The 288,358-nt window shown below is 39.9% G+C and overlaps 1 protein-coding gene across 2 annotated transcripts; it reads left to right on the forward strand.

Moving 5' to 3' along the window:
- Positions 1 to 25,924: 25,924 nt before the first annotated feature.
- On the forward strand, positions 25,925 to 227,565 carry TAFA2 (TAFA chemokine like family member 2). Of its 2 annotated transcripts, XR_008235685.1 has the most exons (6): positions 25,925 to 26,267; positions 173,155 to 173,261; positions 202,372 to 202,524; positions 203,567 to 203,691; positions 217,761 to 218,008; positions 225,387 to 227,565. XR_008235685.1 is itself a non-coding variant. In XM_052790242.1 (5 exons), exons 2-5 carry the CDS (start codon positions 173,156 to 173,158, stop codon positions 225,396 to 225,398), a joined length of 396 nt encoding a protein of 131 aa, XP_052646202.1. In that variant the 5' UTR covers positions 25,925 to 26,267; position 173,155; the 3' UTR covers positions 225,399 to 227,565. The 2 variants fall into 2 exon arrangements, 1 of the variants encoding a protein (XP_052646202.1); XM_052790242.1 differs by lacking the exon at positions 217,761 to 218,008.
- Positions 227,566 to 288,358: the final 60,793 nt, after the last annotated feature.

Here is a 288,358-nt window from a genome sequence, read left to right on the forward strand (position 1 = left end):
GGTGTTCCCCAGGGCTCGGTGTTCGGCCCTGTTCTGTTTAATATATCAATGCTTTGGACGAGGGGATTGAGTGCACCCTCAGCAAGTTTGCAGATGACACCAAGTTGGGAGGCAGGGTCGATCTGCTTGAGGGTAGGGAGGCTCTACAGAGAGATCTGGACAGGCTGGATCGATGGGCTGAGGCCAGTCGTAGGAAGTTCAACAAGGCCAAGTGCCGGGTCCTGCACTTCAGTCACAGCAACCCCACGCAGCGCTACGGGCTTGGGGAAGAGCGGCTGGAAAGCTGCCTGGCAGAAAAGGACCTGGGAGTGCTGGTTGACAGCCGGCTGAATATGAGCTGGCAGTGTGCCCAGGTGGCCAAGAAGGCCAACGGCATCCTGGCCTGCATCAGAAATAGTGTGGCCAGCAGGAGCAGGGAGGTGGTTGTTCCCCTGTACTCGGCACTGGTGAGGCCGCACCTTGAGTCCTGTGTTCAGTTTTGGGCCCCTCACAACAAGAAAGACCTTGAGGTGCTGGAGCGTGTCCAGAGAAGGGCAACCGAGTTGGTGAGGGGCCTGGAGCACAAGTCTTATGAGGAGCGGCTGAGGGATCTGGGGTTGTTTAGTCTGGAGAAAAGGAGGCTGAGGGGAGACCTTATCGCTCTCTACAACATACCTGAAAGGGGGTTGTAGTGAGGTGGGTGCTGGTCTCTTCTGTCAGGTGGCTGGAGATAGAACGAGAGGAAATGGCCTCAAGCTGCAGCAAGGGAGATTTAGGTTAGATATTAGGAAAAATTTCTTTACTGAGAGGGTTGTCAGACATTGGAATAGGCTGCCCAGGGAAGTGGTTGAGTCACCGTCCCTGGAGGTATTCAAAAAGCACGTAGACGGGGTACTCCATAACATGGTTTAGTAACATGGTTTAGTGGGCATGGATGATGGTTGGACTCGATGATCTTGAAGGTCTTTTCCAACCTAAATGATTCTATGATTCTGTGATTCTCTTACACAGCCGTGGTAGTCCAAAGCTAAGTCAATACTTTGCCAGGATTATCAGTAAAGATGATGGTGTTGAAATAAAGGCAAAATCAGGATTTTTGGCTGGAAAGGGAATACAAAAGTCCTACCAAGTGTGTAAGTAAAACTCACAAGAGCTCAGAGGGACTGGTGGTGACATTGGTGGCTTCTCTAAGAGCTGGAATACGAAATTTCAGGAGAAGGGACAAGCAAATTAAAGATGTATGTTATATGGAGAGTTCTACTGAGAGCTGTGGATCTGATGCCTACATTTAATGAGAAGAGAGAAAACTGAACCGGACGACAAGAAGAGGGTTTCCACCCATTTTAAGAATAAATTTCTGAATTAGAAACTCAGAGTCTGGGAAGAAGAACTGTGACACCTTCCCACCCCTTGCACGCCACGTCTTGACAAATAAGGACAGTGTTTTAAACCCTGGAAGTTATCTGTGTGCCGAACTTAACTTTTTACAAAAATTGTATTTTCATGGAAATTTGGGGGAAAATATTGCTCGATCCACTATGCTGGTAAACAGCTTCATTTTTCAGCAGTCTGTAATAGACCATCAACAGTTTGCTTTGCCAAAAGCTTCACCTGAAGCCGCTCGTGCCTCTACTTTTTGGGTTGCATAACTGCAGTCACTAGTTGAAAGATCTCCTATTCCTGAATTCAGTCTATTCATGGTACAGCAATGGACACTAGACAGAAATGAGATGCTACAAATACTAGACAGAAAAGCATAACGTGCCATCTGAAGCAGAGCTTTGTTTAAGAATTGCAGAGAAGAGACAAGAGTAACTAAGTCACTCTCCTGGTTTCAGCTGGGATAGAGTTAATTTTCTTTCTAGCAGCTGGTACAGTGTTATGTCTTGGGTTCAGTATGAGAAGAATGTTGATAACACACTGATGTTTTCAGTTGTTGCTGAGCAGTGTTTATACCAAGTCAAGGATTTTTCAGCTTCTGATGCCCAGCCAGCGAGAAGGCTGGAGGGGCACAAGGAGTTGGGAGGGGACACAGCCAGGGCAGCTGACCCAAACTGGGCAAAGGGGTATTCCATACCACGGGACGTCATGCCCAGTATATAAACTGGGGGGAGTGGGGCTGGGGGGATCACTGCTCAGGAACTAACTGGGCATCAGTTGGTGGGTGGTGAGCAATTGCATTGTGCATCACTTGTTTTGTGTATTCTGATTCTTTTATTATTATTGTCATTTTATTACTGGTATTATTGTCATTGTTAGTTTCTTCCTTTCTGTCCTATTAAACTGTTCTTATCTCAACCCATGAGTTTTACCTTTTTTTTTTCCAATTCTCTCCCCCATCCCACTGGAGGGGGGGGAGTGAGTGAGTGGCTGCGTGGTGCTTAGTTGCTGGCTAGGTTAAACCACGAGTCTCTTTCTGGGACTGTCAGTGCTTCACAAGAAGCAATTGTGCCTTTCATAATAGAACAGCATCCTAAGCTTGAGAAGAACTTTCCTCTACGCAGAATTCTTGGAAAATGCCAGTTAAGTGTTAAATCTGTATTATTAAAAAAGGCTTTCTGAGCTGGCAAGGATTTGTTTCCAAGTACCTCTATCCTAGACAGTGCCTGAGCATCTTCAGATTTGAAACTGTCAGGTAAACAGAAACAGCACTGGAGATACTGGTGAATGACCTACACTCTCTGATGAAAAACAAGCTTTTGATACAACTGAATGCAGGATATTGTAAAGCTAGCTGAGGTGGCAGGCTTTCCAGTAATCATTGGGCCTCCATCCTTACCTGACTTCATTGCTATCAGATGAATTTTTATAAACATGTTTTTTGTGGTTTAAACATTGATCCTAAAAAAGGATGCAATTAATACAGCATATAGCATCTCAGACATTCAGCAAATGGGCTGCAGATAACAAACTGGGTACACTGATGTTTCTATTGATTCCCAATACAACATAAAGTTTAAGCTCTCGGTTCTTGTTTTCAAGGCAATTAGTGGACTTGGCTAAAGAAACTTAAAATATAACTTGATTTTGGTGGTTATGAAAAGCTCTGCTTCTCAGTGGTGGAAACTTTTGTAGACAGCAAATGCTGTAGAAATAACAGACAACTGTAAGTCTCACAGGTACTACAGAAAAATTCACCGCTTCTTATTTTCTTCCTAAACCTTCTACGCCGCATTTGTGAATTTATGGAGGGGGGGAAATAGGTCTTCAGATTCCCTTCCCCAGTGGTCTGGCAAGCACTCGTGTGTGTGGTGGGCTTACAGCCGCTGGTGGCTGTGTGCATTTCCTTTTTAGTTTGGGGCTGCGCCGGACACGGAGCCTGACATATCAAAGTGGATGTGATGAGTGTGTATTTTACATGTAGCATTCACACATACAGTTAGGAAAACATAGGTAATTTCACTTTTGGTTGAGAAATCTGATGGAAACCCTTTTAGAGCTAATTTTACTAGCCTAATATGTTTTTACAAATTTAAAGTGGAACTAAAGGTCAATCACAAAATCACTGCTGATTTTGTTCCATATCCTACTTTTTTTGGATGTGCGGGTGTTGGTTGTTTTAAAATAGTGATAGAATTGTAAGCCTCTTTGAAACAGTTCAATAACAAAAGCAAGAAAGCAGAAATAACAGTGGACTAAAGTTATGCAATGGCAAGATAAAGCAGGGCTTCTGTTAAAGTAAACATAAGAGGGGAAGACATAGGAACCAAAATTCAGTACTAAATGAAGATGGGGGAACCCAAGGAAGCATGGGATGAATGATGGACAGAAGCAGATAAGAATACGCATTTTTTTAAAGAAAGAAAGAAATACGGGCTAAATTTGAAAGACAAGAGAGGTGGGGAAATAACTTGTAATTAAGGTACCCATTTCTGTCCTGGACGTAAAACCATGACTGCACTGTAGTTTTTGAATTGTATTCCTCCTAATCCAGTCTGTGCATGGTTTACCTCATTCACATAGGCTGAACATAGCCATGTTAAATTCCTGTTTCAGCTAGATGGAGTTGCAATTACTAGATATTATTGTGATAACATGCTTTTGCTGAGATAAGAAAAAAACATTTAAAAATTGGATAGATTTTTTACTTGATTTAATCAGACTGTTACATTTTTTTCTACATTTTTAGTAATTAGTATTACCAAAAGGATATTTCAAATGAGAGAACAGGGGTATAGACGCTTGGAGAAGGGACTGTTATTTTTTAAATAAATGTATGTAACATTACATGTTCAGTCTTTTACTTTCTTACCTTCATGTACTAAGTCTAGGACCAAGAATCCCCGGACAAGCTAAGTCAGAAAGTTCATAGATCCGAATATAGGGGAATGATGATAGAGAAAAGTTCAGTGGGATCAACAAACGGTGTCCCAGAAGTCTTCCTAATTTAATGACAATGGAAGAAAAGCCAGTGTATTCCCATTACTCCAGTTTTGAATTTTTAAATATTGGGAATTGTTCTTTTTCTTTGTGGTGGGTTTTTTTAAAAAAAATTTCTGAAGAACGACTTCCTAATAAACTATACAAACAATTAAAAGAAATAATAAGCTAAATATGCTATGTAGAACTATTAAAATAATGTTTAAAATTAACAAATATAGTTAATAAATTGTGTTTTTTATTGATTAAGTGTTTGTCTAACATACACTGAAAGACCCAATTCTAATAGCCTAGGACTTGAAAAAGGGACGTTTGAAAAATAGGCTTTTTCTATGATCCAATTTTAATCAGAAATTAATGTAAGCAATAATTACCCATTTTCGACAAGATAAAATTACTTTCCATGTACCTAACGCAATGCTTTTATCTACATAAAAAAAGTCTATTTTCAAATTATTACAAATTAGTTAACCTTTGTATATCTCTTTCAAAAATGTTTTTCCTTCAAGAATTTTAAACTCAAGCTAATTTAAAAGGTATGATGGCAACAGGTTTTAGCCGTGGTTGGCAGATATGTCAATGCTGTTACCAATTTCTATATTTGATTTACACATCACAATGGATCCAAATTTTCTCCTGTATCGTTGCTAAATGAACTGTTTAGTTTTGAAGGCAAGAGGTAAAATTAAATATATTAACTATGCACAAAACATGTCAGCCACTATAATTCAAGAGACATGAGTTTTAAAAGGATGATTCATAATGTAGGGTTTAAGCACTGGCTGCTGAAGATGTATGAAATCTAAACACAATGTAGAAGTTAGGTTTTGTAAGGTTTGCACTTTGTGTGCTAAAAATAGGCCGCTGTTCGATAAAAATAGTTGGTGCTTAAGTGGAAGGAGATGATAGTGACCTAACGCACACAACAGACAAGTTGCAGCAATCAATGTCGTTGGCATAAATACACTTGTTTCAGCATATTCTTACCATTCGGCTATCTAAAATATGAATAAATTGGCATTCATTTCATTAACTAAGTATCACTGAACTCTAACGGAACATGCAACAAATACGCCGATATAGGATGTATTGGAACAAATTCAGATTTTACATGCACAAATGTGTACGTGTATGGATGACAGCCATTAAGGAAATATCTCATTTAAGGTATATTTTTTATACATGGCATGTAAAATTACATAAAGGCATATTTTAATACTGTACATTTTAGATATGTGGTTTCTGCTTTCCTTTTCTAAACCTCCTTTAGAATAAAACATTACCGTTACTATGGAATCCGGTAAGACTTATTCTAACCTGAAAAATATACGAACACAATCGTGACCAAGCAAAAAACTTTCAAAGTAGAGTGTCAGTGGATGTATAAAAGGAAAAATAAAACATTTTGACTGAAAAATAAATATTTTGACTGAAAAATCTCAGACATAGAAAAATTTTATAAATTGGAAAATTCTGGAGCTGCTGCTCTGGCATTCCAGAAAAAGCTGCAGGAGCCTTTGGTGATTAGAGACTTTTTAGCAGAATAAGAGAAAAAATACACTCATTTTTATAAATGTCAGTGTTGTCCCTTGCTAGGTGCATGCAGGAATTAGCGAGAAGAAACAAGGCACGTCGAGCTGTGGTACACAAGGTACAGCCATCTGGGAGCCTGTTGCACAAAAAGCCACTTTTACCTTCTGCAATGGGATCAGACTGCCTCTTGTAGTAGTACAAGGAAAAGTGATTTCCACTTCCAACCTGGTGTGAAGCAGAAGAGTCAGTGACGGTGCTGAGCAGGGGTTTGCTTGGCTAACATGTGGGTTGGAGTTCGCCCGCAGCAGTGCTTTAGGGAAAATGATAAACTGTTTAAAACCGTCTCTCCTTGCTGTGAGAGCAAGACGCCTTTTTACAAGTCCATTCTCCCCTAAAGCTATAGGGTTACTTTACTTAGTAATTCAACATTTAAAAAGCCTTTCCCTTAAAGATGGTAATATCTGGCCCTCACAAGGGTATATTAGATAGTCCAATGTGATTTTAAAGTTTGAAAAATTTAAAGCGTGTAATAATTTAAGTCTCGATAAGCATTATGCTACATTTTTATAGGTTTAAGTAATAGGCAATATATAAAGAAGAAGGAAAATGAGGAATGCGGGAAGGCTTTTCTTGATGACTTGTGCGATGTCTATGCCTAGATGTGGGTGTAAATCTCCTTCGAGCAGCCCCGGCTGGTTTGTATCCTCAGCCGAGGGCCTTCCTCTGCCAGGCGGGAGGAGAGGAGCCGTCCCGCACCCGGAGGAGGGAAAGGATGTTTCTGTCACCTCTCCTGGAGAAGGCTGCATGAGTTAGGAGAGGCGTTTGCAATGGGTGATACAAATAACACCTAAGGGAACACATTTGTATGCAGAGCAAGTCTTATTCTTTCTGCCTGGGAACAAGCACAGTATCTTTTTAGTATTTGAGTTGAGGCAAAAAGCACAATGAAAATATGTAGCGTTAGCTGTTCTAGATACAAAATATTCCTGAGACTTTTAAAACTGTGTTGTCAATTCCTTTTTAAGTCTTTTCTTGAGCAGCAGGTATACTTTAATTAACTGTTTTATGTTACAAATAAAATAAATAGGAGCTTGGATAGATGAAAGAATCTGGATTACACTTGGAAAAAAATAAATCTGTCTCTAATATTACCAAAAGCTATGTTGTGCTATGGAGAGAAAGCACCAGACTGACATGAAGAGGATATAAACTGTTACAAAGCAGCTAATGAACTTCAGAGGTTTTAATATTTCCTTGAATTCTTTAGTGTAAGTTACTAGTGATTACAAGGTTTTTACCTATTTAAGTATGTCTATGCTGGAGGTTTATTCTGGCATATTTTTGTAACCTGTACATGATGCTAATTCCTATATCACTTAAGCACTCCTGGAGCCCTCATTGAGCTTTAGCTTAAATTGTGATGCCGATTCTGTGTGATCTTGGACAAGCTTGAATAGCTTTTCTGATGATCGGTTCAGTACTTGGCAGGAACTCAGTGACACTTAACTACATAATACCTATAGAGAGATATAGATCTATGGATATAGGTGTAGATAGCTGTTTGAATTTCTTGTACATAGTTGGGTTTCAGGGTAAAAATATGGTTGTATGGCAGATAACAAACCCCACTCATTTTGTGTTCACAGAGTAGAATCTCGTTAAGCAGTGCCTCCTCTGTACTGCGTGGAGATGTGGCAGGCTGTCTGGAATGGTGATTGAGTCTTCCATTCCATTCTACAATTAGACAATATAACCCAGAAGTTAGAAGAATCCACAGTAAGTTTTTGAGTCAATGGGAGTTGTAGGTGTTTGGTACCTCTGGAAGCTGGCTTGTAGCTGTAAGTTGTAACTGATTTCTCAATTCCTTTTTCTACAGATTTTCCATTGACTTAAAGGGCAATGAAAGAATGGACATACTATGGAAAACACCTGCCCCCCCCCCCCGCCCATGTACTAGTATGAGAAAAAGAAGTATATTTTGTCTTAGTTCACCGTGTATGGGATTCATCTGATCTCACTGTAGTATCTAAAGGTTGCTGTCCAGTCTTAGCTAGTTGGATATGGTCCTTCATTAGTCAATGGAGTTGGCCTCTTCTACAGGATGATTCATCCCTTCCGTGTTATGGTGAGATAAACTGCTGTCTGGGGGTGTCTTTCTGTTGTTTATTGAGTTGTTAGGCAGCTAATGCTTGGTGAGGTGAATCCTGCTTTAAGTGCCATCTGAATTTTGAAATCTAAATTTGAGACTGAAAAGTAGCAAGTGCCATCAAGGTAATTCGGAAGTTACTAAGAAGTGATAGCTCCATGGTGGTATTCTAGTTTGTATTCTTTCTGACAAAAAGTCATTGTTTATTTTAAACAGCAAGACCAATGTATTGTTTTCCTGTTAATCATTAAGTATTCTCTCAGAAGAGTGGAACATCTCTTTTCTGTCTTTGAACACCTAAGCTCCCTGGATGAAATGCTATCTCCTGGGAAAAATCCTATTGCCATGAAGACTGAAGTGGTGGCTTCACTTGTTTTTTAATGAAACTGGCTTATGTGCTTGCATTTTGCACCAGGATTATTTATCGAGGATTGCAGTCCTTTTGCTTTTATAACGGGTGAAAGCTGTATTAGTGTCCATTTGTAATCAGCTTTGGAGAAATTGGAAACTGATCATCATTTATGTCAGCTTGGAAGCTGTTTCTGAGTGAAGGTGATTTAAATTTACAAATAAGTTATTTCTGAAGGATAAAGGAAACAGTGACATTAAGCAGCTGCCTGATAAATTCAGGTCAAAACTCCTAACTAAAAAAGCATTAGGTATCTCTTTGACTATAAAGAAAAATTATAGAAAAGAACAGCCAAAGCTAACTCACATAAACATTTGGAAAACCTGAAAAGTTAGGCTTAAGTTAGGGACTAACATGTGCAGTCTGGAAAACAAAATGAACTTGCACACTTTCCTAAGTTAGTAACTTCTAGTAGCTACCAGCTGAACTTCAGATATGTTGTAGGCAACTTTTGTTTGTATAATTATCCACTGGGAAGGAGAATCCTTCACTAATAACTTTCATACTAACTTTTTTTGACCTCTGTTCTCTCTCATATAGTATTTTCAACCCTCAAAATTACGAAAAGTGCTGGAGAGAGTTCGGAAGAACACATCTAGTGGCAAATCAAAGACAGGCTACCTCTAACAGGGAGGGTGTAGCCTTTACTGCAGGGTCATCTGCGTCCAGAAAATGACATGTATCCACTGCCCATGCATAAAAATCCAGTTAAACGGTGAATTAATGTAATATTTTGAAAAATAATTCCACTCCATTTCTCAGGGATTTTTTCCAGCATTATAGCTTGCCAACTACGTAAAGTACTAATTGTTTTAACCATGTCCTGGTTTCAGCTGGGATAGAGTTAACTGTCTTCCTAGTAGCTGGTACAGTGCTATGTTTTGAGTTCAGAGCGAAGAATGTTGATAACACTGATGTTTTCAGTTGTTGCTCAGTAGTGTTTAGACTAATGTCAAGGATTTTTCAGCTTCTCATGCCCAGCCAGTGAGAAAGCTGGAGGGGCACAAGAAGTTGGCACAGGACACAGCCAGGGCACCTGACCCAAACTGGCCAACAGTGTATTCCATACCATGTGACGTCCCATGCAGTATAGGAATGGGGAGGTGGGAGGCAGGGATTCGCCGCTCGGGGACTGGCTGGGTGTCGGTCGGCGGGTGGTGAGCAATTGCACTGCGCATCATTTGTACATTCCAATCCTTTCATTATTGCTGTTGTCATTTTATTAGTGTTATCATTATCATTATTAGTTTCTTCTTTTCTGTTCTATTAAACTGTTCTTATCTCAACCCATGCGTTTTGCTTCTTTTCCCGATTTTCTCCCCCATCCCACTGGGTGGGGGGGAGTGAGTGAGCGGCTGCGTGGTGTTTAGTTGCTGGCTGGGGTTAAACCACGACAAACCAGTAAATTGAAATTGCTCAAGGTGCCATTTCATTTCCTCGGTCTTGTTCATAACAATGTAAAGGTATTAAAGGTTGGTCTTTGGGAAGTATGGGAATCCCAAGGTACATTGCATGGGCTTAGCATCAAGATCAGGTCCTGAGCCTCTTAAAGATATCTGTGGAGAATTGGCACCCAGGAAAAGGGGCTCCAGAACCCTATGGCATTAGAAGCATCCAAAATAGCCAGGAATTAAACATGAAAAATGCTCTAAGTAGGAATGAAATGTGGAAAATATGAGATGCTTCGACACACAACCATTTCAGGTTTCCTTTCCCGAGAATCCTGAGCATGAACATTCACCTGGAGTAATGCGCTTAAACCAGATCATCTTCTAAGTCAGATATTTTTTTGGTGAATCCCTGCCCCTGCCCAAACCCCAGGGAGAGTAAGCCAGCTGAACTCCACAGCAGCCAGGACACTTGTCTTGAATACTTTAGAGTTCTTTTTAAGTCCCTATCCTGCCCAAATACGGCAGGGACTTGAACGTACTCCTCCTTGGTCACAGGAGGTGCGCTGACGCTGTGCACTGCGCTCTCTGTATGTCTGCGGGGGGGTTAATTCCAGCCTTCCAGCCATGGGGTACTGCGGGGGATGAGCGTTCGGTGCTTTGTGGGCGAAGGAGATCTGTATGGAGGTGCACGGACTTTGCTGTCTACCGACATCCTGGTATTCCTGATATTTGCCGTAGGATAGGACTCTCATTGTGTGATGGGCCAGACCTATGCAGGGAATCCTGTTAGGGCGTACTGGGTTATATGAGAGGTTTTTGCGGGCAGGTAATAAGGGGGGGCCCAGGGCACTAGCTCACTGTTGGGGAATGTGCCTCCTGCACTCAGATGCTCCAGCAGGTTTGGGATTTTGTCATGGTTTAACCCCAGGCAGCAGCTAAGCACCACACAGCCGCTCACTCACTTGCCCCGTCCCAGTGGGATGGGCGAGAGAATTGGAAGGAAAAAGGTCAAACTTGTGGGTTGAGATAAGAACAGTTTAATAGGACAGAAAGGAAGAAACTAATAATTATAAAAATAAAAATAATAAAAGAATTGGAATATACAAAACAAGTGATGCACAATGCAATCGCTCACCACTTGCCGACCAATGCTTAGTTAGTTCCCAAGCAGTGATTTGCCCCCCCAGGCCAACTCCCCCCAGTTTATATACTGGGCATGACATCACATGGTGTGGAATACCCCGTTGGCCAGTTGGGGTCAGCTGTCCTGGCTGTGTCCCCTCCCAACTCCTTGTGCCCCTCCAGCCTTCTTGCTGGCTGGGCATGAGAAGCTGAAAAATCCTTGACTAGGTATAAACAGCATCAACTGAAAACTTCAGTGTGTTATCAACATTCGTCTCATACTGAACCCAAGACATAACACTGTACCAGCTACTAGAAAGAAAATTAACTTTATCCCAGCCGAGACCAGGACAGATTTGCATGTAAAGAGTTGGAGGGGAGAACTGACTTACATGGAAACATGAAAGGAGAATAAGGGGGGAGTTAGAACCCTGAGTTAGGCTCAGCACTGGCGACTTGGCAGGCTCTTTCAGCTTTGGGTGTCCTGGGTTTTGGCCTAAATTAAACCTCTCAAGAGCTTGTTAGCTCATTAGCCATGTCACTTCTCAGTTGCTGAGTGACAAAATGATAAATGTCCAGGGGTTTAGCCATCCAGGGGTGTTAGCTGTGCCTAAATGATAGATTTAGTAGAGGAAATCTAGCTGAAAATGAGAATGAGCATTGCAGTCCTCGTGTTCTGCAGGTATGCCTTCACTGAGAAGCAGACCTACATGTACCAAGCAAAGCCCCCGACTTATTTCTTGGGACCTAACAGGGGCTTGGGCTCAAATTGCCGCAATGTGCTTAGGAAGAACTAAATCTTGGGTATTTCCTGCAATGCACATGGCTGATCCAGACTGAAAGCAGGTCCAAGGCACAGGACTGAGGATTTATGGGGGGGAAAGACAGGGTGGGAATGGGAAAGTCTGGCTTTGGGAATGTGCTTACCCGTGTAGCTAGACTCCTTGGTGTATATCAACAGAAGTGTTTAGGCACCTGTTTTATCTCTTTAGATACCCCATTGACTTTGGTGCTTTAAGCCCCGTCTGCATCTTAACCTTGTGCTTGAGACAAAGTGTATTCTGGTGCTGCTCTCTGCTTCGGACTGCAAAAATCCGTGTTGCAGTTTTTGGGGTTTTTTTTGCTAGCTGACACTAGAGTAAATACAAATTGTTTTAAAATGAAACACATTAGCAATGGAAATATAGATATGGTGGTTTTTATTTGTGAGTTTAATGTAAATACTGTAGATGATTCAAGACTTCCCTTGAGATAAGCATGAAGTACTTCAAGAGATGGTCAGTCAGCGTAGGTCAGACTCATATACCTTGTTCAAATACTGACAAAATTATTTTACTGTTGACATTTGGAATGACCTTCAACCTATAATGTAATAAAAAGCATCACTGATTGACAGCCAACCCTGTGAAATTAAATCCTTTCCTTTTGAATTTGCAAGGACCTGCAAACAAATCCATAAAACACCTTGTTATGGGTTTTTTTTGTGTTTGTTTTGTTTTCTGAGGTGCTGGTGAAGGAGAAGTGGTTCGCAAGAGCTTTGGGTCAGGGCTGGCTGCTGCCTGCCCCAGACCCCCCGTCCTCACCGCCCCATTTCCCACCATCTGCACCCAGGCATGGCGGAACGCAGCAGCGTTGGCGGGAGAGGTCTGGCCCCTGCCCCAGCTGCGGGACTGGGTTTCTGAAGGGGAAAAAATCCAGAGGTACAGCACACTGTTATCATTGTCCTGCAGCCTGTGTGTTCATACTTACCTTTTTTTTTGTTTTTTCAATTTTACAGGTAATACTTGCATAGAAAGGGACACAGTTTCCCACATTTTAGAGAACTTCCCGTGGTTGTATCGCCGTGCAAGAGAAGCTAGTACTGTGGCTGGGCGTGCTCCATATGAAGGGAAGGTGGGTCCTTCTTGCAAAGCGCAGGATGCACGAGTGTGGTATGAGGAAAAGACCATGTCCTGGTTTCGGCTGGGAGACAGTTAACTTTCTTCCTAGTAGCTGGTACAATGCTATGTTTTGGGTTCAGTATGAGACGAATGTTGATAACACACTGATGTTTTCAGTTGTTGCTAAGTAGTGTTTATACCAAGTCAAGGATTTTTCAGCTTCTTGTGCCCAGCCAGCGAGAAAGCTGGAGGGACACAAGAAGTTGGGGGGACACACAGCCAGGACAGCTGACCTGAACTGGCCAAAGGGGTATTCCATACCATGTGATATCATGCCCAGTATATAAACTGGGGGGAGTTGGCCTGGGAGGCAGGGGGGATATCGCTGCTCAGGAGCTGACTGGGCATTGGTCTGCGAGTGATGAGCAATTGCATTGTGCATCACTTGTTTTGTACATTCCAATTCTTCTATTATTATTATTATTGTCATTTTATTATTGTTATTATTATCATTATTAGTTTCTTCCTTTCTGTCCTATTAAACTGTTCTTATCTCAACCCACGGTTTTTGGTTTTTTTTTTCCCCAATTCTCTCCCCCATCCCACTGGGTGGGGGGAAGTGAGTGAGCGGCTGTGTGGTGCTTAGTTGCTGGCTGGGGTTAAACCATGACAGACCACTAGGACGAAGTCACGCTGGATATTTTTTGTTCCCTCTTGAGACATTTTCAGTGTATTAAGTTTGCAGGGCTCACAGAAACTGTCTCCACCCTTCTTTTGGGGTGGCCTGTGTGAGAAGACAGGAGAATACACACTGTGAAGAGGTGCTTGAAGCTAGAAGTGACTCAACTGAGGATGAGGCAGTGGTTTCTTTGAACTAAATATGTGCTCAACCTTTTGTCATCCAGACTTCTGCAGCCTGGCCCTTTTGGTAGGATCCTGTGTGGCATTACTTTTTCTGAGAAGATGGTGAGTTTCCATCTCCCCAGCTACCTGCACCTTTTATTGCTTCCAACAGGAATACTGGGATATGAGCCACCGTGGCCTGCCCAGGAGAAACACACAAACTTCAATTAAATTTAGCAGGATCCAACAGCCTACTGAATTGCAGTCCTTTGCTTGGTATAATTCAGCATTGCCTTTGTTCAAGAAAACATCTCAAGGTCTGGGTTTCCATACATCAGAAAACCACTATGCTTGTGTGCTTTCCAGCAGTTTGGACTGGATGAGATAATTTAGCTTATTACACTTACAGGAGCAAAGACATTTTGCTTGACCATTTATTCTTCCCTCCCGATTTGTGACAGCCCAAGAGTGTTTAGCTTCAGTTTGTGTTGGAAAAACCTGTTTCCACCATTTCTTGTCCACATGTTTGTCTGTTTGAGGGGTAGTAACGGCAAGCGGGGAATGCTTTTAATGTCTTGAGACAATTCAAATGAGCTGGTTTGACTTTCCTTTAGAATAAGCAGGATGTGCATTTGGAGACCACTGTAAGTACTTCAGAAATATTGTCTCATGTTAAACTATGACAATAAAATTTCACATATTCTGTCAGTGTTTATGACTGAATTCAGATGTTTCCATTTAGTAAGTGGACCCATTGACCTCAAAAGATGTGTACTGTGTAGTGAGAGTATGTGTTACCCTGGAAGAAAGGCGGATATTACTGGACACTAGGAAGAAAGCTGTCCTTGACCACAGCTACCTGCAGTATTGACAATCCAGGAGAGGAGGAAAAATGAAGAATAAGCTTCCCATGACAGAGGAAACTTGCACTGGGACAGGGATGTCAGACTGGAGGTGATCTGAGTAAGCATATGCTGTGCCAGTGTGGAGAGGGTGAAGGGAAGGCTTGTATTGGGTTGCATTAAATTGATATTACATTATTAAAAAACCCAAAACCAAACCAACACACCCGAGTCTAACTCCAGGAAATTAATAAGGTGTATGGACTTTGTTTTTGGACAGGTGTCATCATCATTTCTCAAACTTGTTTACATAAGCAGTAATTGGCTTATGCTCATCCACGAGTGCAATTTCTGGCTATAGCGTTAAGAAGTTTTGCTGGCTATTACTCCCGCAACTGATTTAGTAATTGTATAGTTGTGTTACCGGACACTGAAATGGCTCTGAATCTATCTGCTGAGGTTGATATTTTAAATGTGAAGCTGCTAAAGTTTGTTTAACATGTCAGTAATGTCAAAGTCTGTTTAGATATATTCTAAGTTTTCATAGAATTGACCCATTTTGGTAAAAATAGCTCAAAAGGGATCATTATTATAGATTAATATAGATGACTGTGCACAGCTATCATTCATGCTTCATAAAAATTCCATTTACTTTTTCAAATCTGTTGCTAAATTTTTATGATGCACTATAATCTTGGGTCAGGAAGAATAAGTAACCATTGTAATGCAACAAAAACAGCTTCACAGTACAAGGGGATTAATTTAAGGGTGATCATTGAAATAATAGCTAATAAAATCAAACTCATTTTACGTACATTTTAAGAGCTAGACTAATCAAAGCTGAAAATGTGATAGGATAATAAAGCAAAGCTCATTAATTTGGCATATTAAAAATACATACAATCAAAAAGAGCTGGAATAAGCACAAGCTTACAGTAAGAGAAAAGTGCTGAGCATTTAATCTTATTCTCACTGAAATCATTGCAGAAATTCAGAGCAACTTCAGCTGGAGTCACAGCACACTGGTAGAAGGCAAATCTGCTCTTCCCTCACTGTTACCTACTCTCTGCTTTGAAAAGAACAGAGAAAAAAAGGGAGACGAAGTAATCCACTAACATGCAGTCATAGGAACCAGGATTCATCAGCAAAGACTGATAGTCAATCAGAAACATTTCTGCATATTCCATAAATTCATAATCTGGTAGAAAAATGAGGAATCATCAGAATATTTAATGGAACATTTAAATTGCCAGTGCAAGTTCAGGTGTTTAAGTAATTCTGGCAGAGTTATACTGTAAAATAAACGGCCTCATTAATCTGCATCTGTAATAGATTAAGCTGTCCTTGCATTTTCTTTTTCTAGGTTTCCTGTAGAAGAAAGCCTTGTGCATTTTGGAGACCGGTCTGATTTCAACAAAATTTGAGAGTTGGGTCGTAGTCTTAAAGCTATTCAATTACAATGAGAAAAGACACCTGGGAAGAGGAGAGAAAAGCCACAAGTGCATCTCTCTGAAAAGCTGTCCCTTGGGATCACCCTTACACAAAAAAGAGAAAATTTGAAGTTCCCCAGCATAGGAAAAGCTTCAATCAACCATGAGGTAAAATCCATAGGAAACGAGATTTCATTAGTTCCAGAGCTCACAGACCTTGTTATTATTCAGCTTGTTTAGCAACTTCAAATTTTAGACAACTCTTTTTCTTTGATATGTCACCTGAAGCTTAACAGGGTATTAGATCTCCTGCTTTTTATCTGTGTAAGGCTACAATGAAAACAAAAAAAAAACCCCAACCCAGTGTTCCCTAGGTGATTTTCTTTCTATATGTATAGGCATATATGACAGAAGAGGAGGAGGGGAGAAGGAAGGGGAAGCATAAAAGAACTGAAAAGTCCTTTTTCAAGATTTGGCAAGGCGGTGCGTTAACCAGTCTGCGTTCTGCCTTCTGACATCTGGTGGCAAAATCTCTCCATTACAGTGCTTGCTCTGAATTTTTCAGAAATTCCCACCCCCGCTACGGGCTTCTCTGACATTTGTGGGTGCTTAATGCCAGTGAAAACCTGGGCACTTGTGGATAAGGAGGTAATTCTGGTGTCTGGCAGGCAGCAGCAGATATGCCATGAGGCTTAAAGTGGGAGGAAAACAAAGAAGATTTCTGGAGCGGGTTTGTCGCTCTAGCAGCAGCAGCAGCATCTCTCTGCATCCCAAGCTATGTGGAGACGTCCAAGATACCTCCCAGCTGCTCGCAAAAGCAAATCTTTCCACACTGAGCTCGGAGCACTGAGCCTTCTTCCAGCTGCCAAATCCCAGCCCACCTGCCTGCCGCTGCAGCGGCTATGGATGTGTGCCCCCTACCACATGTGAAAATGCTCATTTTGCTCATTGTGAATACCGAGATTCAGGGCCGCAAGCGCATACAGAAATGGTTGGTCCTAAAATATATTTTTAGAAGAAAACTGTAAGTGCTGAAGCACTGGTCAGAATGAAAATTCTCGCAACCATACAAGATACATTCCCAAGGACCTAGGGCTCATTCAGTTATTGCTTACCGTCCTTACATCATATTTGGGCTGGGTTTCAGAAAATAAGCGTTACCCGCATCCAAGATCAAGCCACAATGTTTGTGTTATGTTTCCCGTGCCCAATGGGTGAGAAAGAGACGGAGTTTCAAATTGGCTTGCTACGTGTGGTGAAGTTCTTCAGGCTGGCCCGAGCTGAGGCAGTCGGTCCCTCAGGACAAACGTTTTGGCCAGATGACGCGTGCCAGGGAGGGCGCGCGGGGAGTCAGGTTGTGGCATTTCTGTCCATCCACGCCTGGCTGTCTAGCATGGGTAACCAGACACTAATTTCACCTCCGTCAGGTGAGGGTGGACTCTGTTGTAAGAGCGGAGAGTGGCACACATGAACTCTCCCGCGCGGGACCAGGGCATCGCAGTGCTCTGCCATCGGGCAGCGCAAGTGCTGAATAAGCTGAGGTGAACCCAAAGGGCTGCCGACTACTCCCTTCAAAGGAATCGGACAATGAAAGCCACAAAAGGAGAAAAACTCAAAGGCACCCATCCTTCGGCATTTCCTACCGTGCGTCTGATGAAGGAGGAAGAGCTTGAGAAGGAAGGCAGAGTTCCGTCCGTCTGACTTCCCAGCCCTGCAGATGCTGAGATCTAAGTGGCAGTAATCCTCTCTAGGTACATGTAGTTTGCTTTCATATTTATGCAAAGAGAAATTACTTATATTCAGACTATTAACTATGTAATACATTAGCTCCGCATTTGTAATCTCATTGAAAGGTATAGCTACTCGAAATAGAAAATGTGACTTTTTACATAAATGGAGTGGATTTTTTTGATTCTGCATTAATCAGAGGCATTTTTTCATGCTGAATTAATAGCTGCTTGTCCTCAGCCAAGCTGAAATGCTCTTTGGTTCTGTTTTCTCAAAAAAAAAAAAAAAGTGTTTTCTTTTGGTCTTGTTTTTGAAAATATCCTGAAATCTGCAATTCAGAACATTTAAAACCAATCATATTCTATTCTTGTTTTGGTTTCCCTCCTCCCCCTCCCCACCCTGTTTCAGGCTGTTTTGGAATAAATACGGTAGATAATATTCTAAATAACAGTATTTCTTCTGCTCTTGACTCTTGGAAAGCTCTACTTTTGCCTGTACTCAATATGCTGAAAGATGATATCAAAATACACCTTTTTGCATTACTATTAAAACACCATAAAATTCAAAGTCTGTAACATCCTTTAGGGCATCTTTTAATGTTTTTTAATGCACAAACACAAGCCTAGTACATTCTTGAGTGCAGTTCTCTTTTATTTTTCCTTCCCTTATTAAAACATAGGTAGTTAAAATTCAGAGGGAGAAAGACTCAAAGTCAGAAAGAAATACTGAGGGACAGAACAACTTATTCCTGTTTAATGCACTGTACCTTTCACTAAACTTACTGAAATTTGGATGATATTATTTGAAAGAGTGTGTTGTAAGTATAAAACAGGCGTGGTATTATTTCTCTAGAAAAAATAACCCAGGTAAGTGCACAGTGACTTTTTTTTTTTCAGCAAACAACACATCCGACAACCCCCTAATTTATCTCCCACCATGAGGGAACTGAGTTACCAGGCTAATAAGCTTTGACACCTTTTTTACCAGAATTTGTGATGCCTGTTTTTAAAATGACACTACACAGATTAGAAAATGCTGTATCATGAGATAATAAATGGCACCATGAATCTCTAAAGTGAAGTCTAATCCTTCTTGTAGATGAGTTCTCAAGTCTGCCAACACATGTTGCCCTTGGTAAAGAGGTTTCAGAAAAAAGTAAGTGGGATTTGTTTTGTGAAATCAGCTTGATCCTTACTTACCTTTACTACTTTTGGTCTGCCTAACCTCCTGTTTTCACAAGTTTGACTTTTCATTAATGTAATTTAATCATGTAAACATAATTAATTCCTGAAAATAATTCAAGACATAGTTTTGGAAATAAATATATTTATTTTAAAATTAGATGAAAATCTTATTAGCTGAGGAGGTCTGCTTTTTTCCCCATTTTGTCTATAACGCAACCTTTAATGTAAAATTGAAGCAAAATTAACATACATTTAACCAAGGATAAAACATGTATTCATTTTGGAGTTCTTTGTAGCATGACCGCAAGAGCTGATGCTCTTTGATACACAGGAAAATAGGAACTACCATATTGTATCAGATTAAGACAAACACATGCATGAATGAGTTCTATAGTATAGTAACCCAAATTTAGGCAATTGTTGTGTTGTGTGAACACTTTTCCTCCTGTTTTGTTTTGTTTTGCTTGTTTTTTTTCTTCTTCCCCCTCTGATTTCTTTTTCTGGATGCCTGATTTAGTGATTATTTCTATTTCCTGCTCTGAGTCCAACAGATGTAGGTGGAGGCATAGTTGGTTGGTTTTTTTTAAAAAAAGGAAAAATGGCTAATATTTTTTTGTGGGTATTGTTTCAGGCTTTTCCCAAGCTCGTGAATAATACTTACTGTACCTCCAATAAGAAACCAGCACTACACTTAATATTCTTGTAATTTACACCTTTGTTGTGCAATAGAGCCCTGTAGTCACCCCCAGATATTTGGCCTACGGACTCTTCCTTCTGGTGTAATAAAGCACAGACCTTTTGCTTATTACATATATAATATAACCAAGCAAATTACTTGTTAAAAAGAAAATTTAAGACTATTTCCAAAAGGTGGGGAGGCCACGAATTCTTCCGGTGTTTTTTTTCTGCTTTTCACATGGATTACAGCCTAGATTCAAAAAGAAATTTAGGAGCCACGGCACGAAATATTGCAACACCTAACTTTTTGGTACGTGCTTCACCCAGAGCAAACCTCAGAAGCTATGCCTGGCAGCACAGGGTCTCTAATGCACAGAGAAAGTAAGGTGCCTTATGATGATATATAAAAGATCTGAAAAGCTCAGTAGTGTCTTGTCAAGAGGTAGCAAATGAGAAATGAGGAGTGCAGGTTTTTAAATCTTTCCCCTTTAGGGAGCTTAGGTGCTTTACGAAATATTAGAAAGAAGCATCTTTATATTTCAAAATAGCTACAGTTCTCACAGCCCGGGGGATTCTTCTCTTTTTGATGAAATAGCATAAGAAGAAAGATCTGTTCGTATGATATTCTGTGTGGTAGGTCAGACAAACAGCATTCATCCCAGGGTTTCTTCATCTTCCTTTAACTCTGCTTTGTTGGTGAGTTTGGGGGAGCAAAGTACTACCCCTGATAGGGGAAGATCAATAGGGACCACTTAAGCAAAGTGGACGTATAGGAGTCTGTGGGACCAGGTGCACCCAAGTCCCCCGAGGATGTCACTGTGAGACCGCTCTCCATCATCTGCAGATGTTCATGGTGACAGGAGAAGGTCCCAAATAATTGGAAAATGGTAAATATGCCCATTTTCAAGAAGGCAAGAAGGAGGATGTGGGGAACTACAGGTCAGTCTGCGGGAAGATTATGGAGAAAATTCTCCTGGAAGTCATTTCCACATACATGAAAGACAAGAAGGTGATTTGGAATAGTCAATATGGATTTACTAAAGGCAAATTCTGGCTGACCAGCCTGATTGCCTTCTACAATGAAATGACAGGCTGTGTGGGGAAGGGGAGAGCAGTGGGTGGTTTATCTTGACTCTAGTTAGGCTTTTGACGTGGTCTGCCATAACATCCTTGTAGTCAAACTGGGCAGATGGGTAGTTTATAAAAATGGGTGCAAATTGCTCGAAACGCAAAGCTTAAAGAGCAGTGGCATTCCTCAGTGTTCAGTACTGGAGCCCATACTGCTCACAGTCTTCACTGATGATCTGGATGACAGCGGCAAACGCTCCCCGCCGGTGACACCAAAATGCGGGCAGTGGTCAATACACTGGAGGGCAAGTCTGCCGCCCAGAAGGATCGACGCAGGCTGGAGCAGTGAGCACACAGGAATTTCATCAAGTTTAACAAAGACAAATGCAAGTCCGGCACCTGGGACAGAATAACCCCATGCAGCAGTACAAGCTTGGCACCGACTATCTAGAAAACGTCTTGGCAGAAAAATGCCTGTAGATGCTGGTGGACACATTGAACGTGAGTCAGCAGTGCGTCCTAGCAGTGGTGAAGAAGAAAACTGAAAGCTGTGTTTGTTCAGCCCCCTTGAAGAAGGGAAGGGGAGATGTAACTGCTGTATTCAACTACTTACGCGTGGTTACAGGGAAGATGGAGCCAGAGGCTTCTTGGAAGCGCACAGCAAAGGGCGGAGAGGCAATGGACACAAAAGGCAGAAAGAGAAATTCTGAGAAATTTGTTTGGTTGTACAGAAGAAAATCCTTCTCAATGAGGGTGGTCAAATGCTGCAAAAGGGAGAGAAAGGCTGGTAGGTAGAATCTTTGTCCCTGGAGATACCTGAAACCACACGACACAGCCCTGGCAACCTGATCTAACTTCAAAGTCAGCCCACCCAGGACTGGGGTTTGGATCCTCAGCCCAATCAGACCTCCAGAGATCCCTTTCAACGCAGTTTTTTCTCCAATTCCCAGCTTTCTCTGCTATTAAATGAAAGCAACAAAGTCTTGCTCCAAAAATGACATTGAATATGTACACGCATCTGGGTTTTTTCATCCTGGAAGATGTCATTACTCTATGAGCAGCATTTATGTTAGCATACATAAGCAATCCATGTCATTTCATATCCTAGGAGAATGGTTTTAAATGGTATAAAGAATCATCATAGTGTTTACCTGTATCACTTCCGTGTTGTAGAAAAGAAAGAATGGTTACTCCTGTTACTTTTTGCAGCCAGTTTTTCCATTTTATGTGGAAGCTTTGAAAGATCGGTGATGATTCCAGTATGCTAGTTAAAAATCCCATTTCCTTCCAAATCCAATAACCAGCATGATTTTAATAAATGCCTGTGGGAGACTTATTAAAGAACCCCAGAATAACTTTGCTCCATTGCCTTTTCATTTTCCATCAGCTTGTCAGGAGTCAGTTTCCTTTAGTTTTGTATGTAAACATTTGGAATGTACCAGAATTTTTAAAGAAGGTTAAATTTGGTGGACCAGATTCCCACCTGTGATAAAAACATGAGTGCGTAACTGTTTACCTGTATACACACCGTAAAGGGGACTTGTAGGCACTGTTGGACTGTTCTAGCTCACAGAGCGTCAGGGTGATAACCACAAATAATTTACAGCAGCTGGCTTTTGGAATCCATGCTTCCTCTTCCCCAGCTTTAGGGGTTGGCAATAGAGGAATGTTGTAGGATGCTGCTGCGCATCAGGCTCTAAGCCGCTATAGGTCTCCTGACATTGAGGTATTCCTGATGAGACCTGCGGTCTGTGTCTCTGCTTATTTTAGTACCTGAAGTTCAATATTAAGAGAGGCGGAAGATCCGAGTGAAAATCTAATCTTTATGAACAAAATGAGCAACCGAGAACCTAACCGCTAAACTGAAGAACAGTGCCGCAACTGGCACTTTCAGTTAGTTAGTTAGTAGTGTGGTGGGTGATGGGAGGCGAGGGGTCTCTTGGGAAAGATAAAGGAGCAAAATTGTTGGCAGACATTAGTGAACTTATGAGTTCTTAGAGACAAAATATACAGGTGGCTATCAAAATATATATTTTCTCTAGTTAGCAGCTCAGAACATGCATGCCTCCGAGTAAAATCAGTGTTTGAAAAGGATACATACCAGATCCACATATATGCAACTATTCAGAAACAAGTTTTTATTTTCCTGATTTTTATGCTCTGCTGTTCACCTTGAAATGGAAATGCTGAAGTTCTTCCAAACACGATACTTGTTGCGAGCGCCAATGCCCATTTTCATGTTTTCTGCTTTTCTTTTAGCGTGTGGAAGAGCCCTACAAATTGCTGAGAAGTAAGAAATAGTGACACCAACTCAAAAATGAAACAAGCTGAAGGAAGAAAGAGAGAACATTCATATAATAATTGTGTTTCGTAACTGTATTGTGTTCTAAGGCCACAGGATTCAGCTGGGGATTTTCCAGTCAGAAAGACATAAATACAGGCTGTGTAGGACAAAGACTGCCAACCTGGTATTTCCAGAAAATGGTAAATTTATCATATCGTGCGTGTGCAGCATGTACAAATGCACCTTTGGAGAGGAGTCAGGATTACTAAGTAAGCATCTGTAAAACCAGCTGCACTGTATAGGTGCAACGGATCATTTCAGTTCTTCCCAGGAGCGTTGCCCACACTGTGAAAGCACGTAGAGAAGCTTCCCGAAAGCGTGTCTTTCTGCATGGTGTCACATGACCTGTGAGTACCGCAGATTTGTTCAGATTTTCAGATGTTGTGCAAAGTGAGCTGGAACAACTGCTCATGTGCAGCAGCATCACGCCGTAAATAATGATCACGTTGTCCAAGATTTGCACGGACAAAATTCCTGGGTTTCAAAACAGGTCAGCTTTGTCTACTGCTTTTTCTTCTCTTGTTTGCATGTGACTGGTTTGTATTGTTTTAACTGGGTGATAATAGTTCTGTGTCTTCAGGTGTGTTTCCCTGATTTCTGTCACAGCAGGACACCAATATGAAACTACCAAGTATCCTCTGGTCGTGAGATACACAGTCAACTTGAGTGTAATGATACATGCAGTTGACATAGGTGTATGTGCTCCTATAATTACAAGGCGTTTGCTACGTCTAAAGTGCCACAGCTGCTGTAGTTGCATTTTAGCTGCTGTAGTTGCATTTTCGGTGTGCTTTGACTGCTTTTAATCCAGTAACAAATACTTGTGGTGCTACACTGACCCACGCAACAGGAAGGGTTACCCATTCCAGTACGTGTTCAGGATCCCTGGTCCTTTTGTGTTGGTGGGGCAGGAGCATCCAACTGCTGTGGACCCACATTAGTTTGGGTCTACCTGAATGTACTGCAATTGTGCCGCTGATAGCAGCACGGTCTTGGTTGTTTCAGTTCCCTCGGCATTATTTTTAGCTGTCTGCAAATGTAGAAACACAGATACCGACTAGGGAAATTGTGATGTTATTGTATCAGTTTCGAATGAATGAGATAAGACCACATCTGTCTTTACAACCAGCAGCCTTTTAATTTGGCTGCAGTCCGCATCCAGGCATGTATGTGTACTGCAGTGTTTGCTGCAACAGCGGTTGTGACAACCACGTACCAGGCTACTTTTAACTTGCCCTTTCCATACCAGCCTCTTTGTATTTCATCCTACAGCTGCATCACTGTGTGTGGGGTAGTCAACATTAAGCCCTTTCTTCTCCATTTTGCCTTTTCTTTTTTTTTTGACTGCATGGACCTTTAGGTCTGTATTTGCTTTGAAAAAAATAATTCAAACATTCTACAGATCCTTACTTACACGGAAGACTTCTAGCACGAACAATAACAACTGGGGAAGTGTTTCGCTTCCCTCTTCTGTTCTTCACAGAGTTGGCTACCAATCAAGATCAGATCAGGTGTGATGACGGTTACGGTAGGGACTCAGCAAAAGCTTCTTTTCAGAAAACTTGCTATTACGCTAGCTGGTACAAATTAAAAATAGACAACAGCAGATTAAGCGTATCCCTACTTCTTAATGCTGCATGCGTTCGTCCCCACTTAACCTGGGAGCGGACAAGGGGAAAACTGCGAGTTTGCCGCTGTACCGGGGGAGGAGGTCCCCTCGTCGCCTCCTCCGGCTCCCTCCCCTGCACCCCCTTCGCCCGAGCAGCACAAACCGCGCCGAAATAAAGGAGCGAGCCGGGCTTTTCACTTCTCCTCGCCCCCTCCATCGCTCAGCGCCCGCGGCAGACGGCTGGCGGCCCACCGCCCCAATTCGAGCGGAGGCAGAAGAGCCCTCCGGCCTCCGACCCGCACGGCCGCCCCCGCCGCCTCCCGGGCGCGGCCCCACGCCCCGAGCCCGCGACCCCCCACCCGCGGAAGTTGCGCGGGGGGGGGCGGGGGGGGTGGCTCAGCCGAGGCTTTCCCGCCGCCGGAGCTGCCGTGCGCGACTCCCTTCTCCCTCTGGAGGGAGACACAGCCCAGCTTTCGGCTGCCGCCGCCGCCGCCTCCTCCCTCCCACCCCTGCCCCTGCCCCCGCTCCCCACGGGGGACCTGCCCGGCCCGGCCCGGCCTCCCGCCGGAGGGGAAGGGGGGGTCCCGGGGGAGCGGCGGCGGTGCCCCACACCCCCGCGGAGGGGCCGCCGGGACTCCGCGGGGATCTCCCTCCTCCTCCTCCTCCTCCTCCTCCTCCTCCTCGGCCACGTGCGCCTGTGCGGAAACTTCGCGGCTCGGGAGCGGAGCGGAGCGGAGGGGAGAGCCGCGCCGAGCCGAGCCGCGGGGGCGGTGTGCGGGGGAGGCGGCGGCGGGCGCTGCCGGCGGGGAGGGGGGGGGGGGACGGACACGGACGGGGGACGGGACGGGACGTGCAGCCTCGTAAAGGGGCCGGGGAGGAGAACAGAGCAGCAAAGGAGCCGGGTAACCAGCGGGGAGGAGAAGGGCCGTCCCTTCCCCCGCGCAGGGCGCGCTTGGAGCTGCCCCTGCGGTTCTGCGGCAGCCGGCGGCGGCCCCGCGCCCCTCCGCGGGGAGGTGCGGAGCGGTGCGCGCAGGCTGGGCGCGGGGCGGCGGCGGCGGCTGCTGCTGCTGCTGCTGCTGCTGCTGCTGCTGCTGCTGCTGCTGCTGCTGCTGCTGCTGCTGAAGGTGAAGCCCTCGCTCTCCAATTACTTTTCCCAAGAGGGAGAAGGCGGCGGCAGGAGGGGGAAGCCGCTCTGTGCGCGGACGGCGAACCAATCAGAGATGCGCTAACGGAGGGATCGCTGCAGGACGCGCCGGCTTTTGCTGCCTGCCGCCGCCGGCGGGGCTGAATCGGGACCGCAGGCAGCTAGCGGAGGGGCCGGAGCCGCACCGGGCTGCAGGACTTCCCCCCCCCCCCCCCCGCCGCTTTGCCGAGAACTAACCCGCACTTCGTCCTCTTTGAATTTTTTTCTTTTCTTTTTCGATACTCTGAAATCGCTCACGAGAAACACTTCAAGTCTTCCCTCCCTTGACCACTTACTTCGCCCTTCCTCTAGCACCTCTGAGGTGTATTCCCAGGGAGGCGGGGGGAGACCCGGGCCGGGCCGGGCCGAGCCGAGCCGAGCGCGGCGCCGCTCCATGCCCCCGGGCGCTGGCGGGGCGCGGGGCGTGTGCCGGCGATGCCCGGGCGGTGAGGCCGGAGCTCCCCCGCGACGGGAGGCGGCCGATCCTTAGGTGTTTCCAGCTGGAAGCGGGGCTGCAGGTAGGTGAGCGGAGCGCTCCGGGGACGTCTGTCTGTGTCTGTGTGTGTGTCTGTCTGTCTGGGCGCCGGCGGGGAGGGGACACGGACACACGCACACACACACACACAGACACGGGTGGGAGATGCGCTCCGCGGCTGGCGGAGACCCCGCGGCGGCGGGCGGAGGGTGTGCGGGGCCCCGGCTGCTGCCGCCGGCTGCCCAAAAGTTGGAGGAAGGCGGGTGGGGGGGGGGCAGCTGCCTTCGCCGGCCTTCCGCGGCTGCTGCCGGCCGCCGGGGGATCCGCAAGGCGCTTTTTTTTTCGTTGGGTGGTTTTTTTTTTTTTTGGTTCCTTTTAATTTTCTTTGACTTTATTGGAAGGAACGCTTCAGCGTTTCAGCAGAGCCGTGGGGGTCCAGGGGAACCCCCTCGGTTTCCAGCCCAAGTACCGGTGTGGGAAGGGTGGCCACTAACTGGCAGCACCCCCGGGCACAGCGGGGTTTTACTCTGCTCTGGAGCCCTTCGGAGGGTTTGTGGGAGAGCGGCTGAAGGAGTGAGGGGTCCCTTCCTGAGCCCTTTATGCAGAAAGAGCCGTGGAGAGACGGTTCTTGGCTTCCCTGCCTCCTGTGTGTAACGCTCCCCAAGTTGTGGTGCGTGTAGTACGGAACATGCCTTGGCCATCCACGTTGCTTGCTTTGCGTTTCCATGAACCCATTTGCCTACTAAATATGTTGCAGGTTCTGTATGCCACAGTGAGAGGGCTCTCCCCGTATTCCACCCCATTTATAGCTTTGCAAGAGAAAGTTTTAAAATAACTTGCTTTGTTTCTGTGGAGCTGTGGGCTCCAACGCCAGGTTATCCGTGCAAAGAATAAGGAGCCGTGGCTTGCGCTGCCCTATTAGGAGTTGCCATGCACGGCTCTTCTGTGTGTTTCATTCTTACCGGCGGTTAAAGTCATTGCTTAAAGCTTTTTAAATTAGATGTGTAGTTACAGTTGTCTCTTTCCAGCTTTTGCTTGGAGACCATCAGTATTTTTCTTAGAGCACCAAGTACCTCACTTCTACCACCCACCCCCCAGTAGACACCGGCTCAGTATTTAAAGAACCGTGCTTTGACTCCTGCAGAACTGTCAATTTAAATAATAAACATACTCAACCCCTATCCCTGAAAGCCCCGTAAAGCATTCAGGGTCTTAGGGTCTTTGCACAGCAGTGGATACATTTAAATTACTATTGACTAAATGATAATTGTTATCTGGTTTCTCGGTCTTACCAACTAGTTTCAGACATTAGCATTCAGCCTGCTATATGTTTAACACTTTAAAGCTTCTTTATGGGCTGATCTAAGTGAAGTCAAATTGATAAATTAAGATTCTTTTCTGTAGCGTAGGGTAGACACTAGAAAGATAGTAGTTCAATGGTACTAGCTTAGCTGAAGTTGGGAAAGAGCGTACTAAGGCATTTTTATCAGGGGTGGCAAAGGTTACATCTTTCATTATACTTTTTCACAGTAATTGTGCAGTCATTTCATACTTATGCCTGAATTGTTCTGTGAGTATATAATTAACAGTAGTAAAGTCATTCATATAAATTTCATTATTAACATTTTATTTCAGAGAGCTGGTACTGCTGAGACAATACTGAAAGCTATGTGTTTTCTTGGTTTCATAAAGTCCCAATTTCCAAACCTACAATACTGTTGTTCTTAGACATGTAAACTACCTAAGTGCCATAATTTCAGTGGAAAGCTTTGCTCAGCTAGTTGATAGCAAATCAGGATTACTATTCACTGGTTCCACATGTTGTTTGAACATAAGGGGGCTTTCAAAAATGTGGTATTAATTTTAGATATGCTGCTGGTAGTGGGTGACTGAGATAAAATCTCGATTCCTGTCATGCTGTTTTAATCAGAGAATGACGACTAATCTGGCAGTATCTTTTATCATACTGGACATACAGGGTAACCTTTTTACCTGTCTCTTCTTATGATCTGAGGGATCTCAGCTTTACATCTGGATGCTTGTAATGCGCTTGATAATTCTGGTGGGGAATACAGGAAAAACTTGTTCTGAATGGAAGTAAACAGATGTGTGCACAGACGGATATTGGAGATTGCTTTACTGGCAGGTTGCAAAGTGATGATTCACTGAACCCTATCTCGATTTACATAAAGCAAATAATACTTTACACTGGATTGTGGTGGCAGAGAAGCATGTAGCAGCCAGGAAGTTTCATAATTTCATCACAGGTGATGACAGACTTGGTAAAGGACATCTTCACAAATGCAGGCTATATGTTTTTAGTGAGCAAAACATACCGTGGAATTTTTCAGATCTGAGCATCTTCACACTTAAATTTATTGCTGGCTGTATTGCTACTTACCAACCTGTGTAAAGCCCAACTAGTGTATTAGAAATACGTTGCATTAATTATGTTGCATGTTTTACTTACTATAAATAAGGAACAGAACTCTGCTAACTAGTTATCACACTAAAGGAAATAACTGACTTTGGAAGACAGAAAATCACATTACCTAATACTCATCTACACAACAATGTGATCACCATCTTGCAAAATTATTCCGAATGATACAACTATCAGTGAGCAAGCAGTTCTCTGCCCCTGTTTTAACTTCTGCAGGATTTTATTAGAAATGCTTCATTAAGTCACATTATTCTGCAGCTGTTTGTTCACTGAAAATTAAAATAAAAATCAGGAAGTTTATCCAGCAAAGCAGTATTATTTCCTTTGTTAAGTACTGAAAGTTCAAACAACAAAAAAAATCCTTTAGCATCAGTGTGCCAGAAACACTGAGTACATTCTGGTTTTGTGATATATGGATGGCATTTACTGATGCAATTCATCAGTGTATTTATTAGTCAAATGTCATCAAACAAAGAAAATTAATGAAAGTAAACAAAGACTGCATGATGATACAGAGGCTAAAGCAAGGGAAGACCCTACAAATCTAATTCATTAATGTTCAGTCTCATATTTACAGTCTGTATTTAAACATCTCATTTAAATGACGTTTGTTGTCTTTGTCCCATCGATTTGCTACTGCAGCTCCAGATAATTCAGGTAGCAATAGCTTCTAATTTGAAAATGCATTTTCCATTTACCTTTTGAAATGCTGAATTTTAAAGGCATTGAGGCAGAAGTTGCGTTTGGATGAGTGTAGCAGAAGGGTCCCGTGCCAGCAGACCTCACTACTGACCTGTCCCCATTCGCGACCATTTTTATGTGTTCAGAGGGGCATCCCCAGCTGATGGAGACATCCATTGCTCCATTGAAGTAGTTGAAGCTCTGACATTTTAAACCAGCTGGAGATTTGCTCCATTATCTTTAGATCACTGAATTTAAGTGTGCGCTTTAAAAGGATTTTGCTTGCTTTTTTTTTTTTTTTAGGATGAGAAAACTTGCATAGTGTATACTGAGCTTCACAGAATCCATTGTAAGTGCACACCTTCACATTTGGAATAATACTTTTTAAAAATGGAGGCCCACTCTTGGAGCCATTTCAACAGGAAGTTTGGCCCAGCAATTTGGTTTTGTAAGCTGTTAACGTATACTTCAAAACACTCCGCCTCATAACTCTGTTCAGACTTACAAAACTCATCAGACGTAGGAACGAACGTGGAAACATCAACAGTAATGCCGTTCATTTTTCCTGGTGACAGCTGCAAAGCTATCTCCTTTTGCTCTTGGTAGAACTTGGGAAGATAGTGATTTTTGTGCTTTGATTCTTTATACATCCTTGCCAGCCACTCTTGCTTACCATATATAGTCAGTTATTTATCAAAAGAGAGGACAAAATAATAATGGCCACCTAATGTACTTCTTCATACTGCTAGTGCAAAACAGTCACATTTTTAAGATAAACAATTCAAGGCATTTTTATAGAGCTTCTTTCATGCAGTGTGTTTTGAAAAATGCTTTGGAGATAGAAGAGAGAAAATAATAAAGACATCGTGCTTTACTGTACTAGTTATGGCAGGACACTATGTACTTTCATAAAATGGGACGAAGTCCCTAAAAAAAGCTTTCTTAGCTTTTTCGTCTGTTCTGATACGTCAGGACACTGATTTGTAGAATGCATTGCAGCTGTAGCTATTGCTTCAAGTAGCACTAGAAAATGCTTTGTATGGATTTGATCCTTAGTCCGTGCGTGATTAAGCACTTAGAGGAGTAGCTCACGTATCTTTTGTGGTATGGAAGAATCACTTATATAATTGCACGTGTGAAAAGTGGGAAACAGGTTTTTTTTTCCCGTGTTTAAAGCTAATCAAACCTCATAATCCGTACTATGTGAATAGCTTACATTTTCCAGTAGCCTCACTTCACATCTTGCTGATCTCGTAATACGAAACTTGAACACAGGTCTCTCGGCACCCGGGCAGCACTGTATACAGCCGCGTCAACCATGAGCATCCCTTTAACAACGCCAAGGGGAGAGAGAGCCATAGTACAGGGCAGCACACAAGTGAAAGCACACAGAGGTTTTTTTGGACTCATGGGCGTTTGGTGATCTTCTATGCTTAAATCATGGATTGGAATTAAGGCCACGTAAGGTATTTTAGGTTGTCGAACTAAGCAGGTAAATAAATGCGCAAGCACAGTTCAACAAACCTGTTCAGTTGTATAAATAGCAAAATATTAAGAAATGGGTTGGTAAGTATAAAACATTTTTGAGATAGATAACCAAGTTTTTACTCTTGGTTGTATGCCGGCCTCTCTCCGTGTGGAAGATTTCTTGCCTCTGTGGCAATATTAGCATCCACTATTTGAAGATGAGGTACTGGACTAGAAGGACCACTGGCTTGATCCAGTAAAGCAATTTCCTTCTTGAAATGCAAGGAGGCGGTATTGCAGTACGGTATATTTTAACTGACTTACTGGAACCAAACTGCAATTTGTTTAGTGTACTGGTTTTGCTTTATTTTTCTGTTTTAGAAGGAGGATGTAACACATTTCTAAAATAAATCTCTCCATAACATGCAGTCTCACACCAGCTCTTTCAGAGACAGGAGCACATTTGCAGTGATACTCCCATACCGGATGTTTTCCACTCCCCCACTGCAGTTTCTGCATCGCATATTGAGGCGGCAGAGCTGTGGCCTCCAGTCCATCGTGCCAGAGACCGGTTAGCTGCGCGGCGTGTGGCCCTCTGGTCGTCTCTGTCTGACGTGTCGTGTCACGGAATGGGGGAGAGGGTATGGTGCAGCCCTTGGGTCACCAAATGGCTTTTCGTGCTCACCTGAGCATCTTTGTGCAGGATGCTCTTCCTGGTCACAGGATCTCCCTGTGGCTTCTCCCTCACCGTGTGAAAGTACACGTGTGGGAGAACCTGCCCCAAAGCCTCTGCTGTGCAGTCTCGGGCTGGCTGCCGCCTTCTGCCTCGTGACTCTGCAGCTGGGAGGTCTGTGAGCACTGCGTTAAAACTATGTGCTCTAGGTCCCCTTTCGGTTGAGACTTATTTCAGTGTTTGTTCCCATTTAAGATGGCCGTTTGGCCTTTCGAGTTCTAGGCTCACCCATAATTTGTCGTTGGCTGTTGTGTCATTGAACTTAACGGCACTGCAAAGTAATGCAGAATGATGGCTCGATGGCTCTGAGGAAAGATAATGGCTTTCTGTGCCGTTTGTATGTAGGAAACTGTTTGAAATTTGGATATTTTCCAGTAAGGGATGAGAGTCAATACCATCTGAAGCTTGTCTCATGGCTTATCTAAAATGAGTTAGTAGTCTTAGTTTGGTTCTTACTGTGGAAGCGTCCAACTCGCAAAAGTCAGCACTAGCAAAAATTAGGATGTGCGCCTGCTGTGTGCACAGGGAGGCAAAACCTGAGGTCTGATCATGCAAGGCATTTCAGCTGTAAGTGTGTGGCTTCAGTGGGACTAGTCAAATTAATTATGTGCTTGAAGACTTATCTGAAGCGAGCCTGAATAAACGTTGCTAACTGCTTAGAGTGATCCATGTTGAAGGCATGTAGGTGGAGTGCTGTTGAGATGGCTATGTTTGCGTCTGTATTCTGGGTACAAATTTAAGAGTTGAGCTTTGTTTCGATGGCTTGTCAGTCCTACACCTTTTATAAACATTCAATCCCCTTAAATTCAGAACAGAGACTATATAACAGCAGGTAATTTTCAGAAAGACGCTACAAGTAGCTACCCTGTATTATAGTATTAGAAACTACAATTACAATAATGTAAATTTTCAAATGTGATTTTACTGGTGTGGCACTGAAGTAAAATATCGCTTTCTGACAAAGTGTATTGGGCTATGGTATTCCTGCAAGAAATGAGGTCATGTTTAAAGCTTAGTTGCAGAAAAAAGATTGGTTTCAGCACCATCCCAGGAGAAGAATACCCTCTCTGGACTGTGTTACCTGTGTTTATTTAGCTTCAAAATTTTTTTATCTCTCCATTGTAACAAATAAGCCATACTTAAATAAGATGGGAAGTTTTATCTTGAGGTCTGGTAACAGCAGCAAATAAAGTGAGATAAGTTCTGATTTATAAGCTTACTGGAATCAGGACAGAAGAAATATTGTATTTGTATGCTAGAAACATGCAGTAAATTCAGATATGCTGTTATCAGCCAATACGCTTAACGTTGCCTGACACTTCTCATTATATGATACTCCTTTTTTCTGCTCAATCTAGAATCATGAGGGATATCCCTTGCACTGGAATTAAGGTAATACTTAAAACACATCACTGCCAAAGTGTCGAAACCTTCATAATTGAGGCATTACATTGGTATTTGTTCAGTGGATGTTCAAAGAAAGAAGTGGCCATGAACCCAGGTGCTGGTTGAGCCTCCGACTTAGGAAATACTTTTTTCCCCCCATGCAGATTCATTTTCCTTTATGGCAACAAGATTTTACTATTTTCTGTTCATAAACATTATAATTTGATTGTTCTGGTTTAACCCCAGCCGGCAGCTCAGACCCACACAGCTGCTCGCTCGCTCCTCCCTGGTGGGATGGGGGGAGAGGATTGGAAGGGTAAAAGTGAGAAAACTCCAGAGTTAAGATAAAGACAGTTTAATAGGTAAAGCAAAAGCCGCGCACGCAAGCAAGGCAAACCAAGGAATCCATTCCCCACTCCCCATGGGCAGGCGGGTGTTCAGCCATCCCCAGGACAGCAGGGCTCCATCACGCCTAACGGGGACTTGGGAAGACAAACGCCATCGCTCCAAATGCCCCCCCTTCCTTCTTCTTCCCCCAGCTTTCTATGCTGAGCATGACGTCCTATGGTCTGGGATCTCCCTTGGGTCGGTTGGGGTCAGCTCTCCTGCACCTCCAATTTTCTCACTGGTTGGGCAATGTGAGAAACAGAAAAAAAGGCCTTGATGCTGTTAAAGCACTGCTTAGCCATAACTAAAAGGTCCCTGTGTTATCAACTCTGTTTTCATCACAAATCCAAAACACGGCAACTTACAAGCTACTATGAAGAAAATTAACTCTATGCCAGCCAAAACCAGTACAATCTCCACCCCTCGTTCTCGACCATTTACGTCATGCTCAGGTCCCACACTATCCAATACACCCTCATTAACCACCCCCCCCCCCCCCTTCCTGCCGTTTGATATATATACACACAGGTGTCATTCCTTTAGTAATGGACCACCCCTGTATAATGTCCGCAAATGTCCACTGAACTCATTCAGTCCGTGACTTGGGTTCTGTCTGTCAGGGTGGTCGCTCAGGACGACGTGGAGTTACTGGACACCAAAGCCAGCTCAGGTCGGGTCGCTGCTGCTTGTGAGGCTCGTCCTCCACTGGTTTGGGTGGTTCCTGCTGTAGTAATTCCTGTAACGTGCAGCTCAAATCCTGGGTTACAATGATTTGAAGGTGTTTCTGTTACAACCTCTGTCCCCGGTCCCTTTGGGCCGGGTTATAGGGTTTTACATTGCAACGAACTCCTCCCCTTGCCGCTGCTCCAGCGTGGAGTTATCCGTGGACCGCAGTCTCTGCGGCGGTACACCTGCTGCAGCGTGGACTCATCCACAGCCACGGTCACGCTGAGGCGTACCTGCTCCGGTGCGGCCTTATCCGTGGGCCGCCATCCCTCTAGGGATGTCCCTGCTCCGGCATGGCCGTACCCGTGGGCCACGGTCCCTTCAGGGGCGTACCTCCTGCCTTGTGGCCTTATCCACGGACACACACCTAAAACACAGCACCTTGCGAGATACTACTAAGAAAATTAACTCCATCCCAGCCAAACCCAGTACACCGATAGCAGTATTTTTGGTGATTGTATCCCAGATCTTGTTTTACCACATAGGTCAGCTTGTGGTCAAAACCTAACAAAATAAAAGAACGTAACTCCGGGTGACTTTCTTCCCCTTTTCAACTGCTCGTGCTTCATCTGGGAATCCGAGCCCACGTGCTGCAGTACTTCGTACGTCGCTTCGTGCTTGGCGATGACCGCGCGTGCTTTTAAGGGGCTTTAGCCCTCGCGTTCGTGCAGGCTGGTGTGGCGTGCATCTGGCCACGGTCATGCAAATGCACAGCTGCCTTCTCCCGTTCTGATCACGTTCGCGTCTCCTCTCGCGTCACTGGGGGGGTCTCCACTTATCTGAAAATATACTGGGAGAAAGTTTAAGCTTAGCTCAGCTCTTTTGAGCTTCTTCCGCTTTGAGGCTGTGGTGTAATGTTTTACGTTTTGGGGTTTTTTTCTTTTTAACAGTACAATTGTTCTTAAATGTTTCAGAATTTCTTTGGAGTTGCTTTGAGTTGTTGCGTTATTATAAATCCGTATTTGACATCTGGTAAATGCACATTTCATGCTTTTAAAAAATGAAGTATGCTTTTAAAATCATACTCAGAGCAACGCGTACATAACAGTTACTATGTTTTCTTATCGGAAGAGAAATTACAGAATTGCTAATTATTCACCTATATGAATTCTACATAAAGCCCCTCTGTGAGAAAAGTGCTGACACAGCTATCACTATAGCTGCATTAATACATCGAGTCTCTTTAATATAACACTTCGTTCCCATTCCCACTTTAAAAATTGAACTCCCAATAATGACGGTCATATTATCCTCTTCCTCATCATCCTCCAGCCGCTCATAACCTAACTTTTTCTCCTTTAGCTGTCCTTGCCCTTCCTTTTCTCTTCACTGTTCACCTCATCTGCATTGGTGTCATACGATCTTTCTGAATGTCAAGTAAATGCAGACTGCAGTCAGCATTACCAAATTGCTTTCCTGCCAAAAAAGTCTCTTTTCATGTGCCATGACCCATCATCTCACAGTTAGCTGCAAGTCATTCTGATTCCCAAATTTACAATATATTTTCTATTTAATGAGCTATTAAACATTATGCACTTTTTAACTTCATCTTTTCTGACTAACTGCATTCCTCCTGATAATTATAGCTTTAGAAAGAAACAATTAATTTGAAACCAATTCTGCAACAGAAGTGACATTATTTAGATAGCATTCCTCCATATCCATGCTCTAGGGATTATCTCATTAGAATATATTTATATTTGGAAACTCCTTGAGACCATTATATCAGTCCAATAGCCACCACATTGCCATCAATAATATAGACAAGACTACTGCATATGCTATTTTAATAAAACAGAAAAGGAAAATAGATACATGGATGGATGAATAGTTAATTTTTGCTTTGACTAAATAGAAAAAAAAAATCAGTTTGTGTTCTTTCTCCACCCCGGGAGAATGTTTTCAGTAAACTTAAGCACAAACACAAGTAATATTCCATATGTATTGCATAGATGTGGACATTTTGGAATTGGTATGTTATTCTCATGTATTCTTTTGGTAATGGTAATATTCGATTTATTAGAATAAGTTGTCAAATTAAGTGGTTGTCTAATAAAAAGTTTGCAAAAATTGCAAATGACTCGGTAATGATGAGTAAGTTCAACCTCTGTTGCTCACAGGTTCCATTACATCTGTGTATTTATTACATCCATTAATATCTACTACTCAGGCTGTATAATCTTGGTTTCGTCATTGTGGTTAATTATATCTAGTTAATGGATACGAACGGAATGTATATGCATTAATTGAATAATGTATAAACATTCTGCCAATAGCTTAGCTTGTGGTAAGTCCCAATAACCTTTCCATGAATTCTAATTTTTTTTTTTTTCCTCTGCTACTTAGAGTTCCCCTTTAGCAAAATATGGATATGACTGACAGAAGGAAACTTTGTCCATGACCCTGCCATGGCAATAGGTAGAAATGTACTTTTTAAAATGTCTTCGTCTTTCAGGTTTGAACCTCATGTTCAAGCTGTAGTAAAAGTAAGTCTCTGATAGACTTCCCTCCTTCATTGCCTATCGGAGCTCGTGCCAAGTTCTCACAGTTACTTTGTGGAACAATATTGAAAACACTCCTAGGGGAAAATTTCCTTTCTCTGAGTCAGTAGGTGTTAAATGCTGATTTAAAATAAGTGCAATATACATACGATTGAAAAATGCGCTGAGGGGTTTTGGAGCTACGTAGAATCCTCGTCACCTTCGTAGCTGAGGGGTGTGATGTGTATCCTCTGCTCTGCTGGATGCTGTAAGTTCACAGCTTACCTGTGCCTTATGCACCTTTGCACCCCCTTTTGAGTAAATAGTGAAGTATACAGATGAGTAAGTAGTTCAGCAGCTAGCTTCACTTCTCCCCGCATTTCTCTTGAAGCTGGAACTTGTGGGTTCAGCACTGCTTCAGTTCACTTCCAATCTCTTCTGATTTCTTGGTGTAGTAACATGACAGGCCTAATTCTGTCAGCTGAAATAAAATATTTCTCACTAGTGAATGATTAAGGTGATTCAAAACCAGATTTTTAAAGCAAAATGTTTTTTATTCCCCCAAACTTCCTACCCATTAAACGAAGAGATAAAAGTCTGCGTATACCCAATCCTACATAAACTTTACTATTTTACTGGAAAAAGTAAGAAGCTATGATTTAATGCTATGTGCACAGCTATTCTGAATTGCATATTTCAGTCTCTCTGTGTCTTTCTTTCAGTGTCGTAGCTCAAGCAGTTGTTGGTAATTCATGGCCTCCGTCCTGGAGAGACGATTTGTAGCTGGTTCTTCTAATTTCTGTATGTATTCTGGTCTTGACCAGAAGATCTGTATAACTTTTATCTAGCACCTGAAAAGAACATCTTTCCAATTACTGGCCAAGCTATTGTGACTTTAAGTTATTGTCTCTCCACAGATGTATTTATTCTTCTTTTTATTTACAGCTACTACTTCCACTTGCATATAAAATACATTTACGTCCCAGTAAGTATAACAATCCTAAAAAAGTTTTGCACTGATTGTATATGAATAGCTATGTGACAGTCAGAAAATTAGTGTATATGGGTCCACATTATCAACAGAAACCATGACATAAATGTGCATAATTTTGCTGTGTATACAATGCATTCCTGGTTCAGCAGTGGGCTGTGGAGTTCAGGTCATAGTAGTGACAGATTGTAAAGATTTAAAGGTACATCTTTCTCTGCTTTACCACTTTTGGGGTTGTTGTCTGTTGGCTAGTGAACATTTTCTCAGTTGGTCTTTGCCCAGGGATGACTCAGGCCTACCACAATGGTTTCAAGTATTAGATTATGCGTAGTTTTGGAGGTAGAGGGGATGTTGGAGCTCTGTACAAAATGATATGTTGGGTCCCACAATGCGATTGTTTCTAGTGGAAATTATTATTTGAAAATCCTTGTTCTCTTCAGTCTCTCCTTTCCCCTCATGCCAGGAGAATTCTTGAACTTAATTCATTGTCCATGAAATAAGAAGTCTGTGATTGGAGCCCACTGGAAGAGGCAATAGCATGTTGGACAAACAATTTCTCTGTTTTGTTTTTATGAGCTGTCGCTGAGGTGACTATGGTCTTGATAAAGACATTTAGTTTTTATCCAGTAGTTCTCTTTTGTGAAGGAGAACAGAAACTGCTCTGTTAAGGAACTTCAGCAATGGCCGGAGCCAGAGAACAAGTGGGGGTAGACTCTAACAAAAGAAAGAAATGAGAATGTGAGAAAAATACTGCTCCGTACTTTGACGAATGCTTTGTCATATTCTTTCCGTTGGTTAGAGGTAGCCAATGTTTCACATAACACTGCTACAGGAGGACTTCTATAACGCTAACTCATGCAGGCATTGAACAGTCGTTCCTGTTTTGGAGGAAAGAAACTACCTGGCCTCTGCCTTCTGTTCTATTTTTATTTTGTGCTCTATTCACGTTTGTGGAGGACATTTCCTTAGTGTTTCCCAGAAGTGTCTAACCATACATTGGAGAAAGGCATGTCTGCCTATGACTTTCTATGGAACCCTGGTTTGTAAGGCCTTTTCATTCTTAACTATTGTAAATGCTTCCTAGCATTGAAGAAGACAAAACCATAATTGGGGAAGAGGAGAATGATGAAGACATTATGCATTTTCTTCCTTTTTTAATTTAAACAATCTTTAACTTAGGCTTCTGTCCAAGAAACACTTTCTTTGAAAAATGAGACCAAATTTATTGTTCCATTAGATTTTTTTTGCAGTTTTTTTTTCTTTTTTAAATTGTGATTGAATGGAATGATGTCTTTGATTAGTAACTGCATATTAACAATGAAGAACTTCTATATACTTATAAATACATTCTTCTACAAAAATTGGATTTCTAGGTTAAATGTCCCTCACCCCAGTGAATAGAAATACCAATTACTTGAGTACTGGTGTAGCAAGAGAGCACAACTCCTTGCTTTTCTTTTTACCAGCATAATAATTTATAATAGTAATTTTCTATGAGAGTTTTAATTTACCAGTTAAATTTCCAATGAGCTTGTCATGATTCCTGAACTTTGCCGTTTGAGGGCACTTCCTCCTGCCTCTGAATCCCTTCAAGTCCCTATCCCTTTATCTCTCTTTGGGCATAGCCATAATTTTGCCATTCCATAGTACACACTGACCTTCAACACCAGGCTTCCTCAGCAGGTCTAGCTGACCTGGGACCACGGTTGAATAAAACAGCCAGAAAAATTTTAAAGCCAAAGTTATTTTTAATACTCAGAATCAAATGTAGCAAAATGGATTTTAAAACACAGGCTGTCCTTTCTATCTTAGCCTTCAGTTTATCTTGTCCATTTGGCAGCCCAGGTTGGTTTGGCTTCTGCAGTTGCTCAGAGATCTGGGTAACAATAGCTTTCTGAGAAAAAGTTAAAGGACTTGAGCAACAGACACCACAAACAGGACAGAGATGCAGCTAATTTTGCAACTGCTAGCAGTCCTGTCATTAACGTTGGTTATTAAAATAATGTCATATGCCTTCATGGTTAATTCCATGTGTTCGGTTTTCTGCCAGCCTTCAGTACTATAAAGCTTTCAGACTGAGTACTGTATAACTCCTTTTTAATTTCAGTCTCGGAGGTGATGAAGGAAGTTTAAAACCTGCTCAGATGGCCTAGATCTGTCAGAGAAAAGAGAGTCGAGCCCTTCACATAACCGTTGCAGATACTCTGAAATTCACTCTATGAATCTTATATAATAAAAGCTCTTTGGGTGGCTGATTTTGATGGAAAAGGTGAAGGTGGAGCCACCTTTCAGCATTTTCAATGCTGATAAAACTTGTAGTTGGAATTTGCCTTTTTACTGATATTAGCAAGTCTGTAAGCTAGAGAACAGCTACCATTGTGTTTTACCCCTGTCTTTTGTTACTTGATTGGCCTGAATATCTTTTTCCCAGCAATTACATTTTATGATTTGGAATGATGCGGCTAGGTGTAGCAGTAGTCTCATAGGTCTCATAGTACTATGTTTCTTTGCCTGTTCAAAAGTATGATAGTAATTCTATTTTTTGAAATTATTCTTTTTAATCTTGAAGCCTCTGCTCAAAAATGTATTAAATCTCCTGGTATTTGGAGAAGAGTAATAATGGTGCATCATCAAATAAAATTCCTGAGCCAGCATACAGAATCTGAAAAGAACACCTTTTTAGACATCTCCCTCTCTTTCTCAAAAAAAACCCCCCACCCCACCCCCCCAAACACAAGCTACACAAGATTAGAAGTAAATACACCTTTAGTTGTGATTCATTTTGTTGTTAGAAAATGAACCCTTGCAAAGCTACATTCAAAGTTACAGTGTCCTATCTTAATGATAATAGAAACTCCTTCTTCAGAGACTTAAGTAGTGTGCAAAGGGTAAAACACTTTGTGTGTCACCTTGTTGCTACTTTGTGAAGTTTAAAGAGTCCAGTGCTGCTTGGGTTTTGGTGTTGGAGATTTGGGCACAGCCTACCCAAAAGGACAGTAGAGGCAGAATTCAGCTCGAGATTGACACCTAAAATAGGTGTCCAATTGTATCTGTGTATATGTGAAGTAGTTGCTTTAACTTCATCGTCAAGGGAGATCCAGGGTAGGGTTCAGGTGCATAACATAATTTAAAACACTCTAGAGTATCTTGTCTGGCCTCCAAGTGCTACTTCAGATGGGTGCAGAATCTGATCTGAATCAGATGCATGATGCCTTGCATCATATCTGCCAATCCCTTCCCTTGGGCATCTCAGATGGTTCTAGATGGTTATGTTCGGGCGTCTGAATCCTGTTCCTTATCAGTAGACCTGTAGAGTGATTCTGCTTGCTCTAAAACAGATACCTACTTTGGATTAGCTGAATTGTACTTCAAGTCACAGCAAGTTGGTCAAGTTGAATAACTTGCCTTAAAGGTGTATTTTAACTATTGGTAGTGAGCATTTTAAATGTGTCAAAGTATCTAAGATACTTGGATGGGGTTTATAGCACTGTATCAGATCTATGATGTCAGACATCATGTTTAGTCAACTGAACTGAGTACTTGTATTTCAATGCTTAAATTTAGGTGTCTTAATCTTGAACATAACGGTACCTACGTTACTAGATCACAGGAAGAATAATAGCATCATATACAACAATTATGAAATTAATTAACCTTGGAGGCAATTTCTGCTAAAACTTCTATTTTCATCTCTTTCTTTGTCCATCATTTAGTGATGTAGTCTAATGCAAAACCCTAACATGTGAAAAAATACCTCTGCTCCCAATTCAAAGGCTGGATCTTCAGCTGAGGACTGAAAAGTCTCACGAGTTATGAGCCTGTTAGTCAAACTGGGTAAGCTAGATTTAATGTTTCTGATAATTCTGAGAGAAATAAGTAAGTAGAGAATAACTTCTTAAAAGTAGGTCTGGAAAGGGTGATTTCAGCTTTCCTTCTAAATCATAAAGAGTATGTCATTAATTAAATTTTATTTCTCAGGTCAACTTTTGTTGCTGAGAGCATCATCTGGAGGATAGTTAACTTCAGAACAAGCATTTATTGGACTATGGTGTAATAGGGGGAAATGAGAGGAAGAGTTTCCACATGAATGAATCAGCATATACTGAATGCGTGTAGAAATCTACTTATGGAGTTTCAGAGCAATAAACCAAATGGGCAGTCCTGAAAGAGGCATATTCTGTCTTAATTATTTTTGTGGCAGCGGCACTTAGCATTAACCAGTCAGGAGTGAGGTGCTGAACAAAGATGAAGCAAAAGGTTTTTCTGTCCTTTACTTTGGTTCACTTCCAAGACTGACCCCTGCAAGAGAATCTTTCAGTACTTAGTCCTTCCTGCAGCTGCCTGCCATTAGGTCTACAACGGTAAGCGAGAACGTTGTCCTAGCTGTGGCAGTGGTCCCTGCACCTGGACCCATGAGGAGTGGGAAGTACGTAATTTCTAACATCTACTAGTGTTTTATCAAAATAAACAATGAGAATGTTACAAAGATTTCCTTTGGGGTTTTGATCTTCCCATGAGCGACTTGACTGTGATTCATTAAGTTTCTTTAGTTTTGGCTCTTTGTAGAATATAGGTCTACTGGCATCAGTCCCCGAACTCCCATTGTGCTCATTGGAACCAGTTAGAATCAATCTACAGAAACGGAAAAAAACCACCAACAGAAAACATAACAAAGCAACTCTCCTTCCTTTGTCTAATGGGAGTAAGTAATATAAGAATTACACCTGCTTTACTACTTCTTAGATTATTAAACTCTTTACTCCAGAATTACAGAGAATCGTAAACATAAGAAGTAGTTTTGCTTATCATTTGTGTTGCGAAGTGATTCTTAGTGTAGGCAGCAACAGTTGAAGTCGCTAGGTAAACAAAATGCTTGGGCCCCAACCCTGACATGATTAGGCAATCTACCCTCTCTCCTCGTCCTGTATCCCTCTCTTTTTTTCTTCCCCCAAATTCCTCTCTTCACTCCTCACTATCAGCAACATAATTTTTAACTGTATTTTAATTTGCCGAGGGTCTTCAAGGCTCTTTACTATTTCTAGACTATGAAGAACCTGCCTTGATTCCTCCAATACCTGTGTTTGAGAAGCTCTTGTTGCAGGACACTTATATTAGCAGGACACCGATATCTGACTAATTAGGGAGGAAATGTCCAAAGAGTATTGAGTAATGCAGTTTTCTAACTTTCTAATTAATTGCAAAACACATGAAAATGTTAATTATGGTTGGAATGATCCTAAGTACCATTTTGTGAAGAGTTCTTTTAATTTTAATTGCAAGAAATGATGTGAATAACCAAAGATATAATATTTGAAAAAAGGTTTCTCATGCTACTTCTAATACAGACATAAAATATTTTATGGCAGGTAAAATTGTAAGCTCCTGCAGGATTTTGAGGATTATACTTCTCACAGTGAATAAACATTATCCTTCTTATGTACTTAGCTGCCTTCTTTTATAACCACAAAAAAAAAAAAAAAAAGTTTTTAAATTTGCTTTTAAAATGCTTATACAATGAAAAAAAAATTAAAATTCCTAGTACATTATTTGTGATAACTTGCGATAACTGTTATTGCAGGTTTCAAAACTAATGACCTAATCTGTCTTTAAATGTTAGAGTGGATAGATATACTTAGATTGATGGATACAGTTTAAAACCCTAGGGCTGTCTATAATAGAAAGAATTAGCATCAGCAATTTGTACAGCTGAACTGACGGTGAACGCTGTTTAGGTAAAAATGAATGAAGGATGAACTTTGTTCAGCCCTGGTTCAAAGTTGCCATTACATATCGGACCGGGTTTTGGCCAAGCCACGAGCCTGTGTATGGCTAGAATGCCCGTTAGCTGTGTGATAACATCTTTAAAGCAAGACACGTAATGGTTAGCAACAAGGCGATACGACATCTGTTTGGGCCTTTTTTTTGCTGAGTTCATACAAATGCATTGCACAAAACCAAGTACAAACAGCTGCCCAGCAGTACTTGTGCAAAGTGGGACATTTCTGCTGAACCCGTTTCATTCCACTCTCTCTATCCCTTAGATGGAAGTACTTGAAGGCTGTAATGCAGCAGGGTCTCTAGGAAGCAGCTCACATGCTGTACACATGCATATGTACCTGCTGTAAACAAACACAGACTTTGAAAAAGAACAGAAAATAAAACTGATTTATCTAGTTCCTGATTATTTACACGGTGGCTTTTGTAGGACCCATATTGTGTTTGTAGTGAATAACTGTCAAGAGTCATTAAGTTCTTTCTCCATATTAAGCAGATTGCATTATTAACTTGGGTTCACTATTTGCATTAAATTTGAAGCATTACTTTTGTAGCTTTTGGCAGGTTTTATTTTGATTGCTGTATAGATGTATTTATAATCAGCCCCCATTTTTGCAATAAAAAAGGAGGGAGATATAACAGAACTTTGGAAGCCCTTCTGAATTGTTTCACCTTTTGTTTCCTCACCAGCCTTCCCAAATGAGTATATTGGCATCATTTCCTAGAAGAAATTTTGCTACTCTTGCTTATTTCATATGGTTTCTTTTCCATAGCAGCATAGAAGAGAGCATCAGAAAAACTCTCAGTAGAATCTTGTCTTTCATTCTACTTCTACTCTAAATGTAGGTGAGGAAGTCTGCTTTCTGGGGAGCTCACTCAATTTTTTGTAGCGTCCAGCTGACCTGCTGGGCTACATCAGCGGTACTGCTTAATGCTAATGGGAACGAAACTTCAACATGAGGAGACAGCAGCTTTTAGCGTGGGTGATGCAGATGTCTCTCTCAGAGCCAATAAACCCGATCTTCCCACCCACTCCAGTCAAAGCGTTTTTTGGACAGGAGGTCTGCATTTTCACCTGATGCATGCCCGTGGTACTTTATGGTAGGGATATGAAGTCCTTAGAACTTCCATTGGCCTCAGTTATAATCTGCAGTTCTGCAACTCCAGGTGGAAACTTCCTGTAAGCACAAATTAAGATTGCATGTGTAAACCGTGAGACAGCCCGCATAACTTACTGTCATTTGTGCATGTAAAAAGATTATGTGCATACAAGGCAGCCCATACGCTGAAAAAACAACACCATATTTTAATCAAGTGCCCTAATTAAATAAAATTTAAACTACTTGTTAATCTGTCTGCCCTGAGGAGTCCTGACTCGGATCTGTATGAAACCCTTCTCTACACTAAAGAAGCAGGCATTGCCAGGACAAAATTTTGAAAAATTCTTGGACGTACAGCTTGCTTCAAAGGCAGTCAGGAAGTCCTGGGCAAAGGAGATGAACCTTAGTAAGGTTTGTATTCAAGTAGTCTACTCAAAGAAACTAATCCCCATCTACAGACAGTCTTCACCTAAATAATGTTTTTGCATACCTTTGCTATAATGATATCTGCAGCGGGTTTTATTTCCAAGACTTCTGCAAAACATTCCCAAGAGAAAGTAGTTTGCTGATTGCAAGTAGTGTGTCGTGTGTTTAATTTCTTTTTTCCCCTTTCTTTCTCTAACATTTAATTGAAATTTTTGGCTTCAAGCCAAATGTGATTTAGAACATTTTTAGGTCTCGATCACTGAACAAGCTGTTGTTAGAACTGCATCCTCATTGCACAGAGGATGAGTTGGCATTTCTAGTTCAGATTATTTAGTTCAGTGATTGTAGCTATTATGCAGTACACGTGACAAGAAGGACCTTCGCCTTTGTGCTTTAGTTAGAAAGCTTAGTTAGCCAGGAGATGCTGTCGTGTCAGCTACAAGGTTAGAAGCACCGTTACAGCCTTAAGATAAAAAGATGTGGCTCTTTTGTGCAAGAATTGATATTCAATGCATTTTTAGTTGTGGCATTCTCTGTTTCAAGCCCTAGGGAAACAGCCTGAAAGCAATAATCACATTAGCTAATCAAAACAGAATTTGAATCACTTTTTCTGATCTAGACAAAGCTATCAGGACAGCTGCATGTTATTGCGAGGACCAAATCTGAGTTTTCTGCAGGTGCTTTTGATTAGTCCATAAATATGCCTAAGCTTGGGCTGCAGGCAGAAAAATTTCAGCTGATCCAACATGCGTATTTTCGTGTAGTTCAGGACTAGCAGATTTTGGCCCTTGATATGTGTTGAATTTTTTGAAATTCTACAGAGGAATGCTTTTATGACCTTGCCTGTGATTACTGAAAAAGCTGTATTTCCACATCATAGTTTGGAGAGCAATTTTCAAAATTGTGGAAAATGAGAGCTTGAATAGCTATGCAGTTATCTATGATGACCTGGACAATTTGCATTGACCTGGTTTAATTTTAAAGGAAAAAGTATTTCCTTTTACAAATCTTACCTCACTTACACGTTCTGTTTGATTTCATGTATTGCTGTGTTGTTGATGCTTCTGCATATAGGAAATTTACCATCCTCTGTTGGGGTTATATACTGTGTGTCTCTTATACCAGGTGCAGTAGAGCATTACTGAGCCCTAGTAATAACTTACTCACATTGGAGCACCTCATCTTGTAGGAGGATCGGTAAATCAGGCTTCCTTTTTTTTTCACGTCTGGGCTGAAGGTACTGTTTCTCAGCCCTTTGGTTTGAAGGACTGAAATTTCTCCAGAAACAGTACAGAGAAGTTGGGTATGAAGCTTGTTCTTTGACATGGGACCAGTTCAGGTTGAAGGAGAACATACTCCATGGGAGGCAGTGTCCTCCGTTTGGGAGCTGCTTGGGGGTAGCAGACTCTTGGAAAAAGGACTTGGCAGTCTGAATAAACACCTAGCATCGATGAGTACTCCACCGCAGTGTGCAACTCTCGTGCTCTGTCTGAAGCTGAGTAAGTGCTTTCAGAATCTTTACGTAGTCAGTTAAAATTACCCACTTCAGTTATGATGTGTCCTTCAAAGGGCTTATGGAGAGCTGGTGTTCACAGGTTGGGAGTTCTGTGGAGAAAGGTCATCCTCATATTATCAGGAAGTGTTTTATAGTAAACGTGGGGGCCAAGCCATTGAACCTGTGCCTCTGGAAAGGAGTGCTAGGTAGAGGAGTGTGACAACATTTAAAACAAACCAACAAACAAAACCCACATTGTTTTTCAGTTCAAAGCTCAAGACCTATTTTTGGAATAAAATCTGTCCTTGATGGTTAACTTGAAATAGAAAACAAAACATGAAGGATGCCTTTCTTTTTTTGACCTTTCCCACTTCATACATCTCAGCATAATGTTGTTTACAATGTAAATATGTTTAAGTATTTTAGGAACAAGAAGCAAGATCTCAAGTTCTGGAAGGAGCTGAAAAATGAAGTGAAACTTTTGGCTGCCCTTCAAAAACTTCAAATCCACAAAATCTTAGATCAATGAGCTTAGCTCATCTAGAGACTTCTCAAAGAAAGTGTTGTATGTACAGATCTGTGGCCTAAGCATAGATGTTTTCTGAACCGTGCCTGTGAAAAATGGATCAAATGCTAGATTTCATAATCTGCTTTCTTTGATTGCCTGGAATAGAAGACTGTTCATAAAAAAATTGTTTCGCTTCTGTTTTCAAAATAAATTGGCTGTGATTCTAGGGAGATTATTTGAATTGAGATTTTTTGGTCATGTCCTTGAAGAACAAGTAATAGGTAGCTTTTTTGATTTGTTTGGATATTTTGAGGACTTTTAGATGTAACTGTCAAAAGAAAAGCAGCATGCTAATACGAATGACCAATAATAAGCTAATGTTGATTAGGTTTTTTTCTTGCCTGTTGAAATGCTGTGGCTCACCTGCTTTGTTACAGAAGGGGAAAAGAGTCAGCTTCTCTTCTGAGTGCTCTTGGGATATTTATTTACAATTCAGCCTCTATCCAAAATTGTAATTTAGGGTGCGAGAGAAGTGATTTCGGAAGTGATGGATGACATTTGTGTGTGAAGCCAAACAGATGACAGAGTCCTTTTCATTGTCACATTGAGAACTCACTGAGAGCTGTTGCAAGGGCAGTACAACAGAAGCAACTCTGGCACCGTAAGTGCTGGCAATTGTGTCCAAATTCAACGAGCTGCTACCTGGGATGTGGGATGCCCAGGACTAGGGTAATGGTTTGCATGGGCAGTGCCAGCAGCTGGAAGGAACACAAGAAGGTTAAAAAGAGTCATGGGGGAACAGAGGGAGCAAGAAGGCCACAGGGTCCAGCACATCAGTAGTTTTTGCTTGGAAGAGCGTTCAAGGTCAATGAAATGTACTTGTAAACAGGCCGGAAAGGGCTGGCAGATGACCCAACTTCTATTTGCAGTGCTTTTACTCCCGAATGTATAAGTATGTAAGACTCGCATTGACGTGTAAAAGAAAATTAGTCTAAAGTCGTAACTGGCTGTAGAATTTGCTGGGATTTGGACGAGCAGAAGCAGAGGTGTGTGTGTGTCTGTTCCCTTCTCCCTCCCATAGACCACTCACGTCAGTGTTTAGCTACTTTGCTTGCTCCCCACACAGAGCTGACCTTGTTCTGGCTGGCCTTGTACTTTCTCATTTCTTTGTCTGTGTTAAAGCCAGCTGGTTCTCTCTATGGAAATTCACAGCTAGGACCCTTTCAGCAGATGTCTACATGGCTTCAGCAGCTCTTTTCCTCTGCCCTTCTGTGGCATCATTAGACTTTTACCCTCACATTACAAAGTGAAAGCTGGGTTACTCAACTTTCTGGAAATGTGTAGCAATTTGAAGGCTATTTATAGTTGGACTTCAGAGCATATGGAGTGAGCATAGCCAGAATATTTATGACCTCCAGATCACTGCCCTTTCTTCACTCAACCTCCAGATTTACGTAAGACATTGTAGCCTTTTATTTTTGAACCAGGATCTGTCCTGGTGCATATTGCGATTATACAAGAAGGTTTTCTCCTGGAAACTCTGCAGATAAGTCAGGCTGCTTTCCAGCAGCATAACTTCACAGAAGTTTTCACACAGTTCGTAACAAGATTGCACCTGTGAGGAGGGCAGTGTCTGTTCAATGTGTAAGGGAGACTGAAGTCAGGCTTGGGAGATGGTATCACCTGCAAGACATGCTGAGAGGTCAAATAACAGCGTTGTCAAGGGGGTGCAGCAAACGATGGCTCTATCTCTGCCAGCTTTGGTGAAAACATTTGACAGTATGTACTTGCTACACCTCCTCATTGCAAGAGAATTCTTCCTGCTTTAGCAGAAGGCAGGCTCTATTTGCACAAAACCAGGTGCTGAGACCTCTTTTAGAACACCTTGCCTGTGCCAGTGAGGGAGCGGAATTTCACATGGCTGTTCAGCGTCTGAGAAAGGCTGGGAAACTTGCCCTGTAATGTCACGGGGAAAACAGTGGTCTTGGCAAAGTTTTCTACCTTTTACAGCTCAGATTTTAAAACTATGCTTTCTGGCAACTTGTGCCATTCTGAAAGACCTCAGACCTATGTTTGAATCCTCAGGGTTCAAAACCTCCATCAAGGGCTTTCTGAATATTCTGCCTGCAGAAGTGACAAGACTTTGAGATCTTTGTACAAATACAAAGCTGGGCCAATCTTGTTTAGACCTGTGTTTCATTTCAAATCAATATTTTGTTTAAGATTTGTTAAAGTTAGGAAGAATCTTGACAAAGCTTCATGTGGCAGTCTTTCTCTGAGTACTTGCACTCTTCTGAGAAAAAAATCTTTGTAAATGGGCAATAAACCCAAAAGCATGGTATAGTAGTGGCTATGATGTTTTTGATGAGCATATGATTTTGATGGGCATTTTGAGTGTCTTATCCAGCGTTCACTAGAAGGTATCTGGGTGGAGGAATGGTCTCTATTCAGGGCTGCTTATGAGATCTTGTTTCCTCTGTGTAGGGACACATTCTTGAGAATATTTTTCAAATAGAAAAAGACAATGGGTGAAAATTGCCTATCCTATGTAGGAGCCAAATTCCTCTTGTGGTATAAATTGACTGAGACTCCCAGTGCAAGTTAAAAGTGAAAAAAATTTTAACTATTACCAGAGAGTAGCAACTTTACTTCATTTTCATGCTTTCGGAATTTGTCATTATTCTGGTAGGGAACTGAATAAAAACCTTTTCCTTTAAGTTTTCCTCCAAAGTCAGAAATCTGTTTTGGACTTCAGCACGAGCTTTTTGAGAGAACAGGTGTGGTGACTAAGGTGGCCTTTCGGTTGTGGAAGGTACTTAGGTTCACGTTCACTTTATGTGATCATTCTGGAATGGTAGGCTGCATAAAATTGTCAAAAAGGCATTGTGGACGGACGTCTTTATTCCCTGGTTAGTTCCTTGCCATCTGTCTGCAGTGTTGTGACCATCTCTAGTTAATTATTCCTTCAGGCTCACAACAGATCCTGTACCTTCCAAGGTGATGCCCTGTGGAGGTTATGGTTTTCTTCAGGCACTCAGCAGAGCATGTTCTCTTAGCTGGGGATCTCACTCAGACTCCAGTAATTGAAAATTATGTCATGGCTCCTAGGTATTTGTCTCATATGCTTAGCAATGTGGGTTGTAGGGAATGTATTACAGCGTGCTTCCAAGATTGATTAGGCTTTTTTTAGTGTGTTTATCATAACAGGTTTGGTGTTATGATTGAAGGCCATGCTATTGATCTTTGTTTACCTGAGCTTGCATCTTAACTACCTGAGAAACCAGTAAGACAAGAAGTGCAACAGATTGCAAAGGTTCAACCCTAATAAGGTGATAACTATGACCCACTGTTTCTTCACATAACAAAACTAGAGAACAAGATATTAATTACAAAGATGGGCGCCTTAATGGTCTATTGGGAAGAGCCCTGAAATGTTCTTGATCTCAAGATGAATATGACAGGCAAATGGCATATGTCATTCATAATGTTTGGAGGGATCAAGCTTTCTAGTAGATCAGCTGTTCTCCGTGCAGGACTGATCAGCGAGGGATCAGGAAATTTTGAAGTGCCCTAGGCTGGACAGAGTGCTGAAAGTGAAATAAACCCCGAAGCCTGTGGGGGAAGGAGGAGAAAGGAGAGGAGGATCAGGCTGGGTCTTGCAGGGAGGCGGAGGGCGTTCTGTGCACGGTTTGGGGTTGAGCTGCGGACCTGCGTGCTGCAGAATGTTGTGGACTCTGGAAGTTTACATGGCTTTGGAGGTGGTCACTTCTGTGAAGAAAAGTCCACCAAGTTCTTACTAAAAACAATAATGCCCTCTCTGCCTGAGGAATTAACTGAGATGCAAACTGCTAGAGGTTGGGAGGACGTTCTGGAGAAATTATCACTGCGTGTTTACCCTGCTAAAAGCTCTGCATAAACTTCGTACACGGCTCTTGCTGTTGACGGCTGTTAGAAACTATTTACTGGAGGAGATGTGCTCTCAGCCTGAGCCCGTACAATTGCTCTCATGAGCAGGCAGCCTGGGTTTCAAGAGTGAGGAACCTGTGAAGTAGATTGCCCTCTGGTAAGGGGAAGGACTCTCCCCTGTCAGCTTTCTGTGGATTATGAAGTGAACTGGAAGTCCTCAGAAAAGATGTGAATTGTGAATGATGCGTTTTCTTGACAAGAGAGGGTGGCAAAACTTCTTTAGCTTTTTACCTGGTAAGGATGACTCCTGGTGTCATTACAGGTCGCTTGGACCAAATTCGCCTCCCATAACATCTCAGTCCGAGATTGGACTCTGCAGGAACTGTCTCATTGGAGGACCTGTGAGCTTGCTATTTGGGAGATTTTTAAAAAAAATTTTCTGTTGTTTCTCTGATTAAGTGTGAATGTGAGGAAGGATATGGAGGCCACAAATGACCTTGCCCTTAACTGGGCTAAAAAGTGTTATACCTCTTTATTGATGTTTCAGTTGTTGATTTTCTCTAGTAATAGAAGCTAACTTTGAATTATTTGAAAAGAATCATGTCAGGCATTTCTATTTAATGATGGATTTTAAACACAATTTCAGATGCCCATTTAAACTGACAAACCCTTGATGTTTCTTCACTGTAAATGTGATCCACATTATTTACAATTTCTTCAAGATTCACATTGATCTATTTTTCAAGGTTCCATAACTGAGATCAAAACAAACTCAAATCAGAAAGTATCAGCAACAATGGTGGAAAAAACCTCCCACTCTAGACAGAGGTCCCACTTGAGAAATACAAGACAGAAACCGATTTTTTAACAGAATATTTAGGTTAGTAAAAGGTTGTCAGTCTCAAAAAAGGTCTCACAAGCTTACGCTTAAGTTTCTGTTGAGCGCAATCAAATTATACCGTTCAGTATAATGTTTGCCTCACCTCTTCTACAGCCTTTACATGCAGTCCTTCAAAAAGGGAATGATAGAAAAGACCAGTGAACAACAGTATGAAATCATGTAGCACCAACATTTGGAGATTGTAATTTACACAGTGTAACCTTTTTATTTTTACATATCCTGAAATACATTTTCACCTGATTTGCAGGTTCAGTGATGTTGTAAGAAGAGGCTGAAATGTGAAATGGGATGCAATCTGAGAAACAGATTTGGTTGGGGATAAAAAGGGTTTTTTGAAAACGTAAAAGTGTTCTTAGTTTTTAAGGCAAGCATCCATGTATTCATTTTCAGAAATACACAGAATGTTCTAATGTTATAGAAATGAAATTACTTGATTTTTACTTTGAAATGACATTTTTCTTTTGAAGTGACCTGAATACTAAAATGATTGATTAACGTGACACCAAAACTATAAAAAATGCCCTTTTGAGTCAGGTGAAACTTAGAAGTTTAAACAGAATTTTTGTAGTTCTTTTTTGTTTGCTGAACCAAAAACTTTTTTGTTTTATTTTAAATTTTTTGGCCTCTTTATTTTATTATGTCAGCTGCAAACTCCAACGTTTGTACAAATCTACTGAAGGATGCTATTTGATACATCATGTGGGGCCTGGCCATTTTATCTTATTTTATGCAAATACAATGGGATTCTTTTTCCATATATGTGAAAATCACATGTCACACTTTTTTTGTACTTGTAGGTAGTGATGCAGTTGCTTGGGAAGTAGCTTATATACCCTGGTGTTACTTTCTAAATGGGTTCTCTAGGTCCGATTACCAGCAATCTCTTTTGACATCTGCTACTTTACTTCTGGAGGAGGAGGGATCAGAAGCGTCTCTTCCTTCCCAAAGAACTGTGGTGCAGGGTGAAAAAGAGAGGTTTGGGGGAACTTCTCTCCCTGTTCCTCTTCATTCACTCTGCCGATGGGCTTGTAATATGTAATACCTTTCAGTGCACAGTACAGCATTTCCGTCAATGTCCCATTCAACAGTTATTAAAAATAAATGTATAAATCATGGCACTGTACCACATTGCACACCTATGGTTAGTTAGTTAATCATCTTACCTCCTAAATTCTTCTAAGTAAAGTTTCTCATACAATAAATGTGAATAATTGCAACCCTGCTATACAGTTTTCTGTTAGAAGTACCAGTAATTCAAATAAGCCCAAGTTACCAAACCATCAAGTCAGTTTGTAGAATCCACATTTTTCTTAACATTATTTCGGATTAAGACGAGTTCCACAAATCTTATGAACAATAATTTTACATAGTAATATTTTTATCTGTGATCAAGAATAGATCCTATGGGATTCCACTAGAAACAGCACCACTGGAGAAGAATTATTTTTTGAGATTTCTCATTTAATCAGTTTTTAATCCATTTAAGATGTGCTAGATTGATTTTGTGTAACACATTTTCATCAGTATGTCAGACAGTGCCGTGTCAAAGGCCTCATAGGTGTCTAACTAAGCTTTATCAACTGAATTTGAAAATATCCAGCTGCTCAGGATATATTTCTAATCTATAAGAAATTTAATTTGGAGTTATTTAATGACATTGAATCTAACAAAATCTACTTTCTGATTGAGGACTTGATCAAATATCTCTAAATCACTTCCAAGGAGACACTCCTTACCATGGCAGCTTATGAGTCCTGTAGATACCTTATCTTTTATACGGGAGTAGTAGAGAGACTACAGACCTTTTACTTTTCTACATGCATTGCTTCAACCTAACTCACTCCACCTTAATATGAAATAGCATCATGTACTGAAAAACTGTTATTATTTTTGGTGACTGGCATGCTAATTTTAAGCATGGCTGTAGGCGGGAGTATTTCATATGGTGTGCATTGGCTAACCTGTATTGCATGTTCCTGTCATCCGCCTGTTTTAGCAAGCATCTCACCTAAGATTGCTTCGAGCCTGGAAGATTTTGTGGCAGACTCCTAAATTTCCTAGTATGTCAACATTCCCTGGCTTTAAGCTGAGCTACGACTGATTATGGTTTGCTCTTCTTTTATTCTTTTTACAGAGAAAATGATTGGGGAACACTTACAAATTATGCTTATTTTCTAAGCATACAAGTCACCTAAACACTTAGAGCTTCCTATACAATTATTTTCAAACATGTACATGAGTATGTTTGTGAACAGATTTAGAAGAGTCTTCCGCTTGGATGCTTATATTTACTGAATGACAGAACGAGATGCCTCTGTAGAGGGGGGGGAAATCAGATATATTCCTCTGCAAATTATTTGAGTTGACAGAAGAATCGCTGAAGAGACAAAACCTGTCACATCTTATATGAATTTAGACTGATATCTATCTGACCCATCTGCACCCATATCGTATTAAATGATTCATAATACTTACAGACATTCTGTTTTTAACTAATCTGTCTTCAAAGCTTTCTGGTTCCTTGTTCTCTAAACTTGAGAAATTCTCTGAATTTTCCTGACATAATCCTAGACTTTTTGAAGAGTATAAAGCTGTTGATTACAGAAGCTGTATTCAGCTGCTCGTTTTGTCTACCTTCATACTGAGGCATTGCCTCCAAAACCTGAAGAAATATGTTTGTAGTTCAGTACAATAGATGAAAACTATCTGCAGCCTAATGTTTTTCAATGATAGCTTCGATATTGTTGTGTCAGCATTGCTATTCTAGCATGAAATATAATCTCATCCTTCCTGAAACTTCTGACATATTAATAAAAGCAAACCACGAGAAAGGAAAAATTATTTACTCTTCAGAAGGCTCCCTATATCTTATAAGTTCTGTTTAATTTATGAGACAATTTACAAATAAAAATAATATTCATCTGTATAGACCAGTCAAATAGTTTTCAAATAGCGGCCTGTACAATTTATTTGAATAGATCTGCATAGTGTATGTTCTGTCGCTAACGTAACCTGATTATAGTTTTCCATGGGGAGCACAATGATTGTTAAAAACTCTTTACATCTGAAGTTACAGTTTGTTATTTAAGGTATGTGGTTAAGATTTTTATTTTTATCTGTCAGGTTGTTTTCTCACTTTTCTCTCTCCTTAATTTTTCTGGTTTAGAATGTGGATTTGCTGCATAATCTCCTGTTTCACAAGAGTGTGGAAAGCAATTAAGAATACTTTTGGAATGGTTTGGCTCACAAAAGCCTTCCCCTGAGATAATTTCAACATGCTGAAAGCAAACTCTGATTCTTGGCAGCAGAAAGAATTGAACCTTTTAAAAAGCAGGCTCCCAGTAAGCACAATTAAGTTATTCGACCAAGCGAAGGTTGAATTTAGCCTCTCAAATAAACAACTCTGCCAGCTGCATCAGTACTGCACTGGTCCCAAATTCCCACTTCTTTGATCTGGCATGGCAAATTCATGAAGAGGAAAAGGTGAGATTCTGCATTTATTTTATAGTCTGTCAGATGGAGTATAGACTTGAGGCCAGCCTCCCCAGTTCCCTGTAATGTCAAAGGGACTCATGTGGAGATCATGGGGAGAATAAAGCATTTGTTCCTAAATGTATTTGGTATTTGGATGTACTGTCACTTTGACCCTGTGCTTCTTATCAGGCCAGTTTTCTTCCTGCCTTTTGCTTTCTTTTCTCCATCTTTCTCTCCTTTCTTCTGTGCTGAGACTCCCACTTTACACACCTCTGGTGTTATTTCTGCACCCTTTTGCTGGATTAGCTCGTGTGAAAGTGTTACAGGCTGTGTCTGCGTGACACTTCAGAGGGAGCAGTAAGCAGTGAGATAGTCCCTGTCACTGACTCATGGTTTCAGGCTGTGTGCAGACTCAGGAATCCCAAGCAGACGTGGCGTACGTGGTTCTGTTGGCAATGGCTGTTTATTATCTGCTCAAAGGAACAGGAACCTGGGTGACGATGTCCCTCAACATACCCTGCAGCACCAAAAACAGGCAGAGGAGGATGTGCTGCTACGTTGAACTATCCCGTTCCAAATTTTACAGCTTCTAATAGTACTGTGATCAGTCTTTATATGTTATTCACAGAAAAAGAATAGCTATGAATGAAATAAGCAGTTCATGCATTTAGTATTTATCCTAATGCTAAATTCTCACTAAATAATTTTCACTGCTTAGCAATGTTAAATCCTCACCTGTAGTATTATATCCAAATATGCAGAAGAATTAAGCAAGGCTGCAAAGGTGTAGGAGAGGGTGTTGGTTCTTCCCTGGTTTCCTTCCTCCTCCATGAGCAGCACTCATCTTGGACAACGAAACTCCACTTTAAGTTAGAGCATTTTCAGCTAAACTAGGAGAAGGAGAGAGAAGCTAGCTAAGAAGATGAAGAAACCAAATCTTTATTCTTAAGTTAATCTTAATAACATTTAGTTATTTTTTTTTATCTTGCAGTTTTGTTCCATGCCTGTTTCCCAGTAAACACGCTCATTTTTCTTAGGCGCTATGTAATGGTAAAGCTAGGTCTGAGTGAACCATCATACAACAAAGCTTTCCACAGAGGAGGGTATGGCAGGTCTAAGCTCCTGCATACTGGGACACCTTTATACATGCCCTGTTCCTAAAACACTCTTTGAGAGGAACAAAAATTCAGCAGAGTATACCTCTATAAGTTACACAGAACTGCTGTGAGACAGTATGTCAGTGCAGCAGAGGACAAATTGTCACTGAGTACTTCAGAAATCCAAAAATCATTACTGTATTTTAAAAATTTATTACTATTCCTTTTTCACCAGACAGCTATCTTAGTCCTTCCATGGCTTTTCCGACAGTCAGTAAGGACCATAGGGCGCATCCAGAGGGCAGTTCAAAGCATCCACATTAGGTGCTTCGAGCCATCCTGCAGATGATCTGTACTTTATCCTCATCAGTCTTCAGAAATGAATCTTTTCGTTAAAGGGGGCTGCCGAGAATGCCTTAAGTTTTGAAGAGGATTTTCTGTGTCAGCTTTGTGCTGCTCTAAAATAGTGATCGCATCTCTCTCTCTAAGGGAGTGCCCCTCATTTAATTTGTCTTTTGCATGTGTAAGAGGAAACCTGAACCAAACAGTCAAACTTCTGCAGAGCAACACTAAAAAATGTAACTGTGGAATGAGTCTTTTTCTGTAATTCTATTTAAGAATCAACCTAAAGAAACCTTGTCTTTTTTTTTTGAGCTTTGTGGTTAAGGTTTTTAAAAATACACCCAATTAAAACTTCTCCCTTTGTATCATTGTAGGATGCACCAAGTTGCACGCAGAAAATAGAAGTTACAGTGGCAGCTTCATATTTCAGATCTTTCTTGTTAGAACTTGTTATTATACCAGGCCTCTGGGTTTTTTTGCACTTGCTGCCTAGATAAGGAAATGCAAGGATAAAAATCCTGGAATTTATTTTTTTCTTAAATTATATAAAAAGCAGAAGTTTGCCACATATAGGCATCTCTAAGTTTTATTTCAAGGATTCAGTGATTGTTTTGTGCAGGATGGAATATAATAGCGGGCCATCCTCTTCTGATGGGACAGGGAAATTCATATTTAGTGGCATTAACAGAGACACTGGTATTTCCATTTGATTTCTGCAGCCCATAAAAAGAAGCTGACCTCGTCCCCTGTTCATCTTCACGGCAGTGTGTTTCTTGTGCTCTGAGTTGCTGAAGTGACCACTACAGGGACGCTTCAAGGGCACATGGTAGAACTGGGGAGAGAAATCGGATCCTTTTTCACTAAGGACAAGAATTAGGTGAGTTTCAGAGAGGAGGGAACTGAGGTAGAAGATCCCTCAGATCCCATGATAAGGTTAATGGACCTCACCAGCAAATTAAGAAGGACTTAGCGAAATACTATGAATAATCAGTCTATCATAGGGGACCTCTCGATGGTGTTGCCGAAATCCGGAATAAAACTCCTTAACAGCAATGAGAAGTTAAGAAGCAGGCACTCCTTTATTGCAGCGCTGGGCACACGGGGGATCGCTCCACCTATCGTGTGCACCTGTCTTGTCTAACGATACAGTTAAATACACACCTGTTATACATATTCATTAAGTTTCTGGGAAATGTTATACATAATCATCAACTTTCCAGTAAATCATTAGCATATGTATATGTCTCTTCACGCAGGCGCAGCAAAGGTCTCTGGTGGTCTTCAGAAGCCCTCTGGTGGTCTTTCATAGTCTTCCTCACTTGTTCGCTTCTTGACCTCTTTTAGCTGATTCTGCGCAGTATGATTCTCATCACTATCTATATTAGTTTGCATAAAAATGTATACTATGTTCTCTTTTGAAATCCAACCTTTTCAATGATTGGTCTTTCAGTTTGTTATCAAAATGGGAAAGGTAGGGAGTTTCCAAGAAGCAAATCTTCTTGGCTTCTTAAAAGAAAATATAAGCCAACGATAATCAGTTAAAAGTACAGTACTGCACATTCTTTAAGTTCTTTATCTACTATGGTTACACATCACAACTCTATATTCCTAATATTTCAGTTATAATCAGATTTGATTTCTTTTAAAATGTAACATTTCCCCCCTTTGAAAGTTTTGAAAATCACTTCAATACTTTCACTATAATTCTATTGATCAGTTACTATATATTGGAGGAGGTTCTGTGATTCTTTGTTCATTTTGTTGTTTTGTAACAGCTTGGATGATCATGTGATTAAAAGAAGTTTCACGAGTCAAACGTGTTAGCCGATTCATCATTCTCCAAGTTAGGATATATAATATTGCTGACAGAGTCAAACTGATCAAAACCAATATCAAAAGAACCACGATGGGGTGACACAACTTGTTCAGGATGCCTGTAGCAGTAGGTGACCATCTGAAAAGTGTGTCCCACCATTTATGTTCTACATCTTTTTGCACTCTTTCAAAAATTCGGTGTATTTCTTTCACATTGTTATGAACAGTTATTAAGGGGGGTTTTTTTGTCCATTTTCCCTAATTTTTTCTAAAATCTCAACTAGATCCTTGTGTTGTAGTAACTGTTTTACCAAAGCGAGATTCATTCCGATGGGTATAGGTAGTAATTCATGAATCAACATGTAGTTAGATTGCAAAAGTTGGTGAGACGTGACCGGGGCTGAATAGGAAAAGTCACATCTTACAATCTTAGTAAAATTGTATGTCACTGACCATTCTTTCAAATTTTTCCTTGCATTTAATAATCTTCCCAATTTCTCATCCTCTTCTGAATATTTAGGTTTTTTCCTTTGGTATTACAATAGTTTTTGTAAGAATTAATGCCATTTGTAAGGTATTCCTTTTGGCTGTTTCCTTAGCTGATTTATCTGTTAATCTGTTCCCTACAATCTCTTTTATATTCCCTGATTGATGTGTTTTACAGTGCATGATTGTTACTGCAGTTGGTTTCCGAACTGCTTGTAGTAAATGTAAAATCTCCTCTTTATATTTAATGTTGGACCCCTGAGAGGATAATAGTCCTCTTTCCTTCCATAAAATCCCATGGACATGGACCACGCCAAATGCATATTTCGAATCAGTCCAAATATTCACTTTCTTTTCTTCACTCAATTCTAGAGCCCTTGTCAAAGCCACTAGTTCAGCCTTCTGAGCTGAAGCTGTGTTTGGCAAAGCATTGGCTTCTATAACTGATTTTTCAGTTGTTACCGTATATCCTGCATAGCGGATTCCATTTTCAACAAAGCTGCTACCATCTGTGTACAATTCCCAGTCTGGATTGTCCATAGGTACATCCTTCAGATCCTCTTGACTGGAATATACATACTCAATGGTAGTCAGGCAATCATGTTCCAGTTGTCCTTCTTCCTGTATAGAACTTAAAAAGACTGCAGGATTAGTCAAATTAGTGGTTTTCAAAAGTACATCATCTTGCTCCATCAAAATTACCTGATATTTCATCATTCTGTTTGGGGAGAGTCAATGGTCCCCCTTTTGTTCTAACACTGATATCACCATATGTGGTACATATACCACCATCATCCTTCTCAAAGTCAATTTTCGGGCCTCCTGTATTATCATCACAGTGGCTGCTACTGCTCTCAAACAAGCAGGTCAGCCTTTACTTACAAAGTCTAATTGTTTGGAAAAGTATCCAACTGGTCGTTTCCAACTTCTCATCTTCTGAGTCAGCACTCCCAGTGCAATGTGTTTGTTTCTCATGTACAAATAACTGGAAGTCTTTAGTCAGATCCGGAAGTCTCAGGGCTGGTGCTGTCATCAGGGCCTGTTTTAGATTCTTGAAAGCTCTCTGCTGATCTGGACCCCATTCAAATGGTGGACCTTTAAGAGCTTCATATAAAGGTTTAGTCAACAGACTATAGTTCATTATCTATAGCCGACACCACCCAGTCATTTCCAAAAAGGTTCTCAATTCGTGGGTATTTCTCGGCTCCGGGATACTGCAAATTGTTTCTTTGCGGTCTGTTCCCAACTGTCTTTGCCCTTGTGAGATTTCAAAACCCAGATATATCACAGTCTGTTTTGCTATATGGGCCTTAGTTCTAGAGACTTTGTATCCGTTTAACCCTAAAAAGTTTAAAAGATCAATTGTTACCTTTATACACGCTGGTCTCTCCTCTGTTGTTATCAATATGTCGTCTACATACTGTAGGAGTAAATGTCCAGGTTTGGGACTATCTCGTTTCCACATCTCAAGTTCTTTTGCTAATTGGTTCTCAAAAATTGTTGGACTGTTCTTGAATCCTTGTGGCAATCTTGTTCATGTCAATTGTGTTTTTCGTCCTGTTTTTGGATTTTCCCACTTGAAAGCAAATAATTTTTCGACTTCCTTCTTCCAGGGGTATACAAAAGAAAGCATCTTTTAAATCAAGCACTGTAAACCACTGGTGATTCTCCCCTAGAGTTGTTAAAAGTGTATATGGATTGGCCACTACAGGATGTATGTCTTTCACTATCTGATTTATTGCCCTCAGATCCTGTACTAATCTATATTCTCTTGATGGCTTTTTCACTGGTAAAATTGGAGTATTATATTCAGATTCACACTCCTCTAAGATTCCATATTCCAAAAATTTATCAATTAATTTCTTGATTCTCAATCTAGCCTCAGGTTTAACTGGATACTGTTTTAATTTCACTGGTTTCACATTTTCCTTCAGTTCTACTTTTACAGGTTGTGTCATTTTAGATTTTCCAGGTATCTCTGTGTTTCAAACTGTAGGGATCACAGCATCATCAACTTCTTGTGGCATCTCCTGAATCTTAACCTTCTCCTGTATCATCAATATTTCTCCTGTCTTTGATTCTGGTATCTTTAAAAGAATTTCTTCTCCCTCAAAAGCTATCTGTGTATTCAATTTGGATAACAAATCTCGACCCAACAGGGGTATCGGACATTCTGGTACATACAAAAATTCATGTGTAATTGTTTTATTTCCAAATTTTAAATCAAGGGGTTGAAAGAATGGTCTATTTTCCTGTTTCCCAGTCGCTCCAATTATGTTCGCTGTTTTATTTTCCAATTTCCCTTTGTAAGTATTCAAAACAGAATATACTGCTCCCATATCAACTAAAAATTCAACTTTATCATTTCCCAGCTTAATTGTAACCAGAGGTTCAGCTGGGTTCCCCTCCGGTCTCTTTCATTCATTTAAAGTCATCATTTTTGCAGCCTCTTGTTGACTTATTTGCCTTTTGGGGCAATCCCTTTTCCAATCTCCATCTTCCTTATAATATGCACACTGATTCATTCCGAGGGGTGTATTAGGTTCCCAGTTACCAAAGTTTCTAAAACTTCCTCTTCCCCGAGCTCGTCTTCTTCCTCTTGCTGCATTCCCTGTTAAGACAGCTATTAATCTACTGTCTCTGATCTTTTTTTTTCTTTTTTTTTTTTGTTTTTTCTTTCTTCTCTTAATTATTATAGACTTTCCATGCTGTTTCTAACATTTTATTTAAATTTCTTGAATCCTCTCCTTCCAATTTTTGGACTTTTTGCCTTATATCAGGTGTTGACTGCTTCATAAAAAAATCGAAGCCAATTGTTGTTCTGCTTCTGTCTCCAATTTCAAATCAGTATATTTTTAGTGGTTTCCTTCAATTTTTCCAAAAACACAGAGAGAGATTTATTTTTATCTTGATTTATTTCATATAATTTAGACCAATTCAAAGTTTTCAGCATTGCATGTTTTATTTCATACAATACCTATTTTTGATATCGAGTTAACCTTCTCCTGTGTACAGGGTCATTTGGATCCCACTGGGGATCTCTCGAAGGAAAACTCTGTTCCAAAGTTCCAGAAAGCATTCCATTCATAAGTGTTGCCTCTGCTTGTGTTTTTCCAGTTTTATTACCATCTGTTTTTCAGTACTATCCAATAAATTATTCTCCCTGACTCAATACTCCTTTCCCGTGAATGTGAGGGAGAGAGATCCTGCTCCTCCCTTGGTGGGGTTATTTCTAATTCTAGTTCCATTTTATCTTCTTTTGGTACCATACATTTAATGTATCTTTTTCTAATATCACAAGCTGAACAACAACTCTTAGTTTTCTTATTTTCTGAAGTTAATGTTATCACTAAATTGTCTCGACTAATTAACTTGTTTTTTTTTTTTTTTTTTTTTGCCAATCCGTTTTCTGCCTCAAATAAAAAAAACAGATCCACATATGGCACTTTACTCCATTTACCCTCTCTCCTACAAAATAACATTAACTGTAATATAGTATTATAACTTAAAGTTCCATTCGTTGGCCATTTTTCCTGATCTTCCAAAACATACAAAGGCCACCAATGATTACAATATTCAATCATTTGACTCTTACATAAATCATCATGTAATTCACTCCAATGTGCCAATAAACATCCCAATGGTGATGTTTTTGGTATCTTTTCATCAGTGGTTATATTTCCCATACTCTTTCTTACTCTTAAATAATTTGGCTAATGCCATTATGCTTATATATCAATTACCAAATACATCAAATATCAATTATCAAAGTTCCAAATATTAATAACCAAATACCAAATACCAAATACCAAATACCAAATACCAAATACCAAATACCAAATACCAAATACCAAATACCAAATATCAAATATCAAATACCAAATATCAAATACCAAATAAATGCAAATGACAATTGTCTCAGATACACAGATGTCCAACCCAGCAATAGCTTTCGCTTATGACTTACGGGTAGACTTATCCCAGATACACAGATGTCCAACCCAGCAATAGCTTTCGCTTATGACTTACGGGCAGACGCCTAGGCTTCTCCACAGACGGGTACCCTCTGAGCCCCAACCCTGCGAAGCTTTCGCCGCGCCTTACGGGCAGGCTATCCGAACAGATTCCAGAGAAGAAGTGCCTTACCCTTTCTCCAGGGAACGTTGCGAGGAGCTTTGCGAGTCGAGAGCGATGGTTCCCCCCCGAGAATCCCTCGGTGCCGGCTGGAGTTCGATCACCACTCGATCTCGTCCAGTCTCACTCGCAAGGTCCCATCTGGGTCGCCAAAACTGTTGCCGAAATCCGGAATAAAACTCCTTAACAGCAATGAGAAGTTAAGAAGCAGGCACTCCTTTATTGCAGCGCTGGGCACACGGGGGATCGCTCCACCTATCGTGTGCACCTGTCTTGTCTAACGATACAGTTAAATACACACCTGTTATACATATTCATTAAGTTTCTGGGAAATGTTATACATAATCATCAACTTTCCAGTAAATCATTAGCATATGTATATGTCTCTTCACGCAGGCGCAGCAAAGGTCTCTGGTGGTCTTCAGAAGCCCTCTGGTGGTCTTTCATAGTCTTCCTCACTTGTTCGCTTCTTGACCTCTTTTAGCTGATTCTGCGCAGTATGATTCTCATCACTATCTATATTAGTTTGCATAAAAATGTATACTATGTTCTCTTTTGAAATCCAACCTTTTCAATGATTGGTCTTTCAGTTTGTTATCAAAATGGGAAAGGTAGGGAGTTTCCAAGAAGCAAATCTTCTTGGCTTCTTAAAAGAAAATATAAGCCAACGATAATCAGTTAAAAGTACAGTACTGCACATTCTTTAAGTTCTTTATCTACTATGGTTACACATCACAACTCTATATTCCTAATATTTCAGTTATAATCAGATTTGATTTCTTTTAAAATGTAACAATGGGAGCATCAGAGCAGTCCTGTGTGCTTGATCGGAAGCATCAACAGCTCACATCTACATATCACCTGTCCAGGAACAGGAGAGGATCTCACATTTAAACAGTGTACAGCCATGAGGCAAATGCAGAAACATGAGTTTTGAACTGTATTTCCAGAATGTAAAAGTACTGCAAATTGGATTATGTATGTACTTAAATATTTTGTGTCCAAACATCATTTTATTCCATGTATTTGTCATGGGGATCAATATTACACAGAGAAAAATGTCTGAGGTCTATTGGCTTCTTAGACACAAGGATGCAAAGGTAACAGAGCAAATATGCTGTAATGTTGAGTTGAACGTTGTAATTTTCACCTGGTTGAATTTATTTCTAGGTTGTGATTATGATGGTGATTGTGGCCTAAAATCTGTTAAAAAGTCAGAATGCTCCAGATAGTGGGAAGAAAATTTGCAGTTTCCAGAATGAGTGAAAAATTGTTTTCCAGGAATTAGTGAAGATTGCCATAAAGCTTGCTGTAGTTTATATAGAAGTAGTTTCTTAATTGCTCATATATAAGATGTGTAGTGGGGCATATAATTCTAACATGTGTTCCAAGAATTCTTGAAAATTTTTGGATGCTAATAAATGTCATAATAAGGAAAACCCCAAAATGATTAATGAAGTATTCTTCATGAATACAATAAAAAAATTAAAAGAGTAGTTTTGGTCTAGTCTTGGAACAGAACAGTCGTGCACCTTGGTAGTGCAAATGTTCATGTGCGTTCTTCCTTTTTAGTTGAGAAAATAACTAGAGAGTAGGTTGAAAAGGGCATCAGTTTCTTTGTGGTCAGTGAATCCTCAAACTGTGGGATTACCAGATGTTTTTGAGGGTTATCATGACTGTGCAGCTGAAAGGGGAGTAATCCATTATCTGCATGACTGTTTTCAAAATAGCAACAAAACTTCATTAGGAATATTTGGCAATGCATAAAATGCCAAAATGGAAGTATTTGAATGCTGACAGCGTATCCTTGTTTGTATTTATTAATGCTAATTTTAACATGGATAGCTATCACTCTGCTTTTCTGCTTTTTCTGCCTTTTTTTTTATCCTAGAGGAAGATATGAGAGTGTTAGGTTGTCACTTAGTCTTAGGACTGTAGAATCACAGGGTAATGCAGGGGAAGGGGCCTCAGAGGTCCGCTCCTGCTCAAAGCAGGGTCAGGTCTGAAGTCGGACTGAGTTGTGCAGAGCTTTGTCTAGTCTTGCCTTGAAAAAATCCAAGAGGGTAGACTGCACAACCTCTCTGGCAACTTGCTCCACTGCCTGACTGCCCTCAGGGCAAATTTTTTTTCCTTAAATCCATTCTGAACGTCTCGTTTCAGGTTATGCCTGTGTTTCTTGTCCTCACGCCATGAAGAGCTTGCCTCCATCTTCTTGTTAACCTCCCTGTAGGCACTGGCAGGCTGCTGTTAGGTACCCCCAAAGCTTTTCTAGGCTGAGCAAGACCTGGTCCCTCAGCCTCCCCTTGTAGGGCAAGTGCTCTAGCCCCGACCATCGTGGGGGCCCTCTGCTGAGCTCCCTCCAGTTTGTCCGTGTCTTTCTTGTATCGGACACAGCTAGATGAGGTCTAGTGAGTGCTGAGTGGAGGATTGAGGGAGGATGATCCCTTCCCTTGATCTGCTGGCTGTGTCCCTGCTCGTAGAGCCCAGGAGGCTGCTGGCTGTCCCTGCTGCCAGGGCACGTGGCTGGCCCATGCTCAGGTGCCCACCAGGGCCGTTCCTGAAGAGCCGCTTCCCGTCCTGGGCTGCAGCAGGGGTGCTTCCTTCCCTGGGGCAGCACTCGGCTTTCCTCCTTGCTGAATTTCCCAAAGTTCTTTTCATCCCATTTCTCCAGCCCGCTTGGGTCTCTCCGAAAGGCAGCTCTGCCCTCCAGCATATCAGCTGGCCCCTCACTGTTAGGTGTCATCTGCAGACTAGATGAGCGTGCGCTCCGCTGCCTTTTCCAGGGCACTGATAAAAATATTAAGCAGGATAGGTCCCAGGCTAGACCCCTGCAGTACTCCATTTCTTCCTGGCCAGGATCTTGGACCTCGCTATTGCGTGGTCACTACAGCCACGGCTGCCACCCACTATCATGTCCCCAGCCAGCTCTCCCTTGTCAGTGAACAGCAGATGCTGGAGAGCATCGCCCTGCTTGGCCCACCCAGTACCTGTACCAAGAAGTTCTCCCTGATGCCTTCAGAAATCTTGACTGCTCGTGTCCTGTCATGATGCCCTTTCAGCAGCTGTCAGGGAATCTTGAAAGCTGTATAATGAAAATTATAAACCACTTCTCTTAATCTATTAAAACAGTTTCAGAATTTCATTTGTCAGTTTCTAAGACAGGAAAATACTGAGGCATGCCCTTTCAAGGAAATTTTCTCTGTAATTCTGTAATAAATCTCCACAGATACGGAGATGTGAATGTTTTGCTGTTCAATATTTGCTTTTGTATGGTAGGTGGTGATTGGCCCCTTGCAATTTTTGTCTTAAGAATTATCAAGGTGGGAATGATGGAAAGCTACTTTCCATGATTGAATGCTACTTCTAGTGCTTCTACAATATGCAAGAAGGTTTTTATGATATGATTATAACAATTATGACAGTGTGATGTTGTGTGCACTGAAGTTTATGTCATAAGGTATTCATTTAAGTGCAAGTAACGGCAAAGAATCAATGACAAATCATTTGTCCATAAATGTAACTTTTCTCTGAAAATGAAAAATGAAAAGGAATTTCATTCAATGGTATAAATTAGCTCTGAGGCCTGGCCTTAGATTTTGATTTCGTTGAATGAAATTGTGTTAGCCAATAATCATTACTGACAGGCTGAAACTTTCTAGAGACCTGGCTATGGATTGTCGGTATGAGGAGCAGAATGCAGGTGGGCTGAGCAGAGCAGGTATGCTGCTTCAGGAAGCTTGTGCCAGCAAGTATTCTGTCTTCAGATCCTAATTCTCTCAATTTTCAAGACCTTGGGGAATAGAATATGTCAATTCCTGCCTCAAATTCAGCAGTGAAACTAATGTTTTCCCTGTGTAAACAGACTTGAATAAATTACAGATACCAACCAAATATTGATTCTGTTAAGGCCGAATTTCAAATTAATATTAGTTGTCCATGTAAAGAGCTTTATGAATAGATTTAAAAAAAAACCCAAACGTATTAGAGCTGATGACTAACATCTAAAATAATAAACTGAAGTTCATGGTGAGGTGACTGTATATTTGAAGATGGCAGAAATATACGTTGGAGAGAAACTGCATGATGCCAGTGTGTTTTGGGTTTGTGTGGCAGAGTTTTGGTAGCGGGGTAGGTGCCGCAGGGCCGGCTCCTGGGAGAAGCTGCTGGAAGCTCCCCCGGCTGGGAGCCAGACCCGCCGCTGGCCCAGGCCGAGCCCCTCAGCGACGGCGGTAGCGCCTCTGGGAGAGCGGATTTCAGAAGGGGAACCCCGAGCGAGTCAGGGGATCGGGATGTGAGAGGAACCCCTCTGCGGGTACCGAGGTCAGGGAAGGAGGAGGAGGAGGAGGAGGGGATGCCCCCGCAGCCCGCGGTGAGGCGGCAGGCTGTCCCTCCCAGCCCATGGAGGGGAGCGGAGGCTGCCCAAAATGGCCGGGACTCCGTGGGAAAGCCCGCGCTGGAGCAGTCTGTGCCTGAAGGACTGCAGCCCGTGGAAGGGACCCGCGCTGGAGCAGTTTGTGAGGAACTGCAGCCCGCGGGAAGGACCCACGCTGGAGCAGTTGGTGAAGGGCTGCCTCCCGCGGGAGGGACGGACCCCACGGCGGAGCAGGGGCCGAGCACGGAGTCCTCCTCCCCCTGAGGAGGAAGGAGCGGCAGAGACAAGGGGTGAGGAACCGACCCCAGCCCCCGTCCCCTGCTCCCCTGGGGAGAGAGAAAAGGGAGTGGGGCTGAGGTGGGAGGGCGGGGGGGAAGCTGCTCTCGGGTTGGGGTTTACTTCCCAATAGCCTTGGTTTGGTTTGACTGGTAGCCAATTAAATTGATTTTGTTCCTTCCCCAAGTTGAGCCTGTCTTTGGCCCGTGGCCGTAATTGGTGAGTGATCCCTCCCTGTCCTTCTCTCGACCCACCAGCCTGCCTTTATATTTTCTCCTCCCCATCCCACTGGGCGGAGGAGTGAGCGAGTGGCTTTGTGGTGCTTTGTTGCCAGCCGGGCTTAAACCACTACGCAATGGCATTGCTGTTAAGAATCTCTTAAAACATAATATTAACCATCATTTTTTATTCATAAGAGTTTGTCACCATATTCCCTTGTTAACATCTTAACTCTTAATAGCATTCTAAACAATTGTTGGATCCCTTGCTGTTGCTATTTTGCCATTTTTTAGTAGGAAGTTGTTATTGCTGGCTAATAGATGTTTCATGTTTGGAAATTTTTCTTCTTTTGCTGATCTTTTCATTAAGTAAAGTGGCTGCTTAAAGGAGGTTCTGAAGAACATCAGTTTTTCACAGATTGATTGTTACATTATTGAGTCTTGTTAAGTTAGATAATTAAGGGGTTTTGAGTGTAAGAAAGGCAAGCATTTAAATAGTTTTCAGGATTCTTGGATGAATATGTATATCACAGAAAAGCAACAGCTCCAATGAAAATTTGAAGAAGGCTTCTAGACCATCATGTTTTGTGAAAGCAATTTGCTTGATTTTGTAAGAACATATTTCGAACAATAGAGTTTTTGTAGAATCTCCTGTTTCACTATAAGCAGAACTTTGTAGCTTGCCACAAATGGAACTCTATGTAAGTTGGTAGGGTGCATGTTTAATGTTTTCTTTTTCCTGAGTATAGGGGTGTTTCAGCTTTTGGGCAAAGCTAGTTCTTTTTGAGAGAGAAAAATTCAAGAGACCAAGCTGATGACAAGCCGATCTTGTACATGGCACTTGCTTTATGTGCTGAATTGTTCCTACAGCTTGAGTATTGACTTAATTTGCCCTTCACAAATATGCACTCTCTGTTAATATGTTGTTTACAATGTACTAATGTTCCCACAAAGCCCACTGAAGTAGAGCAAATTGTCCCATTTCATTAGTACAGGATTCTAACTTTGAATAATTTTATTTCATGTCAGATAGCTTTTTAGCTCTGCATCATCAATGTAACCAGTATTTATTGTTTTGTAGAACAAGTTGTTGCTGTTTCCCATTTGTCATCTTTCTGCCTTGCTGACTCACTCTAGCCTTTATTCTGCGGTCTCAAACCATTCACACTCTCCCAAAGGGATTGCAGCTAAGCGTAACAATTTGCCTTTATGTTCAGTTTTCATTCTTTTTAGATATCATGTGTAAGTGGAATGCAAAGGAGGTTGGTTCAGGATACTACCTGAATACAACTTCTGTCTTTATGTAGAGAAGAGTAAGCACCTATTTACTCTGTTCAGGACAGGAGAAAATTGTGTTTCTTATATTATTACATAGCATACAGGAGCTGTGGGCACACTGTTGTTCCAGATGTGTTGTCAGCATGCTCGTAACAGGTAGCGCTGCACTTTGCGATGACTTCCAGTCTGGTTCTGTGTCTTTGCTCCTTAGGTGATGGTTTATGGCATCAGTATATTAATATCCTAATAATATCCTATTAATATCCTTTGGAGGGGTACAAGCTCATCTGATCTATGTGGAGTGTTTCATATGCTTAAAAGAAGAATGTGTTCAGATGAAATGAAGAATTATGAATTTGTTCAGGTGCTGGGCTGAGATGTGTGTGTTCAGGCAGCTTGAGAAGATGTTTTCTGCCGGCTCTGCCCTTGCTGTGTGTATCCGATGGTCCTGTAGGAAATACATTATGAGGAGTCTAGGTGTAATGAATATATTTTACCACTAGATGGTATTGTTATATGAGATTAAGTATTTGCTTTGCGAGAGGGGATGCTGAAAGGAAGAGGACCTTTAATGGCTGTTAGTCATGTGGGAAGGTACCAATGGCTGCTTCTAAGTGAAGTGCAGATGGCCCCAGGAATAAGGCTTAGCAGTTAATTAAACCATAACTTCTGATTTTTTTTCCCTGTAACTTGTAGGCTTGTTTGAACAATGCAAGTCTTTGCAAGTGAGTAACCTCAGTGTGTATGCTGAACAAACACTGGAAAGTGGGGAATGTCTTCAATTGCTGTCATTGTTTTCCACAATATTTTACATATTGTCGTCCAGTAAGGATTTGATTTTCATTAAACACACACCTGCTTGACAAAGAATATATTTCCAGGAAAGGTATGAGAAGGGAAGATACCTGTATGAGCAGGAACATGAGAAAACACAACTTCTAACCTGTGCGAGGCAGTGATACTCATGTGCTACTCATCTGCCTGTGAATTATAACTTCTTAAAAATCCAAGGGAGGAGGAATGTGTGACATATTCCACCATTTGGCCAAATTATTATGCATCCCATTTCTTAAAGAGACAGATAACAAGAATTACCAGTTGTTAATTGTTTGGGTTCTTAGGATGCTTTGTTCTGTGAAGTACCAAGGAAGTCTGCATGAACTGTTTTATCTCGCTGTTGCGTGAAAGGCATTATTCACTTAGCTTGGGATAAGGAAGCAGTTCTGAACACAGCAAAACAGACTGCTGCCTTCATTTGAAAAACTACATAAAAAATGGAGGAACATTTTGTATTTTTTTATAACAACTTTGCCACTGCCTTACAGCTTTGTTTTCTTTCAAATATTGGGAGAAAGCATTTTATACTTCAGCTGATTTGGAGTTTAAATTGCTTTTTCATGCCAGGCTTTGTTTGGAAATCTGCTGATTTCCTGCTTGAGTCACAGGCAGATGTATTGCGGGATCTCAGTGCTGTGACTGACGTTTGTGTTGTTCCCGTATTGTTGCTGTGGCCGTGCTATGCTGCTGCAGTCATAGACCAACCCCTGTTTTCCTGGGAATTGTATGAATCCACAACAAAATAAGGTACCTGCCTGAGGGTTCATATTAGTTCACGTATTTAGAAATAGCTTTCAGTACAGAAAAGTGGCAGCCAACTGAATATTTTTCAGTCATGCTGAGCCCTCCCAGGGTCCTTCCCAGCCTCCAGCGGTTCACACTAATCTTAGGGGAGACACATGTACAGAGCTCGCAGTGTCCTAAGGAGAAGGTGGAGCTCTTGATGCTTGTTTCTCAGTGATGCTTGTTTCTCAGTGATGCTCTTTGTTTTTATTAGACCTGAAGGTGTAGTGTGTTTGCAACCTATGCAAAGCTAAAGCCTGGCTTTCCAGAGAGCCTCCCCGGGTGGGTGGCAGCGGGCTCGGGAGCAGCGGTTAGCCGCGTACAGTTGGTCTTCCCCTTCTGGCACGCGGTGCTGCCGTGAAGGCTCCCTCCTGCCTGCAGCGAGCATCTGCCGGCGGGTCAGGCAGGCGAGCCTCCGGCGCTTGTCCGTGTCGTGCCAGCTATGCTGATGGGACACGGCAGGCTTCCCCTCTGCACGGCAGCCGGGTCTGATCTTGAGAAGGGCCTCCAGGACGCTCTGAGAGACATAATCACCTCGTGTGTTACAAGTGAGGTAAAACATGACTTAAGGGACTGGGTTCCCAGCAGGTATAAACCATTCTAGTTCTTATGCCAGTGGAAGACCTGGCAGAGGAAATTTGGTATCAAGCTCAGAATAATTACTAGGCTAAGATGACCTGCAGATAGCAAAGTCTGAAACAGAAATGCTGTGTCATGCTATGTTGCCAGCCAACCTGTAACAGAGAAATATATTTCATATAAAAAGTCATCAAGAACATTTTAAAAGAATGTGAAGGCTACTGGGATTGTAAAATGTCATCATACTAATTTCCTACATCAGTTTCTTCTTGCATTTTCTTCCTTGTCTAGTTTTCCATCGATTCGATAGTGCTGCTTCTTTTTCCCTGGATTTTATTTTGCTTCCTGTTTCAGTTAACTTCTTGATGCTGCTTATAAACATTTGAGAGCAAAAGTGAAATCTACCTTTCTACTGTGTTTTACCAGCTTCTGAGGTTAGCTGGTGTGTGTTTTCTTTAACAGTTTTCTGGCACGAACCCTTGGAAACTGGTGAAGCAGTTTCATTTTCAGTAAGGGAATCTACTATTTGAGATTTTCTCCTACTGTTGATATCAGAGGTAGATTGTAGTTGGGGAGGAATGCCTGATCAAAGTCTGTAGCTATTTATGAATATGTGTTTGTTCTTTAAATGAGTGATTTTTGGATTGACATTTCTTTTATCTTTTAACTTTGTGTCTCTGACAAGAAACAGTAATAGGTAAATTCTAACCAAAACAGCAACTAACATAGTGAGTGATTGCACTTGTGATTAATGTAATGGTACAATTCAGTTCTACCAAAAGACTTTCAGGAATACAGTTGTTTTAAGTCTATTGCAAAACAACCCAAACAAAACAAAACCCACCCAGAAAGATTTTCTTTCATTCTTTTCCCCTTCTAAACTAAGTTAGACAAACATAGTTGTACATGGTAAGCATGAAACTTATAAAAACATGATCTAAGAACATTTAGCACAGGATTTCTTAATCTGCAGGAAGGTGCAGTGCTTTTACGTTAAACAATATTAAACTAGACAATAGTGTAACGTGTACGTCCTCAATATTATTTTTAAGAGATATATCCCAGGCATATGCAGTCCTGGTAATTACGAATTAGATCTTCAGTGACCTGTAGGGAGTTTAACAAGGGTATTAAGGGAAAATTCAGGAATTTCAGTGACTTGCTGGCTACCCTTATTAATTAAGGCTGGAGAGCACATTGTAACTGAAGAAAAGGAAAGCATATTTTCCTTATTTTCAAATATTTGGTGGCAAATGCTGGAGAAAGTGATCAAGAAGGACAGCAATTGTTACAAAAGATACTATTTTGTGGATGCGAAAACTCACTTGTAGCCAGTCTGTCCTACAGAAGCAGTTATGACCCTCTTACACAGAGTTGTTGGAGATGCTCAGTGTTGGATTTCTGTTCTACCGCTCTCTGATGACAGTGCTAAGCTATGCATGTCCAAAATTTAAATTAAAACTATTAGTAATGATTCAACAATCCTTCATCTAAATAATCAGATTGACTGACAGAAGGACCTCAGATATTGCTTCTGACTTCTAGTTTGATTCAAACCTTGTATTTGCTGTTAGTATTTCATAGCTCTTTTGCTCAACCTGCCAAAAGGGAAGTTGTATTTTGCTCTAGTGTGTGTGCACTTAAAGTGTACCATGTATTCACTCTGCAAGTTTATCTATTGTGTTATTATAGTGATAATATTAACAGCTTTGATTTATATTCCTTTAGCAATACTACCTAACTTCTTGTTTGCTTTCTTTACTACAACTAGATACTTGGCTAAAGGCTTTAAAGGATTTTTCTGTAATAACTTCCAATGTCTTTTTATGCTGCAGAATCTTTTTTTTAGGTGATAGTCTGTCAGTTTGGTTCTTTGTTCCAGGGCTTGTCAGTCTGCATTCATCTACATTTGCTTTTGGCGAGACCAGGGTCTTAAATGATAGAAATCTTTTCCTCTTCAGTTCCAGTTTCCATATGATATGTTGTGTCTCCTCATCTAATGACACTTACAGACTTTGAAATCTTCCCCTTTAACACTGTTTTTGCGGGTCTTTGAACAGGAGAAAAAGACAAAACAATAAAAGAGAGGAGAAAATAAGGCATTCAAGGACACACCTCTGACTTTTGTAGCATCTTTTTGCTATATTCTTGTTAACCTGTTTGTGTCCAAAATTAGACCAAAATCTTAAAATTGATATAACCTTCCGGACAAAACCATGCACATTGTCCGCTAGACTATCCGTGTCCTTTGTTGTAAAAAGCACATCTCAGTCAGGTATGATTTTTTGGTCCTAATTCAACATAACATGTAAGTCCCTTCCTAACTGACTAAAATGCTGAAAAGTGCTTAACATTTCTTGAATACTGTGGAGTGAATGGACTTGGTTAAAAAGCTGAACACTTGCCTGGAGGTCCTTCTGGTGCCTCATTTGAAGCCTGTTTAGTTTCCCGGCAGAGACATGCTGTGGCTGCTCCAGGCGCGGGGCACTGGACTCTCCAGTCCTTGCAAAATCCTTGCCGGGACGGTGCTGCTGTCCCTGTGCGGTGCCCTGAGCTCTCCTGCTTGCGGGGACACCTGGCCCGTGCCAGGGAAGGGGTCTTCGGCTCCATCAGCCTTGGCACCGTTCCTCGTCAGGCAAAATCTCTTCTGCCAAACCGTGAGATTTTGGGTGTAATATAGCAGGGTGGGAGGCAGAGGCTAATAGGGTAGGGAGCTAGGGTAGGGGCATGGTTGACGGTTGGACTCGATGATCTTAAAGGCCTTTTCCAACCTAAATGAGTCTATGATTCTAAACACCTCTGATTTTCTGAGGAGATACCAATGCTTGCTTAAGTTCTCTAATGCTTGTTTTGTGGATGCAGCTCTTACTGCCAGAGTCATGCTAAACAGAATTACAAAAAAACCCAGGTTAATTTCTCACTGCTTGGAAATGTTCTCTTTCTTAACACAAGGCATTAAAAAAGTTTGCTGAATGACATGTCCAACATTGAGGGCAAGACAATGATTATCCTTAGTTTCTGGGAAGGTATCATCTTAAACACCTGAGAACAAGAATGGGTATAAACTGTGAAAGGTCTCTTGCTGAAAGGTATTTCCACTTGCATCTTTTACAGCCCTTCTGATTTCTGCCCTTTGGCCTCCTTCCAGTTCGGTGGATGTCCTAGTCCCACACCACGGAAAGCTTCACACTGTTCCATCAAACTTTTGTCAAATGATTCTCCAGATAAAATGTAACTGACATTTTTTTCACGGCCTCTTTTTCACCCTGTCAGAACAGTCAGAGCAGCGATCAAACCATCAAGCCAGTGGTGTGGAAAGACACCATGCTGGTATTTTTGGGGTGGCCTAGAACATCCTTTTCTAGGGAGACATGTGGAAGGGACGTCTAGGGCGCCTGCTTTCTTCCCATCCCTTCCTGGGGAGATGGCAAGGGCACTGAGGGTGGCTGCCCGCAAAGGGAGCCTCACGTCTCCAGCACAACCATCACGTGGAAGGCCTGTCACCATTTGGGCCCCTTCTCCACGTTTATCTTCCCCCACCACGCACCTCATCGTTCACTTTAGATCATCTGCCAGATCGCCTCTTGGGGAGAGCTGTTTCCATCAGTCCTCAGTGGGAGGGATGAGCAGAGTGTGGACAGTGCCCAAGGCCACGTTAATTTTTTTCGATGTTGCCAGTTTGTGCTGGGCATTGGGTAGACATTGTCCATCCTGCTTATTGCTCCACTGCCCAGTTCAATCTCCTGTCTGTCGCTCTCTGGTGTCACAGGACCACACGGACAGGACTGCAGGGATTGTGGAGGTGGACATGCCACCAAGTCTGTGATGAATTCATTGTTTTGGCTCGTGTCAACATATGGCGTGTTTTCCACTGGATCTGTTCAGCTTGTTTGACCAAACCTGTCTCATTTGTGACTTTCCTTTGTCATGAAGAGACACCTGCTCCAACTCTTTCTTGCACTCACAGGACTTAACCTTTATTTTTAAACTAGATTTGAAGATACTGTGGTACATGGTTGTCCTGGTTTCAGCTGGGATAGAGTTAACTGTCTTCCTAGTAGCTGGTACAGTGCTGTGTTTTGAGTTCAGTATGTGAAGAATGTTGATAACACTGATGTTTTCAGTTGTTGCTCAATAGTGTTTAGACTAATGTCAAGGATTTTTCAGCTTCTCATGCCCAGCCAGTGAGAAAGCTGGAGGGGCACAAGAAGTTGGCACAGGACACAGCCAGGGCACCTGACCCAAACTGGCCAACGGTGTATTCCATACCATGTGACGTCCCATCTAGTATAGGAACAGGGAAGTGGGGACAGGGATTCGCCGCTCGGGGACTGGCTGGGTGTCGGTCGGCGGGTGGTGAGCAATTGCACTGTGCATCATTTGTACATTCCAATCCTTTCATTATTGCTGTTGTCATTTTATTAGTGTTATCATTATCATTATTAGTTTCATCTTTTTCTGTTCTATTAAACCGTTCTTATCTCAACCCACGGGTTTTGCTTCTTTTCCCAATTTTCTCCCCCATCCCACTGGGTGGGGGGGAGTGAGTGAGCGGCTGCGTGGTGTTTAGTTGCTGGCTGGGGTTAAACCACGACAATGGTGGAGAGCAAAGGGGAAAAGGTGGTTGATAGCTGTTTAACAAACAACAGAATCAGAAAGGAAGGTTTTCTCAAGGACTCTTAAGAGTCACATAATCTGTCCTGGCCCAAGACAGGATTAACTGAACCTAAAGCATCCCAGGCCACATTTGTGCAGCCTGTTTGTTCATCAAGACTTGCAGTATTTGGGTTGGCCGCCTTTCCTAGGGCTTCACTAGCCTTTATCACAGAAAATGTTCCTCGTGCAACAGAAAGAGGAAGGCAGACAGCAGAGTGGCTTTGGGTAGTTTAGGCTGGAATCTGAAACTTTCAGGCATGAGATGGGTACTGAGTTAGTTGCTTGACTGAAAAATTACCCCCTCAGTGTGAACAGAAGTCCAGAGGAGCACTGATTGTGGCCGTAGTTTAATCAGCGTGAGAGCTTCTGGGTTGTGGGAGTTGGAAAAACCGGTGGGATTCCCCTGGTGCCTGGCGCCTGGGGGGGTCGAGCCGGGGCGAGGTGGTCTTCCCCCCCTTGCAGTCCCTCCCGCACAGCACGGCACCGCTGCCGCTCCAGCCTGTTCTCCATGGACCTGCCCCCCTTTCCCTCCAGCCTCCATTTTGGAAAATCAAAATGGTATAGCTGCGTAGTATCACTTTGCTCCTGTCCCTCTATCTCCTCTGCTTTTCTAGGTGTCTTGGTGGGGGCGGAGGGGGGGTCCTCTACCCCAGCAAGGAGGGGATTGCCCAGCTTTCCTTGATGTGCTAGTGGTCTCTGCGTCTCCAAAGAAGTTAGCTGGATGGAGAGGTCCTGGGAAATGTGAAACAGATTTATGCAGCACTAAACTGGCGAATTTTGCAGGAAGGGAAGAGCTGGAGGATGAGGGTAAACAAGCTCTTCTCTTGCAGTCTGTGTTGTCAGTAAATTTTTATAGAGTTGAGATTTATTCTAGTGTCAACCTCATGTGGCTGTATATAGTGGGGGCAGGATGCAATAGCCTGTTTAAATAAAAGCTGTCTGGCAGTGTGTAAAGACACCCTTCTTTTTTTAATCCTTAATGAATGTTTTGTCTCTTCATACTACTCTTGCATTGTTAGACCCTTTCATGCTGTTCTTCATCTGAGTGATCCTGTGCATGTTAATTTTTCATAGAGGGAGAGAGTGGGAGACAAATATTTAGTCAGAACTCCCTTTGTTTGGCAATGTACAGAACAGATGTGTCAGTTAAGAGAGAAAAACAGTACAACTACCAGTCCCTTGCTCATTTATTATATTTTTTTTTTTTAGATATGGTCTTTGCTAGTTGATTGATGTTTGTTCCTGAAGGCAGCTAGAGAAAAACCCACCCGGCCATTAGGGTGCTTGGTGTGTTGCTCGGGTACGTGCTGCGGCATACCCCCCCCGACAGCCTGGCCGGGAGGCAGCATCAGGGACCGCTGGGGAGGGAAGCAGAGCAAAATGTTTAACGTGGCATCCCATGGCCACCAATCAGCGATGTGCGGTTCCTTCTCACTGATCACATGAGGCCATGCAGGGAGTTTCTGTGAGATAGCGATGGCAGAAATGATTTCTTATGGAGCGCAGCCCCTCTGCTGGTGTACAAACGCAGGCTGGGTAAAAGGAGGATGCTTAAGAATTAAGGCAAGTCGTACTGCCACAGAGAGCTTTCCTTGTCAAAGCTTACATAGTGCTTGAAATAATACAGAGGAAATGCATAAAGCAGCCAGAACTGTCTGACTGGAGAATCTTCAAACACGGAGTGATGTTTGTACATAATTAAGTCAAATCTGCAATGTCAAATGCAACCAGAGATTTTGATACGTAATGTACTAAGTAGAAATCTGAGAGTCTGAAGTATTTTCGGTCTAAAGTAGGACTGCATAGTGTAGACGTACTTTGTTTCTCAAGACACTTGGAAATTATGGCATTTTTTAAATGTTTATTTCAGATTCTCTGCAGAGAAATGCTGTAACAGAAGGTAATACATACTCAAAGAGGAATTTAGTGAGAAAAATGAAAAACATTGAAAGTAGAAGGGCTTGGTATTTTAGTAAGAAAATCTAAATATATTATACCATCAGAGGAAGGTATGATTTGCTAGAAGAGGAAAATATATCATTTTTAAAAAAATACAAAGAAAAAGTAACTTCAAATTAAAATCAGTCTTGTGCAAGGCAGAATTACAAATAGAAAATTGAGAGGAAACATCCTGATATGTAGAAGTCTGAAAGGAAAGCCATTAGCAAAACTGGCATTACCGTGATCTTTTAAATTAGCTTTAGGCTCACATAACTTGAATTATCAGACATGATGTTGAGAAGAAAAAATAGCAAGTTCTGATTTAACTTGTGTTGGTGCTTTCTCTCAGCCCCACCTCCAGAAAATATCTAGCAGTAGTATTAGAAGGCATCCTCAGCAAGTGTAACTAATTTGTTTACTCATTTGCATGATCAGAGGATCAGGTCTCATAGTACGTCTGTGTGCAGTGTTTGTGCATATATAAAATAACCATTCCTTTTATATGACATTGAGTTTTCTCACAGTTTTATAATGATTACAGCTTTTATTCCTGGCAAAAAAAGACTGCCTTGCAGAGAGTCAGACAGAATAACTGTGTCAAATAAGATTTATTTCAAGGAATATAGATGCAGCTGCCTTTACTCACACAAAAGTAAAGACTTAAGAAGCTTTTACAAACTCCTTTTCCTTGCTTTCTCACCTGACCAGAGCTCAGAGCCAGCCAAAGACTCTCACTGACTGAAGCAGCTGCAGAGGCTAAATGAAGTTTTTAGGTGAACCCTTTAAATTAAAGCTGGCTAGGAGGTTCATGAAGTAATTTGAACCCTCAGTGTGTACATGTGTAGTACATAGGTAACAGTATTTTACACATTATCACCTCGGAAAAAAACACTGGGAGTTGTGGATGTTTGGGACGTTTGTTCAGACGTGTTCTCACGGAGGGTTAGGGCATGCATATGTCTGGATTTTCTCGGCTGTATTCTCTAGAAATCTTGGCACATTTTGAACACTTTATAAATGTGTCTGGGATTTAGGGACACCTGACAACCCTAGCCCAGATGCCCCTGCTCCAGCTGCTGCACATCAGTATTTCATAGTAGTCTCATCTGGGACTTTGGACATAGAAATGATCTTATTTGGAACCTCTGAAGGTGTGCTGTGTTGTAGAGCCATGCATTATAAGTTTGACACTTCTGGAAGGTCTTCTGAGCCTGTACCATCCATGTGGTTTATGCATGTACAATGGTTCTGATCCCTCTCTGAAGCCAAACCAAAGGGTTAATGTGTATGTGCTTTACAGTGCACACACATTTCAGCCTGGGAAATTCTGTATACGGAGGTTGATTCTGTCCCCATTGGAGTCCTCAGACCTTGTTGTCAGCTTTGAGGGTCAGATTCAAGTATCACACTTTTCCTGGATAGAAACGTGTTTTTTTCAGGTTAGTCTGTAATTTAGTGTGGCATGACAGTCCTGCTAGCTGGGCACTCAAGTTAACAATACAGTTTTTCAAAGAAATTGTATTCAGCATAGTTTGTACATTTATTTCTATAGCTGGATCATTCTTTCTGGTCAGCACCTTTCAGATGCTTGATCCTCTTTTCTAACATAAAACTGATCTCTTTTTCTGGTGTTTTCTCACATGATGTAGGTGCTGCCAGCAATAAAAAGCATTATCTTTTCCCTGCTCAGCCTGTCCTAAGTGGCCTACATTTTTCTTGACCTGGAAAGGAAATACAGAAATAACAGTATAATTCTGTAATGAGTTAATGTGCTGTAGATTCAGTACTATTTTTGCAGAAATTATTCTCACTTCATTAGCTTGCTCTCCCCTTCCACCCATTTTTATAAGAATTATTATGAAGCCAGAACTTGATTAGTGCTGCCTTTGTCAATTCAAGTTATTAATGATTAGTTAATTCTCTCAAGGAATCTATTTTTACTGTGGCAGTATTCATTTTAAGCCATTGAATCTCATGTTTAAACATTTTTAGTACTTACTTTTCAATTATGTAGTCATGGTAGAGTAAAAAAACCTTAAATACTTCCTTAAAGGTGACTTGTGAAACAGGAATGATTTATGTCTGATTTTCACAGCTCTAAAAATAGTGCACAATGTTACACACTGTACCTGATGCAACTCACGAGCAAAACAAGAGAGAAATAAGTGGGATTCTAGTCTTAACTTTGAATATCACTTCTGTAGAGGAACAGAAACAAGTGAGTTCTTACTTAAAAAGAAGCTCATTATTTCTCCAGTAGTAGTGGAAGTGCAAAATTATTAAGGTTGATTTTCTTGTTAATAATTTAAGTCTTGTCAACATTTTCTCAGCTCTTCATGGTGTTTGAAGAGACCTTTTCTTCCCAAAATTTGCAGATAAGAGTATCAACTGTATGTCTAGAATGACCTGACCTGGTACATAAAAATAACTGTACTGTGCTAAAAATGACTGGAAATTTAAATATGAATCAGTGGGTACAGGATGTAGGACAAAGTAAATAGGACAATTGCTGGTTGGGTTGTCTTTTTCTTACATCTTTGTGGAACTACAGTTAAGAATAAATAAGTAATGTGTGCTTTCTGGAAGTTTAAGGCTGCCCTATTTGCACTTTGTACACTGTGTGTAGTTGTTGAGAAGAGAGAAAAATAGAGCTCCCTGCAGAACATTCATGAGAATATGCGTCAGGTCTCCAGGGAGTGTTTATATGGCTGTAGGAACAAACTGTGTAGTCTGGGGAGGGACTAGGACTCATGTCTGAGGGGAATATTTTCTTACTAAGCTTTTGCATTGCAGTGCAGAAATACCACCAGTGTCTCATGAGGATACTCTGCAGGTGAGAGCAGTTGGAAGTGTCTTTGCTCAGAGCCCTAGGGTAGCCAGCCCATTAAGAGTAGGTATAGTTGTATGTGAAGTATGTCTGGGACAGTTGTATAAGACCCACTACTTCTTAGGCAGCCTGACTGAGTAAAGGGTGCGGAGACAGAGCTCGTGATGCTTCAGAAGCTCTGTCCTCTGCCCTTTCTCTGGTGACATTGAAGTCTCATCAGAGCTGAAAGCTCCAAGTAGGACTCTCTGGAGTCACTGCTGAAGAATGCAGGGCTCTCGAGCTCCCTCAGTTAGCTCCGTGTCCTTTTTTTCTCTCACACAGACAAATTAAATAAGTAATTAAGTGCATATTTTTAGTTGCTGACTTGCAGGATCAGATAATGAAAGGTTGCATGTTGGTTTAGGAGGTTGTCTGCTGGTATTGTTAAAAGTACTTCATTTCCACAACCTTTTCAGGGCTTCTCATGTCTCTTCCACAAGTTACATGCTCACAATTCCACCTCGTAATTTTTCATGAATTAGTACTCAATGTTAAGATTATCATGCTGGGAAGGTTTGTTGGTCTGGTAAGGAGTGACTTTGTAAGTGTTCTGCAGACATGGAGAGTGTCATTACTCAATGGGCTGATAAGCTGCCAATATTTCCTTTCTGTCCATTGCTTGCTGACTGTTGATGTTTTTTGGATATACCAGCCAAATTAACAGAATTCCCTTCTCACAACAGTTGAACTCCAAGTACTTATGTAATCTTCTGCACCTACTCTTCTGCATGTTTTTTTGCTATTCACGTGCAGCATATCTAGTACGAATTTTCATTCATTTTGTCAAATTAAACGCTAAGTTTCCCATTCAAAGTTTGTTAGCCTGCTAGACTCCCTGTACAAGTAGGACTTTTGGTGGTATATTTGTTATAGGATAATGGTGATACCCAATATGATTTTAAATTTCTGGGATTTTACGTAAATCCATTAAATACAGCTAGACAACCTTAAATTACCTTGTCAATTTTTGACAACATGGTGTTAAAACGACTGGAACTGGGTTGACTGTTTCTGAAGAATGGTTCCATTACTGAACTGGGCTCTGGAGATGAGATATACTGAATGGCAGATTCTTTTTCTTTCTTAATTCATTTCTGTTTCATAGTTAAATAGACTATGTGCTATCTGAATCAATTCCGATTTTCCAAGTATTCCCAATATGCTTTTTATCAATAGCTATGCTCTACAAAGTTATCACTGCTTTTTAACTGCTTCATCACTTTCTTTCTAGTTATTAGTTGGGATAAAGTTGTTCCATGTTCAGGATTTGTCTTGATTCTATCTATCTCCTTTGTAATGGTCTTTGTTTTTTTTTCCCTAGCCATATTTTAAAAATAATTTCTTCTTCCCCTTTCTCAAGGATTAACTTATTTGGTTTTCATTCTCTCTTTTCATTTCTCTTGTGGATATTTCACAACCGTGCATATCATTGTCTATATAAATCACCAGTTCCCATTTTCAGCAAGGTTTCTTTTTATCCTCAAACCTCCAATCAATCTCTCTGAAGCTGAGCTGGCCTTCTTGTTGAGCACTTATAGAGTAAAATCCTGTCCCTATTGAATTCAGTGGGAGTTATGTCATTAATGTCAATGACTTCAATGCTTCACTCACAGTTAACATGCATTAGGTTTTAATTATAATGCCTTTTAGGCACCTCTAGCCTTCTTCCTGCTTCATGGCTTTTAATTACTTCCCAGTGAGCACACTATTTACTCCTCCTAATTCCACTCAGCTTGTTTTTTCAAAGCATAGTTTTTCTCATTGCTTGTCAGTACATAGGAGAAGGATACCTTCAGAAAATATAAAGATAGCCAAAAGGGAATTATGGTAAATGTTAAGCATTCCTTTTGCAAATCATTCTGTGAAGGCAAAATACCTATTAATTTTGATGGGCTTCATGGGAAACATGGACTTCTGCATGCTGCCCAGTGAAGGAATGGAGCCTTACAGAACATGATTATCACATCTCAAACACAAAGTGGTAACCTGTTTGAGAATAAAGAGAGGAAAAAAAAAATTGTCTGTGACACACCTTGTGGTCCTAAGATAAGGAACTTCCAAGCTTTTTTGCCCTAGGGAACACACAGTAACAAAAATGATTAATAGCAATTGCATATCAAAGTAAGGCAAACTGGATTTGTGGTCAGCTGCTGTTTATCAATGTGTTGATGACAATATCATGTTTACCAAAGTACTGTGGCTTCCTGGTATTTATTGGCTTGCTTCTTTTTAACGTTTTGAATACTGGTTAGACAATTTTGCTAACTACATTCATATAAAAATATTCCATGTCCAAAGAATTCATGACCCCATAACCTCTATAAATGAAATAAACCTGAATCACTCTATTGTTTGTGAGTTTTCTCATGGCTGGTCTACAGTTCCAAAGTTGCAGATTAATTAAACTAGTGAGAGAAAGAAGATGGTTTTCTATGTTTATCATCTGTGCTTGTATGGCTTATTGCTTACAAGGCACAGTCTGTGTCATTTGCTGCGGGTTTGTTTAACACCTTGAATAATAAGACCTGGTCTTACTGGTTTTGGCATTCTCTGACCTGCAGAGCTCCTTCTTCTTTGCTGCATGAGACAATACTCTGTTGGGTCATGATAAGGACAGCAGTAATGGTGCTAAATTTCTTTGAGCAAGATGTTCTACTAAGAAACAGAACTACTGGGAATAGCAGCTCAGTATCATGACCTCTGGCTTTTTGATATGACTTGCAAAATGTGACTGTTCAGTAGTATCTGCGAAGAAGCTATATGTGCATCTGCAGGCTGCTGAAGGGGAGATCATCATACTGCACTACGTAAGTGTGTGAGTTTCTTTCCTGGTGGAAGCATGCAAAGTGGAATACCACATTGTCAATCAAATGCTGAATATGTGAGCCTTAAAGTGTCAGTATGCTTCTTCAGGAATAATGTTAAATAAAAGTACTAAGAGCAGAAGAAAAGAATATGTTGCCTGTAAATGTCTAAGCAGAAGTAATGGCATTGACTTGTAGTCAGATAAGTATAGTAGTCCAACGAGGTTATATTCTTTTTAGAGAACTGATCAGTTTCAAAAGGTTTTGTCAGGATCAGTCCCAGAGAACTGAAGGGTTATCTGAAATCAGCATATATTTTCCAGACTTCAGAGTACAGCAAAGTAATTCTTGAGGGAAGGTTTCTTGTGCACTGATGAGAGCAACTGTCCCCTTGTAGAATTATTTTTTCTCCCTGAAGCATTGCTGGTGACTAGAGTCCCACTGCATGCAGCCATTCCATCCTCATGGGGTGTCCTGCCCCTCTCTTGGCCACCCAGTGGAAGCAGACAAGAAAGTCTTCTGACCATTCAGTCTAAAAATAGGTTTGACAACAAACACCTGAAGATGGCTAGCTTAATAGTAGGCAGGGCAAGCGTGCATTCTCATTTGTTTCTTTCTGTGGCTGGTGCTCCCAAGCTAATTAATTTTTTAACAAAACTAAGCCCCCCTTTGTCTTCTTGTCTTTGCAGAATTTAGGTTTTGACAGTCTTGAGCCATATATCAATCACTTTGCCTCTTAAGTACTAAAATGTCAGCATCAGTATTCTGAGATTTCAGCCTTCTCTTTGATGTCTTTTCTGCGTGGTAACACTAGCTGAGTCCTCTGAGTTGAAGTCATTCTATAGTAACAGCTAGAATTAGGTCATTGCAGAGTTTTTCCATCCTGTTATTTTTTCAGACAAGTCAGTAACATTGTTTCTTTTTTTCCCTAACATTGGTAAGGGTGACTTAGCCCCTTCATCCTTCCCTTCAAAACCTAGGAAGGACAGCCCTGGTTTGCTTGAGGCCTGTTTCCTGGTGCTGAGACCCTGGCAAAGAAGTTTGAACAAAATATCATGGCAAAGAGACGAGGGTTAGCGTTGTGGGAACTGATGCTGCTCTCTGAAAGAGGTCTGAACCTTTTCAGGTTACAGAGCATGCTGCTGCTAACAGTAGCTCTTTCCTAGTAGATGTAATAAGTGACACTGGGGGTGGACAGACATTCTTAGAGTAGATACTTCTTTTGGTAATGGTAAGAGCATTTTTCTCACTCAACAGCTTATATTGAGCAGTTGTCACATCTGTCCCTCTTACATTGAATCTGGATTTTTGGCCATCAGCACAAGAAGAGCAGTCAAGGGAAGCTTGGACTGTGCTGCTGTGACAGGGACCTACTGCTGCTCTGTTTTCCCTTGTGGAAAGCAGGTTCTTTTCCATCTTGGTGCCAGCACACAAAATGGGACTAAATCCAAAAACACCTTGTTTGCTTTGAATGTGATGGTTGTTTCCTAAGTGTTGCTCATCCAGCTCCTCTGTAACAGGCAAGGATGTCTTGTAAAGGAAAAAAAAACCCACAAAAAGAATCTCAAACCACCAATTCAACAAAACTTTCTGAAAGAAAACACTAATGTACTTCCTATGTACTTAGCTATAGCTAGTGCTGGCTGCTTCGGGGAAGCAATTCTGAGGCTTTGGGATTCCTGTGTTTGCCTCTTCTAAGGTCTTTCTGGTATCTACTGTTGCTGTGTGTGGTAAGGCAAGCTGCAGATCCACTGTCTGGAACTGATGTGCTGGGGCTTGTGGGAAATAGGAGGAGACTTAAAGCCTATGGATGTTGCTCTTTGCTTTCAAGAAGTCATCTCGTCCTCCATCACCAGCTGGTGGGGGCTGTGTTCTGCATATGGGGGAGCAAGGGGGAGCTTATAGGACGATGACCTGCTTTTCAAAGGCTTTGTATGCACTTTCTAGAATTTAGAGTAACTCACTGCTCTGATTGTTGCCTTCTGGGACCTGAGGACTTCAGAATACTTTCCAACTAATGGATTGGCTAGAAGTCATTCTTAAGAGTGGGAAAAAAATATTTATCTATTGCAAAGAAGGAATTTGTTACACAGAGGTGAGATAGGGCAGGTATAGACCAACTCTGTCATTGAGTCTAATCCCTTGCAATTACCGAGGATTATTACAATTATTACAACAGATGTTTTGTTCAGAGGTTCACAGAACAGCTGCCTCGTAGGAGCTCATGTTTGCAGAACATCTGCCGCACAGATAGTCACATATCATCGACTACAAAGTGATTCCTACTGCTCTGTGACAAATGCTAAGTCAAGACTAAAGTAGTGAAAGGCCAGAAAGAGACAACTACAATGTCACAGTAAAGAAAATAAGAGAGATTGAGGGAGTTGCCCATGTCCTTTGTCTCTGAGATGACAAGGATTTAGCTAGCTACAACTCCTGGATGACCCCAAGAGGCAATCACATTGTCAAAAGTCCAGTGACCCCAGCTGATTCTTCTGGAGGAAGAGTTCAAACTGTTTCTGGTGTGAAATCTGAGAGTCATTTGAACTTGCAGTGAGGTGGTAGCATGCATGCTCCTGGATCCTCTCTATCTTGCTTTTACCTGGGGGTAAACTCCAGTGCTTCAGAAAAAAACCCCCAAATTAAACTGTCTCTCAAAATGAGTCCAAAGTCATACAAGAGTAGGACCCAGCTCCCTTGATGTGCAGTGTTTTAACTTCCCACCATCTCTCTGCTAATATAGCATCCATCTTCATTAGTGTGAGCTATCTGTGGTTGAAAGCTGTCAGAATTACCTTGCAGCACAATTTCATTTGAGAAATTACTAATATCAGCTCTTTTATACTGTTGTTCCAAGTCTGGATCCTTGTTAGTGAAATGAGAAAAGCTTGTTGCTAATGTCAGCACTTTGTTTATTACTTGTTTGCATTTTTTCCTGAAATTTGTGAAGCTATATGCACTAAATTCTGCTCATAGAAATGTATTTTCAGAAAATGACCTAAAAGAATATTTTGAAGGAAAAAGTCCCATCTAACGCCATTCCTTTGCCTGATGAGCTGGGAAACTACTGCATACATATAATTCCATATACTGCATTTCATTTAACATAATAGTTCGTTCAGTATCCAATTTTTCTTTTGCATGGAAATAAAATAGTATGTTAAAAGAAGTCTGTCCTATTTTATTCATTTAAATACATTGAGGAAGATTTCTTGTAAAGTACACACTGGGGAAGATATTTAAAATTAAAATAGGCAGTTCTGTGGCCAGATGCAGGCCCCTCTGTTAAATTCTGTTCTCTTAGTAAAAATGAATCCTAAATATGTTTTCAAAATCTAGGATTTATTTCTGCCAAGTCAGCAAAAGAAAGTTCCCATGTTGATGGCACAGCAAATGAGATCATGTTGTAGCGAAGTGGCAACTTCTTCCTGTACTGGATTTAGAAATGACAGCTGTGATGATTAAAATTATAAGGCAAGGGTTTGTTCAGATCCTCAGATGATATTCTGGTATAGGAATAGGAGTTACACTGATGTAAGGCCTCTTGCAAGATCTAGGAATAGCTAAAATTAGTAAAACTAATTAATTATATGTTGGGTTCCTTTTTCAGTAAGGGGGGCTAATCAGATGTTTTGTGTGTGTTTTTTACAGTGTTTGTAACCTTGTTTCTTGTCATATTAATGCCACTCTGTAGTAGGAAGCAAACATTAGTTGGTGCATAATTTACAGTAGGAAAAGCAGAGGCTTGGGTAGTTAATCAATTTTAACAGAGGATTTTATCTAGAGCTGTTTGTGGGATTTCCCAGTAGTGCATCTTTATGTGGTACGTTTTTACTCTCATCACAGTGGAAGCTATATTAGAAGTGTCCATAAAGAATTACTTTGGTGTCTTTAGAAGTCTGACCTAAGTGTATGAGGCAGTGCGCAGAAGCTTTGAACAAAAAGGCAGTTAATACCAAATTCAGAAGGGCCTTACCATTGTCCAGTTCCAGGTGGCTAAGTCACACACCTCAGCGATTTTGTGGTCCCCAAAGATACCATATTGCCTAGTATATTAAATTCTTTAGGACAATGTTTTCTCCCAGATTTTTAGGAAGGACCTGGGATTTTCCTTGTCTTTCCCTCTTAAAGCATGATTCTACAACTAACCCATCAGTGATGTTGTCAATGCTTTTGTAGGAACGAAGGCTGCGGGTGCCGCTGTTGTATTTATCGACACGAGAGAGAAATGCTTTTGGTTTCCTGTCTTTGTGACAGGTCACAGAACCCGATACAACCTGGGGCCGTGGTGGGCAGCTGGGCACGGACCAGCCCTGTGCCCTGGCGGCAGGGACAGCCGGGCAGTGGAACACGTTGCCTGGAGAGGCGGTGCAGTCTCCATCCTCGGAAGTCTTCAAGACCTGACTGAATAAAGCCTTCGCCAATGTGGTGTGACTTCAGGCCTGACCCAGCTTTGTGCAAGAGGCTGAGCTAGAGATTTCCTGAGGTCCCTTCCAGCCTGTGTCCTCTGAGCTGGAGGTGGAGATACACACAGTCCTTACCTGGACATAAGCATCTCTTTCATCCTTTCCAGGACTAAAAATTGTACCAGTTGCTTATTTTAAAATGCAGTCAGATGTGTTGTTGGTGCCATTTTATGTCACCTTTTGTTGTTAAGACACTTGCCTAAGAGTGGGGGACTTTATTTCACATCAGTGGTCTCCTCAGGCTGAGGAGGTTCAAAGTCACATCTCCATCTTCCCAAGAGACTACCTGTAACCTCCAGGTCGCAGTCTGCACGTGCCATACACCTTCTCTCTTCTTGAAGCAGTGTTACTGCATAGCTGAGAATGCAAAATCCAGGGGTCCGAGAGAGAAGCGGCAAGGGTGGGTGAGATTTGCAGGTGAGTTAACACTGCAGGAACTGTCTGTTTGGGTTTGGTCCTGGATTCCAGGCTCTTTCTCTCTTTTAGCTGGTAGCCATTTATTTCCACATACATGAGCCTTCATGGAAGAGAAATCCACATCTTCTAATCCACGTAAATGTCTTAATTGCTCAGGCAAGGAATTATGCTTGCTTGTTCACTCTCTTCTTCCCCTCTGCTCTTTCCAATCCACATCAATCTTGCACTCCTTACTGTACAGCTGGAGCAAAAGGGATGGAGTACGTCCTTTGCATAATTCCCTCCAATTCCACAAAAAATCCATGCTCTGAGGGCAAGAGCCTTGGCCCTGAAAGATGGGAATATGTTTGTATTTTCTCAGGCTGCAGAAGCCTCTGAACCCATCCACTTCTTGCTGATACCTCCAACTATGAGGCAATATGAGTCTTTTCCCACTCAAACTGCATTTTTTGGATAAAAATGATTATGGCTCTTTTGCTTTGGCAAGTTTACTGTGTATTAGACGTGCTATAGACACTTCCCAGATCACACCTCTGATAGGAGCATGAATGCTGTCTTTATGGAAGCCCTGCTCCTGTCTTGCAACTTTCATTCCAGTTATGAATTTTATATCCTGAATTATTTACGGTGATCAATAGAGACTAATGGTCACATTTTCATAAGTATTGCTCAGTTTGATCAGGAAGGACCCTATCCTAGAGAATAGGCAACATTCTTAATGTCTTCAGCGAAGGTAATCTTCACTCTCAGTGAAGACACTGAAAGGCAGCAAGTGGTTTATCTGCGTTTTCAGTTGTCAAACACTGCTCATGGCTTCAGGCCCTGAGAAATCCATGGGCTGTTTGGTTTTCCTTTGGGAACAGAATGTCACCATTTACTGAAAAGAAGTACAAGGTGGAAATAGTTTCATTAGAGGGTGTTAAATTTTATAGTTCCTTCATCAAATGTGTCAGATTAATAGGAAGAAAGTGTTTTAAATGGTTGACTTTAATTAGAAGAACGGAGAAGTCTGCCAACAACAATAATCCATTTTTTGTGACCAAGTGTTTAAGTCATTTAGAAGTTATTCCATTTATTCTTAATTATGTTCTCATTTATTGAAGTTTAATCTATTTGGAAAAATACCAGTCCTAATGGTATGCTTCACAGAGCACAAATTACGTTGCAGAATATTTAAAATAATTCTGTATTTTCTAGTCTCTCCCTTTTGCTATTACATTCTGTAATGCTTTTAGCATTATTTGATACATCTGATCACAAAGTGTCATATTGCTCTTCTTAGATTTACCATTTGGTAAGTATTTGCTTCGGTTACAAATGCTCGTTTTTACAGTGTCTGTATCATTGCCAAGCTGAGACCTTGATCAGCAGTAAAGATACATAGATGCTGATTAATGCTTTTGTCATCTCAAGGGCTGATTACTGTAATTCACTCTTTTAGGGACTTTCAGCCCATGCTGTTAGAAAATTGCAACTGACACATTATGCTGCCATGAGGATTCTCTTCAAAATGAGATTATTTGAATGTATTACACTAATTATTGAATTAAAAAAAATCAGAATTTGTTAGTAGAAAAATTTCGTATTAATTATTACATGTATTTGGGGGATCTTGGAGCATTACTAGTATGAGCCTATCACGTGAGTAATCACTTTGCTGTTCTGATCTTTCCTATAGATCATCCAATTTACTGAGCTGTCCTGATGAAGTCTGTTAAGATTTGTACATCATCAAGAGAGTAAATTACCTATTGATATTCTCTAAGCTAAATTTGTGTTGGTTTTCATCAACGTGGAAATGCTTTGTATTTACTTGAACATCTGAATTGCAGGTTTTCCTATGCCTGTTTTCAATTTGCAAGTGTATAATTATGGGCTTGGATGAGTCTTCTTGAAAGCTAATTAATCACAGATATTGAAATTCACCAAATGACAGTCCAGATTCGATGATAGTTTTGAATATTAAAATTTCATAGAAGACATAAAAAGTGTTACTTTTACCATTTTTCTCCAGCTATTTTAAATTTTGACAGGAAAAAGGAGAAATAATTCTCTTTCTTTTTCTTCTTCTGAGCAAATGTTACATAGGTGAGAAAAATCCTGGTTTTTAGCTGTCCTAAGCAGAATAATCAGAGTGGCTTTAGCAACATGAGTAATAGTGCTAACCTGTTTATGTATGCCAGTCAGCAGTGTCTAATTAGCAACCTTATGTTAGTGAAGTCTTTTTCCCTCTAAGAGGAAGCCTGAACCTCTAAAAAGTCATTTTAAAAGGTCAGTTTCAAAGGAAAAGCACATTATGCTTTATATTACAATGACTAAATGAAAGCTTTCCATTCTAACAGATCCTCGTGTACCTATTTTTTGGTCGCTTAAAAAAATAAAGCTCTACAGCAGCACACAGACCTTGGAAAAGCTCAAAAAATCCACTCCGGTGGATCCACTGGATCAAACATAGTTCTGACAATTTAGATTTTAGCCTGGGCTGTATAGCGTTTCACTTCAGTCCACTGTGCCTAAAGAAAGCATCTTCCAATGCATTCTCTTGCTTTTTGAAACATATTATGTCATATTCTTGAACAAAGAGAATATACAGACAGATGGGTTCCAGAACGTGCGAGCTGAGACCTGGTTTATGCTGAATAACTATTACCCAGCCTTTTTTTCACCTGCCCCAGATAGCGTGAGGTGAGGAACCAACAGAAAATGGTGGCCGTTTATCAAGTCTGTTGCCTGTTGATGAGAAATACATTATTTGCACTGTAATGGAGAAGGAGGAGAAGTGTGGGAGCCAGGTTTGTCTTTGAGAATGAGACTCGGAGGAAGGGCACTGGCTCAGAGCCCCACTCGCAAGAGGAGGTGTTGCTGTACAGATTTCTCCTCCAGCTTAAAGATCTGAGACAAGTTAAAGGATTTTCTACATGAGATGCTAAAGTAGCCAAGGAGGAGTCTAGAATATTTCCTTTTTGTAACCTGGTTTCTAGCCTTGTAATTAAAAGGTTGAATTGTCTTGTTAAAATAAACACAGTCTATTTTGTAAAGCGCTGTAAGAGTCTCAGCTGGGCTGATAGATGGGATATATGCTCTCTGCAGGGGTAAGTAATGTAAGTAAAGCAGACCATATAGGCATTTTCATCTGCGTAGGTGTATACGAGCACCTTGTGAGCTGCAGGGAGCTCGGAGCCTGGATGCGTCCCCTTGCTGAGCCCCGTGGGGGTGCGAGGCTGGGTTAGCTGAGCCTGGCTGCGGGGCAGAGCCAGCCCCTGCGGCTGCTCGTCCACCGGCAGCAGAGAGACAAACCCTGAACCGCCGCGGTGAGGAAGATAAAATAACTTAGTTCAAACCAGATAATCCTCCAAACACAATAGAAGGATTTTCTTCTCTTTTATCAGACTTATTTAAAATTTACTGCAGAAAGTAAAAATGCTCCTTGGGGGGCCCTTTGACTGGGTGGTTGGTGCTTCGATGCTTGCCTGCATTTATCTTTTTGGGCTGTAAATTCTTTAGGGTGGACATCATATTAATTTACATTTAGTTGAGTGCTGTGTGCTTTTCCTGGAGTTTAGTTATGATACTTGCAAGAAGTCACATCTGCACTGGGGAAAGCTCCTGTTTTTCAGCCAAGTTAATGCAGAGCTCGGCCTATATAAAAGCTGTGGGATTTGAGCTGAGGACATCATGTTTTGGCGAATGTCAAGATTTATTATCATAGATTTATAATATGAATTATTGATCTCAGATCCACCTTGGTCATTATCTGTTTTGGGAAGTTAGTGCCTTTTGATATGTTTGTTTTATTGTTTTCTAATTTAACAGCATTCCTGAAAACATCAGAGTTGAAATAAACAAGTTTCCACATCCCAACATGTTGAAAAAACTGTCTTTTTTTATTTTAACAACTTTAGAAGGGCAAGATTAAAAATGGAAAGAGTTTTTGCATTATAAAGTTATTTAGCTTTACATTATAAACTTGGAAAGCAACATTCTCAAGTCCTCAGTAAACCTCAAAACATTTATGTTGCTGAAATCTGTTAATGTTCTACCAAAATTCTGGAAAAAGTTTATCTTATACCGAATGCCTGACATTGTTCTATTTATTACAAAATATTTCTTAATGTTATTCCTTTATTCTGTAAATGTAATCTAAGAAAAGGTAACTTTTTAGCTCAAGTACTGTGGTAATGTTATGTGAGAAAGTCTGGGTTTTTTTCCCCCATGAAAAGCTTAGATACTAAAAGAGTATGATCCATTCAAAGTTAAAATAAATTGCTGTACAGATAGATACATACAGGGTAATCATTGTAGAACTAGTTGAAACTTGTCTCCTTAAACAGACAGTTTGAAGGTCTGTTCAAATAAACTCTTCTTTTGAGGTCATATTTCTCACTACTGGCTGACTTGCTAAGCTGCTTAATCTCTGCTTCACTTCATTAGACAGCAGTGTGTGTTTCCAGTGACAAAAGCTGTAGGCTTGACTCCTGCCGACAGTAGCCATGTATCGATACGTGCAATTGTCGCTCCTTACATCAGTGAATGCAGCAGCTGGAGCAAGAGCAGAGGATTGTGGCCATTAACTTTTCTTTAGCATGTCCAACTTTTTACTGTTTATTCTTGGTAGAACTTCTATATTGCGGTTTATAGCATTGAATTAAGGAGATAGGACTTTGCTCTGATGTACTGAATCTCACTACTCTGAATATTGGAAAAAATAGGTAGGGAATTACAATGACAGAAGAGGTATGCTTGCAGCTGCGTAACTGAAATAAAATTCCTCTTCAGCTTACACAGCATCAGTGGTGCTGAGAAGTCAGTTTTGTACTGATAAAGGTGATGTTTCCCAACGGGGAAAAGAGTTAGTGTAGTAGATAATGTGCAGCTGCCCCTTTTTATGGAGATCCCAGTTTGGGAGGGCTGGCTCCCTAAGCTGAGGGAGCAAGTGTGGCCCAAATTTTACTTTTCCACAGTTCTCTGTCTCACTAAAAGGTTGTTCTTCCATCCTGTGAATGTAGAATAATTTTTGTGTAGTCATTGGTGCTGTCGTGGTTTAACCCCAGCCAGCAACTAAACACCACGCAGCTGCTCACTCACTCCCTCCCCACCCAGTGGGATGGGGGAGAAAATTGGGAAAAGAAGCAAAACCCGTGGGTTGAGATAAGAACGGTTTAATAGAACAGAAAAGAAGAAACTAATAATGATAATGATAACACTAATAAAATGACAACAGCAATAATGAAAGGATTGGAATGTACAAATGATGCGCAGTGCAATTGCTCACCACCCGCCGACCGACACCCAGCCAGTCCCCGAGCGGCGAATCCCTGCCCCCCACTTCCCTGTTCCTATACTAGATGGGACGTCACATGGTATGGAATACCCCGTTGGCCAGTTTGGGTCAGGTGCCCTGGCTGTGTCCTGTGCCAACTTCTTGTGCCCCTCCAGCTTTCTCACTGGCTGGGCATGAGAAGCTGAAAAATCCTTGACATTAGTCTAAACACTACTGAGCAACAACTGAAAACATCAGTGTTATCAACATTCTTCACATACTGAACTCAAAACATAGCACTGTACCAGCTACTAGGAAGACAGTTAACTCTATCCCAGCTGAAACCAGGACAGGTGCTTTTGTAGATCTGACAGGAGTCTGTTGTGTTTCATTCAATGTTGAGATTAATTTAGAATATATTCAGACATTTAAAAAGGTATAGCGAGCAGCAGTGGGCTTCTTAAACAGCATCTCAGCGTATGTTATATGAGACTGTTTGACAATATTCAGCTATTAGTTCTAATACGAGAGACCACGTTTTAGTCTAAAATCATACTTTTTAATCCTTGTGAAAAAGCAGGTCACCTCTTAGGGACTGGCAAAAGCAGACGAACTGGATCCCCCCTTGTTGCAGTGCAGTAGAGTTGGAACGGCATTCTTCAGCAAAGGGATCTCGTGTTTTCCAGTTCACTTGAAGCTGTTGAATTTCAGGGTATGCAAGGTAGTCTAGCTGCTTTTGCAGGTATATGAAAGGCGCAACAGGACAGGAGCAGTCCCTGTTTCTGTGGCGGGATCGTTTTACTATTTATTTAGTCTTGGATTTGGGCTAACAGGGCTGTTCTTGTGCTATTCTGTTTTTTACAATACTATATTTTAATTGATATAAAGGCATCTTATTATATAGTTAATGTAGTTAAAGTTACCGTGTTTTTCTAATGGTCTTCAAATATTCCTATATCAAGTAAATACAGCTTCAAAATATCTTCAAAGTTACTTATACATAACAAAATTGTCACTTCATTGCTATAGAAGTATGAAATAAAAGCTACTAAAGTGTTTAAAAACTTTGTAGTGTTTTCTAATATGCCAAACAATCATTTGGATCTCGGTGTCCTTGAAGTAATACTTTTTGCATCCATCATTTTTGCCATTTGTTATGCACCAGGATCTGTAGTTGAACCATGGCAGCCTCAGAGCTATGAATATCATCGGGCACTATGGATGAGGCAATGGGGTTAGGAAGCTTGGAATTTTTAATAGAGTTTTTTTTTTTTTCTTAGTAAAAAAAAAAGGCATTGACATATGTGAATAGGGTTGTGATTATGAGCCATTAAATGAAAATGCATATAAAATGTTCCTACTGTTAAAGTTCCAGTGCTACAGGGTAAGCCCTGGGTAACATGGCTCTTTCCTAGGACCAGCACTCCAGAAATTTCTCACATTCCTTTTCTAAGATGATCCTGGTACTGTCAGACCTGTCTTTATCCATTTTTAAAGTTTGTTTTAGAAGTTGTAGGCATGGGTATCTCTCGGAGTGTTCTTGGAGAAAAAATAAGCTAATGTTTTGGGTTGTAGATCAGACATAACATCAAAACATCCTGTTCAGTTTTCTTTCTTGAAAAGACATTCTTAAACATTTGTGTCTGTTTATTTATCTTGAATAAAGCAGTTCCAGAAAACATGGGGGTTAATTCTTTTATCAGTTATCTTGGATTCCCTAGCACTCTATTTTGTAAAATAAATACTAATAAAAAGTGACTAGTATATTAAGACTTCTGACTGTTCAGTAATCCCTTGATTAGTCATATGACAGCTATCAATCCTGCGATGTGGAAAACATTGGGAGGTCAAAGAGACATCAAGCTTCTGAGTTGGCCCATTATCAGCAACTGTACAGTAATTCATGATGATGTTTCTATAAATACCTTAAAAAATGAACGAAGACAATCAAGAGAAACAGGTTTTAAACGGATGAATGTAACATACTGCTCTTTGAGTGGCAGACAAATCCAAGACAAAGAAGATAGGTAAGTCTTACCACTAACTTAGTATGACTTTGGTTCAAACCTGCTGGGGGCTCTGAAGTTGTTCCTGTAGAAATCACTCTGAAGCTTTTCATTGACTTTCCTGGGATCAGCAGCATGCTTAGACTTTACTTTGTTTTGAAATATTTTTGGGTTCGCAAATATAACTGGTGTATAATTCTTAAATCTTACATCATTAAATATCTGTCTATAGATACAGTCTATAGATCTAATGATCAGAAAAGCTCTGCTATCAAAACTAAAAGCTGTTCAAAATATTTGGTGGGAGGAGTCCATTACAATTATTATCTTCTAAATACTTACTACAGTTTGACTCTGTGAAGCAAGTAACTATAAGCCAACGGATAAAATATGATTTCAAAGCATATGCTGAAAATATAAACAAATAAGCTACATGCATAGTATGAGAAAATTTCAGGATTGCTTTATTTATTTGTGCCTGTATTTTCTAAGGAATTCATGTACCACTCATTTGCAAAACTGAACCCTATGGTTGGAGTCTAACTTTGCTTGTGTCCCATGAAATCCTTCATTTGCATCATCTCTCTGTGTGAGTATGGGGCTCACATGGAGGAACTAATGACTTGTTAGTAGAGTTGACAACTGAGCAGGGGATGTAAGAACAGTTACATTTTTTTAAAGGTGCAATTTCTCATACCCAGTGGTTAGCTTATACTTAGCTTCCTTGTATAGAATAATAATCATGTTCCAAATACAGTTCTGACTGATCTTTAGTAAATAACAGTTCCTTAATACTTCTTTCAGCACACTCAAATCTTTGGCCAAATATATCTTATGTTAAGACAATGTGTTTGAGTCTGTGCGAGAGACAGAAAGAGAAATAATCCATTTCTGTAGTCCGGGTAATCATCTGCCACAGCACATCTCAGTGAATGTTCAAGAGATTGCAATAAGTTCTTGTTATGATTTTTAATTTGTTGTTATTTACTTCACAGCAGTCAAAAGTGTGATGATAGGCATTTTGCACGACAAGGTCCCTGCTTTGGCAAAATAAGCTAAAATTATACCATAAGGTAGCTGCAGAGTGTCATAAGGATGAGGGGAAGAAATGCTGAATGAAATGACAGTAAGTTGATTTTTGTGATGAGGTAGTCTCTTCTGGAGTAGAGAGCATAAGATTTTCTTTGGCTGAAGCACTTGACTGGGACTCAGGAATCAAGCCCAAATCCCCCAAATCAGTGAATTTATTGTACAGTGCTTAATGTAGGAAAACAGGACATGAGGGGGGCAACTGGATCATCAGGCAAGCTCCATAGTACAGCATCCTTCCTGTGCACTGATTCATCTCAAGGGAGATGCCTACTTTCCCTGTTCTTTGACTCCTCAGTTGTAAAACAAGATTAATATTTTCCTTCCTTGTAAGAGGAAGGGATGTGGGAGGATACTGTTATTAATTACAGCATTATGCTGAACAGAAGAATGATGAAAGTCAGACCAATAAGCAAATTGGTAAGACCTGTTAATAAAAGCTAAGTTCAAACAATTCAAACACATATGTCTGACTGTCACAGTTCTACTCTCTGTGCCTCTTACTGAATTACTGGATTTGGGTGGTAATTTTAAATCCATCCATGAGTTTTGCTGTGTATTGAGAATATGAGAACAGCTGTACTGGGTCAATCCAGCCTGGGCTTCCTCGGTGGATGGAGACCTGCAGAACAGCAGAGAACAGGACAGGCTTTCAGAGGTCCCGCCTGGTGGTTATACCCTTGCAGCACTCTGCATTTAGGGACTTCTTGAATCACAGGTTGCATCTTTGTGTTTAATAGACTGTGATGGTTTTCTTGCATGAGTTCATCTAACTGAACCCATATAAACTTTAGATACCTACATATCCTGTGACAGTGATTTCCATAACTGTATGCTCTGTCCAAACATTGCTATTTGTATTTGGTTTTGTCTTATTTCATCTGATACTTCTTAATTAGCATTTAGTATTTATTATGAAAAAACAATGGATGATAATTCCGTATTCGCTTTTCCATGCCACTGCAAGCCCATCATTCTTATATTTTAACTGTTATTTTTCATAAAATCATGCATTTAATTCCCACTTTCACTGGAGAGAATGGAGTGTTCAGGAATTGTGGAAGACTGTCCTGTTAAGCTGCATAGCTTTTTGACACAACAGAGGAAAAATGCAGTTTTAATATTTCAGTAGCTGAAAGGAGATAGTTCAAAGATTGTAGGCAAACAATGATGAGAATGTGTTGACAGTGCATGAAATCTCTGATGTGGATTGCTTTATAAAATAAAATGATTTTTCAGGGATGCAAAGGTGGCTGTTAAAACCTCGGGTTGTAAGCCCTCAGGAGAAAAAAAATCATCCTTTTGGTTTTAGCTTTGCTCCCCAGCTGAAAGAGTGATGGATGATTTTTGATAAACATCTTGTAGTGCAAAGGACCATAGGAGAGGCTATCTTGATGCTGGTAATCTGTACTCTTTTTTTCTGATTCTTTATTCACTCTCTGTAAGAAATTAAAATAGATTGATAGAAGGTGGGTTTTTTAGAAGAAAGGAGTAGGATTCATGAAACAGGACTGACGAAATTGATATTTACATGCCTGTGTAATATTTGTCAAAGAAGAATGGAGTATTACAACCTTTTTCGGTGTCCTGCTAAAGAATGAATGGTTATCTGTAGAGCGAGAACCCCAGTGGAAGCACTGGACTTCTTGTTATGCACACCCGAGGCACAAATAAGGAATTAAAGCGTTCGGTTTGATTCCATCTCACAGACCCAGTTCTGCACAGGTTGTGTTGTACCGTGTGCTGCAGGAACACGAGAAAGCACTCTGCCTTGGAGAAGTTGAGGCTAAGTCTTCTGCAGTGCATGAGAGAGGAATGGAGGCGCTGAAATCTGTCCGCTGCTGGCTGAAGCCCTGGACGGGGTCTTCCAGCACTGCGGAGACCAGCACCCGTGAGAAACCTGCCGGCGAGGCTGGGGGGGGACAGTTCTGTTGCTTCCTGCCTTCTCAGCTACTCAGAAAGCCAGCAACAATGTGCTTTATCATAATGAGCAATTCATTTCTGTAAATACTCTCCTCAAAAGTCCTCCCATCACTTGGCTGGGGGTCGTGGTAAAGAGGGAATTAAGGAAACCCCCATCCCAATCAGATTGCTTCTGGCATTTAACAGTTGATGGATGTTTGTGCTTCCTTTCAGAGACAGAGTCAAGTGCTCAAATAATGAGCTCTTCTTTGCTAAAATAAATAGGCCAGATACTTGAAAGTGCTTTTATGAAAAACAAATACTTGTTATTAAAATAGCTGGGAGATGGTTGCAGTCTTTGACTTGAGCTTATATTTAGGGCTGAGTTCCCTAGGTGGAGAACTAAGCTGAATGACTTTCTAATCCTCTGGGAACACCTCTGGAAAAATAAAGGTAAGGTGTGGGGATGGACTGATCTCCTTAGAGAAGCTGATATTCTGTACGGACCCTTGTGAGAAGCCTCCTTGAAATACGGTCAGACACAAGACCTCACAGTGTAGCAGCCAACACAATCATCCCCCAGCACCTCCAACTCCAAACAGGAGATAACTGCCCTGGAAAGAATCATAAGTGTTAAGAAAGTGCTCTGGGAGGCATAGCACTGGTTTTGTTGTGCTTACAAGTAGGCACCCATCAGGAGTGTGTCAGAATGGTACTGCAAGCATGAGTGTGATATTTGAATGGCAGTCTCTTTGAAGTAGTAGCAGCGGTCAGTCCTGCGAAAGTCACTGTAAATCTGCAGAATTTAATGCACGAAGATGCCATTTCCATTAGATATTCACTATTTTGTTAGCACCTGCCTGTTTTTCCACCCCCAAATGTTGCCCAGCGTGATGGCTGATGAAAACGGTGAGAGATTTTTGTACAGTGTCATGCATAGACAAGCTGTAAACCAGGTATCTTGCTCAATACGATGTCCTTGTTCACGTGAGTTCTTTAAACAATGCTAGCCCTTCAGCAAACATCTCAGAACAAACACAAATACTACAGGGAACTCAGCTCCTGATGTTTCTGATGATAAAAACAAACACATAAAACATTTTTACCTCTTGGAGATTTGCTTTGCATCAGACTCAATTTGCCACTGTAAATGAGTTTGATTTTCTTTTCCTGATTTCTCAATATTTACATATCTACTTCACAATGCATCACATTCGTATTTTAACTTAATTGGAAGATTGTATATTAATGGTACTTACATGATCCCCTATTGTTAATGTGGTATCTGAGTGTTTCAAAATTTTACTTTATACTGTAAGATGATTATTTATCTTACTATGCCTTCCAGTTTTATGGATGCGGTCTCCATGTAAGAAGACTGACTGGGTTCCCTAAAGTCCTGTAGGAAACTTACAGTAGTTTAGAAAACGGAGGCAGATTCTTCTAAATTTGCCCAACCATTGAACTCTTTTCTTTCTGTCTGAAATGTTTGTTGCTTAGGACAAAGGAAACTGAAATGACATAGCTGTTACAGACCACTGTGCTGTACTGAAATTAACTTACAGGGAAGGATTCATAACATGGGACTCAAATTATTTCTGTATCTCTTGTTCACGAGGATGCAAATATTCTTGCTTTTGATAAAAGACTACTGAGATACAAAACCAGAACAGTTTCCTTTCAAGCATGCAAACAAACATCAGGCGTCCCGTACCTCTGAAAATACTTGAATAGTGAACACTTAATTATCTGAAGGAAAAGGACATTTCACAAGGTGAGAACCCAAGTGACTGGAACTTGCAAAATCTCTTGCTGAAGAGGTACTGAGCGATTTTTGGATAGAGGAGATAGGAATTCTTTGAAAGATCTGGATTTCTATGAAAATTAGTGATTATAAGGAGGTAATGTCCTTGATACACTTTCACTGCAAGGATGGAGAGGTTGGCAAAAGTGTGTGCGCAAGTATGTGTGACAGAGAAAGAGAGACAGATTGTTAGGTGCAGCAGTACACTTAATTAAAACATTGCAGCTGTTCCATTATTATTTCACCTTCAGATATGACTGTATTATATAATACCTGTTTAAAGGAAGCTTATGGCTCTTAGGATCACAGTGTCACAGATAATTCAGGTTGGAAGGGACCGTAGGAGGTCAGCCAGTCCCTCCCCAGCCTGGGCTGCTGCAAGGGTTCTTCCTTCCCAGGGGCAGTGCTTTGCATTTCTCCTCATTGAATTTCATGAAGGTCCTTGAAACTCCTGTCAGCCCATTTCTGCAGCCCACCTGGGTCTCCCTGAATGGCAGGCCTACCCTCCAGCATATCAGCTGGCCCCTGCAGCTTGGTGTCATCTGCAGACTTGAAGAGAGTGCACTCCATTACCTCCTCCAAGTCACTAATAAAGATGTTAAGCAGGACGGGTGCAAGGATAGACCCCTGCAACTCCACTTCTTACTGGCCTCCAGGTAGTGTATGACCCATTAACCAGCACTCTCAGAGCCCTGTCATCAGCAATTTTTTACCCATCTGGTTGTCCACCCCTCCAGATTGTAATGTCCTGTCATTTATAAAGAAGTACTGTGGGAGGCAGCGTTAAAAGCCTTCCTAAAGTTAAGGTAAATGACATCCACTGCTCTCCCAGTGTACATATGCACTCATTTTCGTCTTCATTCTTTATGAAACTTTAATCAGAAAACAAAACTATGATGGAGTTAGTATGCACACCTGGACAGAGAGAGGACAGAAGCAGTGAGGACATAGCGACGGGCAGCTCCTTTTGCCAACAGACCAGCTGGTTCTGTTGCCTGGCTGCTTCAGTTCAGCTGGAGAAGCCACGTGTGGGTAAAACCACTTAGCACTTACATATATGCTTAACAGTTGTGCAGACATTAAACAAAAGCTTAAGGCTTGTGCAAATATTAACTCATCCTTCTACTCAATCTTGTTGGCTTCCTGAAGACAATACTGATGTTAGACAATGGCCACAGAATATAATGTTCAGTGCATGTATGCGCAGAAGACCCAGTAGTAGCTATACAACTTTGTTAAGTTGTGTATCAGGCTACAACGCTACTGGAGTTGTGGTAGAGATAACCCATGCTCAGAGAACTGATTAGCTGCAACGCTACAGGATTCATCATAAAATAGAGATAACCTGCACTTGGGGAATTGATTAGCTTGTTTATAGCTGGTGTGATCTTTGAGTAGCTAATTGGTATCACATCAATTCTCTTGGCATATGCTTGAGGAGATAACTTGCAACAGTAATCCCAAGACTTAAAAAAAATATTAAATTAAAAACAAGGAAAAATAATAGTTTTCCTGGATGATTGCATTACCAGGAAACAACATGCGGAACTTTTAACTAGAACGTGGATTTCTCTTAAACAAAAATGTAGTCATTGCGTAAGGAGTTGTCTGTGCCACAATATACTGGGATTTCAAAGATGGTTTTTGTTCTGTACCAAAGTTTTTCTTCTCAGAAAAGGTGAACGCTTGAATACTTTCCAAAATGTTAAATCCTCCCAAAATAGGATCCATTCAAAATATATGAAGCTGACACCAAATGCTATGATATTTAACCTACGCAGACTCTTAAAAATAACATGAAAGGGAATCATCTGAAGGAAGGGATAGTGCCTGGTGATTCATTTGATGGCCTAGGTTGTGACTGAAAGAAGCAAGGGATGATTTCTCCTTTTACCCTCCTATCTGAGGGGCAAGAATGGGTGATCCTTACAAGAACTGGAATGGGATAAGAAGGGACAAGTGGCTTGTTGAAAGGGGTCTGGTTTATAGCATTGGGACCTGGAGATCTCTGCTCAGTGAACAGCAGTGCTACCTCCATGTCAGTCCGTGGTCACTTTGTATAATCTAGGGAAAATATTTGAGATTCCCCCAAACTTGTGTGTAGCCTTCCATTATTACCCATAATTTTTATTTTTCTCTGTGCTGTTTTTGTCATGTGATGCTAATTTGCTGGTTTAAGATGAGTTTTCCATTCAAAGTGTCAGTTTTGTTCTGTATAAATGTGCTCCCAAGGTGGTGTGAGGTGATTGTTAAAGAGCAGCGTGGTGGCTCTGCTTGGAGAACGTGGACTTTGCCTCACTCCCTTGCTAAATACCTGGCTCTTGTATTACTCTTCACAGCTGACTGTGCATTGTTATGTGTAACTATATCTTAAGTTTAGTACAGGTAATGTGTTTTGAAAGGGAAAATGAAATAAAAAGTTATACATTGGCTTAACCAGCCTGCTGTAAAATTCTGGCTCACTGGGACACAGACGTGTTAAGAGTGAGATTAAAATGTACATCCCCTGGGTAATGTGTGAGGGTGGCATTTGGAAACTCTTGTATGCTAGAAGAGTTAGTGCTTATCAGCTGGAAATGTTCTGTATGTCCTGATGAAAGCTAAAATGCTGAAGTAGTGACTAGATTTCTTTTCACTGTGTCTGAAATAAAGAAGATTAGGAAAAAGTGTAATGTAGGTTAGTGTATGTGTGGAGAATGTCATTAATTGTCTTGGTGGTGTGCAGACAGTACTTTACAGTAATTCTAGTAGCACTGGTAGAATATTAATGGCATGCTGCTTTGACCTGCTATCAGTCATTGTGATTTGCATATTATTTGCATAATACTTTGCATATCAGTCACCTATTACTGACTAGATTTTATACTGCTAGAATGGTGGATTAACAAAACAGTTGTGGTAGCACTGCTCCAGAGAAAGGGATTGCCTTCTAAGTTTCTCTTTTCTCTTACTATTTAAAAAAATAATTTACCATTATGTTTTTTAGAATATTGATATTAATTTTATCAGGATTAGTAGCAAATCCTGGATGGACCGTGTCAATACTAGGTAACAGTTCCCTGTTAGTCTCTGTCATTCATATTTATTCCACTTTATTTAAACTTATCATGACAGGTTTACTTTGTGGTCAAAGCTGTGTACTTTGACTATGACTATTAAAATGTTCAGCATAGTTAGCACTGACAACAGAGAGCTTAAATGCAATAGTTGAAAACCCGAAACTAGACATAAAAGCTATTGATTTGATATCAATAGTTAAAAGTATTTGAAAAATATTGCAGTACAGATGTATTAAAAAATGTTATGAAAGCTTCTGACTTGATTTCCAGGTTTCCAGGGAAGGTTTCCAGGATAAAAAGTGCATCCGGTGTGCATCTACAGTGATTCAAAGCGTGTAGGACTCAGATCAGAGGCAAAAGACAGCCACAGAATTGGTCAAATAAGGCAGGTTATTTCTGGCCAGGAAGAAAACTTGTTGGTTGTATTGCATTTCCCAGACAGCTCTGTTGCAGTTCCAGTGCACTATTCAACCACAAGTTGATTATGCTTGAAATTCATTTTTATTGTTTAGCTTTGGCTATCTCTGAAGTAACCTGTTTGGATAGATCGATGCTCAGAAGCAAAGGCTGAAGTTGGGAGTTTTTAACCTTGTCTGGCATCCCAAGTTGTGGGAATACTGCAGTTCTTTGAACGCTGACCCTGAGCTTTGGGAGAGCCGAGCCTGGGCTTGCTGCTCATGGGCTGATCCTTGGTGCGCTTGGTCATGACTCTGCCTCATCTGCCCAGACCTCATAAATAAGAATCTGGACCTGTTCTAGCTGTATTTAAGTTCTTTCTCTCTCTCTTTTGGTCTGAGCAGTTTTTTTTTGCTTGAGAGTAGGAGTAGCTATTCTTGAGGATGGGTTCAAACCTAAATGTAATGGAAAATGTCACCATATCCGTAGAAGCTTGATTGTGAAACATGAAACTCAAGAACAGCTTTTACACTGATTTAAGTAGTAACAGGGTGAAAGTTCAGTGTGTAGTACTTTGCTTTGACCCCATGCATCTCGATTTTTTACAGAGATATGTTGTGGGTAGGTACTGCATAGAAATCCAGAACAGCCCCAGATTTCCTTCAACTACAGTATGAGGGAAAATTATCACTGTCAGAGTGTCTTTCTTCCTAACTTCAAAAGAGTATAATGTACAGCACATTTGAATTCCATTGGCCCGTAATAAAATTCCTGGTTGTGCCAGGTCACTGCATCAAGTTCAAAGAACGTATATGCCGAAGACATCACCTGTGAAGTATTTGTTTCTTTTTAGTTGAAAGTTTACATACATTTGCATTGACATGGCAGAGTTTAAGTTAATGTAAGCGCTGTTATAATGTCAGTAGACTTTTTTTCTCTATTTATTTATAGATTCCAAAAGAGCTATTACAATTCTCAGTAGAGCTGTCTCCTAGAGTTCCAGTGACACCGAAGCTGTTTTGTTGTTAATAAAACCTTCCTCACAGCCAGGCTTTGACATCATGAGAGTTCCCAAAGAGCCTTTTTGCTTTCAGTGGAAGATGTACAATTATTTTTCAAACATTTACTTCTTTAACCAAATTTTTCATCTTTGTTTAAAGAAGTAATTTTTTACATATCCCAAAAGTCCTCTCCTCAAGCAATGTCTCTGCATGCTTCTTTGAGTTCTTGAAAGAGATTTGTTATGTAGAACTTGCTTTGCACTAGTTGATAATAGACATTTTACGGTGTAGCCAGCTATTTTTGGTGCCCGGTAACAAAGGCACTTTTAGTAGGCCAAATGTATACTTCTGCTGCCCTTATTCTTAACTGCTCCCAGTTAACTGGGAGCTCGCCAACCTCTCACCTATTGGTTTCACACTTTCCATAACTATTACTGACATTAAGAAAAATTCTGGGGGGAAAACAAGTAGATCTAATCCCAATGTATATGTATGAACTGAAATATATGAACTATAGATGAATTATATGAATTCAAATAGCCACTGGCTAAACATAACTTGCAAGAATATTGGATGGTGAAATGTTTCCTAGATGGTTTTAATCTAGATTGTAAGTGCCCAATAAAGTTATGGTACACATCTGTATAAAACTGCCTGTTCTTTGAATGAAGGTTCATGTCAGAAGCTTTAGTATAATTAGGGACTAATATGTGTGAGTCATAGAAATTAAAGATTGAATTTCAGTCTTAATTCTAAAGTTCTGGGTTTTTTAATGGAAAACCTATCATGGAAAGTTTTTAATATACTTCCCCATATACATACACCCAATGTATGAAAATTAGTTCAAAGCAAGTATATTTCATCTCTTTAAAAGTCTGTAAAGGAAGTACTCTGGATGCTACAATTTTCTGATATATACGTAAGGGGTGAACGAAAAACATTCCTCACCAAATACACTGTACGGCCCTTCTAGATACCAATTTCTATTTCCAGGTATTGCAGCTGTTACTCTTAGGGAACTGGGGGCTGCTGTGGTGGGAGTGAGAGACTGAGGCACCAGGCAAATCTCAAAACTTCAAAAAAGCCTTTACTTATGCTCAATAGCTGGAGATCAAGCATTAATCAAACAAATTAGCCAAGCCTCGGGTACACCACATTGCAAGTCTAATGTTGTGTTTGGCCTTGATGGCCAAAGTGTTTGGTGGTTCTCAGCTGTCTGAGGTCAAGAGGTCCCGACTCAAGAGCTCTTCAACGAGAGAAACTGGAGCTGAAATGAATGTCGTCTTTTTTTCCCAAGCTCCGCTCACATCACTGGCGTCTGGATAAGCATTTTCCATGGATCGGGACAAGTCTGGTCCAAAGGATTACCTCATCTGTCTGCAGGTGGGAACGAATCTGTTCCAGCTTGCCCAGGCAGGTTTTATCCCCCAACACTTGTCCGTCCTGGTCTTTTCAGATGGGTATGCATGTTTGCAGACTGGTGCACGTTATCTGATACCTTCAAGTAGTCGTAGACCGGGTGCTGTTATCTTAGCTTTACTAGTTTTATACAACTCTGCCAAGCAGGCAGGTGTTACAAAATAATTCACCCTCTAACCTAAATGAAGTAGTCTTGTGATATGCCTAGGTGCAAAACAAACTGGATATGCATCATGTTTTTGCCTTAAATCAAGCAGGCTTATAATATAGTGGTAATGAAAGGAGGATATGTTAATGTTTCACAGGTATGCCCTCCTGCTGCACAGGGCTAGACTGTCATGCTATATTGATGGCACTGTGCTGAATTTGCATTTTCAATTGGACTTTCAGCAATCATACTAAAAAGGAAAAAGAAGAAAAAAGCCATACACCAGCAGATTGGGCAGTGCTTGCTTTCTATGACTACAATTTTGCCAGGGAAGGTTAGATTAAATCTGGTTTTTATGAGGCATCTAGAGGTAAGAGTAGCAATGAAGAAAATAGGTGTGACAACAGTCAGTTTAATTTCAGAACCCAAACTGTTATTTCAAGATCTGGTGCACACAGTGGATGTGAAACTCGTGCATGCAGAGTATAGTAAAACAGTTTTTCTTAGTATTAAATAAAAAATTCTATGCCTTAATAACTGAGCAAAAGTCTCCAATCTGCTCCCACAGGATTCACTCTTAAGCCTTAGCAATTTTTTGTCTTGCTTTGAAATATTATAAATACTACAAGATCTTTGCTTTAGAAATCCAAAAAAGGGGTAAATATAAGAAAAAATTTCTTACAGAGTATGTGATTTTAGAACATAAACATGCCTTTTTTAAAATCATTAAAAATTCAAACGGAATATTTGTATCAAGATGGATTTTGCATTCAAACAATGATAAATAGTTTTTTAAAACAATTCTGAATACTGTAATAGTAGAGATTAAAATGATATAAAATTACATTTTTTTGATGTAGAATTTCACAGAATTCCTATTATGGATTTGCAGAGCTCTACTTTGCTGACATAATTAACTTAAATTCAGATCTAGTAGTAACTGAACCAAACGTTATTAACAACGCTTTAGAATATAAATGCTAATTTAATAAAGAATGATGGATTCATTTAACTCAGCATGGTCATCCTCTTTGCTGAATTTTCTCATTTGCTTTCAGTTTGCAGAGTCTCATGGCACAAATCAGGAACAGGTCACGCATGGTTGCTTAGTGGTTTCTTAATTAGTATTATAACCCATTTGCTTTTTTAATAGCTTTGCATTTGCAAATATCGTATCCCATTTTGCTGAGGAATCATCACTGCAGCTATTCAAGAATAGGCCTGTTAAGGAACCAATAGAAATGAAATCCTGTATAATCTTGCAAAACATGTTTGTCATGTTCTGTGATCCAAGTGAATGTTTTTTGTTGTAGTTTTCTTGTCTATTGTTCTGTGAAGCCTGGGCTGACATATGACCTGACTACGAGACTGTATCTTTAAGGGTGGTGCTATCATTCATCGTGACTTTAGCTAGAACATACTAAATGCAAAAGTTCTTGCTACGTACAGGCCAAGTATGTAATCTCTGCTGTTTTTTCATTTCTCCTGAAAAAGGAGAAGAGTGTGTTATCAGAAAGAAAACACCTGTAAGCGGAGAAATCACTGCATTGCTTACTGTTTAAAAGCTTTCTTAGAACGCCTTGCTGAGAAATGCGGATGTCGATATTGCACAGGAACGAGGAGCTAGACGTTGTGCCACGTCAAGTCATACGTCTTGTGGTCAAACGCCGACCGTGACTTCACGGTGTACAGCTGCGCAGGGTCGGCGGGGCGGGTGGTACCGGCGCAGAGCGCTCCGGCAGGCCGGCAGAGCCGGCCCCTCTGCTCGGTGCGAGGGTCCCTTCGCCTGGTGCTCCCCGGCACTGAGACAGTACCATGAAAGGCGAAAACCATCTACTGCTGAAAGTGACAGCCTAGTTACACAGAGGACACAGTTACCAGTTTAAATGCTTCAGTCTAGTTAGGAGGAAATGTTATTTTAACGTTAAAAATTACCAGTATTTATTAACTAGAAAAAGAGATTTAATTTCCTCTTTTCTTACGACAGAGAAATAAATAGAGTCATGTTGTACGAGTTGAACTAATGTCGGCCTTGTTTAATGATTATTCACCAGCTCATGAAAGAGGCTACAGAGTATAACAAAACCAGAGTACGCTCACTTAGCGCTTGGTCGAAGGTTTATTTGCAGTTCATGCTGCACAGATGGGTAATAGTTTGAAAGCGCAGATGGAATTTAAGGAACAGCAAGTTCAGTGGGAAGACTACTGTATTGAAGAGAGGGAGAAAACTGAATGAACCAACAGCCTGAGAGAGAAATACTGAGATCCAGCTGGTTATTACACAAATTATTTCAGCCTCTTCTAGAATATAAACTGGGAGGAAAAATGGCAAACGTTTTGCAGGAATTGGCTGCTTCTTCACTATTCTCTTATGCAAGAAGTGCCTCTCAAACCTAATTAAAATACAGGGTTTTTTAATTGAATGATGTTTTATTGGGAGTTACTGGAAGAGAGAGACAAGGGTCTATCTAAAAAGCAAGACAAAGCTAAAGGACATGAGTAGAGCAAAATCAAGTGGCTGGAGATTTTAACTCCGGGGTTTGTTAAACCCAAGAGAGGGATTAAAAGGCCAGCCTGGCGAGAAGAGAAGGGCCAGTGGGAAAGGCGACCTGCCAAGCTCACCAGTCTGCAGGTCCTGCTTGCGTTGAGTGCCTGCCTCTTGGCAGGACTTGTTTCTGTTCGAGTCCTTCAACAGCATTTTCCTTGCGCATCCTCCTGGGAAAGGCAGGGCACAGAAAAAAGTCTTCCTACTCTTTCCCAAAAAGAAGAATACTCCCAGCTAGGTTTCAGCCACCTGCTGCTTTCGCTGGGCTGTGTCCGCTTGTCACTCCTTTTGCATTTACCTGCTTCCCACTAATGCCAAAATTAAGTGGTGCTGCAGCGATTTAATCTCATGCCAGTGCATTGTAGACCTTAGCTCTTGACTCATTTTGTTACCTGGGGATCTGTTTACTCTAAACCTTCCAGTCCTACCTGAATGGTACAGTGTCTCATCATAATCAAGTAACTGAGCTACTCTTTACTTTCTGGTTTTCATATCAGAGTTTTTTAGAAAAGTTTCATTCAATAAATAAGATCTGATAACCAAAAAAATGTAAAATTCAAAGAAAACACATTTTTGTAGAACATTTACATATTTTATATTATTCTTTCAGTTCACTGATTTTCTAATATTTCAGTAATAAGTATGTGGCAGATGTTTTTAGCTAAGTTATAAAACAAAGAAAATTATTTTTGAAGTACTAAATTCTGTATATATGAAGTTCCAAGAATAATGTGAGATCCGTCATTCAGAACAGGAAGAGAAACCTCAGCAATAAATTCATTCCTTCAAGCACGCATTTAAAAAGAGAGAGAAAGAGAAGACTAAAATTATATAATCAGATGAATTAAGACTGTAATTTATTGCTGTGCTCTGATTTATCTCCTGCTGCTAGAGATTGTCTCATAAGTGAAGCCACTGTGGCTGAGCATTTAAATTCAAATTTTTTTAGGTCTGAATGTTTTTTTCCTCAAAGTTGTATGTTTCAATATATTTAAATTTTAGTTTATTAAAAAAACCTAAATAGCTCACAGCTTTCAAGGTTATTTGCTGAGTATAACTAATTTTGTATGCAATTTTCATAAAAAATATATATAATAATTGTAAAAGCCCCAAACAAATCATTCTGCATCATAGTGTGGTAATGCTGTATTTAAAATAAACCTTCTTCATGACAATATTTCTGTGGAGCCCTGCTGTAGGAGTTGAGAGTCTTTCTTCATAAATAAGAGGAAATAAGTAGTAAGTTGTTAATTATTTTTGTGTGTGTTTATTGGATCCAATACTCAGGAAGCAAAAACATTTCTGGTTTCTCTCTTTCCATGAGCTGGGCTATTTCTTCCAGAAGCACATTGAGATTTACTGTGCTAGATTATCATGCTTTTGTTTCTTTAGTTTTATAAACAGTGTTGGTTGTTTTTTTCAGTTTTGAAGTAATACTGTTTTTGTGGGTTTGGTCTATTGGTAGCATCAGTGCCCTAACTCATCTTTGATGGAAAAAATGAAAAGAAGTATTTTTAAATATCAATTTTTAACACTTTTAAAAAGGAGCCTTTCTTTCTTTTTCCAGTCTGTTGAGGATTTTTTTTCACAGAGTTTACAGTTCCTATCAGACAATAAAGAAAGTGAAGGTTCGTCTTCTTTTTGAAGGGAATCTTGATGCTGACAGGATCAGAGAAGAGCTTCTTTTTGAAGGAATCACAGCATGTGATTGTACTTCCAGCTACGAGTTTGTGACTGAAAACAACTGGAGAGGACCTTGCAAGGTCATCTTAAAGGATTTAATAGGGGAAGATCCAAACATTTATATCAAGGATCTGTTGATTCATTTTCTGGACATAAGATAAAAGCAGCATGACCAGCAGGTCGAGGGAGGTGATTCTCCCCCTCTACTCCGCTCTCGTGAGACCCCACCTGCAGTACTGCGTTTCGCTCTGGGGTCCCCAACATAAGAAGGACATGGACCTGTTGGAGTGAGTCCAGAGGAGGGCCGTGAAGATGATCGGGGGCTGGAGAACCTCTCCTATGAGGACAGGCTGAGAGAGTTGGGGTTGTTCAGCCTGGAGAAGAGAAGGCTCTGGGGAGACCTTGTAACAGCCTTCCAGTACCTAAAGGGGGCCTACAGGAAAGATGGAGAGGGACTTTTCACAAGGGCATGTAGTGATAGGCCAAGGGGTAATGGCTTTAAACAGAAAGAAGGTAGATTTAGATTAGATGTAAGGAAGAAGTTCTTCACCGTGAGGGTGGTGAGGCACTGGAACAGGTTGCCCAGAGAGGTTGTGGCTGCCCCATCCCTGGAAGTGTTCAAGGCCAGGTTGGATGGGGCTTTGAGCAACCTGGTCTAGTGGAAGATGTCCCTGCCTATGGCAGGGGGATTGGAACTAGATGATCTTTAATGTCCCTTCCAACCCAAACCATTCTATGATTCAGTGGTTCTATGGTAATAGTGGTGTTTTCAACCCTCACATACAGAGTCCTCTGAGCCTCTTGCAGGAGTCTGAAAGTGAAAAAGAAGTGCTAGTGTCATTCAGGGAAAGAATACTAATTCTCCAAGGTTGGCAAGTTGTGTCTTGTAAAGACATGTCCATAAAGCAGTGAATCGCCATGCGGGTGTTCCCAAGAGGTGCCAGTGGCTGTACAGTAAGTGTGTTTCACTGCCCAGCTAGTCAGCTTTACTGAGAAATTGGGTATAATAACTCATGGAGTCCTGTGCTAAGGGAGTTACGTGCCTTCTAGTGCCTAGGCTAGTTTTGTCCATGCTAACCTGAGCACCTCTGTGTGGGACTGCTCAGAGCTGTGCAGACATACCTTTGGTTAGTAAAGACAGCTTCCTTGAATACTTCGAGACACCAGAACTGTCTGGAGCTAAACATGGACAGCATTAGACCCCACTGCCTCCTACTCCCTCTAAGTATTGCTATGGAAAATTTCCTTCGTGTGCTGGTCCAAGCTGGACTCAGTGGACTTTCAGTGGTTTTGGTTGCACTTCAAAAGAAGACCTGGCGCTGGGCTGTAGAATGGTGGTTCTGATGACTCAAAGCAGAAGTGGGTTTATGTTAAACATTATTGCACCTTGCAGAGTGATGCATGGAGGTCCCACAGCGTGAATCTACATCAGCCTGATGTTTAGAGAACAGACACTTGCAAATAACATTCTTTAGCAGAAGGTGACTGACCTAATCTCATTAGCATTATTAGATAGCACCATCATTTGTCAATTCCAGTCACCGGCTCATAAGGAAATACCAAGGAATTTCTACCTCTGAGAAGGTGACTGAAACTCACTGTTCACTCTTTGATAATGACTGAAGCAGCAGCTTTATAAATACAGAAACTGGTCTCCACAGACCTCTGCTATATGTACCTGACTGTAAGAAGGGCATCAAGTTGAATGAGGTTAAAAACTCCAGCAATACATTTCTGTTGCTGGGGTTTCGGCATGTCAGGTTTCCTTTATAGCCGGTGGGGAGAGTTAAGCAGCTTATGAGGAGAGTGGAAAGCACTGATGCTGGTTAGCCATGAGGCTTCCAGCCTTGGTGCCAGGGACAACAAAGAGCCAACCTTTGCTTTTGGTCATGCAGCTCTGTTAAGGAGCACAGGAACCTAATATTAGATGGCATGGATGGACAGAGTTGTTCCTGTCTTGCCTGCTATGAACACAGCACTTGGGACTGCAGCTCCCTTGCTCTATAGGAATACTGGTCACCAATGATGATCAGTGCTCTTTCTGTAAACCACACAGCCTTCCTGACTTCTGTGGTTGTTTATGAATTTTATTTCTTTTTTATGAAGAAGAGAATAACATGAACAGTTTCTCTCCTATTTCTGGCCTTTCACTTCAGATTTTAAATATCTTCTTATTTTTTTCACAGTCTTTAGTAATATTGGAAGACTGACAAAAGAAAAATGGACATGCATGAAAGAGAGAGGTACATTCTTTGACCTTTTCCCCTCGGTGGTACAATATCTCCTCTTTTAATTTCTGAAGTCCTCTTTTCTCCTTGCTCTCAATCCACAAACAGAAAATAAAAGTCTGTGCTTTCAGCACAGGTTTGATGTGCTCTTAAGGCCTCCTAATGCAGAGGAACTCAATTTAAAAGTCCTAGTTCTTATTAATTTCTTTAAGCATACCATGAAAAGGCCCTGACTCCCCAGCTTGAGTGAACTAACAGTTAACAGGGCGTGAGAAGCCTAGATTTTGGCTTGTCGTTGGCTTGTCCTTGTCCTTTCAACCTAAGGAGCAGTTTCTGTCACATTTGGTTCAGACTCGAGGGCTGTGGAGAGGAGAGGCCTCCAATGGAGGGCACGGCAGGGCTCCCGTTTTTGAGGGCCTTCGCAAGCAGTGTCACAAAGCTGTCACTCCAATGGTCTTGTCTTTGCTAACGTCCCCCTTGAGCGCCGGAGTCCTTTGGGAGAGGACTTCTCTGTAGGCCGTTAGATTTTTGCCCTTTCCTCCTGTGTTTTTCAAAGGGGTGTCGGAGAATACTGAGTATCTTCTTCTGTCAAATCTATTTTTATAATTTAGTCTGAGTAGCTCAAAACTTACACTTTTTTAATCATTCTTTGATTTCCCTTTCTGCAGAAGAAGTAAGTGCATCCCACTTGAGCTATGTGGTGTCAAGCTTCTGCCAAGGCATTGAGAAAAAGATGATTAAAAACAAAAGGGATAACTTTTGGTCCTCATCTTCTCTGATACAAGTGCCAACCTTTTGCTCAGTCAACTTTTTGTAATTAAGTGTTTTAAGAAGACGAAAAGGGTATATATGCTTTGAAGTAATCTGATAAATCAAGGAGAATGGGGATTCAATGGGTTTTAAGTATAGGCTTTGAGGAGGTCATTAGGGATTTTACCAAGGGTAGTTTTAGTGGAGTGCAAACAGCAGATGATGCAATTGAAAGGGGTTATACAAGGATGACTTTATTTGCTGGATGTCCCTGGAAACAAGATTTTTTTAAAATATATCAGAGATAAAATTATGAAATGTGAAAAGCAAAGAATGAAGTATTTTAATAAGATCAGCAATCCATAGGTAATTATATGTAAAATAAGGTAAAATGTGTTAAAAAGCAGGTAACTTGTTCTTTTAAGACTAAACTCAAATCAACACTTATCTTTAGCAATGGAAATTCATTTTTCGGTCTGTATTTGCAGTGTTCTTAGGGTTCTGCTGTTTTGTCACTGAAATACTTGGAGTTTTTATCATATTCTGTTCAACAGATTACATAAAGAACTTTAGAAAGTAATTTTATTTCTGCCTGATTTTGCAAAGGAGCAATAGGTAGGTGGCTCTAGTGCATTCCGCTTTCCTGCTTTTTAAAAATTTTACCACGTAAATGTTTTTGCCACCAAAGCTACAAAAGTTTTAAAATATTCTTTGTTATTTATTGATCTTTATGATGTTTCTGAAACTTTAAATCGTTATAGTACTTATTGATATCATATCATTTAAGTTCCCTTATCTACAGGGAGTTTCATTAAACAGAGTAGTTTTCATTAACGGCAAATCCTTCATAAAGTCCAACTTTCTATAATAACTGGGAGATTAGTGTGAGAGAGCTCAGCTTTTCACTGTTTATGGCAGAAAATTTTGGTCCCTTTGAAACAAGTCTCACTACTGATACAGTAGGCTTGTCATAGTCGGAAGTATTGCACTGCCCAGCCTCACTGAAAAAATATATGGGCTAAACAGTGTTTGACCAATTTATGCCAGCATTCTGGTGTGGTTTGCTGTTCTTCGATAATCCCAGAAGTTGTAAGAAAGTTTACAATGTGAAATTTACGACATAATTAATAAACTTAACACCATTATTACAATTATGTATATGACTCCTCTGCCAGGTACTGATTTGTCATAGCAAAGACCAGATTCAAGGGGCTGTTAAAACACTGCACTGCCTTGTGCTCTACCAAGCTATGCAATGCTGAGACCTGGGAAACTCGAGTAACACTACACAAATGTTTGGTGAGACATACTTCTCCACTTACCAAATCAAACTGGCCTGTACAACCAGTATTTTGTTGGCTAGAGAGAAAAAGGAAACATAAAATCACATTGTCTTAGAAACCTCCAAAAGATAAAGTGAATCCTCCACCAAGGAATATGCAATAATTCAATAATTCTGCTCCATCCTCCTCCATAGCGGGGGTGGCTGCTGCCTTACTGAGCAAGCATCTTGCTGCTCTGCAGACCTGAGTTTGGGAGAGTCCAGCTTGTGGTTTTGAAGTAGTGTAAACTAGTAATCGCAGCCTACGTGTAGTCAGTGGTGCAAAAGAGGCAACTCCAGAGAATGATTCATCATCTGGCCTATTTTGAAAGTCTATTTCCCCTGATCTGGCTATTTTTCTCCACTGGCTGGATTCGTTGGTTGTGTCTTGATTACATCTGCTGTCCGTTACTGACCCTTTTCTCTCTCCAGTATTCTGGGTATTTTACGTGATCTACATCTACTTCTCCAGTGAATCTGTGCTGCTCTGTGGAAGGGGACCAGGACCACAGCAATGAAGCCCACTTGAGTAGAGGGGAGGTACTGTACGATCCAGTCCCTGCTTGTTTTAAAGTTGACACATAAAACTATTGCTGAATAATATGCACTGGAAGCTGAGACTGGAATCCAGAATTTGTACTTGCTGATTATCTGCTCACTAAGGGATGGCAGGAATTTAGATGCAGGGATTTTGTAGATGGCCCATTTTGACTGAGTTGATTAAATGGTGCCTGAGTCCTCTTGACATGGCCACCAGCCTTTTTGGGAGATTCAAGTAGGCATTTCCCTGCAGGCTGTCTGCTTTTTTAGGTAATTAATCTTCTTAAAATCTTATGTGCCTACGTTACAACTCAAGGAAATTACCACATGATACAGCTTTTTCTGATCCAGTTGGGGATGTATATTCAAAAGACATTTTCTAGAAAAATATTTAGCTACAAATACCTATTTTCCTGCAAATTCCTTCTGACTGATGCAATAAGAGTTATAACTCCACCCTCTAATCATTGACTTGCTCTTAAAACAAAAGGATTGTGCATCCAGACATGGCATCTCGAGGTCAGCCAGTCTGCATTTCTGGAAGTAAAGTATATGGTGCTTACAGAAGGGGTCCAGTTGTCCTTCCAGGTATCCAAGGCACCTAAATACATGTTGAGGTCAGTATAGTAACTCCTAACAGCAAAGCAAAATGTATTTATCTTCACACACAATCTAATTCAGCTACTCCATCTTGAAATTGTTAATTTTTATCGACCCCATTTTAATTACACAAATAAGATCCTCATGAACTTTTCTGGGGTGATTCTTTATAAAGTACTGTAAATAAGATCAATTTTAAAAATCACAACCCCTGGGAAAAATGTTTTGAAACAATTTCCGTGAACATTAGTATTTTATAAGAATGAAGAAAATCATAGCTTTTATGTAGACTAGTTTGTTTATAGTCAGAAACAGTTTTCCCTAATCAAAGAGCAGCTTTACTTCTTACTGCAGTTTTAAGTGTGTTTTTGACATACAAAATATGTTCAAGGAGATAATAAACTATCTTGTCTCTTAATGTTATGGCACAAGAAAACTATTTAGGAAAAAAAGAGTGTAATTTACCAGTTGGAGACATGAGAAACCCAATCATTTGTATTCATATTTCTCTCTGCAACCAAAAGAAAATGGCCACATTTCTCAAAGTTTGTTTGAAATGGTACAAATTCCAAATGTTTCTTAAACTCTGTGAACTAATAGCAGCTTAGTTTTTTCTAATAAATATAAATAGTCTCTCTCATTTCTGATTTATTTGTTCATTCCATGCCACCTAATCATGGAAGAAACTGTTCCTAAAAATAGTTTTATTGCTGTCGTAAGACTATATACCACTTGTTTGACCATCTTGAAGTTGCTTTGGACAGGACATCAGGTATTTCTTAACAGGAGGAGATCTAAAGCATGATAACTTGAGCTGTGCAAATGTAAAATTTGTAGGACCAAAATACTTAAGAGACTGTTAGTAATAGTAGTTTTTTATCAGTAAAGTGGTAATGCTTGCATGTTAATAACGCCTTCCTACACATTTGATAGCAGTTCTCAGAACCTCTGTTTCTCTCGTTCTCTTGGAGGTGTAGTAGCGATAGTTGGCAGCTCGGTATCTTGTCATCCCACTAAAGCAAACTTTTAAAAAATGTGCTTAGTAGTAGAGTGGAATTAATGCTTTGGTCTGCTGAAAAATAATTGCTCAGAAGGCACGATCCTGCAGAGGAATATACAGTGCATGTCTCTGGTCTATGTTGAATTGTTTATTTCTGTTGACTTTTTATTTTCATTTACACAGAAGCAAACTCAAGTCATAATTCTTTCAAAATGTCACATCTCTAACAAAATAGTCTTTAATCATTGCTGAAGTACAACTAAGAGACAAATATGTTATAATCCATTTGCTGAATATGCGGTGTAATTCAGTCTAGAGTCTTTCTTCTATTTAACTCTGCACTGTGATCTCTATGTAAACCTGTAAGTGGTTCTCCTGTGTCTATGGAGATTGCTTTGTACTAGTCACCTTTGCAGCACTGTATATTGCTTTTGTACCCCAATTGTTTAAAATACCTTTCCCAAAACAAAACTAGAAGAAACATCTGACAAATCCTTGCCCTAGAAAGGTTAGAAACCTATATTCATTCAATTTTCTTAGCATGCCTTTTCCTGACTGGATTGTGCAAATGGTTCTTGCTGACTCCAGGGTGCCAGAGTGACAAAACAATATACCAAGACTTAATCTTTTTTTCTTATTATGAAACAGTTAAAGCTATTGCACAGTTAAGATTGAAGCTAGCTTCCATTACCAGCCTGATCTACAACTCCCATCAACCACTTGTCCCCAAAACAAGCCATTCCCAGTGAAATTTCACATGTCACATCTCATGCAGAGTTAAATGTTTCTGTGAAGGCTAAGGACAGAATACAGAAAAGGACTTTTAAAGTTACAAAGCTTGATTCTCTGCTGCTGTGAACTAGTTTTAGTCATCATAAACAAAGAACGTGTCATACGCTGTGTATGTGTATATACTATTAATGGGATTGCTAGTCCTGCCTATTGTCAGATTCCCTAATGAGTCCTGTCATAGGACCCCATTTTCAGTTTCTTATAGCTTTGATAAATGTTTGCTGTCTTGGGATTTTATTTCAGCCTGATGTTTGTGTTTATGCATGGAGGTATGTGTAAAATGTCAGCCAGCTCAACGTAGTTATTGAGAAGAAAGACACTAGCGCAGCAGATGAGTCCTTAGTTTCTGTAAAATATTAAACTCTGTGTTTTAGCTTATGAAATGAAATGTAAATGAGCCAAAACAAAATGCAAACTAGATCTCAAGAACTGTTTTAGAAGAGGAAGAAACATATAGTGATCCTCAGGTTTGGAGGTAATGATGTCCTGTGTTGGCACTGGCAGAGAATAAGCATTGTGTTCTACTTGGTGAAGCTAACAGCAGATCGCAAAAGGCCCAAGTACATACCTGAAGGTAAATTAGCTTTAATAAATGTTCAAAATGTTCAGAACTTTTTAGTAGTTTTCTATTTAATATCACAGTTCTATGGTATAAGTTGCAGAAAAGTATATGTGCTACTCCCTCTCTCCCTACAGTATGCATCGGCATTGTTAAACTACATTTTTTTCTATTGCTTGATCAAATTATGCTTTTAATTTGATTAGGAACCGGTTGTGCTAATTTCAAAATGTATTCAAATGTAAAAAAGTGCTTTTTTAAATTCTTGCTCTGCCTTATCCAATAATTTGCTTTTGTGGAATAATCAAGACTTAGGCCCTGAATTCAAAATTTTCAATATCCATGTTAATAAGCTTTACTTTTTTATAATGATGGAGTCTAAATATAAAAGGGGTAGAAACATTTTAATGTTTGTCAAATTTAAACAAATATGTGTAAAAAGTGTTAGACTAGGTCTTAGATCGCTTACAACAGTTTTTACTTCCTTTTGTAACTCATTGGACAGAGCCTATTGACAACTGGGGCGTTTCTTTTGTATAGGAGTTTCCCATGTAACTGACAGTTTTGCCCTGGAATAACCTTCTTTTATTTCAGTAAGATATATCTACAGAACAGGCTATCAGTTGTGACAAATTGAGGTTTTCTTCTGAAGCTCACAGACTTCCTTTGGATTATCTGCATGAGAACAGTAAAGCTCATTTTCAGTCCTGACTTTTAAACTCGGTACTGAAGAGCTTTTGCACTTAACCCTCTGTGCCACCTATCTTCCTATGAACAACTTTTCCATAATGAACATATGAGTAAAACTCTCAATTTCAGTCTTCAAAATCTATTCCATGCTGAGCTAGTAGAGTTCTCAACTTTTAGCTACTCAAGAAATATCAAATATCTATCATTTTCATACTTTTAATAACACATGTAGTTGTTTTACACTAAGGAATGAAATAAATTGCATGTTACGTTGTAGTACTGATGAAAACAAATAGCAGAAGCTATGTCTCCTTTTGTGCTTGGAATGGATATGTCTTGAAAGTTATCTAAAACAAATAACAATAAATACACCAAATTGGGTCTTTTATACAATTCGATATACGGCTATACTGTGGAAGTCTAATTACTGTGATTGATAATAGCAGCCGTTTATTGCACGTCTTAGGGCAGCTGTACAACATGTTGTGCTTGAATTTTGGTTGGCCATATTAATTGTTAAGTAGAGCTCCCCATTGATTTCTTTGCACTGTTCTATTTAAAAATTGATGGTGTGAAAGGAGATGGTCTTATCAGGGCTGGGATAAAACCGGAGCTCTTAACTTTGTTTAAAACTGTAAGGTGTAACAGACTGTGTGATCTTCTTGGGATGAGACCTCTGTCAAATAAATGTCAAACTGTAGCTCCTTGCCTGGGAAATTAAGAGACCTGATTTTTTCCTCCATTAACTTTACTATTCATGTACATTAGAGTGGAGTGGTACGTTTTTAACAATGGGGAACACTTCTTTTTTTTTTTTTCTTTGGTATTCTTTACATTTATTGAACTAATTTATATCTTAAGAAATGTTTTACCATGAAAAATTCTTGTTCCACTATTAAGTCGAACAGTGAGGATATAATAAAAGATACGTGGGAGTATGATTCTTGTTTTCCTTAGTGCATTCAGAGATCAATGTATCTTCTTCAAGATTTCAAAAGTTTGAGTAATTCAGTATTTTATTATAAATTGTAATCTTGGTTAATTTACTCTCCTGTGTTTTCATTGCTATTTGTAGCAGATAGTCCCTCCCAGTGAAGCCGGTAGGTGCCTGACAGTGAAATGCAAACATTCAACAATAGGCTTTATTTGTTTGACAGCATCTTTAGATAATCTAAACATTTCCTTTCAGAACATGCATAACTTTAACGGTGGGGCCATGAAAGCCTCCTGGGCAAAGAATTAATCTGCAACACTGTAATAAAAAAGCAGTGTGTGTCAAGGGTATGCAGCTCTTTTGTTAACTGGGAAAATTTTACTGCAGTGTCTGTCTGCAGCAGCATACTTGCAAATCTGTTCTGCAGTGAAGGTGCAATCCTCTTGTCAGAGTACAGATTTGAAGGATTTTTTTCCGACTCTCAAGTATGAGATGAAGAGGAAGTTTTAAAATACCTTTCTAAAGCAGAACTCAGGGTCTTTGTTTATTTTTCACTCGTTGGGGAACCTCTTATAGTCTTCAGTAAAGCATTTTATCTAAGGGAGGCTGAAGAAGAAGGGACTGATGTAGAGCCACTGAAGAATGACATAAATACAGCTGGTTCCCTCTTTGGGCAGGGATAACATCTAGTGACTTCCTAGTCTTGTCTCTTCTGTGAAAAATGCAACATTTCCCAGTGGGATCTGGGTCAAGATTCATGGTAATGATTTGAGGTTTTGGCTACTTCACTATTTAGACAAGATTATTTTCAGTAGTGTTTTGGAAAGGAAAAGTACAGGCAAGGCTGTCATTGGTTTTGATATAGTGAAAGCTGTAGTCATTGGTTTGAGAGGCATCCAGATGAATCTACAAAGGAAAGCAGTTTAAAGGGTAAAGCATAAATTAAAGGAAATCCCTTTACATTTAGTTTTTCTCCATATCTGTAAGCTGGAAACAACATGGGAACTGACCGACTTTTAAGAAATTTTTAAGTGCCTGTATGTGTGGAATAGAGAATGTATACATATAGACATATATAGGCATATGTACATATAAATATATATAAAATCTTCAGCTAACAGGCTCATTTTTGAAGATGTTTGAGAATTTGTGAATATGGAGTAATGATAGCATCTCAGTTCCTAATATTTAGGCATATAAACCACACCTTTTTCTATGAAGATGTTTTGCTGTGGCCTAGAAGTTTTTCATATATATCTAACAAAAAGTACTTTTAAATCCATTCATTCGGCAGAGTTCAGCTACTTGGTGCCAGAGGAGATTGCCCCAAAATGTGATCCCAAAATAATGAGGGCTCAGTTTAGTTGCCCTTTTGCTGCTTTCTCTCTTTTCCTCCATGCAAAAGAAGAAATGTTAATGCTGACTGAGGATTTCCACATTTAGCAAATAAAAGGCAACTTTTATTAGTCAGCTTCATCATGCCACACATAAGAATGTGATAGAGTGGTGATTGCTGCTTGATCCATCTGCGTGTGTTATGATTCATGCTAATGGAACATGCAAATGCTCTGATGAAGAGGAACTCAGTCCAACAAACTCATTTAAAAGATATCCTCTGATATCTCCAGTTCTTTCAGTCCTTAAATATTTTCATTTGACTCAAACAGTGACAAGATAAAGTCAGCTCCCCAGCTGGGACAGGTCAACTGACAGCAATATACCATGCCATAGTAACAAATGATCAGGACCCTGACAAACATCATTACTAGAATTTGCCCAATATACTTAGTTAAATTATTTGACATAGCATTATGCTGGAAACAGTTAATAAAATGAGTATGTATGAGGTAGAAAAGTTAACATCAGTGATGAGATTATTTCAGAAGCATAGTTACCTAATCATATATTTTCCTGTAGATTTTCCCAAATCCATGTCTTCTGTGCTGCTTTATATGGGGCTTAAATGCATGGCTGTCAAAATGAAATATTTTGAAAAAAATTCCATGATGCTCCAACTTTTTTTTTTGCAGTTTGAAAACATTTGGGTGGTATTAAAGTGAAGAAAAAAAGTGTGGAAATTGCCTGGTTTGTGATAAAACTTTAAGTGAAGTAAGAGATTTTCAGAAGAACACATGAAATCAGAGATCTGACTTTCATATCTGAAAATGTGGGCAGTTTTCTGATTTTCTTTTGTTGTGCCTACATTCTGTCTTTAAGAATGTTTATATCACACTTGAACCTGATCAAAGAAATGCCAGTGGTTGTTAAAAATGTATTTCTGTATTCATAGCTTACAGGTAATGTGGTAACAGTAGTCTCACATTTCCCTAGCACACATTGATACAACTGAAATCCACTTATTTTCTCTAGGGCTTCTTCATCCTCCCTTCCTTTCAAAAAGTATTATCCTTTTAGTAATTTATGCTAATACTTATCCTATCCGATCTATCTTAATGTCTTCTAGGACATTATCCTATCCTAATAACTATCTCCTAAATATTTAAGGCAGTTATTTATGTATAAAAGGCATTTATTTATATATAAATTTTGGTTAACCAGTTTGTGAGTACTGATACATCTCCAAGCAGTATTAAAAGTTGTGGAACAAAATTGAAAAGTGCAGCTTCTGCAAACACAGTTGCACCATCGCATGTGCAAAAGAGCTGTGCTTGCTGGGGGGGCCCGGAGTGAGAGGGGAAAAAAGCTACCCTGCTGCAAGGCAGTGCACGAGGTGCCCTGGCTGCTCTTTCCATGATCTTGAAGAGCATTTTTTGCTTTTGACATGACTTAAAGAACCAGAGATGAACAAGCTGGAAGGTGGAAAGGCTGTTAGCTAATTCTGAGCTCTTCCGTAAGCACCCCTGCCAACAGCCCACAAGTGCCTGTTGCTACAGCTGAGGTCTGAAAATGCAAATTCTTTTAAATGCAAACTGTAATCATTAATTATATTGATAAATAAAAATGCCTTACTGTATACTAGAATAAGGCTAATTTCTGTCACACAGTCAATTTGATTTGACATTCTAGTTCTGGAATTATTTTGCAGTATTTTGCATTTTCTTTGATTTATTTTTCTTTTTTTTTATTAAGTACTATTAATATTTTAAAATACTATACACAGAATATAAATAGAAACAGTAAGGGGTTTTTTAATTTTTTTTTACAAGGCACACAACTTAGTGGACGTTCCTTACCTTTATTTTATTTTATTGGATGACTGTGGTTCTTTGAGCTTATCAAAGCAGAAGGTCTTTAACAAAGTGTCCTGGTTTCAGCTGGGATAGAGTTAATTGTCTTCCTGGTAGCTGGTACAGTGCTGTGTTTTTGAGTTAGGTATGAGAAGAATGTTGATTAACACACTGATGTTTTCAGTTGTTGCTAAGTAGTGTTTATACCAAGTCAAGGATTTTTCAGCTTCTGATGCCCAGCCAGCGAGAAGGCTGGAGGGGCACAAGAAGTTGGGAGGGGACACAGCCAGGGCAGCTGACCCAAACTGGACAACGGGGTATTCCATACCATGGGACGTCATGCCCAGTATATAAACTGGGGGGAGTGGGGCTGGCAGGGGTGGATCACTGCTCGGGAACTAACTGGGCATCTGTCGGCTGGTGGTGAGCAATTGCATTGTGCATCACTTGTATATTCCAATCCTTATATTATTACTATTGTCATTTTATTAGTGTTATTATCATTATTAGTTTCCTCTTTTCTGTTCTATTAAACTGTTCTTATCTCAATGCACGAGTTTTACTTCTTTTCCTGATTTTCTCCCCCATCCCACTGGGTGGCGGGGGGGAAGTGAGTGAGTGGCTGCGTGGTGCTTAGTTGCTGGCTGGGGTTAAACTACAACACAAAGAAGTAATGGGGTGGTGGATAATTTGGACTCTGCAGAGGAACGGGGAATGCTTGGCAAGAGGTGTGTTCTTGGTTGACCAGGGCTACTGAAAATATAAAGTGTGTTGGAAGACTCACAAACCAAAATATTGTGGCTTTGAACTAAAAAACTATTATGTTTTGAATCAAAAAGAAATACTTTTTGAATGTTTTAAACTTAAAAAAAAGGTATTTTTGTAGATGCATTTTGAAGTTAAATAGTCTTTAAAAAGTTACAAATTGAAGCAGATGTTTGTTTAAAACCTTTTGATTTATTTAACATGAATTCACGAATTGGTTGGTCTTCTGCTTAGGGAATGCTCTGAAAAAAAAAGTTTTCCTGGGAAGTTTCATGGAGCTGTAGTTATGCTACAGCACATTTTTCATCCTGCATACAGCACATATAGCTGTCACATTCCAAAGCTCATGGTAAGAATAGATTCAGTCGAAATAAAGTGATGAGATTTTTATAGCTGCCATTAATTTTTGTGAACTCTTTTTGCAGTTGGATGGCCAAATATTTCTTTCTGTATTGATACGTGCAGACAATCTTAATAAGATGACCAGTACAGGATACTAGAAGGATGTGTGAAAATGTGTTCTTCAGTCTAGGTTGTGTTATCGCCTTGGTATTTACAACTCCCAAGGATCCTTAGGATGGGAGAATGGATTGTTTAGTGAAACAGTAACAGGATTTGAAGACTTTCACCTCTAAGGGCATTGATCTATGTTGGCTAGGTTGGCACTGTCTGAATGGAGTTATCACCTGAGAGCTTTTTTTGGCCTATGTGAAATGAAAGTCTTAAATTTGTAGCGGACAGCTGTCCAAATCACAAAAATTCCATCTTGTTTTGCACTAATTATGGTCTTTCAAGTTTCAGTAAAGAGACAAGGAATAAGTAGACATTAAAACTTCTCTCATATCCATGGTGATCAATCTTCTTTATTAAAGCACTTTGTCGGGATATCCTTGACAGTCAGATGCTGCTGTCACCATGCCTGTCACCTGTTTAATCAGTAATGAGAAAACCTTCAAGACTCGAACAAACAGAACACTAATTTATAAAAAGGCATAGAAAAGGTTCAGGATGAGAATTTCTACTGTATGGAAAACTGTTATTCCTCAAACACTTGTGGGGCCAGCAATCTCAAACTCACAGTCACCTCAAATGGTTGATTATCACATGTCTGATTTCAGTGAAGAAACAGTAAAAAGCTGCACGCATGACTATCATGGTTTAAGCCCAGCCGGCACAAACCCAAAACAATGTATCACATTTATATTTTTCTATCTGCTGCACTACAGACTAATGCAACATAGAAAGTTCACTGGATAGAAGCAATTCATGCTGAAATATGGGGAAAGTCCTACTCCAAATTGGCCAAACAGGATATCAAATACAAGAATAGTACCTGGCCCACTGAAGAAGCGTTTGCATCTTGTACCTGCTAGTTCATAACTTAGTGGGAGGAATATTAAAACATTGTCCTGGATTTGCTAAAGATGAATCAGCTTGGGGAGAGAGAAATTGAATCTGAGTGGAGCACTCTCTGAGAAAGGGTAATTACTGCATAGATATAGGAAAGACAGAGCCAGACTCTTCCCAGAGATGCACAGTGGTAGGATGAGAGGCAGTGGATGCAATTTACAACATGGGAAATTGAGCTTAGATAGGAGGAGTTTCTTTTTTTTTTTTTTTCCCCCCAGAAGGATGGTCAAACAGTGCGACAGGTACGTGAGTAATGGATGGTTTCAAACTTCAGAATGTTCCCAAACCAAAGGACAGTGGTCCCTAAAGCCCAGCTGCTGGAAGAGTAGGAAGCACTCAGATTCCCAGGACATGGAGCTTGAAGAAATCCAAAAGGAATGGGCTATATCTTCATGGGAGCTACATAGGTCAGATCTTGTATCTGAGGGCTCAGGAATGACACAAGTGTCTTCCAGGGACAAGCATTAATCAGGGAGATGCTCTGAAATACCTCAAGTAAGGGAGGAGACTCCTTGACTTTGAGTTCTTAAAGCATCATCTAACAAAATCAGAAGACTCTAGATAATTAAAGGCTAATCCATTTTCTCTTTTTTTAAGATCATGGCAGCTCTAGGCCCTCCTTAATCCTGCTGGTAAAGTACATGCCAGCCTATGTACTTGTGGCCATGTAGCTGCACAGTCCCCTTCGCTGTTTGTAGGAAATCAGTAAGACTCTCTGTGAGATCTTGTGGAAGAGGAAGGTGAGTTTATTTTAAACAACACTGTTTTAATTCACATTCATTCTGTCATAGATTTCACTCATTCCTACTCTCACCCCCACATGCTCTACAGTACTAAGATAGGTCTGTCAGAGTGGTTTAGCCAAGATGACTTGGTGTGACACAAAGGACATGGGATGGTGGCTGCTGAATCCTCGTCACAGCATTTGGGTTTTCTTGATTGGTGATGACAAACAGGGTTTTGACCAGACTTTTTATATCCTTCAGGATTCAGCAGTTACTCTGGCACGATCCTTTTGCCTCAGAATTTTGCTTACTTCAGCCGCCATAAATTTTAGGCAAGGTTGCTGAACGTTGTTTATGTTTCCTGATTTTAGGTATCTCAGATTTGTAATCTATCTTCCTGTTGGGCTTGCAAGAAGAGGACCAGCTCATCCGATGTGCTGTAACCTTGCTGTCCTCCTCCTTTTCTCAAGGTGTCGGGTCTTGAATGTTGAGTCATCTGTGCTGCGGTCTGATCAGAGCACAGGCCCCCGTCTGATGGAAACATCACGTCCCTGGGTGTTTCATTGCTGTTATCTGTGTCCTTGGTTGTCAGTACAGGCCATTCTTCTTTTAACCCTATTCTGCTGTTTCCTCTGGTTCTTTCTCATGTATATTTGCATTCCACTTAATATTTGCACTCCACTTAATATTTGCATTCAATATAATATTTCAGTTCAGGGCACATCAATTTTGTTGGGCAAGAAGGCAAAATAGAGGAAAGGATAGGAAAATGCAGAGTTTTGAGAGGTCTAACTTTAAATTTTATATGGGCCTGTGATATGTAGAAAGGGATTCTCACACTAAGAACAAGAATAGTGAGCATTTACTGAGAACTGATCCAGGGCAAAAAACTCATTAGTGCTTTGCAAGGTGAATTGGTTACCTATTTGGGACTTGACGGATTTCCAGTGGACATTAGTGATGTTTTTTTCAGTAGAATGGGAACAGAATAGCAATAATGTTTCACATTACAAACCAGAAAGGAGACCTTCTCCCTAAACTTGAAAAATGCTGGATTTTTTACAGTCGTTTCTCTAGTTGATTCATTTTACCAATTAAATCACATCTTGTAGATGCAGCTACACTATATTTACATCACCATCTCTTTTTATTGTGTAAGCTACTAGACTGATGATTGGTTTTTTGAAATTAATTGTTTATTACCTCTTTTGGGTATTATTTCTTCATCTTTCTTATTTGCCAAGTCAACAAATTGCCTCATTTTTATGAAAGCCAGCTCTTAACATAGGCTGGTTTGTTGGTATCATTAAATAAGACATGAAATGATTACTGCAGTTGTAGGGAATTTTACAGTGTAGTTTCAACCTTTAGTGAGTAAAACTTACTACATTTGCAAAATTTTGCTACTGAAATCTGTTACTAACTTCATCAACTGACACAGCAATAGACTAGAAAAAAAGAAACTAATTCTTCTGGAGTAGTGCAGTGATTAAAGTATGTGGCATTGTCTTCTGGAGAGGACAAAGCTCAAAGGGAAATACACTGTGGCTTGTGTTGCCCTTGGTTCTCTTTCCCTTTCTGGTTTCTTCCAGGTTCCGTGTTGAATGCTCAAGTGGTTGTTTATTTAAAAACGCCTTGAGGATCTTTTTGGCTGTACAGCTTGAATAGATCTAAATGGATTTTCCCCCGCAGATTTCCTCGTCTGTAGGAGCTTTCCCCCTCCCACTCCCCCCACCGACAAACCTCTTTTTAGAGGCAATGCAGGAGGTGGCAGGGCTAAGTAGGGCTAGGGGAAGTGGTTGCTGCAGCAACAAAATAAACTCAGCTGGGCGGTTGGGGCTCCTGTAAATTGTATTTCAGAGGCAGCTGGGTTGGGTGAATTCCCCAGGGCACTGGTGTGCAAAGGTGAGGGGCAGCAACTTGGGCTTGTGCTGCTGCCACCCACGTGCAATTGCCTCCTTAGGGGGCTGTGTCCAGGCTGCTGCTGCTGCCCACTGTCCGGGCTGCCCTGGGACCTGCTGGGAGGGAGCAGCGGAGTAAGGGAAGGGGCAAGGCGGTGGTCCTACGGCTCGGTTAAAGCAGGAGGGATCCACTGCTGACCTGCTGCTTGCTGAGCACACGCAAGCTCCTCCGTGTGTGCGCGTGGAGGGTGTGACGCTAGGTCTGGACCAACGCGTCCCATTTCTCCATAGGGCTGGTTAAGAAGATTTGTCGCTAGGAAAACTCTGCCTACAGCTTCTGGCTGTAGGGCTGGCATAGAGCGTGCGCGGGGCCGGCCCTCGCCTGCTTGCAAAATAGGTGTTTCCCTTCCTGAGCTTACTGAAGGAGGACTTACCTATTTTGCAGGCAGAGAAAAGACCTTAATCTCCTCCTGGAGTTGTTGTCAGAGCATTTCCTGATTGCACAGAGGTAACTTAGAATAACTGTTAATCATGTTCAGCTCCCGGGATGGGCTCTGTGCTGCTCTTGTCAGATTAAGGGCTAACAAGATGATTGCTTTCTCCCTGAGCTACTCATTGGACTCTCTTTATTGAGACTGCCATCGCCACTTCATTTGATAGCCTTAAGCGAGCCTTCGAGTCGCTGCCTGTACCCATCTTTGGTTTGCCTGGGCCAGCTGGAGCTGGTTCCGTGGGTGCTGGGGCTGCAGCAGGACCGGCCCCAGTCCGACAGGCACAGCGGCTGCTCCCGCTGCTCTGGCCCTGCCGAAAAGGAGTGACTTTTGTTGGGCAGGCAGCTATTCCAAGAGGTTCGCTTCCTTCTTTTGGTGGCGGTCTCAGCTACCCGTTGTAGCAAGGTGTTTAGATCCGTATTAATTCAGTGAGGAGAAATGCCCCTGGGAAGGAAGCACCCCTGCAGCAGCCCGGGCTGGGGGGGACAGGCTGGGGAGCAGATCTCGGGGGCCTTGGTGGGCAGCCCTGTGCCCTGGCAGCGAGGACGGCCAGCAGCCTCCCGGGCTGCACAGACGGGGGCACGAGCCATAGATGGAGGGAAGGGATCATACTCCCTTATTCAGCACTTGTCTCACTGTGTCCGGCTTTGGGCCCCCCAAAGCAAGACGCAAACTGGAGCACCTTCAGCAGAGGGCCCCACGATGGTCAAGGCTTGAGCATTTGCCCTGTGAGGAGAGCCTGAGGGACCAGGGCTTGTTCACCATCTGGTGCAAAGGTGGCTTTGGGGGGGACCTAACAACAGCTTACTGGTACCTACTGGGAGGTTAATGAGAAGATGGAGCCGGGCTCTTTGGGAGACTGAGAGAGAATGAGCATAGGCTGAAAGAGGAGAGGTACAGACTGGACATAAGGAAACCCTTTTTTTCACCATGAGGCTGCCCACGACGGTTGTGTTCTCTGTCCTTGGGGGTTTTCAAGACCTGACTGGATAAAGTGCTGAGCTCCGAGGTGACACTGCGTTGAGCAGGGGGCCGCACTAGAGACCTCCTGCCTCCTGATGTCCCTTCCAGCCTTGCCTAACTAAAATAACATTTCCTTTGCTGGTGGGAAAAGAAGTGGATGAAGGAGGTTGCAGAGCGAAACTGTGCCTGTACATCCCATTTTTTGTCCTAGGCCACCGTATATGGCTTTGACACAGCATTGCCATTGCCTGTGGCTCGGACTGTTCTGCTAGTCTGCCAGACCGATGCATTCACAAGGGATTAACCCTGCGGCTGGTTCTGTGAAAGTCTATTTCTCAGACGACTATTGACAATCCAGGGGAAACCAGGCACTAATGGACTAATATAAAACATGACAAGCAGCGTTTCCAGGAGAGGCCGGCTGTTCTTATGCCTGGGACTGACTATCTCTGTGGCAAAGCCACAAAGAGGGTGATGGTTTTTCCGTGCAAGAATTTGCCTCCAAGTCAGACTATGCTTTTGTTCTGTTATTTTATTACCTGACCGTGCTGTATTCTGTTCATTATATGAAACATTTTTGTTCTCCAATATGTTCTTTTGCATGCCCATGGCTCAAAAATATACCTTTTACCTGATCAAATACTTCTTAGCAGTTCGTTTATTCTTATGGGTCATGGAACATTAGGCACCAAATAAGGGCTGTCTCTAATAGTGCAGAATGAATGGTCCTCCTGCTGCAAGGCCTCACTTAACCACTGTCATAAAAGCAGCAAAACAATATAGCGCAGTGGGCACTGGTTTTTGCTGCTCAAAGAAATCAGCAAGGCACTTGGAGAGATCCTTGCAACTGTGTCACAGGTGTTATGGACTATGTGAAGACCCGCAGCTCTTTTTGCAGGGAAATGTAAGCGCAAGGCTTGGGCACTTGTATCCTTGTGAAACCTCAGCTGCTATCGCTAAAGGCCAGGATGAAAAAACGAGAGGCTAGGAAAGGACGTGGCTTTATATTTTATTACATAACATCCCTCTGCTCAGAAGCCTTTTGGTTTTGATAAAAGAAATTCTCATCACTTCTGGGTTCCTGTCCTGAAATTCAGAAAACAAAGTAATAGGTTAGATTTATTTTAGGGGCTTTTAATTTAGTAATGTTTTTCAACAATCCTAGGAAACAGTTTATGCCATCACATGGGCTTGCACTAGAGGATACAGAGTTTATTTGCTCATGTTCCAAATGTCTGGCCTGTAGATGACTTTCTCCAATTTTAACAATCTACATAGAGAATAGAAGGAAAAAACAAAGTTATAATTGTAAGCTTGCATCTCAGTGTTCATTGAACCTAGTGTAGACACTGATGCAGTTTTTCAGTGATCAGTTGACCAGATTAACTCATAAACAACCAGCAATATTTAGCTATGAACTGTAGTAGTGTTTCCTTCAGAGTGCTTTCATACTGTTTTTGAAATCAACTTAATTTGAAAAAGGTTTTGTCAATACACATCATGTTAAATGCAAGTGGCACTGCACACATAACATATTTTCTTTAATTTAAATTAATTTTATTTATATGAAAGTTTGCATCATTTTGTAAATATCTATGTAGGTGAATTTTTAATCTCTCCTGTCAATAAAAGACAAACAACTAGTCTGTTCCTTTATTTTGAGAAAACCTATGATTCATTATATAAAACATCAATAAGGTACCCTTAACTCAGCAAAAATTCTATTTTTATCAAAATTAAATATCAGCAATGAAAGGGTTTGTTGGAATTGCCACTTGCTTAGTCAGAAGGATTTTCTGCTGTTATTTATTGTGCTTTTGTAAACACATGTTCACACACACACACACTTCATATATTCTGACCAGACTCTATTAGCAAAATTTTACAATCATCTAAAGAGCTGATATTGGGTGGCACTAACTTCCTGAATTGTCTGTATTTGGAATTGATCCCTTTGTAGGATCTGATTTCCAGAAGAATATATGTTACAGTCCTAAGCTTTAATTTATGGCTTAGTTCTCCAAAGCACTAGGGTTACCTGTTAAGCTTTCACCAAACATGGGATGTGAAGTGTAATAAAGAATGAATCTTTTACTCTTTCTTAGTATTTTGTTAAGTATAGAGCTCACTGCCTTTAGTATTAGAGGTAAGGTTTGAAAATGTTGAACTCTGAACATCACCTTATCTTGGAGAAATTATGCAATTAGTAGCCTAATATAAGATTCACATTGTGTTCTAATACATAGCAAGAAATACCAAGGGTTGCTTAACTGCTATACACATCAAATAAGAATTCATTATCTGAAAGACAATGATATTGCATCTGAAACTCAGTTATAACTGTACTCTGGCCTATGGATTGTGCATGTGATGAAAAAAAGTATTTGCGTTTTAATCAGAAAAATAAATACTTCATTTGAATTAAGATAAAGTTTTTAGAACAAGCAAACTGAAAAAAATCACATAAGAAGACTTACATATCAAAACATCATCAATAATGTACAAGATAGAGTAGATCAGAGTAATTTTTGATGAAACCATTTTTAGCTGGAAAACATTGATGGGACTGAACTTAGGCTGCTTGTGGGAGTGTCGTGGTTTAACCCCAGCCAGCAACTAAGCACCATGCAGCCGCTCACTCACTTCCCCCCACCCAGTGGGATGGGGGAGAGAATCGGGGAAAAAACAGTAAAACTCGTGGGTTGAGATAAGAACAGTTTAATAGAACAGAAAGGAAGAAAATAATGATGATGATGATAATAATAATAATAAAATGACAATAATAATAATAAAAGAATTGGAATATACAAAACAAGTGATGCACAATGCAATTTCTCACCACCAGCTGACAGATGCCCAGTTAGTTCCCGAGCAGTGATCCACCCCTGCCAGCCCCACTCCCCGCAGTTTATATACTGGGCATGACGTCCCATGGTATGGAATACCCCGTTGTCCAGTTTGGGTCAGCTGCCCTGGCTGTGTCCCCTCCCAACTTCTTGTGCCCCTCCAGCCTTCTCGCTGGCTGGGCATCAGAAGCTGAAAAATCCTTGACTTGGTATAAACCTACTTGGCAACAACTGAAAACATCGGTGTGTTATCAGCATTTTTCTCATACTACATCCAAAACATAACACTGTACCAGCTACTAGAAAGAAAATTAATTCTATCCCAGCCGAAACCAGGACAGGGAGATGGCTTTTTGATTAGTTTCCTGGTTTAAAATTGTTTTGAAAAAGTTTCAGAATTGTGGAAACAACCCACATTGCCATTTTCCAAATGAAGATTTTAGTCTTTCTTAATTGAAACCATTGTTTTAACATGTATTTGTTTTATAGTCATATCAGCAATGGAATGAGAATTTTAAAAATGAAATATTTTTGACTTGCCAAAGTAAGTCTTCTGTTGGCATTTTCAAGTTGCAAAAGATTTGAGATTTTGGCCTTTATTTTCCTGTCTATGGGAAAGGAAAGCTGTTGAAATCATGAATATTCTTGTGTGGTAGGGAATTAGTTTCCCACTGGGATCTGTTAGAGTACATGGAAAGAGATAGCATGCAGCTATCCTAAGGAATCCACTGAGTACATAAATATGAGTGGAGCTTGAGGCATATGTGGTCAAGAGAGGAGATGGCCTTCGCAAACTGCTTGACCCTTCCTGTTTTAACATGCCTAGATACCTCTTGAGCAAAGACAAGGAGAATAGGCAACTGATGATGGGAAACGACCAAGGGAAAAAAAGGTTTTGATGGTCAAGGGCTCCAAAATGGATTGAGTGGGCTCAGGAAAAAGGCACGGAGCAGGGCAGGTCTGAGAGAGCCCATGGCTCTCAGAAGACATCTGGTGGTGATTTGCTCAGAGAGGTGAGCCGAGGAAGGATCCTTGCCATTATTTTCTTCCTGCTGGTGGTGTTGACGGCCAGCATGCCAGAGCCAGGAGGAGGATGAGGTGGTGCAATGAGTTTGTGGGGCCTCAGCGAGAATGTAAATGGAAGAGGTGAGGAGACCGATGCATTCAGAGTATCAGCAAGAGGATCTGGACGAGCTGGAAGGGGGACAGTGACCTGGAGCTCTTGGGGTACATGTGTGCCAGGGTCTTCCTTCTGCCAGTGAAGGCACATGGGTCAGGAACCTATGAAGCACTCCACAAACAGCACATCTGTGCCCACTGCCGTCAGAGGATTTGCCAGGTGATGTCCTGGCACGCCATGGGAAGAGGTCCAAGCAGAGGCTGGCCCTCCAAGGGAATTACAAGTACTCTGCCAGTAGAGGGGAAAACAAAGTAGGAACTTAGGATAAATCCATGTCGTTTGGGAGATGATAGGAAGGGACAAATAGAAATATAGAAAGTTAGGAATCTCCCAGTGGGGTAAGCTAGAGGATATGCCAGGAGGCAGATGTATTGCAGTACAGAGAAAGTAAAGAACATAAAGAAGGTGCGGACACTGTAGCAGGGAAGAGAGATGAGAAATGAGAAATAAAGGTATTACAGCTAGGGTAGAACTCTCTAGACCTAATCAGTTAAGTACAGAATAATAGAAAATAAGAACCAAAAGAAGTCTACTAATCCAAACCCCTGCTTCAGTGCAAGGTTACTACCTAACCATGCATACTTAAATCATTTACGCTACTGTATTTCATGAGAAGCATTCAGCATCATTTTAACAAGTGCTGTATTGCTTCAGGGGTCTTTCTCCTTGGAGAGGCACAGAATAACTACTTTCAGACGCTGGGTTTTGCTTGTCTTGCAGCAGCCTCCAAAATTATCTCTCCAAGTGAAAGTGAAATTAAAACAAACAGATATCAAATTCCTTCACTAAAAATCTTGAGAAAGAATACCTGTTCAATATAATACCTAGAGAATTTAAGCTGTGTAAGTGATCTGAGTGAATAACTGAGAGAGCAAAGAGGATTAGAATACCACAACAGAAGTGTAAGCGCATAAACTGTTCAGAATGAATTCTGCTTAGGCAGAATATGTTGCAAGAGAAGAACTTCTTCTTCCTTCTGCTTTTTATTTTATTTTGAGTATTTCCACTTTTTAGATTTGATCTTCATCAAATGAATTAATATAGCCTTTATAAAGAAATAGGAAACAGTATCAAGTTGCATTGTTATATAGGCCAAAGAGATGAATCAATGGTTATTACAATTTCCAGATTAATTTGCATTCTTACGCTGCCTTGGTCTTTGGAGGAACAGCAGATTAGCCCTTGATTACTAGGGGGTGAACAATTCACAGTGAATAATTTATTTGGCAAATAACTTATGACTTAGAATAATTTATTTCCCTAAATGAATTCATTGTATGTTGTACAGGGCTTTTAGGTGAACAATTTTCATTCTATAGATTATTCATAATTGGTTATACAATTTCCATAATTACATAAAGTTGTATAGTGAAAGCAAGATAACAGATCAAGTTATCTCAGTCTCTTTACCCTGCTACTGGATGCCCTGCTATAGTAGAAGTTTAGCAAAACTGGAAATCCGAAAGAATCAATAGGAATTCTGCAATTTGGGGCCAAATGACACAATTTTCATTGACTTCTTGCTATTCCAAGTACGTATTTTCGCTAGCAAACATTACTTTCAACTTGTATCTGGTCAGCATGGACAAATGTTTATTGCAACTGTGGAGCTATCTGTGTGATATATTTGCTGTTTGTCTGCAGATGGCTTAAGTACATGTTTACTACCAGTATTGAACAGCTTTTCCAGTAGTTTTGGCAGCTGCTTGTAGTGGCTGAAGCAGCAATAGAGTGATGGAGAGCAAGGACAGCATGTGGAAGAGGAGCACACAGAACAATTGTATCTGAAAGACTGTGTCTTAGATCAGTTTTATTCAAGACAAAATACAATGGCTGGAGGCAAGCGTGGACTGGTGGGTGACAATAATCGTGTAGATCTGGAATGGTTAGCAGTGGCTTCCAAATTTGAGAGTAACAAAGACTACTTCTTTGAGATTTATGAAGCTCAGCATGAAGCCATATACCACTATGAGAGCTCTTATGCTATTTAGTAGTATGTGGTAACACTGTCCAAAATTGCTACCATTCATATTACTCTGTGGGTAGCAGTTAATGTATAGGTAGATAGACTGTTTAGACTCCTGGCATGGATATACATATACTGATAGAGAACCCAGGCACTGGCTCAGGCATTTGTAGATTTGGGAATGTGGGACTGCAGAATTACATTATCTGCTGATAAAATCCATATTTCTCTTTGCTTCTGCCCCAGACATCTGAGTTTGTTAACAGAAAGAAATAATTTTCCAGTGAGCTGCAAGGTCCAGCTGATCACATTAGAAGACTGAGTGGTCTGATTTTTTTTCCTTCCTTTTTTTTTTTTTAAGGAATTCAGTTCTTTGCTTGGCGGACATGAAAGTGGTGTGGTTATCGCTGCTGTCCTGGGAGACTCAGCTGACCTTTCACTATCCTGAGAGGCTCTCGTGTTACGCAGTTGGATTGAGGAAGAGAGTTGTTTAACTGTTACCTGCATCCTGAGCAACCGTGCATTTGGGAGACTGTAAGAGAAATGGTGCTGTCTCTTGACAAAGATAGGCTTTGCTGAACAATAGTTCTGGAATTATGGCTGTCTGATGTGTGCTGCAAAATATCTGGCAGCGCAGAGAAAGCCTCACTGCAGTTTGAGAAATAATACTGGGAGACTTTCCAAGATTTGCAAGTGGCCAGTGAGATATTGATACAAAATTACAATCTTTAGGCATATCTTATCAGAGATATTTTTGTATTCCTATTTTGAGGAAATAAGATGACTTTTAAAAAGTAAGTAAAATTTCTTTCATTTATAGTTTAGATTATTGAAAATTTCAGGGATTAGTTCATAAGTGCTTCATTGACTGTATCATAAATTTGTAACACACATACATAGATGTAGTTGTCTTTTACATAATCACTAGATGCCATTCCTTGTTGTCACCCAAATATGAGTGGAATGTGCTACAAAGCTGAATCTTGGTTTTCTTTCCTTTTATTGACTGTCGCTCTTATTCCCAATATTAACACAGTCAAGACTAGATCACAAATAAAATGGACTCTGCAGGCTTGCAACAAAATTAACAGTGAAAATCATTACTACTTTTAAAATCAGATTTTGAAATCAACTGAAGAAAATATTTATGATTTGATAGATATAAACCTGTGTCAAGTATTTGTGTGTGTGCTTTGGGGCAGAATTAACCCACTAAATTCTTCAGGAATCCTTTAAGTAAATTTTTTTTCATGAAGGGAAATTTAAAGTGTTTCTTCCCCTACTGTTATACACAATGCGATGATTTAAAGACCAAAGGATTTTCTCCCTAAATCACCTATCCATATCTGTATGATGGAAATATATTTAAAGATAGAATTTTAATCTTGCTTTGCATTTGAACTTTTAAACGCTTTTCCAGGAAAGCAAGTGTCTCATTAGTGCTTTTAGCCATTCAACTATGCTGATCGGCAAGTAAACAAGTATCCTCACATTACCTTTCTTTTTTAAAAGGATTAATTATGTCTACATAGTTTTGAGTCTTACAACTTTTTAAAAGTTATACAATAATTCACTCCTTATCAAGTGCATTGGGATTTGTCAATGTCCATTCTGCGGTTGGACTCAATGATCTTAAAGGTCTTTTCCAATCTAAATGATTCTGTGATCCCGCGATTCCATGATTCTATGAAATTGTTGAGTTGTCACTGAAATATTTCAGAAAGGGCACAATGATAGAATGGGAATGGGCATAGCTGACACTTAATGGCTGTATTCATACTATTCTCTTTACCCTTTACAGGACTTGAAAAAGAACCAAAGATGATCTTGACATGTTGCACAGTTTGGGATAGGAGCTCATCTTCCCACTTAAAACTTTGTTTATTTTTAGAATGTTTCGTATAATTTCTCTTACTTATGACTATTTAATGAAAAAAATCAAGGTACATTTCATGTACCTTTAAATGATTTTTAAATGAAAATTATTTAATATGGGATTGTATTTTCCTTCTTGGGGATTTTTTATGGCACTTTTTACAGATTTTATGGAAGTTTTATTAGATTGTTATTCTTTAAAATCAAATTTAAACTGAAGTAACAATGGAAATACTTTTATTGCCTTAGGAACCTATGCAAATATACTGAATTAGAACAGGAAGAAAAAAATATGACAACAGAGCTACAACTTAACAAATATCTACTAAAAAGTTTGAAACTAGCAGTTGGACACACTCAGAGGCAGAATAGAACTTGCAAGGCTGAAGACTTTCAGCTCACGGCAAGGAGTTGCCACATGCTCTGTGCTTGACTGCGCCTGGAGAAACTGAAGGTCCAAAATGCGTTTGGGTTGGATGGCTGCTGATGCTGGGGGGTGTTGCTTGGAGGGGTCTGCACAAGTTACTGATTATATTTTGGAAAGTTCCCTGCATTCAGCAGTGCAGGACTTGAAAGCAGTGCTGGCACAAAGCAGAAGATTGACCTGTAGTCATACAGTTTCCTTCGATTCATGACAACACTTTTCGAATTGCATTATCTCCTTTTACTTCTTCACCCCTGAGACCCTCTCCCCCCCCCATCCTCACCTTTCCGTGCTTCAGTGTAGTTTAGCCTTGTTTCTTTGGAAATTTGATGAGTTCACCTCTTTTAATTCCTTTTCTGTTTTTCTCTTTTTTCTCCTAAAACTGGCCAGATAATGGGAGTTTAGGTGCCATGTCTCTGGAGTTCTGGCTTACTTTGCTGCAGTTCCTGTGGAAAGCAAGAGAAACAGAAAGGAAGCCAGTCTGCTCTCTATTCTGTTCCATGTCACTAAAATAATTTCCCCCCCTCATTTTTTTTTTCTTGAGTACCCCTCAGTTTCCAGTGTCTATGCCCTTTTGAACCTTGTTCATGTGAGTTACTGCTTTTTTTTTTTTGAACTCAAATACCCAGAGGTGCACGGTTCATTTTTATATTGAGAAAACTGAGCAGTTGAGGTAACTAGTGGTTTGAGGGGAACAGGTGAATAATTGCACTTGAAGCTCTTCCAATGTTTTATATTTTGGACAATGTGTAGCTCATCCCTGTGGTCTGAAAGCCATGAAGGCACGTCTGTAGGAAAGCAAAGGGAAGCTTGGACACTGATGTCGTTAACCAGAACAGTTTTTCCAGCTGCCCTTCGTAGTTGGAAAGACTATCTCTTCTGGACTGAGTGACAAGTTTAGTTTGCCCTGTTAGTGATTCAAGCACTATAGAATAATTTCTGTCGCTTAAAGTCCTGAATTTACTGTGAAGGAACTGTCTTGCAGCAACTGCTCAAGTTAGGTATTTGCCTCGTTATGAGGAGTGCAAGAGAGCAAGCTTACTAAGCTCAGTTTGCTTATTGATTAGGACTATAAAGGCTGTGACCAAGCAGAGACATAAAGTTGTACTACCAATTCATCTTTCCTTTGTGATGCTTCAGTGACCGAAACAGAGACGTCTCTGCATCCAGTTTTACAAATCATATTTATATCTTGTTTATAAAATGCAGCACTATAGTTTCCAGCCTTCTTCAGCTGCTTATCTGAAAAGCAAAAGCACAAAGAAGTATTACATTAACAGATCATCCATGTTTGGTATCTGTTTGGCAATCTTGAAAGGGTAAATATGAAAGCACAAGATGTAAAAATCATCTGGCTAGTACAAAATGGAAAAACTAAACAAGTTTTAAAAACTCTGGAAGAATAATGGTCATAGAAAGTTCAGCTAAATGTCTTCATATAAAGCCTTTATTGTTGAGGGGTTCATGTTCATAATGTGCCAACGTAGTCTTATAAATATTTGAATTGTATTGATATAAAATAAGGTTAGCATAAAACGGCCTGAAGGTATAGGACTAGTGAACATTTAAGTCATAGGAGCTAACATTGACCTGTGCTTCTGATTTTTTTAGCAGATTAGTAATGGTACATGTTCTTGCATTTCAGAAACAATTTATTTATTACTAAGGTTTACACCACCTCATTTCCAACAAGAAGAAAGAAAAACTGTGTCGCTGCTTTGAGAAAGTGAAATGTTAAGATAGGTAGTAAATGGTCTTTTGGGTGGGTTTTGAAGACGGAGTGGTATTATGGAGAGTTAGTTTGGAAACCGACTAGTAGCACCTTGATAAGGCAACATTATGAGTATGTAATGCAAGAAGTAGGCATGAGATTGTGGGACAGGGAAGAGAAAGACCTATCAATGATATATTTTCCAAGATTAGCAAATAGCTGAGTAACCACTGAACCAATAGTTCATGACAGATTTTTCTCTATAGCATTATTGCCATTTTTAGCAGATAACAGGAATGTTAGAACTTGGACAGACTACTAACTTCTAATGTAGCAGCATCCACCATGCATGAAGAGCCAGGGTTATAATGGTATGAGTCCAGAGGGGAATAGTTGCTGGCTGTGCTGTATGCGTATGCCATCCTTCTACATTTCCAGCATCCTCTTGGATTCTCATGTAATGCAAGTGCTTTGCTTTCTTAGTGATACCTTTTGACTATTTGGATTCCTGTTGGTATGGGAATCCTTGCCATCCTCTGCGGACTTGGCATTTTCTCCAGTAAACTGTAGCTCCCAGAGATATCCTGGGGAAAAAATCCTGATATGGTTCCTGTTACATAGAGGCCAGTACCATGGGCATTGCTGGTTTTAGAACTTAGCCAAAGTTAAAGCTTGTAAGCTGTTCTGCATTCTTTGATCTTGATATGGTACTTCTAGATGTCCTGGGATTTGACCATTCCATGCCTTTGTCTTTTTGGTAAGGTTTAAAAAGTCTTCTCAATTATGATCTATCATCTCACTAGTAAATGATTTATAAATAATGATATTGTATCGACTGTGGTCATTTCAGCATGTACAAACTGAAAGTGCTGTGAACTTGCATTCACTGCCATGTAAGCAAACCCCATGTTTTGGTTTTTATTACCTCACTGCTTGGCCCAATTCGTAAAAAGTTCGTTCTTGTGAAGTACTTTTAAAAAGTTCTTAATTTAATAGAACCACTTATATACTTGAAGTTAAGCTCCTTGCCAGATGAAGACCAGAGAGCTTTCAAAGAGGCCTCTCGAGCACTTCCAGAGCAAATACTATTATGAATATCACTTTATCCTTGGATTCATAATGTAGCTTGTACTTTCCTTGAATATTATGAGAAAGCTTTACTTACAAATTTTCACCAAAAAAAAAAAAAAAAAGTGGTGTAATACTATTGAAATGAATTGCTAGGGTACAAAAAGACCCATAAATAATTTTTGTCATATTCAGCCAGCTCAGCTATTGGCCAGTGTGATTCAGCCATTTACTTCCAAGTAGTTTATTACTTGGCCATCATAAGAAAGAAACAGAAAATGTCTAACTGACATAAGATTTCTACCTAGGAATCATAAAAGATTAACTGAAAATTATTATTCTTATTAGTGTATAATGAAATCAGACAGGATATTTGATCCTGTATTTTGTATTGTTTAAATGTCCTAATGCCACAACACACAAAACTGTATCAGAAGATCATTCTGAGGCAGCAAAGTTAGCAAGAAGAAAGTGGAAATTAAAATGATCATAAAAAATATTTAATCAACTTATGTAATTTTATGGAAAATTGATTTGGTAAAAAAATCAGAAAATGAAATTCAAATTCACAATAAATTTGCTTTCACCAAAATCACAGAAAATATTTGCACATTATTTCTCAATTGCGTTCTGAAGAGACATTTCTAGGAAGATCGTTCATCAAAGCTAGTGAAAAATTAAGCAGCAATGAGATAAGAGGGAAGGTCTTCTCTTAGTCTAATAAATGGTTAAATGGTAGGGAAAACCAGAAGAAATTATAATGTTTTTCAGTAGGGAAAGATCATTGGTGGCGCCCAGAAGAATCTGTGCTAAGCCTGTCTGTTCCAGATGTTCATAAATGATCTAGAAAAAGAGGTGAATAGTGAGGTGACAAAGCATGCTGATACTAATCTATTCAGGGAAGTGAAAATGGAAATGAACTGAGGAGAGTTTCAAAAGATTTCACAATACAGAAGGACTGTGTGATAAAGTGCCAGATGAAATTCAGTGTTGATAGTGATGCACACTGGGAGAAAAAGCTAACTTTACATACCTAATGATGGGCTCTGAATGAGTTATTTCCACTCAAGGAAGAAATCTTGGAATTATAATAGATAGTTCTATGAAAAAGTCAGCTCAGTGCTTAGAAATAGCCAATGATTCAACAGTGCACAATGGTGGCATGTAAGATGAAAAGACTTGCCAGGAAAGGAATAGAGAACAAAGCAGGAAACATCATTATGGCACTGTAGAAATCTCTGGTCTGTCTTCATCCTTAATAATTTGTACACTTCTAGGGTTCTAGTCCTGAAAACCATATACAAGAATTAGAAAAGATAAAGAGAAAGAAGATGTGACTCATGAAAAAAGATGTCACTCAGCCCTGTGCTGAAGTTTTCTACAGGTAGGGAGAGTTTGTCACAGAATTACCATTATGTGCTTTATTTTATACTGTTCCTTAGGTATCATTATTCACCATTGCCAGATATTGAGTTGTATGAATGTTTGATCTGACATACATGCCTCTTCTCCTTTTGTTATGTCTTGTTCCTATGAAGAGAAACAAGATGAAACATTTTCTTGTGATTCTGTGTTCACTTGTCAACTAAGAGTGGACCAGAATTTCTGGACTGAAAAAAGTTATATGTCTATCTGTATATCTGCACAATAGTTATCTTGACCTTGACAGCACAATCTGTATAATCAGTATAATCCGTTGTATTCTTGAAATGGAGACTTTTCTCCTCCAAGTATGACACGATAATAGCACGTACTAGGGACTGAAAGCCAATGAAGTGCATGTATAATTTTATATTTTACTCAACCTCTGGAAGACAGTTTGAAATGTGGTGTTCATAGAATAAACCTACACTTCCATTTTATTTGCCTACCACTTCACTACTGTATATGATTAGTTGCAGTTTGACAAGCTCACTGTTGTAATTCAGATTTGCGTTTGAGATTTCCATTCAATTAGAAGATTCAACATACATTAATATTGCACAACTTGAATTAGGAAGAGGACAAAGGAGATACTCACACAGCTGTAATTTTTTGCAAGTACACAGCAGTCTATACAAAGCCTATTTTAGTGTCAGTAAAGTGTTTAGTTACGTGAAATGAGTAACACTGTGTTTAATTTGTATAAATTCTTAAAGAAAAGTAAAAACAGCTGTCACTGAATATTTATGACCTAAGAAAATTAAGAATTTGTCTGATGAGAGGTATTTCTGAAAAGTTGTTTGCAGTGCAGTCTTTCTCATTAATGCCATTTATATATATAAAAATATATACACACACTCTTTTGGAAATAAACTATTTTGTAATAAGTTCTTCTTGTTTTAGAATAAGAAGATCCACACATGGAATTAATCTGATATAGTTAATATCTTGTAGATAAACATGTTTTCCCAGTTAATGTTTGTTCCTAGCTTTTGGAATAAGTGTTTAATAATCTTGCACTTATCTTGAGTAATCAGCAATACAGTGATATTCCATATACCTCCCTGTGTATGTCTTCCAGGTTCAGTTCCATCTCTACATATCAAGTCTGAACCCCAAATGGAGAAATGAAAATGGCTAGTTTTAAATGAGCATATTGATATAAAAAGCATCTCTGAAGTAAAATGGAGAGAAGATAATCAGAGACACGTATTGCTGGAGTAGAAAGTAAATAGAAATGACACACTAAGTCATGATGTGGATGGGTGGGAGCATTAAGTCATATAAGGTATCTTTGCAGAAATAAAATTTGCTGGAGGCTGACATGGCATGCCTAAGTAGGGAAAGGTTTATTATATTGTGTTGCTGAACACCTAACCTAAACGCTGACAGTGAATTCCGTACTTTGAAGAAATGCTGGATGAAAAGGGTCCTTCCCATTGCCTGTTGTCAAGTTTCTACTGGACAATTTCACATGGATGCCTGTAGTTCTTGCACTGAAAGAGATAGTAAATGAGCATTCCCTAGATGAATAATCAGGGACTAGAGAATTTGTAAAAGCAGAAAACAATAATGTTTAGAGATTTCACTTGCCTCCAAATATGTTGTACAAAAAAATCTAAGACGTTCCACTGTACCTGTTAACATTAAAAAGATGGATTGTGAGAAAGATCAAATGTAAAGAAGCTAATTGAAGGGAGCAGCAACAAGGACAAAAATGCTTGCAGGTAACCTTGATACATTTACATAAACTATAAACTTAAGTGCTAATTGGAGAATACTTTCAAAATATTGAAAACATGTTAAACAGCAACCAGAGAGAAACTGTTAGAACTCACAGACATGCATGTCATGTCCAGATAAGGAAAGCAGAAATAAATGTAAACTTGGCAGTTTAAATGTAAAATTGCAATGAAACAAGCCAAACACATTTTGAGGGACAACTTGCTAATGCAAACCTACAAATAACCCCTGCCCGCCCCCCCCCCCCCCATCGGAATTGGGAAGTCTGCCGGAGAATGTTGGCAATAGCTAGGTAGGTAGATAATCAAAGTCACTGAGTGTAACAAGGCCATTGTGCAGAAAATCTGAATTAATTGTATGCATTTATGTTCACTGCAGAGAAGGTCAGGAAAATACCTACTCCAGAGTCGTTGTTTATGGATGATAAATCTGAGGAACTGTCTCAAATTAAAGTGTCAATAAAAGACGTTTTGGAGCAAGTCAATAAAATGAATAGTAACAAGTCACCATGATCTAATGGCTTTCATCCAAATGTTCTAAGGAACTTAAACATGAAGTTGCTGAGCTACTAATAGTAATATGCAACCCACAATTTTGAATGAGTAGAAGGTGGAAAATGTGATGCCGGTGTTTAAAATGGGGTCTCAGAATGATTGTGAATTACATACCAAGAAATCTGACATTTGCATTAAGCAATTTAGTAGACTTTATTATAAAGAGTAGAATTAGTGGACACACAGATAAACATATGCAATAAGCATCAAAATGGCTTGGAAACTAGAGGGATGTCAAAAATCTAGAGTTCTTTGAATGTGTCAGTAAGCATGGGAAAAAGATGATCCAGATGAGATAATGTAATTAGTACTATGAAAGAGATTATGACAAATTCTTTCAACAAAGACGCATATTGCCACCTTATTAAAAGATTGCTAGTTAGAAATCGATGGTTTCTTCTTATAATGGAGTGTAGTTACAAATAAAGTCCTGCAGAAGTCTGTGCTGAGTCTGTGCTGTTCAGCGTGTTCATAAATTTGAATTTCACAAACTCATAAATTATTCAGAAAATGAGATGACTATTGTAGCGACAAAGTTTGCAGACAAAACAAAGTAATGCCTAGTGTTTAAAACAGTCTATGATGAGATTCTGATGGTACAATACTGAGTTACTGGGTAATAAAATGGCAAATGAAATTCAGTGTCAATAAGTACCAAGTGATGCATACAGAGAAAATGGTCTTAACTACACATACAGAATAATGACCTCAGAATTACCATTACTATTATCATTTAGCAATATTAGAATCACAGCAGATATTTCATACAGAATGTCACCTCAATGCTGAAGACTGAAAAGGAGAAGTAGATGTTGAAAATTTAGAGGTAAGGTTTTGAGAACAAACACCAGAACTTTATTGAACTACTACAATTACATGTTGCACAAGCTCGTTTGAAGACTACATGCAGGATTCATTCATTCTATTACAGCAAGGTGTAGCAGGACTAGAAAGGGTACAGGGAATTTAACCAGACATGGACCAGAGGCATGGAGCAGCTGTGCTATTGGAAAAGACAATGTAAATTAGGACGCTTTCCTTTGGAAAACAGACAGCTGTGAAGAAATGTGAAAATATGTACAAAATCGTAAATTATCACTCGTTCTTGTTACACTACAATTAAGGAGCATCAATTTAATTTAGACGTTTAAGACAAAGACATGGAAGTGCTTTTTCCTACAATTGATAAGTAAATTCTAAAACTCACCACTATAGGATATTTTGAAAGGGAAACACAGAGATGGTTCCTGAAAGTGATGAAACTAAATTATGGAAAATAGGGCATGTATAGTTATTATTTTTAATGGTCTTAGTAAAACATCAGACCCAACGAGTCCCTACACTGCTGGCTGCTGCATGAGGGAAACATTCTGTGTGAACTCTGTCCTCTCTCAGTGATTTTGCAATACAGGACAGTGGCCAGACTGAGCAGTTCTGAAGTTGACTTGTCTCAAAGTTTACGAACGAACATGGAGGACCTCATTCTCAACAGCTTTCTGCACCCTTCCGCATGCAGTCATCAGCACTCATGCAAAGAACATCTAATGTAGTGCCACTCTTCTTTGGAAGTGTACTTTTTTTGGCTGGAGTAGTATTCATTTTCTTCATAGTACCTTGTAAGTTGTTGTGTTTTGGATTTGTGCTGGAAACAGTGTTGATAACCCAGGGATGTTTCCATCACTGCTGAGCAGTGCTCACCCAGAGCCAAGGGCTTTTCTGCTTCTCCCCCCACCCCACCAGTGAGGAGGCTGGGGGGGGCACAAGGGGTTGGGGGGGACACAGCCGGGACAGCTGACCCCAACCGACCCAAGGGAGATCCCAGACCATAGGACGTCATGCTCAGCACATAAAGCTGGGGGAAGGAGAAGGAAGGAGGGGACATTCAGAGCGATGGCATTTGTCTTCCCCAGTCCCCGTTAGCCGTGATGGAGCCCTGCTGTCCTGGGGATGGCTGAACACCCGCCTGCCCATGGGAAGTGGGGAATGGATTCCTTGGTTTGCTTTGCTTGCATGCGCGGCTTTTGCTTTCCCTATTAAACTGTCTTTATCTCAATCCAGGAGTTTTGTCACTTTTACCCTTCCAATTCTCTCCCCCATCCCACTGGGGTTGAGTGAGCGAGCGGCTGCGTGGGGCTGAGCTACCGGCTGGGCTTGAGCCACCACAGGCAGTTTTACAGTACTGACACACATGTAATGATGTTTCCAAACAGCGTCTTGAGTCCAGTATCTTGTTTTCTGTCATTATTCAGGTACTTAGACACATTGTTCATTGCATAGGAATCCCTTCAATAATGGATCCTTTTAGCATTGTGCAAATTATTTTTTAATGGCTCATTGTACTGAAGAGCAAACAAATCCATTTTAACCAAAAATATCTGACATCGTTATAGGTTCAGATTCAGCACGCATTTTACAATTTTACTCCAGCTAACAGAGTGTACGTAAGGCAGTGCTTTCTTCCACATTGCAGGGATATCATGTACGTATTGTTTACTTATAGGGTAATATTAATACTTAATTATGTGTGAAGCAGTGACAAAGCTGGGTAATTACACTGAAAGGACAATGTAATTATCTAGGCTCAGCCCTCTCCTCCCTTTGAGGAAATGAAGGAAATAGAAAAACTGGAAAGTTTATAGTCTGACAGCTGTACTTTATCTGCAAGGAATTTCCTCTGTGCTTGGACTCTCTTTGAAGTTACCAAGGGACTTGGCCTTCAGTCTCCTTTGTGCAATGTAGAGATACTTAATCACCTGCCAAATGAACTAAGTGGAGTAACAGAAGCAGTCCAGCTGCAGTGGCATTATTATAAAGAGCTATATTTAGGCTGGCTGCTCCATTTCATACAGTGTACAGGTCTATCCCAAGCACTGGGATTGCTAGTTCCAGAGAGACAAGTGAGACTATAGGCAAGGTAATTATCTTTTTTTGAGTACTGCTTCAGCAGAGCAAGGTTTTCGCTATGTTGCTTTTAAATTATAGGAATCATCACCGAGATACATATTTGGAAATACATGACATTTAAAAGGGAAAGATTATGTTCAGAACCAATTGTATGTACATGAAAGCATTTCATTCTTTCATCCTTACATGTGTCCAAAGCTTTGACATTCTGGAGCTCTCCTGGAAGGTTGTCTAAATTACACATTCCAAGCAAAGAAGGGATAAGAGGCTGGAAGGGGGGTACATGCAGGAGGAATGCTTCAGGTCACCACCAGGATGTGGGGGCTTGTCCATTAGAAGTCAAATATGCCTGCTGTATCCATGTGCAGGTAGTTAGATTAATTTGAATAGGGGTTTTATAAGGTAGATTAGGTGAAAGAGATTTCCATGAATCTATTTACAATTTGTTTTTCCTAATAAGAATTTCAGAATCAAAATTTCCAATTCATACACACTGGTGAAAGAAGATGCTTAACTTCACACCTGAAACCTAAGTGAAATAAAAACTGCATCTGCATCTGTCAGTGTTACAAATTGTGATAAAATATCTAGGAACCAGGACTGATTTCCGTGTGGGTGCTATTTTACATAGCCTCTGTCTCTGAGTAAGAGGGAAGGTGAATTAATTGAATACTGTTCTTGAAAAAAACATTTCTGAAAAAATTGTTTATAGTAGCAAATGAACCCCTTCCAGATAATGAAACCAACTGTATTTTTAAATTGTAATGTTATCTGGCCTAAAAACTGGGAAGAATATTGCAGCGCATTTTTCTTCTTGGATTAGGTTCAGGTCTATATTCCTGGAAGGAGTGTCTCAGTCTGTAGAACTTTCTGGCAGTAGCAACTCACTGCTCATGGATTTTGCCTAGGTAGAATCAGTGATATTTACTAGTTTAGTGAATAATAGCAACCTTATTCTTACGGAGTAAAATACATCTTTCTTTAGTATGTGTAATGACTTGCTGAATATCTTTGCAAAATAAGAAAAAAGTCAACATTTAAGAAAAGCAATATGTGAGGGACCAAGTCCTCTCTCTAGAAGTGTCTGGTTTGTGTCCCAAATGATATTTTCAGCTTCTGTAGACAGATCTCCTTGAGCTGTAAGCATTTGTATTGTGATTGTTATTGTGGGAAATAAAAAGAAAGCATTACCTGCCAGACAGCATCCATTGATAGCCATGAGAAATGAAGAGTCCTGGCTGGTCTGTGTATTCTCTGTGTGTCCTTCAGAGGGCAGGAGAGGAGGCTGACTAGATCTAACTGCATTTCTGGAGACCATGGATTGCGTTCCCTAAGCTTTTTGGGTGTAGTGGTTTTGGCCTTCCAGGAGAGAATGATCAAGACTAACTGAAATGTTCAGATTTATTGGTCAGACTTAGGACTGGTCCACATCCATTATAGTTCCATTGCAGTTTTACGGTTGTATTGAAAGAAAAATACTGAAAATGAGAATGCAGTTTGCCCTGTGAGACCAAAGGATTGTCCTATGAATTCTTGCCCTGGATTCGGCTGGGATAGAGCTAATTTTCACAGGAAGCTGGGAGGGGGCACAGCCACAACAGCTGACCTGAACTAGCCAAGGGGATATTCCATAGGGGATATTCCATACCATGTGACGTCATGCTCAGTATATAACTGGGGAACGGGCAGGGGGTCGGGGGCGTATCACAGCAGGGGATGTGGCGGGGCGTCAGGTGCTGGGTGGTGAGCAACTGCATTGTATTCTTTGATTAGCACTATTGTTATTACTGTAACTTCTCTCCTTGTGTTGTCCCAGTGAACTGTCCTTATTTAACCCACGAGGTTCTACCTTCTTTTTTTTTTCTCCTTTCTGATTCTTCCCATCCCACCATGGGGGGGAGTGAGCGAGCGGCCTCGTGGTGCTTTGTTGGCGGCTGGGCTTAAACCACAACAGTTCTCAAGACTGAAATGAGGTTTGAACCGAAGTCTGACGTTAACAGACTAATTTCCATGTTGTGTCACAGCATGGACAGCTTTAATTTCCGTGTAACTAGAGGAGATCTGAGTCTAGGCTGAAGATACATTTTTGTTTCCTGTTCAGGCTGCAGAGGTAAAGTTTTCACATTTAGAACTGGAGGTGGTGTATTTTGGCCCAGCATCAACCTGCATGCATTTCTTTGCGCTTAATTATTTAGGTAGTGTCTTTGATTCTTTTTCCCTCTAATGTTGACATTTCACCTAGATTTTGCTGAGTTTGATATTTTTCTCGTTAATACTAGTTCTTTCTTTTGAATGTTTCATTCCTAAAGCAGAAGCAGTGAATTTAATTACGTATTGAAATCACGGATATTTGCTTTTTTGATTTAACTGTCAAAATTATTTTTTTATGAAGCCTTTAATTTTTTATATTTTTTATAATAGGTTACAATTTTTTGCCCCAGCCGCAAGTCCAAAGAACCTTTCTAGGTACTTAGGAAGGAACAAGTACAGTCCTTTCACTGACTTGCTCTGCCTGTTTTGTAGTAATGGCCAAATTTTAGGCATCTGCTTAACTTTGTGCCCAATGAATACCTTCAATGAAGTTGCTAGGAACTGGTTATTAAAATCCATCCTGTAAGTTGGAGATTCTGTGGCAGTTCCCCCAAATGCAGAAGAGACCAACCTCTGGTTTTGCTGTGCTGAAAGGCTGAATGATCCGGCATGTCACAGACGCTGCCATCCTCTACTGCCCAGCTGGGCAGGTACTGCTTGTGCGAAAGTTTAATAATAGCGTTTAGATGATAATGGAGTTTGGCTTTGTAAATAATGGGCTTGTTGCGTTCTGTGGTTAACAGGCAGATGAAAGCACATATCACTTCACTTGAAATCCATACTTGACAGTTTTGAAGATTGCAAGTCTTTTTCAGGCAAATTATTTCGATATCCTATTCCCTCTGGATGTTTGTATGTAAAGACATGCCGTAGCTAAGATGGCATTGTTCTCTGGACATATAGGTTGTGGCCATAATCTGGCATTTGTCAGATCTCCCGACAGGCTTATGCATGGCTGTTTACATTTACAGGACCTAATGCATTCTGAACATTTAATTGGCTGTGCGGCTGTTCTGTCTTTAGCATTATTTTCATATACAGCTTTCTGTTTGACAGAATATTGCTATTGTAACTACTAGGGAAACTAACCAGTAATAACTGATGCTATTACCAGGCAGTTAATTTGCAAAAGGCCAAGAATTAACAGTTTTGCTATTTATGTGGCACACTAATTTTCTGCAAAAGGAAATCCACATTGATGAATAATTTAAATCCCAGTCTCCCTGCAAGTCTATAATCACGTGCCCTACAGAGACTGGAGTACATTCTACTGTGAGCATTGTGCAAAAGATTAGTAGCTCCGTGGTGGCAATGCTGCTATAACAGTGTGAATTGCACTTTTAATTTGTCTTCCCATCTGACAGAGCATCTCATTATACTTTACAAAATCTATTTTAAATTATACTTTTAAAATTCTCAGTTGAAGGATATTTACATAAAAAAGGTGAAGATTAAATAAATTGTTTTAAGTCATATCAGCAAATCATTTTAATGAGAACGTCCTTTCTTCTTGCATTTGGAAAAGAATGTGCATTTTATTCCCACCATGTTTAGTTCCAGTCAGTCAAAACCAGCAATGATTGGATAAAATTTTTTTACAATGCAGTCTAGATGTGAAATGTGTGATAAGCTCTACTTTGTGTCATAAAATTATGCAGGCTCTCTAATAACTAACTTGTTAGCTATCTTAGGCTGAAAAGCATTTTATACAAAATCTTATATAAGACGAAAACTTGTTTTTTTCACAAGTAGCACTGAGCAGAAAATTATTACTTTTTGTTAATCAGATTAAATTGTGAAGGAGTATACACACAAGGTCCTTAGGCACACATTTTAAATAACAATATTACATTTCTTTCACTCCTTCTTTTTGCACTATTTGCTCTTTCTTAACTACATTATTGAAATTTAGGAAGCATAATAGCCAATCTATTTAATGGCACATTATTATCTTCCCATAGCATAATGCATACTATTCATTCTCCCATATTATTTATTAATCCATTATATTTATTCTCTCCTAGTCTTTGTGTAACTATGTAAGGAATCAGACTTCCACTGTACAAACGAAAAACATTTTGCAATATTCAAAGATCCCAATTAATATCACTGACCTGTTAATTTGATGGTTCAGTTGTTGGTAAGATTGCATGTTACTTGGACACTATTTGTTACAGCTCTTCTTTATTTCTCTGGGCATCAGCTGTTAGAGTTAGTACTGTCCTGAGCGTGGTTCAAAAGCCGTGGATTGACAGTCTCAAAAATATTACAAACTCACTGAAAATAAGAGTGATTTGTTAATAACCAATGGACATTTATATAAGGCTTCTGTGTGAATAAGACTGTATTTATGTGAAACAATTGTATTTCATACTTTCTCTTATAAAATAAATGGGCCAGGTCCTTGGAGGTAAGGGGAGGTTTAGGAGGCTGGTGCCAGGGCACTTTGCGTCTAGCAATTCTTTTCCAGCAGAACACACCTCGTGGGCTGTAGCTGCTGATGTGGCCCCGGCTGAGGGCTGCCCATGCCTCGGGGGCCTGGCAGGAGCTCACTTCGGTGGGGGACGGAGCTCTGAGATCGGGTCAGGGCAGATGGGCTGCTCCAACTCGCGTCCCTAGCTGTATTCCTCTGCTCTGTGCGGGTTGGCAAGAGGTGGTTCTACTGCTTTTTTACTTTTTTTTTTTTATTTGCACACAAGTTATTCTAAAATATTACTTTACGGTTATTAATGATTGGCAAGGCACGGTGTTTGGGTTCAGATCCAGATTTGAGCTTCGGAGAGTGCTGGGAGATATTTGGACCTACATTTCTGATCTATGTCACCTACTGTTCTTTTTCATATGTCTTATTTGCCAAGCTACAAAAAAATAAGCTTATGTAAATTCTTTATTTTCTACACCTTTCTTTTAGGTCACTCTTCGTTTTGCAGCACCCATAGATTTAGCTTGGCAGTTAAAGTAGAATTAATTTAAAAATAAGTTTTTATTATATACCTTTCTGTATTGCTGTAAATTACCCATATTTAAAACTAAGAAGAGAAGATATGTATAACGAAAGGGTAAATAATAAAAAGTCCAAAATGGACACCAGTGTTTATTAAGACCTTGTGTCTCCCAGGAGCTGAAGGTGTGGTCCCAGTTTGGCAGATACTGGAACATGTGCTGAGTTTTGGATACAAAAAGTTGTCCCGGTGCAGAATTCTAGGCTAGAGTGCTCAACCCTTTGCATTATTTGGCCCCTAACTGTGTACGTGCTCATGAGCTGATCTTCTCTGTGTATACTGAACAGCGATTAGACTTCATAAAGCTATGCAAGCATTTTGGAAAAGAAGTCTCACTACAATTTTAAAAACAACTTCCACCATCTGCTTGGGAAAAGCAGTGGGTCGGTTTCTTGTGAACTTGGCAATTAAATATGCTAAAATATAGTAGTAGCAGGATAAAATGTTTGCCATACCTATTAAGAACAAAAACTAAAATCCAGCTAAATAACACCAAAACCTCAGACAAAGAGCTGCCATCTGGTTACCAAGTAAAAACAAAACTCTTTGATACTTGTAAAACACCCTCATCGGAATAGATTTTTAGTGAGGAATTTTAAAGCAACAGGAGATAAATTCTGATTAGAAAAGCAAATTTCTTATTTCAAGTCTTTAAGAAGCTGTAAAATACGTAAGTCTGTATATTATGTGCTCTTTTATTTAGACTGTGTTTTTCTGGCTCTAAAGAGGACAGCAAAAACTGCAGAAATTTCAGCAGTTCTCTGATCTTACACAGATTGAGGTCTGCACAGAGACACAGTAGACTTAGTGCTCCAGCTCTTGGAATAATGAAATCGGAGCTTTCACTGAGTGAAATGTCATTTCTGCTCCTAACAGTAATAAAAGAATGCTAGCAAACATAGAATACCTTTTAAGGATATGTCAGGACTTCAGATATTCTGGAAAATGGCGCTGAGGAATAGACTCGCCTCTAAATCTCAGTGGGGTGTTCAGTTTCCAGAGTCAGTGCCTTGAGGTATTCCATCAAGAATAATTTCAGTGGAGAACTCTGTGTATGGCAGAAGAAGAATACAGTGAACATGACGCTCTCCAACAAATGCATCTCTGTAGCTGGCATAGGTGTGCCGTTCATTGCTGCTGCTCCTACCAGGAGGAGGTAGTTGTCATAACCGTGTGAAAGGAGGAGATCACGGCTCTTTAATATACTCTTGCTGGGTAAGTAAAGGACTCCCTGAGTGGGCTTCATCTCATCTAGCTTTAGACTTCTAAAAGGCAGCTCTGTCTGTCTACACTAGTTTCTCTAACTCCTTTTATAATGAATGGAGGGAAACTTGCAATTGCAGAGATGATTCAGCAGCCCTTGGATACCTGTGTTAAGCTGCTGTGAATCAGCTCCTGAATCTGTCTTTGCCCCTCCATCAACTGTAAGAGAAATGTAGATATTTAGATACTTAATCTTTAAAATGTTTTAGCTAGAACAGGTGAATCCCAGCTTACGTGGCTAAAACTATGTTGGCTGTCTACGAAGAGCAGACTAGGGAGTGGTTGAGGCTGCAGCTACCTTTCCAGCACTGTGCTTGCAGACTGTTTCCATATGGCCTTTCCAAACTTTTCTTTCCTGGGTAATGTTTAATTGCTATGGTTAAAAGGACAAAGGTACATAGCTCAACATGGTGACATGTCCTTAAGTGTTCTGAACGAGTTTGTCTGAAGGCGTTCTTGCCAATTCTGAGCTAACAATCCTTTTTGGTGGTGTGAGACTCATAGTCTTCTATGGGACTTCATAGTCCCTTGGGGAAGGAGGTGGAGGAATCTGTTGTTAAACTCAGCTTTTCTTCTAGATGTTCATCCCTCTAAAGATGCTTCTACAGTCTCGGGAGTGCCAGATGTGCCTGCAGTTATAGGGGCCTGCCTTTCCTCTGACTTAACAAATTCTGATGCGATGCTGAGATCAAATCCCTGACCTTGACTTGGCTGGGAGAGTGGCAATCTTTGCAGTCAAAATGTTGTTGCACATCATAGTCAAGTGTGTCAGCTACTGAACTGAAAAAGTCCTCTGATAATATCTCTTGTATTTCAGAGATTATCTGCACTTTGTCATTGGATTCAGAAATGCTTTTGTTGCCCACAATCAGCAACAGATTTCTTTACTTCGAGATGATGTCTTCAGTGTTTTGGGGATTACTCTCTGGTTAGCTCTTCAGTTTAGCTGAGGCAAATCTCTTATAAATACGTCTAATTGCATATTTACAAACACAGCATCAGCCTACTTTAGTGGAGACACACTGAAAATTTAGATATTTTAAAAGTTAACTGCTTCTGTGTTGTTTGATATACTGTGCATAGGAGGTCACAGCCATGAAGCTCAACTAGATCTTTAATAATCTTTAATGAAAGACCTGCTTTCAGGGGAATAAATATGCAAGTAATGTCTGGGTGCTTATTTCGAACCTTCAGTGTGTGTCTGCCATGTAGGTTCTATGCAGCCTTCTGGACAGTAATTTTTCTCTCATCTCATGAAGTGTTGAAAATTTCTGCAATTTTCATAAAAAGGTGACAGGCTTGTAGTCACTGAGTATGTTTTCAACTTATGTTAATACTACTCTGACACTCAATGGCACAATCAAAAGTGGTGATTCCATTTCCTAAACCCAAACTACTTTCCTTCAGACTACTGTCTACAAAATATCTAGATGGACTTTCAGAGAAATGATAAACATATGCATCAACCATTATGGCACATTCAAACATTTGTCATAAATACCCTCTCCTTGCTCAATGGATGTACAGAGCAAAATTTAAGAGTAAAATCAAGTCAAGGTATTTGCAGAAAAGTTGAAAATTTCAGATTTATTTAAAGCATATTGACAGTGTTTATGTGCTATTCGGGAGAAATAAATGATCATAGAATTGAATGTTCTCTTTGTCAAATTGTGAAAATCCAGTATTTTGTCTCAAAATTAAATTTTGCCTGCCAGACATATGTATGCAGTTAAAACTTGAACATGAGAGATACCAGAATTCTGCATGGCATGGTCATCAGAGGTTTACATTAAAAGATGTCAACTGATAGGAGCAGAATATCTGTTTAACGAGGACTCTTTTAAGTCCATGAAGAAAAGTCTCATTTGCTCCATGCCCTGTACACCTTGGTAGTTATTATGGTGGAAGCAAGATCAATGTTATACTCTTTCCTGGTTATGATGTTCATAAATTCTGAGGCATTCTGCATTGTGCTGAAGTAGTGGGTACATTTAAGAGGGTAGGTAGATACGCGTGGCTCAGATTTCTTTTTAGTAAGTCTAAACACTTGGCTCACCTTACTTTGATTGCTTCTGGAAAGCCTTTATTTAAAAAAAAAAAAAATCAAAAAGCATAGCTCTTTCCTCTCATGCTACTGGAAAAAATGCTAGAGAGATAAGAAATATGGTTTCTCTCACTTTTTTAATATAATGGCCATTATGAACTTAAATACTTCTTGTAATCACACTGAATATTTTTCAAGAATCAGAGTTTGAAGAGACGTTAAGTAGATTTTAAATCAGCATTGCACAGCAAACTAGCTACATCATAGGCTCATAAATAGAGAGATGAATTATTTCCTTGATTCTTGGATTGTAATGGCATTTTGGTGTGGTGTCTTTTTTTGATGAAATGTAGCTAGGTGATTCTTTTTCTGATGAACTGTGAGGTAGGCAGTTGCTCTCTACTGATTCTTCTATTGATGGAAAAATAGTACTTCTGGGAATGTCAATTTGAATCATTTCTAATCATTCTGATACTTTGATTTCTTGGCATGCATTATTGAATATGTAGTTAAGGGATATTTTTCACACTTTTTTTTTTTACTGTGTAGCTGTAACACCTTTTCTTAGTACTTGAAGTATGCTGTGCACTAACTTTTAAATTGTATCTCCAAAATTTGCTTTAGCTGTAGCCAACTAATGCATAATTCTATAGGTACTCTAGAACTCTGCAAAAACCAGGGGAAACTGCATATGGGATTTTACAGGGACTAGATTAACATGTATATAGTATCATCCACTGTTTGGGATAGATTGGTCAAAAATTAGCAGATGGAACTTAGTCTTTGGGTCTCGTTCTGAGAGGTTGCAGTGGCTTCTTTCCACACTATGTAGTGCTTTCATGGCATGGGTTTGTCCCACCTTCTTCCTTCACACATGCTCAGATACAATGGCCGTAGCTGTGGTTATCTGTATTGGTCCCCAGAAGTGCTGAGAAAAGGAAGCAGGATGGGTAAAAGTAGGACAGCTAAAGAATTGTGCAAGACGTTCATCGTAAAGCTCCCTGGTTGCAGCATACAGGCTAAGGTTCTTCTCCAGTAATGCAGGACCACTTTCCTCTTCTACTTGAAGGGATTTGAGTTCACTTTTGCATGCTTATGTCATTATCTTAATGACTGCACCGTATAGTTTTCACTTCTGTCTTGCACAAGGCAGAGTTGAACCGAGCCTTTCGCCTGAGGTCAGTGTTGTAACCACCAGAGCAGAAGGCCTTCTGAGATAAGTCTCCTGCGGTATGTCCTCATGGCGCTTGTACACTACAGAGATATTAAATAGTCTTCGAATCAGGGACTGACTTTTCAGTGTGATGGCTGCCTCACTCAGATCATTCAGCTTTCAGTGGAATACAGGTCTTTTCTGTCTGTTCTGATGAATATTTAATCATCTTCTCAAATTGGAACACCTTCAACCAGAGAACTTACAAAACTGCTATAATGCAAGAACAGATTGTGACCAAAAGCTGAACATGAAGTAAAACCATGTTTTATTTCTAAAACTCACCTCTTCCAATATGTAGAAACCGTATTCTGCAGTATGTCAGGACATGCACGAATGACTCCAAGCTAAGTGAAACTAAAGCACAGCTTCTATGACAATATTTTTTTATCACTTTGTCTAGATTTCAAATAACGTGGTTTTCATAAATGGCCTTAAAGATTGATTTCACCTGCATTGAAAAATACCACTTCTGGGGTTATAAGAGCTTAATGTTTTGAATTTAGATAACTTTCAGAATCAAGGATTTAGATGCAATCGGGTTAAAATAAAATGTGGAAATACTGAAACAGTTTCAGGCTGTTGGCAGTCTATCTACTTGCCTTACCAGTTACATTGCCCCATTGAGACTGTTCCCTGTGCTTCCATTCTACCTCCTGATTTGCACTTTTTCTCTCTGTCTGCATTACACTCTTTCCGTGGGACTGAACAATCATTATGCCTTGTGGGAAGAGTCTGTCTCCAATTGCCAGAGTCCAAAGGATAATGTTCTGGTGGAGGCAGTGACCACCGCACACCCAGGGCAATGTCGGTGTAGATACGTACGGGGGAAAGGGCAGAAAAGGTGAGGTTCTGTGGAAGCTCAAGATCTCAAGATATCATTTAATATTCATCAAATTTTTATTTGATAAAACCTAAATGAAAGTGGTTTTCTGTTTTGCTGTTGCTGAAATACTTTTGGGGGGGTTGGATGCATTTTGTCTTTGCATTAAACAAAATATTTGACCAAAAGAAAACATCTTATTTCTTTTACAGACAGTATAAAGTAGCAGAACAAAGGCCTAGTCCTAGTGCTCAAAAATGAGAAGAAACAGCTGCTTCTGTACAAAATTCCTTTAAGACATAGGTCACCTGTGTTTAGATCTCTCTTTTTTCCCTTGAGAAATTTGATCATGCAGTGAAGGTGGGAATGGCTTGCTCCAAACATTATCCCTTGATGCTTTTTCTGTTTTGTATCAAACATAATTATTCAGAGAAAGAGTGACTGCAGTCTGGTGGGTGGGACATTCACCTAGGAGGTGAAATATACATTTTTGATGTTGCAATGAATAATAAAGGTTTCTAGGGACAGCATTAGCTAAAGAATCCGAGAGCACCATACACTGCTGCATACTCATCGGGATATTTTTCTGGAAGATGAAGGTTCATATTCCTTCAGCTACTTTCAAGGACCCGAATGTGAATTTTCCATATTCTGGATGAATGACTTATGCAGTATTATTAAATTAAAAGTTCTGTTGCTGTGTCCTTCATCTTGTGTATTTAGTTTGATCTATTTTTTTTCTTCTCACAGTTGTCTATGTGACTTCAGTGCAAATTTGTGCATAATTTTTAATCAATGAAACTGAATTTTCTCAGCAAGCAAGCTATAGAACTTTCTTCCTGCTATAAAGAAATAAATTGCATCCCTCTTTTAATGCATTTCACAAGCTGAAAAGAAGAGTTAGGGTGTTTTTTAAGTTAGTTTGAACTAAAATTCTCTTCTGGATTTGAAATTTGCTACAGCACTGTGATTTTCTGATCTTAAGTTTTAATGTGGGCTCATCTTTATTTTTATCCCCTACTTTTCAGATCATTAATGCATATATACCTATTGGTATCACTCAAGCTAGAAGACAACAATAATAAAACACAGCATTTTCATTTTAAAATAGTATTTGGCAAAGGCCATATTTAGAGGAACAGGCCAAAATAGGAAAAAAAAAAGTTATACTGAGGCTCAGAGAAGAACTTTTTTGGTGTGGAGTCTCATTCTCATACTGCCTGTAGATGAGTATTTCTGAATTACAGCAATCATGGGAAATGTCCCATTTATCTTTTGCCTCACGTAAAAGATTTTCATTATAGCTGAACAAAGAATTGATATTTGATGAGCTTAATCTGGCTGACAGTACACTGCAAATATATAGCGGTTTATATTTATGGTAGCAATATATTTTGGGTGAGTTGCTTTCCCACTACATTCCATTGTTTGTTCATGTAAATGCTTTGCAGATCTTGCAGTTAATGAGATGATGAATAGTTTGAGATGACTGCTAAACTTTCAGGTCATGGGATGCAATTTAGGTTCATCAGCTCTACTTTATCTTAGGTGAAGTACAGTGAAAACACAGGATTGGAAAATGATACTGGTCTCATTTAGTGTGTGAAGAAGTGTCTTTTAGACACTTGTTTTCTTTCAACTAGATTTTGGTCCTCCTTGTTCTACTGAAGAAGCTTGAATTCCCACCATCAAATACAACATATTAGACTGGATATACAATAGCAACCCAGCAACCACTGAAAATACCCAAAGACAAGAACTTTACAAATTCATGGCTCTTCTTTTCTCCGTAAATATTTCCGTGAGAATTCATCCTCATTCCTGCCGTTCACAGGAGACTGGGTCTTAGCAGCATTTGGGTTTGACAGTGAAAACAAAATATGCATTGCTGTGATACCAGCAAAGCAGGAAGGGGCACCTACTATTACCTATTAAAAAACAGAAGAAAACAAAAGAAGTAGTCTTATTTAAGACCCTTTTATTTCCATTTATCTTAATGGCTTTTTGTTAAAGATACGTGTTTCTCTGGTAAGTAATTTTCATCGTTTAGGCAGCATTTTTTTAATTCACTCGTGGGCTAACCCATCTTGACCTTGAAATTTCAATTTCATTTTTCTCTGTGAAATTTCAAAACTCGCATAGGGAAATGAGGGGAAAATTCCCCTTTCCAGAATTTGTGACTTGTTTTATGCAAATTCTTTATAGTCCCAGTTGGGCATTTATATTAATTAGACATGAACAACAATGATGTAAGTGAATTTATCATAGTTAATGTAGCTATTCAGAATAAATTTCCATACAGCATCTGTAGATAATTTGGAAAAAAAGAAGCATAAAATAAATACGTAACCTCCACTGATTATTTCCAAACCAAAAATTTGGCAATACTTGCCAAATGTGATTGTCCAGAAGTTTAGGTTTGTCTTTCTCAAGTTCTCAGGACTTTAGTACATGAAAATGGATCCTTTTATTTTGTTGCCTTTAGAAATGACATTTTCTCTGCAACTACAAAGGATAATTAAAATTGCCGTTCTTATCTAATTATTGGACTCTGGGAGCTTTCAGAGAAACACCAAATATCAAAGGACTCAAGAGAACACTGGGGGAGCTGTGCTTGCTTCACTGTGCAATAGGGTACTGAAATGGAGGCCCATCGTTAGCAACCACGACTGCAAATTATGTAAGGAGGAATGTAAAAACAGCAAACATCGTTTCTTGTATCAGTGCCATAAGAAGAGTTTTCACCTTTCACTGGCAAGGATTATGGTAAATGCAAGGCAGATAGGTGTTAAAATGAACTAGAATTAACTGATGCAGAAGGAAATACACATCAGCTTAGACTGCACTTTGTTTCTCTTCAAGTTATGAAAGCTGCAGTGATTTTCCAAAATTAAAAGAACATATAATGAACTGCTGATCTCAGTATCATACATATAGTTTCCTGCAAGTCTGGAAAACACATAATCATTTCCTTTGATGATGATGGCAGTGCAATATCTATAATTGTGACTGAAATGGTATGGAAATATTATGATATCAGGCTTTTTCTTAGTAAGTAATGTATGTACAGTATCATACCTGTGCCCTAGTAAATTATAATGCTCTCTTATTAAAATTAAATCATGATTTCACAGAAACAACATTATAAACCTCTCTATCTCACCATTTATCTTTAGAAGTTTGGGTAGTTTTCTGCTGTCTGTCGTTTATGGCTCTTCCTATGTTGTACTAGCTGATTCTTATCTAAAGACCCTTTTCAAGTCTTGCTCGTTTAGAGAATAATGCTGTCTTAGTATAGGAGACACATGGAAAGCCTTTCTAAGACAGCACTAAAAGAATTGTAGTGGACTGTACTGCTCTTGTGTGTTACTAAATTTAGGTTGTTATTGACAGCAGAATAGGCATCATTTGGCTTAGTTCCTAGACGGTTGCAATTAATTATTATAAAATGAGGAATGAAAAGAAAAAAAAGATCTCTCTTTAATCATAAATGCTACAAACACTGGCTGTAACCCCTTCTTTTGAAAAAAAGATGCATGGAATGCTGAACATCCTTATGTCTAATACTGGTGCTGTTAATGCAATTGTTATGAAAGTATAATGACATAATCTTCTTTAATAATGAAATAGAAATGAAAGTAAATAATTTGTTTTGTTCCACTGAGCATGCATAAGAATGCAAATGCAAAGTTTGTTAGAAACAGTTAATGCTGTTGTAAATATGGTAACATCTGAGGATTTTCGCAGCCAAATCTGTATTAAGGAACAAAAAAACCTCTTGAGTCAGATTTAATTTGCTCTAATAAACTTCTAATTTAAGGACACTTTGCATTGCTAGGCTGGAATAAAAGAATTTTAATCTAATTATGAATATGACCTTTATTTTTTTGGATAAAGTCAACTGAAATGTGCTTGGGCTCGGTCCTTAACTCAAGTCCTGCCTGCCAGAACAACACGAAGCCAGTGCCTTCCCTCTGGGCCAGGGGACGCAGAGGGGTGGGCAGGGCGGGTCCTTGCTGGCCAGGGCCCGTCCCACCTCCAGTCAGTAATTTCTTAGGCTTTCCCTTTTTGGCCCATCGTTTTCTGTTGTTCATCTAAAAGGGTCAACCGATGTGTCTTGAAAGTGTAGTTATTGGTAGCTTGGCTACCAGACTTGGGGAAAAACTGTCAATAATCCAATTACTGAGAATGGCAGGTAAGGAGCCAGTTAAAGTATCCAGTTTGACAGCTTTACAATGGATTGTACTTTCCTTCGACAGTAGAGTTGCTTGGAGATTAGGTAGTACTCAGTGTGAAAAAAGACAGCAAAACTCTTGTCTTTAATTTTCTGTATTGAAAGACAAGGGGTTTGCTCTTTCACAAAAAGGAGCAATTCACTGAGTAATTTGAAGTAATTTATTCTGTACTCCATGCTCTAAATTAGGGGGATGTACCGCAGGTAGCTGTCCCCTGGTTTTGGCACACAAGCTGTCCTTCCCTTTGCTGTGGTGTCACGGTAGGAATAATGGCCCTAAAATGCAGATCAGAACTTGTTTGAGGGCCTTCTGAGTGACAGGTCCCTTTCAACATGCCGTTGAGATTTGCTGAGGATCTGAAAATGCTTTTCAGATTAATCACAACCAAAAGGGCATCTTATCTAAGTATAAAATAATGATGGTAATTACCTCCTTCCTCATGAGATTATAGGGCTGCATCTATATTAGCAGATAGTTTATCTCTACAGAAGTGATTTGTACACCCAAAATGTTGTTTCTGAGGGCATGATGTCCACATTATATTCATTTAGCGGAGAAGGAGGTTGTTTTCGACTAGCTCTTGTCCCCTGAACTGGACACCCCTAAACTGTTGGAGTGCAGTAGATGCACTCTCAGGGTCCTCTTCTGCTTTATTTTCATCTAAAAGGGATTACTTTCGTGTCCTCCAGAATCATTCCAGGATGTGATCCAGATCATCGTAAATGGAGACAACTTGAAAGTTCCTTTGAAAAGTGAAGTCCAGCTCCAACTGAAATGCTAACAGAAATGCACCTCATAAGAGTCTCTGATCCAGGGCACTAGAGGAACAGAACACTATTTATTTGTTTTGTCATTCACCCTCCTGTCGTGCTCTACCTGCAAACCCCAAGCAACGTGGCATGCAGCAGGAAGCTGGGCACAGACTTTGAGGAAGCGCAGGTTAAAACTGGCTATTTAATGAGCTCCTGGCCGTATGAAAATGCTGTTGCAAGGCTGGCATAGTACATGCCAAAGTGAGGGCATTGTTTCTCGAGGTACACTCACTTGGATGAAACTCAGGATTGTATGGTCAATATGGCTTTTCTGTAGCTGCTGGTACCCTTCAAAAGAGGGTGTTTGAAAAGGGGCTGGGAAATAGATCAGATTTTGCAAGGAAGCCTGGGTGCCATTTAGATACTTCAGCCATCATTAAGCAAATCCTGGCCTGACTTGAATCCATTCCTCTATGGATCGCAAGCCATCACAGGAATACTCTGAATTTTTTTCAGTATAAGCTGGTTATTAAAAATTTCTTACTGTTTCAGGACACTGATGAGGAAATAGAGACTGAGAAGAGACTTCAAAATTGTGTGGCATATAGCATGATTCTCAAGACAGCATTAGTTATTATAGTCTATGTGACAGATTAGATAGCATGGCAGGGCCAAAACCCCACCAATATTTGCTAAAACGCTGTGCATAGACAGAAAAGCTGCTGTAGTTTTCTACAAGTAAGTTAAAAATTCAGATTTTCCTTGTGTGCCTGTGGGGGCATACCTCTGCTGAGTACAACGTTCTGTATCTGAATTAGCTGCTGGACTTTGTGTTCTACTTCCCGGCTGGTAGCTGAAGGTTGGTTGTGCAGCCTGGCTTCCTTTCTTTAGCATCTCTCAGAGTGAAAGAAGTCTTTTCCTATGCACTAGCTCAGGAATAGAAATTTGCATTATGTACCAGGTCCATATTTTGGAAGACCCTGGTCTAACTTTGGTTTCACTCTTTTTTTCCCTGGAAGTGGTGCCTATGGTGGCTGTGACAAATGAGCATGTGTTCGGACTTGACGTTAAAAGAGTGGAGGAATGTGTTCCAACTCTGTTTCAACTAGGTTTACTCCCAAGCGACAACTCCACTGTCTTCCTAGTGTGTTATGTCGGCTCTTAGAGCTATTTTGGTTATTGCACAAGCAAGCTTCATATTTTTCTGTGATTTGAGCAACGTGTCATTTTTTATTTACACTTGAACCCTTGCCTTCAAGTGTGGCCCAAAATGTGTAGGAGTCAGGTATAAAACATAGATTGGGCTCAGAGCTACCTATTATTTGTCAGAAGTGCTACTATGCCTACTGACAGGTATAATTGTCATGAAAATAGCAGGGGGGAACTTAGTCTGAGTCTTGCTTTCCTGTTCATCTGCGGAGGTCTGTCACACTGTTATTTGCCAGAAGAATTCTTTGGAAAAACAAAATTTAACCTTCAGTAGAGAAGTCATGCAGTAGAATCTGAATGGTTCCTGTGAACATACTAAATTTCAAGTCTGGCAAGATAGTGAATATAACCATAGCACTTCATCCATATTCTTACACCCATGTAGGAATCCCAGAATTAGTTTTGCAGTATTGCTTGAAAGACATTATGTTTAAGATGGTAGTCACTTTAAATGGATTTAATAGTAACAGAAATTTTTAAATTAATGTATTCACACTCTTAAAATACTTCTAATGGTATTGTTTCTTCTGTTTTTATCTTAAAATGCTTAATTAATTTTTGAAAGTACATAGGGTTTTTTTTTTCTACATTTGGACTCTTGCAGAAAACAAGACTCCTTCATATCTTGACAATCGGGATGCTTGCCAGTTTTATGTTTTCATGATGTCATGTTAAAAACAGGATGACAATAGGAAGATTTTCAGTTTAAAGCAGGAGTGATAGAAAAGAGAGTGAGGGAGTCTTAATCATGGAATAGTCACCCATGCCCAACAGTATGACTTTAATCCACTGAAGTTAATCAAAAAGCAATTTTAGTGCTGGATGGTCCACCAATACAGTACTGCGACTGTTAGGGTCATCTTAAATTTTGTGACACAGAGATGGCAACTATGTCTTGAAGATGTTGAAAAATAAGGATGGATATTCATCTTAATCAGAAGTTCATCAGCATGGCCAATTTTTGGATGGAACCCAGCGTGGGTACAGGTCATTAGTGAGGAGCCTCGCAGTTTTTTTCACAGGATATCACAGGCAGAAATGCTGTGACTTTTGTTTTTTTGAGGAGAGTGAAGTGACTTGGAAAAAAACACTACACTAATGCACTTGGAAAGAACTTGCTTATAGTTTTATTCGTGAAAAAACTAGCACTTGACTTCCTATACTAATGTACAAAAAAGGAATCATGATACTGGTGTAGAGACAAGACTGGAAGAGACTTCCCGAACCACTGAGCTGAGTGTCCTGATCCTGCCTGCTGACAAGATATCATCTAATCCATTTCTTATGGATATGTTTCTTGCCCTCACTGTGTTTATTTCCTTTCCTTGATTTCTCTGTTTCCCTTCAGCCTTTGCTTTGCTCCACAAGCCAAGCTCTTTCAAACTCCTCCTGTGGTTGATTCTTCATTCCTGTGACCATCACAGGAGACTGTCCCCGTATGTTTTGTGGGTTCAGTTTTTCTTTCATGAAGATGGTTGGCCAGAATTGTATAGATTAGTCTGAATCATAGTTTAAGAAAATTCATACTTGCCCTTCTGTACCTTTATTAGAAATATATAATTTAGTAATTTATAGGATTTGCCCTTTTCACAGCCGTCTCATGTCATATTGATACTGATGTGCTCTTGGTGATCAACTAAAATAAACTAGTTATTTTCTACATGTGTTGTTTCAAATTATGAATTCCCAACTTGTAGCAGAAATGCTAGTAATCCCTGATACTCCCTTTCAGTACTACTTGCTGTTATTGCACCTGGATCCACCTTTCAATTCTTGTAGTGAAAGACTCCACAGAGTCTTCGGCTTAATGTATAAATTCCGGAGTGACACTGTAGAAAAAGCTTTATCTAAATCCAGACAAATTATATCTACTTCATTTCTTTGTCTGGAATATCAGTTATCTTATCAAAAAACCTGTCAGGTTAGTCTGGCACAATCTACCCTTGATAACACTGCTACATTTTATCCTATGTTCTATTTACTCCTCTGTCTTTAATTTATCTTTTTCTTCAAAGCCTGTTCTAAGCTCCTGCAAACTGAAGAGGTCAGACTAATAGGCTTACGCTTGCCCAGATCATTTTCGTCCTTCCTTTTAAATATAGGCACTTCAGTTGCCATTCTCCGCAAATATTTGATGCTTTCTCTGCCTGGATAGATTTGGAGGCTTATCTCTGCCACTGCAATGGCCTTTATAAAATCAGAGTATACCTAGTGATTCAGGTCTCAGTGAGACATTTTGTTCAAAGCCCATTGAACTGTTATCCTTTTTTTTTAGTTAAACTTTTGATTGGTTAGTGAGATATGAATAAAGAAAATTTAAATAACCATCTGCAAGAGGATCACATGTAGGATATAAGCAAATACTACTGCCGTGATGATTAAGTGAATAGATAGTACCCCCTACAACTTAAAGCTCCCTTAGCACAGAAACTGGGAGAGAAAAAGTTTAAAGTGGCATAATAATATCAGAGAAAATGATGTGAATTGGAGCATAAGTACCTTCTAATACTGAACACTTAACTATGAGAGCTTATTTCACAAGGGTGTAGGACATCATTGGGCAGATTGAAGATATTAGAATATCCTGGATGTTTAAAGATTCTGTAATCTTTTATGTTAGCACTTACTTAAAAAAACAATGAATGGCCTGTGCAGGTCTAATGCTGGATTGTAACTATTAGTTTTATATTTTCATAAATACATAGAAGTATAGAATCTAATCGCACAAAACTTCATGAAATTTTCTTTGTGTGTATTTAGTTATGTATCAGCATCAATGTTCATCAGGTGAATACTCCTTTGCTGGTCCTGATGAAATGACCAAGAAATTTAATATATACACAGTTAAATACATCTGTATTGTATGAGTTGAAGCTGGCTAGGAGGACAGTGCATTTCTTGTTTACCCTTTCTTTGCTTGCTTTATTGCTTTCAGTTAGGTGTTGCATCTGAAAATTAGCGAAGGTGCAAATTACAATCAATGGTGTCTACAAAGAACTGGTGTTAATCTGAAAGCAGGGGAGACTAACACTGATAGCAGTTTAGAGGGAAGGCCATTCATCAGTATCATTGGAGTTTTCAAGGCGATATCACAACCATACATAGTCTTTTGGAAGAAAAAAGTTTTCCCCGTAATCTCTCAGGGTTTCTAGCTGTGAGGTGGCACGCAGCCAGGTGGCTGAAGCAGTTTCTACCTCTGGCAATTTAAGCATCCATGCTTATCAGATTTTGGAAACAATAATATATATGTAAATTTCACATCCAAGTGCTGTGAGATATTGTTGGCAAATGTAATTACCCGTATGTGCATCTGTCTCTAGTTTCCCGCTACTGGGAAACTAATTGCAGTATGTAGAGAAAAATGTTTTTTGGTTTATTGCATATTTTCATATATTCCATAACTTATTTTTCAGGTATTTGAGACATTTTCTTTTCTTGAATCTGTCTCTTCTTAAAAAGCTCACTTGCTAATCATTTTTCAAGAACTCGTGTACATACATCTCTGTTTGGGGAAGTACGTGCTTAAATTTAAGTATGTGCTTAAGTCACACTGATTTAAATAAAAGACAAGTATGGGCATGCATGTCAATCATATGCTTAAGTACTTTTGGGAAGAAGAATTCATTTGCCTCAGTGCCTTAAGTCTTAGCACAGTAGCCTTTCAAAAGCCCTCCTTATGGCGTTAAGCCTGAAATTCTTCAATCTGCTTCCACCGGTACACTTCAGCTGAAAGTAGCAGTGACAGCCTTACTGTATTGATCTGCCAACAATGCTTTAACTATTTCCAAATATTTCTCAGTAGCGAGGCTAAGCTCTCTAGGGTTGCTTATTCTGCTATGAAAAGAGCCACACTGGTAAATGACAACTTTTTTTCAAAAAACCAACAAACCCCACCCCTTTTGCTTTGCATACAGAGATTTCCTGTGTGGTGACTCCGTCAGACCTGCGTGCTTTGCTAGGCTAAATGACTATTCTCTTTCTTTCCTTGCCCACCTAGATCAAAGAAAGCAGCTTATGAGAACAGGTCTGTGTTTTCCCCCGGCTTCATTTCAGAATCCGAATGCGCTTTGTGTCTGTTACAGGCTGTGATGTATGAAGCAGAAAGAAGATTGATTTTCACAAGCTACCTTGTACCTGAAGTAATGAGAGTGGCAAATTACTTTTTCACTGAGCAAACATGACGGGAATGTCAGAGGGAATTTATATATATGCAAACACACTGGGGTCACATCGGTGTCACTTTTACAAAGTGACCTTTTCACCACAAGGGCATTTTTAATTCTGCATTAGCTTACACAGGAAAGGCTAAATAAAACTGCAAATACCTGCATTGCATGAGATATAGAAACTAACACAACTAATAAATAATGTAAGATTCAACACAGTACGGAACATAATTTAAATGGCTGCATTATTTCTGTACAATAGACTTGGGGTGAGAAGTGATTTTTACTACTCATTTAGGGTTTCTCTGAAGTAGCAAATAAAATATTTGTCATAAGAAGAAAAGTAAGAGAATGTGGGACTAATTTTCTATCAGTTTTTTGTCTCAAACATTTCATCAGGATTCAGTAGAGAAATAGGTTTACGCTTCTCTTTATGAACACTTGCATTCACAGGGTATATGTGTTTGCAGAAGACAAATGGATCTTACTGACACTGATAGTTTCTACGTATGTAAAGCAGGAATGAATGAATTTTGAACAGCTTCACAGAGGCTGATGTTCATAAAAAAAAGAAAGAAAAGGAGCAACAGAGAAAAATGCTGTTACTCCTAGGAAGCAGATGAGAATTTTATTTGTGTATAAGCTCTTATGGGAAGAATGAAAGCTATTATTTCCTTACATTTTTTTTCTCTTCAACAATAAGATTACATGAGGTTACACTCTCTTAAAAAAGGAAAGCAAGGCAATTCAGCACTGGCCATACAATGTAAGGTAATTCCAATGTGATTTTCCTCTATTTCTGAACTGCTGGAAAGGTGACTGATCTCAAGCCCAGAAGCAAAGAAGGAAGAAAGCAGAAACTCAAAAGCTTATGGATCCTACATCGCTGCAGTGAAATTGAAAATACGCACCTGCACATGGCAGTTTCAGTACAGCTGAGTAGCTGGGCCACATCTGCTCCTGGGAGGGGGCTGACAGGGAGGTGGAGCACCGGTGACGAGAGCCTGTGCAACTTATTAGTGTATTCACCATTTGCTGCTGATGAGCCATGGAAACAAGGGAGATGGATCTCTGCTGACACAGCGGTTTGTGAAGCTTCTCTACAGCATCAGAGGTGATTTCACCCCGAGGAAAAAATCCTGCAACTTTTAACTCATTTTTGTCACTAATCACCAAAACAATCTATTCTTGAGTCCACAATACCAGACTGGTGATGGTCTTATGGAGCGCATGTCAGGGAAAAGGAATCTTAGGGAGCAAAAGTAACCATTCCTATGAATTTATTCATTGTGTTACGGTGTTAGTGAAGAGCTGGTCACAGCAGAGTCATCTCACACTCAGCTACTGCCTGTTTGTATTATGTGGGTGACATCTTTTTGTTTTATTTTGAATGTGTTCCTGGAACCACCAAAGGAGCTCTCTTTCTTTTTCCTTGCCTCTAAGCACATTGAAAAATGAACTCAAACACGGCAGCCTTTCGTGTCCTCTTTTGTGTGAAAGTGCTGAGGATTCCTTGGGTTTATCTCCAATATGTTGGGGTGAGAAAATGAAGGAAATTTTTGTTACACATGAAGTTTGTATTTTTGTGTAAAATTGATTTTCAAATCTAGGCATCTCCTGTAGCGTGGCTATTCTCTGTTTTGATCACCTTTGGCTTATGTGGCATTATTGAAGACTGTAAGGATCACAGCAAGGGAGAGGTTCTGCAGAAAGGAAGGTAAATGGAAGAGGAAAATGTCTCACAGAGAAAACCATTCAGGTTAATAGCTGTAGTTTGTCTGTAGAGCTCTGCATCACCTGTAGTAAAAGTAGACCTCATTTCAGAGCTCATTTTTTCTATTTAACACAGCCTGTTATGTTAGTGTAATAACAGTACAGTAATGGACTGAATTTTATTTCCTGGATGCACTTACTTGACATGGATCAGGGTTGCAGGAGGCTAATAGTTACGTTTCAGAGCTGAGGTCAAATGCTATCTAGTTCCAGTGTCTTCTCAGTGCTATATCATGGGCTGTTTTGCAAATCTGCAAAAAATAACCAGCATCACATGGCCTCTCCTTGCTATCTAGCTGTTTGCTTGCTTTGCTGATGAGATGCATCCATCCCAACCCCCTGAGTTTCTTGGACTACAAACCCATCATTTTTTATTTCTAGGGCTGTATTGCTACAGTGTGGCTTCTGTGTGTGTAGCAGGACAGCTGGGAGCCAAGTGCTTCGTACCTTGTTTGTGCTTATGCGGCCACTTGTCCGTCCTTGGACTGACCGCTGTGCGTGGCCAATGCACACAACCGCAGATCTAGTGTTATACTGCATAATTAGTTTGAAACTTCAGATCATCTTCCAACTTTTTCTTCTTTGAGCTCCTGTATGTCATGAACGCTTTAACTGCTGAGATTTTTTTTTTGTACTTCTGCTGATGGCCTCTGAACTATTAGTCCCAAGCTAGAACTGCTGCTTGCACTGACTTTTCTGTTAGTTGTGCCTATTATGGGACTGCTACAAGACAAAGTTATGATTTTTGTCCTTCTGAAGGTGAATACCACAAATAAGTAATGCAGAATAGTGTAATAGGCTTGTGGTACAGAAATGGTGTATTGTTTTTCTCATGATTGGAAGACCTGGCAATGGCATTGAGCCCAGATTTTCTGTGTCGAAGCTGAAACCCTTCCTTTACTTTGCAGAACAGTCTCTTCTATAGTCAATGCTGGCTTACTCCTCTTTGGTGTGCTGGGCTGTGGGCAGAGGTTTGTATCTTCCCTCTGCCACCTACCCTGAGGGGCTGCTGTTACAGGCAGATAGGTTGGTTTTCTCTCTTTCCCCCTGCCGCTACTGTTTTTCCTTATGTATTTGCATTTTCTGCTGTGCATTTGCTGCCAGCCTCGCAGCACAGAGGGTGAATCTGGCATCAGCAGAGTACAGGAAGGAACTGTATTAGAGTCAACTTTGCTTAATGGTGCAAGTCCCACTGGGTTTTGAGCAGCGTTGGGTAGGCGAGGAGGAAAGATTTGATTTTAATGAGAGATGACTTGGCACCAGCATCGTAACAGGTGCAGTATGAGAATCCAGGAGTGAAAGAGTTAATTCATATTCTGTTCACAGAGATAGCTGTGAAAGAGCGTATGCTGAATGTGCATTCCAGTTTCATTTTTTTGTTCTTATTTACAGTGACAAATAATGTATTTCCCTTTAGCTTTGAGTGCTTCATAGACCTGGAGCTGATGATGAATATGCAGTTTACACTCCAAAGGCACTGGAATCAGTGCAAGAAGGCAGAGCTTGGTGTGGTTCACAGCACACTGTGACCTCCACTGTGATTATTAATCAGTCAGGCTTTCAGGGGCACATCCACCATCCTAGATATAGCACTTGCTTACTCCTCTCCCTTTTCACTCATAAATGTGCTATCATCTGAACCTCTGGGAAACACACTGTAGATGTGTGACTTCTGTCAAAGGATACCGAGTCCTGTTTGCTCTGAATTCAGGTTTAAAAGGGTTTGGTACACTCCTCAGCGGGTTCTTAGTTTTAGTCATAGTGTTTTGTTACACACGGCCTGGTGTGGAAACTTAACCCATGCTTAACAAGATCTCATCAATCTCCTGAAGAGCAGGATTGGCAGTTTTGGGGGAAGTGGTCTCGTTACAAGTCGGGGATCACGAGTGGACTTGTGGGGTGTGTGGGGGGGTTGCTTTATCAGCGTGCGGTGGTGTTAGAAAGCAGGTGGCTCAGAGGAAAGGAATTGCTTTGAAGGAATGGAAAGAAATTTGGGACTTTGAACAGGCTACTGGTGAATTCTGTATTAGAGCAGTCTGCCTTTCACAGTGTTGTGGTTGCCCAAGATAGCATTGTACGTGAACAGAGAAGGAGAGATACTCTTAAATTCCTTTGGGCTTCTTATGAACATAATAGGAGACAAATGTGCAACCATACTGAAGCAATGCAGTTTTTTCTGCTCATAAAGGCACCCTAGTTCCAGGCGTTACAAAACAGCAATAATTTTGTTCAAGTGATCAAATTTGCAGCTTTTCTAGTCTAAATGATTTGAAATAGGCATCATAATCCTATGGACCTCTCAGCAGAAACACGACCACGTGCAGAGCTGTTTCTTAGCCAGCTCCCTAAGGCTCTTCTACAGAGAATGAGAAGTGAGAGAAGGTTTCATTATTATACTTCTTGCCACTCTCTACACAACTGTAATCCTTAAGCGCTAGAGCCTACGTTCCCGAACTTGTCTTTTTGGCAGGTGGAGGGGTATTTTGTCTTTGGAGGAGGTTACTGAGAAATAAGTCATGTGTTACCTTCTGCTTGAACCACCATGGTGGCTTGCTGTCACAGTGAAAACATCACTGAGCAAGATGAGGGTAGCTGTGTGCAATTTCCCTTGGTACAGTAAATCAAATCTTTTCATTACCCAAAGATAGACAGGAGAGAGACTAGTGAATCCTCCCTGCTCGAGTCCATGTTTCCAAACCACTTACGTCTTCCTAACAGGATTTCTCTATGTGAGGGTTGGTACAAGTGCTGGAGGTCTATTCAAATTTGTTATTGCCATATGACTCATGGGCGCAATCCAAAAAGAGTTGCAATCCCAAAAACTAAAAGCTCCACTGCACAGTCAGCAACAACCACATTGACCATGACTGGCCCCAAACACACTAGTGGAATTGCTCTGTTCTTCAAAACCTGCTCCGTAGCTGCGTGGATTCATCCTTCTTGCCAGCTTTGGAGTTTGCTGTGGTTATGAACACTGCTTGTGCCTTGAGAGAAATGTGATGAGTGGAGGTGTTGAATTCCCCTGGTACTGACCAGGGTGGAGGAACGCTGGCAGACCAGTGAGGGAGGTTATACTGATGCTTTATATGATGTACCTCATTTAGAGCTAAGCAGAATTTAAGACTAAGGGCTGTCAGCCAGACACTTGTTGAATAATAAAAACTTGTTGAATTCTCCTTAAATTAAGACAAAAAATGTTTTTTAAAGAAGTCTCAAGATAAATACTTACTTCTCTGTATTTTTGTTTTCAGGATGAATAAGAGATACTTACAGAAGGCAACGAAAGGAAAACTGCTAATAATAATATTTGTTGTAACGCTGTGGGGGAAATTAGCATCTGGGGCAAATCATCATAAAGGTAAGAAATTCTGTTCTGTTCTATTATACTGCTGTACCTGTGGCCTCTGTCAACAAATTCAGAAGTGTCCAGTCTATGCGACCTTTTTTCCTTATGCATATTTGTGTCTCCTGGTATTGGTCCACTAATCAGTACCAAAGGAGGAGAGTTTTCAATGGATAGACTTTTATTCATTTCTTGAGAATTTAAGTATTTCAGTCCCATTTTCAGTATTCTCTGATTTTAGGTCATTTTGTAATGATGGTACAGTTGAAAAGATGGTAAAAAAAGATGGTAAAGTAAAAAAATCAAATAATGAATACTGCTTGTCTCATAAAAATAGATCTATCAGATAGCACATATGTGTGCTACAAATGAATTCCTGGAATGAACCTTAGAAACAATTTTTAGTAACTTATGTGCTCCTAACTGTGTGCAATTACCTGTCAAGGCTAACTTCATGGATAATGTGTGCTGAATGTGATTGTTTCATCACCAAAAAACAGACCGTTGCTTTGCAGTGTTGTCTGTCTTCTATGCTTCATTCCTAACACCAGACCAGGAACTTCAGTAGCTTGTGACAATGTGAGATTTGTTTCCTCTTGGTCATTCCAGCCCTTAAAATGTATACACACCAGCAGAAGCTGTGATGGTTTATTGAAGCTTGTAAAAAGGTCTCTTTTTTTGTGTGTGTCTGTGTTTCTGTAAACCCCTAATGCAAGGAACAAGTTCTCCAGATTCATGTACTAATATCTTCTTAAAGGCTAATATAACTTGAAATGTGATCTGCAGTATAACACGATTTTGAAGTCCACTTCTCATCTTCATGTAGTGTCTGTTGGCTGTTTATCCACTTATTCAAGATCAGAATAAACTCTAACAACTTGGGTAAAGTAAGGCTGGGACATGAACACTACCGAGAGCTAAGGAGTTAAATACTGGGGAAGGATTCCCATAACACCAGTCACTTCATCTCTCTATGTTCATGTACATTTTATTATGTTCCCTCTGATGACAGGATTTTATGAGCAGGTATTTTATATATCCAGCTGCTAGATATTTTTCTGCTGTGTGAAGATATCTTTCTTCAAAATACCTCACTGATTAAGGACTTCAGGATGTGGAGGCACTTTCTGCAAAGTCTTTTGTGAGTTGCAATTTGGCTGCAGACAAAACAGATTCTGATGTGGTCCTGCAGGCCACCAAAGACGGGCGTTGTGCCAGACGGGAGCCGTGCTGACACCCTTTGCTCAGCCTTTGTTCCCCCTCTGAACCAGAATATGGATTTGTGCTGTGGCTTACCAGTTTAGTCATCTGGTGAAAAAGAGCCAAGATATCCTAGCCCGGATTTAGAATTCTTTTGTCTTTGGTTATCTTTCTTTAAAAATCAAAAAGCCCATCTCCAGATCATGTTGATTCCATCCACAAAAGCTGGTCAAGCTGTTTTTGCTTCAATTCAGTTCAAACTTTGCCAAAGTATGCTTGCTACGGTTTTTGAAAAAATGATGAGTAAAACCTGTCACCAAGTATTTAATGGAAAAAAATTATAATCCTAAGGACTATTTGGGGAATTAGTGCTTCATAATTGAAAATTAAATGATCCCCCGCCAATTTTAGCTTTCCAGATATATTTATGCAAGGGAAACCCCAGCAGAGCTATACCATTAATAATCTGGACAGTACTTGGCATTTGAGCCCCAGCCATAGAGCAGAAATAAGTTGAGAAATATTGAACTTGATGTTTTTAGATTAAAAAAAAAAAATATGCACAAGCCCCCTGCAAAATTGGGTTATTAGCTGTAGGGACTTCTTTACATTCCTGCAAGTTAACAGAAAACGTTGGTTCTTTTTCTTTAAGTTGTAACTTTTCACCCCTTTAGCAAAATATATTAAGTCTTGCAGGGAACAATAATAAGAAGAAGCATGACTTGAGTGGTTAATTTAGAAAAGCAACTGTTGTTCATGTTCAGATTCTTTTGGGAAGAAAAAAATATTCAGAAGGATTCTGGCTTGTGGATTTAGTAGATCTCCAAATCAGCTGCACTCACTGTATATGGGGGATTATTTTAAAAAGCACAAATCAGAGTTACGCAGCTCAGCTACCATTGATTTCCAAAGAAACTGGAAGTTTAACTTCCTGTTGTGTCAGAGAAAATCTTCCCCCTACTCTAATAGCAGAAATGGTGCTAAGGTGCAGTCAAGGAAAACCTGACACTGTTCACCTTTGCATGGAGTTTCCAAATGCTGAGAAATATGTGAGTTTCTTCAGCAATAATTATCCCTAGCATCATTAATCTTCATTTATAGAAGTCTTTACTAATATATTGACACGACAAACCCTAATGACTTTGAAGAAGCCCTTACAATTTCAAAGATCGATAATCTACATTTTAAAAAATCTTTACTTTCCTATTGACTTAGTCATATTATGCTTCAGTTGTACCAACTCTTAAACCCGTCTCTTTTTCTGAAGGCTATTGTAAAAGAAAAGAAAAAGAAAAAGCAGGAAAGATCATCAATGTGTGAAAAATTGTTTAATGAGCATTCTGCTCTCCAGACAGACTTCAGCAGAGATATAAACAGCTGACTCTGACAGGCCATCTCTAGGCTTTTTGTGCTTATTTCAGGGATACAGCACAAATGAGAATTCCCAAGTCAGCAGCAAGAAAACCAGAGGCTGAGGCAGGGCATGGTGAACCAGGCTCTGAGGTCCAGTTAGAAACCACCAGGGATACAAAGTGGGATTTCAGATTGCAGCTTTTCCTTGTCAGGTGCGTGGACACCAAGTCCGTCCTTTTTCTTGAGAAGACTGGTTTGAAGACACGTCTGCTCCCTTTATCCTGGCTGATTGTTAAAGTTTCATCAGTCTGGACAGAACGTCCAGGAGCTAAAATAGATAAGTGCTCAAAGTGTTTAAAACAAAACACAAAGCTCACTTTTTCGCCGCATAGAGTATTATGAGTTTTCCTGAATAGTTCCTGGGTGTGCACATCCTTATATTCCATTTATCCTGTCTTCTGAAAAGAAACGGGAACTCTGCTTTTTCTTTTTAATTTTGCTGGGGACCCTGATCCTATGGTGATGAGTGCCTTAGCTGAGAACATGAACATGGGAATCAGCCTGCAGTACCAGATCCATTTGTACTGCAGTAGCTATGTATGAGAAGACAAGTAGAGAGTGGCATATCAATCTCCAAAAGGATGTTGTCAAGGTTACGAGTCTAAAAACTGATATACCTTGAGGGTGGCTGAAAGAAATCCATAAGGCTATTTTATTATAAGATTGATCCTGATCCTCTTACTCATTGCTAGCCCTTGGAAAACAAATAAACCTGTGCAAACATACAGTATTCACTGACAGATACGGCAGGCAGGCATCAGTTCAACATCACTGCCTGTTTGCTATTTGTCATAGGGAACATGAATTGGTTTGGTGACCGTTGTACCACAGGGTTGTGGTTTAACCCCAGTCAGCAGCTCAGCCCCACACAGCCACTCGCTCACTCAACCCCAGTGGGATGGGGGAGAGAATTGGAAGGGTAAAAGTGACAAAACTCCTGGATTGAGATAAAGACAGTTTAATAGGGAAAGCAAAAGCCGCGCACGCAAGCAAAGCAAACCAAGGAATCCATTCCCCACTTCCCATGAGCAGGCGGGTGTTCAGCCATCCCCAGGACAGCAGGGCTCCATCACGCCGAACGGGGACTGGGGAAGACAAACGCCATCGCTCCGAACACCCCCCTTCCTTCTCCTTCCCCCAGCTTTATGTGCTGAGCATGACGTCCTATGGTCTGGGATCTCCCTTGGGTCAGTTGGGGTCAGCTGTCCCAGCTGTGTCACCTCCCAACCCCTTGTGCCCCCCCAGCCTCCTCGCTGGTGGGGTGGGGGGAGAAGCAGAAAAGCTCTGGGTGAGCACTGCTCAGCAGTGACGGAAACATCCCTGCGTTACCAACACTGTTTCCAGCACAAATCCAAAGCACAGCCCCATACCAGCTACTGTGGAGAAAACTAACTCTATTGCAGACAAACCCAGCACACAGAGCCGACATTTAAGGTTTCAAATGTTGGACTGGTCCTTTAGAGAAAGAAATATACTGGTAGCCCCTTACAAGCACTCCTTTTTAGACAACAGGCTACCGTGAGACACAGTTTCTACCCTAAAACGAAAAACTCTTTCAAAATTTGGATTTTTTTGAGTTTTTTGTGATTACTAAGTTTTTTTACATTGGTAATGCAGTAAGGTGATCTAAATAAATTAAGGGTGCTTCTGAATTCCTCAAAAATACAAACCAATAAACTTTATATAAAATTTTAAATCCCCAGACAAAATAAAATCTCTTAAAAATATGGCTAATCATGAATTCTTGCTTGCCAGAAGGAATTTATTATGGAACCAGAAAACACTCTAGGTATATAAGTAAAGTAATTGAGTATTTTTGGTCTTACTAGATGAAAAGGCATTATAATTTATTTTCATTTAAAAAATTTCACTCAGAAGCTGAACTTATTCATCTGATGCCTATCATATAGTTAAACTAAACTTTTTATTGTTTGTGATGCAGAATTGCTCTTCCTACTTGTCTGTGAATTTGCACTAAATTAGAAGTTGGAGGGAATGTCTTGCTATTCACAAGGAGAAAAGAAACTTGGTTTGTGTTCTGCAGCCCAGCTGAATGAAGGAGCCACTGAGCCTCTAAAGCTGCTGGTTAGATTACCCTCCCTGGATGAGTCTGCCTTTCCCAGCTGCCTTGCCGGGGCAGAAACACCGCTGGCATCAGTGTTACGATGTAGGACACAGCCTGGACACACGTGCCTGAGTTTGGGAATGGGTACGGCTATGAGAAGCAAGAAACCCAGTGGTAGCAGGGGCACACTTTCAGGTGGTACTGATGTGCTTATGTCTATGGCTGGACTTTCATTAGCGGTCATCTTCTTCCCTTTTCACCATGCCTCTTTCCTTTTATTTTGTGAAAAGAGTGCAAATAATATGTGGAGGATGGTCCTGGAAAGCCTAAGGAACTGTCTGAAGATTTTAAGTCATTGTGGAACTAAGTTAGGAATGCAGCTTAATTGTAATCATTGTCCCTGGGTATCTTGTTTTCTTTGGATAACTCATCTTTTCTGTTTGCTCTGGAAGAGCTTTCAAGTCTTATGTCTAGATTTGTCATGTTATCTCTCAGGAAGATGAACCAAAAGGTGGCAAGCCCTAAGCAGGGCTCCATATAGTCTAACACACAGCCCACATGTGTGCATCTTTGAGAACGTAAACTTTTTTTACGGAAGAAATCTCATAGTAATTAATAAATTTAATGAAACGTGATACTGTAGTCCGGTATGGGCAGCAGTGTGCCGTTGTACCACAGGGTTGTGGTTTAACCCCAGTCAGCAGCTCAGCCCCACACAGCCACTCGCTCACTCAACCCCAGTGGGATGGGGGAGAGAATCGGAAGGGTAAAAGTGACAAAGCTCCTGGATTGAGATAAAGACAGTTTAATAGGGAAAGCAAAAGCCGCGCACGCAAGCAAAGCAAACCAAGGAATCCATTCCCCACTTCCCATGAGCAGGCGGGTGTTCAGCCATCCCCAGGACAGCAGGGCTCCATCACGGCTAACGGGGACTGGGGAGGACAAATGCCGTCACTCCGAACGTCCACCCCTTCCTTCTCCTTCCCCCAGCTTTATGTGCTGAGCATGACGTCCTATGGTCTGGGATCTCCCTTGGGTCAGTTGGGGTCAGCTGTCCTGGCTGTGTCCCCCCCCAACCCCTCGTGCCCCCAGCCTCCTCACTGGTGGGGTGGGGGGAGAAGCAGAAAAGCCCTTGGCTCTGGGTGAGCACTGCTCAGCAGTGACGGAAACATCCCTGCGTTATCAGCAGTTTTCAGCACAAATCCAAAGCACAGCCCCATACCAGCTACTGTGGAGAAAACTAACTCTATCGCAGACAAACCCAGCACACCCTGTGGGTAAATTGCATGTATTCAACATGCACCTTCTGGATCTGTGGGCCTGTCAAAGGATGTAAGAGTTCTGCATATTCCCAGGTTCTTTACTGGAATTAGGTAGGAGAAAACTCTAATATTTAGATGAAGGAAGTTGCAAGTGCACAGAGAGATGTGTGTGGATGCCTTAGGAGCTACCAGGTGAGGCTGGAAAATGTCAGTGGGGTCTGTCAAAATATTAGATGGAGGCATCCACTTGTCTATTGTCGATCTGTCAGTCCTGCTTCATCAGACTCTTTTGTCATATTTGCTAAATGTCTCAAACACGGGTAATCTTATCTCTTGTGGAAGTTTGTCCCAGAGATAGATTCTCTTAAACGAGAATGCTTTATGTGCAGCTTTCACTAACTTAATTCTGAATGTAATTAATGTTTAAATATAGAAACAAAGGAAGATGATAGTTATTTTAGCAGACATGGGGAAGAAAGATATTAGATGTTCTTATCTAGCTTGGGCATTAATTGAAAGTTTCAGTTATATCAGGATCAGAACCTGATCCCAAAATTGCCATTTGCTTGAAGATAAAATAGAACAGTCAGTCAAACACTTTCATATCAGTATTTGCCACTGCAATCTAAAACGGTAATACAATATCTTAGAATTCAGTAGATAACACTCCTTGGCCTTCTGCCAAAGTATAAAGGAAAATAATTTTCTCTGATTGCCAAGATGCCGATAGTTCTGATGGTTCACTGGGACATGGGTGCAGAAATCATGGCAATAGTGGAGTTATGCCTATTTTTTCTCTGTGCTGCCAGCTCCATCAGAGCAAATGGCTGCTTTCATTTTTGCCCCCATTCCCGCCACCACCTTGGCGATGAAACTTGACTGTCCTTGAGGCAGCCATGGAGAGAGAAGTTGGAGAGTCGCAATGAATATCACACATTTTCCTCTATATTGATCACTTAAAATTATTTCTGTTTATATTTGGCAAGTATTATGGTTTCTTGATGTTTTTCTAAGACAAGTAAAAGGGAGGTGCTTAGCAGTTCTTTATTTTGGGCCTGATCTTGTAATCCCAATGTCAAATTTTTAGTAACTTCCCATGAATGAGTACCCAGGATCTTTTCCTTAAACACATTCAGATTTTGCGTTGCGGTGGAAAGATGATTGCACAAAAGATTATATTCTTGTAAAAGTTACATAGTTGATTTTACAGTTAGAAATGCCAAACTTTTTAACATTTTCAGCCCTTTCATGTATTAGTAACCTTGTCTTCCCTTGGATAGGTGGCCCACCAATCAGCTGGTTTTTTAGCTAATTTCTCTTTTGGAAGATTAAACTTTCCTTTGCTTTTTTATTAGGAAAATATTGTAAGATGTGAGGACTGAAAAAACACTGATAGTATGCTTACCCTGCTGTTACTTTTTCCTATCATGAGTAAATGTTGACATTTCCCTAATACTGTAGTCAGATCTACTGTTCCAGTTTCATATTATTGGTTTCAAGTTAGTCCTGTTGATTTGTTATGTATACTAAGTAAGTAATGCATTCTGCTAGATTCCTTTATCCTTATACCTAGGAAAACAGAGTGCTTACATTTGCATGCCACAGTTTTGACTAAACCCATAAAAATAGTATGAAAGAAATTGTTACCCCCCCCAGATAGTCGTCTTTATTCAATTAGTCTTGGTTTAATGGTACCACTCTCTTGAATCTGTTAAATCAGAATTTTCCTTGTTGTTGCATTAACTTGTTAAGTACTCAATTAATGTAGCATATAGTAGTATATTTTTGTTAGGACTTCCAGATTTAAAATGTTATTTTCTGGGCTTACAGTTATATTCTGAATTTTTCATTAGCCTAAATGTGTATCATGCCATAGATAATGTCTTAAACTTTTCCTTAGAGTAGAAAAGGAAAGCAGTGGATGTTAGATGCAGCTGTGATCAGGGAGGAAGAGAAAGGACTGTTTAGTGACCTGGAGACTCCTCTTGTACCCCATGAAGCAGGATGCTATGCCACAGTGAGCTGATGGGGTTGCTGTAGCTGCCTGTGTCCACTCCCCAGACCCTTCTCCCTTTCTGGAAACATTTTTACTCATTGACTATATTGGTTACACTGTCTTTAAAGAGGATCCTTCCAGTACAGACAGGTTAGTACAGGAGTCATGAACGGGAAAATGATTACAAAATTTTACTGGTAAATCTAAGAGTGAGTTTACGCAAATAAAACCTTTTGAGGAAATGCCATTCTCTGTCTATTTATATAAATACTTAATGCTCATAACAAGAGTCTACTGAGTTACTCCGAAAGTGTGAATTCTTACGTGCAGGAAAGCTCTGAATGTGCCTTCTGGTTGAAGTTTCCAGCCTTGGAATTTGACATGCACTGTAGAAGAGCTGTGTCTGGGTCTTCTGACGGCTTTGGAGCTCAGATGGTAGGATTATCTTGAGGTATATTGGAAGGTCATGACTAGTACAAAGTTTATGTCCAAGACCCTGAAACCAGCTTTCTTTGGTGGAGAAGCCAAGCAGATTTTTCTCCACTGGTATGACAACTTTGTTTTTCCCTGTCTTTTTCCTAAGAGAAACACTCATAAAATTCTATTAATGTCTGGGACTATCAAACAAGAATGTAATTGAAAAGAAAATCTGAATAGTTTACAGTTTCCATTACATTATGTTTTCTCAAAATTCAACATGTTGAGATCATGTAATTTTTATAGGTCAAATATAATGGGTCAATATCACATTATAATTAGAGTCTGATCCTGAACAGCATCCAGATATGTAAAATTACTGTAATGGCAGAATTAGGCCAATTTTATCTTCAAAGTCTACATCTGGTTCCAGGTATGGAGGCCATATATCCTAGTGCTGGTCTTAGGGTTTTCTGCACTGCCCCTCAGGCTTTCCAATCTACATTCCATACATCCAACATCCATTCCATACATGCAGTGATGACTGCTCCATATGTGTGCTGGTATCTATTGCACACCCCCATTATCCAACTCAGGGGATTTCACATATTCAGTTTGGGAGGTTTGTGCCTGGAAAATCACATCCCATGTGGAGATTATTTCTGTAGTATTCAGGGGATATGTTAATCTTTCAACTGCATTAATTTTCTGCTGATGATGTCTAAAGACTATGCCCTTCTCTCTTGACACTCTTCACTGAATTTACTCTATAGCAGTGTTAAGTGATTGCTTGTACAATGTCATATTTTAGAACAGCTGTTCTTTAGTTATACAAGTGCCAGGGAAATGTTCAGAAAAACCTGGGGAATAGCAGGAGAAAAATCCTTTATCTGTTTTGGGTTGCAATTTATAAAGTTTTTTTCTGAACAAAAGTTAGTTAGTTCTATTCTTTGGGGGGCTGAGGGGGACTTACCATTTTAAGGCTCACTGGGGAAGTCTTCCACTGTAGAGATTTGGAATTATAGAATCATTTAGGTTGGAAAAGACCTTTAAGATCATCAAGTCCAACCATAAAGGACTCAACGTAAATTTGTAAAAGGGTCTCATCTTTTCAGAAGATAAGGGAACTGATCTGAGCCTAAGCTGCACAAACCAACAGCTCCAAAGCAGCAAAGCCTGTGTCTGTATGCATGCATATGTGCATGCATATGCACACAGGGATAGAAGAGACTTGGATGAAAGAGAAAAATGCAAGGTCATGACTGATGAAGTAGCTTACATGGGCCATTTTAGTGTTTTTAAAATGCTTATCATTTATTTATGGGAGCTTCACAAAATACTAGGTGCTTTTCAAACCTAACTGAAAACAGAATTTTCCACAACATACAGTTTTAAGCATCTCTCAGGGGCCCTGAAACAGCATTCAGTGCTCATTCCTTTCACAAAGTGGGAACTCAAGCTTTCAGTGTAGGTGTGAATACTTCCCTTAATTAATATACCAAAACGTTTGCAACCTACTGGAAACCTTCTGCAGCTTTTGGAAAGTTTCTTAGCAGGAGAACTCAGTTTGGATATTGTTCTTTTATCTGCCTAATAATTATTCTCCTGTATCAGGGTCATAATGTCCGAATAAAATTGTAAAGGTCTTATTTTATTTCTACTGTTCAAATGGAGTCTCATGTCGCAGTTCAGAAGCCAGTGAAATTTGGTCTGTGACAGATTCATTTATATCTTCATATAATTCTGCAAATGTCATTCTGTGGTGTTAAAAAAGGTTTCGTTGTAAAACCTGGATTTGGCGTTTGCTCCGTTTCTCCTTGTTGAGCTAAAATACACAGAAAGTCAGGAAGAATTCTTGAAATTTGCAGAGGGATAATACAGAAATTTTGACCTTCCCATTAAAGTGTGAAAGTACCATTTAACCGTGACCAAGAAAAAGCCACTTTTCCACATAGATGGGAGCAAAGCCATGGCTTGCTTACTGGAGAACGAAGGCTGGCTTGGGGGTTTAGATGACAGAAAGCAGGAAAATCACAAAAGAGCAGTCTGCTTTGTGCAGCTTTCTTCGACGAGGCTGAGCAAGAATTCTGCCTGTAGTGCTGAGGAGGCTGAGGCTGGAGCTGCCAAGTCTGTCTTGTTCTTTTTTTCCCCATAGATTTGTATAACTCTTGTACTCAAACTGTTCTCAAGTAAATGCAGTAGACTTCGAATTCTTTTTGCAAAATACTTCTGGCTTCAATATCAAGTGTCCTTGAACGACTGAAGTATAAAGCTGAATGCGTGGGTTATTCTGGGTGAATGCAGAGCTGCAGAAAGCATATGCACTAGAAAAGTATTCTGTTAAGACCAACACAAATCTTGGGTGCATTGTGCCATTGTATTTTTAGGTGCAAGTTATTAGAATTGCTTTAGCTGAGTCTGCGGTCCAGGACCGTGTGTGAGAGGAGAGCTAGGGCTTGTAGGAGACTGGCCGAGTTGCTGGGAAGGTCAGAATTGTTCTGGATCCAGCATTTGAACCCAAGACTATGTATGTGTCTGATGAGAGGGGAGCAAGGATGAAGCAGTTAAGTCTGTAATTCAGTTTCAGTGAAAAGAATGAATCATAGAAAAGACAGAAATCATTAGATTCCTTCAGTGAGCTGGAAGACTAAGGAAAATCAAAGTTAAGTTTTGAAAAGATGACAGATAGTAGAAAGTATTTTACCTATGAACAACAAAATGAAAAGATGTTTAAAGTAAAATACTTATTTAAAACTTTGCTCAATTTTGTTATGTTATGTAAATTTACTACAGATAGGAAAAAAAAGATTACTGGTGCTAAACTTTCATCTAAAATGCATTGGCATGTGTCAGATTAACTGTGGAAATTTTGTGAAATGGAACACAGAAGGTGTGCTAACTGCTAGACACCGCAGAGCGGAAAGTAAATATATTTCCAGTGAGTGAATATTGAGAAAATAAGCATCTGGAAGAAATGGGAATTTTGGATTCTTAATTGCATCATTCACCCCAGAACATCTTCCAGAGATATTAAGAGCAAATACAACTGTATCTGAGAGAAGAGTAAGTTTAAATAAGGAAGGAGGAAGAGTAATATTGTTAGACTGCTGCACGCTGTGGATATGAAGGCTGTGTAAATCTCTCTTCTCCTTCTAGTTTTGGTTCAAAAACACCTCAGGAGAATAAAAATGCTGTTTCCATGCCTATGTTTACCTTTTCAGAACATGGGAAAATCCAGAAAATCTCATTTGTGATAAGTAAATAATCCATATTTTTGCAGATTTTGTCCCTCATCATAACAACACATAGTATACTAGAAAGCCTGGTTGCGGAAGACAAAGTGCATCCTGCAGAGGTTATGCCCTGGAAACAGCTGAAAAAAGAATTAACCTTTCATCCTACTTACGCCACTCATGTTCATAGTATCGTTTAGATGAGCACAAAGGCTTCTTCACTCTTTGCTGTCACACCCGCCCTGGAAACTGCTCTTTGGGGATTGCAGGAATGAATTTTGCAGTCAGGCCCTCTGCCTAGTGTTAGGGAAGAAGATGGGATGGGATGGGATGTAAACAGCTAAAAAGTGGGGAATTAGGAGGATCCCTATTACACCAGTGCAAGGACAGTACTCAGCAGTTTTCTCTCATGCCTTTCTTGACTTTTCAGTTTTTGCCCTGCATCATTAGATGCATGTTCTGCTAAGCGATTTAAGGACAGTACGTATTTCCCACCCTCCTTCTGTCACAACATTACTGTCATTACATTTTCCTGGGTTGACTCTGAAAAACAGCTTGTGTAGAGGAAAATGACTGAAGAAAAGACCTTAGCTACCAGAGGGGGGTTAGGTATATTGTACTTCACAAATCCGAAGTAAAACCTAAATGTTAGAGAAAAAGGAAGAATTTTTAAACTGGTGTCATTTTAAATTTTCTTTTAAAAAATAAATACCAGAAGGACCACTGCATATTATTGCTTGTAGAAATGCCATATTCTAGAACAGCTGTTCTTTAGTTATAGAAGTACCCCCAAAATGTTCAGAGTCAATCAGCTATTTTTGGAAATAGCAAAACACAAAAATCTTTTAATTATTTTGGACTAAACCCTCCCTTAATAGATTATCAACATTTTATGTTCATGTTATAGGCATTTAGAACTTGAAGTTTTTTGCTGAAAGTCAGAGCAAAACTAAATTAGTCTGAATGGCATATGGCAATCATACTCTTATTTTGCAGTTCATGTGGTTTATTTCATCATGGGTGACATTTTACCTTCATTATTTTTTCACCTTTCTGAAATAAACAATGCTAGTCTGTTGGATACTATTGACAGTAAGGAGTGAAAGTACTTTTAAAAATAATGAATTTGTTGAAGCAAATAAATACCATTCTCAAGTCTAGCTCTTGCTTCTATTTTCAAATATAATTTAGTCTAATGAGCATTTTTTAACCTGGATATACAATAAATCCTGTGAAGGACTCCCATTTAAAACTATCACACTAAACAATGGTGTAAGGGAAAAAAAAATATGTAAAAAGTCCCACTTATCAGACTGATCTTGGCTGCCAGAAAAGCTCTCCTAAAAATCTGTTCTATTGTCCAAACAGATCTGTAGGAGTGATTATAAACTAATTTGCTCTTCTGCTGGGTGCTAGGAATACAACAGTCTACACTTAAGCAGCATTATGACCCATACTAAAAATATGAGAAAATGCCAGATTATGGCTTATCCTAATAGAATCGTTGTAGGAGAGGAGTGTTAAACTATAAAATATCACTAAATTTTTCATAACAATGATCACTGGGGGTAACAATTTCAGTAGTTTTTAATGAAGTTTTTATGTTTGGCATTTATTTTGTACTTTATTTATTTTATGGAAAAATCTCCTAGGTTCATGTGTAGCAAAAATGAATAATTAATGAGGAGATAGATGGGACACATGAGATTTCTTTCTTACAGACAACCTGGAGAAAAATATGGAAATATTATTTTATAGCTATAGAGTGGGATTTATAAGCTTGAAACTATTTCTGTGTCCCTTTATTAGAGTGAATTGTCTACAACGAGGAGATAAATCAGTGATGTATTTTAAATCCAGGAAGCCTGTTTGAGTCCTCTAAATTTCTTTTTTTTTTTCTTTGAGGGAGAAAGTTCACTGTTTAAAGACAGCTTTGAAAATCATTCTAGATTTGCTGCTACCATAACTAGTAACATTTTAAAAGCTCCTAAAATAATAGCTAGGGGAGTGTGTTCCTCAAATGTCCTTTTGCTTCTTCCTCTGACTTTAGTGTTATATTTGGACCTGAAAGTCACTCCTCTGCTGAGTCCTGGCAAATGTCTGAGATCTTAGAGGTCAACTTCACAGTGGAGGATAAATCAGTAGAAATATTTTAGCTTGTTTTAGTTATACACATATATTATCGGTGCTAGAGCAGACATGGTGGTAGAGCAGTGACCTTCTGTTAGGCCTAGTCAGTATTGTAGTAATGTCAGATTCTCATGAGGGCAATCTCCCAAAAGGAATGACTAACCAGGGACCAAGTCATGTCTCTGCTGATGTAGCTCTTTCCCTTACGGAGGGATCTAATTTTGCATGCTTAAAATTCAGGTATTACGTCCTGGGGGTGCTTCTCTCTCTCCCTCTGCATTGACTATACAGGGATGTCCAGCTTAGATTAGATGCCAGAGCTGTAGACATCCAATGTATGGTGACATGTGTCTTTGCTTTTGTAGAGAACAGTGGAAACCCCACTTTCTTTATTGTTACACTAATACAATAAATGATGGTGTAAAGATTCAGAAAGTGAATAAAAATGTCAAGATCCACTGATGTGTTAAAGTTTTGGATCCTTCTACTTAGAGACACTTTCTTATATGTCCATGACTGTACATGTATGTATGCATATGTATAATACTTGAAAAAAATAAGCAGGGACAAAACTGCAGCAAGTCTCTCCAGTTTGCAGGTTCAGACACTGCTGTACATTGCTTTGGGGGATCTGAACCATGCATACATTGCTGAAATTTGGTTTCTGTTCATTCAGCTGACAACATATTCATGTAATACATGTGTTGCTAGAGTCTAGAAATAACTGTACAGCAAAGGAAATGTGGATGAACATGCTACTCCCTTGAAGAGGTGAGACAGAGGATCAGAAATAATCACATAGCATTTGTATTATGCAGCATATTTGCTAAAGTAAAAATCCAAGTGAAGAGCAGTCACAAACCGCAAGTATCAGAGTAGTTGTGTGTGAAATAAAAGGAAATTCACAGTGTCTGTGTTTACTTTTTTATTGTGGGTATTGCTCCTTAGAAATTACAGGTGCCCAGTCATAATATAACTCCTAGGCAATGCAGCACTTGCCCATAAAGAATTAGGTGTTAAAGCAAGGCTGTACCACTGAATTCAGGAAAGGCTGGCTCACTCCACTGCATCTTCAGTTTCTGATTTCCTCATCTTTTTATTTTGTTTTACAATGCTCTGCTAAGTATAGCTGCACCTGGAGGATATGCACTAGGATTATTCTCAAGATTTCCCTGACTTGTGAGCCCTGTGAAGATAAAACTCCCACTAGATTTGTGTATGCGATCAGACAAGGTATCGTCTCATGAATGGCTTTTGTCAAATCCTACAACGTATCCCCTTGCTGTTCAGCTTTAAGGTGGTGAATCGAAGGGGAAGGCAATTCTTGTTTTGTGACAGTCTTCCACATGCTAGAGAAGATTATGCTTGGCTCCCTTCACAACATATCAGTGCCGTGGACCTGGACAGCTATTTAACATCTATTTTTTCTGGTGTGCATTTTAGAACTAAAGCAGTAAAAATATTTGTCATGAGTCAGTGTAGATACTTCTAAGGAAATGTAGGTAGTTGGTTATTTCCCCATAACAATTTCATCTAACCTTGAAAAGAGGCATGGCCCTACAGATATTTGTAAATGGCCACTCGTCTGTTGTCATTTTTGACACATTGTTAGGCACTGGAAGACAAATACACCACACTACTCTGTCTTGTATTTGGCATTCAGCTTCGCACTTGGGACTTTTGAAAGAGTATATGCAAACTAGCCCACAGATAACAACTACTTCTCAATCTACTGTCTTTCAATTATTTAACTAAAATTCACTCTTCAGAGCAATCTGAGGATTGAAGTTTTGAGGTTCTAATGTTGTTGTATGTGAGGAAAATCCTACGTTAAAGTAGAAAAAAGATCAAAGAATATGCAGCCATAAAAATATATACAGCTCGTATATTTTATGTGCAGATGGTCATTTGCCTATATATTAAGTGCTTCCTTGCAAGTTCCTATTAGCAACATTTCAATTAAAGTTTGACCATTACAATTTTTTTTTTTTTTTTTTAAATTTTCATTGCTCCGTGAGGGCCCACCCCTTTCACAGTGGTGAGAAAGATGTGAGAGCAGTGGACACTCGGCCTTTGGCACGAGCAGTCTCTGGCACCTCGGAGGGTACCTCATTCCCGGTGGCTGAGAGATTATTGCTCTGGCTCTTGTTGGGGAAGGATGGATCTGAGTGTTGGGTGACACAGCGGAGGAGGAGCTGTGGGAGCTGGACTTGGTGAGGGCTGGGAAGCTCGCCTTGACCAGCAGCCCCTTCACCGTCCTTTTCAACAGAAGCAGCACAGCGCTGTAGCCTTCCTTCCGCTGCACGGTAGGAGGCATGGCCGCCTGGCTGGTCTGCGAGTCTCATGTTCAATGCAGTAGGCTTGACCAGTCTGGGGTAATGTAAAATTAGTTTACTAATCATTTACTTACGTCCTACTCCAGGTGTACTTTTTATAGTCCTGGAAGGCTCATGCCCAAGAGCTGCCCAGCGAGCTCTGCTGCGGTCTGCAGTTGCGTCTCAGCAGTGGTCTAGATACACAAGGTGCCTGGCTTATTTCATGGATGGACAGTAGTGAAGAGGGATCATGAGCTGGCCTGGCATGGCCTCTTGCATCCCTGGATGCACTGTCTGAGCTTCCGTAGACATACAGGGTAAAATGCCAAGCATGAGGCCGTGTCCTCATTGTCCAAAGAAGTCCCTGAATAATTATGATTTTTTTCCCCTATATCTTGGTTTTCAGTAGGTTTCTCTTGCAGGTGTGAATTACTTCAGATGCTTTCATTACCTGACAGTTTTTACAAAGCAGACTTCTGGAGTTCTGGGAACTGTGATATTTTTGCAGCTTCTGACTTTGGATAGCAATGAGAGTGGTGTGTATGTTTCCTATCAACAGCTGCTATTAATAAGAGTTCCTTCAGAAACAAGTGCCAGGGAGTCTGCTAGGACCATCTTAAAACATACCTTTTCAGCAAGAAGAGATATCTAAAAGTATTATCTTCTGGGAATCTTTGAGCAGAAATATTCTTGATTGCACAGCTCTCAGTGGTTCTCCTGGCAGTTTCTCCTCTTTTATTTTGCTTGTTGAAATGTGCTTTCTTTTCCTCTGTCTTGAAGAATAACCAGCCTCTTCCCAGGCCATCCAGTTTCAATTCATAGACTCTGTCTAGATACTTATTGATTCATCATGCCCATGGCTTAGAGACTTGCTATTTATATGGAATCAATAATGTAGAAGGAAGGTTGTAGCAGGGGAGATCACTCTAAAAGAGGGGATTTCACAGGACTAGACATGTGCCTTGTTAGCAGTTTTTTTCTAAAGGCCTGAGTTAAGTTCCTCCCCTGACTCTGCGCTTCAAAGAGCTTGCCTGGGGCTCTACAGAAGCAAGCTGAAACTTAAAATTAAGATCTTTCTTTCAGATGGTGAACTGTGTGCTGGGACATCCTACGGAGTTTCTCTTAACAGGTTGGGGAGTCTGAAGCACTGTGGGGATGTCCTAGAAGGCAGGAGTGGAAAAGGAAAAAGAAAAAATCAGTTACATAGTTTTCAGAAAGGCGAGTGTGCATACATGGGCCTGCAATTTGTGGGAGGAATATTTCAAGGTATATTTGATAATTCGGTTTAAATGACAGATTAGAGTAAAAATGCATTACAGAGTTGCAAAATGGAATGTGATGTATTGCAAAAATGCATTACAGAATTAAAGAAAATTTAAGTTAGTAGAGAGATACCATTCTATCCAGTCATGAAAATAGATAAGGCAAAGCAAAACAAAGCCAAAACAAACCCCAAAAGAAAAAAATTGACACACCAACTAAAAGTCTGTATCTGTAAAAAACAATTAGCCAACCAGCCAAGCAAGCAAAAATCTTGGAGAGGTTTTAAAATGTGGAATTTCAAAAACTAAATGCTTTTTATAGATAAGTAATGTTAAATTTCATCACATATTTATGTGCTGAATATACACGCACATATGAATGTAAAAAAGTATTTTCAGAATCTTATGGTACATTTTTATTTAAAAAACCTTTCTAGATGAATGGGTGCACAGGTGTACATAACTGCCTTTCTGTATAGAAGAGGGATATAGAGTGACTCAGTATTCTGAATATTATGTTTGGGAAAATTCTGCACAATGGGAATCTTGAAGTTGGCAGAATATTCGGAAGTCTACCTTGACCTCACTGAGTGGTTTCTATCATGTCGTCACTAAAGTCCCAGAATGTTTCTGCTATAGCGTGTATTCTAGGTTTGATCAGCTTAATAGTTCTTCAATACAGATATTAAACAAGTGATGTTCATATTCATCCTTATAAAAAAATCTTTGTGCTGCTTACTTTGAAAGTCATTGCTTTCTCTTTAGTCTTCTTTTTTTTTGCTGGAATTTATTAAAGACTTTCCAAATAAGTAACTTTGGGGGGCTGTTGCTTTTCTAACCTTGAAGAATCTTAGCATAGGGTGAATAAGGGGTGCTAAGCATATTTTTTTTAAATGAAAAGTGGAATAAAACATAAATACTTTGATAACGGAATTCATGGTGACATTCAGGTGCTTAAATACGAATCGACCTTCTTGTTACCGAGATCTATTACCTAAATAAGTTTCTGCACCTTAATAAATAAATAAGTACCTTAATTGTGGAAGCAAGATCACAGATAAGCAGCTAGATGTGTGTTGAGATGGAAATAGAGCACAGGGACCCAGCTGCATCCTTCTTTGGGGAAATCATGGTTGTCCTTCCCTGGGCTCCAGCCGCTGCCTCCACAGAGGCACCTAAAGTCCACTGAGGTGCTTGAGCTGTTTTCTAATAAGCATGAGAAGCCCGAAAGCAGGCTGTTCAAAAGGACTACTGAATTTACCTCTCCACCTTGTTACACTTACCCTATTTCACAGAGACTCCCATACACAGCACTTTTCTTAAGACGTTACTTCAGGTGAGGGTTGTGTGCCAGAGGGGCATTCAAATATGTAGGGGTGGAAACGAGCTTTCTTTTCTTTTTCTTCTGCTGCGTCCCTGAGAACACATTAATTTGTCGTCTGGTACAATGTGCCCTGAGACCATTTGGGTCAGCTGGAAAGAAAAGAAAATGAATAATGAGAGTCATCTAAGGAAATGGGGGAAACGTATTCCCCATAACCTGTGTAAACTACAGGCTTCTGAAGCCTTGAGACTGAGGAAAAAATGTGGGGGTTTTTGTATTCTGTCATGCTGAAGGCTGCTCTGAGACATGTGCTACTGCTTCTTGCTGAGTCGAGCTGTTTGGCAGCAGGCCCACAGAGAGAGTAGGAGAGAATAAAAAGTCTTTGTGCCAAATGTTCTTTTGAGTGCCTGAGAGCCGGATTGGTCTTTTTTCCTCTGTGAAATCATATAATTAGTAATCTCAAACCTCAGCCTGTTAATTTACAAAATGTCTGCACACTTTAATATATCGTTTGCTTAACATGTTTGATAAGAACCTCAGAAATACTGGGGCTTTTGACTTCTTGTAATATTTATAAACTGCGCTTCGCCCTGGGGGTTTCCCTGCCAGCTCGACACAGGCTCGTCTTGCGGATGGTGTCAGCCCGCAGCTGCTAGAGAGGAAACGTGGGAAGCCTCCTGCCTGCAAAAAGCCAAGCGGCTCCGGCTCCGTTTCTGGCCTGTGAGGAAACCGGCGGCCTCTGCCGCCGCCAGCCTCCTCCCTGGCCGGCTCCGCTGCTCAGCAGACGGGCCGGCTACGGCGCGGCGGTTCCGGCCTGGCACCGGCGGCGGTGGGCCCCGGCAGACCCGGCGGGGCGGCTGCCGCTCGTGAGGGAGGAGCGGGCGAACGTGCGGCCGTCTCTTCGCCTCTTCCTCCTCTTCTGGCGGGTGAATGTCTAACGAGCCGCGGGATCCCGACTGATCGCCGCTTGTGGGCTCGTCTCCGAACCCTTTGTGGTTTCGTGAACCTAGCAATCATCTGATTTCGAAATTGGAAGGGGGACCTAGGGAGGGCAGCACTCTGGGCTGAGAGGGGGTCGTATGAAGAAGAGGAAATTAGCCTTCAGGCTACCTGAAAACTAGTTGTGCCTGGAGCTCCTGTGTCTTCGGCTAAAGGTTTGGCGGTGTCTTGAGTTCCTGTGTCTTCGGCTAAAGGTTTGGCGCGAAGGCGTCATTTGTAGCCATTGCCATAAAAAGGCTCAGACTTTCATGAGAGAGGAGATAAGCTTATTTGAGTAAGACTGGCTCACTTCTGCCAACGGACTGATTGAATAAAATTAGCCTCGGCAAGGCCAGGAGGATAAAGAAGTCAGATGGCTGTGAGCTCTTCAGGTCCAAGAGATCCTACATGAAGTGCTCCATCTGTGGTTTTATGTTTGTAAAGACTGTGTGACCAGCCGGGACCATGCCAGCTTGCTGTGTTATTCCAGTAGTCTTTTTCTCTCGTAGTGGAGATAACTCAATCCTTCAGCCCATTTCAGTGCATAGGTTTTGCTATAGGAATATCTAAGGCTTGATCTCACAGGGTCGTTAGTGAGCTCTTCTTGGGGGAATGCTTACAGTGTAGTTTTCCTTGATTTTTTTCCAAAAGGGAAAAAGTCTTCCCACACAGATGGCTATAACTGGTGGCTGGCAGACAAGCTGATGGATGAGATTTTTCTTTGGCACTGTGCAGAAAAGTATGCTTGGCAACGTGACTGTGGCAAACAATTCATTAGCTCGGTTTTTAAAGGCTACCAGAGATGCTGTCTGCATAGTGTTGTCATATGAACTCTGCTTACCATCCTTCACCCAACTGGTGACTCGGACTAACCAGGTTAATTGCATGGCAGAGGCAGCCCAATGAGAGGAGCTGGGCTAACATCTGCAGAATAAACACTTACCAAGAATGACTCTTGTTATTTCAAAATGGTTCTCTCAGGAGAGAGAACACCACATTGAATCCAAGAAGCCCGGAAGGTGCTGCAGTTAGCAGGATCTTTTGTGTATGTGTTGCCTACAGGTGGCACTGCAAAAGTAATCGGTCTGAGCAATCAGCTCTGCTTTTTAGCAATTCACCTGGGAACCTGCCCCAAGACACAAGAGACATCAGAGTAAAAGAGAAATGAAAAGCAACCCTGTACTTTTACACTAAACTAGTTCTCCACTGGTGTAAGTAGGACATCGTTGGTGATCTGTCTATCTGGACTTTTTCAGTGCCCGAGGTGACCAAGTGACTTTTAATAGCTGTAGCTGAGGTGCAAGGCATGGAAACGTGAACGCAGTAAATAAGATCTCAAAGACCTGTCAATAAGGTGTGTTTGTAGGGGTTTAGGAAATATTTGCATGAGAAGGAGTTGTCCACATCATACCATTACCCAACTCAAGGAAAAAAAAAGGTCTGCATGGCCTCTGGCATGGGATGGACTGCTCTCATCGAACAGGGCAACTCTTCTGCTTGACTCACTGCGGTGTTTTGGCATGTGCCTCTCTACAGCTATTGATCTGCTGATCTAGCAGGTAACCTGCCTAATAGGAGAGAATTATCTTGACAGTCTGTGTACATTTCTTAGAAGCAAATGTTGAGGGTTAAATGTGATTTTGCCAAATGCTGCCTCTGTCTTCCTTGCTTTTTTTTTCTTTCCAAAAGTTTTCTAATGCTCGCATCTGTTAGAGGTTGGTGAATACAGTAGCTGAGTAGACGTGAAGCTGCTGCGGCTCCTTATCCCCAGGTTCTGCCAATGATGAGGCTGAGCATGTATGCTCCTTAGACACATATGGATTAAAATATAGACACACAGACTCACACATGCACAGTACACACAGAGCCAGCCACTCAGATAGATGCAGACAAAAGAAAATGCTTTTTCTGGCACCCACGTTAATGCACACAGCAATCATACAATGGATGGCTCAGTCCTCTTCCCTGGCTGATTAAGATTGAAGTCTGCTGGTGGAGGGACATATATGTACGAATACACAAAATGGATCACTCCAATATCTGGTCTTAGACACTGAGCCTGACTGGTAGCTGGTCCAGGGTGCCCCCATATTGCCAGTTGCTTTCACTTGGATTCACGAGCCCGTGAGGTTTGTGATCCCATGCCAGTTGGAGGTAATCAGATCTTTTAATCTGTCACCAACTAGTCTGGCTTAAATTTCCCTAGCATTCACACATACCCACTCAGAGAAGAGAGTTCACACACAAAAAAGATAGAAATGGGATTTAACGAGAATGTAGGATAGCTTGCAGTGTTTGCGCAGGCGGCTCAGCCAGGCGAGTGTACGGCTCAGTTGCGCTGTTTGTACTTCACTGTCCCCTCTTATGCTGTCCCCTTTATTGACTCACACTTGTTCCTCCCCAGTCCACCCTGACCCTCTCCCATTCCCTGCCCCTGGTCCTTCCACTAAGCATCCCGTGATGAGTCTCACAAGATTCCACGAAATGTCTAATGGAGAATCTTACTCAATCTCAAAATTCTGTTCCCCCTTCATCTGATAACAGGTCCTAGACCACTGTACGCAATAACTCCTTTTAGGCTGCAAGGCTTTCTGGGGAGGCAGTTTCTTGCGTTGACTGATCTCAGTGGGGTCCCTACGAGGCCCAGGGGCTGATTGCACCCCGTGGATGGCGCTGGGAGCACCAGGGCAGAGTGCTCCCTTGGTGCTCATTAGCACTCTGGGGCTCATTAGCATTCTGGGGCTCCTCTGGACCCCCAGGGTCTTCGTGTTTAGCCAGAGGCCATGCTAAGGTGAGGGTTATTTGGCACATCCTCAGTTCTAGGTATTTGGAAGAGGGATCATCAAGACACAGAAAGCAGCTTCTCGCTACAGAAAATTCTCTCTTTAAAAGTAATATTTGGTTTTTGTTTTTAGTCGTACACTACTTTGGAACTACATGAATGTTTTAAATGTGCATGGCATCAATGGAATAGAGAGCTAAATAAGTTTTTAAGTAGCTGTGTGGAATGTAATGATAGTGTAGAATAAGACAGCACAAAATTATCATTTTTTCCTGCTGATTCTATAGTGCAACTCCATGTGTCATCTGGAAAATAAAGCAGCATGAGTGCCTTTCCTGAGATGTACCACAACTGTGGCATACCTCATTGTCACCACTGACGGGACAGGAATTACTGCTGTGTCTGTAATTGATAATTCACTTCACTGGCCAAACAGGAAAAAAAAAAAAAAAAAAAAGGAATACCAAGGATGGTTTTTTCCCAAATAAAATAAAATATTTTTCTTTGTTTTGAGAATTTTTACAATTTTAAAAATCCCTTAAGTTTGTCATAGCAATAAAAAAAAAATTGTAAAAAAAAAAAATTAAAAAAACATGTGGAAAGAGGTTTTTTCACCCCCCTCTCAGGGTGCCTACTTTTAGGTACAATGTGTAATAAAATTTGACTAGATTTCAAAAATAGTTACACTGCTTGGATACTGTGCTTTAATAATCCTAATTCATCATACGTTTCAGTCACATATCTAGACTACATGTCATCATTTGCTCAATCACTGTAATATGTGCTATGTATGCAATCATGAGAATAAATATCTCAGTTGCAAATCCAGATGTCACCTTTACTGAAAATAAAAAAATTTTAAATCTATCATTGAAATTCTGATCCAAACCCACTGATCAAACCCAACCCATTGATTTCAAAGGGTTTTGAATCCGATCTTTAAAGGTCGTGTTCAGTGAGGTTCCTGTCAATGTGTATCTACCAGTGCTTCTTTGGGAGTCGGTGGCTTGCTGCATGCCAGAGGTAACGAGATTATGACTGGTACATGAAACACCTCTGCTTTTCCTGATGTCTGTGCTGCCAGTTCTTCCTCTGGCCCATGGGGCTGAATTGAAGGTGTGCGTTGTTTTGTGTTCACACAAGCAAACTGAAGCTTATGTCCCCCAAATATTGTCTGCTTTTTTCCCAATTGCACTAATGACTGGTCAAATCAAAGATTTTGTCTTTAACAAAAAGCTTCACGTTGCTTATGTTCTTAGATCACACAACTGCAACAATATCACCACCATTGCTGACAGCATATGAATAAACTAAATTCAAGTTTTTCCCTGCCAGCTGTTAGGTGGATATAACAGAAAATATTGAAAAATATTGAAATTAATTGAATGAAGGAACTGGACAGTGTATTTCTTTTCATATCTCTTTGTCAGACAATTTAAACAGAGAAAGCTTGTGTGGAAATCCTGGCCTGGATTTGCTGAAGTTGCATAAGATTTTGATTGCTTAGATGTGGCAGCTACTAACACTTACTAAACTATTGAAAAAATGCAACAATACTGTGTGTAAGTGTGCATTTTTGTGTGTGAGAGATTTTGCAAGTTTATTTGTATCCTTCCTACCTACAGTGACACACTGAGACTGATATGACATATTGAAATTGCTGAAGTGTGGCAGAAAGATAACCTACATTTGTTTTCTGTGTCAATCAGTATGAACAAAGCAAATAGACTATGTGAACAAGAAAACTCACTTTTTTCCTGGTCACTTAAGAATAGGACAGTGATTTAGAACCTAATCTGGAAAATGGCACATTATAACCACTAATTTTTTTTATTTTTTCTGATATCAGTAATCCCCCCTTACACACTTGTTTGTTTGAATATTGTGGTATAAAATAGTGACTAATCACTCAGGGAAATGGATGAAGCAGGTTGATAATCTGCTGATACGTTGTTTGTTTTTCCTTGTGGATGGTTATTAAAAAAAGTAGTTCCATTATAATCCTTAATGCGATTACTCATGTGGATATGGTTTACATGAATAAAAACTGCTTATGTATGTGCCTACTTTGAAAGACTGGGTCACTATAGTATTTCATATGGGACATCTTCCTGATTATGCCCAAGACGACAGCAAGGTCAAAGTTTGTATAATATTAGATGTAATATGGATTGAAACTCATGGCTAAGAGTCATTTCCACTCCTCTCCTTATTGCTGATCTGTTGCTTCTTGTTTCAACTAAAGCTTTGGTTTTGTGAAAAGCTTTAAAAACCACACAGACACAAGCAAACAAAGTGTTGCGTACTTTACATAGTCTCTCTGACCTCAGAGGAATTACCTGAAATGGAGTAAAATAAGATACATTTATTTCATGTAAGAGTGCAGAGCTGCAGTGCTTGTAAGCCGCTATAGGAACTGGTTTCCGCAGGTGGAGGTAATCGTGTATCCGTGGCTGCCTGCTCCTGCTGCTTGCCTATGGCTGACACTGCTGCTCACTAGTCTCTGCACCCAGTTGTAGGAGCTAAACCAGTAGAGAACCAACTCTACAAAAAAAGGGGATATTCTTCTGCCAGTCTAAATCCCTGGCTTACCATTGTCACCATCAAATGACAATGAATGTTCATGCAAGCAAGGGATGAAAGAGTGTGGGAAAAGGGACAAGGGGTCTTCTTTTTCCTCCAGTAGCTGTTAGTCATTAGATGGGTTTAGCTGTATCACCCACTTGTGCCTGTGTCTTTGCAGAGAGCATAATAGAGCCTTTTTGATGTTTTTTTTCACTGTTTGTACGTGGCTACTGCAATGATGGGGAACCTGAGGACAGAAATAGCCTGTGACTTTATTTCATCTAGTCCATGGAAACATGATTTCTTCCTCTATGTTAATGGCCAGTGTATGTGTTAATGCATGACCTGTGCAACTCTCAAGAAAGAAAATATTCAAATTGCCGAGCAGGTGGGTGGCAGAATGGGACCTGAACGTTTAAGTGACAAGGCTCGGAAATGGTGATCATAATGAACAATGGAATTCAGAAGAATTTGCTTGATTTAATGCTAGGTTTGTGTATAACGCTGCATCTACGCTAAACACCTTATATTCATATTTGTGAGTTGCAAAATAATAATCTTGAACTGTAACCTGGAACAAACTTCCCACAGAAGTAGAGGAGTAAGGGCCATAACTTAGTGCTAGTGCATGGTGCAAATATGACTGAAGTTTCATTCACCTGAAGGAAAGAAATTTAAAGGTGCCATGAAGGAACAAGAACGGGTAGAATTTATATATATTTAAAGGTCTTTGCTGTGTATGTTTAAACATACTCTTTAAGTGCATTCAATTTTATGTAAAATGCATAATAATAATTACTTAGCTTTATTTTTTCCGGGAGCGTGGTTATGAACACTTACAATTTTGGTGTACCAATATCATACAGATTTATGAGATAGCTATTGATGATTTTACTACATGAAAAATGCTATAAAAGTGGCAGGTTAATTACAGGATATACCGCTAATGGGTGAGATATGGTTATGTCTGTTTTCCAAGTGATACTTTCATAATACAGTGTTACATCTTCTGGAACATAATATATACATATATTATACATATATTATGTTATGCGTAATCATCAGGAAAACTTCACAGTCTGTACACGTAGATATCTCTGAGTCTCTTTCTTCAGTCCTTCTTCACATTGATTTCAGGAAGGATTACTTGCATTAGCAGAGAATGCAGGGCTGAGTGTTTGCAGTGGTTTTGAATAATGAATTTCTGTAGGATTCCAAAAATGACATTCAGTTCCTCAAACATTTTCTGCAAAGCAAGCAGCATACTTTGAAGTCTGTGCTAGGAGAAAAAGAAACAAAACCAAAATGTGAATCTCCTAAAGTACTATCCTCCTTTTGTGGAATGGTTCAGTGGCTTAATGAGGTTAATTTGTATTAGGTTGTGGGAAATCCTTTATCTACTGTATAGAGGCTTTCGTTTCACATGAATGTGACAGATACTGTACTTACTGCACTGGAACTTAATTATTTGATAGCATAAGGAGTTGAAATCCCTACATTTCCTCTCAAGGAATATTCATTTTGTACTCTACATGGTAAATAGAAACTAGAGGATGGTTGGCCTAGATTTTCAATGCTTGAAATATCTTTGTATACTTTTCTAAGTTGTTTTGGTTTTATACCTAGAAAATTTCAAAGCAGCTTTGTTAAAGATTCCCCAAATACTATCAATAGTATGTGATTATTTTTTGTTCTCTCCCATTTTTCACATATCTTTCCACCCTTTGAAATGCTTTTCCGTATTGCACATGAATTTAAGTGACTGTTTCATTTAATTACACTCTTTTTTCCATAAAAGTCTTAAAATGCCTGATTTTCTCTCCCTAATTACTACAGAACAAGTCTTTCAAAAGTTTTGTTTTAGTATGAACGTTTCCCTCAGAATTTTACAGCAGTTCTTTTAACTGGCTTCCATTCCAGATGGCTATTGGTGCACATTGTAATTTGTTTTCTCTTAGCAGGTATATTATGGCATTTCTGTAGACCTGGTAGAGCAGTGTAAAGCTATTTAATAAGAGAGTGAGGAAACAAAATTTCAGGATCAGTGATACACATCAGAATACAAATAAGGACTGAAAACTAACCTAGTGAAAAATTAAGTGGGATGAAGTTCACATCCTACCACTAAATTTACTTTCTTTTGTAGATTCAGTGTCTGCGGTTTTTATGTACCCTTCAAAAAATACAAATTAGTGAATTTGTGTTAGTGTGTGTGTATAAGATGTGTAATTGCCTATCAAAATTAAAATTAATGTGAATTTACACAAGCAGCATGTGTTTGTTCTACTATATATTACATATTTGAAATATATCCTGGAATAATTTTTTTATCATATTCACAAACAAAAAAACTTATAACTGTTTTACTGAGAAAAATGAATGTGTTTATTTAAATTGTTTTATTGGCATATATACCAGTGAAATTGTTTGGAAAATAATCAAAAGTAATTTTTACAGCAGACTGTGCTAGTAGCTGTAAAAATATTTGCTCATCATCAAAGGTATGAAAATACCAGAGATTGCAGAGTTCAGGCAGATAGTATGAACTGCTTTCCTCATCCTCTATTGAATTAAAAATGATAAATAGTTAAAAAACAAAGAAAAGCATTTTTATGCACAAAGAGAATTTTTTTTTTGTCTCCTATATTTCTGATTTATATGTAATGTTTCAGCATATCACAATATGCCGGATCATGGGTTAATTGTTCACATTGTGTTATATCATTTCAGCTGTAGTACAGCATGATGTGGTGGAGTGTAATCTAACCTGACATAGAAGGATGCAGTGAGTGATGACAAAGATCGCAGACTGTTCAGTGGACTTTGTTCTACTGAAAAATGCATAACTGCCTGAATGAAATGTTTAGTAGTTTATGTTTTGTTGATGAAGACCTGGAGTCTAATTGCTGCCTGTGGCTTTGCCTCTAGGCATGTTCTTGGGGTCCATAGCCTACATCAAGTTTGTTTTCCTTCCTCAGGCTGATATTGCGCAATAACAACTGAGTGGATCCAGAGATCAGTGTTGGGCTCCTGAAAGCCTGTTAGTAGGGACTTCTCCTCGTGGAAACTCTCGTTTATTGTTTGCCATTAGGGATATAAAAGGTAGCTGAAGCATTCAGTACATAGGCATTGCATAAAGCATACAAAAAGTTAAACAGCAGCAGAAGTAGAGGACTTAGGGGTGCTGTTAAAACACTTATTGCTTTGCATAATAAATATTCCTCCCTACACAAGGTTGTAGGTCAGTACCAGCTAAAAGTTCAGATTTCTTTCTCCCTTCCTTCTGATGGAAATGAACCATCCCCAGAAATATCTTGTATCAGTAACCACTGAAAATTCAGTTAAAATGACTTTTTCTGAACTCCAGATCCTTCGGTAACTGGCTGCTGAACCAGAAAGGGTAGTCTGGTAGCTCCCCTCTTACCAAATTGGTCCTCTCACAGGACGCCAGTAGCATGATTCTGGTGATCAGTTAGAGCAGCATGGGTGGGGGTGATGACTACTGGACATGGCATAATGAAGATTGTCCTTTTGCCTCCCTTGTTTGAAAAATTTGGTTCACCGTGTTCTCAGACTTACTTTGCAGTGCCAGGCAGAAAGGCTTAAAATGTGATTCCTTGGCAGATTTTATTCCTGGGTTTTGTTTGAGGGCTCTCCCTGTATTCTGCCAGTTCTTCTCTGTCCCTCTGCAGGAAGGTTTTGGGATATCATATGAAAAACTGCATCTGCCGTGGACATAAAGTCTGGAAACACAGATTCTGAAAACATATGCATGTACGGGTATTTTAACATTGATACACTTCCATTTCAAAGTTTCTCCCTTAGGGAAAAAGAAAAAAAAATCTTGGAAAAGATACCCAGCTGTTTATGGGAGTCCAGAAATTAATATAGTTTCTAGGTTAGTTTTATAATGTTTCTGCTTCCCGCTTCACTGGAACAGTCCCATATGCAGCCTTCTCCAATTGTTCTTTTTTAGCCAGTGTTTTCTGCCTGAGATAGTTATACTACATTTGGAAAAGAAATCAACTTTACATTCTTGTGTTAGTACCGTTGCAATTCTAGTTTCATGCGTGGCAGATTGCCTTACAGAGCCAAGTTTAATGCATTTCTAATTAAAAAAACCCCAAACAGTATGATGCTACCTTGCAATGTTATAAAATCGCTCATCTTCTTATTTTCACAGCTCACCATGTTAAAACTGGGACCTGTGAAGTGGTGGCACTCCACAGATGTTGCAATAAGAACAAGATAGAAGAAAGATCACAGACGGTGAAGTGCTCCTGCTTCCCTGGGCAGGTAGCAGGTACCACCCGGGCAGCTCCTTCTTGTGTTGATGGTGCGACTACTTCTATTGCTTCCTTTCATTGCGTGTTCCTAGTGGTTTTGCTGGCTTAATGTCATCAGTGAGAACCACTCCATTACAGTTAACTATTTAAAATAAGAGTCGGAAAGCTTCTGCAGTTTGAAGGGCATGCCCAAGGTGAATGGGAGGAAGACGGGAAAAATGAATTATTTGCTATTACTCCATGGAAATGCTAAGCAAAATTATTAGATGCCAGTGAAAGAGACCTCTTGAGAAGCTAAATTTGACCTAACTAACAGAGTGCCCTCAAAGTTGTATGAAATTCACTTAATTAAAAATGTTTCTGCAAAATCTACATGAGCATATCATTTTCATGTGCTGCAGTCTTACATTTTATTTATATATTTATGTTTATCATACAGGAACAAACAAGCAAACAAACAGAGCACAGTTCTGGCTGGTTTTTAGTCTTTTTAGACCAACACTATTTTTCGTATTCACAGTGCAATATTAATGTTTTACTTAACAAATCCGGCATAGGCTCCTATGTTTTATTTGGGAAAATACTAGCTGAATTTTTCACATCTCTTTCTGTGAAAGAGAAGCAGGATGGATTCACCCTTTACATGATCTCTTTACTGTTGATATGTTGATGGCTGTCAGAGAAGCTGTAAATATGTCATCACTGGGGAATAAATTTAATCAGGCTGTGCTAGACTATATAGTAGATCAGGCAAAATATACTAACTCAAAAGAAGAAATTCTACTTAAAACTTTGAAATCTGGCTGAGTAAGAAAAAGTGAAGGTTGGAAAGAAATGCTGTGAAATTAGTTCCTGAGCTGCAGTAAATTAGAAAAAAGCCACAGAAAAGAGATTGACTTTGAAGCACAGAGCACCTTGTGCAAATTGAGACCTAATTTCTTATGAAGGTTCTGAGCTGGCTGAAAATCATGGACTAGCTGTCAGTCAATATATTTCTAACATTTTCCTGGAAAAGAAAAGAAATGTTGCAACATAATGTCATATTAAAGTGTCCATTTCAACAACATGCAAATGTGTTTTCCTCTCTTGTAGCTTCAATAGTGGAGCAGAAATGGTGGTGCCACATGCAACCATGTCTTGAAGGGGAGGAATGTAAAGTTCTTCCAGATCGTAAGGGATGGAGCTGTTCCTCTGGGAATAAAGTAAAAACAACTAGGGTAGGTATGATACCAACCTGACATGTTACCAACAAGTTAAAAAAAAACAAGTGCACAGGAAATTGGGTGCACATAGAAGACATGAGTTGAGAAGACTAAAGAAGTGTGGGAAGAGAGTCATACTGGGATTGGACTTCCTGGTCCTGCACACTTTTCTCAGCATGCTTTGCAGTTGCTTGAACATGGTAAGCAGTGTGCCAGACCTTCTCAGGTAAGCAGTGGAGATAGTAGAGTTGACCCCTTTTTCAACTACCAGTAATGACCAAATGTATTATAATCCAATATGTATTTCTCTCTGAAACCAGTTGCACAAAGTCTATACGCCTCGCTAAGCTCTTCATTCACAGGATGGCAAACAAGTGCATTTTTATTAATAACATGGAATTACCATGTTTCTACATAGAAACCGCTGAGTATGGTACGCATTTGATGTGTCATTACAGTACAATCTTTCCGTCTTGTATGACTGGGATTTACTAAAAAAATTTGGCAGAATTTCAGTGAGTTCCTTTTCTCCATTTGACATTTTTTGTATTATTGGTTCAAAATTACATTAACAGAAACACATCTAACGTTCATCATATACAATGCCTGAAAACAAAGTAAACATGCTGTCATCTCTGCTTTTTAGTGGCTAAGAGGAACAGAAGAATAACAAATTCTTCAGATAAGCATTAAGCACTCAAACTTCCTAAAACTACAGCGTTATATCTCTACAGGGTCAACACAGTTCTTCATCCACATAAAACAGATTAAAATGCACTCTGAAGACTCACATGCATGTGTGTAAGCGTAAACACCTTCACCCCTACACCCCACCACACATACTGATGGCTGGTTTTGCTTGTCAGTATTTAGCAATTGTTTGTAATGTCAGGCCATGATTTACTAGTGTGGTGTTTAGTCTGTGCAGGTGTTTGAGTGTCCATGTCATTTGACTGAAATCTTCCTTGCATAGGCACTAAATTTCTGGTACACCTTGGTTGTCATGAAACGTAGCGTGCACTGACTGAATTACATTCCTTCTGTTCCACAGAGAGCCCTACATATCTCAGTTTCTGTATGTATAAGTCTTTAAAACATTTTGACATTCCTTGAAGGAAGGATACTTCCTAAATGTTTGATATACAATTCCACTCCTGAATCCTCTTTCAGATGTGTTTCTTCTGAAGCTAAACATGCTTGAATGCTGCCCACGCTTAACTTTGTACATGCCAATGCAAATCTGATTATATGCATGTAAAATGTGTATGCATGTATAACATAACCAAAAGACACTAGATAGAATTTAATAATAGTAATAGAAATAGAAAAAGAATTATGTGTGTGTGTGTTTTGAAATTTGTCTTGGCTGCTACTACTTGGCACTATTAGTGTGAAGGAATGCATGCCATTTTATATGTATTGGGAGTGTTTAACAAGCAAGAAGTAAAATGTGGCTCCAGATTACATTTCTGTGGGAAAAAACAAGTCACAAAAGGGTGAGATATCAATTAGAATCACCTTGAGGAGATTTCTTCCTAACATTTTGTCAGAAGATAGGTTTTTCTGCATTGATCTAGGTTATGAAGTTCTGTCCACTGTTAGGAACCTACAGAAGCCCAAGGCTCTTGTCCCCAAGGGCTTATGCCTCTGTTGCAGACTTGCATGTCTGGCTTTTTGCAGGAGTTGGACTTTTCTTGTCCTCCATGGATGGTGGCAATCCTCAGGACTCGTTTCATACCTCTTCAGAAGTGAAGCTATGAAAAAGCCAGTCCTTTCCTTTATTTGCCATCATACGTACTGATTCAGTACAATGGCTACCATAACCTGCTTGCAGACCTGCCACCACTAGAAGGAAAGTACTAATCCCCTTAAATTCCCCACTATTTGTTCTGCCTTCTGGTTTGTCCGGATAATGTACATTGCCCCCTTCTTCCTTCATTTCCCACATATCTGCAAAACAAACTTGAATTCAAATTTCTGACTGAAAGTTGGTCTAAGTTGTTGAAACCAGGTGGCAGGTGAATGAAGGTCTCTTTCCAGATGCAAGGGGCTGAGATTTTAACAGACGTCGTTCTGATGCTCAGAAAAATATACATAGCTATTGGAAATGTGAGCAATTCTTTGTGTTAAGAGAGTGGCTTATTATCAAAAAGCAAGTACTTTTCCCTAATATGTAGTGACTACAATATTTTTGTAGCTCCTCCTTCTGCTCCACAAAGTCTATATAAATAAAAGGAAAAATTCTAAAGTGCTCTGTGGTTTCAAAACCCCCTTTTTTGAGAAAAATAAAAAGAACTGTACAGATTGTCAGTATTAAGAAGTCACGAATAGTAAGTTTCTGATTGTCAAATGAAATAACACATATGTGATTATCATGTATAATGTAAAAGCATAAAGTAACAAAGGGAACTGAACAGCTTGGGTGATTTAAGTGTATTGCAGGAAAGCCTTCTGAAGGCTTTCCTGAAAGGCCTAAGAAAGTCTCTATTCACCTCCAAACATTTTCTGTAAGTTTGCCTCCTCCATGTGCAGAAAAAATAACCCAATTAACCACTGAAGTACTATCTTCTCTTCTACAGGATACCAAGTTCAAAAGCAGCACCTATGTTTCCACATCTCGAGCTGTTAATATTTAGGCATTATGTTAGAGATAAAACCAGAGGTATTCTGCTTGTCCACCTCTGTTAGCATATTTAATCACTCTATTGTAAAAAATGATGATACCAACTTCTTAATACTTATGGTATCAGTCATTAAGCAAAAAGGCCAAGTGAATAACAGGAGAAAACAAATACATTTTTAAAAATGTAGTCTACTTGAGGTTTTGCATTTTGTTCAGATATGAGGATCTAATAAGGTAATACATGAATAATGGATTTGAAATAGCACAAATGTAATGGTACTCAGAATTCGAATGCTAAGAAAAGTCAGGTGGAAATTATTTACCTTCAGAATGCAAAAACAGGTATTATGAAAAGATTAAACTTTTTCCTAATTTGTCTGCATATTAGTGGGAGAGGGCTGACATTAGGAGTTAACCATTGAAAAGTAATGAATGTGGGGGGAATGTGTGTATGAATAAGCTGAGTACTGAGTTAACTTGTGCTGGTTTAGAATTGACTACTTAGGTTCTATGTATCCTGCAGGAGGAGAAGGGGAGGAAAGGCAATGACAATTTCGCTAAAACAGTAATTTTTTTTACTTCATATAAAGAAATGCGTGTTTGCGTTCCTGACCATTATGCCACAACAAAAGTGGATGTTCAGGAACACAAGGAGAATTATGAAATGATTATTCCGGGCACATTGTGGCGTTCTTCTCCAGACTGAGAAACTGTTGTGAGAGGAAGCAATTGAATTTTTCCGATATGGCTAGCCTCAATGTTTTGATAAATAAACACAAAAATTTTGTCAGGTTGCCATCTTTAAATGATGACAAAAGTGTTTAAAAAGGGGGAAGATTCAAAGAATATTTTTTTTACCTTTGAAATATTTTTTCTTCTTACAGCCTTTTTCTAATATAGTTATTTTCAATCAAAAAGCTCCCTTGGTTGTGTTTCCTTTCCTTTTTGCAAAATATGGAAAATGTCTGTTTAAAACAGAGGAATTTTCCCATTAGTTGAAAACCACAAAATATAGCAGTATTATGTATAAAATTGACAATGACATTAAAAAAATGCTACGAGTTTGTAATAAACAAAGGAGCCCTTTACAAAGACTGGGAAACAACATTTTGTAGTCAGATAAGAGCCGAGGAGAAAGAATTTCATGTTTCTCTCAGTTACGGGGTGTATTCCACACCAGAGGTGTCCGGATAGGGATTTTTCAAGGGCAGATCCAGGTGCCAGGCTTTACTTGTATTTTTAAGAAGAGTACATTGCCCGTTATCTTTATAATAGAGGCTGAATTTAAATAACGGCACGAGAAGCTGCATGTAACCTGTATGAAAGTGCATGCTGCAATTCCTCCTGGGGTCCCGGTTCCCCAGGCATCCACCCTGGGACTAGCTTGGAGCATGCCATGGCTCCCGGGCAGCCCATACACCCGTGTGTCTTTCCTGCAGAAACTAGAGCACAGGAACTCAGGTACAGTGGTGCATCCTGGGTCTCATCTTGAGATCCTGGAGCTGCAACATGACTAAAGAAGTGTGCACTTGTGCCCAGGAGTAGGGAAGTGTCCCTGGGCTGATATTTTATGAAGCTGTAGAGACATACGCGTCAATGTTTTTCATGTGAAATAGAATACAATAGCATAGAATAGACTATTTCAGTTGGAAGGGACCTACAACGATCATCTAGTCCAAATGCCTGACCAATTCAGGGCTCACCAAGCTAAAGTATGTTATTAAGGGCATTGTCCAAATGCCTCTTAAACAGTGACAGGCTTGGGACATCGACCACCTCTCCAGGAAGCCTGTTCCAGTGTTTGACCACCCTCTCGGTAAAGAAATGCTTCCTCATGTCCAGTCTAAACAGCACCTGGCGCAGCTTTGAACCATTGCACAGTAATGAAAGAGTACCTTGTGCTTAATATTTTAGTTTGATTTGGTAGAACTGCTTGTGCAATGAGGCATAGTTTAACGCTGAGTACTAAGTTCTGGTTAAAATATATGTGGAGTGGAATTTACTGGACTTAGCTTGGGTTAGGACTCTCTAGAGTGAGATGACTAGCCTAAGCTCTAGGCTGTCTTTTTAGTATTGGAGAGAATTGTTCCATTCCAGAGGACAATTCATTTTGTCCTAAGATAAGTCAGATGACTTATGTTCTGGCGGTGCTTGTGTCTCCCTAATAACTCTAAAGGAAAGCCATGATGACTAGCTTAGCGCCTAACATTTAGATACTTAATGCTGAATAGGAAGGCGGTGGCTTGGAGACTTTACTCTCTTTGATGTGGTCTTCAGTAGGAGGATGATCAAAAAAGCCCCTTCATTCTTTGTCAGTTTGGGAAGCTTTGGACTTTGACCACTATCAAATTCAATATAATATAAGAGAAGTTTCAAAAATGTTTATGTTCTGAAGATACACAGCTTTGAGCTAAATCGGTGAATCATACTATGATGAGCACCATATCCAGTATCTATTGTTCAGCAAAAATTGGCAAACAGTGCATGTCATTTTCAAATTGACTTGGTATAATACTAATACTAATAAATACTAATACTATAAATTAACCCAAAAGATCAGATGTAATGCATAGCAGGTATTGATTATTAACCTCGGAAAATCTCTAGGACATGAAAGCGAATGTTTTCATATAAACAAGTGAAAGTAGTATTTTCAAACAGGTCATAAAGGGCCATCTTTTGGAAATGAGCATCCAGATTCTGGAATAGCTGAGCACCCACACTTTTATGAGGGGCAGAAAGAACTGCAATTGTCACTCTGAAAACTGGCTATTATTTTTAATATGTGGGGAAAAGCACACTGCAGAACAGAAAGAAATCAATATCATCTAATATATTACTATGTAACTATATGCCAAACCAATATTAGAAATAAAGTACTGCAAAAAATAAAATAAATATTACAAGGACAGAGAGAAATAAAAGAGAAATATTAGAGGGCCAAAAATAAATCCATATTGAGTATATTTATCTACATTCCAAATCCAAATCTGCTTTCCAAATCAATACCAGAGATAGACGACTAGTGTGAAAAGAACAGAAACATTGCCAGGATGGAGAGAAATCCATACTGAGAGTGTTTATCTATATTCCAAAACAATATTGGAGAGAGCCTGAAGTCAGATATTTGTAATATTCCATTTAATCTGATTTTACATTATGGCATCCAGAGTTTAAAAGAAACTAAAAATTGAATAACATTCTTGGAAGAGGAGAAAGTGTACCATCCAAACACACGAACTGGCTGCACATGAAGCCAAATGGTGTTCAGTACGTGCAGTCCACTACTCTGAATCAATGCAGTTCTGTTGCTATCTATAAATACCACTTACATTTTTACCCTATCTCCTCTTTCTCACTTGCATATGCTGGATTGTTTCTAAATTAATTACAGCTGCTGAAAGGAAAGGCAGTAATTTTATTTATGTTTCAATTTATAAAATATGCTGTTCATAACCCTTTCAGCACAAGGAATGAAAGGACCTTTACATAGTAACGTAAATGTTACTACCTTTACATAGTAATGCTTTGCAGTGGGCTACTGAGATTCCCAGTATCAGGAGGCAGCATTAGTGGTGAAGCAACTACTACCAGTGCTGTCACAACCACAGCTTGCGTAAGACAACATAATACAAGAGAGCTAAAATGTGTCCCTGGATGTGAGAAGAAAATGGCATTTTTCTTGTAACTGAGCCTGACATCAGTGTTAGCAATGCAGCTACATTAGTTGTTGATCTGTGCTTCTCCGCATGAGCAACATGCATAGGCTCTTTAAGCAGCAGCAGAGGGGAAAAAAGTGGAACAAGTATTACTGTTTTTTCTGCCGGAGTTGAAAAGAAATATTGCCATTGTGGTAGCCTCTTCCCTCACCTCTTCCTCCTCTTCCTCCTCCAGGCTTTTCAAAAACAGCAGTAGTAATGACACGTAATTAGAAAAAGCAGAAATTCATCATATAAATACTGTGTATAGGTTATTCTAGGATGTTTCCCATAGGCCGGACATATGGTGGTTGTGGTCAGGCAGTGCTAATAAGGCAATGTATTTCCCACATGACATTTTTTCAGTGTAAAACTGTTACTAACTTCCATCACATGAAACAATTTGCCTTTTGCTTTGACCACTGTGAAACATGAAATACTTGGAGAATAAATCAATGATCTACCATGTGTCAGTAGTAAATCATGACAGGAATTGCTTTTCCTAATATTATTTAAGGGGCTGTATGAATAAATTAAGAAACAACCTTACTGTAAAACTGCTTTATTCCCCTGTCTCACTTCAGAGCCCTGTCTATAGACTCCTCACCTTCTACCTTAATTTCAGATGAAGATTTATAGGAATAATACACATATATACAGTGACTAGCAATACCTTGTGGTTCATAAAAAGGATGTGATTACAATATAAGTAAGTGCACAGACTGTAGCAAAATATTACCCATGGAAAAGAGTGATTGCACTTGTGACAGCCTCTTTGTTGCTATGGTATCTCTTTCCATGCCTTTGGCTAATCTGTCACTAGGAGAAATTTGCAGCTGTCTCAGCATGTTCCTCATTGCTAACTCAGAGACCCACTGTATCTAATCTGTCATTAAAATAGCAATAAGTGGTGTGTACACATTTTCCTAAAAATACATACAGGTTTCAGAGGGCAAATGAGGTGGTAATGGAAATAGGATGACATTTTCTGGGGTCAGGATAGTTTTTGTATTAGTTGGTAATTATTGTTTCGATGCAGCATATCTTTCATATTGAAATTCTTTCATATTGAAGCTCTGTATTTTTTGTAGGGCACTTAAACACTAATCTTTTGGGACACTTGGACATTTTGATGAAAATAGTTAGCATTCCAGCCAACACGTTAACAAGGAATCATCTGTATTCAGGGCTATGGAATTCATGATTTTCTTAAAAATAGCTGCTATATACCAAATTTACTGCTTTAATGTGAAGTTGGCGTGCCTAGTTTTACCCTATGAAAAGGTTCCTGTTGCAACAGTCTACATCTGACATGAGTTTAGACCTACAGCTTGATGATGTTCTTTTGTAGGTCACAAAAATCTAGATGAGTCATAGTCCTTTCCCCAAGGCAAATATACGTAAAAATACCCACAAAACACGAGTTATGGTGAAAAGAATTAAAGGAAGAAGTGTTGTGGTGTGAAATGTTATAAGCAAAGTTATAGACTGAAAGGTCAGTAAAACTTGTTGGGCAGGTGAAGATAATTCAAACATTCAACTCCCAAGACATTTTCAGTCTCAAATTTTGTTTAGTTCTTTCTGACTGAGTCCTATGGATACTGATATGAAGAACCGAAAGTGAGGAACATAAAAAGAGAGAATGGGTTAAAGGCAATATTCATAGGTACAGGTCTTTGGAAAGAAGGAGCCTGTTAATGCATTACTTGAAAGAAAATAATTTCTAAAAACAGAATAGTGTTTTTATTTTTTTATTAGCAGCTTTTGCCTAGAAGGTTTGCAATTTTTCCTTTTTTTTTTTTCAGTCCCTTGCTGCATCTCCTTGGGAATACACTGAGTTTTGTCTCTAGCTATTCAGAAGGGTTACTCTAATTTTTTTGTGAGTAGACACACTGTACAAATCACGAGAAGTGAAATCTTTTGCAATCCGTTCATCACGCTCGCAGAGTGTTAGTAATATATGCTGTGGTTTATATGTTTTTATGAGGGAATAGTTTTTCTTAAGGTAAGACTGCAGCTAGCATCCATTGTAAAGCATCATTTTAGCTTCTCCAGAACCTGAAAACTGACAGAATTACTCTGAAATCAAGGGAAAATATTTCTGCAATATTTAAAGAAAAATGCAAATGGATTTCATTTGCATGCCATTAATTAACTAATCAGTGATTTTTGCAAGCATTACTTTCTTCCATGTGGGAATCCTCCACTCCATCAGTCCAGCCAAGAGGTTTTCTGCCTTTGTCCCAAAAGATTCAACTTGTGATTTATTTTTCTTTCTTTTCTTTTTTCCCCCAATTTGTCCTTTGCTGGCATGTTTGAGATACTGACGTCATGTCTGAAGAATAATTTTCTGCCTCTGTGATGGAAAATAAGAATGAGTTCTGAAGGCTGTATGTCAATTACTGGTTTTCTCCACTTCTCCACAAAGTGGAGAAGCCCTGACACCAAAATCAAAGATGTTTCCACTCTCATTTGCAGCTCCATTCTGCCAGTCTCTTTGCTCTTTCACAGCTGTGTAAGAAGGGTTCTTTGAATATCTAGCAGTCCTTTTTACTTTTCATGGAAAATCTTTGTCAGCTTCTACTACCTCACAAGTTACCATATAGGAAGATGATTGATATTCAAATGCCAGTATCTTGTGAGTCATGCTGGCATGTCCTAAAACTAGTGCTTCTTCCTTCTTTCAGCCTCCTTTGCAGTCTCTAAGAGCTTCTTTGGATTATTTCTGCAAGTCAGAAATGATACATTTCAGCTCAGAGGGACTGGATCGTTCTTAAACCTCACATTACCTACTACCTAAATAGCTGCAGGCAAACTCTTGCCTCTTTCCATGGGTATTTGGCACAGGCTTCACAAACTGTCCATCACTGCTTAGTTGCAGAGCTGATATGAGGGACTGGAAAAGTGGCCTCCAACTGTCCAAAAGGTGTTACTTTCAATTCTCCAAAATCCTATAGTTTTCTTGAGGTATTTCCTTACTCATTAGGACTATTTATAGAAAACCTGAGAAGTACTGCCCTGTTGCAGCTCTGCTTTTCTGCCTTCTAATAGGGAAGGAAGGAAATGGTTAATAATCAATATAAACTGGAGAAAGTCAGTCATACAGAGCATTATGCACAGTCACCACTGGAGGAGTGAACAACTCTCAAACCGGTTGAAATCAGATTACTCACATATTATTCCCTTGCAGAGCAAAGTGAGCATGGTTATAAATCTTACCTATTTCTCCATAAGAATAATGAAGATAGTCCTGTCCTACCTGAGAACTGTTCAAAATGAAGAAAAAGAGTATTTCAGGCAAGAATAAGTGGAAGATTGATGTCTAGGACTAAATTACAAAGGAAGAGAACCAACATAAAATTAATTTCCATAAGAATTTCAAAATTGTTCATTTTTTTCATAGCTTGTAGTTTAATCTTCCACCTTGGTGAACACCAGGTTCATCTTAGGAAAGAGACTACTGCTATGTGTGGAGAAAAGACTCCAAAGGACTTTGTATGTTCTATAAAATGGACTTTGAGCTTTCTTCTACTGCATTATTAGCATACACAGATGATTCCTTCTCAGATCTTACAGTGCTGACTATCATTCATACCCTTCCATATCTGCAGTGAGAAATGTCATAGAGCTCTGAAGTGGAGATTCTGGGTGAAGCTACAAAATATCCAGTTCACCATGACTTATTTGTATGATGTGACCTGTAGAATTATATTGGCAAGTCCTCTAAAACCAGAAGTGAACACCAGTGTGTCTCCAGTTTATGAAGATGGATATGATCTCAAGGAAACAATGGATTGCGTCTAACCAACATGTATCTACAAACTCAGTAGTAATAGAAGATTTGAGAATTTTAACGGAGCTGCATATTTTAAGAGGTCCAAACCAGCTTTGCCTCTTCAGGTTCAAGAATGCCAGAAAATATCTTAGAGATGCCAGCCAGAAGAACAGCAGCTTGTTCCTTCATCTTGAATTCAAGCTTTGTGGCTCAGGAACATGTACCTGCCAAAAGAAGACCAAAGGACTATCACTTCTGCTTGTGCCCTTACCAATTCAGGCAAATGCACTGAAAAATCAGGGTAGTTGTTGTAGAATTCTGAGATCCCTCTGTCCTACCTCCTTGTCATCTTTTCAGAATGACCTTGGAAAATGAGAGCATAGCAAATTTATCATCTTCAAGGCATCATTCTAATTTCAGTTGTTAATAATTATTGTTCAACATTTTTAAAGTACGAAAAAGGAACAGAAGACTTTCTCCTAGAATGCAACTTGGCAAATTTGAAACTGATTACTTGCAAAGCCAATTTCTTTTTGGAGGGTAATTAAAGAAATTACCAAAGTCCTTTTCTCTCTCTTGACATTAAAGCACATCACTGGTACTCATGTTCCTGATATTTGAAGGCAACAACCTCTTCAGAGCCTTTTGGTCTTTCCTTCATTACTTGAGATTTTAGAATACCAGTGTCTAATTGTGATTAGCTACTCCGATTCATTCATACTTACCTCGTCTTGGGTCACATACTAGTCAGAAGATAATGAGAAGATGCAGGTATGAAGACAATTGGCCAGGTTCTTTAAGAGAGACCAATTAAATCGAATACCAAAGCAGGTTCTTAGTTAAATTTCTAGAGTTCATTTTTCCCTTTAATGGAATACATCTTTTCTTTGTATTGTGAAGTTCAAAACCAGTATCAAGATGATCCCCAGTACAGAGGAGTTACAGGAAGTTGTAACTTTCACCTGGAATTCTCCATAATACTCAAGCAAGAAGACATTTCTAATCAGGAATGATGCTAGTAATGTGCATCAGTTTATCATGAGTTCAGGGCAAATGCCAGGGAAAAGCATCAAAACCATCATTTTCTCAAATTAATACCAGTGTGTTATGCTATCTTCTGCCAAGAATGCCACAGGGACTTGTGACCATTACACGTAAAAAATGCAAGAGAATGACAGTGAAATTTTGTCATCTATGCACAACTTCAAACACAGATGGTGGATATGGTCTCTGTTTTGTGTTTAATTTATTTACTTATTAAATCGACAGTACTGGTTGCTCTTTTCCCTTTTTCTCTGATGACCAAGATGGCTACAACTATTAGTTGGGAATCAGCAACCATAATCTTGATTACTTCTTAGTGAACCAGACTCTAAGTATTTTTTCCTGGGCAATGAGAAATCCTTCTAATTGTTCATCTGTGACAGTTTTTAGGTGAAAAGCCCTTGAGTCTTCCTTTTCCCCGGGTCTATTAAGACTTGAGACGGGGTGACAGGGATTTTTCGGAAATCCTCCAAATCTGACACCTTTCTTGTGTTTCTTATCTATATTAGAGTGATGGCGTGGTGGGTACTCATACTGGAGAAAGTTAAAATTAGATTCCCTTAAAATAATTTTATATTCTCTGAATGGGTACCCACTACTCTGTCAGTACCCACTACTTTGGCTAAAATTTCTCCAAGCATGGGAAAGTCTTTTCTTCATGTGGATATTCTAAATAGATGGAAAGAGAGAGGAAAATGATCGAAGGGTTTCAAGTTGATGACTGATTCATTGTTTTTAAACACTTTTTTTTTTCCTGCCTGGATATTGCTCTGCTGTTTTCTAACTTGTTTTTTAGTTGTCTTATATTCCCTCAGCTGTGGCAGTATTCCTGGAGCCAAATGTGAGTGCACTACCTCAAAATGCCAGCAGTGGAAGCTGGTAAGCAAGTGGGGAAAAATCACCAGAGGGATCTCTGAAGCTTGGGACAAAGGCAGAAAACACATCAGTACTGCACTAACAGAGCAGCAGGTACCCTCATAGAGAAGATAAAATTACAGGTAAGGAAATAATTTACATTTCTTTTCTGATCTCATCCAAATGGCTTGTTACTCTCCATTCAAAATCCCAGAAAAAATAACACATCATAAATATATGAAGAAGAAAAAGATATCAAATGTGCTGAATTTAGACTACCTGGTCTTTTAGTGGGGATAATTTGAAGTTCAATCTTGCCCAATTTCTGCAAAAATATTTTAAAAGATGTAAATCCATTGTACCTATTAGGCAATTTAAAACCTCGACCTAGTTTTAAAACAGGGCTGGGGTTTTTGTTTTGTTTTTTCATTTTTAGAATATTAAGCACAGGAAACTGCTTGTTTTCCTTTCCAATCAAGAACAACAGTACTATTTTCTTTAGGTAAGTGAGGTCAGATAAAGCCAAAGACAGGACTCTGTTCCCATCCCTCCTTCTCCATTTACTTTCTCTCAGTTGGAAGGGTAGCATGACTCTTTATTATGCTTCAGTTTCCTCATCTGTAAAAAGGAAGGAGGTTGTTTTTATCTCCCACTTGAGATGGCTAGATGGAATAAAAGTGGTGTAAAAGAGAAGAAAATTACAGTTATTAAATTAATTGTCTTGCAGTCTTTTATGCCGCCATGCTGCAGTCCCACTATGGAGTTGTGATCACCACAAAAACCTCAAGAGGATATATCCTTGTCTGAATTGCTACAGTTGTTATCTGTTACAGAAAGTAAAATAAGGTTTATGTTTAAGTCTTATTTTAATACAAACCTGTTGTCTGTAAATGAAAAAATTTGTGAAGTTAAAAAAATTCTACCATAAACTTAATTTCTCTGCTGAGTTACAGAAACATTGAGAAAGTTTAGGTATGTGCATTGTAGTGGCATTACCTTTTGGAAGAGAATAATAATGAAGTACGTTCAAAAGACTAATGACTTAGATTTAGCCTTGGCATAACTCATATGTCTTCATCAGATATACACTATGATAATTGTCCCAGTGAGTTGTATCAATTAAGTTTATTTTGTAAACTATCACATTCAAGGAAATATGAATACAGAGCCATATTAATTTGTTTCATAGTATTTAAATGTGTAGAGATTTTATTAAAGCAATGTTATTGAAATTATGAGTTTAATCTTGTAATGTATGTTTCTAATGATCTGCAGAATGACACTTAAGTTAAAAAGCATAAAAAAAAGTAAAATAATAATCTTTTTGTAAGCATTATTTAAAGAAATTTAGGTGATCTTTTGAGGTGCTGTGCAACCCTTTTCAGAAGCAATCATTATCAGCAGGTCCAAAACCTACCTCAAATATCTAGATAAGGAACTAGCTGTCTGAATTGAACATTGTCTTTTGAAATGTCATCTGTTATTTTATGGTGTTTCCTGTAACCTACTAACCATAGAAATGACTGTAAGTAGAGTTGTCCTCAGAATGCTCACATTTTCCAAACTTTAAACTTTCAAGTTTTTTTTTGTTTGGTTTGGTTTAGTTTGGGTTTTTTGTTTTGGTTTTTTTTGGTTTTTTTACTTTAAACATGTATGGGAAGAACACACTGAAATCTTTAATTTAGAAGGAATTGTATTCTGACTTCATGGCTCTTTTCTGTACCACAGGTCTATCCATGGACTTTTTTTCAAAGAACTTTTCAATTACTTTTTTATCATAGTTAAAGATTGCTGATATACTTGCAAAAATGAGTGTTATCTGTCAGTTTCTATTGCTTTTTAGTGACAAATCAGTGAGTTTGAGTTTGAGTATGTTTAAACCTTTTCCTTTGGGGTTACTGTTATTGCTTGGGGGTGTTTTTGAGACCATGCTCTTTTGCTAAGAGAAGTTGCTCTGCTTCTGAAATATGTTTTTTCCTGTCATTTTGTACTTTTCCTTGTAAGTTTAAGAAAATTCCATCTATCCCAGTTTTGTTTTCTGTAACTAATTCCATAACAGTGTAGTACTTGACATGTGTTTGTTTCTTAGGCAAACGTGTAAAACTCCTCAAGTCCGAATGGAGAAGTAGAGAAAGGAGGTTTCTGCTGTGCCTGATGACAATTTTTGATTTTTCCACACACACAAAATATTCTGGCTCCACGTTGGAGCACTAGTTGTGATGAATTCTAGTCTTGGTCGGACTCTAAGGAAGGGCCAGAACGTTCGTTGAGGAATAAAGAGTCAAACCACTCCAGAAAATGTGTTCCAGCCCTGGTTTATTACTCACAGAGCAGCAGGTGTGTACAAATACAGGTTTACACAGTATTAACAGGAATTGTTGTACCTTACTCCTCATTGTAGTTGCTTAGTTTGCTGCAGATGCCCAGGAATTGTGGCTTATTTGGGCAGAGCTTCAGAAGGGTGGTTGGACAGACTCTGCATTGTGCTCCTAAGCAGCCCCAGTGTGTCAGTCAGATGCTTCTGGGAGCCTTAAAACATCTTTCTTCACTCACTCTCATTCCAAAGGTAGACCCAGTTGATGAACTTAATTTACTCACTATCATGGGAAAGCAACAGATGCTCTGGAGAAGAGAACAGCACTTAGAAAGGAAGGACGTCTTGGTACATTCAGTTAGGTGTCGCTTTGTAGTTGAAAGCTCAGCATCCCATGCTAGATTACTTAAAATTCAGAAAAATTGGGAAAGGGGTATTTCCACTATATTCCTAAAATATGCTAGATGTTGTCTGTTTAATCTTAAAACCATGTTTCAGATGAAGAACTCTGCCATTTTCAGGAACATATGCCATGCTCTGAAGTAAATTCCCTTTACCTGGTTTTCTAGTCCTAACTTTCAGATTATTTGGAGCAAGTGGAAAGCTCAATTTATGTGTGAAAGGTTTCCAGAGTCTTTTAGTTTTAATTACCATTTTTAACACTGATTGTCTAGGTCTTCACTTTAACACCAAAAATCTCCTGCTGAAATCATTAAGAGCAGTGGGAAAACAAGAAATACAGAATTATACTTCAAATGGCATTGTGTGAAATGAGTTTTCAGCATGTTTGTTTCTTTCTAATGGAAGGTCCTAAGCACAAGAATTATCACAAATGCAATTCTGATTAGTCACGGTGCAATAAAAGTATGAAAGAATTAAAAGCTTTAGAGTCTGGTGGTTATCAAAGACGTGGGAAACTTTTGAGCCATTTGAGTGTACTGGGAAATGTTCTGTTTAATTAATAAAATGAGCTAGAGATGTTTGCCGAAGGACAGACCTGAGGATCTAGGATTCTAAATTGCTCCATTACAGGCTTGGGAACATGTTTAGACTAACACTTTTCATGCTGCAGTGCCTAAAATAAAGTTAAGGGAAAAATTTAAAGCTGTTGAGTCTGATATTAAAAGTTGTGTAGGGCCAAAGTTTTATGAGCAGGAATGAAACATTTGAAGACTTGCAAAAATGTCTATCAATATGTAACCTTCTCTGAAGATAAATGAATCCATATAGTTATCATTAAATATCTGTTTTCCAAACTGCTCACAAATCACTCAAATTTTGCCTTTCGTCATTAGCCCAAGTCAAATAGCAGTCTGTGATACTGCAACAAGGGCCTGTTTCCTAACTCACAGTTCTCTGCTGCAGTTACTTTGTGAAGCATACCCTTGAAATATGGTTGAATCACCTTAACATTTCTCAGACTTTTAAAATGGTTCCATGCCCCCAGAAACTTAGTTATCTAGCATAAACACGCAAACCCACACCTGTCTACTGTTAAGCGCATATGCATATAGGAGCCCTATTGCAAAAAGGTCCTGTTACAGCTGTTACAGCTCTTTTTGTCCAGCTCTTTGTCCTTGTTACTTACTTCTTTAGAAAATAAGTTACAGGATTCTCAAACTGTGAGGAAATTGTGAGCCTGTCCTTTGTTAATGTCTGCAAAGTACTTTTGAGTATCGCTGGTACAAGGTAGTAGCATTAGGTCAGAAGCACCTTCCAAGCTTACAAGTTGAACTGTTTCAGTGAATAAACATGTACAAGTGGCAATGCAAACTGTCATTTGCTTTCGTAAGCCATGTATGGATGATAGTGCGTGGCAAGCACATTGTGTGGATTTTGAAGTTCCAGGAAATAGCATGCTTCCATCTGTTCAAAAGATTCATTTCCATCCTTGACCTCATTCGCAGAGGGCATAAGTGGAAAAAAATGCATTGGCAGATGTTTGTTTCTGGTTGTATGGGCCCTTCTGTTTCTGCATTGTAATATTCGTATTAGGTTTTCACTACCAAAACAAAGGTTTTTATGTCATGGAAAAATATGACTGATATAGACTTCTTCAAGTCCATTCCTTATTAGGAAAGGCTTGCTAAAGAATCACTTTGTTGACCTTTTTTTTTTTTTTTTGTTCGTGGTCTGTTTACATACAGTATAAGAAAGAATATAAAAATAAGGACACAAAATGGATGGAAACGTACTGCATACAAATAAGGGCTGTCTTGGTACGAGATCTCTGTCTTGTCTCAATGTCTTGGAGGACAATCCATAGCTAGCCATTTCTTCAAGCCATTTCTTAGACGTTTTTCTTCAAGCACTTATTTAATGGATTCTTGTGACATCCCCTATATTTACCTTATCACATGTTGGTCATTAAATGTAGTGGTGAGACACTTTTTATTTTTGCTAGAAATCCCCACACCATTTTTGTTTCCCACAGGCCTTTAATATTTTACAGGAGAATGCTAGGGGTGCCAACATGGCTTTTCTTTGTCTCACTTAGCTCAGGATAAGCTATTAACTGGTTTTAAAAAAATATTTCCTTTTTCTTCCCTGTCTTACGTATCTCAGGGGAAAAAAAAAAGATAGCTTGATGATTCTTGAGTACGCTCAGACGACACTCAGGCTATGACCACACACATTATCCTATACAGTTGATGGAACAGTTCTAATTAAACAGAAAACCCCCGGTATTATGTTCTTTCTGTTTCTTGTGTTTATTTATATTCTTTGGCAAAAACCTGGAACAGAGGGTCCATCATACTGCTGAATCATCTGTGGAGGGAAGAAACACTGGCTTGAAAATTTGCCCCTTTCTGCATTTGCATTGATACATAGTCCTGACAACACTGGAACAGGCTTCCCTCCAGCACTCCTCCCCCAGTAAATTCTGTTGTTTACTGTGCACAATGGAAAAGAGACAGAATTGGAGCTGCAAGGGCACCTGTAGAAAGGCAGGTTGCTAACTTTCAAGTGCTTGACTTTGCAAACTCAAGAGTCTGTTTTTAATATGGATTTTGTGCATGGTTTGTCATAAACATAGAAAAAAATTGAAAGAGCTGCCAGTAAAAAAAATAGTAGTGTACAAAGTTGTGTTATGAAATGTTCCAGCACACACTTATTTCAATATACAATGTATTGAATTATCTATATATTATCTATTATCTAATATTATCTATTTTCTTCTAACATTATTAAATAATAATTAATTATATGCCTCATTTGCATGTATAAACTATTCTGTAGTTAGCAAATAATTAGTGACACATTTGTTTCTCTGAAGAAACAGAAGATTTGTACTATACCTAATTGTGATCCTGTAACTTTGATGCTTAGGTGCATGAAAGTAAGGAAAAGTGCTTTACTATTCAGGGAATATTCACTCGGCCATTCTTTACATTCTATAGTCTTGATTTTCCTCCCTTCCTCTTCTAAGGCAGAAGGAAGGCTTGAGTAAAAGTATCAGGCTGGATTTGTATTGGGAATCTATTCTTACGGAATACACGGTATTATCAGCTGTATTCATCAGCTGGGGGATTCACAAGTGAGGACATTTTTCACCCATTGTCAGCAGCACTGGAATGGAAGCTGTCCGGAAAAACTCTTGGGCTCGTAGCTTTTCTAATGCTCTGCCTCTGAGGTCTTTTCATCTCTGGTCCATTCTGGGTTACCCTGGCAAAAATGTTCTACCCAAAGACTGAATCTGGTTTGAACATTAGTGAGCAGAAGAAATGTAGAAAGCCTCGGTTGCGTTTAATTATATATTGTTGTTTTAAAATAAAACAAGTGAGTTCATATACAATTACAGCCAATTTACAGCAGCCACTCACTAATTTAAATTAAAAAGTCTGCAACTGCAGAGTAATTATATTTTAATTGCACATTTAGTACAAGAAAGTGAAGAGAGTCTAATGCATCGTATTTGTGATATAACAACCACATGAAAAAATATATTAGCATAAAGGGAGTAATTATGTTCCAAGAATGAACAAATTAATTCAGATCAACACCTAGGATGCTAAAGGTTTTATGTCCTTTTTTTCATTTGTATTGTTAAACACCAGCAAAGTTAATTTTCCATACATATTAATTATTAATTGAAAAATTGATTAGACTTGGTGTGCACCCATTCAGTGTGTTACTGTTCTCTTAGGGTTTTAAAGATCAAACACATACTGCTATCAGTCCCCCTTTTCCTATAAAGACCTTTGGCACAATACCTTGCTTCCCAGCCACTAAAACCAAATAGCTTTTACTATATCCAGAATTAAGCATTTCTGGGAATACCATCACTAGATATTAGCTAAAATTTCATTGCTTCTTTATGAAACTGCCTTTAGCATCTGAGACTTCTATTCTCTCCCTAATGTGAATGGATGTATAACTTCCATTAATGTTAATGTCTGATCTGTGCTTGCACATAACAAGTATTACCTTTTTACACAGAAGCAAATATGAACCACTATGTGTGTTACTCAGAGTAGCATTGTGTGGCCTGGAAGTTAACAGAAAAAAAGAAAAGGAAAAAAAAAACAACTGAGGGCAGGTGGAATAATAAAAATTCTGGCAAGGGAAAGCAGTTAAAAACTCCAATCTAGGAATATGCAGCTTGACTTCCTGTGCAGTCTGTATAAACAAAATGACCTTTGTATATGATTAGCAACCTATTATAGAGCAGAGATTTGAATGGCTATGATTTTTTTCTTCTTTATGTCACCTATTTATTCTATGTAACAGTGTACGTTGCTTTTATAGGGATATTTTCACCACAAAGTTGTAGAGCTCGATGCGGGGGGAGCAGATAGGCCTGCAGATTATTATTTTACTGAGTTTCTTTGTGACTGAAGATAACATATTTGCACTTCCAAACAGCCGCGTAACTGAGCAGTCACATATGTGTGAAACTTCTCTTTTCACTAGTTGCAGTTTATCACTTTAGCCCATGCATTGGCAAAGCTGGATATAATAGAAATAATAAATCACAGAATGGTTGAGATTGGAAGGGACCTCTGGAAGTCCAACCCCCCCTGCTCAAGCAGAACCACCTAGTGCCGGTTGCCCAGGACCAGATCGCATTTGAGTATCTCCAAGGATGGAGACTCCACAACGTCCCTGGGCAACCCGTGCCAATCACCCTCACAGTAAAAAAGTGTTTCCTGAGAGGGAACCTCCTGTGTTTCAGTTTGTGCCCATCGCCTCTTGTCCTGTCACTGGGCACCACTTGAAAGGAGCCTGGCTCTGTCCTCTTTGCCCCCCCCTTTCAGGTACTTGTACATATTGATTAGACCTCCCCTGAGCCTCCTCTTCTCCAGGCTGAACGGTCTCAGCTCTCTCAGCCTTTCCTCATACAAACATGCTCCAGTCCCTTATTTGCCTTAGTGGCCCTTTACTGTACTCTCTCCAGTAGCTCTGTGTCTGTCTTGTACTGGGGAGCCCCAAACTGGACACGCTGCTGCAGGTGTGGCCTCCCCAGTACCAAGCAGAGGTGAAGGATGCCCTCCCTCGACCTGCTGACAATACTTTGTCTAATGCAGCCCAGGGTACCATTAGCCTTCTTCGTGGCAAGGGCGCATTGCCGGGTCACGGTCAGCTTGGTCTCTCAGAAGTCAGCTGGCACCCTCTCTTTTTAATAGCAAAGGTCTGCTCTGTGGGTATGTAGGCAGAAGAGAGAATTCAGCTGAGTTCCAGTGACTGTGCCTGTCCAGTTGTGCCTCTGAGGAAACCGTCCTCTGAGTCTGCTTTGGTTTCGGTCTACTCTGTTGTTTGGAAAAGAAAGAAGCTTTGACCCTGCATCTACATGGCCTCTTTGGAAGCCTCACATCCTTTGATCTGTCTTCAGTGTGCTTTGCATCAGTTGATTTATCACAGTTTATCTATCTATCTGTAGCTATCTATCTATATCTCCAGTTAAGCTAATAAAAATCCACCTGCAGATAGGATCAGAAGATGTGTATTTTACATTACGTAGCTCAGTGGCACCTGGGTCCATGAGTAGAATTCCAGTTTGTTACAATAAAGCAAAAAATAAATAACAATAAGATGCTGTGTCAGCCTTTTGAGCTTTGGTGCAGGGCATAGAAATATGTTGCCTGACTTTTAAATTAATTCTTCATTATTTTTTCAGGCAATCTTCCACCGTAGAAGGGGCCACATGAGGCTGTTTCCAACAGCAATAACAAAACAAAACAAGAGCAGTGTAATAAATAAACCCATGTATCATAAAAGTCACAAAGCACAATTTTATTATTGCCTTCTTAAGTGCAGTTCCTACAAACATCTTGGTGAAGAAGGCAAACCGAAGTAATGAACTCCTTGAAAAGTCCTTTTAATATTCTACTCTACGTTTGTGCTCTGCAGAGCTGACGAGAGTTGTATGCAGTTTTGCTGAGGGCAAAAGAATGTTTCGTCATTAAGGAGCATGACCCTTCTCTCTGTGATCAAAATTAAAAGCATACGCCCCTTGATGTCATAAAGTGTTATTGTGACCGTTCCAATGGGTTGTTCCTCAAGAGTTGGGATGTTGTGCCCTGACACAATTTGATATTAAAATGTTACATGATCATTAATTGTATCCACTGACACAGCAGAAATATTCCTCAAAGTTATGTTTCTTTGATATGACTTTTTTTTTTTCCTTTTAATGTTTAAAATCCAAACCAGACACAGGGAAAGTCCAATTACTGTGAAATGCTTTGTCTCCCACTCTTTCTCTGTCGTCCTTCTGTTCCACCCTTGTTTCATGTTAGGCTGGGTGAAACCACTCTAAGTGAACTCCTTGGTAGTTATTTTATACCTTGTGAATGACAGGATATATCTCTCTTTTGTTTATGTATGCATGATTTTTGTCCCATTTCTCCACTAAGTGATTATTGCTTGCTAAGATGCATTTAGCCCTTAACAGGACATTGCCTTTTCCAACCTAAATGATTCTATGATTCTTTGATTCTATGATTGTGTTTTAAAGTAGCATGCAAAGAACGGAAGAATACATCTCCAGTATCAGTCACTGTTATACTCAATGGCTAACATTTTAAAAGCATAGTTGTTACCATACAGAAGTTCTAACATTGAAAAGGGTGAACAGAATACAGAATTTTTCCTTGAAACCAATGCTTTTGACATTTGTGGGTTGGTAATTTGTGACCTTCAGATTTTTTTATTATATTTTTAAGCATGGTCACATTTCAATTTCTCCTTGTCAAGTCCAATTCCAACAAAGCACGTAAACACACAATTTAAGTTGGGGAGCAATCCCATCTAATACCATTGGGAATTATTCACTTATTTAAAAACAATTGAAATAGCTTTGCTGGACAGATATCTTATATTTCAGTCTCAGTTTCCAGTACTTTGGAAGCAGATTCTCTATGTGCAGTTTTGAATTTCTGATTTTCTTTTTCTTTACAGGTAACCCGATAGCTAAAGACAAATCAAGTCAGTCTCAAGGCTGATAACATTAAATACAACACATAGGAATTTAATTCCTCCAGGCAATCCTTGAAGTGAAATTTTATACTGCTGGGGTGTATCCTTCAGAATCAATTGTTTCAATGAGAACCTGGCTTGTAATCAGCAACAGCCTTGAGATCAAAACTACTGGAAAGTTATTCTGAACTTCTGTGTCACAAAGATTTCAACTGATTGAACCATGTACACTTTTAAAATTGCCCTTGCTGAGGAATTTTTCAGCTGTAATCACAAGAGTTGATATTCAAAAGGTGCAGAAAAGAAGCAATCTTTGGATTCTCCATTCCAGACCAGCGGCTTTTCATCTTGATGAAGTCAAACTCCAAAATGTATTGGTTCCTTCTCTCTAAAATGATCCCTGGTCCACCATTCAGATTGCTGGTGGGACTGCACACTGCTTTAATTAAATTTCTGTTGCAGAAATTGTCCTCTGGCATGGCGCAGTTTTAGACATTTTTATTTATATTCTAATCTTGGAGCTCTCAAAGGTACATATTTCAACATCTTGAAGTTGCTTTTGTTATAGGAATGGAAATATATATCCATTGTTAATAATTATTGTTGACAAGTAATAGTTATCTGAATACATCAGTCATATTAGAATGTATAGTCAGGTTGACATGTTTCCCTAAGGCTAACCAGCTACTGCAGCTCTTTGGCAGTTAAAAAAGTAGTGGTCAAAACTCAATTACCACTTCCATTATAAGGCATTTTATACCTTTAAGATATACATTTCCATTTAGTTTGAAGGAGATGGGTGTTCCTGATACGTACTTTACTTTCCCAACCTTTAATTCATTGAAATTCATGGTAAGCAATGACAGTATTTCATCCCTTTTTATAAAGGTAGGCAGGGATGTAAATGAGTTTTGCAATTATGAAATTGGATGGTAATCATTCAGAATTTTTGTCTTTTTATTAAAAAATAAAATCTCTTGCTTGAACCTAAGTACTGTTGGATGCTTATGTAGATGTCTGCTCAGTCTGTTTGCTATCAAGGAAAAAAAAGTCCTAGTGCCCCCCCAGATTTACAGTTTGTGGGTATTTTGCTTGCTTACAGTCATCCAATTCAGATCTGATCCTTGCCCAAATCACATTTAGTTTTTCATTTTTTGTTTCAGTAGCAATTTTTGAACTTTGTGATGTGCTGTTACATGAAAAAAATCCTCAATATTTAAAGGCCTTAAGCATCTATGAGCTTTTTTCTAAGTTATTACAGAATGTATAATTTTATACTCCATTTAATGTATATTGTACCATCTGTAATATTGATACAACAGAAATTTGGCAATGCCTTGTAGTGACACTGCATAAGCTTGCTGACTGGAGAGGGTGAGGGAGTTCTGACTGTGTGCTTTGGTGCATTGAAATGAAAACTACACACGCTTAATGGTAGTCCAAAATATATAGGGCCAAGCTTATGTAAAAGTCCTGTGTGGTTACCAGACCCCCAGAAAAAGAGGGAAATGATTTTATCATTACAAGCCATTGACGTGGCTAGGTAGTTATATATTAAGTTCCATGATGGATGAACACCCTGGAGTGCTCTGCCTGTCACAGTAGCCCCTGCTGTTCCAAAACCATTTCATTACCTCTGCTGTATTATTGCACAGGAGAGCTTAAATAAAATAAATGACTGTTGGGAATGAAACTGAGAAGTATATTCTATCATTCTGCTGAGAAATAAAAAATGTTGGCAGGGAAAGATATTCTTTTCTGATTAAAATTTAATTAGGATAAACTGTTTGTAGCAGCAACTAGGTATCTCAGTATTTTAGGATGGATTAATATTGTATGGAATTGTGCTAACAGGTGCAGGACAGAAGGTAGCATCTTCAAGAGGTTGTTTGGGACAGTGCAAAGTGTAAATGTACTGGTTTGTAAAATCTGAATATGGCCTCTCTTTGGTCAAAATCTACATCATGCTTCTCAATATTTGGTTTCCTTGTTTCTTTGTTCTTAAACCAACACTGAAAATACTGTATTATATACAAGTGTAACACATGCATATCAATAAGTGAAAATAAATGGATTTTCAAATATACTGAATAGATTATCTGCTGTAGATTAATGTTGTGAATATTCATAGCAAGTGAATAAAATTGTAATATAAAATTGAGTTCCCTGTATGGATGTGTGCTTTGGAGATCTATTCTGTGTACCCATGGAACAAAATAATTTTTTTTCAGTGGGTAAGAATCTCAAGGGTTATATTAATTTTGTGTTTCTTCAGTAGAGCTGGGAATAGCTCCTACCACTTTGAAAGGTACTTTTCCAAAGGAAACTGATATCTAGCACAACTGTTCTATCATTGTCATGGGAAATTCTGGTGGGCATACTGTTGTTTTCAGGCCAGACAGAAAAAATATGGTTTGGGTTTGGGGTTTTTTTTGTTTGTTTGGTTGGGTTTTTTTCCCCACAAAATGGGAGTCCTGAAAAATTCTCATTTAGACCTTTTCAGGAGCAACAAAGCATGATAGAAATTCCTGAAAAGGTGATGTTTCAGGTTAATTTGTTGAACTGTTTAAAAGAAAAAAAAAGCCAGTTCAACAGTGAAGTCGGCTCATGCATCTCAGAGCAAGCTGGGAACCGTAGTTAGCTGTCCATAGTGCCGGTTTTCACACTGCCTTTGAAAATGGAGTACAGGTGACTAGCTCAGCTATGGGCATTCCTGTTGTAGGCATGTGAAGATGAATCCTACTTCAACTACTCCTTTATTCCTTATCTACTACTTCCCAGATTATTTGATATACCCAGCTTTGTCTGATTACAAAGATGATCAGGCATTATGATCAAAGGGAAATCCATGTTACCCTTTGAATTCAATAATCATCAAGAACTCTGAACTGCAGGAGCATATGGGTTCCTATTCTGCGGTTCTATGTGGCAGTGCATCGACAGGGGAAGAAAACTCACTGCTATGTTCAAACCTTTCAAAATGAAATGTATTGGATCAGTTCAACAAAACATAAAGGAAATCCTGATAGGAGTCTTAATGAAAAAAATTTCCAAATCAGGTCTAATAAATCTAAAATAGAAGCTTAAAAAACATTCAAGAGTATTTCTTGGTTCTATCTGGCTTATTGGTCATAAGTAAGTGCTAACCTTTGAAACAGTGCTGCAGATACCTGTTACTACCTTTAAATCCACCTATTTTCCTATATCCTTTAAATCTTCCGATTTATCCTCTTATCTTTTAAATCTTGACTCCTCCAGCTCTGCTCAAGAATGTTACTGGTGTAGCATTTCAGTACTTCACCAAGCCAATGCAGCTCTGTTTCATGTAGAACCTACATGCTTTAAAACTGGAGGCATAGTGCATCAGATAGATTTGTTTTGAAACTAAAAATCTACTATAAAGCACGTTATTTTGTTAGGTTTCCTAAAAATATATGCAGGGTTTTTTTGCTCATTATAATTGTACAGCTGGCTTTTATAGTTTCCAGATAATGCATGGATGTCTATAACAACAAAATAGAAAGATGTGATTGGCATCCTTTTCTGTTGATTTACTGCCGCCTCATTCATGCCTTGAATTTTACACATCTGTTGTTAACCAAGATACTGGCAAGGAAAAGGAGCACAGTTTTGGTTTGTAGGAGAAGTGTTGCCTTAATCTCTAGTTTCTTTTTGCCAATAGTTAGACAGCTCTCTATCGAACATGTCACACCTGGACAATCTGCTGGCATTAAATGATTTCTCATGGTTTCAGGGGTATTAAATTGAATAATAAGAATTACCTAATCACTTTGTTAGTCTTTATAATGCAGTTTGTACCCTGAGAAACGTTTCTGTTTATTCTTTTATGGAATGAGAAAAGATTTCCAAATTACATTTTTGATCTTGTTTCTGTAAGAGGTTATGTAAGTTTCTGATACCACTTTACAGTCAGTCATTGCAAATATTTTAGCAAAAATGTCTTCCATGGCTGTTGTTTTGCATCTCCTGTATTCATCTGCACTACTTATGCAGTGATTACAAGAGGTAGTATATGAAAAGGCTGAATTTCCCACAACTTTGTTTTGACAGGTGATGACAAGTGTTGCCAACATCTCTTAATCCAAAACTAACTTAAGACCATCTGGCAGGAGGACCACTGATGGGGACAGCTGGAGACGATTGCATAAGGAAGGGAATGACTGTTCTCCTTTCTCCGACTGCTGTTAGTGGGATGCCAGGCTAGGCAAAACCATTGTAGTGTGGTTTCATCACCACAAGATGTACGTTCTGGGGATGGGGATCCTGCATGGGAGGGAGCACTGGGGTACAGTGGGCATCCCGAAGCTGGGGCTGTGGTGGTGACAGCAGGTCCTCAGGCTTGTTCTCTAGAGTGGTGGAAGGCTCCATCGCTTGTGTCTCGGGGATTTGCTCCAAAGCCAGACCACAGACATGGCAAGGTGCTGTGGTGATTTCAGTGGGGTTTGGGTAAGGTCTTCAGCTGCAGGTGAGTGTGTTCAGCATTTTTCTCAGAAAATTCTGAATGGGCAAGTTCATTAAAGTTCACGTGCCTGTCCCTATCAGGTTAATGGTTAAAGAACCTTCCCTCTATTTTCAGTCCCTCCTAGCTACTGCAGAGGTAATTCTGTGTGGCAACAGGAAGTGAAATCCAGTTATTCCTTGATAACGGATTTTCGTGATTAAATATTACTAATCACATCAATATTGGCCGTGACTGAAAGACTTGAAATATATCTGGTTTTCAGTTCTGAAAACCAGTTTATTGCCCAACTAAGTTCAAGAAATAGTTTGTGTAATAGAAATATTATTGCCCATATGTAACCGTAACTGTAAAAGTTCTATATTAGCTCTTTAAATTATGTTTATATTCATAACTGTAAAATTTTGTTTAGATCCTCTGTAACAGCAGGGCCATTCTTTTTTTCCGTATAAGATTGAGGTAACCTAAAGACCCTGTAGTTTGGGATTTATGGCTTTGCCTTCACTGCTTTAACTGCACAGCTGGGAAAACAACATGTAAAAATACTTATGTTACTTGCATTGCTGAGACATTTTTCCTGAATATGATGAATAGGTGGAGTTGCAAGTTTATCCCATATCAGCCTATTAGTTGAATCTCTTGATCTCTTTTTTCCTTACTGTCATAACAAACGTGACAAAAACTGAAACTGAATTCTCCAGCCTTATGTCTTAGTATTTAGATCTGATATCCAGAACTTGCAAAATGTATCCTAGTTGTTTTAGTCGCTATGTCTCCATATAAGGGAGGCTTTTTAGTCTGTTTCTGTCTTTATGGTTAATTCTGGATGCCTCGCCAATATTTGGGTGTAGAGAATATAATCCTTCCTGTTACTGATTTAGAGTTTGAGTCTCTTTTTTGTTGTTTTTTGCTTTTCTTTGGTAATTTTCTCTTTTCCTGGGATCCAGTCAGTTCTTACAAAACTTCAGTAGTGATGAGAAAAGTTTTTTAATAAATAGTGGCCTGGAATGGAACACAGGCTCTTTGTAGTTCTTGGAGAGAAGAGAAAGAGAGGGATGATGTGTGTCTCTCATTTTATCTTAAAATGGTTTCCAGCTTAAACTGTTCTGTCTGAAAAGAAGCATTTTTTCCTAACTATGAATGGTCTGTGTTTCAATATGCTCTCTGATCATAAAGCTGATGAAATGGTCCTCTCTGTATGGCAGATTACCTCAGCAGAATTTACAAATGGAAGATGATGATTTTGCTAATGTCCATGGGCAGGTAGACAGAATTTGGTCCCAGATGCTCTGCCTAATGTTCATGGCAGAAGTGACTCAAAAACAATGCCTCCATATGCTGTAATTGCTGGAATTATTTCTCAGGCATATTCCCTTGTCATCCCTCATATGTAGAACTCATTAGATTCCTAGTGGGAGAACATATGGAGAGGAGCGATGATGGAAAACATTGTAAAACAGATTGTGTATTTAAATTTATATTATAAAAGACCTCTGTGCACAGGCAAACTTTGTGGAGAAAGTTCAAATTCTTTCTTCCCAGTTCATAAGGAAATCGACATTTATGGAGCTGTTGTCTCAGTGCATTCAAAGACACTTACAGATGATGGGTTAAAGCCTGGATTTAGGGAATACCAGTGGGAATTTTGCCGCTAATTTGGGGTCAACTCTGTATTTCCTACATTATTTTTCCAAATATTTAGTTAAACTCTAGCTGTGTAAGATCTTTTCGCTAATAGGAAGTCAAAGTTCCACCCATACAAATCTGTTGGCAGGATCAGGCCTTTGGCTGTGGGTTTGTGATTTCAGTGTCAACAAAACAACTTTTATGAATACCTTGTTTGTGTTTCACAAAAAAAGGCAATAAAGTTTCGTTCATCCAGCTCAGCTGATGTATGGGGATCATATCCAGTGCAGAGCTCTTTTAATGACTACTGAATATTAATAATTAATCCTTTATCCTTTCTTATAGTTAAATAAAGCAAAACCAAGCTAATCATACCTGACTTCAAAATATTATATGCTGATGTTTGTGATACTTTTTTAATTACACTTCTGACTCTCTCCTGTTTTATGGTAAATTTTGTCTCTTATTTTTTACTCAATACTGACCATGAAGCTGGTTTCAAGAGGGAGCATTTGGGGTACTATAAAGAGTCCCAGTGGTGGAGGTGGGCACTGGCAGAAGCCACCTAACGGGCAGTTGGGACGTGGATAGACTGATGTCTGGGAACACCACGACGTTACTGCAGTGGCTGGTGAAATATGGCCTACCGCCTAGAGAAACACTTCTGCAGATACCATTGTTGATAAAGAAACAATTCTGACAGGGTATGTCTTATTGCATGGAGCTGAATCAAATGTCATACCTAAACGAATATTGGAAAGACACAGAGAAATGGTGTGGCCATCTCTTACAGTGTGGCTCTACAGGCCTTAAAAATGTCAGATATGGCCACAGAATGTTTCCATCTAGGTCATTGCCTTTCTAAACGGAGACACAAAATGGCTGTTTAGGTAGCATTTGCGGTAGAGCTGCGTGTGCATTTGCTGGCAAATATCCCTGTCTAAAGCCAAGATTTGGTGTCATGTCTTGAGAGAGGGCCTCCAGAAATTCAGATCCGACCCTCCTCCATTACTACGGAAATTGGACTGTGTTACTAGACTGTTCTTCCAAGTCAGTCGCACAGCATGCTGCTGGCAAGCTGCACCACTTGCCCTGCACCTTTCGGAGCAGAATAGTTGCTCTGACAAGCCTCAGCGGGAAGCAAAACATGCATTACCATACAAGCTTTTGTCTTATACTGACAACCCTGATTGTTCTATATGTTTTTTTCTGACAGCTACAGGATAAATGTTTATTATTAGGTGAAAGTTTAAAATTTATTATTTTGCACCAGTCTGAACAATGCACTTAAAAGATGTATTTTGCAGCTTCTTATTTGTTCATCCTATTACAATTTATTCATTTGTGCTATATATGTATTAGCCTCTCTGGCACCTTTTAAAATAGTGTCATCAGTTAGTGACTTTTTAGTCACTGCAGGAAAATGCTCTTTGGGTTGTAAGGCTTTCATTAGCATGTTGTGGTTTTTCCATTCAGTCAGTACCAGCATTAGAAACTAGATGACAAAGTAGTAAAAGAGCCTTGAAGATGTACTGATTTAATTAGTCTCAGGCAAACAGCTAGACCTTGCTCAGTGAAGGAAGTTATAGCTCCTGTGTGTAAGATTGTGTTCTGTCATTCAGAATTTCCAGCCCTCTGCTTTGATTCAAATTTGGTTATACAGTAGCAATATTACTATAAAAGATTAAAAGTTACTTGAAAGATGAATCCTTAAGTATTGAAGTGCGCAATGAAGTATCCCGGACGTCTAAAATTCAGGGCTTTACCTAGTGTTGCTAATGGATAAGGAAAGTAGGAAGTATTTTCCCCATTTTTATGTTTTTGGAAGGAAATACAGATATACCATAAGACTGGGAGCTAAAGTGCTGACTGGACTTCAGTTACTGATGTGTTTACTGCCCCAGTCCATATAGCTTGGATCTTACCTCACATTTTGTTAAAGCATGTAACACAAGGACATTAAACTAATCAATTTGTGCAATTGTCAGTTCTGAAAGGAAACACAAAAGGAAGTACAAGGCAGTTTGTGCCTTGGTTAGCTCCGCTGTCTTAAATGAAGTTATTCTCTGTGTAGATCTGGTCTTAAGCAGTCTAGCTAAACAATTTGGAAAATTAAGCTGCAGTTAATTTGGACACCTAGATGAAAGGGCATAGGAAACATCAAGGGCTTGGGTATGAACAAAATGCAGGTGACAAAAATTTGGATCTCCTTTACAGTTTTGCCAGATATCATATTGCTGTATAACTGTGGGAATTATATGGTCCTGGTCCCACCTCCAGCAGAGAAATATGTGAAATTCAGTCCTGCTCTTAGTCCTGCCATAAAACACATACCAAAGGCAATTTATGAAAGGTATTTGGTGTAAAACTTTTCCTCTCAAAGCCTCGGTTCAAGGTCTCTACTCCATGCCTGTGCTCCTTAAATCCTGAAAATAAAGCTTTCTGAGAACCTTGCTTGTGACTTAAGCATCTTATGGACTTCGGTTCAGGTTTAAATTTCATACTGACTACCTGTGCCAGCTGTTCCAAAAACTTTATCATTGGCTCAGACTCCTACCTGTCCCCACTTTGTTGTTGGTCAATGTAGTCAAAAACATGCTTTGTAAATATTGTCTTTACATTTGATGTATTTGATCACCTGCAGCAATTCCAAAATGGCATTTCTTACTTTGTGTCAAACTTGGAAATGATTAAAATATCCTGAATAGTCAAACTCAGTCGACTCATTCACAATAAAGAACTGTGATGCCTTAAGCTACGTTTTACCAGTCAGAGTATTGTCAAGGTGACCTTTCATGCTGTTTCAATTGCATAGCCTTGCCATTATTTAACTACTAGAATGATGGAAAGCTTGCACTTTGCTATTTGAGTGGCAACATTTCTAGACACAGGGACCTGAAAGAATGGAACATATGAGGGGCTATAATTAATGTGCCACATTAAGGAGTTAAGGATAAGCAGCCAAAGAAAGACAAACCTGGTGGAGCACAGCAGCTACAGTCTAGTCTTGAAACCTAAAAATCCATTTGCAATGCTTTCTAGAATCCTAATATCTACAGCTGGTGACAAGTCGTTAACGATAGCTCATTTTTTCTGCACTGTGTCTTGACCATCCATCATTATTGAAATGTACAGGAAAGTGCAGCCTCTGGAATGCTATTAAAACTCCTCTTAAATTTAAGTATTAGTGAGGTTAATGGTATATTATATTTTTACCTTCTAGTTAAAGAAGAGAGAATTATTTTCTATTTATTTTAAAATTTTTACATAAGTATTTATACAAATAATAGAGTTAGAAAATACTGAACATCTGAAAGCTCTTTTTTTTTTTGTGTAGAAATAATGAGTGTTAGAAAAGTTTTAAACTATACAAAAGCCTACTAGGGACTAATATACTAGACCAGAATTAGTGATACACCAAGTGGTTTAATATTATCTTGCCTATGAGGACATACCCACTGTGTAAAGAGGAAAGGTAAGCTGAAGCAAATAGGACCTGATGTACACCCCTCTATAATTCTGCATACGTATGTCTTCATTGTAGGGCGAGGGATTTTGTATGATGTAAGGGCAACATGAAGCAATCATAGAAGGAAGTGAAACCCCCACCTTTTGGAGGGGCAGAGGGGTAAAGAAAGGGAAATAGTTATCTTTGTTAGTTAAAATGCAAATTTAGGAAAATATTTTCTCTTTTTTTTTAAGTGAAATGAAAAGAAAAACAAGTGTTTTTACTGTGCTTTCTCAACAATAATTGAGAAATAATAATCATTTGCCTTCTAGGAAATAATTTTGCTGTAATTTTATGTCTGTTCATTACCATGTTGGAACGTAATTGTTTCATGACTGTATGATTAAATGTATTCTGTCTACATGAAGCTTGACTTGTGTTGACAGAAAGCAAAATCATTAGAAAGACGTGGCTGTTGAAAAACCTTTTGTCTTCACAGTGCTGTTGGAGGAGGATGAACATCACAGACTGTGGAAGCTGTGTAAAAAGCAGAACAGAAAAAGGTTTCTTTTTCCATCAGCGGTTAGGTGATTTATATACATGACTCTCATTAACATTAATGGGAGTTATCTGCCTCATTTTTGATGAGCCCGATGTGAAGTTAATGGCAGTCTTCCCATTGTCTCTAGTGGGCTGTGGATCAACCACTAAGTGCACAAATGAGTTTGGCTGAAATATTGGTGCTTGTAGGCTTAGAATTTCAACATGCTTCATTCACAGTTACAACAAAAAATGCTGCGTGAATGCCTAAGAGTATGAGCTGAGTTGTTTAATATTGCAGAGTCTGCTGATCTGTGTGCAATTTGGGGCATCCACACAGCAGACTGCAGAGAAGCCTGAGCCAGCTCGCAATGAGCTAGTGTGAGCAGGAGCAGTAATCTGCCCAGCAGCGTGAGCTGATTTACTTTTCAGGGGTCGGAGCGGGAGTAGGTGCAGTGGTCTCTGTGGTCCGCACCACGTGGCCAGGGAGTTGCAGTGCCGTGCGGTCCTGTGCTCTCATCAATATTATGGTAATAATGCAACCCTGCTTTTTTGAAATTGGTCTCTGTGCTGTGCTCTCCTCTGCTTTTGTTTTGTTTTTTTAATAGAGGAATCATATTTCCTTTGCAATAGACCTTTCATTGACTACATATGCTTTGGGGTTGTAACAAAACTAGACTGTACTGCTTTTTCTTCTGTGAGGAAGGGAAGGAGTCCTCATATTACCGGCACAACTGGACGGACTTCTAGTCACATCCGTGTTTCTCGCTGTGAGCCAACCACCACAGGGACCAATGAGCAGCCTCGCCATCAGCGAAGAACACTTCTGGCCATGCACAGACTAGCTGGTACAAGATGGCTTGCCTATGGATTGGGAGCTCCTCTTAGGGTGGCTCACAGAATGGGGGTTGTAGTGAGGTGGGTGCTGGTGTCTTCTGTCAGGTGGCTGGAGATAGGACGAGAGGAAATGGCTTCAAGTTGAGGCAAGGGAGATTTAGGTTAGATATTAGGAAAAATTTTTTTACTGAGAGGGTTGTCAGACATTGGAATAGGCTGCCCAGGGAAGTGGTTGAGTCACCATCCCTGGAGGTATTCAAAAAGCGCATAGACAAGGCACTTCAGGACATGGTTTAGTGGGCAGGGTTGATGGTTGGACTTGATGATCTTGAAGGTCTTTTCCAACCTAAATGATTCTATGATTCTATGATTCTATGTTGAAGTGATTCCCGACAGTGCCAGGTTTCTCCTTATCGCAATGTCCCATTGGCATATTATGAAAAACCGGCCTCCAGAAGAACTTGTATTTTGAAGCTGAGCTTCTGGTAATGTTAGGGGACGCTAGGTCCCGAGGACTTTAAGACAGAGAGGGTTTCTCCTCCCAGTCTGCCAGACATGGCTGCTGCTGGTCCCGATTCCAGGCCCAGGCTGTAGCAAGGCTGGGCACGTACTTTGAAGACACAAATATACACACAGCACAACGCCGATCAACACAGGCGAGAGACCGGTGTCTTTATCAGCACCGACTTCAATGCACACGAAGCGTGCTCACGGCCACATGCAAACAGACCGCTCAATCCCTTCCTCTTCTCTGGCTGACCAGGATTTAAATTTAAATGGTGGTGCCCAGCAAGCCCCCAGTCTCCTGGTTCCCCGGCCGTCCCACATCTGCAGGCCCACAGAGCGCTGACAAGCTCTCGAAGGGGCAGGCGGCTGTCCCGTCCTCCGACTGCGCGGTGGGGCAGCAGGCCTCCACTGTGACGGCGCAGGAGCGGGCCTCTCCGCTTAATCCGCCGGGGCCCCAAAAATGGCCTAACCCAAACGGCCCAGATGAACCCATATAGCTTGCTCCAGCTGAAAGGCACAACAAAATGCAGTTAACTTCCACCTCAGGCTGAGATTTTGCCGTGGTCTTTCTGTCCGTACAACATCGTGAAACATGAGCTATCGCGGGTGGATTGGTTTTCCCCAGCTCTGGGTTCCTCACAAAGTTTTGAAACATGAGCAATCAGGGAAAGTGCCGTATCCTATCGGTAATCCATCAGGTAGGGAGCAAGCAAGTAGCCAAACGTGGGATTTACTGGCTACATTCACATATTTTAGGGCATGCACAGCTCGAGTAACTGTAGGAGGAACAGGGCAAATACTCCCCACTTGTTCAGCTCTGGTATGGCTCCACACCGTGCAAAAGAGAAAAGGTAGGTGTAGGGAAGAAAACAGAGATCACTGCCATTCAGTTTGCCTGCAGGAAGTTTTAAAATATTATTTACAAGCTGTGCTTTAGTTTTAATTAACTTTTTTCCCCTTTTTTTTTTTTTCCTACATTAAGCATTGTTTGATAATTTAAAAAAAGCAGTTTTATACCTTGTTAGCAATCAGCAGGTTAGACTGCACTGCTCTGGAATTTTTTTATTGCATATATTTGTAAGTTTAATGAAGTTCTGCATTTGTATTAAGGACTTGCTTTCTGCTTAATTGTAAGGAAATGGAAAACCACAGCAATGCCAAAGGGTTTTATTAAAGTATCAAAAATCAGCAAGCAATCTACATGAGCCAATTAAATAGCACTCTGCGTCCCTGAAGTAGAAAGCATAGAGGCTTGCACTTAAATTGATACCTTCTTTGACAAAGAAATCAACCCTTATACAGTCAAACCCATAAAATTTATCAGATGCAATATACTAAGTACAGATTAGCAGTCTTCTCACCATAGAAATGAAAATAAATTAAACACACAGTCCTTTAAAAACCTTTTAACGTATCAATACAGCAGGTTTTAAGGTATTGGTTTTGTCGTGGTTTAACCCCAGCCAGCAACTAAGCACCACGCAGCTGCTCACTCACTCCCCCCCCCACCCAGTGGGATGGGGGAGAAAATTGGGAAAAGAAGCAAAACCCGTGGGTTGAGATAAGAACGGTTTAATAGAAAAGAAAAGAAGAAACTAATAATGATAATGATAACACTAATAAAATGACAACAGCAATAATGAAAGGATTGGAATGTACAAATGATGCGCAGTGCAATTGCTCACCACCCGCTGACCGACACCCAGCCAGTCCCCCGAGCCAGCGATTCCCCGCCCCCACTTCCCCGTTCCTATGCTAGATGTGACGTCACATGGTATGGAATACCCCGTTGGCCAGTTTGGGTCAGGTGCCCTGGCTGTGTCCTGTGCCAACTTCTTGTGCCCCTCCAGCTTTCTCGCTGGCTGGGCATGAGAAGCTGAAAAATCCTTGACTTTAGACTAAACACTACTGAGCAACAACTGAAAACATCAGTGTTATCAACGTTCTTTGCATACTGAACTCAAAACATAGCACTGTACCAGCTACTAGGAAGACAGTTAACTCTATCCCAGCTGAAACCAGGACAGTTTTTATTTTCATTTCCATTAAAATGTATGCATTTTCAATCAGTGACTGATCTAAATCACTAAGTGAACCATAGGTGTAAGCATTCACAGGGGTGCCAGAGTTTTCTTGCCTGCATCCACCCTGGGTCTGTACTGCTCCTGCAGTGCTTTCTAGGTGCTGTCATAGTGCCGTGGGGTACACTGCAGTACGTGAAGCCCACTCCACAAGAAAAATTGCTATCCTTGGTGATGCAGATGCTTCTTTGGTGCCTGAGAGCTGGTGCAGCCCCTCTGCAAGGTGCTTCTCTATGATTATCATTGGAGTGTACTTACAGAAAGTTCTTCCACTGGATCCTGCTTTTGACTTCACAGCAGAGACACAGAACTGGTGAGTGTGCTTAGCCAACAAAAATCCCTATCGCGCTAAGACAAGTCCTTCCCCACTGTGCATCATGTAGCTATTCTTCGTACAGTTCTGGGCATTATTAGTAAACCTGGGATGGTCCTCAAAGCATTCTTGTGCGAGTGGTGAGAATCAGAGTTTGAATGTGAGTACCCAGTGATTTGTGCTTGTATTGGTTTTGTGTGGCAAGGTTTTGGTAGTGGGTGGGGTTACAGGGGTGGCTTCTGTAAGAAGCTGCTGGAAGCTTCCCCTGTGTTCGACAGAGCCCATACCAGCCGGCTCTAAGACAGACCCTCCGCCAGCCAAGGCCGAGCCAATCAGCGATAGTGGTAACGCCTCTGTGATAACATTTTTAAGAAGGAAAAAAGTTGGGACGGCGGTATTCGGCAGCCGGAGAGAGGAGTGAGAACATGTAAGAGAAACAACCCTGCGGACACCAAGGTCAGTGAAGAAGGAGGGGGAGGAGATGCTCCAGGCGCCGGAGCAGAGATTCCCCTGCAGCCCGTAGTGAAGACCATGGTGAGGCAGGCTGTCCCCCTGCAGTCCATGGAGGTCCACGGTGGAGCAGATATCCACTTGCAGCCTGTGGAGGACCCCACGCCAGAGCAGGTGGGTTCCCGAAGGAGGCTGTGACCCCATGGGAAGCCCGCGCTGGAGCAGGCTCCTGGCAGGACCTGCGGATCTGTGGAGAGAGGAGCCCACGGAGCAGGTTTCCTGGCAGGACTTGTGACCCCGTGGGGGGCCCACGCTGGAGCAGTCTGTGCCTGAAGGACTGCACACCGTGGAAAGGACCCATGCTGGAGCAGTTCGTGAAGAACTGCAGCCCGTGGGAAGGACCCACGTTGGAGAAGTTCGTGGAGGACTGTCTCCCGTGGGTGGGACCCCACGCTGGAGCAGGGGAAGAGTGTGATGAGTCCTCCCCCTGAGGAGGATGAAGCGGCAGAAAATAACGTGTGATGAACTGACTGTAAACCCCATCCCCGTCCCCCTGTGCCGCTGGGGGGGTGGTAGAGAATCCGGGAGTGAAGTTGTGCCCGGGAAGAAGGGAGGGGTGGAGGGAAGGTGTTCTGAGATTTGGTTTTATTTCTCATTACCCTACTCTGGTTGATTTGTAATAAATCAAGTTAATTTTTCCCCAAACTGAGTCTGTTTTGCCCGTGACGGTAATTGGTGAGTGATCTCTCCTATCCTTATCTCGACCCACAAGCTCTTTGTTATATTTTCTCTCCCCTGTCCAGTTGAGAAGGAGGGGGAGTGATAGAACAGCTCTGGTGGGCACCTGGCATCCAGCCAGGGTTAACCCATCACAGTGCTTTTTAGACAAATTTATGAGGACGGGCTAGAAGTATTTTGCTCACTGTCTGTCTGCTGGATGTAGTTCCAGTAAGCCTTTCCTGGGCCAGAGAAAAGCCTACTATAGAGCTAATAACCATTGCAAATTAGACTAATTCCTTGCAGTCTGGCTCTGAATCAGAAAGTGGTTTCCGTTTCATGGGGATTTTTTTTTTCCCCAGTGGATCTTGCAAATCTGTTCACTCTTTCACTCATTTCTATTGGATGAGTGTTTGTATTTCAAAGTTGTCATCATTAACATCTTTTGCTGGCAGCTTTAGCACAAAGGGTAAGGGTAGAATGATCATGAAGTCTTCAGTCTTCACTTTCAAGATGACTTTTTACTGTAGGACAGAAGCATGCAGGGTGACCTGTGGACACCATTTTTCTAGCACTAAATGTTACTTAGCTCCTTAGTGGATGGGCAGAGTTTTTTAGATTCCAGGACCATTAATAATTAGCTGTATAACCAAAAGCATTAAGGCAGATTTCACTTAAAATGCTCAGCAAACAAATGGGGATTTTTTTATGGTTACATCACCACTACAATTTACCCTTCATGAAAGCATAAGAAATGAGGCTCAAAGAGGGTTCATTTGCCCCTGCAATGTTTAATCTCCTCGGTCCACAAGACGAAGTGAACTGATGTAATCTAATATATGTTAATGGAAAATACTAGCTGAAGATATTAACAATTATCACATCTGAGCAACAAACAAAATATGTGACATTATTTGATCCACTTGTATCAAATATAAATTTTAGATTAGCTAAAGATTAGCCTCCAGAAAGGTGTGAAATTGTTTAATTTGACAGGATTTGAAACACATGCAGGAGATTCTGATTGGAATTTAATATACAAAGTCCAGAAACCAGTGCAGAAAATAGACTCATGATCAACATCCAGCTGTATTTAGTGGCCCGTATGTGCATCTTCTAATATTTTTAACTCCCTATTCTGTATTTGTCTTTGAAAAACAAATTGTAGTAATGTATAATATGTAGTAATATATAAGAAACTTTCTTGGAAGAAGGGAAATAAGAATCACTCATTGACAGACAAACAATAAAGACATTCCATACCATTGTAAGAAAGTTCTGTACCATTATAACCATCTTACTGAGATGGCAACTAATAAGACAAGAAAGAGTCTATACACAGCTTTTATATGACTTTCCAAGTAAGGTAGTGTATTTATCCTTTCGTGTTCATGTATATTCATCAGTAACAAATGCTTTGTCAACCGCTTCATAGCTCAATTGCCAGGGACAGAATTTAAATGGAAAGAACAACTTTGTTGTCGGGACAACTTTAGGAAGTGTAAATCTCCCACGCCACAAACCCCTCCTAAACTCTATATTACTTTTAACATATTTACTCTTCTATAGTTTCATGTCCTCACAGAGAAAGCATGACATTTGAGCATCCCACCAGCTGCTGCATGGTCGGCATAGTGAGAATTTTCCCCAGTGTTATGAATGACTGCTTTTAAAGGGCATCAGTTTCTCGCCTGAATGGAAGTCAGAATCTTGAACACAGTAAGTTTTCTTGTTGTTCTTGTCAATACTCATAATGCTATATTTATGGAAGGGACATCGTTTTGTCAGTAATTGTTCCGATTGCTCCCAATTCTTGCATTATTTTATATCTTTTACATTCTCTTCCACATTTACAGAAAATTTTAAGGTAGGGGTGAAGGAACTCGGAATAAAAATATGAACCATTCACAAGCAGTGCGGTATGAGCTAACCAAATTAAACAGGGACAGCGGGAGCAGAGTTTTAGCTACATCTGAGCTTTACTCAGGTGCAGTGAGATGTTTACAGCTTTTCATTTTTGCTTCCTGCTGCTGGTTAAACAGTTCCCAAGCAGCAGCTCCAGTTTATTTTTATCAGCTGACTCTATGCACTGTTTCAGCACCACTACTGTGAACTTTCCTTCCTATCCATTACACTAAATAGGATGCCATGGGAGGTGGCAATTCTGCCTTCACCACCTCTCTGCCAATAGAAAGCTCCTTGGCATGGGCATAATTCTTGCCAGTTATCAGTTATACCCTTCAAGCTGCTTGAACAGTGAAAAGTAGGTGTAGCTGACAGAAAACTCTGTCCCAGAAGGTCACAATGAATTGAAATAAACAATGCAAACATGAACTTTGCAGCAACATTGTTACAGCAGTCTAGAAAAGCAAGTACTTCAAGAGTCTGCTCATAGACAACTGTCAAGAGAGGAGCTATTGGTACAGGTCCAAGATCCGTTGCCTCATCCCTGCAGGCTAAAGAGGCCGACAGCTTCTCTAAGTGGATGGCTCCTCCCCAAAACTCACCCTCTTCTTGTGTCCTAGTTTGATGAGATTTATACTGACGGATGTCACAAAATGGCATTCTAAGGTAATTTGGGCTCAGCTCAATGGACTCTTTGGTTTGAACTCAAAAGTTCTTGAGGTAACCCACCCCCCAAAAATTCTATACTATGCATCTATCCACCGTTGTAACTGACAGTCTGCCGAAAGAGACATCCATAGATATGACATATTTACAAACTTTTCAGAACCTGACCACCGCCTTGGCTGCTTTCAGATATGCAAATGAACTTTCTGATGTACAAAGTTTTTTAGGATCACAGAATCACAGGACAATTCAGGCTGGAAGAAACCTCAGGGGGTCTCTAGTGTAACCTCCAACACAAAGCAGGGTCATCTCTGAGATCAGATCAGGTTACTCAGGGCATCATCCAGACTAGTCTTAAAAATCTCCAAGGATGGAGACTGCACAACTTTTTAAATAAACCTTTCAGTGGTATTTTCATAAGAAGTCTAATTAGAAAAAAAGGGTTGTTGTTGTGTCTTTATGCAGGGAAATTTAGTATAGAGAAAGTTTCTGACAAAATGGACTTGACACCTTTTCCCTATTCTATTGCTCAAAACATCCATTTCTATTACTCTTTCCCTTTTTTTGCCTTCCTTGTGTGCAGGCTTCTCTTCCATTACATACAAAATTCTGCGAAGGGCCATGGCATGAGGCACGCATAAATTGGCAAACATCTGGCAGGCTTTCTTTGTTGTGAACTGTAGGGCACCTCCTGTGTTGTATAAATATCACAGTCCCACAGTTTCTTTTAAGTCATGGTTGAGATTTTTATTTTTCCTTATGTTGTTTTGCCAATCCCAATCAAATATTTGGGTAAGTAACATTCCCAAACACTACTTTGAGCTTCTGCCCACTGTGTGTTTTGGCTATCTTTTGTTAAAAAAAATAACGTGTCCATCGTATTGCGCATTGTTGCATTTGCAGTTTTGACAGCTTTGTGATACAGCAGTAGTGTGTTCTCAATCCATAACTGTTCCCAGTGGGATAAATGTTTTCTCTTTTTTCAGAACCAGACCAAATCCTCATCTATTTTCTTCTCCTTTTGCTGAAGAACCCTCTCCCATCAGTTCAGAATTTGCCTCAATTTTATGCAGATTTCCCTTCCTTCTTTTATAATCCTGAACAGGCTTCTCTCCTGTCTAATCAACTACCTCCTTCCCATCTCTGAACATGATTCCCAGTCACTGCCTGCCTTCTCCTTGCTAGGTTATGTCGTAAAACCTCGTCCGCACACCCCAAAAAGGAGCACAGGGGGTGAGACCACAGCAGGGTTGGCTGCTGGGGACCATGGGAGTCCTGGCCAGATGGTGTGTGTCTGTCTGTCTGTCTGTCTGTGTGTCTGTGTGAGGGGGGTATGTTCCAGCAGATGGAGTGGGACGGTGGCCTCAGGGACTCATCTGTACCCAGGTGCCAGCAGCTGGGGAGACCAGAGGATTCAGGGGCAAGTTACTCATCAGAACGGGTGTTTCAGCCCACATGCTGGAGGGGTCCACATTGCACATGCATCTATATCCCTCTCGTTCTCTCTCTCTCTGTGTACATATGTACATATATCTATATGTGTATATATATACATCTATAGAGATATATATATACATTCTCACTAGTGGTCTCCCATTCTGCTCAGCCAGAGAGGGGAGCAGGATGAGGCCGCTGGTGCTGCTTGTGTTTGTGTGAGTGCTGTGCATGTTATCTGTGTGGCCAGCTGCATGTATTTGTATGTGTGCAGTGCATACATGTGCTCTGTGTGTGCCTGCTGGGAGTCTGTGCTCAGCCTCGCCACTGGCTGCCCTGGGCTGAGGAGCTGCAGCACCCTCACCTCCCTTGGGCTGCTGGATCTGGCCTGATTTCTCCAAATATTCTGCCTTTTACTCTGGGCTTTAAGCTTGGGAGCTGATAACACTGAATTGTTTCAAGAGCTTTCTCACTCCTTCATTGTGATGATATGTTTAAAATTCTCATAAAATGTGGAGCTTGCTGCATTCGTAACTATGAATAGGAGAGTTTCTGATATAAGAAAAGAAACAGTCTGATTTAGGAGCATTTATAATCTCTACCTTCTTTACCACCACTCCCGCCCCCCCATGAGAAGCAATTACCTTACCACTTTTCTCTTTCTATTTATCTATCCATCTATCTGTGATTCCTTAGCAAATAATTAAGACCTTGTGCTGTCATGTCAGATTGCAGCCCAAAGAGGAAACAAAAAGTACTATAAAAACAAATTCATTGCTAAAACTCCTGAGTAACTTTCCAATCCCTGTTCACGTGTTTTAGTGGGTCATCACTCTGTCCTAGTCAGATGTCAGGAAGGTAGAAAAAAGACTTGTCTGCAAGGGACATATGCTGTGAAATCTGGAGATGGTCTCTCCAGCAATGGAAAACCAAAACTGAAGAGGAAATACAAGCTTACCCTAAAGTCTCTGAAGAGAAACACCATTATCTGACCGAGTCTGTTCTGTAGGTTGTCCATGTCTAGTGGTGTTTGGTCTGTAAAATTTTCCAACATGTATTTGATTCTTACCTGAACAAGGAAGTGAAGGTTCCTTTTGACGTTCTCCCTACTCAAATATAGGTTCAATGCTGCATCTAGGTCATGGCATACAGGATGAGGTAACGTGGTATCATTCCTCCAGCTTCATCTTCCAATGTAAACAAGGGAGTATGATCTTCCGGCTGAAATTCTTTACTTACTGAGCCAGTTGATAAGATGTAAGGGTTATTACCATGTACCTCAAGTCTTGTAAGGAACTTTACTGTGCTCAAGTGCCACAAATGAGCTAAGTTTCTTCTGTGAAACTGCATAATTTGTTTATTATACTATGGGAGCAAGGTAGTGTCAAAGAAGCAGAAATCAGCAGAGAAGTGTCATTTCAATAGATACAATTTTGGAGCTGATTTAGAATGGCTTCCTGATAACAGGCTGTATTTTTATCTTTATCTTGCATATTTTAAGGATTATGCATATTATCAAGTATCTGGTCTTAAAAATGACAGATCAATTTATGCTCATAATTGTCCCAATTAATAAATCACGCACTGAACTAAATCTAGACGGTAATGTCTAGATGTGCTTTTTCAAAGGCAGATTAATTTACATACTACAGGCACAGGATTATTAAGAAAAGCTGAAAGAAATCAGGATTTAGGTGGGGAAGTCTAAAGATGGGACAGTTGGCTTGTCAAACAAATAGGCTGTTTCAGTTTTAATTCACCCAGCTATTGGTTTGCTGGTAATATGGAAGAATTTAGTCTAGATTCTCTTTTTTTTTTTTTTTTTTTTAAACTGAGAAGGAAAAGAGACATACTCAGGAGGAGTCAGCTGAGCCATGAAGATTGTGACAGACCATCGAGCGGCAATGATGGATTGGATCTTGCCTTCCCTTTTGACTTTCCAGCCTAAAAATACTCTGTTCTTTCAACCTCTTTTTACATTTTTTTGTTTTCTAAACCATTGCTATTGCTGTCTTCTGCATTTTCTTTGGCTTATTTGCATCTTTCTAAAAGTGTGCTGCCGAAAACTGGACTCTGGTGGATGCCACTTTAATGTCTCATGTACAGCAGGATGGTTGCCTTCTGTTTCTTATATGCCATACTCCTACTAATACATTCCCTCTTTGCAACAGCAGCACACTGTTGACTTGTATCCAGTTTTCAGTCCTTATATACCCCAGGTCCTTGTCTGCAGTGTAGCTACTTAGTCACTTGTTTCCCATGTTACATGTGTGCACTTGAGTTTCCTGTAGTACTTCACAGGAATTATTGAATTTTGCCATGTTGGTCTCATCCCATTTCACCCATTTATCAAGATTATTTTGAATTCTAACCCTACTTTCCAGAGTGCTTGCAGCCCCTCCAAGCTCAATTATACACAAAAGTTACAAGGAGCTTTTCCACTATTCATGTTGTTCATGAAAACACTGACTGGAATTATATGTAGTGCAGCCTTACATTGTCCCCACCTAGTACGATCTTCTAGTGTGATGCAACCTCATGATAATTGCCGTAAAAATGGCTCTTGCATCTTGCTCTTGCTATGCATCTGTGTTCAAGCAGAACCAAAATGCCAGACACTGATCATTCTCATTAACTCTTTCAGTGGCTGGGGTGATGTCATGGCAGACCATTTCCTCCTGCTTTTTCTCCTGAGAGTGACTGTGCCAGAAACATTCCCCAGCTTCATACACAGCTCGGCTTGTGCTTCTTCCCAGTTTACTGAGGGAGAGACAGCCAGAAAAGGCAAACAGGTTAGTCACTGAAAAGGTTTTGTATCAAGAAATGGATAGTGGATGCTTAATGTTACTTCATTGTTTTTAGGAGCTTATAATTTGATTATTTAATCACTCGCTTCAGTATCATTCTGCATAACAAAGTTATGTTTACCGATCTTTAATTCTCCAGGTGTTTATTTTTCCTTTTCTTAAAGGTAAGATCAATATTTTTCCTTCTCCATCCCTTTCAGATTTCATCTATTCTCCATGAAGTCTAGGAGATAATCACTAACAATTCAGAGATTTCTTTGCTCTATAATAAATTTTCTCAAGCCTTGTGACTTGAATATACATAACTTTCCTGAATACCTAAATATTCTCTGATATATTCTTATTCTAGTTTGGCCTATGTTCACGTCCCTTTGTTGTTAACAGCAATCTTGTGAAGCATCTGATCACTATTAACCTTTTTGTGAGAAAGGAAGTGAAAAACCCTGGGACATTTCTGCCTTGACTATGTCGTCTGTTAATAGCTCACCTTCTCCATAAAGCTCAAGACATTTTCCTTTGCTTTGCCATGCCCTCTAATGTATTTATATATTGTCTTTTTTTTTTTTTTAAACTGTTCTTTGCTAGGTTATTATCCATTGCTGAATTTTACACATTTATACTTATCCACTCCTTGTTTTGTCCGTTTCTGCTTCTTACTACTTTCTTAATCACCCTAAGCAATTTTTCCCTGTTTATACTTTTTGGACAATCCTTTCTGATTCCAAAATATTCAGAGAGTTTCCTGTGAGCCCAAATTAGCCTTACCACATTTCCTTTTTGGAATTGTTTAACTTGAATATTGTTTGGGTTTGTACTGATTGCAGTCCTGAAAATATTTTTCCCCATTATTCCCTTGCCCAGGACTTTATTTACCAAATACTGAGTTTATTTAGTCTGCTTTAGGCTCGTGGTCAATAATTTCCTACTCTTACTCTTGCTTACTGAGAAATCATGAATTCTAAAGAAATGAAAGCTACTGTTGCAGGAACTATGGTTTTGAAAAAACTGAAAAAGTTTTTTTTTCAGTGTTCCTGCTGGGGCATCATGCTACTGAACAGGATTAATCTGCCATGGTATTTTGTGATACCAAACATAAGAGAGAAAGAGGATATTCAACAATGTGATAGTCAGCTGAAAAGCACTAACTCTGCATTATGAAGAATGGTCTGGAAAGGGACTAATAATAAAAATAACATTCTATTTACATGGTAGTTTTTTTGGCCTATGTATTAGGAAGAATGTTATTTCACCTGTTATTGAAATGCAACCATTCCAGAGTGGGCAGAATGCAACAATACCATATATTTTAAGACTGAAAGCAGAAGAGCCATTATCAGGAAGGATGAAATCGCTTTTGTGGAAAAGTGTTATTTGCAATTCACTGATTATTTTCTTTGACATTGACCAGGAGTTCAGCTCCTCCTTCTGAAAATGGATATTATTTATTGATAATTCATATTAGAAAATGAGTTTTGCATTCAGATGTATCATAATTATTATATGTTGAAAACAGTGTAATTTTCTCTAAATGTAGAGTAAGAATTCATAGCTGAGTCTGTAAATAGGGGTATTATTGCTGGCAGGGAATGTATGAGCTCCTGGAGAACTTACAGTGCTTCACTCTGGGAAAGGAACTGAAGGGTTAATAGAGGACTGTGTAGCTTATGGCAGTCCACGTGCCTTAGGATCTGACCAGGCTCTCAGTCTCACTATGCTCAAAATTGAGTTATGAGCAAAAGGCATTGACATCATATATATGGAGCTAAGAATTTATTGCTAGCCCAGTTAATGTTTTAACAGTCTAATAGTCCAAACTAACACAGAGAATCTTCACCAATAGTATTCTTAATATTTTTATACTAAGCCTTCCTAATATCTCCCCTGTGTTCATTGATGGTGTGCTCACCCTTTCAATGTCCCTCTGGGTCCGAGGTTGACCCTTCAGTACTTCTGAAGAAGAATGGAGAAGGGAGGTCTATAACAAGTCATCAGACTCCTGAGGTCTTTGTCAGATGGAGTGTGATGTTCATCACGTGTGGGTTTCTTCCTCAGTCTTGCATCTGCTTGGACTTATTTTTATTTTTTCTCCACACGGACTTCTTACATGTTGCTTATTTAAATTGTTTCCAGATTATTCAGTTTTTCTCTTTGCTTTTTTCTTTACAACTGGTGTCATATTACTCGTGAGGCTGCACTTGTATAGTGACTGCGTGTTGACCACTGTCATTGGTATTTACAGTCTGGGACCTCAGATCATCCTTCCAATTTTTGCTCTAGAGTCCTAGATTGTTCAATCCACATAGAATAATTACTTGCTATTATGAACTAAAACCAAGCTAAAGCAAATTTTGACAATAGTTACCTCACTCCTAGACAACTGATATCATGGCTAAGCAATGCCAAGACAAGCCCTGGCCAGTCCTCAGGCCCAGCACTGTGAGGGCAATACAAAGCCTGTGGCCTTTTGTCAATAATGGCAAAATTGTATTTACTGGGCTACTCTATCTCAACAAAGGGAATGTGGTATGACTATACTTCTAGCTTGACCCAGTTAAGTGCTGTTAAATGAATCTGTGTCAGCATTTCTGTTCTTTTATGTCTTACATGTGATTCACCATTTATGTTTTGTCTAATAGCATTTCTATTCCTCAATTTCCTCAGTTTAAAATGCAAATAATGCTATTTCCTGGACTGTCATTTGTAAAGTAATTTAATAGCCCTTGAAGATGTGTGTCTTATTAACTACTAATATTACCAAATTGCTAGTATATGGAAGGCCCTAAAATAAGTTTGTTACCTCTGTTTTAGACAACTTAATTATTTGGTACGATATTTAGAGGCATTAATATAACCTTTCCCTTTCCAGCAGTTATTTGTGTTTAAGGTACCAAGAGAACTAATGGAGCTCTGGGAGACACAGCATACATTGCAGCTGACTGATTTTATTTGGGAGTTTTGAAACAGGTAATAATAACAGAGCAAGTCTGTTGAATCACTTTGTCATACTGTATTAATTTATCTTGGGTAATGGAACTGCAAATTGTGGCATGTGCTATATTTTTTTTGGCAGCTATAAAATGCATTTTATCTAAATATTCAGCAAAGAAAAGATGAGAAACCTTAAATCCTCATCTACTGTAGAATTAGTTATTACTCCTCATCTTGCCTTTGGCCATGAAAATCAGCCAAGAGTCAGATGGGCACTATTATATTGCTACAGCACATATTTCTGCTGAAATGTTTCTTATACCTTTCAATGGTGCCATGTGAACTGTTATGCAGACACACTACTGATAAACACAAGGATAATTAGCTGTGGTGAGATCAAGCAGTTCTACCCCAACATGCCAGTAAGAAAATCAGATTTAAGGGAGGGAAAAGGAAAAGAGAAACCATGAGCAAGTGGAACAGGGGAGGGCACAGGCTCATGGAGAGTCCTCTGTGCCTCAGGAGGACGGGGTAAAACAACTGTCTCTGCGGTGCCTATTATCTTGTGTGCGTTTGCAGAGAGAGGATGGGCCCTGTGACCTGACCCATGTTTCGGGTGGAGAGTTCCACCAGGGAATATCTAAGGGACAGGCGTTTCACTTTTTGTGTTTAAAGCTGCATCTGTTTTTCCTTCTGATCACTGATAAACCCAGAAAGGAAGGACTTCCATGTCAATACCTGGAGGGTTAAGTTTCCTATGGTAAGTGTAGAGGACCTTCCAGATGCTGCAGGCTCAATTCTGGGTGAAGATAAAGCTTTTTATCCCTTTAAAGCTTCAGGAGAGGAAACCCATTAGAGCCGTGAAACAATTTACAGTTAGTATGCAGTTGGACTGGGAGCAAAAAATGACTGATTTTATTCATTAAGGCAACCACAAGAAATGCTGTCATATTCTCTGTAGAAACAAATGTCTCCCTGACCTCTAATGGTTCCAAATTAGCGTCTGACTTGTAAGACATATCGTTGTACATACTTATATGTTATATTATTTAGTATATGCATGTTTACCAGTTATACTAGTTTGCCATTATATCTGTAGTACTGTACATTTTCTAAATGATTGTATGGAGTAATTCTGTTCAATGTGGCACATACACAAGTACAGCAACCTTTCTGACAATGAACATCAACATTTTTAACAAAAGAAGCAACCAGAAAAGGGCACAAGAAGACATTTTAAAAAATGCTTGAAAGCAGACATGAAAAGCACCACCTCTGTAGCTATAAATGCTGGTTGAAACACTGTGTGCTCTCCTTCCATCTCTTCCCAGCCTCTCCCAATTACGAAGGCAGTACTACTGATTCATTAAAAGAGAAGGTCTTAGCCTCTAGTTTCACACTGGTAGTTTGTTGAAAGGAAGGGCTCAGCTAGTGTTCTTACGCTAGTGTTTAATGAGCTGATATGTCTATACTCAGAGGAGAGAAAGGTACCAAATGTATCTGTAACATTACATGAGTGAGTTATTAGCCATTTTTAACTACTGCGTTCGGTACGTTGGAGTAGAATCAATGAGATGACATACACTTGGCAATAGGGCATTTATATGAAAAGCAATCCTGAAATATAATTGGTAATAAAAGATCTATTAATGTCTTATAATATGTTAACAGGGTCTTAACACTGAGTTGGTGAATGATGTAAGTAGAAGGTAATAATTAAGAAGTCAGAGGTTAGAATGTTATTAGCAGCCATATGCGTGGATATGGAACCCCCCCCAAAAGTCTGACTGCTTGCTGCAGACCTACACATGCTGACCCAGGGTGAGATGGAAATACTGTGTCATGTCATGGGCAATTTTTAAGGATATTTTCTATTTTATTCTCTACTTTCTGCAGCAATAGAGCTGGAAATTTTAGGTCATGCTGCAGTTTTTGGCAGCAGCAAAAGGCATTTCTAAAACATTCACTAAAGAGAGGATGAGAAACCCTGAATCCTCATTTACTGAGGAGTTTGTTATCACTTCTCATCTTGCCTTTGGCCATGAAAATCATCCAAGAATAAGATGGCTACTATTCTGTTTACTATTTCTTATATTTCTACCATAATTCTTATACAAATACATTGTAATCTGTGATGGGTTATACAACGCTCATATCAATCAACACAGAGTTAATAGGAAGCAGTAACTCATTGTAACACTGAGTGGCATCAAACTGAGAGGGAGACTCTAAAACAGGAAAACATTACACAGCTGGAAACAGACAAAGAGATAACAGTCCCAAAGTCTTGGGAAGGGCATCTGGCTAACAGGAGTCTCTCTTGGAGACTGGTTTCTGATGTTTCTTCACTATCTGGGTGATGGATCAATTCTTTGGGGATATTAGCCCAGCTGGAGACTGTGCCAGTTTTGCTTTCAGTTCTAACAATTTACTGTGTGATTTCAAAATTTCTGCCACCAACTTTCCAAGGAAGTTGACAGAAGCAGAGAAGTTGTTATGGGAGAAGCTAAACTGACATAACTCTTGTAGGTCAACCTGCACACGGGGCTGTGGTACCTTAGCAAGCTCCGTGGTATCTGTATGCGCAAGGGTGATTAAAAAGCATCTAGCAAACCTCAGTGTTACCACCGTCTTCATCCATAATGCCCTGAAGCCTAAAGCAGAGGGCCACAGGTGGTACATTCACTCCTCGAAAGCAACCAGTTAACCCCAGAATACCTCTGAAACTAGGCTCACTGACAACCCTTGATTAAAACCAGAGTGCAGAGGAAGGTTTACTGCTGCCTGTTGAACTCACCATACAGATTTTAACTGAGGAAAGAATGCACTTCTCTGCTTCCTGGATTTCTCTTGACCTTTCTAACTTCTGTCTGGACAACATTTAGGACAGAACTAAATGAAGCTTCATAGATGTCAGGCTGATTTTCCCCTTTTGCGACCAGGAGAAGCCTTTTGGTTTAACAGGTCAAAAATTAATGCCCTAGATTGGAAACACTTGTCACAGAATTGCAGCCAAGAACAAAAACCAAGTTCCTTGCCAATGTTGTTAGCTAGTGAAGATGGCTAATAAAAGCAAGCACAGCATCATTAGTGGTTTCCCCAAACTACAGTTTAGAGTGTGCTCTTCTGGGACACTCTTGGTTCTTGTCAGGCTGGGACAGAAGGCTTAATAAGGGGGAACATATTGCAAAAATAATCCACTTGACTTTCACTAAGCCACTAAAGCAGTCAGCCATAAATGAATGTTTTTTGAAATGCTGTCATATTTATAGTAACATGCCATACATTTAAGTAGCAGAGGAGTCATAAAGCAAGCTCAGACAGAAGAGTTTTGAAGCAGAAACTAAATTAGGCTTAACTAAATTATTTCCTCCTATGGTTTTTACATGACTCCCCATGACTGCTTCTTTTGTCCAAGGAATTTATCTCAATCTCAGGATTGTATGAACTCATCTACCTAAACAAAACCTTCCAAGGACAATTCAGGAATGATACAACATCTCCTCACAAACAATTATGTTGAATGTATTTCCTAGTCCTTTGAACACAGAAGAATTCTGAATATGTAAGACCTAAAAGCCCTTCATCCACATAATCCAGTTGGTGAAGATTTGCAGGTTTAGGCATTCCTCTTGAGTGCAGGTGGATATCACCTTCAGTAAAAATAAGAAAAGGAATTGTCTCTGGATGCAGGCAAATTAATTCAAAAGTTCCTGCTATTGCAGTCTACCATGTGATAGATTTAATTAACTGTACACTTTTCTGCTGTAGCACTCTACTTTGTGATAGGCTTTTTTTTTTTTCTTTCCACCCTAAATTTAGTCACACTCACTTTATACTCATTTGTTATCCCTCTGTTCTGCTAATGCATATCATTATAGTCTCTGTTAGGCTGGGCTAAACAAATCTCCTTTTCCCTTGTCATCCTAGTGACCATGCTCTGCAACAGTTCTGGTTTGAATGTGTCTTTCTTAAGCACGGCTGATTACAATTATACTGAGAATCCAGATTTCTCATTTTAATTTGGTTTCCCTAATTAAAATTTAACTGGCTCAATAGAACTAATCTTCTACAGGGTAATAACTTGGAGTCCTCCAAAATTTAGATAACCCAACCTGAGAAACAGATCTTAAAGATCTTGTCTTCATAAAGCTCCAGGAATTTGCTCTCTGATCTCTCAAAATGGTGTCAGTTTGAGTACTCAATGGCCCTCAGTTCCTGATACTCTAAATCGCTGTAACTATTTAAATATTTGTATAATTGATACGTGCCTACCTCATTAATGAGTGTTTATTTTTTTTTTTATATATTGTCTTCTGGAAAAATAATGGAATTGTTAGTTTGTTAATAACACCATATAACTTGGAGCTTGGAAATGGCAAATAAAAAAAAATAAAATAGAGGAACCCCATGTTTTGGAATGCTGTTAACTAGTTGATTTACTGGCTTAAAATCAAAACAGTGCATTCTAGCACAACATACTGACACTGTGAAATAAAAGCATTTGGCTTTTTCTGACCTGAAACAGGATGGTGTCTCTTGGTCAATTTGGCTTTAATTTTATTGTGCCATTGGGAGATAGGTGAGCCTGAGTGGTAAGCTGAAGATTTAACTCTTGTTCTGCAGAGACTGATATATTTAAAACCTTGACTGGGATGGAGAAAGACTGTGAAAATGAGGAAGAAGGGAGCTGGACCAATGTGTTATAGAGAAGACAAGGTTTTGAGCCAGGAAGGCGCTTGCTCTATGACTATTGATCCAGTACTTGTGAGCACTTAATAGTGGTGGCAGATGTTGCTGAGTGCCAATTCTGCTCACTTGGTCCTGTCCCTTTGTATGTCTGGGTGTGATAGCTCTTTTCTGAGTGTGCACATCCCCCTGATGGTGCTTGGATCTTGCTCTTTAAGGGTGAGACAAGGAACAACTGTGCCTGCACCGGGACAGTCACCTTGGCATCCTCCTCGCTGGACAAGGGCAAGAGAAGGCGCGGGTTCATGTCGTGCTGGCCAGGGGACAGAAGAATTAGTTGTGTGCAAGGAGTGGATTTTGGAGTCTCAAGTCTGAATTGAGTTAAGGAAAGAGGCATTTCCCAGGGGCAGGGTGTGGTTGTGTCCAATTTCTAGACATGGGTGTAGTCCTGAGCTCTGAGCTGTCACAGATTCATCAGTAGAGGACAGAATTATGATCGCTCTTTCTTTGTTTATATGTATGGTAAAACAAACAGTTAATATGTTATTTAATTGTTCTTTATTAATAATTCAGTTTTCTGTGTTTCCTCCCTTGGGATTGGTACTCCCAGCTATTAGACCACATGTTAGATTACAGCATAAAATTTTTCCTTACATCCTACACTTCATACTCTTTCCGCATGTCCTCTGTGAATTCTGCCTTAGTATCTAGGGTAGACTAGAGTAGAGGAAATTCTCTCTTAGTATCCACATCCAGACTAAATGGGGCAAAGTTATGACAAAATAGAGATGGGGTCTTTTTAGTGAAATCAGCCCCACAGAATAAGAAGCAAACCCACACTGCTTTATTTTTTGGTGGGGGTGGTGGTGGGGTGGAGGTAAATATGGAAGAAAAATATTGCCTCTTCATATGCAATTAGTCTAATACTATCTTTCTTCTGAGCAGATGAAATCCTGGAACATACAGCTGCGATGGTAATGACCACTCTGAGCCATCCAAACCAAGTAAATCACTTGCTGTCCTCCATTATTTCAAATTAAATATCTCTGGAGAAGGTGCTTCTGACAAGTGGGTGCAAAAAACCAATTGACAAATTCTTGGAAGAGAGGTATATTGTACACTGGCAAACATACTGACTGTTACACCATATCCAGAAGCAAGAAAGCCGTCCCAGGAGATATTTTTCTTTGTAATGAACTGCAAAGATGCTGGATTTAAAGATTTTTGATGCAACGGAGTTTTATTTATCCTTTTAAAACAATTTTCCTTGAAAGTCGCCTCCTCAGATGTAGGAGTACCATATATTCTTTGAAGAATTGACAAATCAATAAAAAAAGAAAAGCAGGTACCTTTGCTACGTGATTTCAAAGTTCATCAAAATTGATATTGTAGGAAAGAATGAGACACAGCAGTAGGATATGTTTTGAAATAGCACAAGCTCCCCACTGAAAGGGAATTAGCAAACTTTGTTATTAAGGGTGTGAATGAAGAGTAATCTTCATATTGTTTTGGTCAACTTGACTGGATTAAATAGAGTTGAGGAAGGCATGAACTCTCCTGTTTGACACCTATGGAGCTGTATTTTACAAAAAAGGAAAAGAAAAGGGATAAAAAAAGTCCTTTTCCTTTTCTTCTTTTACAGGGCCTCAGAATTTTCAGACTGGGAGCCGATGATGTTCTGCCCTGTGCTCAGGTTGGGTTTTGATGGAATATTATTAATTCATAAAACTGAAATTCACTGGATTTTTTCCACTGAGGTGTGTCTGTTGCAGTCTGTGGTCTGTGTTGAACTCAAGTTGTGTGCTTAATAAGTGCCTGCTGGTGAGCAAAGCTGGTGGGAGACGATAAATGCAGCACTTGAGCTGGTGCTGACAAAGTCAATCTGACTCAGTCACTGCCAGTGTCTTTTCTGAAAAATACACCTCCACCGACCTTGGCACAGTCGTGCCAGTGCCTATGCCTTTGGAAAGGAACATGAACCAGCCTGTTGTGTTCCTCCCTGTGCTAAATGACTGAGTATTTTGTGCTTCATCCTTCAGCAACACTCATGTCTTGTCACTTTGCAGTGCAGAGGCCTGATTTCAGTGACAGGGTAGGAAGAAAACTTTTTTCCTACTTCAGAGCACTGAGAAAGAGCCTCATCCCTTGCAGAATTTGGACTCATGTTTTTGAAAACTGATAATTGCTGGATAACAGCTGGGGAGAGAAGCCACCTTATTATGTTGCTTGATAAACTGTGCATGTATTAACTGCTTTCTTTCGTGTTTCATTAATGTCACCAGCTTTTATACCCAAATGGATAAGTCTTTTTCACCACAGTTCAGGTAAAGTAATTTCTGCCGGTTTCTTTTCTGGGATTAATTCTGCAGAAATTGTCCTTTTTTTCAGACACATTTTCTTACTTTTTCCTGCTTTTAGCAGACTGTAGTTTAGGAGGAGCCTTAGTCTGTGGCTCCTCAGATTGCTTGTATGAACAAGGCAAAACTACCCAAATAGACTGGATGGCCAATATTCCCGCTTGAGTTTGTAAGAAACTTTATTTCACTCCCCTTTTCCCCTCATTTTTTAAAACTGAAGAAGTAAAATGGAAAAGGGAAATTCAGATTATGCAGGTGTCAGGTAAAAGTCACATGCTGCTGCTTCCTACAAGAGGATGGAGTAACAACTCATGCGGCTATGGGGACTTAAAGGAAACTTTGCGCTGTTCTGAAATGCTGGAGGAATTATGCCTATAACTTGCTCTCCCTATTTCTTTCACTGAAGATGTAACCACAATGATACAGAGATAAGGACCAACTTAGCTTCAGACAAACTTCAGTGGCCTGTTTGAAGTGTGACTTGGAGTGTGACTTGAAGTGCCTACCCTGAGCTGGTCAAAACTGAAAGCAGGCTTACCCAAGGAGATAATGAATGGAGTGATGTAGAACTGAAAAGAACTTTTCTATCCTCTGGTGGAGACAAAGCCACACAGCTACTCAAAAAGCTAAAATGGTGTCAGATCAGCAGAGGGCTTTCAAAGTTGCCACACAACAGTCTTGCCAGAAAAGTCATCAAACTCAAAATAGATGAGGGAAAGCCTCTATGTTCAACGGACCCACATTTGGTGAAAAATGGCATGTTTAACATGGTGGAGGCTAACTTGCTCTGATCTTACTATGTGTACTGTGTTTTTTAAAATTACTAAGTATGTTTTGCAGTAAGCCAGGATCAAAGACAGAAACATGTTAGAGACTGGGAACCTCTTTTTCCAAAGTGGAGCTGTGAAAGATGTGACTGTTTATCAAAAGCTAGGGTCCAACCTGGAAGACCTTGAGCTGGGGCAGTGGAACAGTCACCACCGTGGGAAGGGGGCTTACACAGGGAAGGTGGGGTGGGCCAGGACAGGAGGACTTCTGCTATGGCAACCTCTTAGCCACATGTCCACCACATGCTCCCTGGGAGGAGTAGCATGTGTGGCATTACAGCTTCAGCATTACAGCCATGTAGGAGATCTTTCTGCACAGGGACTAAGATACATCTTTCAAGGCTGTTTGCTGCAACACTTTTAAAAAATGGAACTGGTTTAGAAACTGCCTTTTCATGTTCCTCCTCCCTTGTGAAACTCCGAGTACTGCATCTCTTTTGAGAAGTAGCAGTAAACCTGAACTCCCTCTGCTGCCTGTCTATAGCAGTCTGTTGGTTTCCAATGACTGACATACAAATAAACTAGTAAAGCAGTTCTCCAAAGAACAGTAATGGAATGATTGTTTGGTATATGCCTATCATTTGTTTGAGTACATTCCTCTGTGCATGTCAACATTTTAATTTATCATTTAATTACAAAATCGAGTAGTAGATTTTTGCTACTTTAATCCACATCAGACACATTTACGCTTTTTGCTGCATTTACGTGCTAAAGAACATTCTTGTTTGAATGAAGCTTAAGCTTTGTCAGTCTGTGTAAGTGAACAGTCCATATTACACATTGCTGTCTTCAAAAATGTAATGGAAAGATATCGTGCTGTCACTCTCCTGTACCGTTCTAGTAGTACAAACAGAGTAACTTGACTAAATTACAAGGAAGAATAAAATTCTGTAACTGTTAGTGTTAACAGAATAGAGATAAACTACAGTTCTGTTTGAAATGGAAAACACTAATTATTAATGGCAAGTAATTTTTTATGATACATTACTAAGGTTTTTTTTCATTCTTGCTCTTTTCTTTGAGTTTACTAAGAAGAAGACAAATATTACAACTTTATAGGCGTGCACCTGTGTAAGTGTTGATACCAGCGAAGCGGACTACAAATAAGACACTCTTCTAGAAGGAAACAAAACTTAAAGTCAATCTTAGTACCAGTTTTTTCCAGATTGCTGATTTTTCACTTACATTCATAATGGCCTGGTAATTATATGTTACCTAACACTGAATTATGTTAAGTTATGGAACAAATCCTCCTGGGGGCTATCACAAGTCAGATGAAGCACGTGACTGGGAAAAGCCAGCATGGATTCACCAAGGGCAAATCGTGCTTGAAAACCTGATCGCCTTCTACGACAAAATAACCTGCTCAGTTGATGTGGAGTGAGCAGTGGACATCGTCTACCTGGATTTCTCCAAGGTTTTCAATACAGTTTCCCACAGCCTCCTCCTAGAGAAACTGATGCGTTATGGCCTAGATGAGCGGTCTGTGTGGTGGGCGGTGGACTGGCTGACAGGCAGCGCCCTGAGGGTGGTGATAAATAGCTCCTCTTCAAATTGGCAACCTGTCACCAGTAGTGTCCCTCAGGGATCGATATTGGGCCCAACGCTGTTTAATGTCTTCATAAGTGATCTGGATCATGGGATCAAGTGTACCGTGATGAAATTTCCTGATGATACCAAACTGAGTGGGGAAGTGGACACTTTGGAAGGGAGAGCCACCCTGCAGGAAGACCTGGATAGGCTGTAAGAGTGGGCTAACAAGAACCTTATGAAGTTCAACAAGGACAAGTGTAAGGTCTCGCACCTGGGAAAGCATAATCCAGGAGTGCAGCACAGGCTGGGATCTACCTGGCTGGGGAGCAGCTCTGTGGAAAGGGACCTGGGGGTCCTGGTGGACAACAAGCTTAGTATGAGTGAACAGCATGCTGCTGCGGCAAAGAAAGCCAAGAGGACGCTGGGTTGCATCAACAAGGGCATCACCAGCAGAGATACAGAAGTTGCGCTTGTCAGGCCACACCTGGAATACTGTGTTCAGTTTTGGTCTCCGCCATGCAAAAAAGATGTGGACAGGCTGTAGAGGGTCCAGAGAAGGGCCACAAAGATGGTCAAAGGACTGGGAAGCCTGCCATATGGGAAAGGCTGAGAGAACTGGGTTTGTTCAGCCTTGAGAAAAGAAGGCTTAGGGGAGACCTTATCACCATGTTCCAGTATTTAAAGGGTGGCTACAGAGAAGGTGGAGACTCCCTTTTTACAAGGAGTCACATGGAAAAGATGAGGGGTAATGGGTACAAGTTACTTCTGGGGGGATTCTGAGTGGACACGAGGAAAATTTTACACAATGAGAACAATCAGCCATTGCAATAATCTCCCCAGGGAAGTGGTGGATTCTCCAACATTGGACACTTTTAAGATTCAGCTGGACAGGGCTCTGGGCCATCTTGTCTAGACCATGCTTTTGCCAAGAATGGTTGGACCAGATGATCCATGTGGTACCTTCCAAGCAGGTATTCTATGATTCTATGAATTATAATCTTCACATAAAGTTTAATGAAAATATGATAACTTTAATTAGAAAATACTTCGTTATTATCCATGTAAGTTTGTTATGCCTTCTAGTCATTTTGGCTTTGGAATAATTTACCATTTTCACTATACTTTTTATGTTAAAGCAGCACTATAACAAAATATTCTGTGCAAACCAGCCAAGTAATTTATGCTTGCAAATCTTGCTTTTTAAAAGTAGGTAGTATTTTATACTGCTTCCAAAAAAATGTGACTATGTTTATACCGATGACAGATGATGAGACTGCTGAAGTGCTATTCTTTGCTTTCCAGATTGCATTAAGCTAGAATTGCCTTGGACAGCCTTCTCTGCTGGTCTCTTTTTTTCCTGCTTCTGCTTAAGAAAAAGCAGGGATGTTTCCCTCTCTTTCTCCGCTCCACCCCGGAATGTTTCCCTCTCCCTTTCTCTGTTTTTTTGGTCATCTAGATCTCTGAACTCCATTGTGGGAAATCCTACTTGTCAGACTGCACAGGGACCAGCCTATGCTGGTCATTTCTCAGGCAAAAAAAGCTGCTGACGGGTAATGTGTCTTTTTGCAAGGCTTTTCTTGGACTAGTAGCCCTGCTAGGAAAGGTTTCCTAAATGCAGCACAGCACCACAGCTTCTCTACAAGAAACAGATGCTGAGTAAAAACTTGTCATGCCTTGCCACCAAATGTGGAATATCAGTGTGTGGTAGGATAATGTAAGTGGGAACAACTGCATTCATCACAGAAAGTGTGAGACTTGATATGCCCCTAACGTGCTCAAGAAATCAATGCAGAAAACATCTGTGATGTTTGCAAATCAACACTTTGCCCCCTCTGCTTTTACTCTTTCCCACACCCTCCACTCTCTAAACCATTGTGTTCTGCATGAACTAGAAGATCTTTTAGGGAGAACCTCTTTTGTTCTTCGTAAAATCCTTGACCTAATATCATCCTTCTCTAGGAAGGATGATAGCATTGATAATAATGTAGAAATAAGCACATGAATGTAAGGTTCTGGCTGCCCTGAATTTATCTCATAATGCCTTTGTTTCCTAATTCTCTCACACATGAGAAAAACCACCATTAGTTACTGATCTTTTTCTTAGTCTAATTGTTTGCCGTCATGCTGTTTAAATAGTTATCTTGGTATTATACTGTTGAAAATGTGGAAAAGTAACTAAATCTTAGTACTGCAGCACAGTTTCTGCTCTGCCAGTCTCCTGAAAATTTAGATACGTTAAAAGTCCATGTGACTGAAATTCCTCAGTATCTCATTCATCAATAATGATGGTTGTTCTCAAGTCACAGAAAGGTTAGCCAAGACCTCTACCCGCAAGTAGGCAAATTAGAACATACAGTGATTGATAGAAATAGTGTAATTAGAAATGTAATTATGTTGCCAAATTTTGGCAGTCAGATATGGATCCCCCAAACAATGCCATTTAAAATGCAAAAATAATACATAAATGGTTTCATTCTCCTTTTTTATGACCTGGGTCACATAATAAATAGTTTCTGTGAAAATATTACCAAAACTCCGTTAATTTTTGTAAAGCAAACTTATTTAAAATTACTCTTTGGACCGATTTTTTTAGCTGTTATATAAAAATATAGTTATTATTTCTATATTTTGCAATTATAATTGCAAAAAAGCACAATACTTTGTAATACATGAAATAATATTTCATACATGGTGCAACATTATGATACACAACCATATAAAATGTCATAGCCATAAATGTAAATATCTGAAGGTTGAGGCATTAAGTTCTCCAAAGACATAAGGAATGAGCTTCATGACAATTAAAAATCAAATGGAGTTTCAAGAATTATAGAGTAAGAATCAAGTAGAAAACACTTTTATGTCAGTGTTTTATAACAGTTTATGGGAAGCTCAAACTTGGCGTACTAGCTGTAGAAGAAATGCAAATTTGGGGAAGAATAGGCTAAGAAATGTAAGGGTATGTGGAAGGAGAGAGTATCTATTCCCTCGAGGGCATCTTTTCAAGGACCATTTCAATACAAAAGGGGATAATAAGAAAAGGAAGACGTTGTAAAAAGAATATCCAGAGACACAAACCTGACAGGTGAAAATAAGGGAGGCAGAGAAGAACAAGCCTCCTCAGACACACCAATTGATGGGCTGTGCAGAACCTGCAGGCAAACGGGCACTTTGCATCCCATAAAGATGCAAACCGAGAGCGTCCAGCGTGTTTGGTGGGGGGAGAGGTGTTGGTGAGACTGTACAGACTGATGGGGAGCGAGCAGGGGAAGGGGACTGGGGAAGAACAAAGGGGGAACAGACAGAAAGGGGTGTGAAAGGGCCGGTCGCCTGTAAAACAGGGCTAGTCCGTACGTTTGTCCGCATGAGTCTGCAGATCGCTGCAGTCTGTCCTGCCGCCTTACTAAATCCTTTCTTAACTCTCTTTCTGTGTCATCTCACTCGCTATGCCATGTGGCCTGCAAGGACTAGGTGCCAGTTCCTGGGGGGATCAGTGTGAGCGGATTTGGTGCCAGCAGCTGGAGCCAGACTGGGGGGTGGGTGCCCCGCAGCCTGTGGTGTCAGCTACTGCGGCGAGTGGGGTCCCAGCGTCAGCCGCTGCAGTGGGTGGGGGGTCTCTGCCTCTCGCCGCTGGGCTGGGAAGGGTGCGTATTCCAAAAAAACCAGCTACTGGGGGTGACCAGCGTGAGCGAGGGGCTCAGCGCTGGCAGCTGGCGTGGGACTGTGGTCACAGCTTGATGGCGGCTGCTGGGGGAACCAGTGTCTGCATCTTCCCCAAACCGTGTGTGTGTGCGTGCGTGTGTCATTTACCAGCAAACCTCAGGCTGGAGCAGCCAGCGAGCATTGGGGCCTGGGTCTAGGCAGGGGGATCAGGTGGGCGGGGGGGTCTGTGCTGGTATTTAGGGGACCCACAAATCTGTGTGTGTCTGTATGTGACTCCAGAGAGTGCCGTGCGTGTGCCCTCACCAGTGTGTCGGTGGGGTGTGAGTGTGTGTGTGGGGGGGTATGTGCTCACATTCGCTACTGGTTGAACCTGCAAACCCGGGCAGAATCCCTGGCCCCCCGGGTGTACCAGGCTGGGATCCAGGGATCAGGCAGGAGGAGTCCTGGACCGGAGCTGCTGGAGGTAGCAACTGCTTCTGACATCCCTTAAGAAGAACCACAAAAAAGCTTCTAAATAAGGAGAAAATATAGGACAACTCCACCTTGGAGAATGTATGTTGTGGAGGATTATAAAACCATGAATGGTTTGGAGAAGGTGAATAGGAGGGGCTGATCATCGTACAAGAAGCAAGGAGCAAACAGTTGGGCCTGGTGAAGATAGACTCTTCTTTCACATAATTCATAATAAAATTATTGCATTTGCTGTCACAAGAAGCTGGGGAGGCCAGGAGTAAAAATGGATTCAAAGACAGATTAGAAAAGCACATGAAAGGCAATTCCCTCGGTGGATATTAAATGTGATGGCCAGATGCAAAGTCCAGCTCATGAAATCCCTAAGCACTCATTGCTGGAAGCTGTGAGCCTATGCTTGGATCACACTATTCCTACTCTTCCCATTACAATCTTTCCCAAAGCATCTATTAGCAGACTACTATTGGAAGCAGGACTGACCTAGTTTGGCAATTTTTACGCCCTTATGTTACTGAGGCCTGAGTGAGTTGGCAGTTCTGAATTAATCTTGACTCACCCTGAGTATTGCTATAAAAGCTTCAACTCTAATCCTCCAGTATGGAGAACAGATGTGTCCTCCAGGTCTTTTTCCAGGGGATAATGTTTACCTGGTTTGTGACAGCCTGTGTTTAAACTTGTTCATTCACCATGTGCTGTATCTAATTGTTGAATATATTCCTTTAAAAGGCTGTGATTTAGGAGAAGAGGGGAAGGCTGCCTTTTTCCTTTGTCAGGTGGAGTCCTCTCAGGGCAGAAGATGAGAGCCCTTTTCTGAGCAGCTGGATATGGAGGCGAGCAGAGGGAGCTGGCAGAGAGAAAGGCACACTCTGCAGGATGCTGCGGTGGGAGCCAGCCTGGGAGGTTACTGAGAAGTGAGATAGACTGAAGGACAGCCAAAACCGTGGTGGAGAGTAGTTTTTTTTCCCCATAGACCAGAGGAGAATCATAGAATAGTTTGGGTTGGAAGGGACCTTTAAAGGTCATCTAGTTCACCCCCCCTGCAATGAGCAGATCAGGTTGCTCAGAGCCCCATCCAGCCTGACCTTGAATGTTTCCAGGGATGGGGAAATGTATTGTAGAATGGGGAATGTATTGTAGAAAGCCATTGCAAGTTGCTGGGCTGAGAACAAAGCTGATCTATGAAGTACACAGGTCTAAGGGGATTTAGTTATTTTTTTCTCACTCAGCAGATCAGAGTTTTTCTATTTAAAATGTTAAATTTTTCTAATTTGAGTTCAAGTAAAATGCACCTTTTGAGATTCAGATTTGGTGGGGGACCTAGGTGTGCTTACTTTAGTAATAACACATAGGAAACTCATCTCAAAGCTTTGGCTCCATTGGAGTCCTGTCACATGGTCCAATGTAATTTGGATTAGATAGAAAAAGATTTGCTGAAAAAAGCGAACCTAGACCATAGTGAATATGGCATTTATTAAATCTGCTGTTGTCTGAGCTGATTTTCCTTTCCACTGGCTTGAGCTTCATCCATAGCACTACCTTTTTGTGGTAACTGACTGTTCAAACTGCATTACAGTTAAACTATGAATGACAGGCTTTTGGTGTTGGCATATATCATTTAGTTCAGCTTTGTAGGTAAATTCCAACATAATGTGGCTGTTTGGTATCAAATTTTTTTCCTCTGTAGTGTTAATTTGTGGCAAGAATGGGACTAGAAATATATCTCTTTTGTACTTAGCAGCAACTTAAAGTAGGACAAATATCTCTAGAAAGTTGATTCTGGAAAAGGAAGAGAAAGCTAATATGTTTGTGCATGTGTTGAATGCTGCCTGCAATTACAGCAAATCATTCTCATACTAGGGAGTCAGTTTAGTTTAGGAGACCTTTTCTTTGATTAGTCTGCATGTATATGAAATGTAGTGACAGTCAGTCAAGTGAGACTCACAGCAGGGAGAAGAGAGGTATGAGAGAGAACAGCAACTACAAACAGAACAAGCCAGCATCATTGGCGGAATGATCCTTAGGAAAAGACAGATTTCTGGACAGAAAGTCCCACATAAGATTTTAAAACAATGGAAGCAAAAACTGCATCAGTTTTCAGAATTGACCATTGAAAATAAAGATGGGGAACCCCCCCCCCCCCAAGTTATCATCACCAGGGATAATGCTGCTGTTGTGGGAAAGGCTGATAACAGTACGTGTGTATTGGAATGAGACTGTAGAGAGAGGTTGCTTTGATTTTCATATATTTTTATCTGAAACCAGGAAGTAGAATAATGAATTAATGTATTAGAGAACTAAGCATTCTGGCATATCTAACTGCTGCTCTGAAACCTCCTACTCTGTAATTCCCTAATTAAGAAATAGGCTTGATTGTGGAAACTTGATTCAAGGGTATGCAAGAAACTATTTAGAGGACAAGAGCTAAACCTGGGGAACTGACCCCAAATAGCCAAGTTTTTGAACTGCTCAAGGAAAGGATTAGGACAATGATAGCCAGGAGTGGATACCCCTGGGTCTGTTGAAAGAAACCTTGGATTTGGAGCAGGCATAGACTGTGATGATGTTCTTACTGCAGCTTCCCATGAAAGGAACACAGAAGAATCCTGAGATTACAATAATATTGCCAGGATTATTACATACAAGCTCTCTTTTTTTTTAATCTCCCAGTATTGCAGCACCTACATGAAGAATAGAGGAAATTGATGCAATAACTGAGAGCAGTGGCTTTTTTCACTGGAGGTGTGCAGCTGCAGGGTGACTCAACAGATCCAAAGGCTTTTGAAATATGCATAAGGCAGGAGAATGCTTCTGGCCTTTATGCTGTGTTCACATGGCTCTAGATCTGGATTTTATAAGCCCTACTGAGAAGCTGAACTATGTGGGTTTGCTGAATGTCCGTTAACTTGGGAATATTTGCATTGAGCTCTGCTGCTTGGCACAAACACATCCAGTAGCTTTCTGCGTGGCGAAGAAGTCTTTATAGAGGAAGTAATTTAAATCTTGCAGAAAACAAGCTACTAATTAGAAAATAAAGGCAGGGAAATTCATGGAAACACAATTAGGTTTCTTTTTAATTAACACAAGAGTATCTTATTCTGGAATATGATGGCTTGTTCATCCTGCAAAATTTTCAGATCAAGATTCAACATCTTTCTAAAGGTACAGGCACTAGCTTGCCTGGGGTTATTGATTTGATACAAGAAAGGGTGGGTAGAATTCAGTGACATATATTATGCAGGTCAGATTACATTAGCCCATTAATGCCTGTTGGCTTTAACATCCTTGAATCTATAGAACTTTGTGCAGTGGAGTAACTAACAATGCTGACATTTTAAATTGTCATCTTCAGATTTCAGAGCTGGAAAAAATGGGGCAGTTCATCCATGTGTTTGCTGTTTTCTTAGCAAGCATGAAGGTCAGAAACTTTTCTTTTCAAATATAAAATCTTTGATTGTATAGCAAGAAGTCCTTGTTCTAGAGAGGAGGAGGAATTCTTACCCTGGTACTGTTAAGTCTGATATTGTGTAAAAATCCATCCTATTTTTTGGGGGGAAGACTTTTATAAGAGTATCATGGCTTGTGAGATGTACAAAAGTCAATATTTACTAAGTCAATAAACCCTGTTGTGCCTCTGGTCTATTATCATAGAATCACAGAATGGTTTGGGTTGGAAAGGACCTTAAAGATCATCTAGTTCCAATCCCCCTGCCATGGGCAGGGACACCTTCCACTAGACCAGGTTGCTCAAAGCCCCATCCAACCTGGCCCTGAACATTTCCAGGGATGGGGCAGCCACAACCTCTCTGGGCATTAGGGTTTTGTAGCAAGCCAACTCCGTCTTGGAATGGTATACACTGCTGAAGGCAGCCCCGAATTGGTAGAGGGCCTGTGTAAATATGGGGCTCCTACCCAAAATGCACATGGCCCTGGGTAGCGGTAACTCCTTGACCTTTGATAAATCATGGGAAGGATATGGAGACATGAATTGGAGATAAAATCATTCCAGTCACCCTAGTTGTGAATGTACGTTACAAGGGTTTGATAGTTAAAAGCAGACGGGAGCAGTCTAACATATCAGTCTGTCGTGTATTGATGGCAACAGAAGCCAGTGTGCCCTAGTCAGGCTAGCAAGGTGAGCTGTGTAGGGCTCTCCTCAAATATGGCAATTAAGCAATATAAAGCACTACAGGCATCCACTGCTGTTTGGCATAGCTGTGGTGTGGCATACCATTATTCCCTACAGCAAATGAGAAGCAGGGCAGTTCCCCTGCGTCTTCCAACTTCATTTGCTCTTGAATGAAGGGAATGCTGTATTCATCCACCAGACACATCTATCTTTTGACAAGAAACAAAATCTGTGCTCCCTGTTTCTTCATCATATTAAAAATTATTACATTAATTCAAGTGTAATTTAATCCTTTAAGCCATGGTGTAAATTGTTAGTGTCATACTTATTTTACTTGATTTTCAGCACAGTTGAGTCAGCTGTAAAGCTGTTTTGGTAACAAATTGATGATGTTGCCATACCTAGTAGATATCAGTGGCAGGTGGATACCAGAACATTGTGCCTATGTGAGTCTGTAGATATATACATCTAATGCATCATTATTTTTGTGGAGGTAAACTGTTTAATGCCCCTAGAACATAGGTGTATGTGTGACTAAGTTATGCTAATAAAAATTTAAGGTGTGTTATCAGAAAGCCACAGCCTGAAGGCCATTGAAGAGAAATGGGATTGTAACACAGGCCTACAGAAGTACAAGAGCAGGACAATAGCAAGAGCTTTACAAGCGCAAGCATAGGCAGATAACAGAGGTCCCTGGGCTATAAACACAAATCACAGTCAATTACAGGACACTAAAGGAATGTAACCTTGGGAGCTGGGTAACACAGGTTCTAAGGATAAAAAAGAAAGCAAAGAAGTCTCTACAGACCATACAAAATGAAACTCAGATATAACATGGAATTAGAGCAAATGGTCTGCTAGCAAACATAAAAATAACCCCAAGCAAACCCAAGAGTGACAAAGAACTTCCCCTGCACCCCCTTTCACCTTCTTGAGACACATTGATACTATCAACCTTAACATCATGAGGGACTTGGGAAAGGTTGAGCATAACACCAGAAAAAGGGGGAGATATCAGAAAGTTTGCTTATGTCATTTCAACTGTATAATTACTAGGAACGAGCTGTAAAAATTTGAGCTGTGTTAGTATTATTGGAAGTGGAAGATCTTTGAATAGATTGCTAGTACTTTAATTAGATCAACTAACAATAAAATCTTGGTTCTGAATATAAGGTATGTTTCTTTAGCTTACTGAATTACATGTGGTGCTTAGTCTTGAACTCACCCATGAGACTTGATTGTAATTTATATGCAATAAATATCATGGGGTGTTCAACTCAGACACTAACATTTTCAAGTTTTCATTCTGAATGAGAAAGACTTCTGAACAGGGAGAAGGAAGAAAACAAATGCAGAGAAAGTGTAGAAGGCAAAAAAGGAACACAAACTTCAATTGATTCTCCATTGGAAAACCCTCTTATGCTTTGGTTTAAATCAGGGAACTAAAAGACTTTTCAAACTTATGGAGAGTTTATGTTACCCTAAGAGTACTATATGATATACCTTCTCAAAGCGTGCTCTCTTGTGTCTCTTGGTGCAGATATGAAAAACATTGTGCTTGCTTTAGAGCCCTTGTCTACATTTGAACATAGTCAACCATGATTGAAAGGGATTGAATTAGCATGGCTTAATGAGTCAGCTGAGCCGTAGCAGCTGATGGTGAGTCTATTGTTACAGGCACCTGTTGTGCCTGTAAAATAAAACCTGCTAAGTTTAACCATCTTTTTTGTGGACATGATCAGGAGCAGAGCAAAGGGGAAGGGAAGGATTGCAATGTGTTAAACTTTTCAAAAAATAGTTTCACTTTGGCATTTCCATGCATGTACTTTCTTTGAATATTTTCTTATTTTACTTAGAGTATGAATGTTTAGTTTTTATAGTAGTATAATGAACCTTTGCTAACTTTGTTTGCATCTTAAACCGCAATGAAAAGTCTAAGGGACTCAATCATGCATTGTATTTGGTGTAAATGTTTCAACTTTATCTTGAAGGTTTTCAGCAGAATGTGATGTTGCTAGTTTCTAAACAGGAAACCTTCTAATTTACCTTGAAATATCTATGCAAGGATTGCACAATATTAATAATTCTCTAGAAACTCATAATAAAATGCATATTTTATAGTTTTAGTATGTCTAAGCAGTATCTTCTTACCACAAAGTCTTGCTTATTACAATAGAGATGCAATAGGGTTTTTTTATCCAATGTACCATTTCTGAAATAGCATAAGAAGTGGAAATTATGTAACAAAAGCATGTTTCATCATTTTCAAACTTACAAGATTTTGTGAAAAATGGAAAGAAAAGGAAATTTCTAGGATTGTGTCCATGCTAGCTTATGGATAATTTGAAAAAAAAAAAAAAAAAGTATTTTTCTGCTGACAGACCAGTCAGCATGATGAGTTTGTGACCTTTTTGGTGAGGCAGTCTGTAGCATGGGTCTCTGCACTTAGATGTGAAGTAGTGGTGGGAAAAAGTAACAGAGAAGGTAAAGTTTCTTGTTTAGGGAAGACCAATGCAGCTGTTTACAGTAATAATTTCCAAGATACATATAAGGGGCTAAAGAGGCAGATAGGCTACTTAAATGACTTTTAGAGCATGTAAGCTGAAGTCCACTGAGCTCAATGGGAGTTACTACATATTTGCCAATTTAGTGCCTTTGGTAGACATTCAGTTTCTTCCACTTCTTTCCCTGAGGGTTTTCTGCCTGACTGCCTTTCCTTAGTTTGTCATTGAAGGATATGGGGAAATTGCTTGGTGTGGATGGATTTAGATATGAGGTAACAAGCAATCAACATCTTTTTCTTGGCAAAGGTAAGATGGTCTTGAACAACTTGTTTTCTAAACTTCAAGAAGGGTTTCCAACAAAACACAACCTGAAAGTTCTAATTTCTTTTAAAAAATTACAACCCAACCTCCTATTCTGCCTAATTTGACCTTAATACCGTTTCTCTACCCATTTAACTTACTTGAGGCATTTTCTCTTAATCAATCTATGGATATTTCGTGCTCTAAGTCTTTCCTGTTAAATTACTCTCTCCACACTCTCACGTTACTTTCATGCTTTTGGTTGCCTCAGTTTTCCAGTGTCTACTGGGCTATGCTTCTTAGAATTGAATAAATTAGTCTAAGTTGTATTAGCTTTGTGGAAACAAATTATTTTTTCTTTGCTGCAAGTCAAGATACTTCTGTATGTGCTGCTCAAAGTCGTATTGTCCTTTCTGTGCAACATGCTATTGTGTAATTCACAGTTTACTATCCTGCAATAACATTGGTGGTTTAGTTTCTTTTCTTGTCTTTTGAAAAACAACTTCATCTTGTTTCTTCATCTTCTACCTGTTCAGCTGAACCTAAAGAAATTTTATACTGTATTTCTTTGCCTTTGCTGTAGAAAGGTCATTTACTATACTTTCCAATTTATTATCATCTGCTAATTTAATTATTGTGCTGTTTAACCTCTTCCTGATTGTTAATGAAGATTAATCTCTTACATCTTTTCCATCTTTAGTGCTGATGATCAATTGTATGTTAAAAGAGTCCAAATCCAACACTTACAGACCTTGCAAAACACCCTCAAGATCATTCCACTGATATTTATTATTATATTATTACTCTTCTGCTTGTGTCTTCTTCATTTGGTTTTCCAATGATAACCTGTTTATTTCCAGGCCAGACTGACTGAATATCAACAGATAGCCCCAAAATACTAGCAAAACTTTTGTGAACTTCAGAATTGCCTCCGCATGCTTGTATCCTGTAACATATTACTTTTATCCAGCATAATAGGCTTTTAATAAAGCCAGGGTATTTCTTCCTTATTGTTCAGTTAATGTCTGGAATACAAGCATTTTTGAGGTTACCTACTTAATTTTCTAGACCTGAAGTAAAGTTTGCTGGGCAATAACTGTCAGGCTCATGTGTTCTTTTTTTGAACACTGGTTTTGTATTGTTTGTGTCTCAGATTACTCAGCACCTGCACATTTCTACATGTGTCCTCCAAAACCTGCTGGTAGGATAGGGAGTTCATTTACTAACTGTGTGTCTCATGGATTTGCTAATTTGACTGCCTCCCCATTTTCTTGTATTCCTGTTCCTGCTCTTTATTTGTAGATGTGCTTATTTTGCAATTGTCAGGTTTCTCTTACTAAGTAAATCAAGAAGGATACTTGGAGGGTAGTTCAGCCTTTCTACTGTGAAGCATAGTTTTTGGTTCCCTCATGGTGACAGTACTCTCTAGAGTGTTTTGGTGATGTCAGTTCGTGGCACCGTGACTTCCCTTGTAGTAATAAACCACCACTCTGGGATGTTTCCTTAACAGGCTTATCTTCTCCCTTGTGAAGCTTTCCTCTTGCAGACCTCTTTCTCAAGAAAATTACAATGCCCTAATTATATGTGCAAGGTAAAGCAAAAATTAAAAAACAGCTAGGCTAAATTCTCTGTTGGGCCTAGGATATGAGAAATGAGAAGACCCTGTTCCTAAGCAGCCTGCTGCGCACGCAGTGAACCCAGAGGAGGAAGGACAGATGCAAGTAGTTTTCTGTCCTTGTTGTGAGAATCAGAGATAACAGAAGCTACTAAAAAATGCTTTAAAGCAATGCTTTTCTGAATTTAACTGGCCCATGCTGAGATTTGTGATGATGTCCGCTTTCAGCGGACACTTAGCAGCCAAGGTTCACGAGCTGGATGCCTTTTGTTGTTGTTGCAGAGGGATGCAGGGCATTATGTATGCCATCTAGGCTGGCTTGTCTACTTTAGGCATTTTTATAGTCTTTGGACAGAAAAAAAAAGAAGCAGCTCTTTCACAGTACTATTCAAAACAGGACCCTATCTGAGATGTTCTCTTTGGAAAAGCCTATTTTGTTTTACAACGGACATGGAGCCTAGCAGCTATAGTAGATGGTGTGGATATCCCACTACATCTCTAGCAAACCTCATCTTTTACAATATTCCTAGACTCACAATGAATTAATGGGATTTAAAAACACAATATAAGATTAGCTCTCAGATGCAGTGTCTTAAGTAGCTTCAGCTTATGAAGAAGTGTAAGCATTCACCAGCTGTGGGAAGGACTTGAGTTAAAAATAATCCAGAGAAAAGAAAATGTTAGTTGCATCTACAAATGGAATAACATCAGAAACAAAGGGATTAACACAGAAAAATCCAGTAACTTTAAAGATAAGCCCAGAAAGACTGGTTTAATCAAATGTCACATTGATGCTGGCAATAAAGATTGTTGTCAAAGTGCCTTACAGAGCTTCATCTATGAGGAAAAAAAAAAGTTATAGAAGATCAATGAAATACAATGTTGAAAGAGGGCATTGTCTCTGTTGTTGGTTGTTCATGGGCATCTCCACTCTTATTAGTACATTTCCTCTGGTGAGCAGTTTTATATGGACTATGGGAAATTAAATAGTGCCACTCAAAGAGATCAATATCTGCTGCCTGAGGTTGATGACTCATTAGCTTTTTTGAAGTGAAGCTAGGTCCATTAGCACCTAAGACATATGTAGGGATAACAGTCCTGCAGGTGTTTCTGAACTCAAGTTGAAAATCACCATTCTATAGTAGGAGGATGCTGTATCATTTTCAAGTCATGTCCTTTAATTCACCTGCAATGTTGCAGAGATTAGGGAGTCATGTTATGGCAGCTTTAATTTTCAAAATGTATGTTACTATTTAGATGACTTAACAGAAGCATTGTCTATTTTTGAAAAGCAGCCACAACAGCAGCTTTTGTGAGATTTAGAAGCATTTAATAGAATATGAAAAGCAGGGATTACTTGTATAAAAGAAATGTCAATTACACTTCTGTTTGGAATAGTAGGTAAGGATTAATAGCAGATTTTTGCAAATACTGAAGTGGGACTGAAAACACAATCTGATAGTCAATTAAAAGAAATTAGGTCATTTGGAGGAACCATCAAGTACCACTGAAACTATATGCCTGACTGTTCTGTTAAAGCTTCCCCTTCAATCAGCTCACAAGATGCGCCTTTTGAACAGACTCAGATATGCTAATAAGCATTTCAGCTTAAAAGTGTTTGTCAGCAGTTTTAAAATATTCACAATTCGACTCATTGAAATGGCTTTCCTAAGGTTTAGTGGCATGCTTGGGAGCATCTGTCACAAAGCTTTGCCATAAAGGATCACACAGTGTGGTAGCTTAGTTCCTATTTCAGGTGATAAAGCAATACAATAAATAGTATGAGGTGAGGTGATTTCACATTAATTTCTGCTGTTGAACATTTCTTCCTATAGAAACAGTTACTCTGGTATTCAGCAACAGAAAGTGTCCTCGAAGTAATGGTCCAGCTCCTCAGCTGCTGTAAACTTGCAGAGATTCACTGACTGCAAATTCGAGTCCAGTGTAGTTCATACAGTAAGAGAGTCCAGACAGTTAAACATATTCAGAACTGTATTTTTAAGTAGGGTTTGCTCCGTAGTATTGTCTACCACAATATCTAACCCCACTTTTATTACTTTCAATAGGGAACTAGAGCAATACTTCAATTTTTGAAAAGTTTTGGAATTATCTGAAGATGAAAACTATAATTTACCCCTCTCTGCGCACAGGTTCAAATGAAAACCTGGGATGTAATTCTCTTGTCAAAGCTTATGTTCGGTTATTTCAAATTGCAAGGAAAGAATATAAATCCTCTAAGTATAGTAAAACTATTTATAAAAAAAATGGGGAGAAAAATATTTTTCCCCATTGTTCCTTGCACTCCAGCAGGACTGGAGTCACTCCAGAGTAACTTTTAGCCACTTCACATTTATTTGTGTATGGGGTGATGATGTTAAGAGCTGTAAAGTAATTTAATTTATATTTCTAGAACACTCCCAATAGGTCATAGATACTATAAAGTGAACTAGATGAATGGCAACTGAATACGGGAGCAGAAATAATGTGTGCTTTAGTAATCAAACATAGTGGAGTAAATAAAGACTAGATGTCTTTCATTGGGCTTAAACCTTGGAAAGGGGGTGCCAGTTTAATTGGTAATGACAGCCAGGTGTAAGGTAGTCTAAAAATACAGTGTAGCTGGTGAACTGTGAAATTAATGGGAGAGTGAAGAGCAAATCACTCCTATTCCAGTGTGGGAATCCCTTCTCCGGATAGGGAAGGTGGTACAGGCATTTCTCTCCTTAGTCTCTAATCCCCACAGATAGCGTACTGGCTCTGGCTGGGATGGAGTCCATTTTCTTCATAGCAGCCTGTATGGTGCTGGTTTGGATTTATGATTAAAACACCTGGTTTTTGGCTATTGCTGAACAGTACTTGCGCAGCATTGAGATTTTCTCTTTTTTCTCCCTGCTACCTCCAGCCCTGGTGAGTAGCTGGAGATGGGCAAGAAATTGGGAGGGGACACAGCTGGGACAAGTGGCCCAAACTGGTGAAAAGGATATTCCCTACCATAAGATGTCATACTCAGCAGTAAAATGCATAGGAAGAAGAGATGTGGGTTTTGTCTTCTAGTTGATCGGAGACTAGTTGGGCATTGGTCTGCTTGTGGGATGTGGAGAGTGACTGCCTTTGCATCACTTGCTTTTTTCCCCCTCTTTTCTTCACCTATTAAACTGTCTTTATCTCAATTCATGAGTTTTCTTGCTCTTCCTATTCTCTCCCTGACCTGCTGGGGGCAGGGAGTGAGTAAGCAGCTGGCTGGGGTCAACCCACCACAGAGAGCAAGAGAGCAAGCTGCAATAATATTGAAAATGTCACTCCTTGATCCAGTTCCTAGTAAGGCTGCTAGTAAAATGGGAAATGACTAAAGAAATGTGCTAGGGTCCCTCCTGCCCCACCAGTAGGTCTCAAACTATTCCACCTTCTCATCATTCTCTTTGTCTCTACTATTTTTTCAGCACAGCACAGGTCTGGTTCTGAAAACTGTTATTGATTCCTTTCAGTTGTCTGAGCTCTGTTAAAATCAATCTGTGTGAGAATACTGATCTAGAATTCAGATATTTTCATGCAGTTCCTTTGCCCTTGGTGAGAGCAGACAAAATCAGGAGGGTGAATGGTCCCTACTGGGCTCAGCATGGGAAAATTTGGCTTTCACGCTCATGGTGTCACTCGTCTGCATTGACCAAGTGTAATGCATTTTCAGCCCAGATATCAAACACGGTGGCAGGTGCAGGACTGAAGAGCATGTTACTTTACATGGTCTAAGAAACTATTATCTTGATGTATAGGCTGGAGCCTCTGCATTGTGGTTTTTTAGGGAAAGAACAGACATGGAGTGGGGGTGGTAACACAGAGAGAATTGAGAAGAGCTGATAAAGGTAGTTAGATAGGAGCAATGATATGGGGATCTCTAGCTTCAGTTGTCATAAGTTCAATGGCGTGTAAGTACTAAAAGATTCAAGTGGTTTGTTTCTTAGAGCATGCAGGCAATACCTTTATGAACTCAGTTAACTCTCCAGAGAAGGCACAGGTCGCCTTTGGTGTGCCACCAATGGCCAAAACAGGAGGATCTGATAAGAAAGAAAGGGAAAAAAAAAAAACAAAACCAAAACTCAGCTTTCTTTTACAATAGAACCTTCTATGTTTCAGAAGTAATCTCACCTCTACCAGAGCAGCAGTAGCTAAGCCTTGTGTCTAGTTAGCAATATGGTTATTTAACCTCAAGGGCCTCCTGTGGCTTTTTTAAAAAGGCCCTTTTATTCCAGCCATGCTACTTTTCTCTGCTACAGTAACCCTTGGGGAAGCTGTGTAGTGTAAGACTGTATTCAGTCTACATTACCAGCAAATCACTTTCACACGTGGTCAGGTCTCTTTGGATTGATTGTCTGCATTTACACTCCTGTTTAGAGCATCCTCAATTTGGCCGTGAGGCAAAACAGCAAATCATATGCTGACAGCATCAGCCTTGAGATCTGTGATGGGCTCTTCCTGCTTGTTTTCTGAAATCCAATCCTGGGTGCGTCCAGCGTGCTGCAATCACATCTGCTGTGGGGAGGGCCCCAGCAGCTGCCGTGCAGGCTGTTGTCCCGATCCAATGTCGGGGAAGGTTTCGATATGATCCCAAGAGTGAGATTAAGACACAAACAAGGTCAAATGGCATATACCCAAAAGAGCTTTTATTATCAAAAGTAGAAAATAGTAGCGATAGGATAGAATGGAAGAAAAGGCAGAAATCAAGCAAGCAGTCGGGATAGAGTTGCAAGGATAGTCACCACCATGGATCCAGCGGTGTCCCGTTGGTCCTTAGTCTTCAATTCTTCGGTGGTGGGTGCACACCACGGCTTGTCTCCACAGTTTTTTATAGGGCATATTTCGATGATGTACGCACATACGTATCGTTCATGCACTGTTCACACGCTGCAGGTTTCGTCTATCACACGACCTTCGCGTGATCAACACCAGAAACCAGTATCTTATCTCAAAGACTACAGTTTCTGTGAGAATGCCAGCCTCCACGTTCTTGCATGCTTGTCAGCTTCAGCCCGTTTCCTCTCCTGGATGCCTCAGTGGCCTAGTAATTGTCCTTACGCATGGAGGAATGTCCTGCTTAGACAGGCCATGTCAGAGACAAAGGGCTCAAGATAAGCAGCCCACAATTCTTGAGATGAATGGCTTGAGATGACAGTCCAGTCTCTCACACCTAACAATCTTTGAGACAAACAGCTTGAGATAACAATTCAGTCTCTCACAGCTGTGGAGGACCACGCTGGTGCATCTGCCTGCATCTGCCACAAGGTACGATGGGGCAGGATCCAAACTGAGTGAAACCTGCTTGCCCTAGGGCTGGATCAATCTCAGGAGCAGCCTGAGGATGAGCACCAATGAATAATATGGTTGTAGCCACCTTTCAGGTTTCTCTGAGCTTCAAAGTTTTTGTGGCGTAGTCTTTAGCTGATGTATAACTACACTGGAAGCCCCCCAGATAGTCCCAGTGTCACGGGCAAGCACTGTTCCTCCAGGATCACTTTTTTGGAAGGAGAGTTTAGTGAGCAACTGAGATTATTTGTTGGCCAGTGGACAAGTCTACCATATCCTCTTGGCTATCCTACAGTTGTAGCGTATTTACCTGGTGTATTTTCCAATGTCACTAATTAAAGTAGTTTGTAAACTAGTTTCTGGGCAGTTTCCATGGCCCCTAGATGGGGAAATACTGATTCTATGCCTGTATAAGCTGCAGCAGCACTGAAACTATAGCCATATCTGCAAAATTCTGTGTAGATTAACCTTAGCTAGCTCTGTGATGTCTTTGCAAACTTAACAGACCAACAGCTCTAAGAGACAAAAAATAAACAGCAAATCCTAAAGCCAGCAAGTTCAGACTGGGGTACATCACTATAATGAGTTCCACATGTGGCTGCTGCTGAAAACTGAGCACAAACTGGATAGCAACTTGCCATCGTGACAGGCATGACCATGCATAGCCAGCTCACCCAAATGGAACCGCTTATTTTATCCCTATTAGCTTGAAAAAATTGAGGTACATTTGCTGACATATAAAGCACTGAAATAACATTGCAATACAAGAATTTAAGTTGTAAGTGGTACAATTCCTACTCTTTATCTGTTCATTCTATATATCATGGACAAAATTGAAGATAATCTCTCCGGAGTGGTAAAAATGCTGTCCGTCAAAAGTGACGAAGATAAGGAAAAAGTACCATTCTTTCAGAGGAGGATTCTAGTCATGGAGTTCTTTCTGCATTAAGGCACAATCCTCTACCCAAGAAAAAAATACTATATTACCTAACCGATTGCATATGTTATCGCCTGGTGTTAAAGGGACTGCAGAGGAAGAAAAGATAAACCAGCCGTAGATTATTCTTGTCGGCAACTTTTTTTTTTATCTAATCATAAAGCACATGCCCAAGTGTGATGTTACCCTGTCCAAAGACTGTCTCAAGAGTTATTTATAGACATGTTACGTGAGGTCTTTGCTTGTTTATTTTGCACTCTTTTGGGGATTTGTATTCAGACTTCTGAAGATGGATTTTTCATGTCAAGTGGTGCATACCAGAAAGTCAATTTTTTTTCAAATTTAGCACTAGTTTTCATTAGCGGAGTCACTCATATGTCCCATTAAAATGTGGATTTATTATTCTCAGGTGCTTCTTGTGCGAGGATTTATTTCAGTGTTTCCATGAGCTCAGAATAGCTGTGCAGGTGCATTAGAATCTGCTGCAGAGGCAGGTATAGTTCTTTCAAATATATGATTTCTGTTTCTGTCTTTCCCTCTGTCTCTTTCTGCTCTCTTCCACCCTCTTTGTCTCAGGTTCTGATTTTTTGCTCACCTTGTTCAGTGCTTGGCTCTTTACTTGATATTTGTTGGCCTGCTCAAGGCACATGCCTTCATTGTGAGCTGTGGTCTCAGAGTGCTTCCCTCTGTGTTGCAACGTGTGCATTTGGAAGAGATTTTTTTAGGGTTTTGTGTGTTTTTTTTCAAATTGGCTAACAGGTATCATCTATATATGAAAAGTGCTAAAAATAGTATTTCTCTGCTTTCTCAGAATGAGGCTTTGTGTAACTCCGTTGAGCAGGGGAACATGTGAAAGTCTCACCTTTAATTTGTGACATACTCCAGCTGTAACACAAGACTAGTGTGACCTTCACCATGACTCTCTGTCACCACAATGTAGACATATCTTTCTGTGAACACCAAATCCTTGTGCATGAGTTTACCTTGAAATGTGCAGATTGCTTGACTCTTTGCTCCTGAGTTAATTCTCCAAACTGCCCTGTGGTTTCTGAGGTGGTGCCTGAACATCAACCCGCTTATTTCTGCTTTATGCAAGTTGTTTACTAGCAGATCCTGATTATTTTTCATTTTCTGTAGCTTTCTCTATTCTAATAAACTGAGGAAGTCCAACCAACATGTTCTTAATTGGACTGAGAAACATATCAGATTCTGGTTAATCTTTGCTATAGATGATGTGGGTCCCTAACTTTGAGAGTAGTAGGAGAGACCTGTGCCTATGTGAAAAGAAAAGGTGCTTCCAGCTGGCAGAATTAGAGGACAAGCTGAGTGGCTTCTCTGTAGGTGGAAGGTCTTAATCATTGTGTGGGATTAAAATTAGAGATTAAGACACTTAAATTTATGGGTGTACAGGTCAGTGAGGTCCAAACTTCTGTTATGGCAAACATACCCAGTCAATGCAATCAGTGGAGCCTAGGGAGATATTTGGGTCATCAGATGCTAAACATGAACTTTATGATGAGCTGAATTGTTCCACTGACTGTATTGATTATAGTGGGAGTTTAGACATTCATTTTGTATGTAGACATTAACATTTATATCTCTTAATTTGGAGTTATCTCAGCATTTAGATGTGTTCCAATTGCCTAAATATAGATGTTTTAGTGCCATTAGAGATGGCCCCATGGTAACCAAAGCATCCACACAGGTCTGCCATATAGGATGTAGCATCTACAGGAGACTGCTGTCCCCTGGAGTGGCAGCTGGAGGCCTGCCAGTATGCGTCTGAAATGCCACCAGACATCTGTGTTTAGGCAGCTGAATCCTACTCTTTGTGTTTATCTATCAAGACACAAGTGGGGAAAATGGCAAGTCTTCCTGGTGCCAGCTTGCACTGCAAAGAACTGGGGTGTGCATTGTTTTCAGTATAATCAGAGTAGTTCTCTGTGATCTACTACATGGAGACAATATGTTCTTCAGACTGGAGAAAATCAATTCAGAAAGGGTATGAATAATAAATCTCAGACCTGAGTACAGTTTTGAGAGTGACCCTTGACTGGGTAGTGGGGCAGGATATTCTAGGTAGGTGACATGACTGAACAGAAAGTGTTGTGAGTGGTTTTCCATTTTTAAGCTTTGCTTATTTGGGACTGCAGCAGCATTGGTTGCCATATTACCAGGACTGGTCTATGGCATGTTGTGCAGAGAAGTAAATGGAGCTGGGTGCATTACCATTTTCTGCTGTAGGCAACAGAAATCACAGAGAGAAGGGGTGGTGGGGGGAAGGAGGGTAGAAGTTTCTCTGCAAATTTCCTCATGTCCACTGCCTGCTACGCTACATTGTATGTCTCTTTTCCTACAGAGTTGGCCAGCAAAGACTATTTACTTTTCAAAGGGATTTTCTTTTCTTCTGTTTGTTTTTTATTCACTCTGAATTAGAGCAAATAAAAAGTTTCAAACTCCTTCAAACCTTTCAAGTTCTCTGCCCCCCCAGCTGGGAAACTGCTGGGTTTTTTCAGTGTCAAGGCCAACATCATGCTGTTTTGCCATGGAGGCTCTGTGGTCTGAGAAGCTTCTGAGGCTCTCTGCACATTTTGAAAACTTTTGATTTTATGTCAAAGCCAGAGCAGATAGGAGGAGGTATTAAAGCCTTCTGGCTTGGGACATATATGCCCATATTTACGGTTGGACTCCATGATCTTAAAGGTCTTTTCCAACCTACATGCTTCTATGATTCTATGTCTTCACAAAGAAAAGTTTTGAAGCTATTTCTAGATTATTAGCAACTTTATGGCAGACCTCAGGGTCAGAAAGCCACTGCTTCCACATTACTTAGTTTTGTAGCACATATATGGTAAATGCAGATAATGTTGCCTTGAAACCTTGCCTTCAGTGCAATAAAAAGTACTTGTCACTAAGACATTTAGAAAAAAATATTTTGGGCTTGGTGGACCCAATATTTTTTATAAAAGTTTTTCTCCTTTAAAATTTCCAGACACCTCTATTCCCACAGCAGTACAAGTTTTCTCCATTCTAATTCTGCTTTGACTGTAATTGTAAGAAAGAACCTGACTCTTAGTTATTACAGTGGAAAACAGTCATTACAGTGGAAGGAAATTTTAACAGAAATGTAACACCACATTTGTTTTAAATGATTTTCATGTTCCTAGGCAGGCTTTGCAGGTGAGTGCTGCTGCTTCCTACCTGCTACAAATAATAACTCTAAATAAAGTTTAGACTCTTTTTCTGCTGGCATAACCCTGGTATAGTCCAAGAGAAAGGTGGGAGACAGGGTGGAAGAGAGTGTGTGAGGATTTGTGTGTCTTAAAGATTGTCTTGCCATACCAGAATAAACATTTTTCTGTGTGCTGTTATCTTTCAAAAGCTTAATAGAGTATGTGAAACATTAATGCATAGTAAAGTCTTCCTGTTGCTGTAAGTAAAGCCCGTCAGATATTTGAGTCCCAGATGCTTTCTTCATCCCAACAAAGTGCTGCGGTGGCAGTTCACTACGTTGGTTGACTCAGCTCCTGGAATCATCAGTGCCATTGGTATGAAATATGCTAAACACTACAACAGATCCCCTTGTGAATAGCAACTGAAAATGGAAATTGTATTAAGATAAAACCCTCATGCTAAATTCGGATTAAAATGAATTATTTTTTTTTATCCTTTTTGCTGCTTCTATAATCTTTGACTGCTCCCAGAAGAGTAAATTAAAGGCAGTGGCCTAAATTTCAGAACTGATTAGGAACTTGGTAGTTTACTTTTGGGGGGCCAACAGCTGCTACCTGGAACAGGCTGAATTTCTGGGAGAGTATCCACCTTCCCTGTAATGTGTGACACTAGCTTTCACTAACAGGTAATTTCTTTTAAGCTTAGAGCTTCTGGGAGCAGGAGTTTTCAATGCCCTTTTAAAGTATATTTTCTATCTCAGGATCCCTATACAACACAACCAGACAACTGAACACACAAAATCTCTGCTGGACACAAATAAGATGACATTCAGGAAATCCCCAAATGCTTATAATCCTTGGTCCTTCCCCCTTGAACCATCCTATTCCTCCACTTACAAACACACAATGGTTTCTTTTCCGTGCTAGCCTGTTACTGTACGTGTGGGCATGATTTCCGTGTCATTTTTGTCCTTGTTCAACCCCAACAGCTGGAACGTCCCAGCATTTGAAAAGCCCCCAAAATACGGAGTGCCAATCTCTAATGTGCACTCTGTGCAGATGCCTGGCCAGGAGCATGAGATTAATATTGACAGTGTTTATCCCAGTTATTCCTTAGGCCCAAGAGCTGTAACTGGTGCTGTCCAGATGAGGGTCCTCACTGGCAGGCTTGGTTCAGCCACGTATTTGTACATGGCCCCTGCTCAAGGCCCTTCTGCTCAGATTAAGATCCGTGGTCTGCGGGAGTATGTGGCTGCGGGTGGGGGGAACGAACAAGTGGTAGGGGGAAAGGTCACTTTTGTTTTTCTGCCTGGAGAGCTCAGCACAGTGAGGAAGGGGAAAAAAGTTATGGAGGAGGAAGAGGCATATTAGACGGGTGTAGTAAGGTAACAGAGGGCTAAATCAGTTGAAGATGTTGGTTTAACATTTAGAGATTTCCTAGACCAGCTTAAAACTAATGCATGCTTTGCCTCAAGACTAAGAAATTTTAAGTGCTTCTTTTGCAATGTCTTTTATCAGCTAAGCACGATGCTGGTAACAAACCTTGTAGGGCTGGTGTAGGATCCACCACAAGATGCTCTGGGGCATTGGCTTCTGAAAAGATCTGACAAAGTGCTGTATTTCAGTCACCACACACCTCGGAGTGCCCAGAGCTCTCATCCAAAATAGACCCACTGTGACCCAAGGTAGTCCCCGTGTCAGAGAAATTATAGAGAACCACAGACACGACATGTAAAAAAATATCTAGTATTTACCCAGTGCCAAGGACAGAGAGTAAACAGTACGGTCCATAGCAAGTATTTCTGCTGCTGCTGACAGGTTAGACAAGAGGATGGTTTGTTCTAACTTCCAAGACTAAAGCCATTTCAGGCAGGGGCCAGAAGACAGACAGGGTATGCTTAGCTGGTCGTAAATTATCTTTTCATTTCCTTAGCAAATATGTTGGCATGGAAGTCTCAATAGGACAGGCACACAGGAGCTGCCTAAGCTCTTCTAAGATGAAGGATAGTAAGCCTTTTATGCATAATCTAACTAATCTGTTTTCAACTTTGTAGTTTCTGACTTAACCCCTTCCTGAGCATACATATAGTGGTTACCTGAAAGAGCCTCCTATGCACCACATATGATGCATATCCAAATTTAAAATCTGACAGCTTCTCCTCCCCCCCCCCCCCCCGCCTATTCATGCTTTTGTCTCCTTTTTAGGGAGTATCTGGTATTTGGTTTTTGAATAATCCATTTCATTTTCAAAGCACTTAGAGAAAAAGAAAAGGAGTACTACGGGGTTTCAAAACTCTAGTGACAAGAAGAGAGGAAAGGGCTGTGGTTCCAGCTGATACTGGCACTTTATTGTGTTTACAAATGTTTGCTGCTCTGTGTTGTTTGACTGACACCACCAAGGAAGCAGTATTTTTTAATTGCCAACTGCCTGTCCTAGTTTTGTGCTGATGTAAACTACTGCCACTAATTATCTTATTTACAAGAAAGTTTTTTTTCTCTCTCTCCAAATCCCTCCCTAATTAAGACCCCGTCCTTGTTAAAATCCACTCTACATCATTTATTTCCTTTGTTAGTAGCTCACTGTCCCCTCCTTTCTTCTGCAGTGCTCTTATATCTTTTGTGTTGATGTTGACAATATCTTAGGTTATAAATTGTTTGGGGGCAGAGAGGGTAGTTTCTGGCTTTTTTTTTTTTTTTTTTTTGCTAGAATGCGGAAAAGGTTGCTTTTCAGGGCTGCAGGGACTTCCAAATATGGAAGTTGTTCACAAATATGACTCTATGAATGACAACTGTAATGAAATTAATCAAATGCAAAAAAGTCTAGTTCCGTATGAACTGATTTTATTTTTATCTTTACTTCTCTCAGAACCTAAAATCTGGCAAGAACGATTTCAGGAAGAACGCAGAAAAATGTATCATGTGTCTTTTAGGAGTTTTAAATTAAGTCAAAGCAATGGAAATGAAAGAAAAATATATTTACATAAACAGTAATGAGATAAAGGTGCTACCCTTTATACACAAGAAAACACTAGTTAGGACAATAGAGACTTTCTTGGTATTGAGCAATACTAGTTAGTACCTGGTGGTACTTTCATCACATAAATGTGCAGTACTTGAAACACAGCTTTAGTAGGTTCTTCTGAGAGGACAAGGGTGACCCAGCCAATAGCAAGACTCCAACACTATTCTGAAAAGGCAGTACAAACTTAAAGTTTCTGTAACTTTGTAAAGAAAACACTAGTGAGGCGGTCTCACTTTATAGAGATGGGAAATTAACAGAACTGTCTGCTGGTCGGTGAGGCATATACACCCAAGATTATAAAGAGACAATGCATTATGATCACTTTTATTTTTCACTGTAAGCATTCTGCAGAAGTCCATCTATGATGTGCTGCTAATTGCAAGTACAGTTTCTCCCCTTTGGAGTTACAGATCACCATGTGATTTAAATAATTTTCAAATTTCATTACTATTAATCTGAGTGTATTGGGTTTAGGTGGCAAGGTTTGGGTAGCAAGGGAGCTCAGGGTGGCTTCTGTGAGAAGACATCTGGAGCTGCCCCCAGTGTCAGACATAGCCAGTTAGAGTTGGGTCCAAAATGGACCTGCCACTGGCCAAGGCTGAGCCCATCGGTGATGCTGGTGGCATCTCGGTGGTAACATATTTAAGAAAGGAAAGAGTAAAAAACACCGTGCAGCAGCTGTGAGAGAGGAGTGAGAAAATGTGGAAGAAACAACCCTGCAGACCCCCAGGTCAGTGCAGAAGGAGGAGGAGGAGGTGCTCCAGGCGCCAGAGCAGAGATTCCCCTGCAGCCTGTGGAGAAGATCGTGGTGAAGCAGACACGGAAGCCCACGGTGGAGCAGATGTGCACCCTGCAGCCCATGGAGGACCCCATGCTGACGCACCTGTGGCACAAGCTCTTCCCAGAGTGCACTGCCTGTAATCAGGACTTTCAAAACACAGCTAAGTTTGCTTGATGGAGCACGGTGTTTTGAAACACAACCTTTTTATTTATTTATTTTTAGCAATAAGTGTTATCTTTTTGATTATTTACTTGGGGCTGTAACTTTAACTTTCTCTCGCTGGAACTCAGGCACCGAGAACATTATGGTGGTAACATTGTGAGAAAGTGTTTGTAACACCAGTGTTTCGTATGGGGTTCTCTAGGGAAAGATGAGGACTTGTGTTGGAGAGCTAGTGTGTCTTTCAGGGGTGGGAGGGAGGGGTGCGGAGGAAAAGGTTATTTGAGTAGCAGAAGTCTAATAGAAGCATAATGTAGGATTTTTCTTGTTTTCAAGATATGTACCTTTTACATACAAATGGTTGACCAGCCATAAAATTGATGTACTTCGACTCAAAGGAGTTAAAGCCATCAGTAGGAACCAACAGAGACACAAGACATGGCAAGGAGGTGTAATATGTATGTACAGTGGCTTTTGCCTCTTACTAATCACTTGGGTGTGTGGAAAGTTTAATTACTGCTGTCATTTCTTCCCCTGTGCTCTGATCCTCCTGTTCCTCTTCTTTGTGAGGAACAAGGATGATGAACCAAAATTTTGGCTTTTTCTTTCTGCACAGCAGGATCAGTAATGACTCTTGAGTAGCCTTTCATGATTAAAAAATGTCAAGTTTTACTTTTAGTGTGGATTTTGTTGTTTTGATGAGGTGCCTTCCAAATTGCATTGAGTATTCATTCACTTTTTGTTTCTTTTTTTTTTTTTAAACCAAGACTTTGAACTTTTTTTCTTTGGGCAAGTTTCTCCAACAAAGAAACTTGAAATAAATTGTTAAACTAGTCACAGGTTTGTAGTATGTTTCTTAATGTTAGTAGCAATAGTATTAAGCTGTCAGCAATACCACTCATTTCTGATGGAAAAAGTAACTTCATTGAATAGAAAGAATATTTATCACTTCCTTGGTACAAAGATTTATTTGAACCTAGTATGAAAGAATGCTGTCTGAGTGCTGTGTTCATCTTATTTTTCAACATTTTGGTAAAGAATCTTCCAGGAAATTATTATAGATATGTATTTTTCAACAGAAAGGTTAAGAACATTTTCCCCTCATTTTTGAGCGAGGTTTACATGGTGGTAGGATGAATAGGCTGCTGATGCAAATTTCACTTGTGGAACAGGAAAAAAGGAAATCAGTATCAGAAAATATGGCCTTTAGTCTTTTCAGTCAGATTTTAAAGATCATTATTTTTGATGTTATGTTTTTTTCAAATTAGCATTTTAATATTATATAGCTACTTTTAACTCTCCAACCATCTGTAACTAATTTCCTTTTGTCAAAAAAACCCCTGCTAACATCTGTTTATATGCAATTACAATTGCAGGCATGTAGAATATTACCTCAAACATAATATTTGGCTAAAAGCTTGGGACTCTGGAATGATATTAAAATTAACTTGCAATTTATTATGCTTAGACATGGGTTTAGAAAAGCATATCTAGTTAAACAGTATGTCTGTTGACATACTCTTAAATCTTAAAGGCACATTACTATCTTATTTTAGTTTAAGTCTTTTTGGACACTTACTAGTATATAAAAAAAAGTAATATCCAAAATTCATCTTCGTTATTCTAATTCAAAGAATTTTCCAAAACTTAAAAACTAGTTGAACTTCTGATTAATCTCTCTAATAATTCAGGTTTATTTTGGTAACGTTTTAGTAATCTAGGAAAAAACCACCCAAAGGGAAAATGTATAGTGACTGAACAACAGAACACGATTTTCTTTAGTTCTACAAAAATAGTTTATTTTGTATGAAAGGATTCCTCTTTCAAGGGATAAAAGTTTAAAACCAATGGCAGGTCTATGCTAATGCAAAGAGATTACAAACTGGAAGTGGCCCATGAGTTCTTATTTTCTGATGTAACTAAACTGTAGAAACAATTTTTTTCCCCCATAATTTCAATTTGCATAGCCTAACTGTAAAATGTAACCACAGTAAAAATTCCTTACTGGTAAATTTTAATTAGAGTATTCCTTTGAATTAATACTCAAAGATGGCTATGTGTGTTCTTTCCCATCATAATATAGCATATGAAGTGTCAAAAAAAAAAAAGTAGGAAAAGGTATTTCTGCAGTTATGGAAGAGGGTAAAAATAGATGCTACTGGGGATTTTCTTGCATGTTAAATGTACATCCTTGGTAGAATGGAGTGTGACTAAGGTGTGGAGATTCTTTCTAGTAACATTGGCACTTACGTTTCTATTGATGACAGACTGAGCCTGCTGTGAATACATGGCATGGATGCAGGTATGAGTCAATGAAGATGGCAATGTTAGCGCATGAGGTAGAAATTCAGTTAATTACTCCACGTTTTTTAACTTTGCCATAGTTCTGGATTTTTTAATGACCCTGCTGTTTCAGCTGTCACAAATTGTTTTTATCTGCACTTGGCAAGACTATGATGATACAATGCCTAATTTTACCTTAATTTAGAAGAGGAGTTTGAATTCAGTCTATAACTAGGTGATTGGTAGCTTGTGAAATTAAACTGTGATCACATCAATGCAGTCATCAAAGCATACTTACTCCTGGATTAATAAATATGCTGTACTGAAAAAATCTTTTCAGCTGTAATGTAATAGTTCATCTACATAATATATTCACCCATTTGAGTATCCCCTCTTTATTCATTCATTCAAAAATCAACTTTTAGTTCTTAATTCCACAAAGATCAAGAATACTGACACTAGATATTTGTTCTTCAC

Source organism: Harpia harpyja, chromosome 6 (assembly GCF_026419915.1).
Source record: "Harpia harpyja isolate bHarHar1 chromosome 6, bHarHar1 primary haplotype, whole genome shotgun sequence".
NCBI classification, from domain to species: domain Eukaryota; kingdom Metazoa; phylum Chordata; class Aves; order Accipitriformes; family Accipitridae; genus Harpia; species Harpia harpyja.

Bases quoted from the DNA above. Each gene is read 5' to 3' on its own strand.
- TAFA2 (XM_052790242.1), top strand. From the start codon at position 173,156: ATGAATAAGAGATACTTACAGAAGGCAACGAAAGGAAAACTGCTAATA. The intron at 173,262-202,371 runs GTAAGAAATTCT...TTATTTTCACAG, and splicing joins TGGGGCAAATCATCATAAAG to CTCACCATGTTAAAACTGGG. The intron at 202,525-203,566 runs GTGCGACTACTT...CCTCTCTTGTAG, and splicing joins AGCTCCTTCTTGTGTTGATG to CTTCAATAGTGGAGCAGAAA.